General features: G+C 36.8%; 1 protein-coding gene and 2 pseudogenes across 3 annotated transcripts; 1 reads left to right on the forward strand and 2 right to left on the reverse strand.

Annotated features, from left to right (window-relative positions):
- Positions 1–83,437: 83,437 nt before the first annotated feature.
- On the reverse strand, positions 83,438–206,425 carry APOOL (apolipoprotein O like). 3 transcript variants are annotated; one of them, XM_081793014.1, is made up of 9 exons: positions 206,322–206,416; positions 172,682–172,786; positions 144,000–144,119; positions 142,386–142,440; positions 140,791–140,889; positions 129,477–129,568; positions 126,382–126,495; positions 126,057–126,174; positions 83,438–95,178 (listed from the first exon to the last, which is right to left on the reverse strand). In XM_081793014.1, the coding sequence occupies exons 1-9, from the start codon at positions 206,334–206,336 to the stop codon at positions 95,144–95,146; spliced, it is 753 nt and encodes a 250-aa protein (XP_081649140.1). In that variant the 5' UTR covers positions 206,337–206,416; the 3' UTR covers positions 83,438–95,143. The 3 variants fall into 3 exon arrangements, with proteins under 3 accessions (XP_081649140.1, XP_081649139.1, XP_081649141.1); XM_081793013.1 differs by lacking the exon at positions 83,438–95,178 and adding an exon at positions 105,278–105,816; XM_081793015.1 differs by lacking the exons at positions 83,438–95,178; positions 172,682–172,786 and adding an exon at positions 105,278–105,816 and having other exon boundaries at positions 206,322–206,425.
- On the reverse strand, positions 140,491–140,606 carry LOC145714720 (U6 spliceosomal RNA; annotated as a pseudogene).
- LOC145713840 (vacuolar protein sorting-associated protein 72 homolog pseudogene) lies at positions 162,117–163,312 on the forward strand (annotated as a pseudogene).
- Positions 206,426–288,358: the final 81,933 nt, after the last annotated feature.

Raw genomic sequence — 288,358 nt, forward strand, 5'->3', positions numbered from 1 at the left:
TACTGAAAGACCTCAGTGAGCTACACAGCACCACCGGGTGGAGAATGGAGCCATTACACTAATCCTGCCCCCCTCACCCCCGCACCCTTCAGACACATCTCGCTAGGGCAAATCCACCTGAGAATCAGAACAGCAGGCTCCTCCCCTCACAGAAGACCAGCATAATTCTCTCCCACACATGAATTCTACTGATAATAGAGTTCTGCCAAGCTTCAGCACTAGGGGAAAAAGGATCTAGCTTCCTTTGGGTTGTTTGTTTGTTTGTTTTTGTTTGTTTTTGTTGTCTTCTTGGATACAGAACACAATTTTTTTTTTAATTTTTAATTTTTTCTTTTTTCTATCGAGTTTCTCTTAGCAATCAGACCAAAACACACCAAGATCTAGCTACCTTTATTTTTTTTTTTTACTTTTAACTTTATTTTAATTACTTTTTCCTCCAAAATAAAAAGATGGAGGAATTCACCCCAAAAGAAAGAACAGGAAGAAATGACAGCCTAGAATTTAATCAAAACATATATAAGATGTATGAACCAGAACTTAAAATAACAATTGTAAGGATTCTAGGTGGGCTTGAGAAAAGCATAGAAGATATTAGAGAATCCTTTACTGCAGAGATAAAAGAGGTAAAATCTAGTCAGGCCAAAATTAAAAATGCTAAAACAAGGATACAAACCCAAATGGATGTCATAACAGTGAAGATGGATTAGCAGAGGAATGAATTACTGACATAGAAGATAAAATTATGGAAAATAATGAAGTTGAATAGAAAAAGGAAACAAAGGTAATGGACCACAAAGGTAGATATGAGGAACTCAGTGACTTACTACAATGGAAAAACATTTGGGGGCATCTGGGTGGCTCAGTCAGTTAAGTGGCTGACATCAGCTAAGGTAATGATCTCATGGTTCACGAGTTTGAGCCCCACGTCAGGCTCTGTCAGAGCCTGGAGCCCGCTCCAGATTCTATCTCCCTTTCTCTCCTCCCCTTCCCTGCTGGTTCTCTGTCTCTCTCTCTCAAAAATAAATAATAAAACATTAAAAAAATAAAATGGAATAACATTTGTATCACAGGTGTCCCAGAAGATAAAGAGAGAGAAAAGTGGGCAGAAGGTATATGTGAGCAAATAATACTGAAAACTTCCCCAATCTGGGCAAAGAAAACAGACATTAAAATCCAAGAGGCACAGAGAATTCCCATTAAATTCAATAATAGCTGGCCATCACCAAGGCATATCATAGTCAAATTCACAAAATACACAGACAAGGAGAGGATCATGAAAGCAGCAAGGGGGAAAAAGTTCTTAAATTACAGGGGAATACAGATCAGGTTCACAGCGGATCTATCCACAGAAACTTGATAGGCAAGAAGGGAATGGCAGGATATATTCAATGTGCTAAACGTGGAAAATATGCAACCAAGTACACTTTATCCAGCAAGGCTGTATTTCAGAATATATGGAGAAATAAACAGTTTCCAAGACAAACAAAAACCTGAAGGAGTTTTTGACCACTAAACAAGCCCTGCAAGAAATATTAAGTGGGACTCTTTGAATGGGTGGAAAAAACCCAAACCCAAAAGCAACGAAGATAAGAAAGGAACAGAGAACATCACCAGAAACACCAACTGTACAGGTAATAAAATGGCATTAAATTCATATCTTTCAAAAATCACCATGAATACAAGTAGACTAAATGCTCCAATCAAAAGACATAGGATGACAGAATGGATAAAAAACCCAAGACCCATCTATATGCTATCTACAGGAGACTCTTTTTAGATATAACACATTGGCAGATTGAAAGAGAAGGGATGGGGAACCATCTATTATGCTAATGGATGGCAAAAAAAAAAGCTGGAGTAGCCATGCTTATATCAGACAAACCAGATTTTAAACCAAATACTGTAACAGGAGATGAAGAGGGCATTATATGATAATTTTGGGTCTATTCAACAAGAAGATCTAACAATTGTAAATATTTATGCCCTCAACTTGGAGCACACACACACACACACACACACACACACACATATATATATATATATATATATATATATATATATATATATATAAATTAATAACAAACATAAAGAAACTCATTGATAATAATTCAATAATAGTAGGGGACTTTAACACCACACTTACAACAATGGTCAGATCATCAAACAGAAAATAAACAAGGAAACGATGGCTTTGAATAACATACCAGACCAGATTCACTTAACAGATATATTCAGAAAATTTAATCCTAAAGCAACAGAATACACATTCTTTTTGAGTGCAAATGGAACGTTATCCAGAATAGATCACATACTGGGTCACTAATCAGACCTCAACAAGTATACAAAGATTGAGATTATGCCGTGCATATCTTCAAACCATAATGCAATGAAACTTGAAATCAACCACAAGAAAAAACTTAGAAAGACCACAAATATATGGACTTTAAAAAACAATCTACCAAAGAATGACTGGGCTAACCGGGAAATTAAAGAAGAAATAATAAAGTATATAGAATCAAATGAAAATGAAAACATGACAGTCCAAAACCTTTGGGATGCAGCAAAGGCAGTCCTAAGAGGGAAGTATGTTGCAATACAGGCCTACCTCAAGAAAGAAGAAAGGTCTTAAATACACAACCTAACATTACACCTAAAGGAGCCAGAAAAGGAAGAGCAAATAGAGACTAAAGCCAGCAAAAGATTGGAAATAATAGGCTAGAGCAGATATAAATGATATAGAAACAAACAAACAAAAAACCACTAGAACAGATCAACAAAACTAAGAGCTGGTTGTTTGAAAGAATTAATAAAATTGATAAACTCCTAGCCAGACTTATCTAAAAGAAAAGAGAAAGGATCCCATAAATAAAATCACAAATGATGGGGAGAGATCACAACCAACATCACAGAAATACAAACATTATAAAAGAATGTTATGAAAAATTGTATGCCAACAAACTGGGCAATCTGGAAAAAATGGATAAATTTTTAGAAACATACAAACTTCCAAAACAGAAACAGGAAGAAATAGAACATTTGAACATACCCATAGCCAGAAAAGAAATTAAAATAATAATAAAAATCTCCCCTAAACAAGTCCAGCGTTTCCCAGGGGAATTCCACCAGACATTTAAAGAAGAGTTAATACCTATTCTCCTCAAACTGATCCAAAAAAAGGAAATGGAAGGAAAAATTCCAAACTCATTCTATGAGGCCAGCATTACCTTGATTCCAAAACCAAATACCCCACGAAAAAGTAGAATTACAGGCCAATATTCCTGATGAACATTGTTGCAAAAATTCTCAACAATATACTAGCAAATCAAGTTCAACAGTACATTAAAAGATGCTAAGTGAAATAAGCCATACAGAGAAAGACAGATACCATATGGTTTCACTCTTATGTGGATCCTGAGAAACATAACAGAAACCCATGGGGGAGGGGAAGGAAAAAAAAAAAAAAGAGGTTAGAGTGGGAGAGAGCCAAAGCATAAGAGACTGTTAAAAACTGAGAACAAACTGAGGGTTGATGGGGGGTGGGAGGGAGGGCAGGGTGGGAGGGAGGGCAGGGTGGGTGATGGGTATTGAGGAGGGCACCTTTTGGGATGAGCACTGGGTGTTGTATGGAAACCAATTTGACAGTAAATTTCATATATTAAAAAAAATAAATAAATAAAAAAAATAAAAAAAGAATCACTCACCACGATCAAGTGGGATTTATTCTTGGGCTTCCGGGGTGGTTCAATATTCACAAATCAATCAGTGTGATACACCACATTAATACAAGAAAGGATAAGAACCACATGATCCTCTCAATAGATGCAGAAAAAGCATCTGACAAAATACAGCAACCATTCTTGATAAAAGCCCTCAACAAAGTAGGGATAGATGGAACATACCTCAACATAATAAAGGTCATATATGAAAGACCTACAACTAATATTATCCTCAGTGGGGAAAAACTGAGAGCATTTCCCCTATGGTCAGGAACAAGACAAGGATTTCCACTCTCACCATTACTATTTGACATAGTACTGGAAGTCTTAGCCTCAGTACTCATAGAACAAAAAGAATAAAAGGCATCCAAATCAGCAAGGAGGAAGTGTAACTTTCACTATTTGCAGATGACATGATACTCTATGTAGAAAACCCAAAAGACTCCACCAAAAAGTTGCTAGAAGTAACACATGAATTCAGCATAGTCACAGGATATAAAATCAACATACAGAAATCTGTTGCATTTCTATACACCAATGATTAAGCAGCAGAAAAAGAAACCAAGAAATCGATCCCATTTGCAATTGCACCAAAAACTGTAAGATACCTAGGAATAAACCTAACCAAAGAGGTAAAGGCTTGTACTCTAAAAACTATAGAGCACTTACAAAAGAAATTGAAGAGGACACAAAGAAATGGAAAAGCATTCTATGCTCATGGATTGGAAGAACAAACATTGTTAAAATATCTATACTACCCAATGCAATCTACATATTTAAGGCAATCCCTATCAAAATACAATGAGCATTTTTCACAGAGCTAGAACAAACAATCCTAAAATTGGTATGGAAACACGAAAAACCCCAAATAGCCAAAGCAATCCTGAAAAAGAGAAACAAAACTGGAGGCATCACGATTCCAGACCTCAAGCTATATTATAAAGCTGTAGTCATCAAGACAGTATGGTACTGACACAAAAACAGACACATAGATCAATGGAACAGAATGGAAAACCCAGAAATGAACCCACAACTACACGGTCAACTCATCTTCAACAAAGGAGGAAAGAATATCCAATGGAAAAACACAGTCTATTCAACAAATGGTGTTGGGGAAATTGTACAGCAACATGCAGAAGAATGAAACTCTACCACTTTCTTACACCATATACACACAAAAAATTCAAAATGGAAAAACCTAAATGTGACACAGGAATCTATTAAATTCTAGAGGACAACAGAGGCAGCAACCTCTTTGATCTTGGCCATAGCAACTTCTTACTAGACACATTTCTGGAGGCAATGGAAACAAAAGTAAAAAATAAACTATTGGGGCTTCATCAAGAAAAGAGTTTCTGCACAGTGAAGAAAACAAAAAACTAAAAGGCAGAGTAAAGAATGGGAGAGGATATTTGCAAATGACATGTCTGATAAAGGGTTAGTATCCAAAATCTATAACAACTTATCAAACTCAACACTCAAAACACAAATAATGCAGTTAAGAAATTGGCAGAAGACATGAATAGACACCTTTCCAAAGAAGACACACAGGTCGCTAACAGACCTATGAAAAGATGCTCAACATCATCGGGGAAATACATATCAAACCAAGACGAGATATCACCTCATACCTGTCAGAATGGCTAAAATTAACAATAACAGGTGTTGGGGAAGATGTGGATAAAGGGGAACCCTCTTGCACTGTTGGTAAGAATGCATACCTGTGCAGCCAATTTTGAGAACAGTATGGAAGCTCCTCAAAAAGTTAAAAATAAAACTACCCTGGGGCGCCTGGGTGGCTCAGTCAGTTAAGCATCCCACTTCAGCACAGGTCATGATCTCGCGGTTTTTGAGTTCGAGAACCACGTCAGGCTATGTGCTGACAGCTCAGAGCCTGAAGCTTACTTCAGATTCTGTGTCTCTCCCTCTCTCTTTCCCTCCCATGCTCATGCTCTGTATCTCTCTGTCTGTCAATAATAAATAAAAGTTAAAAATTAAAAAAAATAGAACTACCCTAAAATCGAGCAATTGAACTAGTAGGTATTTACCCAGAGGATAAAAAAAAAAAAATACAGATTCAAAGGGGTATATGCACCACCATGTTTATAGCAGCATTATCAACATAGCCAAATTATGGAGGGAGTCCAAATGTCCATTTATAAATGGATAAAGAAGAGGTGGTATATAAATATATACAAATATATATACAATGAAAATTCCCTAGTCATCAAAAATAATAAAATCTTGCCATTTGCAATCATATTGATGGAACTACTGTGTATAATGCTTAGTGAAATAAATCAGTCAGAGAAATAAAAATACCATATGATTTCACTTATATGTGGAATATAGGAAACAAAATAGATGAACATAGGGGAGAAGGTAAAAAAAGAGAGGGAAATAGAAGACTCTTAAAGGTAGAGAACAAACTGAGGGTTGATTGTGGGTGGTGGTTGGGTGGCGGGCAAGACGGATGATGGGCATTAAGGAGGGCACTTGTTATAATGAGCACTGAATGTTCTATTTAAGTGAAGAAACACTGAATTCTACTCCTGAAATCAATATTGACCTGTATGTTCACTAACTAGAATTTAAATAAAAATTTGAAAAGAAAAAACACATTTAAATTGTAGGAATTCAAAGATTTACTTTCCCTCCTCTCTTTAAGTTTAAGTACTTGATAATTCAGACAACTTCTAAGGTTAGTTCAAGAAATGCAAAAACTTGAAAATAATTGATATCCAAATCCTGTGGTTCATCTCTAAAACCATGGCTTTATTTCCACTGGAAATCTCTGAAATTCTTCAAAATGTATTGTTCTGTTGGAGTCAGAACATTCATGCAAAGGAAGAAAATTCAGCTTTCTATTAACATCTAGTCTATCCACACAGCCAATTTTCCTGTGAATATCTGAATTTCTTTTAACAAATTAGTACTATTCATTTTTCTCTGTTGTTTTAATTTAAACATGCTCAGATTTCTGGTGTAGAACTTCTTTGTGTGACTTGTAATACATTTCTGCCCAGAGCCATGCATACAAGATCATGGGGGGCTTAGTTGGCTTGTACTCTATACTTGGCCTTTGGATCAGAACTGGCCCTTTTGTTCCTGATGCCAAGAGGGATTAACGTGTCTCACCTTCTTAAGCCAGACTAGGATGGTCCCCAGGAATGGATCAGGGAGGGAAGAGGAATATTCAGAGACCCAGGCTCCTAAGATTATCAGATACTATAAGAGAAACAGAAAAATCAGCTCTCTCGGGACTGCACATAGGCAAACAATGACTAAACATAAATCACACATGGATAGTATATATATTGCCCTGGTGGGAATAGCTAGTTGGAAGTCTCACCTGAAGGGTGGATGCTAAGCCCAGGACCCTCAGTCATGACTTCAACCAGGCTGTTCACCGCAGACTTCCCCAGCTAGACGATTGGATGTTGTGAGTACCTGATTTGATGTATTAAGCCTTCATTGTTATTCTTTATACTTCTCTCCCTCTTTATATTTACTATAATTGTTTGATTCCTTATATTGCCTCTCACTTATAATTAATAAAGTCTTACTCCACGAAACTGAAAGTGTGGCTATAGTGAATTCTTATTATTTAGTACATCACACAAAGGTACAACTTACGAACCACTCCTATCAATCAAATTAGCTCTCTCAAAATATTTTGGCTGAAAAAAATACTTGATCTGAAAAAAAGCAGCTCAATGAATATCTTTCAATATATTTCCATCCCCTGGCCACCTAACACCACATGCTACTTCAAAGTCTTCCAAATATGCCATAAGGTATTTAAGGGCTCAGCAAATGAAAACAAAAAAAGAATTTCAAACTTGATAATTTTCTCCATCTGTGTTATTAACTTGGCTTGCTAAGTTTATGCACAAACTCTGTTAATGTATAATACAGTGGAAGATATGCACAAAAATAATTGTCTTTAAAAAAATGATTATATATTTTTTTCTTTTAACTGCAAAAAATGATTTCTGTAAAGGAAATTTATGACTGATAAAATCAACTAGGATTTTTTTCAGCATTTTGAATTTGGATAAAGGGGTTGAAATGGTAATAATTTATGTAGACTTTAAACAAAATTTGACAAGTATCCATACCAAAGACCTTTTAAAATTCAGGTAATCTGGGACTAGAGTATATATGGCCCCTAAAGTTTTTGATACTGGCCTTACTGAAAATGAACTGCCAAGCTGACAAGGATAGTCTGCATGGAAATCTCCCAAGGCTGGGTGAGTTTGTAGAACTCAGCAGATAGGCTTCAATGAGCTAAATGTCATTTATTAGAAAATAGGCTTCAAAGAATAACCTTGGCATTTAATATACTGAAAACACAAGAGTTGAAGGGTAGTAAAAACAAGAACTTCCTTGATTATTCAAATATGAATGCAGTGGAAGCAAATTTAAAGTACAATATGCCAAGAAGCATACAAAATCATAGTTATCATAGCATCTTAGCTGTTGTCTAGTTTGCTCTTTTTCCTGAAGATGTCACTCCTGTCTCAACCTAGCCTCTTCTGGAATACTTCCAAAAGTGTGTGTGTGTGTGTGTGTGTGTGTGTGTGTGTGTGTGTGTGTATATGTATATATATATATATATATATATATATATATATATATATATATAATTATTTGATTGCTCCACCTGTTAGAAAATAAATGTATTACACTGAGATGAAATTTGCCTCCTGTAATCTCCAATGTTGGTTTTGGTCCTGACTTTTGGAACAATGCAAAATAAATATAATCCTTCTTCCATTTATATGCCTTACAAGTGCTTTAAGACACCTATCATGTATACAACATGTGCATAAATTTACCTGCTCCTGTTAAATTTAGAGTCTGGTGAGGAAACAGACATTAAAAAATAACCACCCAAGTGAGTATATAGTTGCAAAGTTACATGTGTTATGAAGGAGGAAACATCTAGGATCTTTATCATATCCCTCAATACCAGGGATAATGATGTTTGTCTGTATTCCCACATGTCACAGCAGGACTGGAGAACAAAGGAGTTTTCAATCAATGCTTATTTTAAAATATTTTTTTTTATTTTTAAATAATTGTGGACTTGCTGACAAGTTTCAAAAATTGTGCAGTGAGTTCCCACATTGCCTTGACTCAGCTTCCTCTATTATTAACATCTTACATAATCATAGTGCATCATCAAAATTAGGAAAATTACAATAGCACAAGATTGCTAACTAAACTACAGACTTTAGGTGAATTTCAACAGTTCCCCACTAATGAAATTTTCCTGACCTATGATCCAATCCAGAATCATACAACACATTTACATGCCATCTTGCCTTAGTCTCTTCCAGTTAGTGACAGACCCTCAGACTTTCTTTGTTTTCCATAACTTTGACACTCTTGAAGAATACTGGTTAGTTATTCTGTAGAATGGACTCTTAAATGAGATTTTCTGATGTTTTTTTCATGATTAAATTGAAGCTATTTATTTTTGGCAAGAAAACTTCAGGAGCGATTTGCCCTTATTAGTACATCATATCAGAGGGTATGTAATGTCACTATGACTTATTAGAAGTAATGTTAATCTTGACCACATAGTTAAGGTGGTGTATAATGGATGATTTTTTAAAACATGGTTTTAATTATATCATTATTAGAAGCAAAATATTCTGAAAATTTTTGAATGAGTAAAAATTTAAACAATAAAGTTTTTTTTCCCACCTCTGTCCCCCAACCACCCATTTATTACCCCCCTAGTATTCTAAGCAGTGATCACTTTTATACTTGTTTGTGTATTCATCCAGAGTTTTTACTATAAATATAAGTAAATATGAATATATATTCTCATGTTCTACCCTTTATACACAAAGGGAAGCATACTATACACAATCACTTGCACCTTCCTCCCACCACTGATCATGTATTATAGAGATTTTCATATCAGGACACAGATAACACTCTTCTTTTGTAAAGTTCCATAGCATTCCATTGGATTGATGTACTATAGGTTATTTAATCAGCCTTGCTTGATAGACATTTGTGTTGTTTCCAATCCTTTCCTATTATAATTTACAACTACAATGAAAATCTTGTAAATACATCAGTTTGTACCTGTGGAAATATATCTGTAGATATAGTGTAGAATGCACTCTTAGACATGATATTGCTGGGTCAAATTATATATATATTTGTGATTGCCAAACTGCCTTTCCATCATCCATTTTCCTCACAGCCTTTCTAATAGGGTATATTATCAAGCCTTTGGATACTTACTTAAATGATAGGCAAACAAAAAGTTATTTCAGTGTAATTATAGTCACATTTCTCTCATAATAATGAGGAAAGGTAAACATCTGTTCATACTTGAGAGTTATTTAATTTCCTATTTAAGTGAACTGTCAGTTCATCTAATATTCCCATTTTTAGTATATAAATTGACTAACATACAGTGTGTACAGTGTGCTCTTGGTTTTGTGGGTAGAATCCTGTGGTTCATCACTTACATACAACACCCAGTGATCACACCAACAAATACCCTCCTCAATGCCCATCACCCATTTTCCCCTCTCCCCCACCCCCCACCAACCCTCCATTTGTTTTCTGTATTTAAAAGTCTCTTATGGTTTGCCTCCCTCACTATCTATTTGTAACCATTTTTGACCCTTCACTTCCCCCATGGTCTTCTGTGAAGTTTTTCAAATTCCACATATGAGTGAAAATATGGTATTTGTCTTTCTCTGACTGACTTATTTAACTTAGCATAATACCTTCCAGTTCCATTCACGTTGCTGCAAATGGCATGATTTCATTCTTTCTCATTGCCAAATAGTATTCCATTGTACATATAAGTTACATCTTCTTTACCCATTCATGAGATGATGAACATTTATGCTCTTTCCATAATTTGGCTATTGTTGAAAGCTCTGGGGTAAATGTGCACCTATGAATCAACACTCCTGTATCCCTTGGGTAAATTCCTAGTAGTGTTATTGATGAGTCATAGGGTAGTTCTATTTTTATTTTTTTGAGGAACTTCCACATTGTTTTCCAGAGTGGTTGCATCAGTTTGCATTCCCACAAACAATGCAAGAGGGTTTCCTTTTCTCCACATCATCACCAGAATCCGTTGTTTCTTAGGTTGTTAATTTCAGCCTATCTGACCAGTGTGAGGTGGTGAGGTGTTATCTCAGTGTGGTTTTGATTTGTATTTCCCTGATGATGAGTGATGTTGAGCATCTTTTCATGTGTCTGCTGGCCATCTGGATTTCGTCTTTGGAAAAGTGACTATTCATGTCTTCTGCCCATTTCTTCACTGGATTATTTGGGTTTTTTTGGGTGTGGAGTTTGGTAAGTTCTTAACAGATTTTGGATACTAGCCCTTTATCCGATATGTCATTTGCAAATATCCTTCCCCATTACATCGTTTGCCTTTTAGTTTTGTTGACTGTTTCCTTTTCAGTGAAGAAGCTTTTATCTTGATGAAGTCGCAATAGTTCATTTTTGCTTTTAATTCCCTTGCCTTTGGAGATATGTCAAGTAAGAAATTGCTGCAGCTGAGGTCAGAGAGGTTTTTTCCTGCTTTCTCCTCTAGGGTTTTGATGGTTTCCTGTCTCACATTCAGGTCCTTTATCCATTTTGAGTTTGTTTTTGTAAATGGTGTAAGAAAGTGTTCTAGTTTCATTCTTCTGCATGTTGCTGTCCAGTTCTCCCAGCACCATTTGTTAAAGAGACTGTCTTTTTTCCATTGGATATTCTTTCCTGCTTTGTGAAAGATTTGGTGGCCATACTTTTGTGGGTCCAATTCTGGAGTCTCTGTTCTATTCCATTGGTCTCTGTGTCTGTTTTTGTGCCAATACCATACTGTCTTGATGATTACAGCTTTGTAGTAGAGGCTAAAGTCTGGGATTGTGATGACTCCCGCTTTGGTTTTCTTTTTCAATATTATTTTGGCTACACGATCCAAATTTTGTGTTTCCATACAAATTTTAGGACTGTTTGTTCTAGCTTTGAGAAAAAATGCTGGTGCAATTTTGATTGGGACTGCATTGAATGTTTAGATTAATTTGGGTGGTATTGATATTTTAACAATATTCTTCTTCCAATCATGAGCATGGAACGTTTTTCCATTTCTTTGTGTCTTCTTCGATTTCCTTCATAAACTTTCTATAGTTTTCAGCATACAGATCTTTTACATCTTTGGTTAAGTTTCTCCCTAGGTATTTTATAGTTCTTGGCGCAATTGTAAATGGATCAATTTCTTGATTTCTCTTGCTTCATTATTGGTGTATAGAAATGCAATTGATTTATGTAACTTGATTTTGTACTCTGTGATTTTCCTGAATTCATGTATCAGTTCTAGCAGCCTTTTGGTGGAGTCTTTTGGGTATTCCATGTAGTGTATCATGTCGTCTGCAAAAAGTGAAAGTTTGACTTCTTCTTTGCCAATTTTGATGCCTTTTATTTCATTTTGTTGTCTGATTACTGATGCTAGGACTTCCAACAGTATGTTAAATAACAGTGGTGAGAGTGGACATCACTGTCATGTTACTGATCTAAGGGGGAAAGCTCCCAGTTTTTCCCCATTGAGGATGATATTAGCTATGGACTTTTCATATATGGTTTTTATGATGTTTAAGTATGTTCCTTCTATCCCAACTTTCTTGAGGGTTTGTATTAAGAAAGGATGCTATATTTTGTCAAATGCTTTTTCTGCATCTATTGACAAGAACATGTGGTTATTATCCTTTCTTTTATTAATGTGATATATCACATTGATTTATTTGTGAATATTGAATGAGGCCTGTAGCCCAGAAATGAATGCCACTTGATCATGGTGGATAATTCTTTTTTTTTTCTGACCAACAAAAAAGAATATTTTCTAGGCATATATGAACACACATATACATACATATGTAAATGATAACTAGCAAGGATGGATTTAATATTTCTTAAGAAAGAGCTTACAAATTAATAAAAATGATAAATAATCAAATGTAAAGTAAAACAGGCAAAGATATGAACATGAGGTACAAATGACTGTGACCAAGACAAAGTACTGGCTTGGAGCTGATGGGGAGGGGCTTTATTCTAGGATGTCTCCTCACTGTTCCTCAATAACTACCATAGCACCTATACATAGTGTAGTTAGTACACATTTCTCAAGGGCAGCATTCTTACTATGTCTTCCTTGAAGTTCCAATTTACTCTGTATCTTTTGCACTCTAACAGACTTTACATTCTCCACCTCTACTTCTGCAATAGCAAATGTTCCTTTTTTAGTTGTATTTAAAAGCAAAAACATTTTGTGTGTGATTTTAGTAAAACCCTTGTATTTCATACTTAGCTTTTTTAAAATTAAAGATCAGTTTTCTTTTGATATGTTTCTGCAGTCCAAACTAATTCATTTCCCTTGTACACTGAGTTATATGTGATCTGTTGAGAACAAGTGGGTAACATTTCAGTGGAAAGAAGGCTGGGTACTTAGTATTTTCATCAGGAATCCCATTCTCATCGTAACACACAAAAGTATTATGCTTTCAGGAACTTAAAGTAATTGCCTTGGGAAAAAAGTAGAATTTCCCATTTGCTAGTAAAAATAGTAAAGAGTTCTAATGTATTAAATTGGTTTTAGTGCCATGTTTCCCTCTTAAATAACAGTTGAAAAAACTGCACATAGGTGGATAGAAGTAAAAGAAAAACTTAGTCTTGGATTAGCCACAATAGCATTATGAGAGCTTACAAAAAAAAAAGTGAGTGTTTTTTCTCTCATGCTGAGGGATTTAATGGAAAAAATCCTCTCTGGAAATGGATTTCTCACTTTTTTCCCCACCCATTCCCCACCCACCTCCTCTCTGGTAACCATCAGTTTGTTCTCTATAGTTAAGTAGTTAAGAGTCTGTTTCTTAGTTTGTCTTTCTTTCTTTTTTTCTTTTGCTTACTTGTTTTTTTTTTCTTAAATTCCACATATGAGTGAAATCATATGGTACTTATCTTTCTCTGACTTATTTCACTTAGCATTATATATCTGTATGTATTTTGGAGAAATGTCTGTTCATGTCTTTTTTTTTTTTCATATGTTAGGTGTCTTCTTCAATGTGGCCTCTTCTTGCTTTAGTTGTGGAGTTTGTTCTGTCAGTCTTCAGGTCGATTTCTGGGGTATTTAGGATGATTTGATAGTTATCTAGTCGTGTTCACTGAATCGTGTGAGCCTAGGGTCCTCCTACTTACTTCACCAACATCTTCCTGCTCCCTCTCTTCTGCCTATTTTTTTTATTTTATTTTTGTATTTTTAAAAATTTACATCCAAATTAGCATATAGTGAAACAATGATTTCAGGAGTAGATTCCTTAGTGCCTTTTACCCATTTAGCCCGTCCCTCCTCCCACAATCCTTCCAGTAACCCTCAGTTTGTTCTCCATATTTTTGAGTCTCTTCTATTTTCTCCCCTTCCCTGTTTTTATATTATTTTTATTTCCCTTCCCATATTTTCATCTGTTTTGTTTCTTAAAGTCCTCATATGAGTGAAGTCATGTGATGTTTGTCTTTCTCTGACTGCCTAATTTCACTTAGCATAATACCCTCCAGTTCCATCCATGTAGTTGCAAATGATAATATTTCATTCTTTTTGATTGCCGTGTAATAGTCTGTTGTATATATATTCCACATCTTCTTTATCCATTCATCCATTGATGAACATTTGGGCTCTTTCCATACTTTGGCTATTGTTGATAGTGCTGCTATAAACATGGGGATGCATGTGTCCCTTCGAAACAACACACCTGTATCCCTTGGATAAATGCCTAGTAGTACAATTGCTGGGTTGTAGGGTAGTTCTATTTTTAGTTATTTGAGGAACCTCCATACTGTTTTCCAGAGTGGCTGCACCAGCTTGCATTCCCATGGATAATTCTTTTAATATGCTGTTGAATTCAATTTGCTAGTATCTTGTTGAAAATTTTGGCATCCATGTTCATCAGGGATATTAGCCTGTAACTCTCCTTTTTTTGTGGGGTCTTTGTCTGGTTTGGAAATCAAGGTAATGCTGGCTTCATAGAATGAGTCCAGAATTTTTTCTTCCATTTCTATTTTTGGAACAGCTTGAGAAGAATAGGTATTAACTCTGCTTTAAATGTCTGATAGGGGGGTTCCGGAAGATGGCGGCATAGGAGGACGCGGGGCTCACAGCGCGTCCTGCCGATCACTTAGATTCCACCTACACCTGCCTAAAGAACCCAGAAAACCGCCAGAGGATTAGCAGAAGGGAGTCTCCGGAGTCAAGCGCAGACGAGAGGCCCACGGAAGAGGGTAGGAAGGGCGGCGAGGCGGTGCGCGCTCCACGGACTGGCGGGAGGGAGCCGGGGCGGAGGGGCGGCTCGCCGGCCAAGCAGAGCCCCCGAGTCTGGCTGGCAAAAGCGGAGGGGCCGGACAGACTGTGTTCCGACAGCAAGCGCGACTTAGCGCCTGGGAGGTCATAAGTTAACAGCTCTGCTCGGAAAGCGGGAAGGCTGGAGGACAAAGGGAGGGAGAGCTGCTGAGCCCCCGGACGGCAGAGCTCAGCTTGGCGGGGAACAAAGGCGCCAGCGCCATCTCCCCCGCCCATCCCCCAGCCAAAATCCCAAAGGGAACCAGTTCCTGCCAGGGAACTTGCTCGCTCCGCGCAAACACCCAACTCTGTGCTTCTGCGGAGCCAAACCTCCGGCAGCGGATCTGACTCCCTCCCGCTGCCACAGGGCTCCTCCTGAAGTGGATCACCTAAGGAGAAGCGAGCTAAGCCTGCCCCTCCAGCCCCCGTGCACCTTGCCTACCCACCCCAGCTGATACGCCAGATCCCCAGCAACACAAGCCTGGCAGTGTGCAAGTAGCCCAGACGGGACACGCCACCCCACAGTGAATCCCGCCCCTAGGAGAGGGGAAGAGAAGGCACACACCAGTCTGACTGTGGCCCCAGCAGTGGGCTGGGGGCAGACATCGGGTCGGACTGCGGCCCCGCCCACTAACTCCAGTTATACACCACAGCACAGGGGAAGTGCCCTGCAGGTCCTCACCACGCCAGGGACTCTCCAAAATGACCAAACGGAAGAATTCCCCTCAGAAGAATCTCCAGGAAATAACAACAGCTAATGAACTGATCAAAAAGGATTTAAATAATATAACAGAAAGTGAATTTAGAATAATAGTCATAAAATTAATCGCTGGGCTTGAAAACAGTATACAGGACAGCAGAGAATCTCTTGCCACAAAGATCGAGGGACTAAGGAACAGTCACGAGGAGTTGAAAAACGCTTTAAACGAATTGCAAAACAAAATGGAATCCACGATGGCTCGGCTTGAAGAGGCAGAGGAGAGAATAGGTGAACTAGAAGATAAAGTTATGGAGAAAGAGGAAGCTGAAAGAAAGAGAGATAAAAAAATCCAGGAGTATGAGGGGAAAATTAGAGAACTAAGTGATACACTAAAAAAAAAATAATATACGCATAATTGGTATCCCAGAGGAGGAAGAGAGAGGGAAGGGTGCTGAAGGGGTACTTGAACAAATTATAGCTGAGAACTTCCCTGAACTGGGGAAGGAAAAAGGCATTGAAATCCAAGAGGCACAGAGAACTCCCTTCAGACGTAACTTGAATCGATCTTCTGCACGACATATCATAGTGAAACTGGCAAAATACAAGGATAAAGAGAAAATTCTGAAAGCAGCAAGGGATAAACGTGCCCTCACATATAAAGGGAGACCTATAAGACTCGTGACTGATCTCTCCTTTGAAACTTGGCAGGCCAGAAAGGCTTGGCACGATATCTACAGTGTGCTAAACAGAAAAAATATGCAGCCGAGAATCCTTTATCCAGCAAGTCTGTCATTTAGAATAGAAGGAGAGATAAAGGTCTTCCCAAACAAACAAAAACTGAAGGAATTTGTCACCACGAAACCAGCCCTACAAGAGATCCTAAGGGGGATCCTGTGAGACAAAGTACCAGAGACATCACTACAAGCATAAAACATACAGACATCACAATGACTCTAAACCCATATCTTTCTATAATAACACTGAATGTAAATGGATTAAATGCGCCAACCAAAAGACATAGGGTATCAGAATGGATAAAAAAACAAGACCCATCTATTTGCTGTCTACAAGAGACTCATTTTAGATCTGAGGACACCTTTAGATTGAGAGTGAGGGGATGGAGAACGATTTATCATGCTCCTGGAGGCCAAAAGAAAGCTGGAGTAGCCATACTTATATCAGACAAACTAGACTTTAAATTAAAGGCTGTAACAAGAGATGAAGAAGGGCATTATATAATAATCACAGGGTCTATCCACCAGGAAGAGCTAACTATTATAAATGTCTATGCGCCAAATACCCGAGCCCCCAGATATATAAAACAATTACTCATAAACATAAGCAACCTTATTGATAAGAATGTGGTCATTGCAGGGGACTTTAACACCCCACTTACAGAAATGGATAGATCATCTAGACACACAGTCAATAAAGAAACAAGGGCCCTGAATGATACATTGGATCAGATGGACTTGACAGATCTATTTAGAACTCTGCATCCCAAAGCAACAGAATATACTTTCTTCTCGAGTGCACATGGAACATTCTCCAAGATAGATCATATACTGGGTCACAAAACAGCCCTGCATAAGTTTAAAAGAATTGAAATTATACCATGCATACTTTCAGACCACAATGCTATGAAGCTTGACATCAACCACAGGAAAAAGTCTGGAAAACCTCCAAAAGCATGGAGGTTAAAGAACACCCTACTAACGAATGAGTGGGTCAACCAGGCAATTAGAGAAGAAATTAAAACATATATGGAAACAAACGAAAATGAAAATACAACAATCCAAATGCTTTGGGATGCAGCGAAGGCAGTCCTGAGAGGAAAATACATTGCAATCCAGGCCTATCTCAAGAAACAAGAAAAATCCCAAATACAAAACCTAACAGCACACCTAAAGGAAATAGAAGCAGAACAGCAAAGGCAGCCTAAACCCAGCAGAAGAAGAGAAATAATAAAGATCAGAGCAGAAATAAACAATATAGAATCTAAAAAAACTGTAGAGCAGATCAACGAAACCAAGAGTTGGTTTTTTGAAAAAATAAACAAAATTGACAAACCTCTAGCCAGGCTTCTCAAAAAGAAAAGGGAGATGACCCAAATAGATAAAATCATGAATGAAAATGCAATTATTACAACCAATCCCTCAGAGATACAAACAATTATCAGGGAATACTATGAAAAATTATATGCCAGCAAATTGGACAACCTGGAAGAAATGGACAAATTCCTAAACACCCACACTCTTCCAAAACTCAATCAGGAGGAAATAGAAAGCTTGAACAGACCCATAACCAGCGAAGAAATTGAATCGGTTATCAAAAATCTCCCAACAAATAAGAGTCCAGGACCAGATGGCTTCCCAGGGGAGTTCTACCAGACATTTAAAGCAGAGATAATACCTATCCTTCTCAAGCTATTCCAAGAAATAGAAAGGGAAGGAAAACTTCCAGACTCATTCTATGAAGCCAGTATTACTTTGATTCCTAAACCAGACAGAGACCCAGTAAAAAAAGAGAACTACAGGCCAATATCCCTGATGAATATGGATGCAAAAATTCTTAATAAGATACTAGCAAATCGAATTCAACAGCATATAAAAAGAATTATTCACCATGATCAAGTGGGATTCATTCCTGGGATGCAGGGCTGGTTCAACATTCGCAAATCGATCAACGTGATACATCACATTAACAAAAAAAAAAGAGAAGAACCATATGATCCTGTCAATCGATGCAGAAAAGGCCTTTGACAAAATCCAGCACCCTTTCTTAATAAAAACCCTTGAGAAAGTCGGGATAGAAGGAACATACTTAAAGATCATAAAAGCCATTTATGAAAAGCCCACAGCTAACATCATCCTCAACGGGGAAAAACTGAGAGCTTTTTCCCTGAGATCAGGAACACGACAGGGATGCCCACTGTCACCGCTGCTGTTTAATATAGTGCTGGAAGTTCTAGCATCAGCAATCAGACAACAAAAGGAAATCAAAGGCATCAAAATTGGCAAAGATGAAGTCAAGCTTTCGCTTTTTGCAGATGACATGATATTATACATGGAAAATCCGATAGACTCCACCAAAAGTCTGCTAGAACTGATACATGAATTCAGCAAAGTTGCAGGATACAAAATCAACGTGCAGAAATCAGTTGAATTCTTATACACTAACAATGAAGCAACAGAAAGACAAATGAAGAAACTGATCCCATTCACAATTGCACCAAGAAGCATAAAATACCTAGGAATAAATCTAACCAAAGATGTAAAAGATCTGTATGCTGAAAACTATAGAAAGCTTATGCAGGTAATTGAAGAAGATATAAAGAAATGGAAAGACATTCCCTGTTCATGGATTGGAAGAATAAATATTGTCAAAATGTCAATACTACCCAAAGCTATCTACACATTCAATGCAATCCCAATCAAAATTGCACCAGCATTCTTCTCAAAACTAGAACAAGCAATCCTAAAATTCATATGGAACCTCAAAAGGCCCCGAATAGCCAAAGTAATTTTGAAGAAGAAGACCAAAGCAGGAGGCATCACAATCCCAGACTTTAGCCTCTACTACAAAGCTGTCATCATCAAGACAGCATGGTATTGGCATAAAAACACACACATAGACCAATGGAATAGAATAGAAACCCCAGAACTAGACCCACAAACGTATGGCCAACTCATCTTTGACAAAGCAGGAAAGAACATCCAATGGAAAAAAGACAGTCTCTTTAACAAATGGTGCTGGGAGAACTGGACAGCAACATGCAGAAGGTTGAAACTAGACCACTTTCTCACACCATTCACAAAAATAAACTCAAAATGGATAAAGGACCTGAATGTGAGACAGGAAACCATCAAAACCCTAGAGGAGAAAGCAGGAAAAGACCTCTCTGACCTCAGCCGTAGCAATCTCTTACTCGGCACATCCCCAAAGGCAAGGGAATTAAAAGCAAAAGTGAATTACTGGGACCTTATGAAGATAAAAAGCTTCTGCACAGCAAAGGAAACAACCAACAAAACTAAAAGGCAACCAACGGAATGGGAAAAGATATTTGCAAATGACACATCGGACAAAGGGCTAGTATCCAAAATCTATAAAGAGCTCATCAAACTCCACACCCGAAAAACAAATAACCCAGTGAAGAAATGGGCAGAAAACATGAATAGACACTTCTCTAAAGAAGACATCCGGATGGCCAACAGGCACATGAAAAGATGTTCAACGTCGCTCCTTATCAGGGAAATACAAATCAAAACCACACTCAGATACCACCTCACGCCAGTCAGAGTGGCCAAAATGAAGAAATCAGGAGACTATAGATGCTGGAGAGGATGTGGAGAAACAGGAACCCTCTTGCACTGTTGGTGGGAATGCAAATTGGTGCAGCCGCTCTGGAAAGCAGTGTGGAGGTTCCTCAGAAAATTAAAAATAGACCTACCCTATGACCCAGCAATAGCACTGCTAGGAATTTATCCAAGGGATACAGGAGTACTGATGCATAGGGGCACCTGTACCCCAATGTTTATAGCGGCACTCTCAACAATAGCCAAATTATGGAAAGAGCCTAAATGTCCATCAACTGATGAATGGATAAAGAAATTGTGGTTTATATACACAATGGAATACTACGTGGCAATGAGAAAAAATGAAATATGGCCTTTTGTAGCAACATGGATGGAACTGGAGAGTGTGATGCTAAGTGAAATAAGCCATACAGAGAAAGACAGATACCATATGGTTTCACTCTTATGTGGATCCTGAGAAACATAACAGAAACCCATGGGGGAGGGGAAGGAAAAAAAAAAAAAAAAAAAAAAAAAAGAGGTTAGAGTGGGAGAGAGCCAAAGCATTAGAGACTGTTAAAAACTGAGAACAAACTGAGGGTTGATGGGGGGTGGGAGGGAGGGCAGGGTGGGTGATGGGTATTGAGGAGGGCACCTTTTGGGATGAGCACTGGGTGTTGTATGGAAACCAATTTGACAGTAAATTTCATATATTAAAAAAATAAATAAATAAATAAATAAATAAATAAAATAAATGTCTGATAGAATTCCCCTGGGAAGCCATCTGGCCCAGGACTCTTATTTGTTGGGAGATATTTGATAACTGATTCAGTTTCTTCACTACTTATGGGTCTGTTCAAATTTTCTATTTCTCCTCGTTTCAGTGTTGGTAGTGTGTGGGTGTCTAGGAATTTGTCCATTTATTCCAGGTTGTCCAGTCTGTTGGCATATAATTTTTCATAGTATTCTCTGATAATTCCTTGTATTTCTGAGGGATTGGTTGTGATAAGTCCACTTTCATTCATGATTTTATCTATTTGTGTCATCTCTCTTTTATTTTTGAGAAGTCTGGCTACGGGTTTATCAATTGTGTTTATTTTTTCAAAAAACCGACTCTTGTTTTCATTGATCTGTTCTATTGTTTTTGGACTCTATATTGTTTATTTCTGCTCTGATCTTTGTTATTTCTTTTCTGCTGCTGGCCTTGTGGTTTCTTTGCTGTTCTGCTTCTAGTTCCTTTAGGTGTGCTGTTAGATTTTATATTGGGGATTTTTCTTGTTTCTTGAGATTGCAATGTATTTTCCTCTTAGGACTGCCTTTGCTGCATCCCAAAGTGTGTGAACTGTCATGTTTTTATTTTCATTTGTTTATACTTTTTTAAATTTCTTCTTTAATTGCCTGGTTGACCTATTCATTCTTTAGTAGGATGTTCTTTAACCTCCATGCTTTTGGAGGTTTTCCAAACTTTTTCCTGCAGTTGATTTCAAGTTTCATAGCATTGTGATCTGAAAATGTGCATGGTCTGATCTCAATTCTTTTATATTTATTGAGGGCTGTTTTGTGACCCAGTATTTTATCTATCTTGGAAAATGTTCTGTGTGCACTTGAGAAGAATGCGTATTCTGCTACTTTAGGTTAAAAACTCTGTATGTATATATATATATATATATATATATATATATATATATATATATATATATCATGCTTATCTGGTCCAGTGTATCATTCAGGGCCATTGTTTATTTATTGATTTTCTGCTTATATGATCTGTCCATTGTTGTAAGTGGAGTATTCAAGTCCCTTGCAACTACCACATTCTTACCAATAAGATTGCTTATATTTGTGATTAATTGTTTCATATATTTGTGTGCTGAATTGGGTGCTTGAACATAATTGTTAGTTCTTCTTGATGGATAGACCCCATAATTATGATATAGTGCTCTTATTCATCTCTTGTTACAGCCTTTAGTCTAAAATCTAGTTTGTCTGATATAAGTATGGCTACTCCAGCTTTCTTTTGACTTCCAGGAGCATGAGAGATGGTTCTCTATCCCCTCACTTTCAATCTAAAAGTGTCCTCAGATCTAAAATGGGTCTCTTGTAGATAGAAAATAGTTTTTATCTATGGGTTTTGTTTTTTTATCCATTCTGATACCCTATGTCTTTTGGTTGGAGCATTTAGTCCATTTACATTCAGTGTTATTATTGAAAGATATGGATTTAGAGTCATTTTGTTATCTGTAGTTTTCATGCTTGTAGTGATGTCTCTGGTACTTTGTGGTCTGCAACATTCCATTCACATAGTCCCCCTTAGGATCTCTTGTAGGGATGGTTTAGTGGTGATGAACTCCTTCAGTTTTTGTTTGTTTTGGAAAACCTTTATCTTTCCTTCTATTCTTAATGACAGGCTTGCTAGATGAAGGATCCTTGGCTGAATATTTTTCCTATCCAGCCTATTGAATATTTCCTGCCACTCCCTTTTGGCCTGCCAAGTTTCAGTAGATAGGTCTACTACTACCCTTATGTCTCTACCCTTGTAGGTTAAAGCCAGTTTGTCCCTAGCTGCTTTGAATATTCTCTCTTTATCTTTGTATTTTGCCAGTTTCACTATGATATGTCGTGCAAAAGATCCATTCAAGTTACGTGTGAGGGGAGTTCTCTGTGCCTCCTGAGTATCAATGTCTGTTTCCTTCCCCAAATTGGGGAAGTTCTCCAATATGATTTGTTCAAGTACACCTTCTGCCCCTTTCTCTCTCTTTTCTTCTTCTGGAACTCCTATCATACAGATATTATTTTGTTTCATTGAATCACTTAGGTCTCTAATTCTCCCCTCATGGTCTAGAATTTTTCTTTCTCTCAGCTTCATCTTTTTCCATAATTTTATCTTCTATTTCACTTAATCTCCCTTCTGCCTCTTCAGTCCTCACTGTCACCACCTCTCGTTTATTTTGCATTCCATTTATAACGTTTTTTAATTCATTACTATTTTTTCAGTTCCTTGATCTCTGCAGCAATAGATTCTCTGCTATCTTCTATGCTTTTTCAAGCCCGGCGATTAATCTTATGAGTATTATTCTAAATTTTTGTTCAGTTACATTGTTTATGTCTCTTTTTATCAATTCTTTAGGTGTCATTTCTTCTAGGAATTTCTTTTGAGGACAATTCTTCCATTTCATTATTTTGGCTAGTTTTCTGTCCCTTGTGTGTTTTCAAAGCTTGTTATGTGTCCTGCACCTGCAAGCACTACTATATAAAAGAGGAATCATACACTGTCGAGGGTCTGGCCTTTAAGGAGGTGTTTTTTGGAGTGTGTTACTTGCTTTTTGTTGTTGTGACTCTGGTTGTTTTGTCTCCCTACTCATAGTAATGTTTTGGACCCTCCACCATGTGTGGTTTGATTTTTTCATTGAAGTAGCCCTGGAGAAGAAAACAAACAAACAAAAACAAAATCAAAACCCCCACGACACCAGCTACAACAAAACAACAGGGTGGGGGAAAAGAAAATAAAAGAAAATTGACAAAGCAGAGAAGCTACATGGCTTAATCCAGAGAAAGATAAAGGAAAATATAGAAGGAAATATAGAAAAGTTATAAAGAGAATAGATTAAATATGTCTGCTTAAACAAACCAACAACCAAAATAACCAGACTAGAGGAGGGAAAAAATAAGAAGGTGAAAATGAAGAAAAAATATTTATATAATAAAAATTGTCCAAGAATGAAATCAGAAGACGAAAAACCACTGGATGCCTTGGAACCAGTGGCAGTGCTGGTCTGGACGAGGGGCTGTCTGGGTGGTCAGTGTTAATTTTAGGTGGTTACACAGTTACGAGGCACAGAGGGGTATGGTTTGGTGTAGGTGGGTTTGCCACCAAGGTGGACTTGCTCTCTGATCCCTGAAGCCCCACCTTGTCAGTGATGGGGAGAAAAATGGTGATATCCCCGTTTCTCTTCCATGGACCAGGTGTCTCAAACCACTCTGCTCCTCACAGTGTCCTCATAGTGCTGTGGGTATGAAGGAGGCGGATTGTCCCACTCCACCAACTCCCACTTCTCCCTGGCACTTGGCTTGGATTTAAACTCTGATGTCTTAAAGGGTCCTGCTCCATGTGCCCCAGTTCTGGCGAAGTGCTGCTCCCCGCCACTGATATGGCCTCTGGCTGGAGGGCACAGTCAGTCTTTGTCCTTTGAATGGTTATATACCTTTTTCCCACAGCCCTCCCAACAGAGGATTTCTTTCTCCCACTGTTGACTGTGTCTCTGAACTAGTTACCGAGCCTGGGGCTGGCTCCCCTCCTCCCCAGGTGCATGAACAGGGCAGCCAGCCCCAGTCCAGAAAAAGCCCCACAGTTAGAGACTGGATCTTTCTCTGTCCCTGGTCCGTGGTTTTTCTCTTGTCCAGATATGTTTTCACAGCCTCTCTTTCTCTTCCCTTTGTCTCTCCACAGAAGGTTAATATTCCCATTTTTTAATTGAATTATTGATCTTTTAATTCACGATTATGAAAAGGTTTTACATATGAAGGAAAATTATCTCTTTGTTATATTTAGGCTGGATATTTTTTGCTTGTTCCTTTAGATCTACTATTCATCTTTCTCCTCCCTGTTCTGTGCCCCAGTATACTGACCTATAACATATCAATGGGCTCCTTGGCCTATAATGTGCTTAGTTAATGGAAATTCTCATTAGGAGATAAGAGGGAAGGAGGAAAGTGAGAATGAAGTGCTCTCCCTACAGGGTTGACTTGAGATGACTACATACCTCAATCAAGGTGATTCTCTCCATGTAACTCTTTTTCTTCCAGGTTCCAGTAATCATTCCTCTCCTCACTCCTTCAGGCCTACAGTGGTAAAAGCCTTGATGTTACTAGCTCTGAGGTATAGCATTATCTTTGTGACTCCCTTATTTATGCTGTCCACACCTTTGTAAATAGTTCCTTTATTAAACTTTCCTTGAATACAACTAGATGATACTAACATTAGGATAAAAAACACAGAAAACAAACCAAAGACTGGCAGAACAAACGACACAATGAAAGGTAGTGAAAAGGCCACATCAAAGAAGGTAAGAAGGGTGAAGACACGGTTTGGGAGCAAAATAGATTGTTCTCATCCATAGTTGGGAGGCAGTAGGTGGCAAGGAAGGGAAAAAAAAAGACAATAACATTAGGAAGCCCACATGAGGAAGATGAACCCTACAACATTTGGCTTTGAAAGAGCAGCTGAATTTTATGAGGGACTTAGAGCCTGGAATTTTTAAATTGGGCAGGCTCATCTCTGGGAAAGACAGGAGGACATTAGGAAGTGGAGTTACCGCCTTTAAAGAGACAACAAGACAAACAGCCAGTGAATATACAGCTTGGAAGCAGTAGTTTGAAAAACACCAGAGGAAGACAGAGGAAGAGTTGTTTACTCATCTCAGAGCATGGCATGGAGAGGCAGGGATTATTGGAAGACACCTCCAGAAAAAAAGGAGTTGGCAGGTGCCATTTTCCTCACCCAACCCCCAGCATAAACACACAGCCACCTGTGGGAACCAGCATGGCTCCCACACTCACTATCTAACTTACACCAACTCCTGACCCTCCCCCACACATCAATAAATCTCCCCCCCACTCTTTCTTAAGTCCTGATGCTGTGAACCCCATAACCCAGATGACCAATGCAAACCCTACCAATACTTCATCCCCTGACCTGCACATTTTGGGGAACCGCAGTTTTGGCAGCAGTGGCAACAGTTCTCATTTCACAAGCAGACTATCCCACACCTTGTTAAAATGTACTCTACTTGGCAGGTACCAAACACAGTCCATAACAAGCAAAGAGAGCTTCTGCAGATGACTAGACTGAAGGGATAAGTGGCCAGAACTCAAAGGCATGGCATATGCAATACACATAGAAGACACTCTTGAAGCACCAGGTCCTGGGGAACAGGAGAAACTGAACTGCAGGGCATGATAGGACCTCTTTGTCATAAGGCCATCACCTTCAGGAAGAGGAGACGTAGCTGACATTCCTAAAACACAGAAACAGACACAGAGAGTTAGACAAAATGAGGAGACAGAGAAGTATGTCACAAATGAAAGAACAGGACAAAAGCACAGCAATAGACCTAAGTGAAGTAGACATAAGTAATATACCTGGTAGAGAATTTGAAGTAATGATCGCAAAGATACTTAGTGGACTTGAAAAAAAAGAGTGAAGGACATCAGTAAGACCTTTAACAAAAAGATAAAAAAGAACCAATCAGGGATGAAGAACCCAATAAATGAAATTAAAAATACAGCTGATGGAATAAATTGCAAGCTAGAGAAACCAGAGGAACAAACTGATCTGGAAGACAGAGTAATAGAAAGTAATCATGCTGAACAAATGAAAGAAAAAATTATGCAAAATGAGAATACACATAGGGAACTCAGTGACTCCATCAAGAATAATAACATTCACCTTATAGGGATCTCTGAAGAAGATGAGAGAGAAAAGGGGGTAGAAAATTTATTTGAAGAAATAATAGCTGAAAGATTTCATAATGTGTGGAAGCAAACTGATATCCAAATCCAGGAGGCACAAAGATCCCTCCAAAAATCCAACTCAATGAAGTCCACACCAAGACACATGGTAACTAAAATGGAAAAAAAAAGTAAAGCAACAAGAAAGGAAAGTTATATATAAAGGAAACTTCAGCAGGCTTTTCAGCAGAAACTTTGCAGGCCAGAAGAGAGTGACTTGATATATTTAAAGTGCTAAAAGCTAAAAATATGCAGCCAAGAATACTCTAACCAGAAAGGCTATCATTCAGAATAGAAGGAAAGCTAAAGAATTTCTCAAATAAACAAAAACTGAAGGAGTTTGTGACCTCTAAACCAGCCCTGCAAGAAATATTAAAGGGGATTATTTGAGTGAAAAAGAAAGACCATAAGAGTATGAAGAGTAAAAAACACAAAAGCAATAAAAATAAGTACATTTGTAAACATCAGTCAAGGGATTCACAAAATAAAAAGGAGGTAAAATATGACACCATATACTTAAAACGTCGGGGGGGGGGGGGAGCAGAGAGTAAATAAGAGGTTCAAACTTAAGCAACCATTAACCTAATATACACTGCTATATACAGATGTTATATACACACTTAATGGTAACCACAAATCACAAACCAGTAATATATGTGCAAAGAATAAAGAGAAAGGAATCCAAGTATATCAATAAAGAAAGCCAACAAATGAGGAAAGAGAGCAATGGAAGAAAAAATCAGAAAAAATCTACAAAACCAGCCAAAAGTGGGGTGCCTGGGTGGCTTAGTTGGTTAAGCATTCGACTTCAGCTCAGGTCATGATCTCATGGTTCGTGGGTTTGAGCCCTGCATCAGGCTCTGCATTGACATCTCAGAGCCTGGAGGCTGCTTCAGATTCTGGGTGAACCTCTCTCTGCTCCTCCCCTGCTCATGCTCTCTCTCACTCTTGTACCAAGGTAGCAGTAAATACATACTTGTCAATAATTGCTTTGAATGTAAATGAACTAAATGCTCTAATCAAAAGACAGGGTGACAGAAAGCTATACATTTCCTATAAGAGACTCATTTCAGACTGAAAGACACCTGTAGATTTAAAGTGAGGGAATGGAGAAACATTTATCATGCAAATGAATGTCAAAGAAAGCTGGAGTAGCAATACTTATATTGGACAAAATAGACGGTAACAAGAGACAAAGAAGTACACTATATAATCATTCAGGGGGCAATATAACAAGAGGATAGAACAATTATAAATATTTATGCATCCAACATGTAAACACCCAAATACACAAGAGTTAATAAGAAACATAAAGGAACTAATAGTAATGCAATAATAGTAGGGAACTTTAGCATCCCACTTACATGAATGGACAGATCATCTAAACAGAAAATCGATAAAGAAATAGTGGCTTTGAATGACACACTGGACCAAAAGTGTTTAACAGATATATTCAGAATATTCCATCTTAAAACATGAGAACACAAATTCTTTTCAATTGCACATGGAACTTTCTCCAGGAGAGATCACATCAAGTCTCAACAAATTTGAAAAGATCAAAGCCATAACATGCATCTTTTCTAACCATGTCTCTGTGAAACTAGAAATCAACCATAATAAAAAAACTCTGGATAAATCACAAATACATGGAGGTTAAATAACATGCTACTAAACAATAAATGTGTGAATTAAGAAATCAAAGAAGAAATAAAAAATTACATGAAGAGAAATTAAAATGAAAACACAACAGTCCAAAATCTTTGGGATGCAGCAAAAGTGGCTCTAAGAGTGAAGTTTATAGAAATACAGGCCTACCTCAAGAAGCAAGAAACATCTAAAACAAACAACTTAGATTTACACTTAAAGAAGCTAAAGATAGAAAAACAAGCAAACCGAAAACCTGAAGAAGGAAGTGAATAATAAAGATTAGAGAAGAAATAAATTGTATAGAAATTAAAAAAAAAAACATGGAAAAGATCAGTGAAACCAGGAGGTGGTTCTTAGAAAAGAGCAACAAATTTGATAAACCTCTATCCAGACTCATTAAAAAGAGAGAGATAGAGATAGATGATAGATAGATAGATCGATAGATGATTGATAGATGATAGATAGAAGTCAAATAAACAAAATCAGAAATGAAAGAGGAGAAATAACAACCGACACTCAGAAATACAATTGTAAGGAAAAATTATGAAAAAATTATATGCCAACAAATTGGGAAAACTAGAAGAAATGGATAAATTCCTAGAAACATGTAACCTACCAAAACTGAAGTAGGAAGAAACAGAAAATTTGAACTGATTACCAGCAATCAAATTGAATCAGTAATCAAAAAACCTCCAACAAACAAAGGTCCAGGACCAGTTGGCTTCACAGGAGAATTCTACCAAATATTTAAAGAAGGGTTAACCTATTCCTCTCAAATTATTCCATAAAATAGAAAAGTAATGAAAACTCCCAAATTCATTCCATAAGGCCAGCATTACCTGGATACCAAAACCAGATAAAGACTCCACAAAAAAGAGAACTGCAGGTCAATATCTTAAAAAAAAATTCTAACAAATCAAATACAACAATACATTTAAAAATCATTCACCACGATCAAGTGGAATTTATTTCCAGGATGTAAGCGTGGTTCAATATTCACAAATCAATCAACACAATACATCACATCAATAAGAGAAAGGATAAAAGCCATATGACCATTTAAATAGATGCAGAAAAATCATTTGACAAATTAAAACATGCATTCATGATATAAGCCCTCAACAAAGTAGTACTAGGGGGAACATACCTCAAGTTAATAAAGGCCATATATGAAAAACCCACAGAGAACATCATACTGAATGGGGAAAAAACTGAACTTTCCCCCTAAGGTCAGGAACAAGACAAGGATGTCCACTATTATCAACATAGTACTAGAATCCCCAGCCATGGCAATCAGACAACAAAGAGAAATAAAAGGCATCCAAATTGGTAGGCAGAAGTAAAATCTTCACTATTTGCAGATGACATGATACTACAGAAAACCCCAAAGACTCCACCAAAAACTACTACAACTGATAAAGTCAGCAAAGTTGCAAGATACAAAAATCAATATACAGAAATCTGTTGCATTTCTACACATTTATAATAAAACAGCAGAAAAATTAAGAAAACAATCCCATTTACAACTGTACCAAAAACAATAAGATACATAGGAATAAACCTAACCAAGGAAGTGCAAGAACTATAGTCTGAAATCTATCAAACATTGATGACAGAAATTTAAGGTAGCACAAAAAAATGGAAAGACATTCCATGATCATGGATTAGGAGAACAAATATTGTTAAAATGTCTATACTTCTCAAAGTATTCTACATATTTAATGCAATCCCTATCAAAACACCAACCAACAACATTTTTCACAGAACTAAAACAAACAATCCTAAAATATGTATGAAATCACAAAGTACCCAAAATAGCCTAAACAGTCTTGAAAAAGCAAAACAAAACTAGGGAGCCTGGGTGGCTCAGTAGGTTGAGCGACTGACTCTTGATCTCAGCTCAGGTCTTTATCTCACTGTGTGTGGGATTGAGCCCTGCTGACAGTGCAGAGCCTGCTTCGGATTCTCTCTCTCTCCCTCTTTATCTGCCCTTCCCCTGCTCATTCTCTCTCTCTCTCTCTCTCTCTCTCTCTCTCTCTCTATATATATATATATATATATATATATATATATATATATTTTTTTTTTTTTTAAATAAAAATGAAACTGATGGGATCGCAATTCCAGACCTAAAGTTAAATTACAATGCTGTAATAATCAAAAGTGTGTGGTACTGGTATAAAAATTAACACATATATTAATGTAACAGAATAGAAAATACAGAAATAAATGCACAATTTCATAGTCAATTAATCTTCGACAGAGGAAGAAGAATATCTAATGGAGAAATAAAGTCTTCAACAAATGGTATAGGGAAAGCTGAACAGGTATATGAAAAGAATGAAACTGGACCATTTTCTTACACCATGCACAAAAATATATTCAAAATGGATTAAAGACCTATATGTAGGACTTGAAGTCATAAAAAACTTGGAAGAGAGGATAGACAGTAACTTCTCTGACATCAGCCATAGCAACATTTTTCTAGATATATCTCCTGAGGCAAGGGACATAAAAGCAAAAATAAACTGTTGGGAGTACATCAAAATTAAAAGCTTTTGCATAGTGAAGGAAACAATAAAAAAAGGAAAATTATAAAATGGGAGAAGGTATTTGCAAATGACATATCTGGTAAAGGGTAATACCCAAAATATATAAAGAACTGATACAACTTAACACCCCCTAAAACGAATAAATCTAATTAAAAATGGTCAGGCAACATGAACAGAAAATTTTCCAATGAAGACATGCAGATAGCCAACAGGCACATTAAAAAATGCTCAACATCACTCATCACAAGGGAAATGTAAATCTAAACTACAATGAAATATCACTTCACACTTGTTAGCATGGCTAAAAAAAAACACAAGAAACAACAAGTGTTGACGAAAATGCAGAGAAAAAAGAACACTTGTGCACTGTTGACGGGAATGGAAACTGGTGCAGCCACTCTGGAAAACAGTATGGAGGTTCCTCAAAAAGTTAAAAATAGAAATCCTTGTGATCTGGTAATTGCACTGCTGGATATTTACCCAAAAAATGCAAAAACACTAATTCAAAGGGATACATGCACCCCTGTTTATTGTAGCATTATTCACAATAGCCAATTTATGGAAGGAGCCCATGTGTCAATCAACAAATGAATGGATAAAGAATATATGGATCAACAGATGAATGGAATATATATATATATATATATATATATATATACACACACACACACATATATATGTATATATACACATATATATGTATATATATATATATATATATATATATATATATATATAATTCAGTCATAAAAAAGAATGAAATCTTGCCATTTGCAAGAACATGGGCAGAGTTAGAGAGTATAATTATAAGTAAAATAAGTCAGTCAGAGGAAAACAAATACCATATGATTTCACTCATATCTGGAATTTAAGAAAGAAAAGAATGGAATTAAGATAAAAGAGAGAGAGAGACAGACAGAGAGAGAAACCAAGAAACAGACTCTTAACCATAGAGAAGAAACTGATGGTTACAAGAGGGGAAGTGGGTGGAGTGATGGATGAAATAGGTGATGAGGATTAAAGAGTACACTTATCATGATGAGCGCTGAGTGATGTATAGAATTGTTGAATCTCTATTTTACACTTGAAACTAATATCACACTGGATGTTAACTCGTGTCATAGACTCTGGGTCTAATGTTCTCTCTTGTATAGCAAGAGAGCGGGACACAGGATTAAAATGCGAGAGATGGCTAATGTCCAGGAAAAGACAAGAGCCTCGAATAAGGGTCTTTGCCCCATTTATTAGGATCAGAAGGCTTACAAACATGGTGATGGACGTGCACAAAGAGACAATGAAACTGTGAACATTAACTTGGGTATGCGAGGAAAAGGGATTCTTGAAGATATTTGGGGTTAGGTGTTTGGGTTAATACAAAACAAAATCCTGGCACTGGGTGGTCGGGCAGAAGGTTGTTTACAGAAGAGATGAGGCACCACCTCTGTTTATCTTAGCTCGCCTAGGGGATGAGACAGATAGGACATATGACCTCAGAGTTGACAATGCACCTTTCTTTTGTTAATCATCTCAGCTCTGGGCAACTTTGCCCTCAGTGCAGAGCAGTGGTCTATAGCCCAATGTACCTGTTTACCTAACTTGGTCCTTCCTTCCTGTGAAAGCAGATTACTGCTATAGTACTAAATTGAGTGGTGCTCCGCCCTGAACACCTGATCTTGTTTATACCTATGTTCTATATTGGGGCCTTTGGCCCTCCCTAGTCTGGGTGCCTAAGCACCTCTCTACTTTATTCTGGGGGCCCCAGCCCCCCCTTTACTCTATTCTGGGGGCCTAATACCCCCTTCTCTATCCTTATGCACCTAATCTTGTTTACCCAAACTCAGGTGTGAACATCCTATGGCTTTGTACTTCTTTATGCCTTGTTAACCCATTGGTGTAAGCCTGGGGGATTCCTAAGCTTATTCCCCACAAACTCTACTGGAATTAAAATTTTAAAAACTTAATAAAAAAGAGCTGGAAGTATTTGTGGAGCTGAAATTGGAGGAGGCATTTCTGATTTACATGGTGTAAAGAAGTAGCCAAAAAGATGCTATTTTCCCAGATAAAATGAATATGAGTCATAAAACAAACAAACTCTCCTTGAATCAACTGTGTGCTCCTGGGACCCTGATTAGTACAGTATGATTTGCAAATACGTTTTCTTAGCTTTGTCACTTATCTTTGTTCATGGCGATTTGACTACATAGAAGTTTTTCTGTTTTGTTTGTATTGTTTTTAATGCAGTAAAATTTCCTTTGTCACTTATGGCTTATATATTTAGATTGTAGAAACAAAATCCCCCATTTCAAACTTGTATTTCTCTAATGTTTTCTTCTAATAATTATATTTTTCTATTAATTATATAATTTCAATTTTTTTACTATGTATTATTGTATTTAAAAACAACAACAAAGCATTTATACAAATCTGACTTAACTGTCTGGGGTGCCTGGGTGGCTCAGTCAGTTAAGCATCTGACATTGATTCAGGTTATGATCTCACAGTTCATGAGTTGTTGTTTTTTTTAATTCATTTTTTTATTAACTTGTTTCATTTATTTTTATTTTAATTTACATCCAATTTAGTTAGCATATAGTGAAACAATGATTTCAGGAGTAGATTCCTTAGTGCCCCTTACCCATTTAGCACATCCCCCTCCCACAACCCCTCCTTTGACCCTCAGTTTGTTCTCCATATTTATGAGTCTCTTCTGTTTTGTCCCCCTCCCTGTTTTTATATTATTTCTGTTTCCCTTCCCATATGTTCATCTGTTTTGTATCTTAAAGTCCTCATATGAGTGATTTTTGTCTTTCTCTGACTAATTTCACTTAGCATAATACACTCCAGATCCATCCACATAGTTGCAAGTGGCAAGATTTCATTCTTTTTGATTGCCGAGTAATACTTCATTGTATATATATACCACATCTTCTTTATCCATTCATCCATCGATGGACATATGGGCTCTTTCCATACTTTGGCTATTCTTGATAGTGCCGCTATAAACATGGGGGTGCGTGTGTCCCTTCAAAACAACACACCTGTATCCCTTGGATAAATGCCTAGTAGTGGAATTGCTGGGTCGTAGGGTAGTTCTATTTTTGTTTTTTGAGGACCCTCCATACTGTTTTCCAGAGTGGTTGTACCAGCTTGCATTCCCACAAACAATGCAAAAGAGATCCTCTTTCTCCACATCCTCGCCAACATCTGTTGTTGCCTGAGTTGTTAATGTTAGCCATTCTGACAGGTGTCAGGTGGTCTCTCATTGTGGTTTGATTTGTATTTCCCTGATGATGAGTGATGTTGAGCATTGTTTCATGTGTCAGTTGGCCATCTGGTTACCTTCTTTGGAGAAATGTGTATTCATGTCTTTTGCCCATTTGTTCACTGGATTATTTGGTTTTTGGATGTTGAGTTTGATAAGTTCTTTATAGATTTTGGATCCTAACCCTTTATCTGATCTGTCATTTGCAAATATCTTCTCCCATTCTGTCAGTTGCCTTTTAGTTTTGCTGATTGTTTCCTTCACTGTGCAGAAGCTTTTTATTTTGATTTGGTCCCAGGAGTTCATTTTTGCTTTTGTTTCCTTTGCCTCTGGAGACGTGTTCAGTAAGAAGTTGCTGCGGCCAAGATCAAAGAGGTTTTTGCCTGCTTTCTCCTCAAGGATTTTGATGGCTTCCTGTCTTTCATCCATTTTGAGTTTATTTTTGTGTATGGTGTAAGAAAGTGGTCCAGGTTCATTCTGCATGTCGCTGTCCAGTTTTCCCAGCACCACTTGCTAAACAGACTGTCTTTATTCCATTGGATATTCTTCCCTGCTTTGTCAAAGATTAGTTGGCCATACGTTTGTGGGTCCATTTCTGGGTTCTCTATTCTGTTCCATCGATCTGAGTGTCTGTTCTTGTGCCAGTACCATACTGTCTTGATGATTACAGCTTTGTAGTATAGCTTGAAGTCTGGGATTATGATGCTGCCTGCTTTGGTTTTCTTTTTCGAGATTGCTTTGGCTATTCGGGGTCTTTTCTGGTTCTATACAAATTTTAGGATTATTTGTTCTAGGTCTGTGAAGAATACTGGTGTTATTTTGATAGGGATTGCATTGAATATGTAGATTGCTTTGGGTAGTATTGACATTTTAACAATATTTGTTCTACCTCTCCAGGAGCATGGGATATTTTTCCATTTTTATTGTGTCTTCTTCCAATTCTTTCATAAGCTTTCTATAGTTTCAGTGTATAGATTTTTCCCCTATTTGGTTAGATTTATTCCTAGGTATTTTATGGTTTTTGATGCAACTGTAAATGGGATCAATTCCTTGATTTCTCTTTCTGTCGCTTCATTTTTGGTGTATAAGAATGCAACCGATTTCTGTGCATTGATTTTATATCCTACAAGTTTGCTGAATTCATGAATCAATTCTAGCAGTTTTTTTTGTGGAATCTTTTGGGTTTTCCATATAGAGTATCATGTCATCTGTGATGAGTGAAAGTTAGATCTCCTCCTGACCGATATGTATGCCTTTTATTTGTTTGTTATCTGATTGCAAAGGCTAAGACTTCTAAAACTATGTTGAAGAACACTGGCGAGAGTGGACATCCCTGTCTTGTTCCTGACCTGAGGGGGAAAGCTCTCAGTTTTTCCCCATTGAGGATGATATTAGCATTGGGTCGTTCATATATGGCTTTTATGATCTCGAGGTATGCTCCTTCTATCCCTACTATCTTGATGGTTTTTATCAACAAAGAATGCTGTATTTTGTCAAATACTTTCTCTGCATCTATTGAGAGGATCATATGGTTCTTGTCCTTTCTTTTCTTGATGTGATGAATCACATTAATTGTTTTGTGGATATTTAACCAGCCCTGCATCCCAGGTATAAATTCCACTTGGTCGTGGTGAATAATTTTTTTAATGTATTGTTGGATCCAGTTGCCTAATATCTTGTTGAGGATTTTGAACCCATGTTCATCAGGGAAATTGGTCTATAGTTCTCCTTTTTAGTGGGGTCTCTGTCTGGGTTTGGAATAAAGGTAATGCTGGCTTCATAGGAAGAGTTTGGAAGTTTTCCTTCCATTTATATTTTTTGGAATAGCTTCAAGAGAATAGGTGTTAACTCTTCCTTAAATTTTTGGTAGAATTCCCCTTGAAAGCCTTCTGGCCCTGGACTCTTGTTTTTTGGCATATTTTTGATTACTAATTCAATTTCCTTACTGATTATGGGTCTGTTAAAATTTTCTATTTCTTCCTGTTTCAGTTTTGGTAATGTATATGTTCCTAGGAATTTGTCCATTTCTTCCAGATTGCCCATTTTATTGGCATATAATTGCTCATAATATTCTCTTATTGTTTTTATTTCTGCTGTGTTGGTTGTGATCTCTCCTCTTTCATTCTTGATTTTATTTATGTGGGTCTTTCATTTTTCTTTTTGATCAAACTGGCTAGTGGTTTATCAATTTTGTTAATTCTTTCAAAGAACCAGCTTCTGGCTTCATTGATCTGGTCTACTGATTTTGTGTGTGTGTGTGTGTGTGTGTGTGTGTGTGTGTGTGTGTTTCAATAGCATTGATTTCAGCTCTAATCTTTGTTATTTCCTGTCTTCTGCTGGTTTTGGGTTTTATTTTCTGTTCTTTTTCCAGTTCCTTAAGGCGTAAGGTGAGGTTGTGTATCTGATATCCTTCTTCCTTCTTTAGGAAGGCCTGGATTGCTATATACTCCCCTCTTATGACCGCCTTTGCTGCGTCCCAGAGGTTTTGGGTTGTGGTGTTATCATTTTCATTGACTTCTATATACTTTTTAATTTCCTATTTAACTGCTTGGTTAGCTCACTCGTTCTTTAGTAGGATGTTATTCATTCTCCAAGTATCTGTTACGTTTCCAAATTTTTTCTTGTGGTTGATTTCGAGTGTCATAGCGTTGTGGTCTGGAAATATGCATGGTGTGATCTCGATCTTTTTGTACTTCCTTAGGGCTGATTTGTGTCCCAGTATATGGTCTATTCTGGAGAACGTTCCATGTGCACTGGAGAAGAATGTATATTCTGCTGCTTTACGATGAAATGTTCTGAATATATCTGTGAAGTCCATCTGGTCCAGTGTGTCATTCAAAGACATTGTTTCCTTGTTGATTTTTTGGTTAGATGATCTGTCCATTGCTGTGGGGTGTTGATGTCTGCTACTATTATGGTATTACCATCAATGAGTTTGTGATTAATTGATTTATCACAATGTTTGTGATTAATCGATTTATATATTTGGGTGCTACCACTTTGGTGCATAAATGTTTACAATTGTTAGGTCTTCTTGGTGGATAGACCCCTTGATTATGATAAAATGCCCTTCTGCATCTCTTGATACAGTCTTTAAAGTCTAGATTGTCTGATATAAGTATGGCTACTCCAGCGTTCTTTTGTTGACCATTAGCGTGTTACATGGGTTTCCATCCCCTTATTTCCATCTGAAGTTGTTTTTAGGTCTAAAGTGGGTCTCTTGTAAACAGCATATAGATGGATCTTGTTTTCTTATCCATTCTGTTACCCTATGTCTTTTGATTGGAGCATGGGGTCCATTGACGTTTAGAGTGTGTACTGAAAGATATGAATTTATTGCCATTATGATGCTTGTAGAGTTGGAGTTTCTGGTGGTGTTCTCTGGTCCTTTGTAATCTTTGTTGCTTTTGGTATATATTTATTTATACATATATTTTTTCATCTTTTCTCCCCTCAAAAAGTCCCCCTTAAAATTTCTTGCAGGGCTGGCTTAGTGGTCACAAACTCCTTTATTTTTTGTTTGGGAAACTTTTTCTCTCTCCTTCTATTTTGAATGGCAGCCTTGCTGGATAAAGAATTCTTGGATGCATATTTTTCTGATTCAGCACATTAAATATATCCTGCCACTCCTTTCTGGCCTGCCAATTTTCTGTGGATAGGTCTGCTGCAAACTTGATCTGTCTTCCCTTATTGGTTAGGGACTATTTTTCTTTTGCTGCTTTCATGATTCTCTCTTTGCCTGAGTATTTTGTGAATTTGACTATGCTATGCTTGTTGATGGTCGTTTTTTGTTGAATCTAATGAGGGTCCTCTGTGCTTCTTGGATTTTGATGTCTGTGTCTTTTCCCAGGTTAGGAAAGTTTTCCACTATGATTTGCTCACATAACCCTTCTACCCCTATTTCTCTCTCTTTATCTTCTGGGACCCCTATGATTCTGATGTTTTTCCTGTTTAATGAGTCACTGGTTTCTCTAATTCTTAAATTGTGCCCTTTTGTCTTAATCTCCCTTTTTTTTGCTTCATTATTCTCTATAAGTTTGTCCTCTATATTGCTGATTCTCTGTTCTGCCTCGTCCATCCTTGCTGCCGCTGCATCCATCCATGATTGCAGATCAGTTATAGCATTTTTTATTTCATTCTATTTTTTACTTCTTTTATCTCTGCAGAAAGGGATTCTAATCTATTTTTGACTCCATCTAGTATTCTTATTATCGTGATTCTAAATTCTGGTTCAGACATCTTGCTTGTATCTTTGTTGGTTAAATCCCTGGCTGTCGTTTCTTCATGCTCTTTCTTTTGGGGTGAATTCCTTCGTTTTTTCATTTTGAAGGAAGAAAAGGAATTAATGAGGTAGAAAAATTTAAATTTAAATTTAAAAAAATATTAAAATGAAACAATTAAAAACACACATGAAAAAAATCGAATAGATGATGCTAGATCCTAGGTGTGTTTTGGTCTGGGTGTTGAAAGTGGTTTGACAGATTAGAGAAGAAAAAGGGGAGGGGGAAAAGAAATCATTTGGGAATTTGAAAAAACGAATACACTGAAGTAGACTAAAATGAGACGATGGGAGTAAAATAGAATTTGAAAAAATTTACACAAAAGTAAAGAATCTAGTAGGAAAAAAATTAAAGAAAAATATTTTTATAAAAATTAAAAATAAAAACGACATTTTTTCTTTCTATATTCAGTAAAAAGAAAAGAAAAAGAAGAGAAAAAAGGGGACAAAAGAAATTGTTTGAAAATTTGAAAAAGTGAATACATGTAGTAGACTAAAATAAAATCATGGAAGTAAAATAGAGTTTGAAAAAATTTACATAAGAGCAAAAAATATAGTAAAAAATTAAAGAAAAATATTTTAATAGAAATTGAAAGTAAAAATGAAGTTTTTCACTTTATGCATTCAAGAAAAAGAAAGGAAACAAAAAAGAGAAAAAAGATAAAGAAAAACAAAAACAAGGAAATCGTTTGAAAATTTGAAAAGGTGAATACATTGAAGTAGACTAAAATAGAATGATGGAGGTAAGATAGAATTTGAAAAAAATTACTAAAAGTAAAAAATACAGTAAAAATAATTAAAGAAAAATATTTTTAATAAAAATTGAAAGTAAAAACGAGGTTTTTCTCTTTCTGTATTCAAGAAAAAGAATAGTGTAAAAGAGAAATAAAAAGAAAATGAAAAAAAAGAAAGAAAACTTATAGATGGACCTGCTAACACATTTAAATAGGACTGAAATTACCTCGTTTTCCCCTGGAAGTCAGATTATGTAGCGCTTTATAGTCCATAAACTAAGTAGGCGGTGAGACCTGTGTTCTTGAAGAGGGAGATTGGCCCAATTGGGCGGGGCCCAGTGTAACAGCTCTGTTCTGCACTAGATGGCACTGCTAGCCTACTGGGGTGGATTGTTGCAGGGCTCATAGGTGCTTATGCGCATGCCCGGGAGTGGTGAAAATGGTGTCACCCAGCTACCCAGTCTCTAGAATGGGAACTTTTCTCTCTGATCAGCAATCACACATCTGTCCTCTGTCTTCAGCTTTCATCCACTCCCCGCTTCTTCACTGTTACCAAGCCCCAGGCAGTACCTCTCTCCCATGTTTTGTCTCAGATGTGGCTGTTTTCCCCAGCCCCTTACTTCTGAAGGACTGCGGCTTTGACCTGTTCCACCCCTCTGTGGGAGGGTCTCACCAAGCAATGGCTGAATGAGCAACGGCCAAATGCCAGCTGCACCCAGGAACGCCTGCTGGACCCTGCTGCTGCTGCTGCTGCCCCGAGACTGTGGCCAGGTGCCAGTCTGTGCCAGAAAAAGTTCACGAGATAGTGTAGCTCAGCTCTTCAGGGATTATGGAAAATCACAACACACATATGGCACCAGGCTTCACCCTTAATGACCTTGTTCCAACACCAGTAATGTAGCCGTTTTCTGGGGTCTGCTGGGACCAGGTGGCTTCAACAGTCTCTACCAAATGTCCTTCCAGCAGGGGAACCACTTTTCCCCCGTGTGGCCTGAGAACCTCCCAGACCTCACTCTGTTTCTGGGGATTCACTCTTCCCACCAGAGCACCGCCAGGTATCGAGCTGCCGAGTTGCAGACTTTGCGCTCCTATTGTTTACAGTCTTAATGGAATTTAAACCCTTTCCTTTCTCCTTTCTCCCTTTTTAGTTTAGTCCCTGCAGCGGTTTCCAATTTTCCACTTTCTCTCCAGCTGCTTTTGGGGAGGGGTGCTTTTCCCGTATTCTCCCCCACCTCAGTCTCAGTCCTCTCTCTGCCTGCAAAGGTGGTTCCCTGCCTGCCACTGGCTTCTCTCTCCCCAAGTTCACCTCTTCATGCCATGTACCTGCTGAAATCTGTGGTTCAGGTTGTGCAGATTGTTGTGTTAATACTCCAATCAGTTTTCTAGGTATGTAGGATGGTTTAGTGTTGGTCTGGTTGTATTTGATGGACGCAAGACTCACAAAAAACTTCCATGCTGTTCTGCCATCTTGGCTCCTCCCCTACGGTTTCAATTTTTAATTTGTAAATATTTTATCCTTTTTGTTGCTATTGTAAATGGACTAGCTTCTTTTGTTATATCTTTTAAACTCATTATTTGAAAAAATGGATGTGACTTTATTCTATGCAAAATTCTGTTTTCTATATATATGTGATTTTACTGTACATAAATTATGACAGTTTCTACTCCTCTTTTCTAATTTTTATAACTCTAGCTTCTGTGTTTGTCCAATTATATTGTCTGGCATCTCAAATAGTATTACATAATAGTGGTAATAGTCAGCATACTAATCTTCTTCCTTACTTTACAGAGATTGAATCTGTGTTTCTTATGACTAATGCTGATGTTTGGTTTCAGAGAGATATACTTTATTAGGTTAAGGAAATATTCATCTATTTCCTTTTTTATTAAGTGTTTTCTCATGAAGGAGTATTAATTTTTGTCAATTGTCTTTTCAATATTTGTGAAGATGATCATAAAATGTTTCCCTTTGATGTATTAATATGATTAACTACAAATCCTTGCATTCCTGGAATAATTCCACTTAATCATGATGGGTTATTTTTTTAATGTGCCACTAAATACTGTTTGCTAATATTTTGTTCAAGATTTTAGCATTTATATTTATTAAAGGGATTGGTCTATGATTTTCTTTTTAAATACAATCTTTTTCAGACTTTTATATCAATTTTATATTCATTTCATTAAAAATGTAGAAGTTTTCCTCCTTTTTTATGCTCTGAAATTGTTTAAATATCATTGGAAATCCTCCATGAACCTGCTGGATCTAGTGCTTTGTGTGTGTGTATATGGGGGTGAGGGCCTTCTCTATTAATTCTATGGAAATTACTCTGTTTACTATCTTCTCTGAAAATAATTACATTTTCTTAGAAAAATATCTAATCTTTTTACATATGTCTAAATAAGGTTGGACAAAGTTGCCATGATACTTTTCATTTCTTCTGTTTTGGAGGATTCTTCCCTCTTCATCATTTATTTTGTATATTTTAAATGGAAAAATTGAGATAAGGGAGGTAAAAGCTCCTATAGTCTCCCACCTAAGGAAAAGTATGGCTAACATTTTGGTAAATGTATTTCCATCATTTATGTATACTTTAAAAAAAAACAGTTGTGATTCTTCAGTATCTACAGTTTTTAATTTTTTTCTTGATTGGTTCTTGCTTACAATGCTGTATTACACACATCAGCTAAAATTTTATAAGAATCTCTTTAATTTGAACTGATGGCATAGCCTCTGTATAATTTGGCCCTTAGTCCTTAACTACAGATTTCTTGCTTTTGAATTTTTATAGAGGAGGCTGTTCCTCTCCAAAACCAGAACAACAAAACGTTATAATGTTTCATTGCTACCCCCTACTGGTAATAATGGAAAATTTCATCCAGTGACTTTTCCTCATGGCATGGATATTTTATTGTTTATGAAAACATATTTTAAAAAATAATTCCAGAAAATTTGAAGGAGTGATACTCTTAAATAAAATGGCAAGAAAAATAGGAACAGAAATTGAGGAAGCTTAGGAGTTTAGTCAAAATTAAATATTAGTGTTCTTTCTCTTGGCTTTTCTTTTCAATATAGATGATCATGTTATAGATGTACAAAACAAACCTAATCATACTGCTTTTGAACCAGCTAATAACTTTCTAACCATGTTTTTTACATTTGCCATTATCTATGTTACTATAAAATCTAGGCAATACATAAAGCAGAGATTGAAAGTTTTATTTTATTTAGCTTTTCATTGTTGATTCATGTATTTGTATATTTATTTTATTTAAGAAATGCTCATATAAGCCCTAAATTAAGACAGTCAGTCTAAAATCACAAAGAACTAAAGGAGAAAAGAATTGTAAAATATTTGAGGCATAGAATAAATGAAAACACTTTCCCATTTCAGCAAGAGAATGTTAGCTAGATTCCTCATTTATTGAATGATTTATTGTTGTACATAGTTACCCCATTGTGTGTGTGTTTTTTTCCTCATTTTTATGTACTAAAACATGTTTAGTGAGGTTAAGTGACTTGCCCAAGCTCACACAGTTGGTAAATGTTGGAGTTCCTTATTCTAGATCCTCCTCTCTGCTCACTCTATACTCTCTCCCTAGACAATCTTATTTATTCTCACTTAGATGCCAGTGATTTACAGTTTTTCTGTCTGATCATTACCCATTATCACTAGACCAGAGCTCTATCACTGACCTGTTATAGAAATATCCTGCAAATGTGGTAGGATGCCGGCCAGTCATATATCCTACTATTTCCGAAGATTAGGATATGGCAATACTGCTCAAGTTTTATTATCTGCTACAAAGTTTTCAGGCCAGAGAATTTCTCATGATAGGGCAGCCTTTATTACTTTTCAAAAATTCTGGCTGACAAGACATAGAGCTTGGTTAGTGTTTTTAGCTACCAAATATGAACATGATGAAGGCTAGCCGATTGAAGATAGTGGTTTCACTTGTTTGGCAAGGGTGGCTTTAAGTTATGTACGGTGTTTGGAAGCACTACGACATGGTACCAAGCCCCTTTAATGAAGTCCTTCAAGCTTCAGTGAAGTGTTGATAGCCAACACTTTAACTCAGTATGGAAAAACTACCTCCTATAGAAGTAAATGTGGAGATAGGCTTCTCCTGTGACAAGATTGTCTGCCTGCTCTTTGGTCTTAGAGGCATTGACCCCAGCACCACCAATATCTTCTCTGGCATTATGGGAATTCCTTGCTTGAACAAGTATGGTACTGGAATTCCATTTCCAGGCACTTCAATACAATGCAAGTTTAAAAGTTTTGGCCAAAGGTGGACAATCTAAGACCACTTAACTTAAAGGTTATAGAGGTCAATTACAATGATTAGATCAAGATATCATTAGATAGATGAAAAACCCTTTGGTTTAGAAAGTTACTTGGAATTTCATTAAGTAATCATTGAGAAACAGTAGGCTTATTTCATAGGTTATAAAAAATCATCATGTACTCAAATTGAGACATATTTGGAAGGCTTTTTTTTACATATGTCAGTTTTTTGTCATTATAGGTATCCTAAAGTTTCAGTTTCATGAATGGTTTTTCTTGAAGATGGAAAATGATGGGGTCATAAATCACCTATCTAAATGGGTTGAAGACTAAGTAGATGATGAATATTATTAGCCTCTCTACATAGCCCCCTAAATATAGTTCAATTAATAACTATTTTCCTAGAGGGAGAAATTAATCAGCAATAATTTTGATTCACATTTGGGTGAGATGAGCTATGGGGCATGCCAAGCCAGTTATTGGTCCACAAGGCTGCCTTCTATTCCCAGGTCTGTCATGACTTGGACCTGAAATCAGATATGTGCCACCTTCTTTTTCAGAGAAAGCAGATGTAGGAAATAAACCCCTTATCTTTGCAGGTGAGGGGGAATATATTGGATATAGTACAATTAGCTTTCAAAAATCACACCGATATCAAAACGTTACTTCTTTTTGAGAAAATTGGAGTTAAGATGGTAGAGTAGTAGGGACACCCTGGGCTTACCTCATCCTTCAGACACAGCTAGATTAACATCAAATCATTTTGAACACCTAGAAAATTGATCTGGAGATTAAGAGAACAATCTGCACAATTAGAGGGAAAGAACACAGCAGGTATGACGTGCAGAAAAGTGAATTGGGGAAAGAAAACTTGTGGTGCCATGGAGGAGAGGAGCCTTTTATGTGGAGAGAGGAGAGAAAGAGAAAGAGAAATGGGGAGAGATATCAGCGCAATGGGTTTGCACAAGAAAAACACCTCTGCAATTGGGATTCAAAACCATTGACTGGGAAATCAAGAGGAACTGACTACTGCAAGTTTTTACAAACGCTGAAGCTCAAATTCTGAACTTTTGTAAGTCCATACCATTCAACAGTGTCAAGCCATGTGGGCAGCAGCACTCCTGGGGAGAAGGAAGGCAGGTGCCCGGGAGCACACAGTGTGGTATAGGGATCCTCTGGGTTGCAATGGGAGAGAACATTCACCTTCCTGGAGTACATCCTGAAGAAGCTATATTGCCTCTCTAAAGACAAAAGACCTGGTAAGTGCCACTGAGCATCCTTTCATCAGTAAAAGACAGAAGTGTGCACAGAGGACAGATAAACCAGTTGCTGCTTTTCACTGTGTTTTACCATAAACTCCAAGGACCTGTGTGACCATGTGACTGCCTTACTGGGACAAAACACCACCAGACACAACACGGCAAGGCTCTCCTCTAGAAGAAGGAAGCAGGTCTGCACCATGCTAGGTAGCTTAAGATTTGAAATTTTGAATCCCAACTGCATACCAGAGATAAAACACAGGAGAACTGTGGTGCCAGGTGTGATGATGGCTCAGGCACAGATAGGGTGAGGGAAGGAATCTGACCAAAGCTTGGGATACAGGAGGGGAGACCATTTGCTTTTCTTTGAGGGCTTCATGAACAATAGTTGGTGGGATATACCCTCTCCATGAATGAGGAAGCAGGATGATGCCAGTTTCTTCTCCTCACCCACCAGCACAGTTGGACTTCAGCAAGCAACACAGCACCACCAGTGGAGGCTGGAGCTGCTTACACCAAACCCCACTGCCTGCACCTTGCAGGTGCTTTGTTGCTAGAGAATGTCAGACTGTGAGCAAGGACAGTGGGCCTCTCCCACAGAGGACCAGCACAGGCCTTCCACATGTACCAAGTCTACTGATCATAGAGTGCTCCAAAGCATCAGCTTCAGTTCAGGTGGAAATAGGACCAAGTCTTCTTTTTTCTTTCTTTTTCTTTGGAATCTGGCTTATAGTATTTTATTTGTCTGTTTGCTTCTTTTGTTCCTTTTCCTTTTTTTGGATAAGGCTTTTTTAGGGGGATATTTTAACAAACAATCAAAGCACAGCTATTAAAGGTCCAAACACTCCCCACTGCAAAGAAGGAGGAACTCTGCATAGGACTGACCTATAGGGAAGAGCAGCCAAAACAGAACAGCAGAGTGCACACCACATATACCAGAAACACTTACTGAAGCACCAGGCCCTGGACAGTATATGATCCCTTCTTAATATAGCATTAATCTCAGGAACAGGAAACATAACAGCCTTTCATAACACAGATAAAATGACAAGATAGAGGAATACTCCCCAAAATAAAGATCAAGAAGAAATCACAGAGATTTACTCAAAACAGAGGTAATCAATATATGTGAACAAGGATTTAGAACAACAGTCATAAGAACAATAGCTATGCTTGAAAGAAGCATAGAAGACACCAGAGAAACCCTTGCTACAGAGATAAAAGACCTAAAAACTAGTAAGGCAAAAATAAAAAATAAATTGCTATAACTAAGATGCAAAACTGACTGCATGCAATCACAATGAGGATGGAAGAAGCAAAGGAATGAATAGGTGATAGATAAAATTATGGAAAATAATGAAACTGAAAAGAGGGAAGAAAAACTATTAGGTCATGAAAATAGACTTAAGTAACTCAGTGATTGCATACAGCACAACAATATCTGAGTTATAGGAGTCCCAGAAGAAGAAGATTGGGACAAGGAGGATGAAGGTTTATTTGAACAAATTATAGCTGAGAACTTCCCTAATCTGGAAAAGGAAACAGGCGATCAAGTCCAAGGGTCACAGAGGACTCCCCTCAAAATCAACAAAAACAGGTCAACACCAAAATATATCATAGTGGATCTTTCAAAGCACAGGATAAAGAGAGAATTCTGAAAGCAAATGGGGATAAAAGGTCGTTAAACAACAAGGGTAGACATATAAGAGCAGTAGCATACCTGTCCACAAAAATATGGCAGGCCAGAAGGGAGTGGCATGATATATATAGTCAATGTAGTAAATGTGATAACTATGCAGTCAAGAATACTTTCTCCAGCAAAGCTGTCATTCAGAATAGAAGGATAAATAGTTTCTAATACAGGCAAAAAATAAAAGAGTTTGTGAAAACTAAATCAGTTCTGCAAGAAATATTAAAGGGGACCCTATAAGCAGGAAAGAGAGACAAAATCAACAAAAATTAGAAAGGAATAGAAACACTCTACAGGAATAGCGACTTTACAGGTAATACAATGGAACTAAACTTATATCTACCAATAATTACTCTGAATGTAAATGGACTAAATCATCTAGTCAAAAGAAATAGGGGAAAAACGAAAAACAAGGGATAAAAAAACAAGGCCTATCAAAATACTGCCTACAAGAGACTAATTTTAGGCTGAAATACACCTCCAGATTGAGAATGAGGGAATGGAGAGCAATTTATCATACTATTGGACATAAAAAGAAAGTTGGAGTAGCCATACTTATATCAGAGAAACTAGACATTAAACCAAAGACTGTAATAGGAAATAAAGAAGGTCACTATATCAAAATAAAGGGGTCTATCCAACCAGAAGATCTAACAATTGTAAATATTTATGCTCTCAATGTGGTAGCATATAAATATATAACAATTAATAATAAACTTAAAGGAACTCATTTATAATAATAAAATAATAGTATGGGACTTTAACACCCCACTTACAGAAATAAACAGATCATCTAAGCAGTAGATCAACAGGGAAACAATGGTTTGAATGACACACTGGACCAGATGGACTTAACAGATATATTCAGAACATTTCATCTTAAAGTAGCAGAATACACATTCTTTTTGAGTGCACATGGAACATTCTCCTTAATAGATTACATACTGCATCACAAATCAGTCCTCAACAAGTACAAAAAGATTGAGATCATACCATGCATATTTTCAGACCACCATTCTATGAAACTTGAAGTGAATCATAAGAAAAAAATTTAGAAAGACCTTAGCAGGTTAACAAACATCCTACTAATGAAGGAATGGATCAACCAGGAAAGTAAAGATAAAGTAAAAAGTAAATGAAATCAAATGAACATAAAACATGACAGTCCAAAACCATTGGGATGCAGCAAAGGTGGTCATAAGAGGAAAGTATATAGCAATACAGGTCTTCTCTAAGAAACAAAATCAGTCTCAAATACACAACCTAAACTTACACCTAATGGAGCTGAAAAAAAAGAACAGTAAATAAAGCCTAAAACCAGCAAAGGTAGGGAAATATAAAGATTAGAGCAGAAATAAATAATATATAAATAAAAAAAAAACAGTAAAACAGATCAATAAAACTAAGAACTGGTTCTTTGAAATAATTAAGAAAATTGATAAACCCTAGCTGGACTTATCAAAAAGAAAAGACAAAGGATTCTAATAAAATCACTAATAAAAGAAGAGAGGTCACAACCAACACCACAAACATATAAAAAATTATAATTGAATATTATGAGCAAGTATATGTCAAGAATTTGGGAAATCTGGAAGAAATGAATAAATTCCTAGAAAAATGTAAACTACCAAAACTGAAGCAAGAAGAAATAGAAATTATGAACAGACCCAGAAGCAGCAAAGAAATTGAATCAGTAATAAAAAATCTCCCAACAAATAAGACTCCAAGTCTGGTTGGCTTTACAAGGGAATACTACCAAACATTTAAAGAGTTAATACCTATTATTCAGACGCTATTCCAAAAAAATAGAAATGGAAGGAAAATTTCCAAACTCAGTCTATGAGGCCAGCGTTACCTTGATTCTAAAACCAAAGACCCCACTACAAAGGAGAAGTACAGGCCAATATCCCTGATGACCATGGATGCAAAAATTTTCAACAAGATACTAGCAAATAGAATCCAGTAGTACATTAAAAGAATCACTGGGGTACCTGGGCAGCTCAGTCAGCTCAGCATCTGACTCGGTTTTTGATCAGGTCATGATCTCATGATTTGTGAATTTGAGTCCCACATGGGGCTCCATGTTGACAGTGCAGAGCTTATTTGGGATTCTCTCTCTCTCTCTCTCTCTCTCTCTCTCTCTCCCTCTCTATGCCCCTCCCCTGCTCGCTCTCTCTCTCTCTCTTTCCTTCTCTCTCTCTCTCTCATAATAAGTGAAATTTAAAAAAAAGAATCATTCACCATGATCAAATGGAATTTATTTCCGGGCTGTAGGAAAAGTTCAATATCCACAAATCAATCAACATGATACACCACATTAATAAAAGAAAGGAAGAAGCATGTGATCCTCTCAATAGATGCAGAAAAATACAGCAACTTCCCTTGATTAAAAAAAAACCCTTAAGAAAGTAGGGATAGAAGGAACATACCTCAATATCATAAAGGCCATATACAAAACACCCACAGTAATATGATCCTCAATGGGAAAAAACAAAGAGCTCTTCTGCTAAGGTGAGGAAGAAGACAGGTATGTCCACTGTCACCACTATTGTTCAACATAGTACTGGAAGTCTTAGCATCAACAAACAACAATAAAAGGAAAAAAAAAAGACATCCAAATTGGCAAGGAAGAAGTCAAACTTAACACTCTTCATAGACATGATACTCTATGTAGAAAACCCTAAAGACTCCACCAAAAAATTTCTAGAACTGATACATGAATTCAGGAAAATCACAGGATGCAAAATCAATGCACAGAAATCAGTTGCATTTCTATACACCAATAATGAAGAAGTAGAAAGAGAAATTAAAGAATCAGTGGCATTCTTTGCACCAAAAACAATAAGATACCTAGGAATAAACCTAACCCACGTGATAACAGAACTGTACTCTTGAAAACTATAGAACATTTATGAAATATATTAAAGATGACACCAAAAAAAATTGGAAAACATTCCATGCTCATGGATTGGAAGAACAAATACTGTTAAAATCTACACATTCAATGCAATCCCTATCAAAATACTACGAAGCATTTTTCAGTGAGCTAAAACAAACCTAAAATTTTTATGAAACCAGAAAGACCCGGAATAGCCAAAGTATTTTGAAAGAGAAAACAGAGTGGGAGGCATCAAAATTCCTGACTTCAAGCTGTATTACAAAGTATGTAATCATCAAGACAGTATGGTACTGTCACAAAAACATACATATAGATCAATGGAACAAAATAGACATCCCAGATATGGCCCCACAACTATATAGTCAGCTCATCTTCGAAAAAGCAGGAAAGAATATCCAGTGGAAAAAAGACAGTCTCTTCAATAAATGGTGTTGGGAAAACTAGACAGCAGCATGCAGAATGAAACTGGACCATGTTCTTACATAGTACACAAAAAATAAATTCAAGATGAATGAAAAATCTAAACGTGAGACAGGAAACTATCAAAATTCTAGAGAAGAACACAAGCAGTAACCTCTTTGACCTCGGCCATAGCAACTTCTTACTAGAAATATTGATGGAGGCAAGGGAAACAAAATAAAACATGAATTATTGGGACTTGATCAAGATTAAAAAAACCTGCACAGCAAAAGAAATAATCGACAAAAACTAAAAGGAAGCCTAGGGAATGGGAGACTATATTTGCAGATGACATATGGGATAAAGGGTTAGTCTCCAAAATCTATAAAGAATTTACCAACCTCAACACCAATAAATAAATAATCCAGTTAAGAACTGGGCAGAAGACATGAACAGACAATTTTCCAAAGAAAACATACAAATGGCCAACAGACACAGGAAAAATGCTCAACATCACTCATTATTAGGGAAATACAAATCAAAACCAGAACGAGATACCACCTCATCCCTGTATTAATGGCTAAAATTAAGTGTCTTAATGGCTAAAATTAACAACTCAGGAAACAACAGATGTTGACAAACATGCAGAGAAAGGGGAACCCTCTTATGCTGTTGGTGCAGCCAGTCTGGAAAGCAGTATAGAGCTTCCTCGAACAGTTAAAAATAGAACTACCCTACAACCCAGCAATTGCACTACTATGTATTTATCCATAGGATACAAAAATATTGACTTGAAGGGGCACATGCCCCCTGATGTTTATAGCAGTAGTATCAACAATAGCTAAATTACAGAAAGAGATCAAATATCCATAGACTGATGAATGAATAAAGAAGATGTGGTAAATATATACAATGTAGTATTACTGAGCCATAAAAAAGAATGGCACAAAGATAGACACACAGACCAATAGAACAGAATAGAAACCCAAAGAATGCAAACTGGTGCAGCCACTCTGGAGAACAATATAAAGGTTCTTCAAAAAGTTAAAAATAGAACTACCTTACAACCAGCAATTGACATAGTAGGTATTTATGCAAAGGATACAAAAATACAGATTCGAAGGGGTACATGCACCACAATGTTTATAGCAGCATTATAAACAATAGCAAAATTATGGAAACAACCCAAATGTCCATCAATTGATGAATGGATAAAAAAGATGTGGTATATATATACAATAGAATATTACTTAGCCATCAAAAAGAATTAAATCTTGCCATTTGCAATGACATGGATGGAGCTGGAGTGTATTATGCAAAGTGAAATAAGTCAGGAAGATAAAGACAAACACAATATGATTTCACTCTTATGTGGAACTTAAGAAACAAAACAGATGAACATATGGGAGGGGAGAGGGAAAAAGAGAGAGGGAAACAAGCCGTAAGAGACTCTTAAAGACAGAGAAGAAACTGAGGGTTGATTGTGGGAGGTGAGTGGGGGATGGGCTAGGTTGGTTATGGGTATTAAAGAAGGCACTTTTTATGATGAGAACCGAGTGTTGTATGTAACTGATGAATCACTGAATTCTTCTGAAACAAATATTACACTGTATGTTAACTAGAATTTAAATTAAAATTTGGAAAGAAAAAAAATAGAAACCCAGAAAGAAACCCACACATATATGACCAACTAATCTTCTAAAAAGCAGGAAATAATATCCCATGGGAAAAAGAGAGTCTCTTCAACAAAAGGTGTTGGAAAAACTGGACAGCGACATACAGAAGAACGAAACTGGACCATTTTCTTTTTTAATGTAAAAAAAAACCTTTTAATGTTTATTTTTGAGAAAGAGAGAGGGGTAAAATGGGGGAGGGGAAGAGAGACAGGGGAACAGATGAGAGACAGGGGAACAGATGCAGGGCTTGAACTCCCAAACTGTCAGATCATGTCCTGAGCTGAAGAGTCACCCCCTGGATCACTTTCTTAAATCATACAAAAAAATAAATTCAAAATGGATTAAAGACCTAAATGTGAGACCTGAACCCACAAAAATCCTAGAGGAGAAAACAGGCGGTAACCTCTTTTGCATCAGCTGTAGCAACTTCTTTCTAGATACATCTCCTGTCAAGGGAAATAAAGCAAAAACAAGCTATTGAGAGTACATACAAATAAAGGGGTTTTACACATATCTTCTGCCCATTTCTTAACTGGGTCATATGGATTTTGGGTGTCGAGTTTGATAAGTTCTTTTTAGATTTTTGGATACTAACCTTTTATCAGATATGTCATTTTCAAATATCTTCTTCCATTCCATAGCAATGTAATATAGCTTGAAATCTGGAATCACGATGCCTCCAGTTGTTGTTTTTTCAGGATTTCTTTGTCTATTCAGGGTCTTTTGTAATTTAATACTGATTTTAGGATTGTTTCATCTAGCTTTGTGAAGAATCCTTGTGGTATTTTGATAGGGATTTCATTAAATGTATATATTGCTTTGGGTAGTAGAGATTTTAAGAATATGTGTTCTTCTTTAACCTCCATGCTTTTGGAGGTTTTCCAGACTTTTTCCTGTGGTTGATTTCAAGCTTCATAGCATTGTGGTCTGAAAGTATGCATGGTATAATTTCAATTCTTTTAAACTTATGCAGGGCTGTTTTGTGACCCAGTATATGATCTATCTTGGAGAATGTTCCATGTGCACTCGAGAAGAAAGTATATTCTGTTGCTTTGGGATGCAGAGTTCTAAATAGATCTGTCAAGTCCATCTGATCCAATGTATCATTCAGGGCCCTTGTTTCTTTATTGACTGTGTGTCTAGATGATCTATCCATTTCTGTAAGTGGGGTGTTAAAGTCCCCTGCAATGACCACATTCTTATCAATAAGGTTGCTTATGTTTATGAGTAATTGTTTTATATATCTGGGGGCTCGGGTATTTGGCGCATAGACATTTATAATAGTTAGCTCTTCCTGGTGGATAGACCCTGTGATTATTATATAATGCCCTTCTTCATCTCTTGTTACAGCCTTTAATTTAAAGTCTAGTTTGTCTGATATAAGTATGACTACTCCAGCTTTCTTTTGGCTTCCAGGAGCATGATAAATAGTTCTCCATCCCCTCACTCTCAATCTGAAGGTGTCCTCAGATCTAAAATGAGTCTCTTGTAGACAGCAAATAGATGGGTCTTGTTTTTTTATCCATTCTGATACCCTATGTCTTTTAGTTGGCGCATTTAATCCATTTACATTCAGTGTTATTATAGAAAGATATGGGTTTAGAGTCATTGTGATGTCTGTATGTTTTATGCTTGTAGTGATGTCTCTGGTACTTTGTCTCACAGGATCCCCCTTAGGATCTCTTGTAGGGCTGGTTTCGTGGTGACAAATTCCTTCAGTTTTTGTTTGTTTGGGAAGACCTTTATCTCTCCTTCTATTCTAAATGACAGACTTGCTGGATAAAGGATTCTCGGCTGCATATTTTTTCTGTTTAGCACACTGTAGATATCGTGCCAAGCCTTTCTGGCCTGCCAAGTTTCAAAGGAGAGATCAGTCACGAGTCTTATAGGTCTCCCTTTATATGTGAGGGCACGTTTATCCCTTGCTGCTTTCAGAATTTTCTCTTTATCCTTGTATTTTGCCAGTTTCACTATGATATGTCGTGCAGAAGATCGATTCAAGTGACGTCTGAAGGGAGTTCTCTGTGCCTCTTGGATTTCAATGCCTTTTTCCTTCCCCAGTTCAGGGAAGTTCTCAGCTATAATTTGTTCAAGTACCCCTTCAGCACCTTTCCCTCTCTCTTCCTCCTCTGGGATACCAATTATGCGTATATTATTTTTTTTTAGTGTATCACTTAGTTCTCTAATTTTCCCCTCATACTCCTGGATTTTTTTATCTCTCTTTCTTTCAGCTTCCTCTTTCTCCATAACTTTATCTTCTAGTTCACCTATTCTCTCCTCTGCCTCTTCAAGCCGAGCCATCGTGGATTCCATTTTGTTTTGCATTTCGTTTAAAGCGTTTTTCAACTCCTCGTGACTGTTCCTTAGTCCCTCGATCTTTGTGGCAAGAGATTCTCTGCTGTCCTGTATACTGTTTTCAAGCCCAGCGATTAATTTTATGACTATTATTCTAAATTCACTTTCTGTTATATTATTTAAATCCTTTTTGATCAGTTCATTAGCTGTTGTTATTTCCTGGAGATTCTTCTGAGGGGAATTCTTCCGTTTGGTCATTTTGGAGAGTCCCTGGCGTGGTGAGGACCTGCAGTGCACTTCCCCTGTGCTGTGGTGTATAACTGGAGTTAGTGGGTGGGGCCGCAGTCCGACCCGATGTCTGCCCCCAGCCCACTGCTGGGGCCACAGTCAGACTGGTGTGTGCCTTCTCTTCCCCTCTCCTAGGGGCGGGATTCACTGTGGGGTGGCGTGTCCGTCTGGGCTACTTGCACACTGCCAGGCTTGTGTTGCTGGGGATCTGGCGTATTAGCTGGGGTGGGTAGGCAAGGTGCACGGGGGGTGGAGGGGCAGGCTTAGCTCGCTTCTCCTTAGGTGATCCACTTCAGGAGGAGCCCTGTGGCAGCGGGAGGGAGTCAGATCCGCTGCCGGAGGTTTGGCTCCGCAGAAGCACAGAGTTGGGTGTTTGTGCGGAGCGAGCAAGTTCCCTGGCAGGAACTGGTTCCCTTTGGGATTTTGGCTGGGGGATGGGCGGGGGAGATGGCGCTGGCACCTTTGTTCCCCGCCAAGCTGAGCTCTGCCGTCCGGGGGCTCAGCAGCTCTCCCTCCCTTTGTCCTCCAGCCTTCCCGCTTTCCGAGCAGAGCTGTTAACTTATGACCTCCCAGACGCTAAGTCGCGCTTGCTGTCGGAACACAGTCTGTCCGGCCCCTCCGCTTTTGCCAGCCAGACTCGGGGGCTCTGCTTGGCCGGCGAGCCGCCCCTCCGCCCCGGCTCCCTCCCGCCAGTCCGTGGAGCGCGCACCGCCTCGCCGCCCTTCCTACCCTCTTCCGTGGGCCTCTCGTCTGCGCTTGACTCCGGAGACTCCCTTCTGCTAATCCTCTGGCGGTTTTCTGGGTTCTTTAGGCAGGTGTAGGTGGAATCTAAGTGATCGGCAGGACGCGCTGTGAGCCCCGCGTCCTCCTACGCCGCCATCTTCCGGACCCCCCTTTCGAATATGTGTTCTTCTAATCCATGAGCATGGAATGCATTTTCATTTCTTTGTGTCTCTTCAACTTCTCTCATAAGTCTTCTATAGTTTTAAGAGTACAGATCTTTAACTTCTTTAGTTAGGTTTATTCCTAGGAGTCCTATTGTTTTTGGTGCAATTGTAAATGGGATTGATTCTTTGATTTTTTTTTCTGTTCTATTATTGGTGTATAGAAATGCAACAGGTTTCTGTACATTGATTTTATATGCTGCAACTTTACTGAATTCGTGTATTTTTCTAGAATTTTTTGCAGGAGTCTTTTGGGTGTTCTTTTTTAAAGTTTATTTATTTATTTTGAGACAGAGGGCAAGAGAGAGGAGGGAGGGGCAGAGAGAGAGAGAGAGAGAGAGAGAACCCCAAGCAGGCTTCGCGCCATCAGTGCAGAACCCCACATGGGGCTCAGACTCATGAACCATGAGATCATGACCTGAGCTGAGGTCAAGAGTTGGGCACTTAACTTACACAGCCACCCAGGCACCCTTGGAGTCTTTTGGGTTTTTTACATAGAGTATCATGTCATCTGCAAATAATGACAGTTTGACATCTTCCTTGCCTATTTGTATGCCCTTTATTTCTTTTTGTTGTCTGATTGCTGAGGCTAAGACTTCAAGTACTTTTCCTCACCATTGAGGATGATATTAGCTGTGGGTCTTTTGCATATGACCTTTATGAGGTTGAGGTATGTTCCCCTATCCCTACTTACTGGAGTTTGTTTTTTTTTTTTTTAATCAATAATGGATGCTGTATTTTTTCAAATGATTTTTCTGCATCTATTGACAGGATCATATGGTTCTTATCCTTTCTTTTATTAATATGATTTATCACATTGATTTGCAAGTACTGAACACATCCATATGGCTAACAGAAGATATACAGATGGCTAACAGACAATGAAAAGATACTCAACACCACCCAACATCAGGGAAATACAAATAAAAACTACAATGAGACATTCACACACTTGTCAGAAAGGTTAAAATGCACAAAAAAGGAAACAACAGGTATTGGTGAGGATATGGAGAAAGAGGAACCCTCCCGCACTGCCGGTGGGAATATGAACTGGTGCAGCCACTGTGGAAAACAGTATGGAGGTTCCTCAGAAAGTTAAAATTGGGGTACCTGGGTGGCTCAGCTGGTTAAAGTTCCAACTCTTGATTTTGGCTCAGGTCATGATCTCACAGTTTGTGACTTTGAGCCCTGCATCCAGTTCTGTGGTGACAGCATAGAGCCTGCTTGGGATTCTCTCTCTCCCTCTCCTTTTACCCCTTTACCTCTTGCTCTCTCTCTCTCTCTCTCTGTCTCTCAAAATAAATAGATAAAGTTTTTAAAAAAGTTAAAATAGAACTACCCTATGTTCCAGCCATTGCGCTACTAGGTATTTACCCAATGAATACAAAAATAGTAATTCAAAGGGATACATGCACCCCAATGTTTATAGCAGCATTATCTGCAATATCCAAATTATGGAAACCACCCAAGTGTACATCAAATGATGAATGTATAAAGAAGGAGTGGTATATATACACAGTATAATGTTACTTAGCCATAAAAAAGAATGAAGTCTTGCCATTTGCAATGACATGGATGGAGCTAGACAGTATTATGCTAAGTGAAATATGTCAGCCAAAGAAAGACAAACACCATATGATTTCATTCATGTGTGGAATTTAAGAAAGAAAACAAAGGAGCAAATGCAAAAAAAAAAAAGAAACTAGAGAGAGAGGCAAGTCAAGAAACAGACTCTTAACTATAGAGAACAAACTAATGGTTACCAGAGGGGAGGTGGATGGGGGGATTGGTAAATAGGTTATGAGTATTAAGGAATACACTTGTTAGGATGAGCACCTGGTATTGTATGGAAGTTTTGAATCATTATATTGTACACCTGAAATGAATATTACATTGTATGTTAACTAACTGGAATTTAAATAAATAAAAAATAAAAGATTAATATATTTTCCAACAATTCTCTTGATTAAGGACTCTTTAATGATGAAGTTCTTGGAAGGGCAAGATTTTCTAAAGATGAAAATATTTGAATGATATTCTAGATTACAATTATATATCCATAAACTGTATTTAATAACATCCTTAGAATAAAGATACCAAGAAATTAAAAGGAGTTAAATAATGTGCTGCTGTATTGTAGAAATAAATATTCAGTTAAGCTTTAATGTTGTCTGTGGATTTAATTTTATGATATTAAACAATAAACAACAAACAATAAAAGAATCTTTTAGCTCTAACTAGATTACTAATTTACCTTAAACGGTGTCCTGCCTTTTGTCTTGTGACCATAGCATAGGAATGGAAATTACTTACCCTGATTTATGCCAACTCTCATGTTTGGTCTTATTGTAGCCAGAAGTATGCAATTATAGTTTGTAACCATGAAAAACTATTATTCTATCAGTACTTCATATTTTTAGATCACCAAATATGCAAGATTTTCTTGACTTCACAAGTCCATTTTTGGTGACCAGATCATGAACACATAGCACATCATAATATATGACAATTTATATGTGTAGTAGAATGAAATAATGGACAGTATCCATTTGCTCACTCATGCTTTCATTCATGTAGTCAACACTCATTTAGTTTCTATGGTATGCCCAGCGCTTTAATAATGTTGACAATAGGATGAAAAATAACAAACTCACAAATCATCTGCTGCATAGACTTCTAACAAAAATGAAACCTTCTTTCCTTTTATCACATATATTTTTTCTTGATTAGAGACTACTATGATTTAACTGCATTTGCATTTCATAAATGTTTGAATAGCATAAGTTTTGTATTTTACACTAGAATACAAACTCAGTTAACATTTTCATATGGAAATTTCTGATTTCCTCAAGGCATGAAACCTGGCTTTATACAAACCAAAATAAAAACTTTGAAATGAAAGTGGACACAGAAGGATAATTCATAACTTGGCTGATTGTTATTTCCTGAATTCTGTAGGTTGTGGACATCAACCTAAAACAAAAACCTAAACTTAAGCCAAACTCTAACCCTAAGCCCTGACTACTATGAAACCCTAACCTCAACCATAACCCTAAACTTATCACACTGCAGAGGTCTCTGAACTACTAGATAATAGACATATACCCTCACCCTGGCCTTAACTCTAACCCTTATTCTGGCCCTAAACCCAATCCCAAAAAAATAATAATAATAAAGATTTGATATAAACACACACACACACACACATGCACACAGGAATATTATTCAGCCATGAAAAGAATAAAATCTTGCCATTTGCAACGACATGGATGGAGCTAGAGTATAATGCTAAGTGAAATAAGTCAGAGAAAGAAACACCATATGATTTCACTCATATGTGGAATTTAAGAAACAAAACAAATGAGCAAAGCAAAAAAAGACAGAGAGACAAACCAAGAAACAGAACAAACTGATGATTATCAGAGGGGAGGTGGGTGGAGGGATGGGTTAAATAGGTGATGGGGATTAAGGAATGTACTTCTCATGATGAACACTGGGAAATATATGGAATTGTTGAATCACTATATTGTACACCTGAAACTAACATAACACTGTATATTAACTATACTGTAATTAAAAAAACAACAACCAGTATCCTTATTTTTCAGTGACCATTTATCAGTATTTATTGCCCCTATTATATGGTTTATTATATGCTCTTTAAGCCATATCAGTATTCATTTATATGCTCTTCAAACTATGTCCATTACCTGGGTCTCTAACAAATGTAAGGTGTCTTTCCCCCTGATATAGTTGTTGCAAATTTTCACCAGGTGAAAGTAATTCAACCATGCTATATCCTGTGAAAAGAGCCAAATGATGTCATATAAGCTTGTTTTTCGAGGCAGGTAAATTTTAAAAACATATTTATGAACAGAACAACAACCAAAAATAAACAACAAAGGTAATGGTGAATTCTTCTCACAGGGCTACGCTATGTAATACACCTTCCTGCCAGAGATTCATAGAATATATTGAGATTTCCGATTATATCCTCATGGTAGAATTGTAACAACTTTGAAAGTCACAAGCTACTTTGCTAAATGTAAAAGTAAGGGTGGGGGTAGGGTGAAGAAGAGGTAGCCAATATGTAGTCTTACCTCTACTTGTTCAAATCTAATCTAATTGTTAAATCAATTAGAAAAAATTAGTGTTGACAATTCAAGAATGAACTCAGGGTCTGCTTATTAATTCATGGTTCAGTGTGTGAACTAACTAAATAAAGAAAACAATGATGAATCTGCATAGAAAAACATTATTCAAGTCTGTGGAAACCTGACCTGGGCCTTAGCTTCTAAGAAGTAATCACATGTCAAAGTCAATATTTTAAATGTACATTCAGAGCACAGTAATCTGGACACCTTTCTAAATAGTTTAACTCAGCTGGAAAATTTCCCAGTCCTCTATTAAATTGTTAACCTGTAATCCATTTATGCTTCCTAATTCCCCCAGACTTTGAAAAATAATCAGGAATATCAGACATGGTGGCTCACTTGTGGTGTCTCCAAGTAAAGGGAAGTTTAGGAAATGGTCACAACACTGAAGAGAAAGTGTCTGCAGTAGAAGTATTAAGATGTAACAGGAACTAAAACAGACATTTAGCCATAGGAAGATTAGGACTAGGGAAAGGAAGAATAACATTTATTAAACATAGTCTAAATGGTGGGCATTATAGTTGATTTTCCTTCTGAATTGTATCCATTATTAGAGCTTGTATAGCATTAAGAAAGGGATGATGAGAGGAGAGAGGATGAGAAGTTTGAGTAGATTTGAAAAGTAAGTCGGTTGCAGAAATAACTTGGGGAGGCTAAGAATAAGTGAATCTTTAATTTTTTTAATGTTCATTTTTTTATTTTTGAGAGAGAGAGAACAAGCAAGAAAGGGGAAGAGAGAGAGGGAGACACAGAATCTGAAGCAGGCTCCAGGCTTTGAGCTGTCAGCACAGGGCTGACAGAGCCAGGGCTTGAACTCACAAACAGCAAGATCATGATCTGAGTCGAAGTTGGCATTTAAGGGACTGAGGCTTCCAAGTGCCCCTAAGAATAAGTGAATCTTTAAAAAGGAACAAACACTTCCTCCCTGCTTGGTTCTCTAAGCTTTAGAATTCATCTACAAAACAATTGGTAACTTCAAGGGAAAAACTGACAACTAAGGTGATATGACAGCCTTAGAGTTAGCCTTTTGGAAACATCAACATTATTCACCATAGTATATTTATGCAGAGTACCTTAATTTTCTTTTTTGAAAAATATTATATATACATATATAATATAAAATATAGATATATATAAATATCACACACACGCACATAAACCCTTCATATTGTAATAAGTCCCAATATTTAATTGTTCTGACTTCAGGTAGAAAATATCTGATCACTATCTTTCATTCATCAACCCTTCATCAGCTTTTTATCTTAATCCTTTTATGAGTTTGTTTTAACTGGCCTTGATATTATTGATAAGGTACCATATCAGAAACATAAGTAAAATAATGCTGAGGCTGGAGCTCTTTAATCTCAGGGTAGGTCTTCCATAAAATATAGAGATAATAACTAGGCATATTCTAGGACTTAATATACCAAAACAGAAAAATGACTTTGTGGTATCTTACTAATAATTTGTTTGATTTAAAACAATAAAAGTATTGCTGCTGCTTCTGATACTTGTGTTCAGGTATGACACCCACACCTTATTCTGTATTCAGAGATTCCTAAAGTACAGTGAATTGAAGAGATCCCCACAAGTCTTCTGTTTTATAGGATCTTTGTTACTGAGATAATATTACTAGATGACAGGATATTTTTATCCAGTACAAACAAACAAAAAACAAACAAAAAAAAACACTTCATGGCTCAAATCCTTGTCCTCTTATCATATGTTTCTGGCCCTCTTTTAGTGACTTCTTTCCCCTTTTGTATGTATTTTAATTTTTGTTAAAGCTGCCTTTGATATGTGTTTCAACTTGATTTTACCTGGAAACAAATGATGGCGAGAAGAAGCAGAGAACACTCCAAGTGTAATTTGCCCCAGGCCTGTCCTGTACTCTACTGACAAATAACCTTTCATCAACCATCCCATATTTGTGCAATTTGATCTTCTGATAACACTTCATTTTGTTGTTTCTGACTACTTCTTTAATATCCCAAGATTCCTTTTGTTTCTCCAAGGTATTTATCTCTTCGGTGTCTTATGTAAACTTAGTTTATCTGACAAATGAGTTTCAGTGTTTACCAGGCCTTGATCAGATTGAGAAGTTCTCATAGTAGAATCAAAAGCATATACAGAATTAGGCTTAGGTGGGAGTCCAGATAAACTCCTCTGTTCTATGGCACATTAAATAAAAAACAAACAAACATAGAATAGAGCATTTATTTAATTGTTCTTAAATCACTTTTTCAATGAACTCATTTTCAACACTATAAATGAGTGCTCCCATCTTAAGACTCTATTGTCATATGTACCTGAGAGAAAGCAATAACAATTACCATTTATTTTATGCTTTCCATGTTAAAATTGTTTTACTTAACATTATCTGATTTTCTGAGGTGCCTGGGTGGCTCAGTCAGTTAAGTGTCTGACTCTTGATTTTGGCTCAGGTCATGATCTCAGGGTCGTGGGATCGCACTCTGCACTGCATTGCGCTCTGCACTGAACATGGAGCTTGCTTAAGATTCTCTCTCTCTCTCTCTCTCTCTCTCTCTCTCTCTCTCTCTGCTCTTCTTCCCAGCCTGCTCACGTGCTCTCTTTCTAAAAATAATTTTAAAAAAAGAAATAGAAAAATCTCACAAATTAAAAAAAAATTCTCTCCTGAATGAATCAAACCTTTGCTTGTTACTAAACCATGAATTTTCCTGTTAAGACCCTGAAAAGTTTTATGTTATCCCATTTTCCACTTGAGAAAAAACTCTAAAACCTACAGATTTTAACATTGGGTCAGCACGCAAAAGGCTGTCAAGATTTCCCAACTATTAGCTAATAAAGATGTGGCATTTAGTTAGAATCAAAAAAAGTTCATCCAGAATGTCTGTCTTAAGACTGCTTTTAAAATTGTTCACGCTTTAGGCACCATTCATACACTTATTCACTCTGACTACTTTAGTTCTATCAGTGCTATATATAAAAAAAAAAAGTTTGAAGCAGGCTAGTTAACAGGTCCTGACTGTAATTGTAGGCTGGGAATGTCTCCCCACCCACTCCTACAGTGATGAATACAGGTTAATAGACTGACTCTGCCACTTTGCATCAAATACAAGAAGAAACATGACAAGGTGAGAATCGACTGCCAGCAAAATCTGCCTGCCCCATCTTTCCCATGACTACAGATTTCTCTCTATTTTATAGAAGTAAATGACTCATATATGAACTTCTAGTGTTTTCATAGAGCCTTCACACTCTGCCAAATAACCTATATGTGGTTCTCTGGTGCATAGACTATACTGGCATAGCATACACCCACATAGAAATGTCTATGGCTTTGTGGAGAGGAATAATCACTTCTCACCAACCTCCATGGGAGTGACTAATGGTGAGGTTAGTTCATGTAGTGTTTTAGAGACTGTTTCATTATTTTCTGTAGAATTGATAAAGGATTACCCAGTTGAAAAGTAAATGTCAGATCCTAAGTTACTCTTGATTTTCATTGTTCCAACATATTAAAGAGTCCTGTCATGCATGACATGAAGGAATTGATTACATTGTTACTATAATATTTTATATTTCTTATAGTCTATGATTCTATAATAAAATGAATTACCAGCTTCAAATAGGTAGTAATCTACTCAATAAGACATGGTTTATAATATGTAACAATGTCATTCTTTAAGGTCAAAATATATTTGAAAAATATGTCTTTTCACTCCTCATGGATTTCTTCTTGGAAAAAAGACTTTTGCAAGACTTTATTGTTTACCTTAGGAATGAATCAAAAAGGAAGTATATTGGGGTGCCTGGGGGCTCAGTTGTTTAAGTGTCCAAGTCTTGATTTTGGCTCAGGTAATGATCTCACAGTTCATGGGATAGAGCCCTGTGTCAGGCTCTGTGCTGACAGCATGGAGCCTGCTTGGGATTCTATGACCTTCCCCTGCTCTCCCTTCTCTCTTGTTCTCAAAATAAATAAACTCAAGAAAAAAAGAAAGTATCTATTAAACAGTAACACTTCATTCATTTATTCAATAACGTTGGGTACCTACTATGCATCAGGTACTGTTCCAGGCATTTGAGATAGACCAGTAAATAAAACAAAGATCCACATCCTCAAGTAGGTAAAAATGTAACAGAGAAAGACAATAAAATAAACATAATTAGTAAGTTATCTAAAATTATTAAAATTATAAGTGCTGAGGAAAAAAATAAAAAGTAGAGGAGGGTAAGAGGGATTAACAAGCAACATAGGTGGCAGGATAGTGGGACAGATTGCAGCGATATAATAGGGTTGTAAAGAGTAGGCCTTATTGAGAAGGTAACATTTGAAGAAAGGTTGAAGGAGGCCGAGAGAGTTAACCATAGTATATTTTGGGAAAAGAGCATTCTAAGCAGTAGGAACAGCAAGCATAAAGGCTCTAAAGCAAGAGGGGGTGCACCTGCATGTTTGAGGAACACAAAGAAATCAGTGTAATGGATCCAGTGAGTTGGAGTATTATGGTAGAAGATAAGGCCAAAAAGAGAAGGAGATCACAAAAGACCTTATAGGTCATCATAAAAACTTCGGCTTTTACACTGAGTGAAATAAGGAACAATTATAGGGTTTGGAGAAGAGGAGTGACATGATCTAGGTTGTTTGAAAAGTATCATTCTGTTTTCCACTGTATTGAAAGTAGACTGTAGGGGATAAAGGTAGAAGCAGGGGAAAAGATCACAAAGCTGTTCAGTAATCTAGGCAAGAGATGACCAGAATAGTTTAAAGCAGAATAACAATGAAGGTGAGAGAAAAAAATATGGTTGATTTCTGTTTATCTTTTTAAAAGCAGAACTGTAACCAAACCAATGTGAATTCACTCCTTGGTGAATCAGAAACTTCACCAGATTGAGTTGTCACATAAGGAAAACTTTTATTTGCAGCAAATAAGGAGAACACAGGGAAAGGCTTTCAAAGTTGTGACTTCCCAAGAGAGGGTGAATGAGTTCCTTTTGTTTATGGTTAGGATAAATATCTAGATAGGGAAGTCTTGTCATCCTATGTAGAGGCAGGCATAGGTGGCACAAAGGCCTTAAGGAAACATGCCTATACATACATTATGTGTTATGTAAATGAGGCTGAAGCTCCTCCTTGGGCAGTGATGTTAATATTAAAAAGAAGTAAAGGTAATTGTATGTCATTCCAGAAGTCACTCCATGGTCCATCTGTGTAGGCATGAGTTAGGTTTAGCTCAAATGGTCTGGGTGGTCTGCCCTGGTGGGGGATTTTGTCAGGGTAGTCAACACCACCTGCAGGATGGTTTCAGGTTTCATTTGGCTGAGTTAAGAAGAAAGCCAGAAAGAAGAGCTTAGGGGAAAATTTAAGACAAAGGTTAATGAATACAAGCAGGTAAAGGCCAGGTCTTGTGGTCTAGCAGGTGACAGAAACAGAATTTCATGGTGGACAGGAAGTAGAATGTTCAAGAAAATGAGGACTGAAGGATAACTTTAAGGTTTTTGGCCTAAACAAATGAAAGGGTGGAGTTGCCATGAACTGATATGGGAAAGATTGTAGAAAGAACTTGTTTGGGGTGGTGGTGATGGGAGTTGAAGGGTTCACTTTTGTATCCGCTGATTTTGAAATGGGTATTAGACATCCAAGTGGAGGTGTTGAGTATGTCTCAGAGTCTGGAGGTATGATTTTTTCTGGCTTGTGTGATATTTAAAGACATGAGACTAGATGAGATCACCAAAGAGAGAGGTATAGATAAGGAATATAAAGGACTATGTAAGCTGTAGGACACTCCAATATTAAGTAGGCGGGGATAAGAGACAAAATAACAAAGGTAATTGAGAAGTGAACAGTGAGGCAGAAACAAAAAATAAAAACAGAAGATAGGGATATCCTGAAAGCCAAGTGAAAATTCAAGGAGGAGGGAGAGAGTGATCAACTGTGTTAAATGTTGCTGATGGGTTAAGTAAAATGAAGACTGAGAGTTGACCACTGGGTTTAACGTCATAGAAGTTAAGGAAAAGAAATTAACTAACTTTTTGGAGCACCTCTCTGAGCCAGTTACTATGTGAGGAATTTTAAATATTTTATCTTATTTAATTCTCATCTAGGGAAGTATGTAAATTTTTCCCTTTATCAATGGGAAATAAAACCTTTATATAACAATACATTTAAAATATAGTTTACATTTTTCCTTAATAACTAGTAAGTATGTGAGAAATGTGAACATTGTTGAGAGATACATTAACTTTTTCAAATACAAATAGTCAAACTCACAGAAGCAGAGTATAGAATGAAGGTTGTCAAGAGCTGGAGGGAAGGAAGAAATGGGAAATTGTTTTTCAATGGGTATAAAGTTTTTGTTATGCATAATTAATTTTATATACCCTGCAGGCAGATATCTCTCTCTCTCTCTCTCTCTCTCTCTCTCTCTCTCTCTCTCACACACACACACACACACACACACACACACACACACACACAAATGCATAGGTTGTAAACAGTACCTATAGTTAAAAATACAAAATTGTGGAACACCTGGGTGGCTCAGTCAGTTAAGCCTCCAACTTCAGCTCAGGTCATGATCTCGTGGTTTGTGAGTTTGAGCCTGGCGTTGGGTTCTGTGCTGACAGCTCAAAGCCTGGAACCTGGTTCGAGTTCTGTGTCTCCCTCTCCCTGCCTCTCCCCTGCTCATACTCTGTCTGTATTTCTCTCTCTCAAAAATAAATAAACGTTAAAAAATTTTTAACAATACAAATTGTGAGCTTAAAAATATATCAAGAGGACAGATATAATGTTAAAAAAAAAAAGAACAGGGACACCTGGGAGGCTCAGTTTGTTAAGTGTCCGACTTCGGCTTAGGTCATGATCTCACCGTTCATGGGTTCGAGCCCAACGTCGGGCTCTGTGCTGAATGATTGATCACAGCCTGGAGCCTGCTTCGGATTCTGTGTCTTCTTCTTTCTCTGCCCCACCCCCGTTCGCACTCTCACTCTGTCTCTCAAAAATAAATAAATGTATAAAATTTTTTTAATTTAAAAAATAAATAAAGGAGGGGAGCCTGGGTGGCTCAAGGTGTCTGACTTTGGCTCAGGTCATGATCTCGCACTCCGTGAGTTTGAGCCCTGCGTCGGGCTCTGTGCTGACAGCTCAGAGCCTGGAGCCTGTTTCAGATTCTGTGTCTCTCTTTCTCTCTGACCCTCCCCTGTTCATGCTCAGTTTCTCTCTGTCTCAAAAAAAATAAATAAACGTTAAAAAAAATTAAAAAATAAACAAAAATAAAAGTAAATAAAGGAAATAAAAATACCACAAGGAAAATTTTGGAGGTAATGGATATGTTTAGTGCATTGGTTATGATGATGGCATCACTGGTGATGGTTATGCATAACACTGATGTATTCAAATGTTCAGACTCAGCAAGATGTACACATTAAATGTGTACAATGTGTACAATATTTGTATATCAGGTACACTTCAATACAGTAAAACAACACAAAAAAGATTTGATTCCTGTATTAGATCTATTGTAGTACTGATGCTCATTTTTATTTGTAGTTCCAAGATTTTATTTAAATTCTATTTAGCTAAAATAGAATGCAATATTAGTTTCAGGAAGAGAATTTAGTGATTCATGACTTACATACAACACACAGCGTTCATCACAAGTGCCCTCCATAATACACATTATTAATTTAACCCATCCCCCCTCCCATTTCACCTGTAGTAAACCTGTTTGTTCTCTATAATTAAGAGTCTGTTTTAAGGTTTATCTCTGTCTCTTTTTTTGTCCCCTATATTCATCTGTTTCATTTCTTGTTTCTTTTCCTAATCAAACAGAACTTTATTTATTTTTTAAATATAATTTATTGTCAAATTGGTTTCCATACAACACCCAGTGCTCATCCCAACAAGTGCCCTCATCCTTGCCCATCACCCACTTTCCCCTCTACCCAACACTCCATCTACCTTTAGTTTGTTCTCAGTCCTTGAGACTCTCCTACGGTTTGCCTCCCTCCCTATTTGTAACTTATTTCCCCCCTTCCCCTCCCCCATGGTCTTCTGTTAAGTTTCTCAAGATCCACATATGAGTGAAAACATATGGTATCTGTCTTACTCTGCCTGGCTTATTTATTTAGCATAATAACCTCCAGTTCCATCCACGTTGCTGCAAATGGCCAGATTTCATTCTTTCTCATTGCCAAGTAGTATTCCATTGTATATATAAACCACATCTTGTTAATCCATTCATCAGTTTATAGACATTTAGGCTCTTCCCATAGTTTGGCTATTGTTGAAAGTGCTGCTATAAACATTGGGGTACAAGTGCTCCTATGCATCCGTACTCTTGTATCCCTTGGGTAAATTCCTAGCAGTGCTATTGCTGGGTCATAGGGTAGTTTTTTTTTAAAATTTTTGAGGAACCTCCACACTGTTTTCCAGAGCGGCTGCACCAGTTTGCATTCCCACCGACAGTGCAAGAGAGTTCCCGTTTCTCCACATCCTCACCAGCATTTGTTCATTTCAACCACTCTGACTGGTGTGAGGTGATATCTCATTGTAGTTTTGATTTGTATTTCCCTGGTGATGAGTGACATTGAGCATCTTTTCATGTGTCTGTTGGCCATCTGGATGTCTTCTTTGGAAAAGTGTATATTCATGTTTGCTGCCCATTTCTTCACTGGATTATTTGTTTTTTGGGTGTGGAGTTTGGTGAGTTCTTTATAGATTTTAGATAATGGCCCTTTATCCAACATGTCATTTGCAAATATCTTTCCCCATTCCATCAGTTGCCTTTTAGTTTTGTTGATTGTTTCCTTTGTAGTGTATAAGCTTTTTATCTTCATGAGGTCCCAATAGTTCATTTTTGCTTTTGCTTCCCTTGTCTTTGGAGATATGTCAAGTAAGAAATTGCTGTGGCTGAGGTCAGAGAGGCTTTTCCTGCTTTCTCCTCTAGGGTTTTGATGGTTTCCTGTCTCACATTCAGGTGCTTCATCCATTTTGCGTTTATTTTTGTGAATGGTGTAAGAAAGTGGCCTAGTTTCATTCTTCTGCATGTTGCTGTCCAATTCTCCCAGCACAGTTTGTTAAAGAGACTGGCTTTTTTCCATTGGATATTCTTTCCTGCTTTGTCAAAGATTAGTTGGTCATACATTTGTGGGTCCAATGCTGGGGTCTATTCTATTCTGTTGGTCTATGCATATGTTTTTGTGCCAATACCATATTGTCTTGATGATTACAGCTTTGTAGTAGAGGCTTCAGTCTGGGATTGTGATGCCTCCTGCTTTGGCATTCTCTTTCAATATTACTTTAGCTATTCGGGGTCTCTTGTGGTTCCATACCAATTTTAGGATTGCTTGTTCTAGCTTTCAGAAGAATGCTGGTGCAATTTTGATTGGGATTGCATTGAATGTGTAGATTGCTTTGTATAATATTGACATTTTAACAATATTTATTCTTCCAATCCATGAGCATGGAATGTTTTTCCATTTCTTTGTATCTTCTTCAATTTCCTTCATAAGCTTTCTATAGTTTTCAGCATACAGATCTTTTACATCTTTGGTTAGGTTTATTCCTAGGTATTTTATGTTTCTTGATGCAATTGTGAATAGGATCAGTTTCTTTATTTCTCTTTCTGTTGCTTCATTATTTGTGATTAAAAACGCAACCGATTTCTGTACATTAATTTTGTACCCTGTGACTTTGCTGAATTCATGTATCAGTGCTAGCAGACTTTGGTGGAGTCTGTCGGGTGTTCCATTTAGATTATCATGTCATCTGCAAAAAATGAAAGTTTGACTTCTTCTTTGCCAATTTTGATGCTTTTATTTCATTTTGTTTTCTCATTGCTGATGCTAGGATTTCCAATACTATGTTAAACAACAGTGGTGAGAGTGGACATCCAGGTCATGTTCCTGATATCAGGGGGGAAGCTCTCAGTTTCTCCCCATTGAGGGTGATATTAGCTGTGGGATTTTCATAAGTTGCTTCTATGAAGTTTAAGTATGTTCCTTCTATCCTGACTTTCTTGAGGGTTTTCATCAAGAAACGATGCTGTGTTTTGTCATATGCTTTTTCTGCATTGATTGACAGGATCATATGGTTCTTTTTTTTATTAATGTGATGTATCACATTGATTGATTTGCGAATATTGAACCAGCCCTGCAGCCCAGGAATGAATCCCACTTGATCATGATGAATATTACCTTTTATATGCTGTTGAATTCGATTCGCTAGTATCTTTTTGAGAATTTTTGCATCCATATTCATCAGGGATATTGGCCTGTAGTTCTCTTTTTTTTGCTGTGTCTCTGTCTAGTTTGGGAATCAAAGTAATTCTGGCTTCATAGAATGAGTCTGGACGTTTTCCTTCCCTTTCTATTTTTTGGAACAGCTTGAGAAGGATAGGTATTAACTCTGCCCTAAATGTTTGGTAGAATTTCCCAGGGAAGCCATCTGGCCCAGGGCTCTTATTTGTTGGGAGATTTTTGATGACTGATTCAATTTCTTCACTAGTTATGGGTATGCTCAACTTGTTTATTTCTTCCCATTTGAGTTTTGATAGTGTGTGGGTACTTAGGAATTTGTCCATTTCTTCCATGTTGTCCAGTTTGTTGGCATATAATTTTTCATACTATTCCCTGATAATTGCTGTATTTCTGAGGGATTTATTGTAATAAAACCATTTTCATTCATGATTTTGTTTATTTGGATCCTCTCCCTTTTCTTTTTGAGAAGTCTGGCTAGGGGGTTGTCAATTATGTTTATTTTCTCAAAAAAAAAAAAAAACTCTTGGTTTCCTTGATCTGTTCTAGTGAGTCTTTTTTGGATTCTATGCCGTTTATTTCTGCTTTGATCTTTATTATTTCTCTTCTTCTGCTGGGTTTGGGGTGTCTTTGCTGTTCTGCTTCTATTTCCTTTAGGTGTGCTGTTAGATTTTGTATTTGGGATTTTTCTTGTTTCTTGAGATAGGCCTGGATTACTATGTGTTTTCCTCTTAGGACTGCCTTTGCTGCATCCCAAAGGATTTGGATTGTTGTGTTTTCATTTTCATTTTTTTCCATGTATCTTTTCATTTTTTCTCTAATTGCCTGGTTGACCCAATCATTCCTTAGTAAGATGTTCTTTAACCTCCATGCTTTTGGACGTTTTCCAGACCTTTTCCTGTGGTTGATTTCAAGTTTCATAGCATTGTGGTCTGAAAGTGTGCATGATAGGATTTCAATTCTTTTATATTTATTGAGGGTTGTTTTGTGACCCAGTATGTGATCTATCTTGGAGAATATTCCATGTATACTCAAGAAGAAAGTATGTTCTGCTGTTTATGGATATAGAGTTCTAAATATATCTGTCAAGTCCATCTGGTCAAATGTATCATTCAAGGCCATTGTTTTTTTTACTGATTCTGGTCTAGATTATCTGTCTATTGTTGTAAGTGAAGTATTAAAGTCTCTTGTAATTACCACATTCTTATCAATAAGGTTGCTTATGTTTGTGATTGTTTTATATATTTGGGGGCTCTCGTATTCGGCCCATAGACATTTATAATTGTTAGCTCTTCCTGAAGGATAGACTCTGCAATTATTATATAATGCCCTTCTTCATCTCTTGTTACAGCCTTTAATTTAAAGTCTAGTTTGTCTCATATAAGTATGGCTACTCCAGCTTTCTTTTGACTTCTAGTAGCATGATAGATAGTTCTCCATCCCCTCACTTTCAATCTGAAGGTGTCCTCAGGTCTAAAATGAGTCTCTTGTAGACAGCAAATAATGGGTCTTGATTTTTTTATCCATTCTGATACCCTATGTCTTTTGGTTGGAGCATTTAGTCCATTTACATTCAGTGTTATTATAGAAAGATATGGGTTTAGAGTCATTGTGATGTCTGTAGGTTTCATGCTTGTAGTGATGTCTCTGGTACTTTGTGGTCCTTGCAACATTTCACTCACAGAATCCCCCTTAGGATCTCTTGTAGGGCTGGTTTAATGGTGATGGATTCCTTCAGTTTTTGTTTGTTTGGGAAAACCTTTATCTCTCCTATTCTGAATGAAGGCTTGTCGGACAAAGGATTCTTGGCTACATATTTTTCCTATTCGTCACATTGAAGAATTTTTGCCATTCCTTTCTCTCCTGCCAAGTTTTAGTAGATATGTCTGCTACTATCCTTACGCTTCTACCTTTGTGTGTTAAGGCCTGTTTATCCTTAGCTGCTTTCAGAATTATCTTTATCCTTGTATTTTGCCAGTTTCACTGATATGTTGTGCAGAAGATTGATTCAAGTTACGTCTGAAGGGAGTTCTCTGTGCCTCTTGTATTTCAATGTCAGTTTCCTTCCCCAGATTGGGGAAGTTCTCAGCTATGTTTTGTTCAAGTACACCTTTAGCACCTTTCTCTCTCTTCTTCTTCTTCTGGAATTCCTATGATACAGATACTGTTCCATTTGGTTGCATCACTTAGTTCTCTAATTCTCCCCTCATACTCCTGGATTTTTTTTATCTCTCTTTTTCTCAGCTTCCTCTTTTTCCATAATGTAATCTTCTATTCTCCCCTCTGCCTCTTCAATCCACATTGTGGCCACCTCCATTTTGTTTTGCACCTCATTTTTAGCATTTTTTAATTCATTGTGACTATATCTTAGTTCCTTGATCTCTGCAGTAATAGAGTTTCTGCTGTTTTCTATGCCTTTTTCAAGTCCAGGGATTAATCTTATGACTATTATTCTAAATTCTTGGTCAGTTATATTGTTTATATCTGTTTTGATCAATTCCTTAGCTGTCACTTTTTCCTGGAGTTTCTTTTGAGGGGAATTCTTCCATTTCATCATATTGGCTCTATTTTCTGTCCCTTATGAGTTATAAAACTTGTTATGTGCTCTGCACCTGCAAGCACTGCTATATTAAAGGGGTTTATACACTGTCCAGGGCCTGGCCCTCAGGAGTTGTATTTTGGAGAGTGTTACTTGCTGTCTGTTGTTGTGACTTTGGTTATTTTATTTCTCTACTCGTAGTGATGTTTTGGACCCTCCACAAGGTGTGCTTTGATTTGTTCATTGAAGTAGCCCTGGAAAGGAAAACAAACAGACAAACAAATAGGAAACATGCAAACACACAAGTAAACAAACGGACAAACAAACACATACACACACATAAACAGTCTGAAAGCAAAATCAAAAAACAAAAAACAAAAAACTAACCAACAAAAAACAACAGAAACACCGGCTATAAGTAAACAACAGGGTGGAGGTGGAGCTGATGGAAGAGCACATATAAAGAGAGAAATTACAGGGGCAAGGACAAAGAGAAAATAAACACTGACTGGGTAGGGAGGCTAAATGGGTTAATCCAGAGAAAGAAAGGAAAATAACAAAGGAAAGAGGGGAAAAAATGAAGATAAAATTATACAGACCAAGAAACTATATGGCTTGATTATTCCAGAGAGAGAGAGAAAGGAAAGTACAGAAGTAATGTAGAACCTGTATCAAGGGAATGGATTAAATATGTCTGCTTAGGCAAACCAACAACCAGAGTATTCAGCCTAGAGGATGGAAGAGATAGGAAGGGAAGATATATCTAAATAACAAAAATTTTCCTGGAATAAATCCAGGCTATCACTGGTCTGGATGATGGAGGTCTCAGGTTGCACAGCATCTATCTGGCTCCAGCAGAAACAGTTACCCGGCACAGAGCGGCATGGTTTGTTATAGGCTGGTCCCACCTCCACTATGGGCCCCTGGGACTGATCCCTGAGGCCCCACCTTGGTGGTGGTGGGGGAAATGGCGATCCCCCAGTCTCTTCTCCACAACCCGGTGGAGTCCTTTTGAGTTGTCCTCACTGTGCCATGGGTGCAGATGGGGCGGTCCTTCTCGCTCCATTGACTCCCCTGGCCCAGCGCTTGACTAGGATTCAAAGTCCCACTCCAGGTGCTCTGGTATTGAGGAAGTGCCTCTCTGTGCAGCTCAATATGTGGTCCCAGCTGGCTTTCTCTGTGCCCATGCACTTCAGGGAGAACCACCTCTTCCTGCTGCAGACTGCGCCGCTGACCTCACTGCCTAGCCCGGGGTTGGCAGACACAGGCAGGCTTTGTTCTGTCCCACCACACTCCAAGGAGAGCACCGTGGTTTCCTACTGTGGACTGCGCCCTCAAACCAGCCACTGAGCCACAGGGTGGCAGATGCAGTGTTCTGTCCTACAACACTCCAGGGAAGGGGCTGCTTTCTCTTACTGTGGCCTGCACCCTCTATCCAGCCACTGAGCCCAGGGGTAGCGAACACAAGCAGGCTTTGCACTATCGTGCAGCCCCCCAGGAAGGGGACCACTTTCTTCTACTGCGGACTGGGATCCTGATCTACCACCAAAACCAGGGCTGGCTCCCATCCTCTCCAGGTGTGCGAACAGGGAACTGGCCCCATTCTGAAGAAAGCCCCACAGTTAGAGATAGGATCCCTCTCAGTCCCAGTCCAAAGTTTTTCTATTGTCCAGATACAGTCCTACACTTACCCAGCTGCTTTTTCTCTTCCCTTTGTCTCTCCACAGAAGGAGAGACTACTTAACCCATTTTATCTCCCCCAGTTCACCATCACCCCCCTATCATTTCTCAAGTTGTCTCATTTTCTTCCTGGTAGATTCAGTCTCTTTTCCTCCCAGGTTCTTGGGGTTCAAAGTCCTTTGGCTTCAGCCTTTCTTTGTTTGAGAGACATGGGAAGTACCCTGTTTCACGTCTAAAATTCCACATTATAAGTGAAATGGTAATTCTCTTTCTCCTACCGATCTGTTTCACTTAGCATAATACACTCTAGCTCCATTCATGTCATTGCAAATGGCAAGGTTTCATTCTTTTTTATGGCTGAGTAATATTCCATTGTACATATATACCCCTTCTTCTTTGTCTATTCATCAGTCACTGGACATTTGGGCTCTTTCCATAACATGCATGTTGTTGATAATATTTTCTATAAACATTGTGGTGCATGTAACCCTTCAAATTCATATTTTTTCTATGTGTACTTTTTATTATTTATTTTTAAAAATCTATTTATTTAAATTCAAATTAGTTAACATAAAGTTTAGTATTGGTTTCAGGAGTAAAACTCAGTGATTCATCCCTTACATGTAACACCCAGTGCTCATCCCATATGGTTCCCTCTTTAATGTCCCTCACCCATTTAGCCCACCCCCCACCTCCCCTCCAGCAACTCTCAGTTTGTTCTCTGTATTTAAGAATCTCTTATGGTTTGTCTCCCTCTCTGTTTTATCTTATTTTTTTCTTCCCTTTCCTATGTTCATGTGTTTTGTTTCTTAAATTCCAGATATGAATAAAACCATATATTTGTCTTTCTCTGACTAACTTATTTTGCTTAGCATAATGCACTCTAGCTCCATCCATATTGTATCAAATGGCAAGATTTCATTCTTTTTGAACATCAAGAAATATTCCATTGCATATATATACCACATCTTTATCCATTCATCAGTCGATGGACATTTGGGCTCTTTCCATAATTTGGCTATTGTTGATAGTACTGTTATAAACATTGGGGTGCATTTGCCCCTTCAGATCAGAATTTTTTTATCCTTTGGGTAAATACCTAGTAGTGAAAATCCTGGGTTGTAAGATAGCTCTATTTTGAACTTTTCAAGAAAATTCCATATTGTTTTCTAGAGTGGTTGTACCAGTTTGCATTCCCACTAACAGTGTAATAAGGTTCCACTGTCTCCACATGCACACCAACATCCGTTGTTTCCTGTGTTCTCCATTTTAGCCATTCTGACAGATATGAGGTGGTATCTCATTGTGGTTTTGATTTGCATTTCCCTGATGCTGAGTGATGTTGAACATCTTTTCATGTGCCTGTTAGCCATCTGGATGTCTTTGGTAAATGTCTGTTTATGTCTTATGTCCATTTCTTAACTGGATTATTTGGTTTTCAGGTGTTGAGTTTGATAAGTTCTTTATGGATTTGGATACTAACCCTTTATCAGATATGTCATTTGCAAATATCTTCTCCAATACCATAGGTTGCCTTTTAATTTTGGTGATTGTTTCCTTCACTGTGCAGCTTTTTATCTTGATGAAGTCCCAATAGTTTATTTTTGGTTTTGTTCCCATTTCCTCAGGGAATGTAACTAGTAAGAAGTTCTATGGCTGATGTCAAAAGAGGTTACTACCTGTGCTATCCTATAGGATTTTCGTGATTTCCTGTCTCACATTTAGGTCTTTCATTCATTTTGAATTTATCTGGGGGTATGGTATAAGAAAATGGTACACTTTCATTCTTTTGTATGTTGCTGACCAATTTTCCTAACACCATTTTTTGAAAAGACTGTCTTTTTCCCATTGGATATTCTTTCCTGTTTTGTTGAAGATTGGATGCCCATACATTTGTGTGTCCATTTCTGGGTTCCCCATTCTGTTCCACTGATCTGTCTGTTTCTGTGCTAGTACCAAACTGTCTTAATCACTCCACCTTTGTTTATCACTTGAAGTCCAGAATTGTGATGCCTGCAGGTTTGCTTTTTTTGTTGTTTTTCAAGATTGCTTTAGCTATTTGGAGTCTTTTGTGGCTCCATACAATTTTTAGTATTGTTTTTTTCTAACTTTGTGAAAAATGCTGGTGGAATTTTCATAGGGATTGTATTAAACATGTAGACTGCACTGGGTAGTATACACATTTTAAGAATATTTTGTTCATCCAATCCTTGAGTATGGAATGTTTTTTTGTGTGTCATCTTCAATTTCTTTCATAAGTGTTCTATAGTTTTCAGAGTACAAATAATTTTACATCTTTGGTTAAGTTTATTCCTAGGTACGATATGGGTTTTTGATGCAACTGTAAATTGGATCAATTCCTTGATTTCTCTTTCTGCTGCATCATTATTGTAAATAGAATTGCAACAACAACAATAACAAAAAAAAGATGCAGAATTGCAACAACAACAACAACAACAAAGAAATGCAACAAATTTCTGTATATAGATTTTGTATCCTGTGGCATTGTTGAATTTATGTATCAGTTCTATCAATTTTTTTGGTGTAGCCTTTCAGATTTTCTACCTCTAGTATCAGGTAGTCTGTGAATAGTGAAAATGTGACTTCTTCCTTGCTACTTGGATGCATTTTATTTGTTTTTATTGGCTAATTCCTGAGGCTAGGACTTACAGTAGTATGTTAAATAACAGTGTTGTGAGTGGACATCTCTGTCTTGATCCTGATCATAGAGGAAAAGTTCTGTTTTTCCCAGTTGAGGATGATATTAACTGTGTGTCATTCTTATATGGCCTTTATGATGTTGAGGTATATTCCTTCTATTCCTACTTTCTTGAGGGTTTTTATCATGAAAGGATGCTGTTTTTTGTCTAATGCTTTTTCTACATCTATTGATAGGATCGATGGCTCTAATCCTTTCTTTTATTAATGTGGTGTATCATGTTGACTGATTTGGAACCACCCTGCAGCCCAGGACATATCCCACTTGATTGTGGTGAGTGATTCTTTTAATATACTGTTGGATCGATTTGCTAGTATCTTGTTGAGAATTACTGCATCCATGTTTAAAGGGATATTGGCCTGTAATTCTCCTTTTTAGTGGAATCTTTGGTTTTGGAATCAAGATGATGCTGGCCTCATAGAATGAGTTTGGAAGTTTCCATTCCATTTCCTTTTTTTGGAACAGTTTCAGAAGAATAGATATTAATTCTTCTTTAAACGTCTGGTGGAATTCCCCTGGGAACCCCTGGACTTTTGTTTTTGGGAGATTTTTATTATTATTTTAATTTCTTTGCTAGATATGGGTATGTTCAAATGTTCTATTTCTTCCTGTTTCAGTTTTGGTAGCTTGTATGTTTCTAGGAATTTATCCATTTCTTCCAGATTGCTCAGCTTTGGGTATATAATTTTTCATAATATTCTTTTATAATTGTATTTATGAGGTGTTGATTGTGATATATTCCATTTTATTGTGATTTTATTTAGTTATTTATTTGGATCCTTTCTCTTTTTTTGATAAGTTTGGTTATGGGTTTATCAATTTTATTATTTTGAAGAATCAGCCCTTAGTTTCATTGATCTGCTCTACTGTTTTTTTTTTTAATGTTTGTTTCTATATCATTTATTTCTGGTCTAGTCTTTATTATTTTCCTTCTCCTGCTTTATTTATGTCCTCAAATAAACCTTCTACCCCCTTCTTCTCCTCTTCTTCTGGGACTCCTCTGAAATGAATGTTATTATGTTTTACGAAGTCACTGAGTTTTGTAAGTCTACATTATGATCTATTTTTCTTTCCCTCTTCTTTTCAGTTTCATTATTTCCCATGATTTTATCTTCTGTATCACTTTTCATTCCTCTGAATCTTCCTTCCTTATGGTTAATCTGTTTCAATTCTCCTTTGTTGCATTAGTCGTTTCTGTTTTTTAACTCTTGTATTGATGCATTAAGAGTCTCCCTGATATCTTCCATACTTTTCTCAAGCCCAGCAAATATCCTTTTGAATGTTGTTATTACTTAAATTTGCTTCAATTAGATCTCTGGCTGTGACCTTTTCTTGTTCTTTCTTTTGGGATGAATTCCTCCACTTGGCATTTTGTCCCTAGGTTTCTGTCTTCTTTGTGTTAGGAAAGTCTGTTGTGTTTCCTTCTCTTGAATGTAATGGCTTTATGGAGAAGAAGTCATATACTGTCCAGGGCCTGGTGCTTTAGGAAGTGTCTTTGGTGTATGCTGTGTGCACTCTGTTGCTCTATTTTGGCTGTTTCCCTCAGGTCAATCTTCTGCCAAGTTTCTCCTTTCCTGTGGTGGGGATTGTTTGAACCTTGGCCAGAATTTTGTTCATTTTAACTAGGTGTATTCTGGCCTGCTTGTTAAAAGAGAACTGATGCTATTTCCACTAGATCTGAAGTTTGCAGAACTCCATGGTAAGTAGATGTGGTGCGTGTGGGGGTTTGTGCTGGTCTTCTGAGGGAAGGGCCTGTTTCACTGGTTCTCAGGCACACTTGACCTAGAAAAGCAGCACCAGCACAGTGCAGAGGTGTGGGGCTTGGTGTAAGTGGTTTAGGCCACAACTGTTTGCCCTGTGCTGCTTAATTTAGTTTTTGTTCAGGGGTGGGGAAAGGAAATGGTGCCAGCCAGTTCCCTAGTCCTCAGAGATGGAGTTCATGACTGCTGCTATGTGGGAAGCCTTGCCAGAAGAGCAAATAATCTTCCTCCTGTGTCCCAGGCATCCCTCAGATCACTGTCTTCTTCCTGTCTGTTTCTGGGAAATCTTCCCACCTGGCAATGCAGTGCACCTTGGGCTCTATCCCAGGGAAGTCAGCTGAATTTTAAATCTCCAAAATTTAAAGGCCTAGCATGGCAGGGGCCTGCACTGCAACTCTGGGTTGGGTCTCGTCATGCTGGGACTGATGCAGATTTGACCCAAAAGGGCAAACCAAAGTACAGAGGAGTGGCATTTGGAGTAAAGCACAGCAACCAGTGTCCAGGTTAGCCACCCTCAGCAGATGTCTCTGTTCTTATGCTGAGGGGCAGGGGAGGGAAATGGTGTTGGCTGGCTCCTTTGTACCCTGAGAAGAAATGTCACCTCTCCCAATGTGCTCCAAGAAGGGGGAACCATCTTTCCCAGTGCATCCCAGAGGATCCTCAGTGCCATTTGCCCCCAGGCTATCTGGCCTCCTCCACAGACCTCCTCAGGTCTCCACACCAGTCATACCACAGACCTCTAAAACTCCCATCTTTGAGTACTGCTGGTTGTAAAAACTCACAAAAATCATCCCCTCTCATTTTCCCAATGGCTTTTGGGAAGTGTTTTCCTTGTGTAATACCCTGTGCACTTATCTCTCTTCTATCTCTTTCTTACCTCACTCTGAGACCAGGGCTCCCTCCCTTCCACAGCACCTGGGATCTGTTTCTCCCCCAAACCATATCTCTGTACCTCTTACCTTCCATGATGTGGCCTCCTCTCCCTCTAGTTATGCAGTTAGTTCTGTCAGTCCTCAAATTGATTTCTTGGGTATTCAGAATGATTTAATATTTATCTAGCTGTGTTTGAGGGATGAGGCAAGTCTAGGGTCTTCATACCATTCCACCATCTTAGCTAGTTCCTGTTGCTCATTTTGATAATAATGATGAAGGGGTCCAATTCACTTGAATTTTTATAAAAATCTGAAATTATTTTAAATAACCTTTATTCTATTTGTAATAATGTAAAATATTTGAAATAAAACATAAGTGAAATTTTTAGAGGTATGTATCAGTTATGTGTTCTTACTTTCACCAATTTTATTAAGTTATCTTTAAACATATTTTTAATTTGGCTTTGGTTCATTATTTGAATGAAACATTTGGAGTGTGTGTGTGTGTGTGTGTGTGATCTGCCTGTAGTATGTGAATGGCAGTATGTGAATCAGATAATTTCAGCAATGCTATTAAAATATTTTAATAACTTAAAAATAATGATTACATCAATTAGTTTGGTATGTTCACTTCTGATTTATTAGTCCTTACCTCTGATTAACAGTGTCAAAATAACTGTTCCAAATTTTGTGATGATAACTATATTTAATAGTAAAGATGATCTCTTCTCATCAGGTAGACATTCAAAGAATTGCACAGATATATAGATATAGATTAGATATAGGATCAATAGATAGATGGATGGAGTTGCTGTGAATGACTAGAAAGGCACACAAAATCCGGAGCAGTTATTGATCCACATTGAAATCCACAAGTAAAACAAGTTGAAATAACTTGCTTTAATCAACCTGATGGAAAAATATTTCAAAATAGGCATAATGTCAGTGCCATGTGGCAGTTAAAATTTGTAAAGACTCGTAAAACAAACGAATCAAATAATTATAAGGATTAGGAAAATAAGGAAAGGGTAATTAGCTTTTAGCCAAAATGTTGATTAGATGCCTCAAGAATTCTTCCAACTATGAGTTTACAAATAACATTAAAATTATCAAACGACATCTCTGTTTCTTTATTGCTGTATTATATTTACTTTTCACTCATTGGGTATAATTTTGCAATCTGGCTTATATTTTCATCTCTATATTTGAATACTATTTCAAAGGTTATCATCAACAATAAATGCTAACTAAATTCAATTGCTTTTTAAAACCACTTTTCTTCTTCAATATTCTTCCAATACTTTGCACTATTAACCACTCCCGTTGAATGATTTATTCAACAAATCATTGCAGCACACTTGCCATATGACAGCCTTTATGCTAGGTGCTGGAGATAAATGAGACTAAATTATTGTTTTTGTGGTGCTCTTAAAAAGGAAATATATACCCTACCTTCAAAGAAATTTCAGTATAGTGGTGTAACTGCTATGTTAGCAATATGATGGAGCTTAGTCTTGAAGGTTAAGTAGGAATTTGTCAAGGGAAGAAGAGCCATGGTGAAAGGATGGGAGGTGGGAAAAAAAAAAAGAATAGAAGTTGTAGTATATATGAATATCCAAAAGTGACAGAGAAAATAGCGCCCTTGAGGAACTATAAATACTGTCATTTAAAATGTCCAGAGTGTTTTGTGCAAACTATTCCCATTTCTACAAGCACAAAATTCTTTGAAACCTCAATGCCTTTGCCCATACAGGTCCCTCTCCCTACACCTGGTTTTCTTACTGTCAGTTTTCAAAGTTCAGCATGGGTCCTGGAAAACCTTTCAGTATTTCTCCCTCCCTACCTATCTTCTCTTTCTCTCACATATGCACTTTTTCTTATTATGTTATCTGTTTTCCTAGATCTTCACACTTTTGACCCAACTACTCTCACTTTTATGGTCAGAACAAACTAGGAAAAATACATAACTTTTAAAAGAAAAATATTAACTATTAATCAAAGAACACACTATTTTATAAAAAAAAACTGGGAAACAAAAAAGGGAAGTTACAGTGCATTTCAAATACTTTTTGACTTGTAAAGCATCTTTATTCACATATCAGGAATATTGTTATTGCATAACACGAGGCACACCTGAAATTTTTCTTCTCCATTAGAACAGTAAAGCAGTTTATTTATGAATTATGTAACTTATCTGTAAAAATTGTGTCTGAGGAAAGCAGTTTTAAATGATGCTAATCTAAGTTAATATAAATTGGCTTAGTTAATGTTTTAAATTATATTGTTTTTGAAATAGATTAAAATGTTTTAGGGAGTCTACAATAATCACTTTATATGTTAGGAGCCATTTCTAATTAAAATATTATTTTAAAATAAATATTGCATCATTGAATATAGCAAACAATAAAAACAAAGTGAATTATTACTTACAGTATATTGTGCTTACTCTATTTTTACACCATGTATAACTACTTATTTGCAAAAAGGCTCTCGATCTTTGCATACATAAACAATATGCTCTGGACAGAAATCTGTTATAGTTCGTAGACAATCATAAAAGTCAGTAACAGATGTACAATTGGTTGTAAATAACCACATTCAAAATCCCTCAACAGTATAGAACAAAATATTTCAACCTTGGTTAATACATATGTGAAAAGTTTTACATGTTAGAAAAAGTATGTTAAGGAATCTTAAAATATGAAAGTGAAAATAACTTTGAATGTTCAAATATCATGTTTTCAAGTACTAGTCTTTAAAATCAAGATAAGCAACAGACATGATTTCATTCTATTATTTTGTACCTGATGATTTTCATAACATGACTTAAAATTGACAGTATGCAGCATTATGGCCCAAAGATCAAACATTTAAAATAAAGTTATTTTGGACTAAATTTGAGTATCATCCCCAGCTAAGGGAAGACAAAACAATATATCCAAAGATAGGGTCAACATATGTTCTGGTTTGCTAAGACAGTTCCAGTTTATGTCTGTTGTCTTTGAATAATTATTACTTCTTTTTTTCACTCTCAAAGTGCTCTGATTGAGAAAGAGATTAGTACCAGTGGGCTACTGAGGGTAGCAGTCACCTCAGCCCTAACAATGATTTTTTGATATTTCTAAGACTACCCTGGAGAATCATTCTGCCAATGGTATAATTGCATTATTCCTTCCAGCAATCTGGACTGAGAAAAAGCTTTCTACAGTTTGAAAAGCAGTGAGTAGGAAAATATTAGGAGTCACAGGACCCATAGAAACATGCATAGAAAATGCAATTCCAAGAAAGGAATAACTGTTTTGACCATCTGCCAGTGTAAACATAAGAGATTCTATAGAGTGAAATTTAAAGTTTCCTGAGTTCCAGACCTCTGAATATCTTAGAAGTGGTAGGTAAGAAAAGAAAATGTCTCTGATAAGATCAGGCTGATAGAATTGAAAGGAAAACTGCCCTTTGGAGATCATATTTTTTCCTAACATAAAATATGAAACACTGATTTTGCTACATAAACGTATTTCTAAAACAAAAGAGTGACATCAGAAAATATAATGGAATTTTTAGTGAAAACACAACACAGTGCTTTAAAACAGTTCCACCCTAATATTTGATTATGGAAACAACTTCACTTGACCAAAATGTTCCACTGACCATCTAACTATCCAACAGAGCAAAAATCCTTCACCAGAATTAGTGGATCAAATGGTGCTACTTAAAGAGAAATTTTAGTCATATCTGCTTTCAACAGATGTTCTGAAAAAGAATTGTACTTCTTGGGTTGCCAAAGATTTTAGCCTATGTTTTATTTATTTTTTTTTTTAGGCTATGTTTTATAGACAGATATGGTTACATATTTATTTGGATATCTATTTCCTTTTATGGGGGTTCACATGTTTTTTATCACATTATGTACATTTGTATTGAACATATTGCAGAGTAAAAATTTTCCTGAAAAATAAAGTACAACCTTTATGTATTATGACAAAGTGTTAAATATAAGTAGCCTAAAACAATCTCTAATATTGACACAAGACTTTTGTTGGTAGTCCACAGAATTTTTTACATTTATTTCAAAGATCAGAGACACACATGTTAACTTCAGGTGAAAACAATTATTTATTGCTTTTAAAAATAAACATTTTTCACTTAGCATCACACTCTCCAGTTCCATCCACGTTGTTACAAAAGGCCATATTTCATTTTTTCTCATTGCCACGTAGTATTCCCTTGTGTATATAAACCACAATTTCTTTATCCATTCATCAGTTGATGGACATTTAGGCTCTTTCCATAATTTGGCTATTGTTGAGAGTGCTGCTATAAACATTGGGGTACAAGTGCCCCTATGCATCAGTACTCCTGTATCCCTTGGATAAATTCCTAGCAGTGCTATTGCTGGGTCATAGGGTAGGTCTATTTTTAATTATGTGGATCCTGAGAAACGTAACACAAACCCATGGGGGAGGGGAAGGGAAAAAAAAAAGGTTAGAGTGGGAGAGAGCCAAAGCATAAGAGACTGTTAAAAACTGAGAACAAACTGAGGGTTGATGGGGGGTGGGAGGGAGGGTAGGGTGGGTGATGGGTATGGAGGAGGGCACCTTTTGGGATGAGCACTGGGTGTTGTATGGAAACCAATTTGACAGTAAATTTCATATATTAAATAAATAAATAAATAAATAATAAAATAAAAAAATAAAAATAAACATTTTTTAAAAGACCAGATACTTTCAGGTTTGTGAATTTTTAACAACAGAACCTCTGCTTGGAATATTGTATAGACTCTTAGGCTACATACTGTAGCCTTGATTTCCTCTCTAGTTAAAATATAATTCTTCACATATTCAACCAATAGAAATAAAGCTATTTAAAATTTTCTTGCATTGTGCACAATGTACAGTCAGAAAATAGTGGGAGATGAACATAATTCTAGCCAATATAAACATGTTATCCACAATTGTGAAAGTAAGGCAGAAACAGAAGCAGTCCTAACATTTGCACTTAGAGACTACTGTAATTATGAGAGGTGATCAGTAAACAGAGACTGTGAATAGTTTATAACGGGAGATAAATGAGCATGGATTTTGAACTTTTTTTTCCAGCCTGTTTAAGTTACTAGTTAATTTTTTGGTTGTACACTTGTTGGTTTCCCATATCTACGGTCTATATAGAACACAAATGACTTATCTATCAATTGTATGCTGTTTGAGTTTAGTTAGTTATTTGTTACTTACAAGAACTATTTATTCATCTTTGTACTGGGATTCATAATGTTTTATTATCTACCCAAAAAACCCACTTTATGTTAATATATTGCTACAAATGTAGTTTTCAACTGTGTCAAAATCAGAGATCTCTGACCTTAGATCCACTAAGATTGCTAAGCAATAATCACTGGGTATCACTGACAAGGAGAAAAAATAAAGAGTAAGAAAAAAAAAAGGAAGTGGAAGAGGGCAGAGAGAAACAGAAGTAAGGAGAGCTTCCAGGAAGAGAAAATAAAGAAGAGACAAGGAAGTATTAGGCAGAGTAAAAGACACAGATGTAATGCAGCTGAGACATCAGGCATTCATTAGGATTGTTTCATCTTCATATTTTCTCTTTGTCTCTTTCTCTTCCTCTCCCTTCAAGCCCACATTGTCAGGATGTCAGTTCATATTCTGCTAATATTACATACTACATATTTTCCATCTAGGTCATTTTGATAAGTTGTTAACCTTGTATCTGCTGTATATCTCAAAATTTACTATTTTCCCTACCCATTGGCAAGTGCATTTTATGTACTATTTCCTGCTTGGTTTTTCTCCATTATTTGTTCTCCACTCCTTCTTTCTGGCAATTAAAGCAATGAATCTCAGTTGTTTTTGTTTGTTTGGAATTTATAGATTAATATTGTCACTAAAATGCTCTGCTTGAACAGTCTGGTAACAGGTTAACTGAGGTGCTCTGGAAGCAGCCAGCTCTATTAGAAATATTCTTTCTTCTATTAAATCAAAATCTATTTTCCTGACACTTTTAGCCAATATGGAACAAATTCACTGCGGACCATCTATAAAGTCCTGCCATATGGTGAGACTGCAGAAGCATAGTGGAAGACAACTTGTGAGAAGGGAACATTTCAGCTAACATAACCAATTTACTGTGGGTGTAGTTAATATGTACCTCCCTTCTTCATCTCTATCTTTTTGAAGACATTAAGTTATAAATTATCTATGTGAGGCATGCAATGGTAGTTGCAATTCCAACAACAAATTGGTCCTCCCTAGCCCAACAAATACCTTCTTCTATGTATCCAAAGGCCTTTCTTCCCCCCAAAAGAGGCTGAAATGGCCAGTTATTGCTATCTCAGCCAACCTTGCAACTAGGTATGGCCATGTGGCACAATTCTAACCAATGGGACATAAAGAGAAGTCTGTGGAGCTTTTCAGAAAAATTTCCTCCCTGGTAAAAAGAAAAAAAAAGGTTGCTTTCCTTTGTAGTCTTCTTTCTCCCTGCTTTGCATATGGCTGTATCAGGATGTGATGCTTAGAATGGCTCCAATCATCTTGTAACCATGAGTAGAGCTATCCTAACACAATGGAGGCTACAGAGTGAAAACATGGAAAAAATCCTAGGTCCTTAATGACCTCACTGAACTACTGAATCAAGCCTACGTTTGCCTAACCTCCAACTTCTTATTATAGGAGTTTAAAAAACCTCTACTGTTTAAATGACGTTTAGTTGGATGTTCTATTAGTTGTAGCCAAAAGTATTCTGATACACCATGTTAATGAAAACAAACAATACTATGGATCAACTACAGTGGCTTTTTTAAAGAATTCTGGGGACATAAGGTAAATATTATGTAATGCTTACAAACCTGTTAATCTGATGCATGAAACAGGATGCAATTAAATCCAAGAAGGCTAACAATGGATCCTAAATTTTGAAATAATTGTATAAGGGGAATTTAGTGTGAAGTGCAATTAAAGTATAATCAGATTTTAGTAAAGTATGCATAAATAATTCAGTAAAGGAAATCTTACAATAACAAGAGCTCATCTATATAATTGGGGTATATCAAATTGAGCTAGATATGGTCAAATATACTATTTCAAAAGAACAAAAAAATTTACCTCAGTTCTACCACTTGCTAACTGTATGATCTTGGGAAAGTTAACTAACCTTTTGAGCCTTAGTTTCCTCTTTTGGAAAGAAGGGATGATAATAATAGTTCAAGGTTATGAGGATCAAAAAAGTAACACAGCACTTATTTGGCATGTAAGAAGTACTTGATAAGTGACAGCTATTATTGTAATTATAAATTTATGACAAATGCAATTCAAATAACAAATTATAAGAACAAAGTCATGGCCATTTAGGTGAATAGGATGTAATTTTAGCTTACATCTTTGAATGAGTGGAAAGAACATCAAAATCAGGCAAGAAATAGATTGTTAATGGGAGTATGCTTGTATTTTTAAACTGGGTTGCATTATGTTCAAAAACATATAAACCTGGGGCACCTGGGTGGCTCAGTCGGTTAAGTGACTGACTTCAGCTCAGGTCATGATCTCACAGTGCGAGAGTTTGAGCCCCATGTTAGGCTCTGTGCTAACAGCTCAGAGCCTGGAGCCTGCTTCAGATTCTGTCTCCCTCTCTCTCTGCACCCCCACCCCACTTGTGCTCTGTCTCTCTTTCTCTTAAAAATAAATAAAACATTTAAAAGACATATAAACTTAATAGTAGGTACCTTTGGAAGAGTAATGACTAAGAGTTGGCAATAGGGGAATCTTGGGGTGCAGATAATGTTCTGGTTCTTGATGTAGGTACTAGTTACATGGGTGTGCTCACTTTGCAGAAGTTTACCTACCTATGCACTTATGATTTATGTATTTTTATGAAATACAATACTTCAATAAAAATTATTTTATAAAGGGGAGTTGGTGTTTCTCATAGAAATAATATAATAAGTTTAATGTAACTTAAAGTCAGATCCTTTAACTTTCAGAAAGGCATATTTGACTTTTCTTTACATGTTTATCGACAAAGGCAAATCTATAAAAAATGAGCCATAAGAAAGTGAGATTAATCTGATAAGAATTTCTGAGATTTATGAGGATGGGCCAAGACACTGTAATAAGGAACTTAGCTTGCTTACTTTTCTTTGGAGACTAAACCAATCTCAATAAACTTTGAGGTAATCACCAAGGCCTTGAATGAATTCTTATTCAGAAGACAGGGAAAATATTGTGGTGGGGGGGGGGGGTTAAGTGCACAGACTCCAGAGCCCAACAGTTGGGTGCATGACTTGGCTCCCCCCATTTATTCACTGTGTATCTCAGTTTCCTCATTTGTAAAATGGGAGTAACAGTGGCATCTACCTCATTGGGTTATTGTGATAATGAAATGAGTTGATATATGGAAAGTATTTGGAACAGTGCTTGGCACATAGCGGATGCTATTAAAGTATTAGATATTATCACAAATGCTAGGTTCCTCTTTTAAAAAAAAATCATCCCATGCACTGAGGACTCTTATTCTTTGGTAGAATTAAGTCTCAGTTCTGATTTCCAAATTATGATTTATCAAAGGGCAAGACTGGTTATAATGGTGGTTAGCAAAGGGTTAAAAACTTCTGCATGGAAGAGTAGAAACAGATTCATGTGAATCATGCAACCCAAAGAGCATTGTGTATTGAAAAATAAAAATGAGTAACAATAACACTTTCAATGATAATAACTTGTACATTGGTTCTTACCTCTTCTTGCCTACTTAAGGATTTTGCTCAATATTTCTTCCTTCTCTCTTTTGCATTAGAATTTTTGGTTCTCCATTGGATCATTCCCATTAACAAACACGCTTTCATGTTATGCATCTCCAAAATGAATGAAAAATTCCTTGACCCCACATCTTCCTCCACCTATTTTCTTTTACTCTCATTAATAGTAAAACTTCTCAAAGGAGATGTCTAGGCTTATTATCTCCAATTATTCCACATTCAGTCTTGAATCAATTTCAAACTTTCTTTTCAGCATTCCACTAAAACTGCTCTTGTCATGCTCAACAATGATCACTATGATGCTAAATCCAATGGCTAATTCTCAGTCCTCATCATACATGACCTATCTTGACGACCATGTGTCCCAGGTTGCCCAGGATAGTCTTAGCTTTTTCCTGTTCTCTGTACATGATTATTAATAGCATTCTCTTTCACTCTCAGAAGTGTTCCATTTTGGAATACAAATTACCTGATCACCTGAAATTACCTTTTTGACAGAGTTGCTCACTCTCTATTTCTTGAAACACTCTCTTCACTTGGGTTCTGGGATAGTTCTCTCTTTTCCTCTTACTGGCCACTCTTTCACAGACATCTCTGCTTCCCTGTTTAATTTCTAAGCCATGGAGTGCCATGGCTTAAATCTAAACCTCTTATCTTCTCTGTTACATTTTGTTGATCTCATCTCGTTCCAGACTAATATTTTGACATGTCTATCTCCACTCCAAATTACTTTAAACTCCAGACTCATATATCCAATAACTTACCTGACATTTCAACTTGGTTGTATATAATAGATGTCTCAGACTTATTTCCCAAACCACCTTCTGATATTTCCCCTTTAATCAGTTCCTTCCAGTCTTATTATAGCCTAAAGACACTACATAATCTAACCATATCCCCTAATTGTCTCCCTGCTTATTGAACTTTAAACCATGACACTAACCTCCTTAGTGTTATCCCAGAATGTTAGGCACTCTCATTCTCTGGGACTATGTACTTGTTCCTTCCTCAGACAGGAATGCTCCAATTCCAGATATTCAAATGTCTTACTCTTTCCCTCTTTCTAGTTTCTGAGAAAATGTCAACTTTTAAGTGAGATCTTCCCTGGCCACCCTACTTTAAATTTGCATCACCTTCACAATCCCAAATATCCTGCCCTGCTTTATTTTTCTGCATAACATTTAAAACCATCTGACATTCTTTACACTTTTTTTTGTTGGTTATTTTTGTCTCCCTCAATTGGAAGGTAAGCTTCATGAAAGCAAGTGATATTTGGGCAGGGCAAAGACTTGAGGGAATTGAGGGAGGGAGTTTCATGGATTTCTAGCTGAAGGGCATTCTGGGCAAGGGGAACAGGTAACATTATACTGACTTATGTTTTAAAAGGATCACACTGGCTACTGTGTGGAGAAAATGCTTCAAGGGGAAAAGTAGAAGCAGAAGGATAGTAGAACATTATTACAGTCTTCTGATTTCAACACCAACATGTGAAGAGCTTGAAAGTCATCACTCTCATCCTTGCAGCAAGGAAAAGCCACACAAACTGAAGATCAGTGATATTTCTTTAGACACATCAGAGAACTGAGGTTACAGAGCAAGTCACCACCCCCCAAAATGGAGACAGGTGAACATAGAGAATAATGGTCCAGATTAGTTTACCTGAAACAGAAGTTACTGGAGCCAGTAACTGGTAGGGACACTTAAATGGCAATTGAAGAATTGCTGGAGGCTTAACATGAAACAGCTTGAGAGTTTAAAACTTCTGGGGCCCAGTCTTGAGGGTGTGGCATACTTTCATTAATTTTATCTTTAGGAGCCCCAATCAGGTTCTCCTGGTGAGGATCAGAAGAAAATCCCACATGTTTTGGGTAGGAAGAGAGAAAAGTAACCATACTGAAATATTATCGGAAGAAAACAACCACTTTGACATGCCCAGAGTTTCCGTTCTCAATAACAAAGACCCGCCCTCAAGGGAAACTACTTTATCAAAACCTTACCTAACTTACAGGAGGGTCAGTTAGACAACTCCATCCTCTTCCAGTCTTCCTTTTCCAGATATAAAGTGAAAAAAAAAAAGGCTAACAAATGCTTCTGAAGTTTAAAGCCCAAGGACTCAGGCCCACTATCAATGAGATTACTTATAAGATTATAGAATGCTTCCATCCCCAATACCTTACTGCCACATCAACAAGACAGTGATATAGCAACAGTGGATTATAATAAAGAGAGCTCTTAGACAAAGACTCTATTTAAGGATCTCTAGGAAAATCCAAGCACAATGGGGCTGGGGTGGACAAGGAGACTAGAGAACATTTTAGCCACTGACACAACTCCAGTAAACAGTAAATACAGCTCAGCTCTAGACAAAGATAATAACTCACACTAAATGTCTATCTATCTTGGTTCCTTCTACCTGACACATCATGTTTGGTTTAAAACAAGTACTGTAAAGAATAAATAAAAAAAGAAAACAAGTACTGTATAAGGCATGCTAAAATTCAGGGATGGGAGGGAAGTCTGAAAAGACAAACCAAGCATCAAAGCCAGAATCAGGGAAGAAATTTTGGACTTATCAGATTGAGAATTTAAAATAATCATGATGAATATGCTAAAGCTTCAAATGGAAAAAGTAGACAACATGCCAGAATAGATGGGTAATGCAAGCAGAAAGATGGACACCCCACGACAGTGTCAAAGTGAAATGTTACATATCAAAACACTATAACAGAAATGAAGAATACCTTTAATGGGCTTACTAGCAGACTGGTTGAGGAAAAAAATCTAAGCTGGAAAATGTCAGTAGAAACTTCCCAAACTGAAATGCAAAGAGAAAAAAGAATGAAAAAAAAACAACCCCAATCAATATTATACCCAAGAACTATGGAACAACTACAAAAGGTATAACATACTTGTAATGGAAATACCAGAAGGAGAAGAAATAGATAAAGGAGCACAAGAAATATTTGAAGTAATAACGGCTAAGAATTTTCCAAAATTAATGACAGACACCAAGGCACAGATTGGGAATCGCAGAGAACACTAAGCAAGATGAATACCAAAACTCAACACCTAGGTATATCAGATTGAAACTGCAGAAAATCAAAGACAAAGAGAATTTTTGAAAGAAGCCAGGGTTGGGGAGGAGGAGAGAACGCTATTACAATAATCAAAGACAGAGATGCTGATGGCTCACATTAGGGTGGTGGCAGTGGAGATAGAGAAAATTGGTTGGATTTAGGATATATATTGAATATGAAGCTGACAGAATTTCCTGATGGATTGGAAATGGGATATAAGAATAAGTAGAAGTGAAGAGCATGACAAGTTCATGGCCTTTAGCATCAGACAAACCAGGAATTCTTCTTAACCCTAATCATCTCCTTTAAACATTACCTTCAGCTACTATTCCAGGCTTTCATCACCCTAAATACAATGTTCACAGGGTAAAATTGAGGTTATGATGTGATAACTCTTTAGTTTCCTGATTCTTGTCATTGGACCTTCACATATAAACTTCTCAACATTAGCTTCCATCATTAACTCCTTCATTCCCATCTCAGTAGAAGAGGTATTTACCATTCTTAACAAATCCCATTCTCCCCTCCACTTCAGCTTCCTTACAGTCCCTCTTCTTTGATTATCCCCTTTCTCCTGAATCTTTTTTTTAATGTTTTTATTTATTTTTGAAGGAGAGAGAGAGAGACAGAGCATGAGTGGGGGAAGAGCAGAGAGAGAGGGAGACACAGAATCTGAAGCAGGCTCCAGGCTCTGAGCTGTTAGCACAGAGCCCGATGTGGGGCTCGAACTCACAAACCGTGAAATCATGACCTGAGCCAAAGTGGGACGCCTAACCGACTGAGCCATCCAGGTGCCCCTCCGTTCTCCTGAATCTTAAGCCTCTTCTTTTATGTTGGCTCCTTCTTATCAGCATGTAAACATAGTTAAGTATTTTGAGAGAGGGAGGGAGGGAAGGAGGGTGAGAGGAGGGAGTGGGAGTGGGAGTGGGAAGGAAGGAGGGAGAGAAAGAGAAAGGGAGAGCGAGACCTCCATCAAGCTCATTGTGACTTCAGTTATCACCATTTGTCTCTTCTTCATAGCACAGTTAGTTGGAAGAGTAATATTCATTCATTGCTTTTACTCCTTCACTTTTCTTTTCCACTCCTCAGCCTAATACAATTTGATTTCATTTCACTGAAATTGAAACTGTACTCAATACAATTATATATAACCTACTTGTTGCTAAACCCAGTGGGTACTTTTCAGTCTTTACCTCCTGTTCAGCATTTGACACTGGAAACTCTCTGCTCCCTTGGCTTCTGTGACATCATTATCTCTCTTCTTTCATATCTCTAGACAATTATTTTCAGTCTTCGGGTGCTGCTCTTCTATTTAGTCCATATACATTGGTACTTCTTAGTACTCTATCAATGGGGCTCTGATCTTCTCACTGTTTGTACTCTGTTGATTAACCTCACTGTCCCCAATTACCAACTCTCTAAAAGTAGGCCTAAATCTATTTCCAGTCCACATGTCCAACTGGTAACTGAACATCTCTGCTTGGAAATTTCAAAGATACCTCAAATTTGACAAAACTGAAGTCATAATTTTGCCTCTTTGCCTGCTCCTTCCTCTCTCTGTATGCTATGTTTCATTAAACTGCATTCTCATCCATCTACTCACTAAAGCTCCAAACCTCGGTATCTTCCTATATCCTACTATCTCCCCCATCCTCACATGTAGTCAGTAATAAAGTCCTCTCACTTCTACCCCTAAATACTTATTGAATATGTCCCTTTTCTTCTGTATATCCACAGCTTTATTTCAGAACTTCATTTTTTTTCAAGTGTAGATTAAAGTAACAGTCTCTCCACTGGTTTTGGTTCCTTGCCCCTTTCATTAGCTTTATCTCTGAAACATAAAACTCATAACATTGATCTGCTTAAGATCCTTTGATGGCTCTCAATCCCTCCAGGATAAAGCCAAAGTCCTTAGCAAAGTAATACCAAGGTTTTTATAAAGATCTGGCTCCTGCCTACCACTTCATCTTCATCTATTACTACTCATTCCCTCACACTCACATTGAACAAGTTGCAATTCTATGGAATCTTACTTGCTTTTTGTTATTTCTAGACTTTCATAAAAGCTTTTTGCACTACCTGAAATATACCCCACCCTCCTTTATTATAAATAACTCTTATTTCTCACTTATAACTCAGCTCAGGCTGTCACCTCCTCCAAAAAACTTTACTTGATTCCTCAATTTGAGACATGTTCTTTTGGCTGCTCCTTTGGGTTTCTCTGCACAGTACTTACATTGATTTTATTTATATTATCTATCTATATACATCTATCTATCATCTATCTCCTCCTCCTCTCCTCCTCTTCCTCCTTCTCCTCCCCCTCCTCCTTCTTCTTCTTCTTCTTCTTCTTCTTCTTCTTCTTCTTCTTCTTCTTCTATCTACCTACATCATTTATCTATAGGTCTGTCTTTCCAATAATACTGAAACCTTTGAAAGCAAAGATTTATCTTATTCATCTATTATCTTCTCAGAGACTGACATATCTGCTTGGCACATAGTAGGTGATGGAAAAAATATTTTATGAATGAATGCCTAACTGAATGAATGTTTTTCTCCTTTCTTCAATCTAATCTCCAAACTTCTACATTATCTTCCATTTTTCATGAGCCAAACATTTTTCCTTCCGTCTTTTTCTTCCTTCCTACCTTCTTTCCTTCCTTTCCTTCCTTCCTTCCTTCCTTCCCTCTTTACTTTTTCTTTCTCTTTCTTTCTCTTTCTCTCTTTCTTTCTTTCTTTTAGTGTTTATTCAAGACTTCTGTTTTGAAGTCTCCCAACAGTAGGAAACTTAAAAGTATGTATGTATGTGTGTACAGATAAACATATATATTTGTAGAATTTTTATGTTATTATTACTGGATTAGAATACTCATTAATTGGAGTCATATACTTTTGGAGCTTTAATTCTGAGCACAGAAGAAATATTCTGCTCTTCGTGCAAAATTGCTTCATTTACTTCAAGAGCTCCCTAAAATATGTTTTTCTTTCAGTTTATTATTTTAATAATGCAAAAAGAGTAATATACTCTTTTCTATATAATATACATATAGCGTTTGCTCTATCATAATTCATAATTATAGAAAGCAGGAGGAATTAAAATACTTTATTCAGGCAAAAGAATTATATAACTACTAAGTGCCTATACAAGGCAATTATATGAAATAACTTACTTCATGCCATGGTAATCATTTGGGTTGAAAAAATTCAGTAACAGTTCATATTTTTTTAGTATGAGATTTTTTGTTATTTTCCAACAGGATATGGAGGAAATTAAAATCATTGTTCATTTTATAAATGGAGAAGATGAGGTTCAGAGAGGTCAATGCCTTCACCCAGTCACACAGTTTAGATTAGGGGCTAATCTAAATTCTAAACTAATATTTCTCCATTCTCAGACGTTATACTATGAATAATAACAAAATCTACATTTGTATACTGAATTAGAGGTTAAAAAATATTTTCAGGGGCGCCTGGGTGGCTCAGTTGGTTAAGCGTCTGACTTTGGCTGAGGTCATGATCTCATGGTCTGTGGGTTTGAGCCCCATGTCAGACTCTGGGCTGACAGCTCAGAACCTGGAGTCTAAGATTCTGTGTCTCTGTCTCTCTCTGACCCTCCCATACTCTATCTCTCTCTCAAAAAATAAACATTAAAAAAATACTTTCAGGTGCATTGTCTTCTTTGATCCTCAAAATCATCTTTGAGGTAAGGCAAATAATATCCCAAATTTATAGATCAGAAAGCAGGGATGGGGTAAGGTCGGGCGGGGGGGGGCATGACTCAGAGAGAGATTAAACAACCTCTCAAAATTATATAACTAGTAACGACTTAGAGCTGGGATTAGGATTCAAGTCTTTTGGCTCTAAATCACACACTAAATCATACTAAACTATATAGGAATCTGAATCAGTAAGTTACTTACAAAGATTAAATTAGCTTTTTTAAAAAAAGGTTATCCTCTCCATTTTGTAAAATACTAAAGAATTTTAAAATGGCAGACTTTGGGGAAGTTGAATTGATAAAATACTCATTGAGTCAATTTTCCAATGTTTCAAAATAACTTTGAAACTTGATTCATGAGTCATTTTAACTATGGTGAATAAGTTACCTATAATAGTATATACTGGTTTGATCAAAACAGCAGGGTAAAACTTATCATTAAAGGGAGTTTACCATTGGATATATCAGCCTGTTGAGGTTTGATTAAGTCTTGGGCCACTTATTAGGTACCTCGCCCTGTTCTAGGTGTTCTGAGGGCTACAGAACTCAGATACAATGTAGCTGCAGCTCCTTGAGAGAATTTTACACCCTGGTTAAGTAGTTTAATTAGTAAGCATAAAGCAATCACATAAAAAGCAAGTATAAAGTATAAAGAAGCGTAGTTTACAAGTGCTGAAGGAATTCACAGAAAAGATCAGTAAGGCTGGAGTAGCAGGAGAGTGTCTCACCATCATACTGAGAGTAGCAGTATAGAATAGTGGTTAAAAACATAGACTTTGGCACTAGGCTACCTAAATTTAACTCTCAGTGTACCACTTACTAAATGTGTGACCTTGGTTGGGCAAGTTACTTAACCTCTTCCGTGCTCTCAGGATCTTCACCTGTAAAGTGAGGATAACAATATTACAGACATAATAGGATTATTGGGAGTATTAAGTAAATTAATATGTTCATAATGTTCAGAACAATTCCAAGTACCTAATGCTGTATGTGTGAATAAAAAATAAAATAATGTGGGGTTCCTGGGTGCTCGGTCGGTTGAGTGTCTGACTCTTGATTTCACTGAGGTCATGATCTCATGGTTCCTGCATTCAAGCCCCATGCTGAGCTCCACACAGTGCAAAGCCTGCATGGGATTTTCTCTTTCTTCTCTCTCCCCCACCCTCTCTCTCTCTCAAAAATAAATAAACATTTAAAAAACAAAATTAAATTAAAAAATAAAATAAAATAATGAATAATATGGATACATGGGAAAGGGTAGACTAGAGGGGTAAAGCTTGAAGCTAGGGAGACCAAATGAGAATATGCTATACTAATGCAGGCTAAAGTGATATAGGATGGGGAGCATGTGACATAAACAAAATTTAAAGCCATCATGGGCTATTTTTGTGGAGGACTGAAGACAAATCCCTGCCCCTATAATTTCTCTCTTTATATGTGCTCTTCCATCAGCACTGCCTCCACCCTGTTCTTTACTTATAGCTGGTGTTTGTGGTTTTTTTGTTTTTTGTCTCTTGTTTTTGTTTTTGTTTTGTTTTGTGTTGCTTTTGGACTGGTGTGTGTGTGTGTCCATTTGTTTTATTTGTCTCTGTGTTTACGTGTCTCTGTTTCCTATTTGTCTGTTTGTTTTCCTTTCCAGAGATACTTCAAGAAACAAATCAAAGCACACCTCATAGAGGGTCCAAAACATCACTACAAATAGAGAAATAAAATAACCAGTCACAACAACAGAGAGCAAGTAACCTTCAAAAAAACACCTCCTGAGGGCCAGGCCCTGGACAGTGTGTGACGCCCCTGCCTTTTAATACAGCAGTGCTCTCATGTGCAGAGCACATAAAAAGCTTTTAAAACTCACAAGGGACAGAAAACTAGCCAAAATGATGAAACGGAAGAATTCTTCTCAAAAGAAATTCCAGGAAAAAGTGACACCTAAAGAATTGATCAAAACAGATATAAGGAATATAACTGAACAAAAATTTAGAATAATAGTCATAGGATTATTTGCTGGGCTTGAAAAAGGCATAGAAGACAGCAGAAAATCTATTACTGCAGAGATCAAGGAACTAAAAAATAGTCATGATGAATTTAAAAAAATGCTCTAAATGAGATGCAAAATAAAATGGAGGCAGCCACAGCACGGATTGAAGAGACAGAGGGGAGATAGGTGGATTAGAAGATTAAATTATGGAAAAAGAGGAACCTGAGAAAAAGATTAAAAAATCCAGGATCATGAGGGGAGAATTAGAGAACTAAGTGATGAAATCAAATGGAACAATATCCGTATCATAGGAATTCCAGAAGAAGAGAGAGAAGGGGGCTGAAGATGTACTTGAAGAAATGATAGCTGAGAACTTCCCCCAATCTGAGGAAGGAAACAGACATTGAAATCCAGGAGGCACAGAGAACTCACTTCAAGACATAACTTGAATCGATCTTCTGCATGACATATCATAGTGAAACTAGAAAAAACAAAGATAAAGGGAGAATTCTGAAAGCAGCTAAGGACCAACAGGCCTTATCCTACAAGGGTAGACACATAATGGTAGTAGCAGACCTATCTACTGAAACTTGGCAGGACAGAAAGGAGTGGTAGGAAATTTTCAATGTGATGAATAGGAAAAATATGCAGCCAAGAATCCTTTATCCAGCAAGCCTGTCATTCAGAAAAGAAGGAGAGATAAAGGTCTTCCCAAAAAAAACTGAAGGAGTTAATCACCACTAAACCAGTCCTACAAAAGATCCTAAGGAGGACTCTGTGAGTGTTGCAAGGAGTGCAAAGTACCAGAGACATCACTACAAGTGTGAAGCCTACAGATAACATAATGACACTTACACCCGTAACTTTCAATAGTAACACTGAATTTAAGTGTACTAAAATATCCAATCAAAACATAGGGTATCAGAAGGGATAAAAAAAAAAAAAAAAAACAAGACCCATTTAATTGCTGTCTACAAGAGACCCATTTTGGATCTGAAAACACCTTCAGATTGAAAGTGAGGGGGTGGAGACCAACCTGTCATGCTACTGGAATTCAAAAGAAAGCTGGATTAGCCATACTTATATCAGACAAACTAGATTTTAACTATAGGCTGTAAAAAGAGATGAAGAAGGGCATTATATAATAATTATGGGGTCTTTCTATCAAGAGGAGCTAACAATTATAAATGTTTATGTACCAAATATGGAAGCAACCAAATATAAAAACAATTAATCACAAACATAAGCAACCTTATTGGAAAGAATGTGGTAATTGCAGGGGACTTGAATACTCCACTTACAACAATGGACAGACCATCTAGGCAGAAAATCCATAAAGAAACAAGGGCCCTAAATGATACAATGGACCAGATAAGTTTGACAGATATATTTAGAACTTTTCATCCTAAAGCAGCAGAATATACATTCTAAGAATGAATGGGTCAACTAGGCAATTAAAGAAGAAATTAAAAAAATATATGGAAACAAATGAAAATGAAAACACAACAATCCAAACCATTTGGGATGCAGCAAAGGCAGTCCTAAGAGGAAAATACATTGCAATCCAGGCATAGCTCAAGAAACAAGAAAAATCCCCAATATAAAGTCTAACAGCACACCTAAAGGAACTAGAAGCAGAACAGCAAAAACACCCCAAACCCAGCAGAAGAGAAATAATAAAAATCAGAGCAGAAATAAACAATATAGAATAAAAAAAAAAAAACAACCCAGTAGAACAGATCAATGAAAGCAAGAGTTGTTTTTTTTTTTTAAATAAACAAAATTGATAAAACCCTAGCCAGACTTCTCAAAAAGCAAGGAGAGAGGACCCAAGTAGATAAAATAATGAATGAAAATGGATTTATCACAACCAATCCCTCAGAAACACAAGCTATTATCAAAGAATACTATGAAAAAATATGCCAACAAACAGGACAATCTGGAACAAATGAACAATTTCCTAGACACCCACACCTACCAAAACTCAAATGGGAAGAAATAGAAAATTTGAACACCCATAATGAGTAAAGAAATTGAATCAGTTACCAAAAATATACCAACAAATAAGAGTCCTTGACCAGATGGCTTCCATGGGGAATTCTACCAGACATTTAAAGCAGAGATAATACCTATCTTTCTCAAGCTGTTCCAAAAAATAGAAAGGGAAGGAAAACTTCCAGATTCATTCTATGAAGCCAGCATTACTTTGATTCCTAAACCAGACAGAGACCCAGCAAAAAAAGAGAACTGCAGTCCAATATCCCTGATGAATATGGATGCAAAAATTCTCAATAAGATACTAGCAAATTGAATTCAACAGCATATAAAAAGAATTATTCACCTTGAACAAGTGGGATTCATTCCTGGGCCGCAGGGCTTGTTCACCATTCGCAAATCAATCAATGTGATACATCACATTAATAAAGATAAGAATCATATGATCCTCTCAATTGATGCAGAAAACGCCTTTGACAAAATTCAACTCCTTTCTTGATGAAAATCCTCAAGAAAGTCGGTATAGAAGGAACATACTTAAACATCATAAAAGCCATTTATGAAAAGCTCACAGCTAATACCATCCTCAATGGGGAAAAACTGAGAGCTTTCCCCCTGAGATCAGGAACACGACAGGGATGTCCACTCTCACCGCTGTTAACACAGAGTTGGAAGTTGTGGCATCCGCAATCAGAAAACAAAAGGAAATCAAAGGCATCAAAATTGGCAAAGATGAAGTCAAGCTTTCACTTTTTGCAGATGACATGATATTATACATGGAAAACCCAGAAGACTCCACCAAAAGTCTGCTAGAACTGATACATGAATTCAACATAGTTCCAGGATACAAAATTAATGTACACATATCAGTTGTATTCTTATACACTAATAATGAAGCAACAGACAAATAAAGAAACTTATCCCATTCAAAACTGCACCAAGAATCATAAAATACCTACGAATAAACCTAACCAAAGATGTAAAAGATCTGTATGCTGAAAACTATAGAAAGCTTATGAAGGAAATTGAAGAAGATACAAAGAAATGGAAAAACATTCCATGCTCATGGATTGGAGGAATAAATATTGTTAAAATGATAATACTACCCAAAGCTATCTACACATTCAATACAATCCCAATCACAATTGCACCAGCATTCTTCTCAAAGCTAGAACAAGCGATCTTAAAATTTGTATGGAACCACAAAAGACCCCAAATATACAAATATTGAAAAAGAAGACCAAAGCGGGAGGCATCACAATCCCAGACTTTAGCCTCTACTACAAGGCTATAATCATCAAGACAGCATGGTATTGGCACAAAAACCAGACACATAGACCAATGGAATGGAATAGAGACTCCAGAATTGGACCCACAAAAGTATGGCCAACTAATCTTTGACAAAGCAGGAAAGAATATCCAATGGAAAAAAGACAGTCTCTTTAACAAATGGTGCTGGGAGAACTAGACAGCAACATGCAGAAGAATGAAACTACATCACTTGCTTACACCATTCACAAAAATAAACTCAAAATGGATGACACACCTGAATGCGAGACAGGAAACCATCAAAACCCTAGAGGAGAAAGCAGGAAAAAACCTCTCTGACCCCAGCCGCAGCAATTTCTTACTTGTCACATCTCCAAAGGCAAGGGAATTAAAAGCAAAAATGAACTATTGGGACTTCATGAAGATAAAATGCTTCTGCACTGCAAAGGAAACAATCAACAAAACTAAAAGGCAACCAACTGGATGGGAAGAGATTTGCAAATGACATATCAGACAAAGGGCTAGTATCCAAAATCTATAAAGAACTCACCGAACTCCACACCCGAAAAACAAATAACCCAGTGAAGAAATGGGCAGAAGACATCCGGATGGCCAATAGGCACATGAAAAGATGTTCAACGTCGCTCCTTATCAGGGAAATACAAATCAAAACCACACTCAGAGATCACCTCACGCCAGTCAGAGTGGCCAAAATGAAGAAATCAGGAGACTATAGATGCTGGAGAGGATGTGGAGAAACGGGAACCCTCTTGCACTGTTGGTGGGAATGCAAATTGGCGCAGCCGCTCTGGAAAGCAGTGTGGAGGTTCCTCAGAAAATTAAAAATAGACCTACCCTATGACCCAGCAATAGCACTGCTAGGAATTTACCCAAGGGATACAGGAGTGCTGATGCATAGGAGCACTTGTACCCCAATGTTTATAGCAGCACTTTCAACAATAGCCAAATTATGGAAAGAGCCTAAATGTCCATCAACTGATGAATGGATAAAGAAACTGTGGTTTATATAGACAATGGAATACTATGTGGCAATGAGAAAAAATGAAATAGGGCCTTTTGTAGCAACATGGATGGAACTGGAGAGTGTTCTGCTAAGTGAAATAAGTCATACAGAGAAAGACAGATACCATATGTTTTCACTCCTATGTGGATCCTGAGAAACTTACCAGAAGACCATGTGAAAGGGGAAGGGGAAAAAAAAAAGAGGTTAGAGAGGGAGGGAGCCAAAACATAAGAGACTCTTAAAAACTGAGAACAACCTGAGGGTTGATGGGGGATGGGAAGGAGGGTAGGGTGAGTGATGGGTATTGAGGAGGGCACCTGTTGGGATGAGCACTGTGTGTTGTATGGAAACCAATTTGACAATAAATTTCATATTTAAAAAAATAATAAAATAAAAAATAAAATATGATTATTAAAGTCAAAAAAATAAATCTCATATTAGAAAAATAAAATAAAAAATGAAATGAACGCTACACAAAAAATTTAAAAAAGAAATTACCATATACCATAATTCCTCTACTGAGTATCCAAGGAAAATGAGAATATTGATTCAAAAACATATATGCACCCCTATGTCTACTGTAGCATTATTTACAGTAGCCAACCTATGGAAGCAACCTATATGTCCATCAACATATGAATGGATAAGAAAGTGTGGTATGTATATACACATACATATACATAAACACACAATGAAATATTACTGAGCCACAAAGGATGATTTGCAACAACATGAATGTACCTAGAGGACATAACTGAGTGAAATAAGTCAGAGAAAGAGAAATACTTTATAACTTCACTCATATGTGTAATTTAAGAAACAAAACTAATGAACAAAGAAAAAAGCCAAAGAAAACAACACTCTTAAATACAGAGAACAAACTGGTGGTTCTCAGAGGGGAGGTGGGTGGGAAGGATGTGTGAAATAAAAGAGGATTTAACAGTACACTTGATGAGCACTGAGAAACATAGAATTCTTGACTCATTATATGGTACACCTGAAACTAATATAATATTGTATGTTAATTATACTTTAATAAAAAAAGCATAGTATAAAAACAAGGTCCTTTTGTCCTTTGGAAATGCATATGAAACTTTTAGAAACTTTTTCTGTAGAATAAAGAAAAAAACTGAATAGGATTTATAGAAAAAACAATGAGTAGACTTCGCAAATTACTTCTGGACTTTTTAAAACTCAACAAGGCTTTTTTATTTTTATAGCTTTAGAGAATTTCAAGGGTAACTATTGTATTATTATTTGGGTATTATACAGACACAGTAACTTGCAAATTGATCTTAAAGAAATGTGTTAATGAAGATTATGCTTTCAAGTAAAAATAATCTCTATTTGTTTTTAAACCTCTATTTGTTTTTAAACAGATAGCCATCAGAAGCCAATGTAACTGCATGCACTTTCTTGTTGTCATTTGGAACCAGGCTTCTATTGACTACTACACTCATCGAGGGGCTTTAGATCTTTCCTCTGAGGAGGGGTGGCATCTGTTCAGGTTTAACAGACAAGAACTCATGGATATGGCAAAAGAAGAGTGAAAGATGACTCATTTCAACTAGTCCCAACATGTGCTCCAACAGTTGAATGTCACCTGAGTCCAACAGCAGTTTGGCTTTGAGTGTTGTACAATACAGCAAGTGATCAAACTCTGGTTTGAGCAGATCTTTTACTTTGAAACAGATTTGGCAGATACAGTCAACTTTCCTTTCTTTATCCAAACTAATATACTAATGACCAGTAGCAGAGCTGATGATCCAAAAGAGCAGATAAATCAAGAATCACTTTTAAAAAATCACTTTATACTTAGCATTAGGATATTTTTTACCTACCATATCTCACTAAATTTAAGATGCTTGTATTTTCACATCTTTAACACAGCTGAAATTGGGATAAGTATAATGATCAACTTGCATCATTTTAAGAAAAAAGGTAAATACTGTGTCTTAGATTTGATGAAATATGGATTGATTTGATTATAAACCGATCTAAGGTACAAAAAATTCATTTAAAATACTGAAGCTAAATTTTGAGGAGGTTACTTATGAAAACTTGTAAGTGAACTATTTCCCCACCTTGAGCAGTTCAAGTACCACTGCCTCCTTAACATCATCTCAGAACATTTTATCTGAGCATTTATAGCTCTTTGGTTGTATTTATATTAGGGAAAAAACTACATATAACACTGTATATATGTATATACATACGTTTCTTTCCTTTCTAGTAGAATATAAGCATTTTGATAGAATTATAATTACTTTCACATCCTGTGTTGCAATCAGCATAAAACATGTGACTTCTTACTATGTAATAGCTATTTCATGGGCATAAAAGTTACATGATAAGTCAGTCCTACCTATAAGGTATCTTGTCTGTGAAAAAATACTAAACTAGTTTTAGTTTTATAATAAATTGGATGGGTTGGCACAGCTATAAACACCATTTCTATAAAGGTATGTAGAATAGAGAGCATTTAAATCCTACCTTGGAGGATTGAGAAAGGTGACACTGGAACAAGGTCTGAAGGATGAATACGAAGTTGGAATATGGAACAAGATGAGACAAAAAAAATTCTAAGAGGAAACACCAGCATAGGCAGAAAAAACTTAAAATAACAAAGCATGTTCAAGAAGCAAGCGATATAGATATAGCATTATAGATAAAATATAGATTAGCAGTAAGGTGAGAGAGGAAAGGGAAGATAGGATTAAAGTTGAACTGGGATCATAAATGAAGGGCCTTGTATGTCATGCTTAGGGGTCTTGATTTGAGTGTATAGGCAATGATGAGTTCCTGAAGATTTTAGAGACAACTAACCCTAATGGTTGTTAGGAAGACAACTATGTCATAATATTATGACTGATGAGTTAGAAGAATAGGGTAACAGACACTATATGTTAACTGAAACTCAACACCCATTCCATATCCCTTACTCCTTGCCTTCCTCACCACAGAAAAAAAGTATGATTTGCCAATTTTCCTTGAGCTAAGTGTGGCCACATGACGAGTTTTGGTCAAGATATAGACAAGAATTCTGAGAGGAGTTCAAAGAAAGCATTTACTTTTCTGATAATAGAGGGTCAGAATCATCTAGTACATTTATCCTAATTTTTCTTCCTATTTTGAATGTGTAGGTGCTCCCCAGAGAAACAACAGCCATTTTATGAATATAAGGTGACAAATTGACATACTAAAGAGCAGAGTGGAAAGAGAAAATGTTTAGGTCCTTGATGTCACTAATAAGCTACTGAACTAACCCTGTACTGTCTAATTCCATACTTGAAATAGACTCTTATTTAAGCTACTGTTAACTGGTTTACTGCTACCTGCAAACAGAACACATTCTGAAGTGACAGAAAGCAAGACTGATGAAGGGCAGATGGAGGGCTATTGTAACAATCCAGGAAGGTGATGATGAAAACTTGAACGGGAGCAAGGATTAGAGAAGAGTAGAGAATGCAGAGTGGATTTGAAAAACATATAAATAAGAGAGATGTAGAGACAATTTAGTTTTAAGCATATTCATATTGGGGATATATATGGAATGCAAGGTAGATGCAATAATAAATAACTAGAAAATAGGTCTACGGCTCTAGAGAAATATGGGAGCTGGAAATATAAATGGTAAGGAAATATAAATGGTGGCTGAAGCCAGTGAAGTATGTTGAATGAAAATGAGAGATCACATAAAATGAGAAACGATGACTAGGAATGCAACCTGAAGAACCACAGCATTTACGGGATTCAGAGCAAGAGAAGGATAAAGAATGACAAGATAAGCAGGAATAACAGAAAAGGGAGGAGTGAGTTTCAAGGAGGGAGTGTTCAAGAGTCAATAATTCCAGAAAATTCAAATAGGTATAGAGGCCAGGGATCACAAGTTAGTATGGAATCAAAAGTCAAGAAGTAAGAAAGTGACACTAATTATTTTTTTATGAAGTATGAAAATCATAGAAAAGAGAAAGGAAAGATAGCTTGTGAAGTAGAGGCAGGGTCAAAGAAAGGTTTTTGTTGGAGCGCTTGGGTGGCTCAGTTGGTTGGATGTCTGATTCTTGATTTCAGCTCATGTCATGATCTCATGGTTTCTAAGTTTGAGTGCCTCACTGAGTTCCACGCTAAAAGTGTGGAACCTGCTTGGGATTGTCTTTCCCTTTCTCCCTCTCTGCCCCAACCTGCATGCTCTCTCTTTCCCAAAATAAATAAATAAACTTTTAATTTTACTGTTGTTTTTGGACAAAGACTATCTGAAGCTATTTAGAGACTGAGGAAAAGAAACAAATGAAAAGAAAAACCAAAGACTGAAGATTAAACAGGATGGAATATGGTACTGGAAAACATGGGAAAGAATGAGATCAGGAACACAAATAAATATTAGCCTTAATGAGGGGGGTATATGGCTGAAAAAAAGGTAAGTCTTGAAGGTAGTGGAGAAGAAGTTGAAAATGGTCATGTCTAATAGCTAATTTTTTTCCCTGTATGTAATAGGAGACAGTCATCTTTGGTGGGTACAGGAGACTTGAGAATAAAAGGTTTGTAGTACCTCTCCTGAAGAACAGAATAGGAAACCACCTAAGGAGCCAGTAAGATTGGTAAGCAGCACTGGGGTCTTTTGTAGAATATGGTCTTCTTAAATAGAGGTGTTTTTGTACATTTAAGAGGAGTTAACATTAATAAAACAAAGAGACGAAGCCAAGTCCAAGTGTCATAAAATATGAATATTTTATTCCAGCTCTGGTAAATGAAAAAGTGGGGAACACATCCTTCCACACAATATTCTAATTTAGCTGACATTAGTTTCAAAAAGGTAAAACAAATATATGTGTGTATCTGTATAAATATTTATGTGCCCACAAGCATATTTGCTCAGACTTTAGTCTCATCAGTGTTTTTTAGTCTATTAAAAACCGCTAAAAATCATTAAATGCATCCCAATACTTCTACTTCTGCCTCTTCGTCAATCATTTAATATTGTTTGAATTGAATTCAGTTTGTGTTTTAATCACTTATGTGATTAGTCAAACTGTACATTACATTAGAAGATGTATGGGAAAAACTTGGTTTAGGTTATATTCTATGTATCACAGTTACCCTTTACATGATTTTTTCATCATTATTTTCAACTTCACACATCTTGTAGCTCTCTATGCAGACTATTTCAGCTTCTAGTGCTGTACATATCTATATCTTCTGGATGGGACTGCCCGTGATCCATGAGCTTGGGGTCAGGCATAAACTGTGTAGCACCTGATAAAGTAGTAAAATGAAAAAAAAAATTAGTCATTCATTTCACAGATTTATTGTTGGTACTGGGAATGCAGCAATGAATAAAATAAAAATCTCTGTCAACATCGACCTAACATTTAAGTTGGGCAAGAGAGATAATAAATTAAGTAAAAGATATATCAGATGATAGTAAGTGCTATGCAAAAAATGAAACAGGGAGGGGCATATAGAGTGCTTGAGTGATTTGCAATTTTAAACACGGTGGCCTTCTAGTTAGGTAATAACTGAGCAAAGAACTGAAGGAGGTGAGTGAGGGTGTGAGCCCTGTAGATATTGGAGGAAAATACCTTGCAGGTATAATGGACCTGATGCATGTCTGAGGAAACACAACATGGTCAATATGGCTGGAACAGACTAGGTAAGATGTGGTGATTGTGGGTACAGTGAGAATGATAGAAGATATGATCAGAAAACAACTGAAAGCTAAGCCACACAGGGCTGTAGTGTTTCTCTTTTATTTTAATGCTAGATGGACAATTTTGAGCAGAGCAGTGACATGATGTTGTATTTTTTAAAAGATCACTCTTGTCTGTGGGGAGAAGAGACTATAGGGAAATAAGGGTGGAAGTGGGCAGACCAGTAGCTGTGGAGGTGGTGAAAAGGGATTGGATTCTGGGTAACTTCTAAAGGTGGAATGGACAGAATTCCCCAAGTGGTTTGGACATGCTATGTGAGAGAGACTCTAACTTGAGAAACTAGAAGGATGGAGTTGACATTTACAGAGATAGGGAAAAATGTGGGAGAAGCATGGGAAAGGCAAGTGAAGTGCCAAGTTTTGGATGTGTTAAATTTGTATGCTAACTAGATATCTGAGTACAAATGTTGAGTAATCTGTTGGAAATCTGAGTCTCTACAGCTCAGGAGAGGCCTTGGCTGCTTTATAAATTTTATAGTACTAATTTATATACGACATTCAAATTACAGGACTATGAGATCATCTAGAGCATCAGAGAAGAGGTCCTTTGATGAATGCGCCCTGTGGATACTCCAATTTTTTGAGTTAAATAAAATTAGGAGAATGTATTAGAGAAGGCTGAGAAGGAACAACCAGTCAAGTGAAGTGAGAGACTCAAGAGCAAGTGGTATCCGACAAGCCAAGTGAAGAGATTCTTTCAACGAGGAGGGAGTAATCTTTTGTGTTAAAAATTACTGAGGGACTGCATAAGATGGCAATTGAAAATGTACCGGAGTTGGCAATATGTGGATCAATAATGATCTTGATAAGCGGATATTGTGCCAGACAAGATAGTACATTATTTTCCTTCATTATCTCATATTACCACCATGAGACAGATGATATTTTTATATTATCCTTGTTTTACAGATAAGGAAATTTTAATTCAGAGAGATCAAGAAAATTGACTAATCTCACTTAGTTGATAAGTGGAGCCAAGACTGAATCCAGGTTAGTTTGACTCTCCAACACAACAACCGTGGCTCCTGTAAAAAGGGGGCTAGAGTAGTAACAATGTCACACAATTATTTTTAATATTCAGTATAATAATACATACAAAGTTCTGCATATAACAACCTGGGCATGGCAAGTAGACAAGAAACAACTATTTTTATATTTACTTTATAAGATTTTAATTTTTTTCAGAAACTTGTTTTTATTTAAAATGTTTTTCAGATCAGGTTCCGGAAGATGGCGGCGTAGGAGGACGCGGGGCTCACAGCGCGTCCTGCCGATCACTTAGATTCCACCTACACCTGCCTAAAGAACCCAGAAAACCGCCAGAGGATTAGCAGAAGGGAGTCTCCGGAGTCAAGCGCAGACGAGAGGCCCACGGAAGAGGGTAGGAAGGGCGGCGAGGCGGTGCGCGCTCCACGGACTGGCGGGAGGGAGCCGGGGCGGAGGGGCGGCTCGCCGGCCAAGCAGAGCCCCCGAGTCTGGCTGGCAAAAGCGGAGGGGCCGGACAGACTGTGTTCCGACAGCAAGCGCGACTTAGCGCCTGGGAGGTCATAAGTTAACAGCTCTGCTCGGAAAGCGGGAAGGCTGGAGGACAAAGGGAGGGAGAGCTGCTGAGCCCCCGGACGGCAGAGCTCAGCTTGGCGGGGAACAAAGGCGCCAGCGCCATCTCCCCCGCCCATCCCCCAGCCAAAATCCCAAAGGGAACCAGTTCCTGCCAGGGAACTTGCTCGCTCCGCGCAAACACCCAACTCTGTGCTTCTGCGGAGCCAAACCTCCGGCAGCGGATCTGACTCCCTCCCACTGCCACAGGGCCCCTCCTGAAGTGGATCACCTAAGGAGAAGCGAGCTAAGCCTGCCCCTCCAGCCCCCGTGCACCTTGCCTACCCACCCCAGCTAATACGCCAGATCCCCAGCAACACAAGCCTGGCAGTGTGCAAGTAGCCCAGACGGGACACGCCACCCCACAGTGAATCCCGCCCCTAGGAGAGGGGAAGAGAAGGCACACACCAGTCTGACTGTGGCCCCAGCAGTGGGCTGGGGGCAGACATCGGGTCGGACTGCGGCCCCGCCCACTAACTCCAGTTATACACCACAGCACAGGGGAAGTGCCCTGCAGGTCCTCACCACGCCAGGGACTCTCCAAAATGACCAAACGGAAGAATTCCCCTCAGAAGAATCTCCAGGAAATAACAACAGCTAATGAACTGATCAAAAAGGATTTAAATAATATAACAGAAAGTGAATTTAGAATAATAGTCATAAAATTAATCGCTGGGCTTGAAAACAGTATACAGGACAGCAGAGAATCTCTTGCCACAAAGATCGAGGGACTAAGGAACAGTCACGAGGAGTTGAAAAACGCTTTAAACGAATTGCAAAACAAAATGGAATCCACGATGGCTCGGCTTGAAGAGGCAGAGGAGAGAATAGGTGAACTAGAAGATAAAGTTATGGAGAAAGAGGAAGCTGAAAGAAAGAGAGATAAAAAAATCCAGGAGTATGAGGGGAAAATTAGAGAACTAAGTGATACACTAAAAAAAAATAATATACGCATAATTGGTATCCCAGAGGAGGAAGAGAGAGGGAAGGGTGCTGAAGGGGTACTTGAACAAATTATAGCTGAGAACTTCCCTGAACTGGGGAAGGAAAAAGGCATTGAAATCCAAGAGGCACAGAGAACTCCCTTCAGACGTAACTTGAATCGATCTTCTGCACGACATATCATAGTGAAACTGGCAAAATACAAGGATAAAGAGAAAATTCTGAAAGCAGCAAGGGATAAACGTGCCCTCACATATAAAGGGAGACCTATAAGACTCGTGACTGATCTCTCCTTTGAAACTTGGCAGGCCAGAAAGGCTTGGCACGATATCTACAGTGTGCTAAACAGAAAAAATATGCAGCCGAGAATCCTTTATCCAGCAAGTCTGTCATTTAGAATAGAAGGAGAGATAAAGGTCTTCCCAAACAAACAAAAACTGAAGGAATTTGTCACCACGAAACCAGCCCTACAAGAGATCCTAAGGGGGATCCTGTGAGACAAAGTACCAGAGACATCACTACAAGCATAAAACATACAGACATCACAATGACTCTAAACCCATATCTTTCTATAATAACACTGAATGTAAATGGATTAAATGCGCCAACTAAAAGACATAGGGTATCAGAATGGATAAAAAAACAAGACCCATCTATTTGCTGTCTACAAGAGACTCATTTTAGATCTGAGGACACCTTTAGATTGAGAGTGAGGGGATGGAGAACTATTTATCATGCTCCTGGAAGCCAAAAGAAAGCTGGAGTAGCCATACTTATATCAGACAAACTAGACTTTAAATTAAAGGCTGTAACAAGAGATGAAGAAGGGCATTATATAATAATCACAGGGTCTATCCACCAGGAAGAGCTAACTATTATAAATGTCTATGCGCCAAATACCCGAGCCCCCAGATATATAAAACAATTACTCATAAACATAAGCAACCTTATTGATAAGAATGTGGTCATTGCAGGGGACTTTAACACCCCACTTACAGAAATGGATAGATCATCTAGACACACAGTCAATAAAGAAACAAGGGCCCTGAATGATACATTGGATCAGATGGACTTGACAGATCTATTTAGAACTCTGCATCCCAAAGCAACAGAATATACTTTCTTCTCGAGTGCACATGGAACATTCTCCAAGATAGATCATATACTGGGTCACAAAACAGCCCTTCCTAAGTTTACAAGAATTGAAATTATACCATGCATACTTTCAGACCACAATGCTATGAAGCTTGAAATCAACCACAGGAAAAAGTCTGGAAAACCTCCAAAAGCATGGAGGTTAAAGAACACCCTACTAACGAATGAGTGGGTCAACCAGGCAATTAGAGAAGAAATTAAAACATATATGGAAACAAACGAAAATGAAAATACAACAATCCAAACGCTCTGGGATGCAGCGAAGGCAGTCCTGAGAGGAAAATACATTGCAATCCAGGCCTATCTCAAGAAACAAGAAAAATCCCAAATACAAAATCTAACAGCACACCTAAAGGAAATAGAAGCAGAACAGCAAAGGCAGCCTAAACCCAGCAGAAGAAGAGAAATAATAAAGATCAGAGCAGAAATAAACAATATAGAATCTAAAAAAACTGTAGAGCAGATCAACGAAACCAAGAGTTGGTTTTTTGAAAAAATAAACAAAATTGACAAACCTCTAGCCAGGCTTCTCAAAAAGAAAAGGGAGATGACCCAAATAGATAAAATCATGAATGAAAATGGAATGATTACAACCAATCCCTCAGAGATACAAACAATTATCAGGGAATACTATGAAAAATTATATGCCAGCAAATTGGACAACCTGGAAGAAATGGACAAATTTCTAAACACCCACACTCTTCCAAAACTCAATCAGGAGGAAATAGAAAGCTTGAACAGACCCATAACCAGCGAAGAAATTGAATCGGTTATCAAAAATCTCCCAACAAATAAGAGTCCAGGACCAGATGGCTTCCCAGGGGAGTTCTACCAGACATTTAAAGCAGAGATAATACCTATCCTTCTCAAGCTATTCCAAGAAATAGAAAGGGAAGGAAAACTTCCAGACTCATTCTATGAAGCCAGTATTACTTTGATTCCTAAACCAGACAGAGACCCAGTAAAAAAAGAGAACTACAGGCCAATATCCCTGATGAATATGGATGCAAAAATTCTTAATAAGATACTAGCAAATCGAATTCAACAGCATATAAAAAGAATTATTCACCATGATCAAGTGGGATTCATTCCTGGGATGCAGGGCTGGTTCAACATTCGCAAATCGATCAACGTGATACATCACATTAACAAAAAAAAAGAGAAGAACCATATGATCCTGTCAATCGATGCAGAAAAGGCCTTTGACAAAATCCAGCACCCTTTCTTAATAAAAACCCTTGAGAAAGTCGGGATAGAAGGAACATACTTAAAGATCATAAAGGCCATTTATGAAAAGCCCACAGCTAACATCATCCTCAACGGGGAAAAACTGAGAGCTTTTTCCCTGAGATCAGGAACACGACAGGGATGCCCACTGTCACCGCTGCTGTTTAATATAGTGCTGGAAGTTCTAGCATCAGCAATCAGACAACAAAAGGAAATCAAAGGCATCAAAATTGGCAAAGATGAAGTCAAGCTTTCGCTTTTTGCAGATGACATGATATTATACATGGAAAATCCGATAGACTCCACCAAAAGTCTGCTAGAACTGATACATGAATTCAGCAAAGTTGCAGGATACAAAATCAATGTGCAGAAATCAGTTGCATTCTTATACACTAACAATGAAGCAACAGAAAGACAAATGAAGAAACTGATCCCATTCACAATTGCACCAAGAAGCATAAAATACCTAGGGATAAATCTAACCAAAGATGTAAAAGATCTGTATGCTGAAAACTATAGAAAGCTTATGCAGGTAATTGAAGAAGATATAAAGAAATGGAAAGACATTCCCTGCTCATGGATTGGAAGAAGAAATATTGTCAAAATGTCAATACTACCCAAAGCTATCTACACATTCAATGCAATCCCAATCAAAATGGCACCAGCATTCTTCTCGAAACTAGAACAAGCAATCCTAAAATTCATATGGAACCACAAAAGGCCCCGAATAGCCAAAGTAATTTTGAAGAAGAAGACCAAAGCAGGAGGCATCACAATCCCAGACTTTAGCCTCTACTACAAAGCTGTCATCATCAAGACAGCATGGTATTGGCATAAAAACAGACACATAGACCAATGGAATAGAATAGAAACCCCAGAACTAGACCCACAAACGTATGGCCAACTCATCTTTGACAAAGCAGGAAAGAACATCCAATGGAAAAAAGACAGTCTCTTTAACAAATGGTGCTGGGAGATCTGGACAGCAACATGCAGAAGGTTGAAACTAGACCACTTTCTCACACCATTCACAAAAATAAACTCAAAATGGATAAAGGACCTGAATGTGAGACAGGAAACCATCAAAACTTTAGAGGAGAAGGCAGGAAAAGACCTCTCTGACCTCAGCCGTAGCAATCTCTTACTCGGCACATCCCCAAAGGCAAGGGAATTAAAAGCAAAAGTGAATTACTGGGACCTTATGAAGATAAAAAGCTTCTGCACAGCAAAGGAAACAACCAACAAAACTAAAAGGCAACCAACGGAATGGGAAAAGATATTTGCAAATGACACATCGGACAAAGGGCTAGTATCCAAAATCTATAAAGAGCTCATCAAACTCCACACCCGAAAAACAAATAACCCAGTGAAGAAATGGGCAGAAAACATGAATAGACACTTCTCTAAAGAAGACATCCGGATGGCCAACAGGCACATGAAAAGATGTTCAACGTCGCTCCTTATCAGGGAAATACAAATCAAAACCACACTCAGATACCACCTCACGCCAGTCAGAGTGGCCAAAATGAAGAAATCAGGAGACTATAGATGCTGGAGAGGATGTGGAGAAACAGGAACCCTCTTGCACTGTTGGTGGGAATGCAAATTGGTGCAGCCGCTCTGGAAAGCAGTGTGGAGGTTCCTCAGAAAATTAAAAATAGACCTACCCTATGACCCAGCAATAGCACTGCTAGGAATTTATCCAAGGGATACAGGAGTACTGATGCATAGGGGCACCTGTACCCCAATGTTTATAGCGGCACTCTCAACAATAGCCAAATTATGGAAAGAGCCTAAATGTCCATCAACTGATGAATGGATAAAGAAATTGTGGTTTATATACACAATGGAATACTACGTGGCAATGAGAAAAAATGAAATATGGCCTTTTGTAGCAACATGGATGGAACTGGAGAGTGTGATGCTAAGTGAAATAAGCCATACAGAGAAAGACAGATACCATATGGTTTCACTCTTATGTGGATCCTGAGAAACATAACAGAAACCCATGGGGGAGGGGAAGGAAAAAAAAAAAAAAAAAAAAAAGAGGTTAGAGTGGGAGAGAGCCAAAGCATTAGAGACTGTTAAAAACTGAGAACAAACTGAGGGTTGATGGGGGGTGGGAGGGAGGGCAGGGTGGGTGATGGGTATTGAGGAGGGCACCTTTTGGGATGAGCACTGGGTGTTGTATGGAAACCAATTTGACAGTAAATTTCATATATTAAAAAATAAAAAAAAAAAAAAACTGAAAACAAAAAAAAAAAATAAATAAATAAAATGTTTTTCAAAATGATTTATTTTAAAATAATTTTGTTACATTTGGGAAACATATCTTTTTCCCATAGAGGAATTTAATTTATAGTTTTGTGATAAAAACAAAGGGGAGAAATAGATTTACATACAATCATTTATGCCTATCTCTTAAGAAACTTTTTCTATTTCATAAAGTGTGATATATCTATATATAACTTCACCACATATATTAAAAAAATCATAAGTAATCACTATCCATACACTAATACAGTTCTCCATAGGATAGTAGTTTTTTTTTTTTTTTGGATAGAAATTCTTAACATGGGGTCCCTTTGGAGGTCTGTGGATAAAGTTCATGTAACCTATGAATTTAAATGTAGTAAATTTGTCTTTATTTTCATTAACCTCCGACTGAAAATGAACATTTTCTTCAATAATGAATGAAGGCAACAAACCACAACAGTATTAGCATGACCTTAGATTCTGTCACTAATAGAAATCATAAATATTTTCATATCATGCTGCAGTTGCAAATATCTTGAAATATTTGTACTTAGCACAACTTTAAAACTATGGCTTTTATTATATATGTTAGATACTGTTGTTAAATAACTTTAAGGGAGCTCATATATTACCATATATTTTGTTTTATCCATTTGAAAGCATTATTCTGAGAAGGGGTCCATAACACACAAAAAAGGTTAAAAAACTGGTTCTGCCTGCTCCCTTCTCATTGTATCTTTAACCGCCACCTTTGCTCAGTATGAGTGAAAAGTGTACTAAGAGAGTTTTCTTCTTATCAGACATAATATAGTAAGCGTATGACAAATAATTATTTTATATAAGTCTGAATGTGCCTAATTTGCTTAACAATGCCCATCAGTTGACTAAGTTCTCTAACACTTCTACTTACTTCCTTAATATATTCTTGTCTACAGTCTAGCCAAAGCTTCAGCTCACCCAAGTTTGAAAGGCCCCTTTGCATTTGGATCTCTCTCTCTCAAAATCTGTTGAAAAGTTTCAAAATTTTAATTTATCCATACCTTATGTCAGGCAAGAAATATGCATAGAGAAATGCCTTTGGAGCTTTTCCTACAATCCACCTGCCTAACCTCTGGAGATTCTGATTTATAAGTCTTAGAGTGAATTTTAGGAAAAACAAACAAAAAAAACAACTTCAGTAATTGTAACATGGATCCCTCTGGTTTAGAACCACTTAATATAGGTCACTTGTTTTCTGCCTTTTAAAAAAGATTCATCTGCTTTTCTGAATAATTAAGGATTACATCTTTTGCTTTAGAAATTTCTTCACCCCTTGAGCTGATCAAGGGCTCCCTGTCTTCCCAAAGGTTTAGCAGTCATAAAACTCTTCTTGAATCTCAATCCCCTAACCCTTTTCTTTGCAATCTACCATATTTTTAATCCTTCATAAAAAGTTGTTTTTATACATAAAGTTTTTTAGAAGACTTTTTAAAAAGCTGGTGGTAGCATGTTGTGATGAGCACAGGTGTTATATGGAAGTATCAAATTACTATACGCTACACCTGAAACTACTATTACATTGCATGTTAACTAACTGGAATTTAAATAAAACTTTAAAAAAAAAAAAGAGCTGGTGTGGGGTACCTGGGTGGCTCAGTTGGTTGAGTGTCTGACTCTTGATTTCAGGTCATGATCTCACAGTTTTGTGGGTTCAAGTCTCACATCAGGCTCTGTGGGCTCACCCTGCAGAGCCTGCTCAGGATTCTCTACTCACCCCCCTCTCTGCCCCTCTCCTGCTCATACTCTCTCTTTCTCAAATAATAAGATAACATTTTAAAAAAAGAGCTGGCATTACAACAAATAGGAAAAAGTAAAGATATTTAAAGTTATAAAATAAAAATAAATTAGTGCCTTAAAAAGCCCTTAGGTGTTATCTATTCACTGATAATTTAGTTCACATATTATCTCATTTATATTTCAAGCAGTTAGGTACCAAAAAGTGGGACAGATCACTAATAAATTCCTGAGTGAAATTAAGATTGTTAAAAATTCAATTTTTGTTTCTTTTGTATAAGTTTGAGATCATATTCAGCGTTCAGCTCATCAGTAATTGAAATACTTAAATATACTAGTCACTGCAAGTTACTTTCTCACCCTTTGTTCTATTCCTTTCATTCTTTTTTCTCTCTTTGCTTCACTTTAGCTATATTCTATTGAATTGTATCTGAGTTCATTACTTCTGTCCTCTTTTACACAGTTGGCTCTTAAATCCATCCAATGAGTCCTTAGCTTCAGGTACTATATTTTTCACTTCTAGAATATCTGCTTGATTTTTTAGATTCCAATTCCTATGAAAATCTCCATTTTTTCATCTATTTTGTTCTTGTTTTCTATTTAACATATTAATCACAGTTAAAGTCCTTGTCTGCTAACTTCAATATTTAGATCACCTGTGGGTTTGCTGTCATTTTTGTCAGTCACATCTTCCTACTTTGTTTGTTTATATGGTGGACATAGAAAGCATGGTATCTTCTACCAGAGAAGTGACCCTTTTCCTCTTAAGGAAGGGTAAGGTACTTATCATCTTAATCCAGACACTGAGCTGAGTTACAGTTAATAAGAGTCACTCAACCTCTGGTTCCTCTCTTTTCTTCATGTATAGCACTCCAAAGGTGCTGATTGAGAGCCTGATGAGTTTCTGTCTCCCTTGCTATAAAAGACTAGGAAATATGGTTTTGCCCTTCAGATGTTTGGAGCTTAGCTATTTAGTCTCTTGTCCCATAGAAAATCTGGCAAATATTATGAGGGGGAGATGAGTCGTGTATTTATGGCACACCTCATCCTTCTACAAGTAGTATCAGCAATCTTTTTCTGCAATGGGCTGGAGTAAATATTTTGATTTTGTAAACCGTAAGGTCTCCTTTGCTCAATTCTGCAACTGTAGTATGAAAGCAGCCACAGTCAATATATAAATGAATGAGTGTACCTGTATTCCAATAAAACTTTATTTACAGACATTAAGACTTACATTTCATATGTTCTCTTTTCAAAAAATGTATTTTTTATTTATTTACAATGTTTTTATTTTTTTCAACCATTTAAACCATGTAGAAACTATTCTTGGCTTGTGGAAGGTACAAAAATAGATGGTGAGCCAGATTTAGCACAAAGGCCATAGTCAGCCAACCTCTGGTTTAGAGGGACATTAATCTTGTGAGAATGAGAGAGATTTCATTCTGCTTTCATCAGATTTCAGAGGTCCATGTAACCAAATTTCCTAATTTGTTATTCCTAAAATAACATAATTTTTATTATAAATGTATATGGATGACAGAGAACAAATGAACTCATATTCAGAGCCACAACATATAATTGGATAGTATACCCAACATAGTCTGTACGGTGGTAAGTAGTAGCTATGACTAGGCTCTCTAGCTAAATAATGTGCTCCCAAACTTTGCTCAATGGAAATAATCTTGTTTATCAGCAAAATGGCTAATTACTCTAGGCAAATGATAATGATATTTTCTAACACATTGAGACCTTAGCATGTGGTTGACATTGTGCTTTGTGCTTTACATGCAACATCTCATTTAATCCTCACAACTATGTGAGAAAAACACTATTATCTCCCATTTATGGATGAAGGGACAGGCTTGAGATATTTGATAATTTGCCACAGGTAACAGAACTAGCAAATGTTGGATCTAGGATTCAGATCCAGGTCTTATTCTTAAATCTGTGCTCCTAATTACTACTGTATTCCATGTCTTGGACCTTTAAGATTGCATGTGAAATGTCAAAATGATGAACCCAAAAAGTATTCTGTATAATCAACTGTGAATGATATATGATAAGGAATAAGGATGAATAGTACTGGCAAATCTTGCTCTTCTACATGTGAACTTTGAATGATTTTCATATACATTATCCATTACAAGTGGGTAAAATGTTCCAGAATCCAGATGTGTGAAGAAAAAACATTGACTAGGGACGGTTCGGTGCCACTGTTAAGGTGTAATGTGTATCATCTCTACAAAGATACTCTGAAATTGACAGGTGTTTAGAAAGCTGACGGGATATATTATATACTTGTGGGAATATGATCATCTGTGGATTATCAGAAAGAGTCTAGGGGCGCCTGGGTGGCTTGGTCAGTTAAGCGTCTGACTTCGGCTCAGGTCATTATCTCACGGTCTGTGAGTTCGAGCCCCACGTCGGGCTCTGTGCTGACAGTTCAGAGCCTGGAGCCTGTTTCAGATTCTGTGTCTCCCTCTCTCTCTCTGCCCCTCCCCTGTTCATGCTCTGTCTCGCTCTGTCTCAAAAATAAATAAACGTTAAAAAAAATTAAAAAGAAAAAAAAGAGTCTAAAACTGCAAACCATCCTGAAACAGAGAAGATGGTGGCAGAGTAGAAGGATTCTAGGCCTACCTTAACCCATGAATACAACTAGATAACTGTCAAGTAATCCTAAATACCACAGAAATCGACAAGAAGACTGGAAGAACAAACTCCACAACTAAAGGTAGAGAGAAGACCACATTAAAGAAAGTAAATAGTGTGGAGATGAGGTTTAGAAGAAAAATAGATGGTGACTACTACAGTGGGCAGGTTGTTGTAGTCTCAGAGAAGAGTGACAGACAAACATACAGAGGAGTGCACAGGGAAACTGAATCCCCATAGCAAATTGTCTTGGAAAGTGAGAGGGCCCAAATTTTAGGAGTGCTTCCAATCAGTGTGGTTTAAAGCCTGAGTCCTAAAGGTCAGCGGGCTTGGCTCAAGGAGAGCCTGGAAGCATTGGAGCTGCTCTTGGAAAGAAGGCAAAGCAAACAGCTTGTGGACATACAGTGTGGAAACAACAATCTGAAGAATACCTGGGGCACACAGTGCAGTGGTTATTTGCTCATCTCAGAGCCCGCCCAAGGGAGGCAGCATTCACAGAAAGACTCCTCCAGAAACAAAGGAACTGACAGACACCAACTCCCCAAACCCTGGCCCCTCAACATGCACAGAGCCAAATGCAGAAACCAGCACGTCCCCCACACTCACTACCTAACTTACTTATAACAAGCTATGCCCCCACACCTGATGGAAGTACCCCTCCTAGGCATACTCGCCTCAGTCCCAGAGCAGAGGGCCCTCTCCCCCAGAAGACCAGCCCCAACCCCTACCCAACTATGTCTCCCAACCCAGGAGATTTGCAGGACCTCAGTTCTGGCAGTGGTGGTGATAGGTCTCATTTCACAAGTACACCAGAGCACACCGAGTTAAAACTCGCCACATTCAGACCAGGGACCAAACACTGCCCACAACAGGCAAATAGAGCCTCTGCAGACAACTGTCCTAAATAAAGGACAAAGTGGCCAGGACATAGTAATAGAGCACAGGCAGGACACTCCTGGAAACACCAGGCCCCGGAGAACAGGGAACACAATACTAGAGGGCACTACAAGACATCTTCATAAGGCCATTACCCCCAAGAACAGAAGATGTAGCTGACTTTTCTAACACACAGAAGCAGGCACAGAACCTTAGACAAAATGAGAAGACAGGGGGTTTTGTCCTCAATGAAAGAACAATACAAGATGACAATCAGAGAGCTAAGTGAAACAGATATAAGTAACATGTCTAATAGAGAATTGAAATAAATGTTCATAAAGACACTCATTGGAATTGAGGAGAGTGGAAGGCATCAATGAGACTCTTAAAACAGAGATTCCTTAAAACAGGAATAATAGAGTACAGATATATGGTTCAATAAACAAAATGAGAAACACACTTGATGGAATTAACACTATGCTGTAAAAAGAGGAATGAATTAATGACCTAGAAGACAGAATAATGGAAAGTAATCAACTTGAAAAAAAGAAAGAAAAAAGAATTATACAAAATGAGAACAGACTTAGAGCACTCAGTGACTCCATCAACAGTAATATTATTCACATTACAGGAATACCAGAGGAAGAATATTCACATTATAGGAATACCAGAGGAAGAAGAGAGAAAAAGGGGAACAGAAGATGTATTTGAAGAGATAATAGCTAAAAAGTTCCTTAATCTGGGGAGGAAAGAGATCTAATAGGCACAGAGAATCTGCAACAAAATAAATAAAAGCAGATCCACACTAAGACATACTATAAATGACAAAATTTAGTGGTAAAGAAAAAAAAAATTTAAAGTGGAAAGACAAAAGTAGACAGTTACATACAAGGGAAAACCCATAAGGCTACCTAGAGATTTTTCAGCATGAACTTTGCAAGCCAGAAGGGAGTGGCATGATATATTCAAAGTGCTTAATGGGAAAAATCTGCAGCCAATAATACTCTACTCAGCAAGGCTTTAAGAATACAAAAAGAGATAAAGAGTTTACCAGATAAACAAAAACTAAATGAGTTTGTGTCCACTAAACCAGCCCTGAAAGAAATACTAAAGGGAGCTCTTAGAGTGGAAAGGAAAGACCAAAATTGACAGTATACAAGTAGGAAACACAAAAGCAGGAACAATGATTTTTTCTGTAAAAATCAGTCAAGGAACTCACAAAATGTAAGGATATAAAATATGAAACCATATACCTAAAACATGGAGAGGAGAGGAATTTAGAATGGGTTCAGGGGCGCCTGGGTAGCTCAGTTGGTTGAGTGTACGACTCTTGATTTTGGCTCAAGTCATGATCCCAGGTTTGTGGGATCAAGCCCCTCATTGGGTTCCACGCTGAGTGTGGAGCCTGCTTGAGATTCTCTCTACCCCCTCCCCTGCTCATTCATTCTCTCTCTAAAAAAAAAAGAATGGGTACAAACTTAAATGACCATCAGTTACTATAGACATCTTAAGCCAAAGATGTTATATACAAATTTAATGTAATGATATATCAAAAACCAGTAATAGATACACAATGAAAAAAGAGAAATCCAAATATATCACTAAGGAAAACCAGCAAACCATGGAAGAGAGAAGGAAAAGAAAAGATCAGAAGAAATCTCCCAAAACAACCACAAAACAGGTAATATATTGGCAATAAATACATATTTATCAATAATTACTTTGGATGTAAATGCTATAAAAGTTCCAATCAAGAGACATGGGGTGTCAAAGGATTAAAAAACAAAACAAAAAAAGTAACAAGATCCATCTATGTACTGCCTAGAAGAGACTCATTTTTGACCTGAAGACACCTGCAGATTGAAAGTGAGGGGATGGAGAAACATCTATCATGCAAATGGATGTCAAACAAATTTATATTGGACAAAACAGACTTTAAAACAAAGACTGTAACAAAAGTCAAAGAAGGGTACTATATAACCATAAAGGGGACATTGCAACAAGAAGACAGAACAATTTTAAATATTTATGCACCCAACATGAAAGCACCCAAATAGATAAAACAGTTAATAACAAACATAAAGGAAACTAAAAGATAATAATACAATTATAATAGGGGATGTTAACACACCCCACTTACATCAATAGAGCATCTAAAACAGAAAATCAACAAGGAAACAATTGCTTTGAATGACACACTGGACCAGATGAATTTAACAGATATATTCAAAAAATTTCATCCTAAAGTAGCAGAAAACACATTCTTTTCAAGTGCACATGCACCATTCCCCAGAAGAGATCACATATGAAGTCACAAAACAAGCTTCAATAAACTGAACAAGATTAAAGCATACCATACATCTCCTCTGACCACAATGCTATGAAACTAGAAGTCAACCACAAGAAAAAATCTGGAAAGACCACAAACACATGGAGTTTAGTTAAAGAAAATGCTACTAAACAATAAATGATTCACCAGGAAATAAAAGAAGATAGAAAAAAAATACATGGAAACATTAAAATAAAAACACAATTCAAAACCTTTGGGACCAGCAAAAGTGGTTCTAAGACGGAAGTATACAGCAATACAGGCTATCTCTAGAAGCAAGAAAAATATCAAATGACCAGCCTAACCTTACACCTAAAGGAACTAGAAAAAGAATGAAAAAACAAAACCTAAAAACAACAAAAAGGAGGAAATAATAAAGATTAAAGCAGAAAAAATGATATGGAAATTAAAAATACAACAGGTCAATGAAACCAGGAGCTGGTACTTTGAAAAACCTGATAAACTTGATGAATGTACAGCCAGACTTATCAAGAAAAAAAGGGAAAACTAACACTACAGAAATACAATTATAAGAGAATATTATGAAAAATTATATGCCAACAAATTGGACAACCTAGAGGAAATGGATAAATTCCTAGAAATATATAAACTACCAAAGATGAAACAGGAAGAAATAGAAATTTTGAACTGAATAGATGCAGAAAAAGCATTTGACAAAGTACTTCCATTCATGATGAAAACCCTTAACAAAGTAGATTTAGAGGGAACATACGTCAACATAATAAAGGCCATATATGAAAAACCCATAGCTAATAATACCATATTCCATGGGGAAAAAACAGAGCTGTTCCCCTATGGGCAGAAATAACACAAGGATGTCAACCCTCGGTTTTATTTAACATAGTACTGGAAGTCTTAGCTATAGCAATCAGACAACAAAAAGAAATAAAAGGCATCCAAATTGGCATGGAATAAGTAAAACTTGCAATCTCTGCAGATGACATGATACTATATATAGAAAACCCTAGAGGGGAGCCTGGGTGGCTCAGTCAGTTAAGCATCTGACTTCGGCTCAGGTCATGATCTTGTAGTCTGTGAGTTTGAGCCCCATGTCGGGCTCTGGGCTGACAGCTCGGAGCCTGGAGCCTGCTACAGATTCTGTGTCTCCCTCTCTCTCTCTCTGCCCCTCCCTGTTCGTGCTCTGTCTCTCTTGCTCTCAAAAATAAATAAAACATAAAATTAAAAAAAAAAAAAAACCCTGAAGACTCGACCAAAAAAATGCTAGAAAATCATGAATTCATTAAAGTCGCAGGATACAAAATCAACATGCAGAAATCTGTTGCATTTCTATACACCAAGAATAAAGCAGAAGAGAGGTGCCTGGGTGGCTCAGTCAGTTAAGCGTCCAACTTCAGCTCAGGTCATGATCTCTCCATCCCCGAGTTCAAGTCCCAAGTCGGGTTTTGTGCTGACAGTACGGAGACTGTAGCCTGCTTTGGATTCTGTGTCTCCCCCTCTTTCTACCTTTCCCCTGCTCATGCTCTGTCTCTCTCTCTCAAAAATAAACATTAAAAAAAAAAAACTTTTAAAAAAGACTGAAGCAGGAGAAAGACATTATGGAATCAATACCATTTACAACTGAACCATAAACAATAAGATACTTAGGAATAAACCTAACCAGAGGTGAAAGATCTTTACTCAGAAAACTATTAACACTGATGAAAGAAATTGAAGAGGACTCCAAGAAATGGAAAGACACTCCATGCCATGGATGAGAAGAACAAATATTCTTAAAATATCTACGTAAAGCAATCTACACATTTAATGCAATCCCTCTCAAAATACCACCAGCACTTTTCACAAAGCTAGACCAAACAGTTCTAAAATTTCTATGGAACCACAAAAGACCCCAAAGTGCCAAAGCAACCTGGAAAATGAAAAGCAAAGTTGTAGGCATTACAATTCCTGACTTTAAGTTACATTACTACACTGTAGTGATCAAAACAGTATGGTACTGGCACAAAAATAGACACATTGATAAAAATGAACAGAATAGAAAACACAGAAGTGAACTGACAACTGTGTGGTCAATTAAACTTTGACAAGGCAGCAAAGAATATCCAATGGGAAAAGAATGTCTCTTCAACAAATGGTGTTGGGAAAATTGGACAGCCACATACAAAACAATGAAACGGGACCACTTTCTTACATCATACACAAAAAATAAATTCAAAATGTATTAAAAGACCTAAATGTTAGACCTGAAACCATCAAAATTCTGGGGGAGAACACAGGCAATAACGTCAACATTGCTTGTAGCAACTTCTTTCTAGATATGTCTCCCGAGGCAACAAGTGATAGAATAAATAAGAACATCAGAAAGAGTTATTGTAATTACATTCCATATATTCAAGAAGGTAGAAAAGAAACTGAGCAAGTTAAGTAGATGTATGAAAATATTAAAAAGGGCCAGATCAAACTTCTAGAGATTTAAACCACGATGTCTGAGATGAAAAATACATTTTATGGAATTACAGCAGATTAGGCATTACAAAAGAAAAAATGATGAACTTAAATGCACAAGAGAAAATATCCAAAATGAAAGAGAGTAAAAAAAATAAACTATAGGGACTATATCAAAATAAAAGCTTCTGTACAGCAAAGGAAACAATCAACAAAACCAAAAGGCCATGTATGGAATGGGAGACGATATTTGCAAATGACATATCTGAAAACAGGTTAGTATACAAAATATTTAAAGAGTTTACAAAATGCAATGCCCCAAAATCTAATAATCCAATAAAAACTAGGCAGAAGACATGAATAGACATTTTTCCAAAGAAGACATAGAGATGGCCAACAGACACATGAAAAGATGGTAAACTTCACTGATTATTAGGGAAATGTAAATCAAGACTACAATAAGATATTACCTCACACCTGTCAGAATGGCTAAATTCAACAACACAAGAAACAATAAGTGTTGGCAAGGATGTGGAGAAAAGGGAACCCTCTTACACTCTTGGTGGGAATGCAAACTGGGTCAGCAACTCTGGAAAACAGTATAGAAGTTCTTCAAAAAGTTAAAAATAGAATTACCCTATGATTCAGCAATTGTACTAGTGGGTATCTATCCAAAGGATACAAAAACACTAATTCAAAGCGATACATGCACCCCTATGTTTCTAGCAGCATTATTTACAATAGCCAAGATATGGAAGCAGCCCATGTGTCCATTGATGGATGAATGGAGAAAGATGTGGTGTATGTGTGCATACAATGGGAGTATTATTTAGCCATGAGAAAGAATGAAATCTTGCAATTTGCAACAACACAGATAAAAAGTATAATGCTAAGCAAAATAAGTCAATCAGAGAAAGACAAATACCATATGATTTCACTCATATGTAGAAGTTAAGAAACAAGTATCATATGATTTCAATATATAGAAATTAAAAACAAAACAAATAACCAAGAGAAAAAAGAAGAGAGAGAAAGAGGGACACGCCAACTAACAGACTTTTAACTGCTGAGAACAAACTGATGGTTACCAAAGGGGAGCTAGGTGGGGGGGATGCATGAATAGTTTATGGGGATTAAGGAGCACACTTGTGATGAGCATAAGGTGTTGTATAGAAGTGTTGAATCAATATATTGTACACCTGACACTAATACAGTGTTTGTTAACTATACTGAAATTGAAATTAAATAATAACAAAAATAAATACTGTAAATCATCAGATTGGAATTGAGAGGTGACATAATAAAACAGTAAAACTCTTATCAGGCTTGTTACTCAGTGACAGCTTTTATAAAGATTAACATAGAGGAGACAGTTGAAATCAGAGACTAAACTCTGGTTTTAAATGAGATAATCTATACACAATAGAAAGAGTTTGGACTTTGGTGTTAGGAAGATCCAGGCTATAAATACAACTCTACTACTCATAAGCTATAGGATTTTGGAGAAGTTACTTAAGCTTCCTAAGTCTGAATCTGTTCATCATGAAATGGTCATAATTACATGTACACAAGAGTTTTTTGTTTTGTTTTGCTTTTGGGTGAGAATAACATATTATATTTATAGCTCTTTACACCACAGTAGGTGATCAGTATAGGGCACATATTATCATTACTTCCTACTGCCTTATCTCTGAGTTGGTCCTGCTTCCTTTGCAATAAAACAATGAGCGTTCACATTGTACAGAGAGACAATCCTGTGCAACCCAGGAACTAGTGAGTTTATGTGAATACACTCCTCAAATGGTATTAAACACTCTGTTGCCTTTTTAATGATTGCAATAAAACCATGGTAGTATTTGCCTAGAAAGTATAATTGTCACTATGTGGCCCTACAAAGTATTAATTGCCAGCATCTAATATTAAAAAGTTCTTAGTATTATAATTGCTGTTATTTCACTATTTCATGCTGAATGTTCTCCTGGTATCTAAAGTAAATAAAAGTGATGGTGGAAACTAAGAATGATAAGGGTATACAGCGTAAGAAATGGAAAGCTAATATTTCTTTTATGTAGATTTGACTCATAGTCTATAAATTGGAATCTTCTACATTAGGTGCATATGTAATTAGGAGGCACATTTTCCTCCACCTCATCACAAAGCTCACATTTATAGAGTGATTTAAATGCTTCACTCATCCAACCCACCAGTGCTACTCTATATTTCCATATGCAAAGATTGGTATTATGAACTATGTGGCAATTAGAGTCCCAAGTACCCAAGTATCTCATTATCTAAAAAGATATATAGACTACTATGTTATAGGAAACACATATATATATACACACATATATACATGTATATACATATACATATATATATATATATATATATATATATATATATATATGTAGTCCTATATATAGGACTACTATGTTTTTCCTGTTATAGGGAAAAAACATTTATGAAGAAAGCACAAAAATAAGTTCAAACTACTACTAACAATACTATAAAATTATTTAAGAAAAGAAGGAAAACAAAATTGAATTATTTCCAACAAACCTGAGGTAGATTCCGATTCTGTCTTTGTTTCAAAGATGAGTTCTGTTGACAAAGGCACTGAAAATTTCAGGTTGTGAGTTGTTTTTGCAGATATTTCTATTTCACCAGAGTTTTCTATCTGTTTAACAAAAAGATTTTTCCTTCATAAGTAAATCATATTGCTAAAACAATAAAACATACTAAAAATGTACAGCATGCAATGATATTATGTTTCTTCATCTTTCATTCTACCCTTGAACTTTGTCCATGACTCCCATTATAAGCCAATCTCCCACCCCAACCAAGAAAACTCAATGTCTACCTTTTTGATTCATTTAAACTCTACCTTAGTTCTTTCTTTAGGTTTAGGGAGTGACTCTTTTTTGTTGTTTTTTGTCCACAATGATTTAACTGCTTCATAAATTTGCTGGCTTGTAGTATATGCCTTTTTCCCAGTTACCTAATTAAAACAAGAAGTGAGTCAAATAAGTTATATTTTTAAAAGGTAAAATAACAAGAATTAAAAAAAAATTATGTCAGGTATTTTATGTGAAGACTCAGGACAGAATCAATGTCACAGATTTAAATCTCTAGATCATATAACACAAAGCCTCATTTTCTAAATCTTACATGAAAAATTATTCGCTTCATGTAAAAATCTAAAAAATGTATAGTTACTACATCACCAAGAGTGAATCCTAATGTAAACTGTGGACTTTGGGTGATATGTGTCAATGTAGGCTTATCAACTGCAAAAAATGTACCACTCTAGTGGGGTATGCCGATAATGGAAGATACTAAGCACGTGTGGGAACAGGGTGTGTATAGGAAATCTCTTACCTCCCTCTTAATTTTGTTATGAACCTAAAACTGCTCTTAGAAAAATACTTAAAAATGTATAGTTTGCATTCACACTGTAACATGTGAATTTAAAACTATGTCTTAACAGAAGCAGGAAAGATAGTTTTGAGATAATAAACAGTTGACTGAGAAAATAAGATTTTAAGATGCTATGAAATTAATGTTTTTGTTCAAATGTTTATGGTGCTTTCTCCTGTCATAAATAAAAAGCACTAATGTATTTCTCCAGAGAATAATACTCTTCTGATAGAAACACAAAGTTAAAAATGAACTACAAACACACTGAAGAAGAGGCTGCTGTTACTTTCCTTCATATCCTTTTCCCTTTAAAAATCTTCTGATTCCTTCTATTGTTTCCCCATCCTTTTGTTCCTTATGGTTAAAGTAATTTCAATAGCTATTGATTTTTAAAGATTTAAAGAGGTTTTGGGAGATTTCCAGGATTACACTTTATATAAACATAAACTTATAAAACTTTTTAGAACTGTGACTTTCTTGCTTAGATTTTTTTTGCTAAGTATTACCTACACTTAAGAAAAGTAAATCAGTCAACTAATATAAAGAAAATCCTCTTCCTCCCCCCAATGTAACATTTGTTCACAGTTGTGTGCATATTCTTCCTGAGTTTTTCCTCTTATATGTGCATTAGGTACACACACAATTTTAGGACAAATGGAATGTTGAGACGTATAGATAGATCTACCAAAAAAGATGAGGGAGATTTATATGCACTGACATGGGTTTCCATGATGAATCACTGTAGTGAAGAGATGAGAGAACAGATATACACTACAATCTCAATTATGTTTTATTTATTTTTTTAATATGAAATGTATTGTTAAATTGGTTTCCATACAACACCCAGTGCTCATCCCAACAGGTGCCCTCCTCAATGTCCATCACCCACCCTCCCCTCCTGCCCACCCCCATCAACCCTCAGATTGTTCTCAGTTTTTAAAAGTCTCTTATGGTTTGGCTCCCTCCCTCTCTAACTTTTTTTTTTCTTCCCCTCCCCCATGGGTTTCTGTTAAGTTTCTCAGGATCCACCTAAGAGTGAAAACATATGGTATCTGTCTTCCTCTGTATGACTTATTTCACTTAGCAGAACACTCTCCAGTTCCATCCACGTTGCTACAAAAGGCCCTATTTCATTCTTTCTTATTGCCATGTAGTATTCCATTGTGTATATACACCACAATTTCTTTATCCATTCATCAGTTGATGGACATTTAGGCTCTTTCCATAATTTGGCTATTGTTGAAAGTACTGCTATAAACATTGGGGTACAAGTGCCTCTATGCATCAGCACTCCTGTATCCCTTAGGTAAATTCCTAGCAGTGCTATTGCTGGGTCATAGCATAGATCTATTTTTAATTTTTCGAGGAACCTCCGCACTGTTTTCCAGAGTATAGCTTGATCACATAACAAACTACAAAGGGCACTATATCTTTGTCATTCCTAAAATACTGAGTAGACAGTTTCACCTACATCAATAATTAAAGAAATGTAGTAACAAGAATACAAGTACAGAAAGTCCTTCTGGCAACACTACATACTACTTCAAGTGTAAGGGGGAAATGTTAAATGTTGCTAATTGAAAGAAACAAAAGAAGAAAAAACTGCACAACCCAAAGCTCTCCTTCTGAATCTAAATATGTATTAAAAGTAAAATACTGACACAAACTGTTCAAATCATTGAGAGAATGTTTGGATTTGTAGGTAAGCTGAAAAGAAAATGACAAAACATCTATAATATGGACTCAGGGCAAGTGTTACTTAGTTCCAGGTGGTATCAAAATTGAGTTTGTGTATATAAATTTGTCTTTTTTTTTTTTTTTACCTCAGAAGCCTCTGTTATCTATCAATTCACTGTTCCTTGCATCATGTTAATCTGATGAACTGACAGCAGCCAGCAGGTATAATTTTCTAATTAAAAATTGAATTTCACAGAACCCAACAACAGAGCAGTATTTCTCCCCATAAATTATAATTCAGAATTCACTGTATCTGGACTTAATCCCAAAGTGGCATTTATATTGTTGAATTATATTTAAACAAATTCATCCTATTTATTTGTGAGACTAAATAATTAGGAATAGCATTTACCATGCTCAAATGTGAATGTGATTTTGCCAAGATAAGAGTTGATACCAACCATATTTCTCTGAAAATTGAATGTTGCAGATACTTATGACATTTAAATACTGTCACATTAAGAGTTTAAACAAATACTGAAATGTAGGTATCACTTAAGAAGAAATATCATATGACTTCACTCATATGAGGATTTTTAAGATATAAAACAGATGATCATAAGGGGAAGGGAAGCAAAAATAATATAAAAACAGGGAGGGGGACAAAACATAAAAGACTCTTAAATATAGAGAACAAACAGAGGGTTGCTGGAGGGGTTGTGGGAGCGGGGATTGTCTAAATGGGTAAGGAGCGTTAAGGAATCTACTCCTGAAATCAATGCTGCACTATATGCTAACTACCTTGGATATAAATTAAACAATAAAAAAATAAAAAAATAAAACAACAAGCCAAAAAAAAAAAGGAAAAAAAGAAAAAGAACTTACCTTTGCAATTATTATTGACTGAACTGGGTAGCAAACAGTTGCTCCTAAAGTAGCCAGTCCCAGGGGATAAGCAATTTTCTTAAACCTGGAACCTATGAATTTCAAATAAACTGTTACACTCCAAACAGATGCTAGCAGAGACTTGATACTTTTATAACTTTAATATTCTCTTTGTTCCCCTTTAAGTCATTATCCTATGTTAATTTACTCTTTAGATAATTATATCAATTAAATGGTAGCTAAAATATCCTTAAGGATCACAAATCAAATAAAACCTCTTAGTTGTCATGTCCAATTTTAGAAAATTGTTCTCAATTTAAAATTGTCAATTAACTACACATAGGGGGTTAATGATTTTCTTTTTTTTAAAAACTAGGTATTTTTTTCATATCCCAAGAAACCCAAAAGTTGTAAACACATTTGTTTCAAGTATCTCATAAGGCATGATAATATGGAGAACTGATCAACTACCATGCTTGTGACACCATGTTAAAGTGAAATGGGCTCTCTTTACATACCCTGTTTTGATTAAGTCCTTAAGAAGACAAAAGATGCAACTAACTAATCAGCTAAGGACTTTGAACTCATTTCAAAAAAGTTCCTAATCTAAGCATCCAGGAGACATTTTCAAACTTTTTTTTAACAGCAAAATCCTTTAAAATATCTTCAAAATACAATCTCACTACGAACTTCATATATAAAACTTACAAAGTTGAAGTTACTCTGGTTAGCCTGGGGGAGGAAGCTTAGTATTAAGCCCTACCTGCATGCTCTTCCCTTATCTCCCTAACACCTGTAAACACTTTCAAGGAACCCTAAGTTCTGTAGAATAGTTTGAAACCCACCACTCTAAACCATAGCTTAGTTCCAACAGACCATTGGTTCAAAACAATATGTATCTTAAATGCTTGAATGGGTACCTTGGACTCTTTAAATATGATTTGGGCAATTAGATGGTGGGATTTCTAATTGGGTAAGTACTTTTATTCTCTGAAACAGCTCTTACAACCCTTACTTTAAAAATGAAACAGCCTATTTGGCATATCAGTAAAGACTAAAGAAAAAAATAACTGGCAGGGTTTGCAAATAAAAACGAGCTATTTTTGCATCTGGCTTACCTAATAGTAAGAAAGCTTTCTACAGTCATGTCTATAAGACTGAGCTAAGGAAGGGCTGCTGGGTGGCTCAGTCAGTTAAGGGTCCAACTCTTGATTTTAGCTCAGGTCACGATCTCACAGTTTGTGAGACTGAGCCCTACATCGGGCTCTGTGCTGACAGCACGGAGCCTTCTTGGGATTCTCTCTCTCCCTCTCTGACTCTGCCCCTCCCCTGCTCACTCTCTCTCTCAAAATAAATAAATAAGCTTAAAAAAATAAGACTGAGCTTGGGAAAGGTGGGTAAGTAGGCTACTTCAACCTCTAATTTAGCTTTCTTTTGGTTTTAAACTGTTTTGTCTGGTAATGTGAAAGAGGGTCTAGATCTGTTAAAACATATCTTAAGTTGGAAGAAAATCTGTCTTAACTTGCTCCTTTACTCTTGTCCTGCTCACTATTATTCTTGTATCTATAGTTTGGTTTTTGATTTTACTGACCTAACATCTCTTAATGCAGGTTTCCTTGACTTAGCCAAATCCCCCTAATTATGCTGCTCCTAACCTTGGAAAGTGACGTTTTTTCCTTGATGTATCATTTTAAACATTAAAAAAACTTCTCTTTACTTGATAAGAAAGGCCAGTCTACCAGAAAATAAATTTCATTTGAATTAAATAGCCTTACTCCCATAAGTAGGAAAGGCTCTAGACACAGCCACTAAACAAGTTATGTACTATGAAATCACTGAGTGATTTTCCTTCTCTAGACTTCTATCTGTAGCTAATGGGATTAGACTAATCAACAGCTTTCATACATTTTTTGACCACGTCTCAAATTAAAGAATAAATTTTACATTATGAGCTATGACCTATCTTTTTTTTTTCTTAAAGTAGGCTCCAGGCCCAGCATTGAGCCCAACATGGGGCTTGAACTCATAACCCTGAGGTCAAGACCTGAGTTGAGAACAAGAGTTGGGACACTTAACTGACTGAGCCACCCAGACTCCCTGACCTATGACCTATCTTACACACACACACACACACACACACACACTCCATGGAAACAAAAATTTCACATTATTTACCATACTAAGTACAGAACACTGATATTTGCTGTTCTCCCCTAATTTTTTAATAAAATGTCTCGAGATTCACTATGTTTATTTCACTAATAATAGGTTGAGATCTGCAATTTGAAAAACATTGGGTTAGATTATTCTAGTTCTGACATTTAGCAACAATGTGAATGACCTAAGGAACATATTCTTTTGCAAGTGGATTATGAGTTTCATACTGAGAATCGAGTAGTATGTTTTTCTTTGAGTTTTACTGCTATATAGAGTGATCTGAGTTTTCAATTTTTTTTCCTAATAAATAATTTATAATATGTATCCAAGCAAAAGCTGCTCAACAGTGTTAGAATTAAAAATGAGGTAACAGGAACCATTAATATTAGCTATAAGGGAGAGTGTTAGGTCTACTGGGATATGATATATGGGCTAAAGTTAGAATGCTGGAATGTTCTTTCAATTCACAAACGTTTTGTATCTGATTAGGTATACTTGAGACTACCTTTTTTTTTTTTTTGAGAGAGAGACAGCACAAATGGTAGAAGGAAAGAGAGAGAGCATCTCAAGCAGGCTCCATGTCCATTGCAGAGCCCAAAACGGGGCTCAATCTCACAACCTTGAGATCATAACCTGAGCCAAAATGAAAAGTCAGACACTGAACTGACTGAGCCACCCAGGCACCATGAGTTGAGACTACTTTAGGGACCAAAGTTGGGCAAACCAACCATAAGGTGTCTGATATTAGATTTCAGACTGGTTCAGAGCTGTGACTTCAAACCACATGTAATTTAGTATGGGGACAATCACTGGCAAATGAGTTGTGGAGGTATGTAAATGGAAGGTGAACAAAATGGCTATTGACCAGAGAACCATAAAAGCTTAGTCGGGGCTTGCGTGAGGAGGAAAAGCAGTAATGCCTACTTAGAGGAATTTCCATACCCAAAGGTTGAAGATGGGAAAATATGAAATTCACCATATGCTTATGAAAGGTAGTTATTTAATAATGTGCAGAAAAGAGTTAACATAGTATCTTGAGACTGCCATTGTTAGAAAGGTCTGCTTGCAAAGCTGGCCCTTGGCTGGCCTCTGGGGACTTGAAAATATTCTCTGAATGATAAGAATGATGCACTGTGCCTAAACTGCTTGTTGAAATAATATGGTTTATGCTGAAAAACTACTTTCCTTCTGGGAGTCTGGAATTCTGGACATGCTAGAGAGATAGTGCTTATGTGATCACCCACTAGTAATAACCTTGACTGCTCATTCTCTATTGAGCTTCCTTGACTGACAACATCTAACACATATTGTCACAATTCATTAGTTGAAGAATTAAGTACATCTTATATGACTCCACAGGGAGAAGATTCCTGGAAGGCTGTTCTTGGTTTCTTACAAGCTTTGCCCCATGTGTCTTTTCCCTCTGCTTACTTTACTTTATAACTTCTCACTGTAATAAAGCCTATTATTACAGACTGAGTCCTCTAAGTCTTCCTACTTATTCATCAAACCCATGGGTGGTCTTGGGGACCCTCGATAAAAGTGGTAGAGTGAGAAGGAATGGCAAGGTTGACAGAGATACATGGTAAAAAGAGGGACAAAAGATATTAAGCATATCAAGCCTCATGTGCTGAATGAGAGTGATGAGTTGTCTAGTTTCACAAACTCCATTCTGAGGTGGCTGATGTCAGTTCTAGCAACCTTGGTCAGGATGAGAAGATAAGAGAAAAAAATATTTTTCTGGTACCAGTATCTCTGTCTCCAAAACTTAATATAGTCCCCAGAATATGGATAGTTATGACAAAGCAGAGAAAACAAGTTTGAGTGGTTTGTATACATTTTTACATTAACATAAAATTCCCAAGGTCTTTTTTTGTTTAATAGCCAGAGACTCTAAAATTTTTTGTAAAAAGGGAGTAGAGGATGATGGTGTCAGAGTAAGAGGACTCTAGGCTCACCTCATCCCAGAAACACAACTAGAGAACTATCAAATCATCCTAGATAAACCAGAAATAGATATGAAGACTGGCAGAACAACCTCTACAATTAAAAGGAGAGAAGAGGCCAAATCAAAGAAGGTAGGAAGTGCAGAGATGTGGTTTAGGGGAGCAACGGATCCTAGCTGCTGCAGAAAAGAGGGAGCCATGGTACAGAGAAGGGCGAGACAGAGGGAAACACACAGGGAAATGGAAAAAGAGACTTCCCCAAAGCCATTGGCTTGGAGATTGAGAAGTGCTAATTTTTTGAGTTTCTGCAACCTGTAGGACTTAAAACATGTAGTTTTAGAAGTCAGTGGACTTGGCTGTGATACAGCAAGGCAGGCACTGCCCTGCTCCTGGAGAGAAGGGGCACAAATAACCTAGGGGCAGAGTGTGGAAACAGTGATAGGAAGTGCACCTGGGGCACACAGTGGGGAGCTTGTTTGCTCTTAATGGAGTGCATCCTTGAGAGGCAACATTCACAAAGATACCACTCTGGGAACAAAAAAGCTGTCTGGCACCATTTCCCTCTCCTGCCCCTCAGCACAAACACAGAACTACTGACAGGAAGTAGTGAAGTGCCAACACTGCCTGCCTAATTTATATACACCAAGCCCTAACCTCTGCGTTCTGGTAAGGCTGTCCTTCTCAGTCACACTTGCCTCATTCCCACCATGGTGGGACCCTCACCCAGAAGACCAGCATAAAACCCTACCAACACTATATCTACCAACAAGAGAGTTCTACAGGGCTTCAGTTCTGGCGTAGGTGGTGCTAGGTCTCATTTCACAAGCAGACCAGAGCACATTTAATTTAAACTTACCATATTCAGGCCAGGGATGGAAACTGCCCATAGCAAAGAGAGCCTTTGTAGATGACTGGCCTGAAGGATACAGCAGCCAAAACACAACAGCAGAGTGCATGTAGCACATACCAGAGACACCCCCTGAAGGGCCAGGTCCTGGGTACTACAGCACCTCTTCTTCATAAGGCCACTTCTCAGGAGCAGGAGATATGACTGGCTTTTCTAACACAGAGATAAAGGTAGAGACTTAGACAAAATGCAAAGATGGAGTAATTGATCCCAAATGCAAGAACGAGATAGGGCAAGGGCCAGAGATCTAAGAGAAACAGATATGAGCAACATGTCTGATGGAGAATTTAAAGCAATGATCATAAGGAGATTCATGAGCTTGAGATAAGAATAGAACACATAGGTAAGAGCCTTATCACAGAGATAAGAGAGTTAAAAAGGAACCAACTGGAGACAAACAGTGCAATAAAAGAGATAAGAAACAGGCTTGATGCAATGAACAAGAGGCTGGAAGAAGTAGAGGAACGAATTACTGACCTGGAAGACGAAATAATGGAAATTAATGAAGTTAAAGAAAAGAGAGAAAGAATAATTATGGAACACGAAAATACACTTAAGGAACTTAGTGACTCCATCAGATGTAATAACATTTGTATTATATGAATACCAAAAAATGACAAGAGAGAAAAGGGGACAGAAAATTTCTTTGAAGAAATAATAGCTTAAAACTTACGCAATCTGGGAAAGGAAGCATACATCCAGATCCAGGAACAGAGAACTCCCACCAAAATTGACAAAAGCAGGCCAATACCAAGACTTATTGTAATTAAATTTGTGAAATATGGTGATAAAGAAAAGAATCTTAAAAGCAGCAAGGCAAAAGAAGTCCTTAACTTATCAGGAAAAACTCACAAGGCTAGCTGGAGATTTCTCAAAGAAACCTTGCAAGCCAAAAGGGAATAACACAACATATTCAAAGTACTGAATGGGAAAAATCTGTATCCAAACATACGCTATCCAGCAAGGTTATCACTCAGAATAGAAGGAGAGATAAAAAGTCTCCCACACAAACAAAAACTAAAGGAGTTAATGACCACTAAACCAGCCCTGCAAGAAATAGTAAAGGGGACTCTTTGAAATAGTAAAGGAGGCCAAAAGTGACAAAGGCAAGAAAGGATAAGAGAAAATCTCCAGAAACAAGGGCAAAACAAGTAATAAAATGGCAATAAATACATATCTATCAATAATTACTTTGAATGTAAATGGAATAAACACTCCAATCAAAAGACAGGGTATTAGAATGGATTAGAAAAAAAGACCCATCTATATGCTGCCTACAACAGTCTCACCTTAGACCCAAAGACACGTGCAGATTGAAAATGAGTAGATGGAGAAAACTTTGCCATGCAAAAGGATGCCAAAAGAAAGCCAGAGTAGCAACATTTATATTGGACAAGACTTTAAAACAAAGACTGTAAAAAGAGACAAGGAAAGATACTATATGATAATAAATGCACAATCCAACAAGGAGATATAATAATTGCAAATTATGCATTCAACATGGAAGCAACCAAATACACAAAGTAGTAACATAAAAGAATTGACTATAACATGATAATATTAGGTAGGGGCTTTGATACCCCAATTACATCAATGGACAGATCATCTAAACAGAAAAACAATAAGGAAACAATGACTGTGAATGACAGAGATGGACTTGACAGATATATTCAGAATATTCCATCCTAAAGCAACAGAATACACTGTTTTCAAGTGCACATGGGACACTGTCCAGAATAGATCACATGCTAGGTTACTAAACAGGCCTCAAGAATATCAAAAAGACTGATACCATTCCATGCACCTCTTCTGACCACAACACTAAGAAATTAGAAATCAACTACAAGAAAAAATTTGGAACAACCACAAATACCTGGAAGCTGAACATGCTGCTAAACAATGAATGAGTCAACCAAGAAATCAGAGAAGAAATTAAAAAATAAATGAAAACATAACGGTCCCAAACCTTCGGGACACAGCAAAAGCAGTCCTAACAGAAAATATATAGCAACACAGGCCTACCTCAAGAAGTAAGAAAAATCTCAAATATGCAACCTAACCTTACACCTAAAGGAGCTAGAAAAAGAACAAGAAGCAAAGCCTAAAGCTAGGATAAGGAAGGAAATTATAAAGACTAGAGCAGAAATAAATGATATAGAAACTAAATTAAAAAACAAACAATAAAACAGATCAATGAAACCAGGAGCTGGTTCTTTGAAATAACTAACAAAATTTATAAAACTCTAGCTAAACTTATCTAAAAAGATCCAAATAAATAACATTACAAATGAGAGGAGATATCACAACACCACAGAAATACAAAAAATCTTGAGAAAATTATGAAAAACTCTATGCCAACAAATTTGGCAACTGGGAAGAAATGGATGAATTCCTAGAACTAACAAAATTGAAAAAGAAAGGTGGAGAAAACTTGAACAGACCAAAAACCACTAAAGAAATTGAATCAATAATCAAAGATCTCTGAAAAAACACAAGTCCAGGGTCATATGGCTTCACAGGCAATTCTGCCAAACATTTAAAGAACAGTTAATAACTATACTTCACAAACTATTCCAAAAAATAGCAAAGGAAAGAAAACTTCCAAATTCATTTTATCAGGACAGTTTCACCCCAATACCAATACCAGATAAAGACCTCCTAAAAAAGAGAACTATAGGCCAAAATTCCTGATAAACATGGATGCAAAAATTCTCAATAAAAAACCAGCAAACCAAATCCAAAAATATATTAAATAAATCATTCACTATGATCAAGTGATATTTATTCCTTGGCTACAGGGTGAATCAATATTCACAAATCAATGTGATATACCAAATTAATAAAAGAAAGGATAAGAACCATATGATCCTTTCAATAGATGCAGAGAAAAACATTTGACAAAGTACAACAACCATTCATAATAAAAACCTTAAACAAAGTAGGGTTAGAGGAAACATACCTCAACATAATAAAGGCCATATACTAAAAACCCATGACTAATACATGCTAAATGAGAAAAACTGACAACTTATCCTTGACAGTCAGGAAAGAGATGGGGATGTCCACTCTCACCACTGTTATTGAACATTTTACTGGAAGTCCTAGCCACAACAATGAGATGACAAAAATAAAAAAAGCCATCTGAATCGGCAATGAAGAAGTGAAACTTTCACTATTTACAGATAACATGATACTATATATAGAAAACATGAAAGACTCCACCAAAAAACTGGAGTAATAACTTCAGTAAAATGGCAGACACAAAATCAATGTATAGAAATGCATTTCTATACACCAATGATGATGAAGCAGAAAGAGAAATTAAGGAATCAGTCCTATTTACAATTGCACCAAAAACAAGATACCTAGGAATAAATCTAACCAAGAGGTGAAAGAACTATACTCTGAAAACTATAAAACACTGATGAAAGAAATTAAAGATGACAGAGGAAAGGGAAAGATATCCCATGCTCATGGACTCAAAGAACAAATATTGTTAAATTGTCTATACTATCCAAAGCAATCCTAACTATCCTAGTTAAATTGTCTATACTATCCAAAGCAATCTTTCGGTGGTTATCAGTCGGTTAAGCGTCTGACTCTCGGTGTCAACTCAGGTCATGATCTCATGGTTCATAAGTTTGAGCCCCACGTTGGGCTCTGCACTGACTGTCTGGAGCCTGCTTGGGATTGTCTCTCTCCCTCTCTCTCTCTCTGCCTTTCTTCTGCTCATGCTGTCTCTCTCTCTCAAAAAAAATAAACAAGACAAAATACCAACAGCATTTTTCACAGAGCTAAAACAAAAAACCCAAAAATTTGCATGGAACTACAAGAGACTTTGAATAGCCAAAGCAATCTTGGAAAAAAAAAAAAAAAGCGAACCTGAAGACTCACAATTCCAAACATCAAGTTATATTACAAAGCTGTAGTGATCAACACAGTGTGGCACTGGCACAAAAACAGGGACATAGATCAATGGAACAGAACAGAAAACCTAGAAATGAACCTACAACTATATAATCAATTAATATTTGACATAAAAGGAAAGAATACCTACAAGAAAAAAGACTGTCTCTTCAACAAATGGTGTTGGGAAAACTGGACAGCCAAATGCAAAAGAAATTAGACCACTTTCTTACACCATATACAAAAATAACCTCTAAGTGGATGAAAGACCTAAATGTGAGATAGGAAACCACGAAAATCACAGAAGACAGACAACACAGGCTGTAACTTCTTTGACACTGACCATAGCTACTTCTTTTTCAATATGTCTCCTGAGGCAAGGGAAACAAAGGCAAAAATAAACTATTGGGACTTCATCAAAATAAAAAGCTTCTGCACATCAAAAGAAACAATCAACAAAACTAAAAAGCAACCTATGGAATGGGAGAAAATATCTGCAAATGACCTATCTGATAAAAGGTTGGTATCCAAACTATATAAAGAACTTCTAAAACTCAACACTCAAAAAACAATCTGATTAAAAAGTGAGCAAAAGACATGAATAGACATTTTTCCAATGAAGACATACAGATGGCCAGGAGACACTTGAATAGATTCTCAACATCACTCATCATCAGGGAAATACAAATCAAAACTATAATACCTGTCAGAATTGCTAAAATTAACAGATAAGAAACAAGATGTGTTGGTGAGGATGTGCAGAAAGAGGAACCATCCTGCAATGTTGGTAGTAATGGAAATTGGTGCAGCTTTTTGGAAAATAGTTTGGAATTTCCCAAATAGTTAAAAATAGAACTATGCAAAGTCCAGCATTTCCACTTTTAGGAATTTACCCAAGGAATACAAAAATACTAATTCATAGGTTTACATGCATCCCAATGTTATAACAGTATTATCTACAATAGCCAAAATATGGAAACAGCCCAAGTGTCCATCAATTGATGAATGGATAAAGAAGATATGGTATATATTTACAATGGAGTATTACTCAGCCATAAAAAAGCATGAAATCTTGCCATTTGAAAGGACATGGATGGAACTAGAGAGTATTATGCTAACTGAAGTAATCACAGAAAGACAAATACCATATGATTTCACTCATATGTGGAACTTAAGGATCAAAACAAATGAGCCAAGGGAAAAAAAGAGAGAGAGAGAGGCAAACCAAGAAACAGACTCTTAACTATTATAGAGAACAAACGGATGGTTACCAGAGGGAAGGTGAGTAGAGGGATGGGTTAAACAGAATAGGGTTTAAGGAGTATACTTGTGATGAACACTGGGTGTTGTATGGAAGAGTTGAATCACTATATTGTACACCTGAAACTAATTATTACACTGTATGGTAACTTATTCAAATTTAAAAAATATTTAAAAAGATGAGAAACAAAGTATAATCATAATTAATTGTATTTGTAATTATAATTACAATTTTAATAGGAATAGCTATATTTTTTAAATTGTATTTGATATGATCATACAGAAAAGTCAACACTTTTCGTCTACAGTTCTATCAATTTTAATACATGTATAGTCACATAACCACCAGTATAATCAGGATATGGAACAGTTATTTTCACTCTTAAGAAAATCCCATGCTATCACATTATAGTCACACCTTTCCACTCCTAACTCCTAGGAGCCACTGACCCCCTTTTTTTTTTTTTGTTACTATAGTTTTGTCTTTTTGAGAAAGTCATATAAATGGAATTATACAATGTTAACTTTTTTAGACTGGCTTCTTATTGTCAGATTCATCAAGACTGTTGCATGTGTCAATGGTTTACTCCTTTTACTGGTGAATATAATTTCTTTGTTTAGATATGCTAAAATACAGTTTACTCCTGAAAGATATTGAGGTTGTTTCCAGTTTTTGGTTACTGGAGTTTGGTTATAGAGTTACTATAAACATTTATGTACAGATTTTTCATTTTTCCAGGGTAAATACCCAGCAGTAGGATTACTTGGTCTCATGGTAAGTACATGTTTAACTTTACAAGAGAAACTTTCAAACTGTTTTCCAGGTTTTTTTTTTTTTTTCAATATGGAATGCTTCACCAATTTGCATGTCATCCTTGAGCAGGGGCCATGCTCGTCTTCTCTGTCTTCTCTGTATCGTTCCAATTTTAGCATATGTGTTGCTAAAGCAAGCACTGGAATAGCTATATTTTTAAAAACACAGTCTTTATAAAAGTAAACATGCTGTAAAATACACTTAAAATTTTTTCACAGTATCCTATCCTAACAATATTCAATAAAACATAAGAGGTTTTCCCATGACAGTGAAATTCACAATATATTGGTATTAAAAGAGAAAATGTATCTTTTTAAACCCTACCTTTTCTTGCTGAAAACAAGCCTGCTAATCCTGAAACTGTAATCACTCCAATTTTTGGAAGAAAATCTCTAGGTGGATTCTTCAGATAGACATAAGCATCTTTAAAGAAAGACATAAGCATCTTTTAAGAAATAAGTTAAAAATTAATATAAATGACTTATTATAACTAGGCACTGTATATATGATGCAGAAAAGCTAAAGAAATTTGTTATCATAGTAGCAGATGGTTTAAACACTTCAGAAAAGCTACACAAAAGAATGATTTGAATAGCAATTTAAAAAGGTATTTAAAATAGTCCTTGTTACAAAATAAAATCTTCTTTCCACAGCTGATTTGATAATTGTTTTCTTAATACAGGCAATTATTACTCTTTAATTAAATATGATGCACGAGTATACACTTTAATGTGAATTACTGTAAACTAAATGCCTGATTGTGTATGTACTATATCCCTATCATTTATTCAAAATGCTTCTGGCATTATGTGTTCAAACTGTGGCAGGATCCAGTAAGAATGGAAATACTTTATTAGAGAACTTTGAATAACTAACTAGGGATACATGTAACTTCTAGACCCTGCATGCCACTACTCCCCAATACCCAGAGGGGCCACTGCTCTTGGTTAAAACCAATGATCAGGATTAGAAGCGACCCTAGACCAAAAGTAGATGAAGAGTGGACACAAGTCTAGATTTCCTGGCTTTTTATATACATAAATTATTTGTTTCCATATAACTCAAGAAAATACATTCTTCTATCACAATTATTTAATGCCAATCACTTATTTAATCGTATTCTTCAAGACAAATGAGGAATATAGTTTGGAATTCCAACATACCTTAAGTAATGATAACACATACTTAAGTAATGATAACACATTAGTTAAGTAATGATAACACATTAAATGGAAACATTTAAAAATGATCTTTCTGTCTCCCATACACATTTATGTTGACAACTGGCTGAGGCCAATAATATTAGGAAGATATGTCTACTGCCAAATACCATTATCAAACTAAAGAGTCAAATACAAGTGCTATCCAACATTAGCTCAAACATTCTAGAGTGACTAGTGGGTATAGTGTTTCCTAGGAATAGATAGCAAAATTCTACATATTTTAACAGCAAATAGCACTTATTTAAACTAACTGATAACAATGGAGACATACTGCTAATTTGTGCTTTGAGTATATAATATGGGCTTTGCAGCTAAAACAGACCTCAGTTTGAGTCTAGGTGCTGACATTTACTAGCTATGTGACCTTGGTAACCAACTTAACCTTTCTAAACCTCAGTTTCCTTATCTGTAAAAAGGGAATAATTATAATACCAACACTCATAGAATTATTATAAAAATTAAATTAGATAAATTATGTACAATGTTTATCATAGTGTCTTTGCATATAATAATTGCTTAATAAGTGATCGGTACTATTACTTTGTTACTGTTATCATAAAGTGCTATACAGAGTATTTTCTCAGTTCGTAAAACATGATAATGAATAACATAACATGTTTATTTTTCTCACATTTAAATCTATCAACTTAAAAAGACAACAGAACATTTCTAATTATGGATGGTTCACTCACCTACCTTTTCCGAATTGTACTGTATCCATTATCCCATTTTTCACAAAGACATAAACACCCTAGGCAAAAAGAAAAAAAAAAAAGGAGAGCTGAATTTTTTAAGATGTTGACAATTAAACAGTCCACATCTCATGAGACCATATATTTAAGTGTTGAGTTACCACTACACCCAAATCTAACTTTCCCATTTATTCACTATGAGAATACTTGTTTTACTTAGCTTCTTTTCATTTCTTGCTTTTCATTCTATTTAACACGAATAATACTTATTTACTATTTTCCTCATATAAACAGGTGAAGTAATGCCTACAGTCAGAGCATCTCACAGATAATTTATTGCAGAAACACAAAGGTTTATCATCTTATTTTATAAAGGCTTAGAAAAAAATGAATGAAATTTAAATAAAGCAGGGATAGAGGTATATTTCAACTTAGCAATATCTGACTAATAAAGATATGGCAGCAACAACACAATGTTTGTGAAGAAAGTAATAACAACAAGCCTAAATAAAGTGCTTCGTCTTCTCCTTTTTTTAGTGTGCATTAGAATGGGAAAAAAACCTAGACATTTATCTCAAGATAGAAATCATCCTACATATACTAGTGTTTGTTTTTATAGAGGAATATAAATTCTCTACAAATCAAGATTATATAAATCCACTGAAGGGATTAAAGTCTTCATTTTTTCCTTTTACCTGTTTCTAACTATTTTAATGCATAAATATAGTTACATTCATTTACTGAGCAATAGGTACTACCTCAGTTACATCAGAAGGAAAATGAAAGCACAGAATGATTTACCTATAGTAATTATCCACAGTCATGCTTTACTCTATTGAAGAAACCAGAAACGCAACTGAAATATATGGTCTCCATCTCTAAACTAGCTGCTATGAAACCATGGAATAAAAACAACAAAAAATATTTTCAAAGCAAAGAACACAGAAATAATTACATTAGACAAGAAAGAAATAAGTCATTGTTATTGTGTTATCTTGGTATTAGTAACTTTGTCTTAGAGATTTTCATGTAGAGGTTCATCCTGTTCATCATGGTTTCAAGCTGTACAAACCAACACAGATCATAAATGCCACTGAATTACTTCTCTTTAAAGACTGTCTCTTGGGGCGCCTGGGTGGCTCAGTCTGTTAAACGTCCAACTCTTGATTTTAGCTCACGTACTGATCTCATAGTTGTGAGATTGAGACCCATTTCAGGCTCCACACTGAGCATGGTACCTGCTTGGGATTCTCTCTCCCTCTCTCTCTGCCCCTCCCCAACTTGTGTTCTTTCTCTCTCTCAAAATAAGTAAATAAGCTTAAAAAAAAAAAGGACTGTCTCTTGAGAACACTACATCTCCAAAGTTATAATACCTATTGACCAGATGACTGCAAACATGGGTGCTTCAGTCAACATTCCTAGCTGAGTCCAGCCTTCTAGCCATCTGTGACAAAGCGCTACAGATGTGAATGAAGCAGTCTTAGATCCTCTACATTAGCCCATTCACCTGATGAATAACACTGAAGAATTTCTGACAATACCAAATGCAACATAAGAATCACGTGTCTGAACAAATCAGAAACCTCCAACATTAAACCACTATTATAACTTAACTTACCTTACACCAGCCAATATAATGACCAGTTGTTTTGCGGATGGATGCAAAGCCCATTTGTAAATGACCAGGCTGCTCTTCAACATATTTAGACTGCAGAGGTGGTGTGGTATATATGGGGAGCTAGAGACAAAAAAAAAAGTTCATGTTAAAAATATAAAATAGATGGACATCCTTTTCCAAGAGTAAGGCAGAAGAGAAATCCTCATGAACCTTCCTCCTAAAAGCAACTAAAAATGCTGACAAAATATTCTTAAAAACCATCTTAAATGGGAGGAATGATCCTGTAAGCTGTTTATAAAGACTGTTCAGAAACCCAGAATTAAAAAAAAAAAAAAAAACTGAAATGCAGAGATAAACAATAGAGTCAGCTTTTACCTTGTTGTCATTTGCTGTAAAACAGATGGCTCATGGAGTATGGAATCAAGAAACAAAACCCAGAAAAAGCTTGAGGTGGGCAATCTTAGTAGGGACCCTATAAAGCTGGCATCTCAAAGTTATAATATCATCAACTTAAAAGTGAATTAAGAATAACAGTTCACTGCAAATAACTGTTAGGAAAATTGACTGTATCAAAGTCTGGGCACCAAGTACAGAGGAAAAAAAAATATTTCCTAAGAATTGGCAAACACAAATGAGAGCTCATATAACATGCAGCATTTTAAACTAACTGGGTAATCGGAGAAATCTCAAACCAAGAATACATTTAAAGTACTTCTAAGCTGGTAGCCCTCACATATGCTTGGCAGAAACAAATCTCTCCCCTCTGGAGGAAGCTACCAAGACTTGAAAGAATTACAACAGATAAAGTTCCAAGAAATATGAGCCCATAATGTTGAAGAAGAAGAAGAAGAAGAAGAAGAAGAAGAAGAAGAAGAAGAAGAAGAAGAAGAAGAAGAAGAAGAAACAACAAAGAAGGTAAATAAAGTTAGAAAACACAAGGAAGTATCTGGACAAGAGCTAGCAGAAACAACAAAGAACAGACTCAGATCCACAAAGAATGTATAAATGGAACATGTAATATCAAGCACATTTATTGTTGTTTTTAAAGAAATAAAAGAAGGAAATATGGGTTCAGAGGAAGACAGTACAAAAATTACCAAAACTAACGTAAACAGAGAACTTCTGGAACTGGAAATTAAAAAAATAAAGAACTCAACTGTCAGGCGAGGGAGATGGCAGAGTAAGGGGACCCTAAGCTCACCTGGCCCTGTGGATACAACTAAGTAACACTTACATCAGTGTAAATAACCCAGAAAACAATGCAAAGACTGGCAAAACAAATTCCATGACAAAAGGTGGAGAAGAGAACACAACAAAAAGTACAGGAAGGGCAGAGACCTGGTGGGGAGCTAAAAGAGCCCTGGGCATCCAGAGTCAGGAGGGAACCTAGGGGCAGAGAATTCTGGCAAGAAACAATCACAGTGGGGAGCCCACATATGGATGGCAGGGGGAAGAATCCCCAAAATATTTGGCTTTGAAAGCAAGAAGGGTCAAATTTTGTCAGTTCTTAAAACCAGAGGGACTTAAAACTTGGAATTTTAAAAATCAGCAGTCCTAGCTCTGGAAGACCCCAGAGGGCATTAGGAAGCTGAGTCCCACCCTTAAAGAGATAACACTATAAGCAGTCTGATGAGATCTAGAGTGGAAGCAGCAGTTTGAAACACACCTGGGGCAAACAAGCTGAATTATTTACTCATCTCAGAGCAGTCTCCCAGATAGTCTGGGATCCCAGGGAGGCCCTTCCAGGAGGAATAAAGGAGCTGGCAAGTGTCATTGCCCTCCCCTGTCCCTCAGCATAAACACAAGGCCACCTGAAGGAACCAGTGCAGCACTGACACTAAGTAACTTTCTTATACCAAGCCCCACACCCTGTGATTTGGCAGATCCATCCATTCCAGTCATACGCTTTGGGTTCCCTATCCAGAACACCAGCATTAACCTCACCAACAATGCATCTCCTGATCCACACATTTTCCAAGGCCTCAGTCCCAGGGGGCAATGACTGATCACCTACCAGAGACTATGTGCACACCTTGTTAAAACTAAGCCCCTCACATACAAAAACTGGGGAGGAGGTAGGTCACCTGGCTCAGTCGGCCAAGCATCCAACTCTTGTTTTCAGCTCAGGTCATGATCTCATGATTGTGAGATTTGAGCCCCACATCAGGCTCTATGCTGATAGCGCAGAGTTTACTTGGGATTCTCCTCTCCCTCACTCTCTCTGGCCCCCTCCCATGCTCTCTTTCTCAAAATAAATAAATAAACATTAAAGGAAAAAAACCTCACACCCCCTACCCACGTGTGCTTTTTGAACCAGCCCTGGACATCCCCAGTATCCAAACAAACTACATGCCCCCTGTGGAAGAGGACCAGTGCCACATTGTTAAAAGTGTGCACCCCACCCACTACTTTCAAGAGCATAAGACCTAGCTGAGTTTCCTAATGCACAGAAATAGACACAGAGAGTTAGACAAAATGAAGAAACAGAGAAATATGTCCCAAAGGAAAGAACAGGCTCAAACCACAGCAAGAGAACTAACTGAAATGGATATAAGTAATATGCTAGATATAGAATTTGAAATAATGATCATAAAGATATGCACTGGATTTGAGAAAAAGTAGAGGACATCAGTGAGACCCTTAACAAAGAGATAAAAATGAACCAATAATAGTTGTAGAACACGATGAATGAAATTAAAAATAAACTTAATGGAATTAATAGCAGGCTAGAGAAGGCAGGAAAATGAATTAATGACCTGGAAGACAGAGTAATGAAAAGTAATCAAACTGGGCAGGTGAGGAAAAAAATGTGCAAAATGAGAATAGACAGGAAACTCAGTCACTCCATCAAGAGTAATAACATTCACATTAATTGGATTCCAGAATAAGAGAGAGAAAAGGGGGAAGAAAAGTTTTTTTTGAAAAAATACCTGAAAACTTCCCTAATTTGTGGAAGGAAACAAGATATCCCAATCCAGACATCCCCTAACAAATTCAACCCAAGGAAGTCCACACCAAGGCACACAGTAATTAAAATGACAAAAAAAACAATTGTGATAAAAAAAGAATTTTAAAGGTTGCAAGAGAAAAAAGATACTTGTATACAAGAGAAACACCATAAGGCTATCAGCAGATAATTCAGCAGAAACTTTACAGGCCAGAAGGGAGTGGCATGATATAAGAAATGAGCAGAAAGGGAAAAATACACAGCCAAGAATACTCCATTCAGCAAGGTTATCATTCAGAGTAAGGGAGAGAGAAAGAATTTCTCAAACAAAAACTAAAGCTATCATTCAGAATAAGGGAGAGAGAAAGAATTTCTCAAACAAAAACTAAAGTATTTCATGACCACTAAACTAGTCCCACAAGAAATATTAAACAGGACTCTTTAATGTTTATTTATTTATTTTGAGAGAGGGAGAGAGAATCCCAAGTAGGCTACACATTGTCAGTGCAGAGCCTGGCATGGGGCTCAATCTGACAAACCATGAGATTATGACCTGAGCCAAAATCAAGAGTTGGAGGAGGATTAACCAGGTGAGCTGCCCAGGTGCCCCTGAAGAGGACTCTTTGAGTGGAAAGGAAATATCATAGGTAAGAGTATGAAAAGTAAAAAATACAAAAGCAGTAAAAACAAATACATTTGAAAAAAGCAGTCAAGGGATTCACAGAATAAAAGGATGTAAAATATGACACCATATATCTAAAATGTGGGGAACAGGGCATACTGGACAAGTTGCAATCAAAAGAAAAGTACTATAAGCTATATTAATATTAGACAAAATTTTTAAAAATATTAGACAAGATAGACTTTAAGACAAAATCCATTATTAGATATAAAGTGACTCTATCAAGACAAAAAGCTTAAATAACTAGAAATATTACAATCTTAAACTTGTATGCATCTTTTAACATATCCTCAAAATACCTGAAACAAGAACAGACATATTCACTATCATAGGTTTAACTTACTCTCTCAGCTATTGGTTGATCAAAAGAAGACTTAAAAAATAAATAAATAAGATTTCTGCAACATCGTGGCATTCTGAAAAAGATCTGAAAACTAGATGAACTACTTCTCCACAAAAAGCATAAAAAGACCACACTGAGACAAGTAAGCGAGACAAAGATACAGTCTCACTAAAAACACAGCTCCCCGGCAAGGCAACACACAATAGGGAGGAATCTAACAATCCAGTACTGCTTCTGGAGGAGCAAGGGATTGATGGCCCACATCAACCATCCCAATGCCTGGGATCTGCACTTCAGAGATGGCGCCACACACAGAAAAGTCTACCTTAGAAAACCAAAGGTATTAACATCCAAGGGACCCAATTCACTACAGGAAACTGAGACTACCCATTTAAAGGGCTTCTTTCACTCATACTGAGATCCAGTGAAAAAACAGCAGTTTGAAAGCACCTACACTGTATGTAAAGGAGAATTATTTGCCTACCTAAAAGCATCTGATGGAGAGGGAGGGGACAGTTGAAAATCTCCTCAAAGACAGAGGTGCTGACACTAATTTTATATTCTCCACCTACTCTGATAGCACAGGTGGGCACACTCAGACATGGCAATCTCTCACTGACTTGGTAATACAGGTAGAGTGAAAGAAAGGTTGAGGCACTATCCTGCTGCCTTGCTGAAGGCAGAGAGTATGAGCGGTTGCAGCACTACCTTGCTTCTAGCTGGGGCAAGCTAGCACAAACAATCACAGCACTCTCCCACTCCCTGGCTAAAGTCACTAAGCACAGACATTTGTGACACTCTGCCCTTCCCTGGCTAGGGCTAGCAAGTGCAAGTAGTCATGGCATTCTCCTACAGACAAGGCATTCTCTCATTGAATTCTTGAAGCCCAAAGGTATGGGTAGACAAAATATTTCCCCTGCTGCCTTTCTAAAACCAGTGAGTATGCCCAACCCCCTACACTCTCCAGCTAAAGCCAGTGGGCATACACAGTTCCCAAAGAAGATACTCCTTGAAGACTTAGGCCTGGAGGCCAAGGGGGCTGGCTTCCCTGAGTTCCATGGAAATGTAAAAATTGGAAAGATAGTCCTTAGCAGGTCTCCAACCCAGGGCACTGCAGACAAGAGAATGAAACACAACCCCAGTCTTCCTATGAAAAAGTCCTATATACTTAGCCTGGAGCTTTAGTCTAGGACAGGCTTCAGGTTTCCCATATATCTAGAGGCTAAGGAGGTATTCCCAGGAACATAAACAGGGAGATGTCATCCTTGTACACCCCTTTGACTTTGAGATGTACCAGAAAGGAGCTTATATATTCATCTGGAACCCTAAGTTTTGCAAGTATCACCCAGGGCATGCCGAGATCTCATGAACTGGAGGACAGCAGAAATTATAAATGTGGCACTACAAAAATGTAAATACATACTTTCAAAGCTGCTTCCTGATATCAGTCTGAAATTAGGTGCTAAGTAAGATTACTCCACTTGTAATGATGACAGTCTTGGTACACCCTCACAATAGGAACACATTATGAATACATCAGGTAGACTAAACAACCACAAACATTTGAGAGACAACCAGCACTAGGGCAAAGTTGAATAAGAAGTATGTATCATCAACTACATAAGACCACCACTTCAAGATAGGAGAGGCAACTGTTTTGCCTAATACATATGAACAGAAACAGAGTCAAACAAAATGGAAAAAAAAAAAAACACAGTAATATGTTCCAAATGAAACAAGATAAAACCTTAGCCGGGGTGGGGGGTGGGGAAACTTAATGATACAAAGATAAGTAATCTACCTGATAAAGAATTCAAAGTAATGGTCCTAAAGATGTTCACCAAACTCAGGAACCAAACAGAACAGACACAGTGAGAATGTCAACAAAGATGCATAAAATATAAGAAAGTACCAAACTGAAGTCACATAGTTGAAAAATAGTGAGCGAACTGAAAAATACACAACAGGGGTTCAACAGCAGACTGGATGAAGCAAAATGGATCAGTGGTCTGGAATACACAGCAATGGAATTCACCCAGACAGAGCTGGAAAAAGAAAAAAGAATTGGAAAAAAAAAAGAGATAATTTAAGGGACCTCTGGGACATCACCAAGCAAAATAATGTTGGCACTATAGGGTAACAAAAAAAGAGAGAAAAAGACAGCAAAATTATTTAATGAAATAATGGCTAAAAACTTCCCTAACCTGGGGAAAGAAATAGACATGTAGGTCCTGGAAGTGCATTAAGTTCCAAACAAGATGAAACCAAAGAAAGACACATCAAGACACATTATAACTAAAATGTCAAAAGTTAAAGACAGAATCTTCCAAGCAATAAGAGAAAAACAAATTGCTACACACAAGGGAGATCCCTAAGGCTACCAGAAGATTTCTCAGCAGGCACTGCAAGCCAAAAAGGAATGATATGACATATTCAAAGTCCTGAAAGGAAAAAACTTCTAACCAAGAATAGAGGCAAGATTATCCTTTACAACGGAAGTAAAGAGAGTTCCAAATAAGCAAAATCTAAAGGAGTTCATCACTATTAATCCAGACTTACAAAAAAATATTTAAAAAGACTATTTTAACCTGAAAAGAAATGACACTACTAGAAATAAAACATAAAACAAAATACCATTAGGAAAGGTAAATGTCTATTAAAGGAAGTGGACCAGTCACTTATAAAAATGCAATAAAGGTTAAAAGACAAAAGCAGTAAAATTAACTAAAACTATAATAATTAGTTCAGAGACATAAAATGACATCAAAAAGGTAAAATGTGGAAGAGGAATAAAAATGTAGTTTTATAATGTGTTCAAATTTAAGTTGCTATCAACTCAAAATACAGTTATATATATATGTGAAACTCACAGTAACCACACACAAAAAAAGTTATAGTAAACATATAAAAGAAGATGAGAAAGGAAACCAAACATATCACTAAAGAAAGTCATCAAATCACAAGTGAAGACAGAGGAAAAGAACAGAGAAGAACTACAAAAATGGCCAGAAAACAATTAATGTAATGTCAATAAGTATATAACTATCAATATTTACTCTAAATGTAAATGGACTAAGTTCTCCAATCAAAAGACATAAAGTGGCTAAAAGGATAAATATACAGGACACATTTATATACAACCTACAAAAGACACACTTCAGAAGTAAAGACAAACAGACTAATAGTGAAGAGATGGAAAAGTATTCCATGCAAATAGAAAAAAAAAAAAAAAAAACAAAAAAGATGGTGTAGCTACACTCATATTAGACAAAATATTACTTTAAAACAAAGACTGTAAAAAAAAAACCAAAGAAGGGTGCTACATAAAATAAAGGGGTCAATCCAGCAGAAAGATGTAACATTTATAAATATATATGCATGAGCCATAAAACACCAAAATATAGAAAGGAAACAATAAAAGCCCTAAAAGGAGAAATGGACAGCAACACAATAATAGTAGGGGATTTTAATACCACACTTATATCAATGAATATATCATTTACATAGAAAATTGACAAGAAAACATTGACCTTAAATGACACATTAGATGAGGCAGACTTAATAGATATATACAGAACATCTCATTCCATAGCTGCAGAATACACACTCTTTTCAAGTGTACATGGAATATTCTCAAGGATAGATCACATGTTAGGCCACAAAACAAGTCTCAAAAATGCAAGAATGAAATCCTGTCAAGCTTGTTTTCAAACCTCAATGGTATGAAACTAGAAATCAACTATAAGAAAACTACAAAAACTATAAACACATAGAGATGAAACAGCATGTTACTGAAAAACTACTGGGACACATTTTCTGGGTAATAGAAGAAATCATGAGATAAATAAAATAATACATAGAAACAAATGAAAATAGAAACATGACATACCAAAAGCTATGGGATGCAGCAAAAGCTGCATGCCATAAGTTTATGGCCTATCTCAAGAAACAAGAAAAATCTCAAATAAACAATATAACTTTTCACAAAGCAACTATAAAAAAAGAAGAACAAAGCCTGAAGTTAGTAGAAGGAAGGAAATAATAAAGATCAAAGTGGAAATAAATGAAGAGACAAGAAAGACAATGGTAAAGATCAAACTAGGAACCAGTTTCTTGAGAAGATAAACAAAATCAATAAACATTTAGTTAGACTCACATACACACACGTGCGCGCACACACACACACACACACACACACACACAAAAGAGGAGGGGCTTCAAAATTAAATCAGAAATAAAGGAGTAGTTGCAACCGGTACTACAGAAACATAAAGCATCAAATAAGACTACAGGGAACAGTTATATGCCAACAAACTGGAAACTATAAATAGATTATAGAAACATGCCATTTTCCAAGACTGAATCATGAAGAAATAGGAAATATGAATACACATAATTGAGTCAGTAATCAAAAAACTCCCAAAACACAAAAGTCCAGCACCAGATGGCTTCATTGATGAATACTACAAAACCTTCAAAAAGGATTTAATATGCATCCTCAGAATCTTCCAAAGAATTGAAGATGAGGAAATTCTTCCAAACTCATTGTATGAGGCCAGTATTACTCTGCTATCAAACTAGACAAGGACGCTGGAAAATAAATACAGGCCAATATCCCTGATGAACACAGATGCAAAAATCCTCAACAAAATATTAGCAAACTGAGTTTAACAGTAAACTAAAAAGATCAGACATTATGATCAAGTGATTTATTTCAGGGACACAAGGATATTCAACATCTGCAAATCAAACATGATACACCATGGTAACAAAATGAAAGATAAAAACCACATGATCATCTCAATAGGTAGAGAAACATTTGACAAAATTAAAAACCCATTTATGACAAAAACTGTAAACAATGTGGGTAAAGAGGAACATACTTCAACATATCAAAAGTCATATATGACAAACCCAGAGCTATTCAATGATGAAGAACTGAAAAGTTTTTCCCCTAAGACAATGAATAAGACAAGGATGCCCACTCTCTCCGCTTTTATTCAACATAGTATTGTACGCTTAGTCACATCAATTAGGTAGGATAAAGAAATAGAAGGCATCCAAATTGGAAAGGAAGAAGTACAACTGCCATATACACACGGCATATTATGCATGGAAAACCCTGAAGAACCCACAAAAAATAATTTGTTAGAACTAATGCATGAATTAGATAAAGTTGAAGAATACAAAATTAACATACAGGAATCTATTGCATTTCTACACACTAATAACTATCAGAAAGAGAAATCAAGGAAACAGTCCTATTCACAATTGCATGAAAAAAGGAAAATGACAAGGAATGAATTCTTCCAGGGAGGTGAAAGATCAGTAGAATGAAAACTATAAGACATTAATTAAAGAAAGTGAAGACACAAAAAATGTAAATATATTTCATGCTCTTGGACTGGAAGAGTTAATGTTAAAAATGACTATAAAACCCAAGGCAATTAACAGATTCAATGCAATCCCTATAAAAATTCCATGGCATTAATTCTGTGGCATTTTCCACAGAAACAGAAGAAATAATCCTGAAATATATATGGAATGACAAAGACCCTGAAGCTAAAACAATCTTGACAAAGAAAAAAGCCTGAGGTATCACACTATACCTGATTTCAAACTATACTACAAAGCTATAGTAATGAAAAGAGTATGATATTGGCATAAAAACAGACATACAGGGGAGCCTGAGTGGCTTAGTCAGTTAAGCATCCGACTTTGGCTCAGGTCATGATCTCGTGGTTCGTGGGTTCAAGCCCCATGTCAGTCTCTGTGCTGACAGCTCAGAGCCTGGAGCCTACTTCAGATTCTGTGTCTCCGTCTTTCTCTCTCTCTGCTCCTCCCCTGCTCACACTCTGTCTCTCTCTCTCTCTCAAAAATAAATAAACATTAAAAAAAAACAGACACACAGATCAACAGAACAGCATAGAGTCAAGAAATAAAACTATCCATTTATGGTCAATTTCTGTCAAAGGATGCAAGAACATACAATATGGAAAGGAAAGTCTCTTCAGTAAATGGTGCTGGGAAAATTGGACAGCTACATAGAAAAAACTGAAATCGTGGGAAAATAGAACCTTTGGAGCCATACAGATTTTGTCATGTATCATAATGTTAATTTTGCATGTTTTGGATTCTCTACTGAAGATTTTGCTTAAAAAAATTCAGGGAAAGAGTAAAGAAGGCAGAGTTGTAGGAGGATCTTATCAGTGCTTTGTCCCTCAAACACAGCTAAATAATTATCAAGTCATTCTGAACACCCAGGAAAACTATCTGAGGACTGAGGGAACAAACTGCACATCTAGAGGGAGAAAAGAGAAAACACTGTGGAAGGCAGGAGGTGTGGAGACATGATGTGAGGGAGAAAACAATCATGGATAGTGCAGAAGGGAGGGAGCCCTGATCACAGAGAGAAGAGAGAGACGGGGGGGGGGGGGGGGGAGAGAGAGAGAGAAGAGAGAGAGATAAAGTAGCACTGAGGAGACTACACAAGAAAAACACCTCCCCCAAAACATTGACTGGAGAAATGAGAAGGGCTGATTATTGCAAGTTTTTACAAGCAGCTGAGCTCAAAGTCTAAAATTTTAGAAGTCTTCATGATCACCCGTTCTGAGGATCCCCTGGATCACACTGGGAGAGACTTTCTGCACCCAGTGCATTTGGAAGAGGTGACACTGCCTCTCAGGAAACAAAAGAGCCAGTGGGTGCCAATGAGCTGCCCGATTAATGAGCATACAGAGACACACCTGCTGAGAACAGCTACCTGGATGCCAAATGTTTGCTTTACCATACAATCCAAGCCCACGCGTGGTCATGCAACTACTTTTCTAGGACAAACCAGTACTAGCCAAAGCACAGCAAGAGCCTCCCCCAGAGGATCAGCATGGATCTGTGCCATGCCAGGTCCCTAAAATTTGCAGTTCTGAAACACAGTTGCACACCTGAGATAAAACAAGAGAACTGGGCTGCTAGGAATCAAGACAACTTCGACATTGACAGGATAAAGGTAGTAATCTGACAGAAACCTGGGACACAAGATGAGAGATTGTTCACTCTTCTGTGAGCGATTCCTGCACAGTGGCAGACGTGAACTCCTTTATCCAGGTAAGAGGGCAGGCTGACTCCATTTTTCAAACTTCACATGAGCATGGACAGACTTTATCAAGCGGCACAGAGCACACAGAGGAGGTTTGAGCCTCTTAAAACAAGCTCCACACCACTGTGCTGTGCAGGTGCCTTTTTACTGGGGAAAGTGTGATTGAGAGCCAGAACAGTAGCAGGTATCTCTTCCAGAAGACCAGCACAAAACCCCCACACAACAGGTACACTGACCACAGAGTGCTGCAAAGTTCAGCTGTAGTGGAAATAGGACCAGAAAAACTTTCCTAACACACAAAAGACAGAGTCTTAGACAAAATTCCAAGACAGAGGAATTCATCTCAAAAGAAAGAACAAGAGGAGGTTGAGGTCCTGGTGGTAATCAAAATAGATAAAAGTAATATGCCTAAACCAGAATTTAAAACAACATAAGAATACTGGCTGGTCCTGAAAAAAGCATAGCAATAGAGACTATTACCTAAAAGATGACAGACCTAAAAACTAGCCAGGCCAAAATAAAAAATGCTGTCACTGAGATGCAAAACCAACTGAGAGTAATGACAACAAGGATGGAAGAAGTAGACGGAGGAATAAGTGACACAGAGAATGAAATTATGGAAAAATGAAGCTGAAAAGAGGGAAAGAAAAATATTGGATCATGAATAGACTTAAGAAAATCAGTGACTCCATAAAGCATAATAGCGTTCACATTATAAGAGTCCCACAAGAAGAAGAGAGAGAAAAAAGGGCAGAAAGTTTATTTGACCAAATTATACCTGAAAACTTTCCTAATCAGGGGAAAGAAACATAACTCTGAATCCAGGAGGCACAAGAACTCCCATCAAAATAAACAAAAGCTGGCCAACACCAAGACACACTGTAGGTAAAATTTGTAAAATACAGAGATAAGGAAAGAATCATGAAAGCAGCAAGGGAAAAGAAATCCCTAACTTACAAGGAAAGACACATCAGGTTAGCAGCAGATCTCCCCACAGAAACCTGGCAGGCCAGAAGGCAGTGGCATTATATATATATATATATATATATATATATATATATATATATATATATATATATATATATATTGTGCTGAAGGGGAAAAATTTGCAGCCAAGAATAATATAACCAGAAAGGTCGTCATTCAGAATAGGAGACATAAAGAGGTACCCAGACAAACAAAAACTAAAAGAATTCATGACCACTATACCAGCCCTACAGGAAATACTGAAAGAAATCTTTTGAGTGGTAAAGAAAGACCAAAAATAACAAAGACTAGAAAGGAACAGAGAAAATTTCCAGAACCAACCACTTCTCAAATAATACAATAGCATTATATTCATATCTATCCATAATCACTCTGAATCTAAATGAACTAAATGCTCCAATCAAAAGATATAGGATATCAAAATGGATTAAAAAAAAAAAAACACATGTATATGCTGTCTGTAAGAGACTCATTTTAGACCTAAACAAACTTACAGATTAAAAGTGATGGGATGAAAAACCATCTCTCATGCTAACAAACATCAAAATATAGCCAAACTAGCCACACTTAAAACTACATTTTAAACCAAAGACTATAACAAGAGATAAATAATGGAACTATGTCATAATAAAGGGAATTATACAACAGGAAGATCAAACAATCATAAATATTTCTGCCCCAAACTTGAAAGCACCCATATATCTATATATATAAATTAATAACAAACATAAACTGGGACACCTGGGTGGCTCAGTCAGTTAAGTGTCCAACTCTTGATTTCGGCTCAGGGCATGATCTCACAGTTCATGAGATCAAGCCCCACATTGGGCTCTGCACTGACAGCGAGGAGCCTACTTGGAATCATCTCTCTCCCTCTCTCTCCACCCTTCCCTCGCTCTCTCTCTCTCACAGTAAATAAACATTAAAAAAATAACAAACATAAAGAAACTCATTGATAATAACACAATCATAGTAGTGGATTTCAACACCCCACTTAGATCAATGGACAGCTCATCTAGGCAGAAAACCAACAAGGAAACCATGGCTTCAAATGACACACTGGACTAGATGGATTTAACATATACAATCAGAACATTTCACCCTAAAGCATTAGAACACACATTCTCTTCAAATGCACATGTGACAGTCTCCAGAATAGATCATATACTGGGTCACAAATCAGCCTTCAACAAGTAGAAAAAGATTGAAATAATACCATGTATATTTTCAGACCACAATGCTATGACACTTGAAGTCAACCACAAGAAAAAATGTAGAAAAGACCATACATACATGGAGATTAAAGAAATCCTTGTAAAGAATGAATGGGTTAACCAGGAAATCAAAGACGATATAAAAAAAAAACTTAGAGACAAATGAGAATGAAAACATAACAGGCTGGAACCTTTGGGATGTAGCAAATGTGGTCATAAGAGGGAAGTATATAACAATATAGGCCTACATCAAGAAAATAACATTCAAATTCACAACCTAAACTTATACCTAAACGAGCTAGAAAAAGATAAGCAAATAAAGCCTAAAGCCATCACAAGAAGGTAAATAATAAAGATTAGAGAGCACAAGTAAACAGTATAGAAACAAATAAAAAAACCTACAACAAACCATCAAAACTAAGAGGTGGTTCTCTGAAAGAATTAATAAAATTGATAAACCCCTAGACAAACTTATCAAAAAGAAAAGAGAAAGGACCCAATAAATAAAATTACAAATGAAATAGGAGTGATCACAGCCAACACAACAGAAATGCAAACAATTAAAAGAGAGTATTATGAAAAATTGTAAGGGAATCCAGGCAATCTTTAAGAAATGGACAAATTCCTAGAAACATACAAACTACCAAAACTGAAACAAGAAATAGAAAACCTGAACAAAAACATAAGCAGCAAAGAAACTGAGTCAGTAATCAAAAATCACACAACAAACAAAAGCCCAGGGCCAGGTGGCTTTGAGGGGAATTCTACCACATGTTAAAAGAAGAGTTAAAACTTGTTCTTCTCAAAGTGTTCCAAAAATAGAAATGGAAGGAAAAGTCCAAATTCATTCTATCAAGTCAGCATTACCTTGATTCCAAAATGAGACAAAGACCTCACTAAAAACGAGAATTAAAAGCCAATATCCCTGATGAACATGAATGCAAAAATTCTCAACAAGATTCCAGTAAATTGAATCCGATAGTACATTAAAAAAAATTATATTCACCACAATCAAATGGGATTTATATCTGGGCTGCAGGGCAGTTTCAGTTTTTGCAAATCAAACAACATAATACACTACATTAATAAAAGGAAGGGTAAGAACCATATGATCCTCTCAATAGGTGCAGAAAAAGCATTTGACAAAATACAGCATCCATTCTTGATAAAAAACCCTCAACCAAGTAGGTGTAGATGGAACATAACTCGGCATCATAAAAGTCATATACTACAGACCCACAACTAATATTATTGTCATTGGGAAAAAATAGCATTCAGGAACAAGAAAGGGATGTCTACTCTCACCATTACTATTTAACATAGTACAGGAAGGCTTAGCCTCAGGAATCAAAAACAAAAAGAAAGAAAAAGCATCCAAATCAGTAAGAAACATGTCAAACTTCCACTACTTGCAGATGACATTATACTGTATGTAGAAAACCCGAAAAACTCTGCCAAAAAATTGCTAGAATGCATGAATTCAGCAAAGACATGGGATATAATATCAACATACAGAAATCTGTGGCAATTCTGTACACCAATAATAAAGCAGAAGAAAAAGGAATGTTTCCATTTACAATTGTACCAAAATCAATTAACAGACCTAGGAATAAACCTATCCAAAGAGGTAAAACATCTGTATTCAGAAAACTTATGAAAGAAACTGAAGAAGACAGAAAGAAATTGGAAAAAATTCCATGCTCCTATTTTAAAGAAAAAACGTTGTTAAAATGTCTATACTAGCCAAAGCAATCTACATGTTTAATGCAAACCCTATAACAATACCACCAGCACTTTCACAGAACTAGAAGAAACAATCCAAAAACTGATATGGAACCACAAAAGACTGCAAATAAATAGTCAAAGCAATCTTGAAAAAGAAAAACTGGAGGCATCACGATTCTGGATGTGAAACTATATTCCAAAGCTGTGGTGATCAAAACAGTATGGTACTAGAACAAAATAACAGTATGGAGTTTCCTCAAAAACCTAACAACAGAACTTCCCTACGATCCAGCAATGGCATTATTAGGTATTTACCCAAAGGATACAAAATACAGATATGAAGAGGTACATGCACCCCAATGTTTATTGGCAGCATTATCAACAATAGCCAAACTATGGAGAAAGTGCAAATATCCATTCACTGGTGAATGCATAAATCAGATGTGGTATATATATAAGGAATGGAATATTGCTCAGCCATCAAAAAGAATGGACTCTTGCCATTTGCAATGTCATGGATGGATCTAGAATGTATTATGCTAAGTGAATAAGTCAATCAGAGAAAGACAAATACCATATGATTTCACTGATATGTGCAATTTAAGAAACAAAACAGATGAACATTTGGGGAAAAGGGGGAGAAAGATAAGAGAGGGAAACAAACCAAAAAAGCCTATTAACGATAGAGAATAAACTGAGGGTTGATGGCAGGAGGTGAGTAGGAGATGGACTAGATGGGTGATGAGTATTAAGGAGAGCACTTGTGATGAGCCCTGGGTTTTGTATGTAAGTGATCAATCACTGAATTCTACTCCTGAAACCAATACACCAATATTGTACTGTACATTAACTAAAATTTAAATTAAAAACAAAACAAAAAAAGTAACCCAGACTCTTAAATACAGAGAAGAAACTGGTAGTTGCCAGGGAAATTAACGAGGGTGGGTAATGGGTGAAATAGATAAAGGGAATTAAGCATACACTTATCTTGATAAGTACAGAGAAATGTATAGAATTGTTCAATCACTATATTGTAAACCTAAAACTATAATACTGTATGTTAATTATACTTGAATTAAAAAAATTACAAATGCCAATAATCCAACTAAAGCAAGATCAATCTCACTTAGAACTGAAATGCAAACAAGCAAACAAAGTCTCAGAAGCATAGAGCAGAATAGTGGTCACCAGAGGTGGGTGGAGGAGGAAATGTGGAGGTTGCCAAAGAGTAAAGTTTCAGTTATTAAAGAATAAGTTCTAGAAATATAGTTAGTGTATGGTGACTATAGTTAACTATATTGTATTGTATACTTGAAATTCGTATTGTATACTTGAAATTTGTTAAGAGGGTAGATCTTAAGTGTTTTCCTTTCCAAACATACACAAAAGAAAATGTGCATATACATATATACATGTGTATATACATATATATATGTATACATACATACATATAATTCCTATTTGTCAGATATAAAGTTGAGAAAAAAAAATTTCAACTCTACTGTGAGAATTCTGTTTCCACTGAAGGAAGAACATTCTTACTATAGATTAGAAGCCTTACTATAGATTACTATAGGGCTTCAATGGGACTTACTGTATAAATACAACTTGTTTGTACTCAGAAAGTCTAATTAGATTAAGTAAGCTATAAAGCCACAAAAAAAAAAAAAACAACACATTTAAATTAAATTGAACCAAAGTAACTAGAACCCTCAAATCAATATTTCTTCTCTGTTATTTTTTTGGTAAAAACAAGCCAATGACAGTAAGTCAAACTCATATCACAGAAATATTTAATAAAGTAACATGCAATGATATCTTTGGCTGATTGTATACACACAGCACAGTTGTATCATTTTACAGATCTGAATAATGCAAATTTCATGGTTTAAAGAAATGATTACCCCCTGGCTCTGCAGTTTCCTAAGAGACAAATTTAATTATATTCACCAGATGGTACTTAATAAGATAGGAGTATACTGAAACCTTTTAAAAAGATGTTTAACCAACAAGAATTGAACTATAAAAGGATTTTCGAGTTAACCACAAATTTACCAGAAGATTCAATTAACCAGAACACCTCAATCATAATGTTTTGGTTTAGTAGAGGCTTTATTGTAAATAAAGAGGCAAAACTCACTTTACCTGGAAATACTGCATGCAAATCACATTTTCATTCCTTCATAATTCTAAGTTCTTCAAATACTGGATCCCATCTTTGGGAATATTTTCTAGTACCTAGCTGGCAACCAACTTAGATAAGTAATTCAATTAAATTCTATTTTAAATGTATTGTGAAATACAATAAATACCAAGGAATTGAATTCTGTGTATTCTATAATAAAGAGCACAAAGTTACTTGAAAATTAAGTAGTATGTAAATTCAACTATTTGGGACAAATGCTACTTACCCTCCTACCTAGATTTTCAGCTTTCAAAGATGAGTGTCAAAGTAAGCTAAAAAAATCATCATCTCTCTAAGATTAATAAAAAAGAGAAAGAACACTAATAGTTAACAAGTATGTAGAGAAGTGGGTCTATCCCAGACTGCTAATGAAAATTAATAAAACATTACCAGGTGCTTATAACAGTGCCTCTTATAACAGTGCCTCACACACATACAAGAGGAATTCAGGAAATATTTTTGATTAAATGAGTACTACCTTTATGCATTTCGATTTGGCACTGTATTGATATATATTTTTTAAATTTCTTTTAACATTTATTCATTTTTGAGAGAAAGAGACAGAGCACGAGTTGGGGAGGGGTAGAGAGAGAGGGAGACACAGAATCTGAAACAGGCTCCAGGCTCTGAGCTGACAGCACAGAGCCTGATGAGGGGCTCAAACTCACAAGCCATGAGATCATGATCTGAGCCAGAATCGGACACTTAACCTACTGAGCCACCCAGGCACCTCACTATATTGATATTTTTTATGCTTTCTGGCCTACAATTCCATTTCTAGAAATTTAAGTAAATATTGATAGATGAACATAAAGATTTGTGTACAGGGTATTTTATCAAAGTACTGATTATAATAGCAAAATAACTGGAAATATGCTAAGTTTCCAAAAAATTATGTAAACTGTAGTTTGATAATGGTACATTCATATATCCAATTATTTATGCCACCATTAAGAATTCTCTCCAATGTCATCCAACTAGTCAGTGGTGGAGTCAGAATTCAGATTCAAACTTACATATATTTCTCTAAGAATGTAGATAAATCTGAGGTGACTTAAGACTAGAAAAGATAAAAAGTACAATAGGGAACAGGGCACTGGGTGAGGGGTTGCTATTAGCACAGTCTCAGTAGGCAGTATGAGTTTGGCTAAGGGCCAGGTCCCCAGGAAGACGGCAGGGAACCAGCTTTCTGCGATCCTAGAGACAAGAGAGGAAGAGGGGTTCTATCAGACGACTTATGGGGGTTTCACAGAGGAATAAGGAGATAATGAGTATCAAGGGCACCAGTCAAACACAGAGGATTAGGTGGACTAGGACTCTGACATCAATGAAGGGGATGAACCATTCAGGGATAGAGAAGCAGAAGAGCCAAGAAGGAAGCTCTGAATAGTTACCAAAGCAATAAGGAGCCTCTCAAGAGCCTGAGGACTCGAAAGGTCAGCACTCCAGCTGGTAGCTCTCAGAAGGCCTGAGAAGACAAGGCACTACTGCCACTAGAACTAGAGGAAGATGGCTCTGACAGAATTCCATGCATCAGTCTACAGGTGAGCATACATTACAGACATTCCTTTGGGTACAGGGGAGAACAAGATCAGAGGAGTTCAACTTATGTACACTGGAGACATATGAACAGCTCGAGGCTGGCAAAAAGCAAGTACAGAAGAAGTGGAAGTGCCCTAGACCCATAAACACCTATCATTCGGTGACAGTGCCACTTGTTGGGGAGCCAGGTCCTAAAGAAGAGAATGTGAATGTGGAAGGACTGGATACTGCTCCCGTCGCTTCTGCACTGACTACCCATGACAGCCCTGAACCCATCATGCCTCCTGCTTGCTGCTCCCATACCTTCACCACTTTTAGTGATTATACATTCAAGGAATGATGTCCTCTAGGGTAGCTCCCAAAGGTCCCTGTTCCGGAGGTCTGCCCTGTGACCCATGACCCAACCCTGCACATGGACCGTGTCACAGACATCAGCTGTGCCACTGCTTGAGCCTTCAAGATTATCAAGTAGTAGAGCACTGCCCAGAGGCTGTCACCCACTGACTCAGTACTGGGCCCTGGCCCACCAGATCCCAAGCCCCTGGCTGGCTCTGGGACACAAGCCTACCACCAGAAAATTATAGTCAAATAAAGAGATGTTTAGTCCTTAGAAACTTCTTTCCTGCCCTGACTTGGGGCTCTTAATGTTCCCCCTCCTCTCCCTGCTTCTCCCCTTTGTCATCTCTGAACTTTTCCCAAAGTTCTCCTGGTTTTTTGGGGGGGATGAGCTTAGGAATCCCCCGGACTTACACCAATGGGTTAACAAGGCATAAAGAAATACAAAGTCATAACATGTTCACACACAAGTTTGGGTACACTAGATTGGCACCCCAAGAATAGGAGGGTGCAAAGGCAACCTGAGAATAGGGAGGCACAAAGGCACCAGGAACAGGGCGGTGCAAAGGCACCCCAAAATAGAGACGGGGTGCAGAGCCCCCAGAATAGAGAGGGAGAGGCAAAGGCCTAAAATAGGAACGGGCACAAAGGTGCCCAATATATAGGTATATAAAGTAAACAAGATTAGATATTCAGGGTGGAAGCACCCCCAATTTAGTACTGTAGCAGAAAAGCTGCTTTCAGAAGAGGATAGGACCAGGTTAGGTAAACTGGTAATTAGACTATGGACCCCTGCACTGCAGGCAAAGCAGCCCAGAGCAGAGATGGTTAACAAAAGGCGCCTTATTAACCCTGATGTTATTTCCCCTATCTGTCTCATCCACTAGGCTAGCTAAAATAAACAGAGATGCTGCCTCATATCCCCTGTAAAGAACCTTCCTCCCAACTGCCCGGTGCCCGGATTTTGTTTTGTATTAACCCAAACCCCTAACCATGAATATCTTCAAGAACCCCTTTCCCTCAAGTCCACAAGTTAATGTTCACAGATTCATTGTCCCTTTGTGCATGTCCATCGCCATGTTTGTAAGCCTTCTGATTCTAATAAAAACGGGACAAGGACCCTTATTCGGGGCTCTTGTCTTTTCCCAGACATTATCCATCTCTCACTTTCAATCCTGCGTCCTGCTCTTTTGCTAGACAAGAGAGAACTCTAGACACATAGTCTACGACAGTTTTATTTGTGTTTTTTAATCTAATAAAAGAGAAAGATCCCCTTAAAAAAAGTACAATGGCAAGGAGAAATCAATAACCACAATTAGATATGATAGACTGGATCAGTAAGATTTAAGTTAAACAGGCATAACTGTCCCTAGTGTACATGCATAAGTACAGATTGGAAAAAGACATAGCTTACCAGTAGCCCATGTAAAGAGGTTGAATTAATTTTAGAGAACTCCAACTTCACTATGTCATGGTTAAAGGTAAATTATAAGCAAGGTTGACTGTAGGGACACTTAAATATAAATATAAAAATGAATGTGTTCTTAGATAGTATAAATAGAAATATATTACCTAGAACAAGAGAAGTCAGAATCTGACTCTATTCTATAGTTGTCAAAATACATCTGTTAGAAAACACTAACTATGCTACATATTTTTGGCAAAGAATGATCATTATACACAAGAACTCCAATTTATGGTATATGAGGATTAAAGTTAATAATATACTTATCCAGTATGCAAAATTAGTTAAAGTATAACTGAAATATGCAGTGTTGTTTTATGCAAGAGGGATGAGAGTTTTTCTGTATAGCACCAACGGAAGAGCAGGAAAGCAAATGGATAGAAATTATTATGAGACAGGTTTGTGTTTGACATAAGGAAAGACCTTAGGTAAAATGAGAGCTGCCAGAAAATGGATGGACTGCCTTAGGTTCTTTTATCCAGAGTTTCATTATTGTAAAAAATAAATGGCCACTCTGTGTGCCTATCATAGAGAGGATTACAGAACCATACAGAAGACTAAACTAGAAAATATCCAAGGTCACTTTCAAAACTGAGATCTTAATGAATTTCTTAAACAAAGGTTTGCAAATATCAGGTATGCTCACATAAATTTGTTGAGAAAAAAATCAAACTGCTTATAATTACTAAGCCCCTGTATATTGTTATTCATTAAGAAAAATTAGTAACTTTTTTTTTTCCATTGAAGTTAGGATTTTAGATGCTTTATTTTTATTCCAACTTTTATTTAAATCTTAGTTACTTACATACAGTGTAATACTGGTTGCAGGAGTAGAATTTAGTGATTTGTAACATACATATAACACATAGTGCTCTTCATAAAAAGTGCCCTCCTTAATACCCATCACCCATTTAGCCCATACCCCACCCACCTATCTCCATCAACCCTCAGTTGGTTCTCTATCATTAAGTCAAATGGTTTGTTTCCCTCCCTTTTCCCCCATGCTACATATTGATCTATTTTGTTTCCTAAATTCCACATATGAGTGACATCACATACTATTTGTCTTTCTCTGATGGACTTATTACTGCTCAGCATAATACATTCTAGCTCCATCCATATACTTGCAAATAGCAAAATTTCATTCCTTTTGATGGCTAAGTAGTATTCCATCATATATATACAATTTCTTTATCCAGTCATCAGTCGATGGACACTTAGGCTCTTTCAATAGTTTGGCTATTGTTGATAATGTTATTAAAATCAGGGTGCATGTTGCCATGAATTAGTATTTTTGTATCTTTTGGATAAATACCTAGTAGTGCAATTTCTGGGTCATAGGGTAGGTTTTAACTTTTTGAGGAAATTCCATACTGTGGCTGAACCAATATGAATTCCTACCACAGTATAAGAGCATTCCCCATTTGCCACAATCTTGCCAACATCTCGTTTCCCGTGTTGTTAATTTTAGCCATTGTGAAAGGTGTGAGGTGGTATCTTATTGTGGTTTTGACTGGTATTTCCCTGATGATGAATGATGACGATCTTTTCATATGACTGTTAGCCACCTGGAAGTCTTCTTTGGAGAAGTGTCTATTCATGTCTTTTGCACATTTCTTCACTGGATTGTTTTTTTTGGGTGTTGAGTTTGATAAGTACTTTATAGATTTTGCATACTAACCCTTTACCTGATAAGTCATTTGCAAACATCTTCCCCCATTCCATGGGCTGCCTTTTAGTTTTGTTGATTGTTTACTTCACTGTGAAGAAGCTTTTTATCTTGACGAGATCCCAATAGTTCATGTCTACTTTTGTTTACCTTTTCTCCACTGACATGTTTAGTAAGATGCTCTGGCCAAGGTCAAAGAGGTGGCTGCCTGTGTTATCTCATCAGTTTGATGGTTTCCTGTCTCACATTTAGGTCTTTCATCCATTTAGAATTTATGTTTGTATATGGTGTAAGAAAGTGGTCATTTTCTGCCTGTCAATGCCCAGTTTTCCCAACACCATTTGTTGAAGAAACTGTCTTTTCCATCAGATATTCATTCCTGCTTTATCGAAGATTAGTTGACCATATAAATGTGGGTCCATTTCTGGGTTTTCCATTCTGTTCCATTGATCTACATATCTAGTTTTGTGCCACTACCATACTGTCTTGATGACTACAGCTCTGTAATTCAGCTTGATGTCTGAAATTGTGGTGTCTCCAGCTTTGCTTTTTTTTCAGGACTGCTTTGGTTATTGAGTCTTTTATGGTTCCACGAAAATTTTAAGATTGTTCTAGCTCTGAGAATAATTCTGGTGTATTTTGATAGGGGTTGCAGTAAATGTTTAAGTTGTTTTGGTTATTATAGACATTTTAACAATATTTATTCTTCTAATCCATGAGCATGGAAAGTATACCATTTCTGTGTGTCCTCTTCAATTTCTTTCATAACTATTCTATAGTTTTCAGAGTACAGATCTTTTACCACTTTGAGTATGTTTTTTCCTAGGTCTATTATTGTTTTTACTGTAACTGTAAATGGGGTTATTCCTTCATTTCTTTTTCTGCTGCTTCATTATTGGTAAATAGAAATGCACCATATTTCTGTATGTGGATTTCTTTTCCTGCAACTTTGCTAAATTCATGTGTTAGTGATGGCAATTTTTTGGAGTATTTCAGGTTTTCTACATAGAGTATCATATCATTTGCAAACAGTGAAAGTTTGACTTCTTCCTTGCTGATTTGGATGCAATTTCTTTTTGTTGTCTGATTGCTGAGGCTAAGAGTTCCAGTACTATATTAAATAATAATGAGTGGACATCCATGTCTTGTTCCTGACCTTAGAGGAAAAGCTGTTTTTCCCCATTGGGGATGATATTAGCTGTGGGTCTTTCATATATAACTTTTATGATGATGAGGTAGGTTCAATCTATATCTACTTGGTTGAGGGTTTTTATCAAGAATGGATGCTGTATTTTGTCAAATGCTTTTTCTGCATCTATTGAATCATATGGTTCTTACCCTTTATTTTATTAATACAGTATATCACACTGTGTAGCCCAGGAATAAATCCCAGATGATCGTGGTGAATGATTCTTCTAATGTACTGTTGGGATTCAATTTGATAGTATCTTGTTGAAAAATGCTGCATCCATGTTCATCAGGGGTATTAGCCTGTAAATCTCCTTTTCAGCAGGGACTTTGTCTCATTTTGGAATCAGGGTAATGCTGACCTGGATAGAATGAGTTTTGACATTTTCCTTCTATTTTTTGGAATAGTTTGACAAAAACAGGTATTAACTCTTCCGTAAATGTCGGGTAGAATTACCCAGGGAAGCCATCTGGCCCTGGGCTTTTGTCTGCTGGGAGATTTTTTATTATGGATTCAATTTCTTTCCTGGCTGTGGATCTGTTCAAATTTTCTATTTCTTCCAACTTCAGTTTTTGTAGTTTGTTATGTTTCTAGGAATTTATCCATTTCTTCAGGGCTGCCCACTTTGTTGGCATATAATTTTTCATAATATCCTCATAATTACTTGTACTTCTGTGGTGTTTATTGTGATCTCTCCTCTTTCCTTCCTGATTTTATTTGGGTCCTTTCTCTTGTCTTTTTCATAAGTCTGGCTAGAGGTTTATCAATTTTATTTATTCTTTCAAAGAAGCAGCTCTTGGTTTCATTGATTTGTTCTACTGTTTTTGTTTCTATACCATTTATTTGTGCTCTAATCTTTATTGTATCTCTTCTGTTGGCTTTAGGCTTTATTTGATGTACCTTTTCTGGCTCCTTTAGGTGTAATGTTAGATTTCATGAGACTTTTCTTGTTTCTTAAGGTAGTCCTGTATTGCAATATACTTGCTTCTTAGGATTGCCTTTGCTACATCCCAAATGTTTTGGACTGTTGTTTTCATTTTCACTTGCTTCCATGTATCTTTATTTCATCTTCAATTTCCCAGTTAACCCATTCATTAATAGGATGTTATTTAATCTCTATGTATCTGTTGACTTTCCACATTTTTTTTTGTGGTTGACTTCACGTTTCACAACATTGTGGTCTGAAAATATGCATGGTATTATTTCAATCTTTTTGTACTTTTTGTGGGCTGATTTGTGACCCAGTATGTGATCTATTCTGGAGAACATCCCATGTGCACTTGAAAAGAATGTACGTTCTGCTGCTTTAAGATGAAATGTTATGAATATATATATTAAATCCATCTAGTCCAGTATGTCATTCAAAGCCATTCCTTCCTTGTTGATTTTCTGCTTAGATGTTCTGTCCATTGATGTATAGGGGTGCCAAAGTCCCCTACTATTACTGTATTATTGAGTTTCTTTATATTTGCTATTAATTTATTTATATACTTATGTGCTCCAATGTTGGGGACATTATATTTAGAACTGTTAGATCTTGTCGGATACTCCTTTTTATGATGATATAGTGTACTTCTTCATCTCTTGTTACACTCTTTAGTTTAAAATCTAGTTTGTCTGGGGGCACCTGGGTGGCTCAGTCGGTTAAGCATCCAATTTCTGCTCAGGTAATGATCTCACGGTTCGTGGGTTCGAGCCATGTGTCATGCTCAGTGCTGACAGCTCAGAGCCTGGAGCCTGCTTCAGATTCTGTGTATCCCTCTCTCTGCCCCTTCCCCACTCATACTCTCTCAAAAATAAATGGACATTTTAAAAAATAATAAAAAAATAAAATAAAATCTAGTTTGTCTGATTTAAGTATTGGTACCATGCTTTGTTTTGATGTCCAATTGTGTGATAAATATTTCTCCATCCCCTCACTGTTAATCTGTAGGTGTTTTTAGGTCTAAAATGAGTCTCTTGTAGGAAGCATATACATGGGTTGTGTTTTTGGTTTTTAAGACTTTTTTTTAATATTCATTTATTTTTGAGAGAGAAAGTGTGGGAGAAGGGCAGGGAGAGGGGCAGAGAGAATCCCAAGCAGGCTCCATGCTGTCATCAAAAAGCCAAACACAGGGCTCAAACTCAAAACCATGAGATCATGACCTGAGCTGAAATCAAGAGTCAAACGCTTAACCTACCGAGTCACCCAGGCACCCCTGCGTTTTTTTTTTTTATATCTGTTCTGATACTCTATGTGTTTTGATAAGAGCATTTAGTCCATTTATACTCAGAGTAATTATTGATAGATATGAATTTAGTGCCATTGTGTTACCTGAAATTGGTGTTTTTGACGATGTTCTCTGTTCTTTTGTAGTGGTTGCTGCTTTTGGTTTTTTATCCCCCCCACCAAAAGAGCCCCTTTAATATTTCTTATAGGACTTTTTTAGTGGTCACAAATTCCTTTTGTTTTTGTCTGGGAAACTCTATCTCTGCTTCTATTCTGAATGGCAGCCTGCCGGATAAAGTATTCTTGGCTGCATATTTTTCCCATTCAGCACACTGAATATATCATACTACTCCCTTCTGGCCTGCCAAGTTTCTCTACAAAGATATGTTGGGAACCTGATGTCTTTCTTTGTAGGTTAAGGACTTTTTCCCCTTGCTACTTTCAGGATTCTTTCCTTTCCTTATCTATGCATTTTGTGAATTTGACTATGATATATCTCGGTGATAGTCAGCTTTGTTGAATTAATCAGAGTTCTCTGTGTATCTTGGATTTTGATGCCTATTTACTTCCTCAGATTAGGGATGTTTTCAGCCAAAATTTGCTCAAATAAAGCTTCTGCCCCTTTCTCTTTTTCTTCTTCTGAGATGCCTATGATACAAATATTATTATGCTTTAAGGAGGTATTGAGTTCTATATATATTTGTAAGCCAATACCTTTCTTTCCCTCTTTATTTTGGCTTCAGTTTCTTCCCATAATTTTATCTTCTATATCACTTATTGGTTCCTCTGCTTCATCCATCCTCAATGTCTGCATAATGTCTGGCTTTGCATCTTGGTTACAGCATTTTTTTATTTCAGCCTGAGTAGTTTTTAGTTCTTTTATCTCTGCAGTAAGGAATTCACTAGTGTCTTCTATTATTTTTTCAATCCCAGCTAGTGTCCTTATGATTATTGTTTTAAAGTTTGGTTCAGACATCTTACTTGTATCTATATTGATTAAATACCTGGCTGTGACTTCCTGTTCTTTCTCTTGGGGTGAATTCCTCCATCTTGTCATTTTTGTCTGGATCACTGCTTTTTTGTATGATTGTTAAAAAAGCCTATTATAGGGACACCTGAGTGGCTCAGTTGGTTAAACATCCGACTTCAGCTCAGGTCATGGTCTCATGGTTCTTGTATTCGAGCCCCATCATTGGGCTCTGTGCTGACAGCTCAGAGCCTGGAGACTGCTTTGGGTTCCATGCCTCCCTCTCTCTCTGCCCCTCCCCCACTCGTGCTCTGTCTACATCTCTCAAAAATAAATTAAAACGTTAAAAATTTTTTAAAAAAAGAAGCTACGTCCTAGGTGTGTTTTGGTCTGCTTGTTAAAAGAAGCTAGATCCAAAAAAGGTAAAATAATAAAATTAAATTAAAATTTTTTTTAAATAAATTAAATAAATTATTCTGTATCCCATACAAAAAGATTAATAAAAGCAAAGGAAGTTAGATCCTATTTCCCCTAGGGCTTAAGCTTTGTAGCACTTTATGATCACTAGAGTTGGTACACACAAGGGGTTTGTGCTGGTTGTCTGGGGATGGGGATGGGGCCCAGATTCTCAGGCAGACTTGTCCTAGGAGAGATTTACCTGCACTTTTTCCTTACCTCTGAGGAAGCCCTCAGAGAAGAGGAAATGATCACCACTCCTGTATCCCAGGCTTCTCTCAGATCACTGCCTTCACCCTGCCTGCATCTGAGCTGTCTGCCTGCAAGCTGGCACAGCACTCCTGTGTTTTATCTCAGGCATGCAGCTGTTTTTCAAAACTCCAAATCCAAGAGATCCTAGTGACACAGACCTGTGCAGATCCTCTGGGGGAGGGTCTCACTGCACTGTGGCAGGACATCAGCTTGTCCCAGAAAACAGTCACATGACTGCATAGCAGCTCTGAGTTTATAGTAAAGAGAAGCAAGAAGCCCACACAAAGGCTTGCCACACTCACCTGGCATCCCTGTTTCTATGTTAGTGAACAGGGACACTCAATGGTGCCTGCCATGGCTTTTGTCCCTGGAGAGGCCATGCCACCTCTCCCAAATGCACTACAATAAAGGCAAGTGCTTCTCCTTGTGCAACCCTGGGGATCCTCAGGCCACCCTTCCTGCTCCTGGTTTTTTGCCCTCCTTCCCCACCAGAGCACTGCTAAGCCCACCAGAGGACACTGGCAATGGGACAGACCTCCAAGACTTCAGACTCTGCACTCCATTGCTTACAAAAACTTATGGTATTTAGCCTCTCTCCTTTTCCAAGTCAGTGGGTTTTGGCAAGAGGTTTTTGTCATGCAATCATTTGTGCGTGTTTTCACTCTTTCTCTCTCTGTCGCTCTCTCTCTTCACATTCTCCCTCATTCTCACTCCTCTGTCATGATCAGGGCTCCCTCCCCTCCTCAATGCCCACAGCTCTTTTATCCTCCAAATCAACTCTCTGCAATTCCTACCTTCCATAATGTGGCAGTTTTTCTTATCTCTAGTTGTGCAGTTTGTTCGCTCAGGCCTCCGATCTATTTCTTGGGTGATTAGAATGATTTGATATTTATCTAGCTGTTTTCAAGGGACAAGGCAAGCCTGGGTCACCCTACTCCTCCACTATCTGAATCTCCTCCTAGATGTTTGATTTAAATATAATAAATACAGTATTTATTTTGATACACCCTATAACTATTTCTTTCAACTTCCTTTTTATATTTTTTAATGTATATTTATTTTTGAGAGAGAAAGAGAGAAAGAGAGAGAGAGAGAGAGAGGGAGAGAAAGAGAGAGTCAGCAGGCAAGGGGAAGAGAGAGAGGGAGACACAGAATCTAAAGCAGGCTCCAGACTCCAAGCTGTCAGCACAGAGCCCGATGTGGGGCTTGAACTCATGAACTGCGAAATCATGACCTGAGCCAAAGTCAGATGCTTAACTGACTAAGCCACCTAGGTGCCCCTCTTTCAACTTCTAAAACGTGCTTAACATTTTCATTAAAGATATATTTTTGATGAATGGATATAACTCAAAAAAAACACTCATGGCTTTTGCATATTTATGTTATACAAAATTCACAAACTTTTGTAGGCAAATTACCTGCTCTGGTTTTACTAGATGCTTTTTCAATTCTTCTTCTTTGGCTGCATGTACACTTATAGATGCACACATCAGACCTGCAGGTATGGTTATCAGTTTTCCCATCTGAGAAAGATATATCAAAAACATATTTTTAATTGAAAACCTCCTCATTTTCCATTTCCTGATAAATTTGGTATCCTAGAACACTAATGGGTTTCATTTGAAATAGTAAAAACTCAAGCACTCCAAATTGCTTCATACATTTTTAGAATATAATTCCTAAAATTCTCTTACCATACTAGATGGTAAAATATTATTTTTATTAATTTTTAAACTGTGTACTTCATGTAGAATATATCAATAAAATAATTATTAATAAGTGAATACAAAATTTGAGTGATGAAGTAGAAAAGATCATGGTATTCATTCAGTCTACAAATAAGTGTCAGACCATGCTCAGGAAATACTATCAGACCACACCCTCCATGCTTAGGATATTATCAGTAAAAAAAAAAAAAACAAAGATTCTTGCTCTTATGGAGCTGACATTCTAGTGGAGCACAAACAGGCAATAAACACAATAAATAAATGATATATTACAAAATGATAAATTCTATGGAGAAAGTAAAAGACTAGGGTGATAAGGAGTACTAGGTGATTCAAGCTGTATCTTGAAATACAACTTATATTATTTATAAAAGTAATTTCTTACTATTACAAATCCTTTTTCCTAACTTCTCAACACATTGCTCTTTCTCTGTCTCGTGCTTAATCTAAAGCCAAAAGTGACCTCTGTTTCAGATATAGCTTGATTTGAAATAAGAATGCAGGAAAATCACTGGCTCTTAGAACAAAGTACTCCAGTGTTCATTCAGGCACCAAAATAATTCCTAAAGATTATGTGTTCAAGGCCAAATGAAAAGCTTTCCAGGGAACAAATACTGTTAAAGTTTTACATAGGAAAGGAGGTTTGATGAAATTGACAAAGGACATCCAGAGGAAAGAGGTCTCTTTTGATTACACACAAGTGAAACTGTACAAGAACTGGAACAAATACTAGCCAAAGAATTTTATGTGTTCTCTGATAACAGTGATAGTGTCTAAACTTCATTTCTAACACAGTTTTCAATATTTTCTGAGCAGAATAAGGGAAGCTACTGAAACTAGTTAGGCAACTTCTTGTTTGAGCCAGGCATAACTCTGATTTAGATTGAGACTCCAGAAACACAGGGTAAAATGAAGACTCAAAACTGATAAAGATTTGTTCACTGTTATTTTCCCTTCAAGCTTCCCTTTGGTACATATGCCAGCATCACAGAATAATTCATTTAGGCCTGCCTTCCCAAACGACATTACTTTTGATTTTTTACACTTGGTATCCACTAATGAAATAAGATTTCTACATCATATCTGTGTCATTTTTCAGCAAAAAAAAATATTAAAGCTGATGTAATCAATGATACTCTCTCCCATGCACCTGAGAAATCTTGTTAATATATCTGAAGTGATTAAAGAATGTCAATTCTTACACTTAAAAACTATTTTAAAACACCTGGTTAGACCTTATTCCTTAGATACAAAAAAACCCACCACTTTTGAAGTAAGTTAATACCTAAATATTTTTCAATACCCAAATCTTCTCAGAGTGTATTTATCTTACTTTACATAATACAGTAACATAGAACTATTTTATATAAACTATAAAATATGTTCATATTGTTTGATACTTATGATCTAGTGCTCCAGAGTCTAGATTAACTAAACTAGTGGCCTAAAAAGTTAATATATCTTGAAAAATGCCTACATAAATTTGCATTTACTACATTTTCTACTCAGTAGGGTAGGGTCAATCCACCTTTTATTTATGACACAGTGTGGTAAAATGGAAAAAACATGAGCTTAGGAGTTACACAGGCCTGGTTTTGAATTCCAGCTGTGGATCTGTCTAAATCTGGACAAGTTACTTAAGCTCTTAGAGTTATGCTGCACAATATGCTAACTATTAGCTACTTGTGATTATTTAAATTAAAATAAAGTAAGTAAAATGTTAAATTTATTTCCTTAGTCATATTAGCCCCATTTCACATGCTCAACAGTGTACTGTACAGCACAGATACACAGTAATTCCATCATCGAAGAAATTCCTACTGGACAGTACTATGCTCATGTCCCAGGTTATATATCTGAAAAACATGGGAATGCCTTTCTTTTTATGGTAATCATAAACATTATATGTATAATGTAAAACTGGTTTGTCTTTGGTAAATGGGCAATTAATTTTTGCTCCTCAATCTTTCCTCCCTGGACGAAGATGTTAAGTGGCTGTGCTTACACTTCATTTTTCTTCTTCCATGTATTTGATGTTTATCAGGCTCTGGTTGAGAAACATAATAACAATAAAATATAGCATATTTGTTGTCTCTAAACAAAAAAGGCCAAGATTTTGGTCCAAAGAAAATAGCACATTGGCATATTCAGGCTTTTCAAAAACAGGTTATACTGATGAAGAAGGGATCCCTACCCAAAGAGAGGCAGCTGACTGCATACCACAGTGAAAAATTTAGAATAGGAATTGGCAAACTACCGCTCTTGGCTATATCTGGCCTGGTCTCTGAACTAAATTTTTTTATTAATATTTAAAGGTTTATGAAAATAAAAATAAACAAAAAACAAAGAAGGATATGTGGCCTTATGTTCTGTACAGTCTAAAAACTTACTAATCCTTTATAGAAAAAAAAGTCAATTCCTGATTTAGAAAATTAAACAAGATATTCAAAAAGTATTAGAGTTTGAGGGTAGTATGCAAACATACAAGCTAATAAAGCTGTTAAAGAGCATTAAAATTGAACAAAGCCAATCGTACTTTTCACAAGGTAAGACCTTGCATTAAAATTATTTGTAACTTCAAAATAATGATTTGTCAATTCAAAATTATAAATGACTTGTTTAAAATTAATGAGAGATAAAAACTGGCTTCCTCCAGAAGTTAACAGGTTTTAGGAAAAAATTCTATTGTAAAAGAGATTTACAAAAACCAAGACTGAAGATGAGCATCAGGATAACTCCCATATAAGACACAAACCTTCCAAACACTTCTGTAATCAAACTATAGTTGATTGTCATTATTTGCAGTAGTTGCATTTCACAAAGTAGCTGTGAACATTTATTTAAGGAATACTGAAACACTGCTCCTAGGGAAAATAAACACTTAATTTCTTGCAAGCCTCTGGTTATGATTTCATCAGCTGACCAATATGTAACCTTGATTTATATGTGTTTCCATTTAAATGTTTATTTATTTTTGAGAGAGACAGAGACAGAATGCGAGTGGGTTGGGGCAGAGAGAGAGGAAAGCACAGAATCCAAAGCAGGCTCCAGGCCCCAAGCTGCCAGCACAGAGCCTGATGCTGGGCTTGAACTCATGAGCTGTGAGATCATGACCTGAGCTGAAGTCGGACACTCAACCGACTGAGCCACCCAGGTGCCCTGATATACATGTTTCCATTTAAAAACACCTTCGTTCTAAAAAAGGATTTAAAAAAATAAAAACACCTTATTTAATACACATTGTTAACTCATTAACATTAAACTTATGGCCAACAGCACTATAACTCATTCTTAAACAAAGTATATTGAACACACATATTTTCTCTATAAGGAATATCATATTTCTTGCACTTAAAAACACAAGATAAACTTGTGCACTATGCATGAGAACTATTTTAAATACTAGCATCACCAAAAAATGTGAAAAAAATGTAAGACCAATTGGATCACAGAAGGGACACCAACCAGGTCACAATATGACAGCTGAAATAATATGGTAAAATAGTGCCTTATCCAACTTCACTTGGAACATAAACATAGGGGTTTCCTCTTCTTTACTAATAGAATTAAAATGTAAAGCTCTCTTCTATAAGAAATTGTGTTACCTATTTTGTAATAAACAGCATTAATTATAGTCTAACATAAAAACAGTCCCTAATTATTAGTTCTGCTTTAGAAATGTATCACCATGTAGCAAAGAACTTTTTTTTTTACTAAAGAGTCCTGTGAAAAGTATAAAATTTTTTCAACTTAAAAATGTAAAGTTAAAAAGGTAAGCCTTAAAAATTAAAAGGAAAATGAAATAAACCATGTAGAGACAATGAGCACAGAGAAGAACAATTCATAGTGTACCTGCAACCATGCAATTAATTGTTCATTCCTTTTTTTTAATGTTTGTTTACCTTTGGGACAGAGAGAGACAAGAATGTGAGCAGGGGAGGGGCAGAGAGACAGGGAGACACAGAATCTGAAGCAGGCTGCAGGCTCCAAGAGGTCAGCATAGAGCCCTACATGGGGCTCGAACTCATGAGCCATGAGATCATGACCCGAAGTTGTCTACCCAACCAACTGAGCCACCCAGGCACCCCTGATTGTCCATTCCTAATGGGCAATATACCCAAAGGACAGAGAGAACAGCAAAAAATACAAATGTAAAAACAACAAAAAATTTAAAACTTCTTAGCAATGTGTTTCATAATATGTTTCTAATCGTTATTGTTGGTAGTAGTGATGTCATTTTATTATGAAACTGCTAGGTGTGTTTTGTAGAATAACACAATTAGAGTATTCTGGTATTTGAAAGACTGAGATTTTTAGTAGGGGATAAATATTAATGAAGTTAAAGCAAAATCTTCCAGCTCTCAATTTAAATATGAATTATCAGTTAGCTGCCCTATACTACCTTGATACATAAGATAAAGACAGTGAAACAGACACCATAGGAATTCATTTAAAAAATTTCAAGAATTCAGAAACTCTATAGGGCAAATGACATAACCTGATTTCAATAAACAAAGCAAAATGGAGTGAAAGACTTGAGAAACTTAAAAATAATAAATTCCAATATGCGGATACTATTTGGAATGAGAATTAAAAAATGAACTTCAAAAACTTATGACAAATTCAGGGATTTTTAATGTACTCTTTTTTGTAATGTTTATTTATTTTTGAGAGAGAGTGCACAAGTGAGGGAAGGACACAGGGAGAGGGAGACAGAGGATCTGAAGTGGTCTCTGCACTGACAGCCCAATGCAGGGCTTGAACTCACAAACTGCAAGATCATGACTTGAGCTGAAGTCAGATGCTTAACTTGGCTGAGCCACTTCGACACCCCTTAAATGTACTCTTTAATAACCATTGCGAAGTTCACCCATTGCCCATCCACCTCCCATCTGGTAACCACCAGTTTGTTCTTAGTTAATGGTCTGTTTCTGGGTCTATTTTTCCTTCATTCATTTATTTCTTAAATTCCACATATGAGTAACATCAAATGGTACTTGTCTTTCTTTCTCTGACTGACTTATCTCGCTTAACATTATACACTTTAGCTCTGTTCATGTTCTTGCAAATGGCAAGGTTCCATTCTTTTCCATGGCTGAACAATATTCCACTGTGTGTGTATGTGTGTAAATATGTGTTTACATTGTATATATATATATGTGTATATAAACATATATATAACATTTACATGTATGCATTTATATATAGACATATTTTCTTTATCCATTCATCTACTGATGGACATGGGCTGTTTCCATAGTTTGCGTATTGTAATAATGCTGCAAATAAACAGAGAAGTGCATGTAACCCCTTGAATTAGTGTTTTTGTATTTTTTGTGTGAATACCCAGTAATGCAATTACTGGATCATAGGGTTACTTCTATTTTTAATGAGCTGAAAAATGAAAAACATCCATACCATTTTGCACAGTGGCTGCACCAGTTTGAATTCCCACAAAGAGTGCAAGAGGGTTCCTTTATCTCCACACCCTCACTAACCTTTCTTATGTCTTGGATTTTACCCCCTCTGACAAGTGTGAGGTGATAACTCATTGTAGTTTTCATTCAGGTTTCTCTGAACATCAGTGATAATGAACATCTTTTATGTGTCTGTGGGCCATCTGTATGTCTTCTTTGGAAAAATGTCTATGAATGTCTTCTGCCCATTTTAATTGGATTTTTTGTTTTTAGGGTGTTGAGCTCTTTATGTATTTTGGATACTCTTTATCCAATATGTCATTTGCAAATATCTTCTATTCCATAAGCTGCCTTTCAGTTTTGATGTTTCCTTCACTATGCAAAAGATTTTTATTTTGATGAAGTCACAAAAGTTTATTTTTGCTTTTGTTTCCCTTGCCTCAAGAGACAAACCTAGAAAGAAGTTGCTCTAGCCGATGTCAAAGCCTGTGTTCTCTTCTAGGATTTTTATAGTTTCAGATCTTACATTTAGGTTGTTAATCCATTTTTAATTTGTTTTTGTGTGTGATATAAGAAAGTGGTCCAACACTTGTGCGTGTTGCCATCCAGTTTTCCCAACACATTTGTTGAAAAGAATGTCTTTCTCCAATTGGATATTCCTTCCTGCTTTGTCAAAGATTAATTAACCATGTATTTGTGGGTTCATTTCTGGATTTCCTTTCTATTCCATTGTCTGTGTCTATTTTTATGCCACTACCATACTATTTTGACCATTAAAACACTGTAATATATCCTGAAGACTACAAGTGTGATGCTTCCAACTTTGCTTCTCTTTTTCAAGACTGCTTTGGCTATTCAGTGTCTTTTCTGAGTTCAAACAAATTTTAGGATTATTTGTTCTAGGTTTGTGAAAAATGCTGGTGGTAGTTTGATAGGGATTGCATTAAATGTACAGATTGCTTTGGCTAGTATAGACATTTTAACAATATTTGTTCTTTCAGTCCATGAGCATGGAATGTCTTCCCATTTCTCCGTGTCCTTCAATTTCTTTCTTCAGTGTTTCATAGTTTCAGAGAATAGGTCTTTCACCTCTTTAATTAAATTTATTCTAAAGTATCTTATTGTTTTTGATTCAATTGTAAATGGGATTCATTCCTTGATATCTCTTTCTGCTACTTCATTATTGATGTATAGAAATGGAACAGATTTCTATACTTTGATTTTATATCTTGCAAACTTAATGGATTCATCAGATTTAGCAGATTTTTGGTGGAGTCTATCAGGTTATTTGTATAATAACACTATGTCATCTGCAAATAGTAAAGCTTTTACTTCTTCCTTGCTGATCTGAATGCCTTTTATTTCTTTTTGCTGTCTGATTGCTATGACTAGCACTCCCAGTACTATATTCAATAACAGCGGTGAGAGTATACATTGCTGTTTTGTTCCTGATCTTTGGGGAAATGCTCTCAGTATTCTCCCCATTGAGAATGATATTAGCTGTGGGTTTTTAGTACATGGCCTTTATTATGTTGAGGTATATTCCTGTAAACCTACTTTGTTTACGGTTTTTATTATGAATGGATGTACTTCGTCAAATGATTTTTCTGCATCTATTGAAATGATCACGTGGTTCTTACCCTTTATTAATATGGTGTATCACACTGATTGATTTGCAAACATTAAATCACCCTTGCAATCCAAGAATAAATCCCACTTTATTGTGCTGAATGATTTTTTTAATGCAGATAGGAATCAATTGCTAGTACTTTGTTGAGGATTTTTAATCCATGTTTGTCAGAGATACTGACCTGCAGTTGTCTTTTTCAGTGGTGTATTTATCTGATTTTCTTATCAGGGAAATGCTGTCCTCATAGAATGAATTTGTAATTTTTCCTTTTTTCTATTTTTTGGAATATATTGAAAATAAGTATTAACTCTTCTTTACATGTTTGGTAGAATTTACCTGTGAAGCCATCTGCTCCTGGACTACTGTTTGTTGGGAGATTCTTCATTACTAATTCAATTTCTTGCTGGTGCTGTGTCTGCTCAAATTTTCTATTTGTTCTGTTTCAATTTTGGTAGTTGATATGCTTCTAGAAATTTATCCATTTCTTCTAGGTTGTCCAATTTTTTTGCCATATAGTTTTTCATAGTATTCTCTTATTATTTGTATTTCTGTGTTGTTGGTTGTTATTTCTCCACTTTCATTCATGGTTTTATTTATCTGGATCCTTTACCTTTACTTTTTGATAAACCTGGCTAGGGGGTTATCAATTTAATTAATTTTTTCAAAGAACGGGTTCCTGGTTTCATTGACTTGTTCTATTGTTTTCTCAGTTTCTGTATCATTTATTTCTGCTCTAATCTTTATTATTTCCCTCCTTCTACTGGCCTTAGGCTTTATTTGTTGTTCTTCTACAAGTTCCTTTAGGTGTAGGTAAGGTTGTTTACCTGAGATTGTTCCTGTTTCTTTACATTGGCCTATATTACTGATACTTCCCTTAGCACCACTTGTTGCTGCATCCTAAACATTTTGGTAGTTGTGTTTTCATTTTCATTTGTTCCCATATTTTTTTTTCTTCTTTTATTTCCTGGTTGACTCATTCATTCTTTAGTAGTATGTTATTTAACCTCCAAATATTTGTGTTCTTTCCAAGTTATTTCTTGTTGTTGACTTCTAGTTTCATAACATTGTGGTCAAAAAAGGTACATGGCATGATTTCAATCTTCCTGTATTTGTTGAGTCCATTTTTGTGACATAATATGTGGTATATTCTGGAAAATGTTCCATATGCACTAGAAAAGAATGTGCATTCCACTATCTTAAGATGGAAGTTCTGAATATGTCTGTCTAGTCCATCTGGTCCAGTACGATACTCAAAGCCATAGTTTCCTTGTTGATTTTCTATTTGTAGGACCTGTCCATTGTTGTAAGTGGGGTGTTAAAGTCCCACATTATCTGTTATTATATTACTATCAATTAGTTCCTTACCTTTTGTTATTAATCACTGTATGTATTTAAGTGCTCCCATCTTGGATGCATACGTATTTACAATTGTTCTATATTCCTGTTGGACTGTCGCCATTATTATTATAGAGAGCCATTATTGTGTCTTGTTATAATCTTTGCTTAAAGTCGAGTTTGTCCTATATAAATATTACAATTGTGGCTTTCTTTTGACGTCCATTTGCATGATAAATATTTCTTCATCCCCCGACTTTCAATCTGAAAGTAGCTTTAGGTCTATAATGAGTCTCTTGTAGGCAGAATAACGATGGACCTTGTTTTTTTATACATTCTGACACACTATGTCTTTTGATTGGAGTATTCAGTCCATGTACATTCAAAGTACTTATTGATAGATTTATATTTATTGCAATTTTATTCCGTGTTTTGTGTTTGCTTCTGGAGATTTTCTCTGATCCTTTCTTGCATTTCTCTCATGTTTTGCTGATTTTCTTCAGTAATATAATAGGATTTCTCTTTATACTTTGCATGTTTATTAATGGTTTTTAATATATGGTTACCATTAAGTTTGTATATAACCTCTTCTGCAAATCAAGTATCAATCCATTCTTTCTTCCTCTCCTCATCATGTTTTAGATATGTTATTACATTTTATGTCTTTTTTCTGAATTCCTTGACTTGATTTTTACAAAAATATTCATTTTTACTGCTTTTGTGTTTCCTGCCCTAATACTGTCACTTTTGGTCTCTCCTTTCCACTCAGAGTCCCCTTTAATATCTGTTACAACGCTGGTTCAGTGATCACAAACTCTTAGTTTTGTCTGGAAAACTATTTTTTGCTCCTTTATTCTGAATGACAGCCTTCCTGGATAAAGTATTCTCTGCTGCAGATGTTTCCCATTCAGCACTTTGAATACCTCATGCCACTCCCTTCTGGTTTGCCATGTTTCTGTTAAGAAATCTTCAGCTAGCGTTATGGATTTTCCCATGTAAAATTAGGATTTCTTTTGTCTTGCTGCTTTTACAATTTTTTTTCTTTTTTAAAAATGTTTATTTATTTGGGGCACCTGGGTGGCTCAGATGGTTAAGCGTCTGACTTCAGCTCAGGTCATGATCTCACGGTTTGTGAGTTAGAGCCCAGCGTGAGGCTGTGTGCTGACAGCTCAAAGCCTGGAGCCTACTTCAGATTACGTGTCTCCCCATCTCTCCACCCCTCCCATGCTCATGTTGTGTCTCTCTGTGTCACAGTAATAAATGTTAAAAAATGTTTAAAAAATAAAATAAAAAATAAAAATGTTTATTTCAAGAGAGGGTGGGGAGGGGCAGAAAGAGAGGGAAACCCAAGCCAGCTCCATGCTGTTAGTGGGCAGCCCAACAAGGGGCTTAGTCTCACGAACCATGAGATCATGACCTGAGCTGAAACCAAGAGTCAGACACTTAACTGACTGAGCCACCCAAGCACCCCTTCAGATATTTTCCTTATCACTATATTTTGCAAATTTCATTACAATACGTCTTTGTGTGAGCCTGTTTTTGTTGATTTTGTTGGGAATTATCTGTGCCTCTTAAGTCTGGATGTGTGTTTACATCCCAAAATTAGGAAAGTTTTCAGGTATTATCTCTTCAAAAAATTTGCTCCCTTTTCTTTTTCTTCTCCTGAGACTCCTATAATACAAATATTATTATGTTTGGTAAAGTCACTGAGTTCCCTTCATCTATTCTTGTTTTGCATAATTCCTTTCTTTTGTTCAGGCTCATTGCTTTCCATTTTGTTGCCTTCTAGGTCATTAATTCATTCCTCTGTTTCTTCCAGCCTACTGTTCATTGCATCAAGTATATTTCTAATCTGGTTTATTGCATTCTTCATCTCTGATTCTTTTTTAACTTTCATCTCTGTGGTAATGGTCTCCATGATGCTTACATTCTTTTCTCAAGTCCAGTATATATACTTATGATTATTGCTTTAAGTTCTCCATTAGGCATGTTACTTATATCTGTTTCACTTAGATCTCTGTCTGTGACCTTATCCCATTCTTTCATTTGGTATAAAGTCTACATTTTGTCTAAGTTTCTGCCTTCTTCTCTGTGTTAGAAAACCAGTTATATCCTGCTCCTTAGATTAATGCCTTTATAAAGAGATCATGCAGTATCCAGGGCCTGGCACTTCAGGAAGTGTCCAGTGTGGGCTGCATGCACTTTGCTGTTCTATTCTGGCTGCTCTATCCTTCAGGCCCTTCATCTGCAGAGGCTCTCCTTGCCTGCTTTTGGCAGTGTTTGGTCCCTGGCCTAAATGCGGTGAGTTTTAATTAGATGTGTTCTGGCCTGCTTGTGAAATAAGACTTGTCAACACCTCCACCAGAACTGAGATCCTGAAGAAATCTCTGGTTGGATACACAGTGTGGGCAGGGGCTGGTGCTGGTCTTAGCGGGGAGAGGCCTGTTGCGTTAGGATTGAAGCAAATGTGACTGAAAAGGGCAAACCCACCGGAGCACTGTGGGGGGGGGGGGGGGCGCTTGGTGTATTCAAGTTAGGCAGCCTGGGTATGTGCTGTGCTGTTTGCAGGTTGGTCTTTATTTATGCTGAGGGGCAGGGGAGGGAAATGGTGCCAGCTAGCTCCTTTGTTCCAGGAGAGGCATCTCTGTGAAGAGTTAATAATACCCCCAATATGTACCCCAGGCACTCTTCAGCAGATAACTGTTTCCAAGCTGTCTGTCCCTGGGGTTGTTTGCCTATCTTCTCTCCAGGAGCAGCACAGTGTCCTCTAGGCTCTATCCCAACCAAGCTCACTGACCTTTAAAAAATCCAGGCTTTAAAAAAAAAATCCAGACTTTAAGCTCTGCTGGTTGCATAAACTCATTAAATTAGCACCTCTCATTTTTCAAGCCAGTGGCTATGGGGAAACACTCTCCTTGTGCATCCCCCTATATGCTCCTCTCTCTTTCACCCTTCTCCACCTCAGCTCCCTCCCCTCTGCAGCAGCCAGGATCTGTTTCTCCCCTAAACCATGTCTCTGCACTTCCTACCATCTTGGATGTGGCCTCTTCTCTCCCTTTAGTTGTGAAGTTTCTTCTGCCAGTCCTCAGGTTGGTTTCTGGGGTATTTAGGATATTTGACAGTTATCTAGTTGTGTTCATGGGTTAAGATGAGCCTAGAGCCTTCCTATTCTGCTGCTGTTTTCTTGTCTTCTCTTTATCACTACTTTTTGGCATTTTAATTACTATGTGTCTTGTTGTGGTCCTCCCTCATCTGATTATGTTGGGGGATCTCTGTGCCTCCTGGATCTAAGTATCTGTTCCTTCTCCACATTAGGGAAGTTTATAGCTTTTATTTCTTCAAAACAAGTTTCTGCCCCCTTTTCTCACTCTTCTTCTGAGATCCCTATAATGCAGATGTTATTACGTTTGATGGAGTCACAAAGTTCCCCAAATTTATTCTCATTTTGAATAATTCTTTTTTCTTCTATTTTGGTCACCTTGATTAATTTCCTTTACTTTGTCTTCCAGATCAACTCATTCCTCTGCTTCCTCTATCCTACTATTTATTCCATCAGGTGTATTTTTAATTTCATTTATTGTGTTATCTCTGATTGGTTCTTTTTTTTTATCTCTTTGTTATAGTCCTCACTGATGTTGTCTACTCTTTTCTCAAGTCCAGTGCATATCTTTACAATCATTACTTTAAATTCTCTCAGGCGTATTACTTACATCCGTTTCACTCTGGTCTCTTGCTATGGTTTTTTCCTGTTCTTTCATTTGGGACCTATTTCTCTGTCTCCTCATTTTGTCTGTTTCTGTATGTTAGGAAAGTCAGCTATGTCTCTTGCTTTTGAAGGTAATGGCCTTATGAAAAAGATATCCTGTAGTGCAGTGTTCCCGGTTCCCAAGGGCATAGCATTTCAGAAACTGTGTCTTAGGCATGTTGTGTGTGCCCTGCTGTTGAGTCTTGGCCTCTTTTTCTTTCAGTCTAGCTGTCTGCAGAGGTTCTCTCTGCCTACTGTGAGCAGTGTTAGGTTCCCAGCAGGTTTGGGCATTTTTTAACATGGTGTGCAGTGGTCTGCTTTGAAATGAGACCTGCCCCCTGCACCCCTAGAACTCAGGTCCTACAAAACACACAGGTCGGGAGATGTGGTACTGGCAGGGTTTGCCCCTATATTCTGGGGGAGGGGTTTGCAGCACTGTGACTAAGGGAAATATGACTGGGAAGTGAGGATTCACAGAAGCATGGAGGTGGGGGGTGGCAGGGTTTGGTGTAAGATGTTAAAGAAGGGAGTGTCAGTGGTGCTCTGATTCCTGCTGGTGGTTGTTGTTTATGGCTGGGGGCAATGGGAGGGAAGTGGTGCCTAACATCTTCTTTGTTCCTGGAGGGGTCTCCCTGTGATCCTTGTCTGGGACATGCTTTAAGGTGAGGAAATAACTCTACCTCCCATATGTCCCTGATGTTTTTCAAACTGCTGCTTCTAAACTGTATCTCTGAAGTTTGTCCTGCCAATTGTCACACCATTTTCTAGGTTACTTATGCTGATATGTCATCTAGTGGTATCTGTTGATCGAGGCAAGCTTAGGGTCCTCCTACTACATCATCTTCACAGCTGACCTCATATTCAGGGACATTTTGACATTGACCAGATATTTGGTATTAGGGCATTTTTATGTGTAATAATTTTTTAAAGATTTCCAGTTTTTTAAGATATATACTAATATTTTAACAGATGAAATATGCCTGGGATCTGCTTCAAAATAATCCAGGGGTGGGGTATACATGAAACCACATTTGCCAGGACTTGATAATTATTGAAGCTGGGTGACAGTTATATATTAAATATGTATTATTAAGTATTATGTTATATTATGCTATATCATATTATTATATTTCACATTATTCTCTATACTTTTGTAAATGTTTGAAATTTTCCATAATAAAAAAAATTTTAAAGACTCCTATGAAACTTAGGATACATCTCATTATAATTTGCCAACAGTGTTTTTTAGTTGAAATGAGGGGAGTTTACTAATACTGGTAAAAGGCAAGAACAGAAGGAAGCATTCTAGTATTACCAACTAATATTCTACTGTTACTCAATTACAAAAATAATTTGTTTATATCTCTTTCTTACTCTTTACTCTTTATTCTTTCATTCAACAAATATTTGCAAGTGCCTACTGTACAATTTAGGTGCTGAGTTACTAAATGATAAAGATATGATCCATGTCCTCAAAGAATCATAGTCTAGTAGAGAAAACAAGTATACAATACAAAAAAAACCCATAGTGATGAGTGTTATAATACAGGTAGGTAGAAACTGCTATAGGGTCCACCAACCTAGACCAGGCCTTTATTGCCTAGTTGGTAAAATAGTGGAGAGAGGACAGACTTCAGAATTAGACATAGATTCAAATTCGAGCTCTACTACTTACTAGTGGTGTGGCACTGGGGAAGTGATTTGACTGGGTGTCAACTTTAACACATTGTAATACTATATATCACACAGGGACAAGCAAAGGAAAAGTGCTCATATATATTAATTATTACCATCATCATCATCATCATCACCAATCTCCTGGCCAATGGTCACCACTCTATTCTCATCTAATTTCAACCAACTGTAATTACCATTGTCTAACTAAAATCATTCTTTTGTCAGTCAGACTACTACTCTGCTCAAGAAAATAAGCTGTCCCCCTTTTGCCTAGCACACTGTTTAAAACCATTCTGTATTTTCCAGGCTCTCCATAATCTATCTGTAATCTATATAGGTAGTCTTATTTCCCATTATTCCCAAAAATTTTCCTTAGCTTATTACAGTCACTGGTGTTAGTATATTCTCCCCAAGTAGACTGTTTCACTCCTTGGGAACAGAGGAACAATATATACTTTTTGCTGAGATTAGTTTCCTGACATTGGTGATCCCTCTGTTACACATGCAAATTTAAACATCAAACACATGGGTCTGGGAAATTCATAAGTTTATGGCTGTCCATCTGTCACCTTTGAAGCATCACCAGTACATTTTAAATGTCAGTCTAATCATGTCAACAAATGCTGTGGCAAGCTAGAAGAGTTGCACTACTGCAGGAAACTGAAATAAAATACTACCTTTCATTCCTCCAGTCACCAGTCTGGCCTGCATTATATCTCAGCCTCACAACATTCCAACCTGCAACATTTGGCCTTTGACCAATATAGTTCAAAAAATGACTATGCTTTTCCACTTCACTCAAAAGAAAAAATAACCATATTTTTGACAACTGTGGGGGTGGGTACAAGCCTCAATAAACAATGGCATATTAGAATATAACTATGCAACAAGTAGTAACCCATGCAAACCGCCAGACGGACAGACGTTCAAATCAACACTTGTAAAGAAATTCAATTGTGCTTGTAATATTGCAAACATAAAATGCTTTTAAATATTTGGCTCAAGAACTTGGTGTGTCTACTTCCAGCATTTCATGAGCTGGGAAAAGTTGAGATTCGTCATCAAAATTTAGGACAGCCATTAGCAGCTTAATAGAACTTTGTACACTGCAGTGCTGTTTAATTTGTTCACTTATGAAGATCGGAGAGGCAACAGTGATTTAGTGGAAAGAACACCAGGCTTTGAATTGGAAAAGCTAGCTTCTAGTCTGGGCTCTACTAATAATTCACCATGACATCTTTTACAAGTAAATTGCCCTTCACTGTGTGTCAGATTGCCCATGTGTGACAGGAGGCTGCACTATAAAACATCCAAAGTTCCTCCTAATTTTGACAATGCAAAACTCTTAAGTTCAGTGATAATATCCAAGTGTATAATTTACTACAGATAAGATATTGCCACTTTGTTTCTCTTAAAAACACAAGGAAAGTTATGAACAAATAATTACCTTATATTAAAATGATACTCTAGATTATATGACCACAATCACTTTACCCACACTGAACATCTTGAGTATGGAGACCACAAAGGGAATTTCAAAAATTTAGAAGCAGAAGTCATTTAAAATCACATACAACGAAAACTTATTTCCTAGTTAAATAAATTAATTTGAAAACTTCATCCTAAGACTTTTTTTTTTTTTGATGGAGCTAGTGTAGGTATATGTGAAGGAGAGGAAGCAGAAAAGAGAAATGGGTAATTGTAACTAAACACAATAAAGGGAGTAAAAGTAATACCATTTGATTAGCAACTGAAAACTTTCAATGTTCAAAAAAAGTTTTCCATATCTAGTAATACCACCAACTTTGGCATCAGGATACCTGTGTTTAATCCCAGCTCTGTTCTTAACTACATAATCTCTGGCTAGTCATGCTAACTCTCAAAGTCTCCTTATGTGTAAAATGATAGACCTTAAGCAAAAATTCTTAGGACCCTTAAAACGGTACTGTCCAATATGGCAGCCACTATCCACATATGCTATTTAAATTTATATTTCCATTAATTAAAATTAAATAAAGTTGAGAAGTCAGTTCCTCCATCCCCCTAGCCACATTTCAAGGCCTCAAAAGATACACAGGACTCTAGTGACTACCATACTGGACTGCCCAGAAATAGAACATTTCCATCATCAAGGAAAGTTTATTAGACAGCACTGCCTTAGAGCTCCAACATTCGGTTTGTCTTATGATTCTATCAAAAAGAAGAGACTATGATTTCAATGAGATATATGCACTCCCATGTTCACTGCAGCATTATTTACAATTGCCAAGATATGGAAACTGAAATTTTCATCAACAAATGAATATATGAAAAAGGATGTGATACATATACACAACAGAATATTACTCAGCCCTGAAAAAGAACAATATCTGACTATCCGTTAACAACACTGATGGACCTTGAGTACATTATGCTAAATGAAGTAAGTCAGAGAAAGACAAATACTGTATGAAATCACTTATATATGGAATCTAAAAAGTCAAACCTGTAAAAAACAGAATAAAATGGCAGTAACCAGGGGATGGGGGTAGATAAGATTGATGGGTATTACAAGCTTGTAATAAGTAGTGACACATTGAATGCACAGTACAATGAACACAGATAATATTGTACTATAATCATGTAATATGATAAATATCACAATGACAATCATATTACAATATATAAACATATCAAAGTTACACGCTGTACACCTTAAACTTACACAATGTTAAGTGTCAAATTTATTTGACAATAAATTAATTTACATGGTTTCTGCTTTTCAACATACCATTCTTTATATCCATCAATTTATGCTGACCTAAAGATAGAAGAATAAAGAACTGGATGTTGTTCATGCTACTGCAGAGAAATATAATGGCATTACACTTTGAAGAAAGTAAGAGGAAAATTTGAAAATGAGTGATTTTATCCTTATATAGGAACGGTTCTGAAAGACGATCTACATCTATAAATCAGAGAATAGTCTCACAAAATGATAAAAACAAACCTTTTATATATATTTTATTTACATTTTTCCCATTCTTTAAACTAAGATTACTCAAAACAATGCTAGGTACTAGGAATACCTTGCGTTTGTTCACTACTCTACTTCAAGAATTCTTTGATGCAGCTAAACTCAACTGGTGCCAGTCTCCATGTCATTACCCCCAGTAATACCCTCTCTACTAAAATCCTGGCTGTTCTGAAAAACTACTTGTTATGACACTCTTCATGCAGTCTTTCCTACCCTTTAATTATATCTGTTTTGTCACTCTATTTTGAACTCCACAGACTGCATCTTAGTTGAAGACAATGATTAAATCTTAGCAGTGTTGTAGCTACTTTTCCCCAGCCTTGTACAAACTACACTTTTTAGTATAATTCAATGATAGTAGAACATTAGGTCAAAATAACCTATATCTGGAAAAATGTAAGATCCAAGGACTAGAATACGAAGTAATCATATCATCTGTATCCATTTAGATTTTCATTTGGTCTACAAATCATCATCGCATTTCTGAAATGGTAAAACTTAGAACAGTGGATAACAATTAGCATGCTAAAGATAACCTCTCTGTTTACACATTATTATGTATTATTCCATAGCTTTAAAGTTAGAATAAGCCAGCTTTACATATCAAACAGGTCTTTAATCTAAAATTTGTTACACTATGAAACAGAAGGCTGATGAAATACTAACATGGTTTAATGTATTAATGGTCATCAAAAGTCTACAGATAAATCCAAAATCTATTAGACACTATATGTTGGCTATTTGACATGAAAACTGTCAAATCATGAATGTGCTTATTTTTCCTCCAGCCCTGAACTGACATTTTTGTTAAAAACAAAAAAGTACCACCTGGGGAAAATAATGAAGCCTTCTACTTGTACTATAAATATAAGGCTGCTTTCTATGATAGTTACCCACTATCATCCAGCATTTATCTAAAATGATATACAAAATACTTGTACAGCAGTTTTATTAGCTCTAGTCTAACAACACTATGGGGACACATGATGATCAAGCATAATCCCAAAGTGAAATAAGTGGGTTGGGGACATTCTGCAAGAAAATATATATGTTACCAATGATGTCAAACTTGACCAATGTTAAGATTTTTAAATTTAAAAATAGACAAGGTATTATGGATCGTATCCCCCAAGCCTCAACCCCCTAATGTGATGGTATTATAAGGTGGGGCCTTTGACAGGTAATTAGGTTTAGAAGAAGTCACTAGGGTACTGGCACACAAAAAAAGACACACAGATCAATAGAACAGAACAATGGAACAGAGTCCAGAAATAAACCTACACTTTAATGGTCAGTTAATTTATGACAAAGGAAGCAAGAATATACAAGGGGGAAAAGACTGTGTCTTCAACAAAAGGTGCTGGGAAAACTGGACAACAACATGCGAACCAACGAAACTGGACCAGTTTCTTACACAATACACAAACTAAAATGGATAAAAGATCTAAATGTGAGACTGGAAACCATAAAAGTCCTAGAAGAAAACATAGGTGGTAATTTCTTTGACACTGGCCATAGAAACATTTTTCTAGATGCCTCCTTAGGCAAGGGAAACAAAAGCAAATTTACACTATTGGGACTACAACAAAATAAATAGTTTTTGCAGAGTGAAGGAAACTATCAACAAAACAAAAAGGCAACCTACTGAATGGGAGAAGATATTTGAAAATGATAAAAATGCCATTTTATTTTTGTATTTAAATAAGTTATTTTAGGGGGTGCCTGGCTAGCTCAGTTGGTACAGCATGCAACTCTTGATCTTTTTTTAAATTTTTAACGATTATTTATTTTTAAGAGACAGAGCATGAGCAGGGGTGGGGCATAGAGAGAGGAAGACACAAAATCTGAAGCAGGCTCCAGGCTCCGAGCTGTCAGCACAGAGCCCAACGTGGGGCTCAAACCCAAGAACCGTGAGATCATGACCTGAGCTGAAATCAGATATTTAACTGATTGAGCCACCCAGGTGCCCAACGACTCTTGATCTTGGCGTGGTGAGTTCAAGTCCCACCTTGGTGTAGAGCTTACTTAGAAAATAAAAATTAAAAAAATGTTATTTTAACTCCAGTGTAGTTAACAGTGTTCTATTAGTCTCAAGTATACAGAATAGTGATTCAACAATTCCATTTCTCAGTTCTCATCAAGTGTACTCTTAATCTCCTTCACTATTTCACCCATCCACCTACCTACCTCCACTCTAGTAACCCTCTGTTTGTTCTCTATAGTTAAGAGTCTGTTTTTTGGTTTCTCTCTTTTCTTTAAAAAAAAATGTCATTTTATGGATAAGGACAGGAATGTGAGACAGGAAACCATCAAAACCCTAGAGGAGAAAGCAGGAAAAAACCTCTCTGACCTCAGGCGCAGCAATTTCTTACTTGACATATCCCCAAAGGCAAGGGAATTAAAAGCAAAAATGAACTATTGGGACCTCATGAAGATATAAAGCTTCTGCACTGCAAAGGAAACAATCAACAAAACTAAAAGGCAACCAATGGAATGGGAAAAGATATTTGCAAATGACATATCGGACAAAGGGCTAGTATCCAAAACCTATAAAGAGCTCACCAAACTCCACACCTGAAAAACAAATAATCCAGTGAAGAAATGGGCAGAAAACATGAATAGACACTTCTCTAAAGAAGACATCCAGATGGCCAACAGGCACATGAAAATATGCTCAACATCGCTCCTCATCAGGGAAACACAAATCAAAACCACACTCAGATACCACCTCACGCCAGTCAGAGTGGCTAAAATGAACAAATCAGGAGACCACAGATGCTGGCGAGAATCGGGAGAAAGGGGAACCCTCTTGCACTGTTGGTGGGAATGCAAACTGGTGCAGCCACTCTGGAAAACAGTGTGGGGTTCCTCAAAAAATTAAAAATAGATCTACCCTATGACCCAACAATAGCACTGCTAGGAATTTACCTAAGGGATACAGGAATGCTGATGCATGGGGGCACTTGTACCCCAATGTTTATAGCAGCACTCTCAACAATAGCCAAAATTATGGAAAGAGCCTAAATGTCCATCAACTGATGAATGGATGAAGAAATTGTGGTTTATATACACAATGGAATACTACGGGGCAATAGGAAAGAACGAAATAGGGCCTTTTGTAGCAACGTGGATGAAACTGGAGAAGAGTTCTGCTAAGTGAAATAAGTCATCCAGAGAAAGACAGATACCATATGTTTTCACTCTTATGTGGATCCTGAGAAACTTGCCAGAAGACCATGGGAGAGGGGAAGGAAAAAAAAAAAAAAAAAGGTTAGAGAGGGAGGGAGCCAAACCATAAGAGACTCAAAAACTGAGAACAAACTGAGGGTTGATGGGGGGTGGGAGGGAGGGGAGGGTGGATGATGGGTATTGAGGAGGGCACCTGTTGGGATGAGCACTGGGTGTTGTATGGAAACCAATTTGACAGTAAATTTCATATTTAATAAATAAATAAATAAATACATACATACATACATACATAATTCAAATGTCATTTTATTTTTTTCAATATATGAAATTTATTGTCAAATTGGTTTCCATACAACACCCAGTGCTCATCCCAACAGGTGCCCTCCTCAATACCCATCATCCACCCTCCCCTCCCTCCCACCCCCCATCAACCCTCAGTTTGTTCTCAGTTTTTAAGAGTCTCTTATGGTTTGGCTCTCTCCCACTCTAACCTCTTTTTTTTTTCCCTTCCCCTCTCCCATGGTCTTCTGTTAAGTTTCTCAGGATCCACATAAGAGTGAAACCATATGGTATCTGTCTTTCTCTGTATGGCTTATTTCACTTAGCATCACACTCTCCAGTTCCATCCACGTTGCTACAAAGGGCCATATTTCGTTCTTTCTCATTGCCATGTAGTACTCCATTGTGTATATAAACCACAATTTCTTTATCCATTCATCAGTTGATGGACATTTAGGCTCTTTCCATAATTTGGCTATTGTTGAGAGTGCTGCTATAAACATTGGGGTACAAGTGCCCCTATGCATCAGTACTCCTGTATCCCTTGGGTAAATTCCTAGCAGTGCTATTGCTGGGTTATAGGTGGAGGTTCCTCAGAAAATTAAAAAATGTCATTTTAAATGGTACATAAGATCTGGTCTTTTCTTGGAAATCAAACATTAAGGAACACTAAGAGAAAGTAGTGGCACATCTACAAAATGAAGTAATCTGAAGATGAATGTGCTTATAAAATAATACTAGTGCTCTAATATGTTAGTAAGAGGAAAGGAGCAAATAATATTTTTGAATGCCAACTATGCATCAGAAAGTATTTTATGTTAATGGTAGAGAACGCATATTAATATTTTCAATGTAAAAGGACAACTAAAGGACACAAATACCAGCAGTGAACTTTGGAGGACAGAAAAATATTTAGAAAAACATTGCTTTTGCTTTTGATTTACTGAGCATGTTACATTGCCACAAAGCTAAGAAATTATATATATATATACACATATATATATTTATTTATATATATAATATACATACATAATTATAAATTATACATACCACACACACACACACACACACACTTTCATGTTTATGAGACAAAAGCAAATGACACCAGAAACCTTTTTAAGATAACATAATTCTAAGGTTATTTCTGTGTTCAGTACTCATTCAGGTTCACTATATTCGCATTTTCATTAAGAATAACAGTTATAGCATACAACATATTACAACTGGCAAAGTTAAATAAAGACAGTTAATGATGAAAATGGGTTAAACTCTCAGGTTTAAGATGGATGGGAATTACCCAGTACCTGTGAATTATAGTCTTCATCAAAATTAAAGCTCTAGCACTTACAAGGCCCATCTTAAGTTAGCCAGAATAACTGCCGAGCTCAGTGTGGCTTGGATAAATATGGTTTTTAATGTATTATTAAATTATAGAATATTAGTGTTAAAACATGAATAAAGCACAGTGTTTTAATTATGATATTGTATGAAAGAACAAAACTATTTTGGAATTTCTAAATACTCAATAATTATGGTATAATTATTACTGAATAACACCTGAATATGTCAAAAGTTTATCTTAGATAAATAAAAATTTAAGAAGTAGAAAATTTAAAATAAAAACATATATAGGCAATATAGGAGTTACACAAATTTACAGTTTAAAAAATCCTTCAGAAATGATACAAGACTAGCAAAATTCAACTCTAGTCAGTTTATGCTAATCAAGATTTGATAAATATAACAATTGTCAAAATCAGCAATTGAATTTAAAAGAAAACACCTAACAGCTCCCTTTTACACACACATATATACCTGTGTATATGCTATATATAAGAAAAAAAATTAGGCTATATCTACCTTGTGGGGATGTGAGAAAGGAATACTGAGAGCACTGTATTTACTTGAAAAGACAGTAACACTCCAACAAGAGATGTTTTTACTCTATCCCTCTCTATATACCCTCTGACCTTAGCCAAATTAATCTTCTTAGGCCCAAACATGTCAAGCACATTACTCCCTCAGTACTTTCACTCACTTCTTTTCCCTGCTAAAATGTCTTCCCATCTCGTGCGCCTAACAGTGCCTGGCACATAGCAGGTGCTCAAAAAACATTTGTTGAATGAGTATGTTTTGTTGAATGAGTATGTTTACTTAAACCCTTCATTGAAGGCCTAGCTCAAGTTCCATTAGCTCATTCGTAGCCATCCCTATAAATTCATATAGCTCTTACCTGCGTGAAGCACTAATTTAGTGTTAAACAAATGTTATAATTTACCTTTTAAAATGTATGCGGCCTATTTTTCTGCTAAAAGGTAGGCTCCTTATATATACTCTTATGCCGCTTTGTGCCCAAAGGGCTTTGGACCTCAAAACTAAGTAATAATTCACAGGTTTAAATAAGGCAGTACACATAGGTAATTTAGCAAATTCTTTCATGTTTTATTGAATGCCTATGTGCCAAACAATTATGGAGGTAAATGATAACCAAAGGTCCTAAAGCTAATCTGAAATTGTAAGACTGAGTAGTATTAACTTTTTGAGAATCTAATGAGAATTGTGAACTATGCCCCCCCCAAATGTAGTTATTCTCAAATTTTTAAATATGCTTATAGGTCTCTTCACACTCTCAGACCCATTTGAAGACCTAATTAATCTAGCCCCACCGCAAATAACATTTATCACAAGTACTTTTATATAATATACGGATACCTTACAGAATATTTCTCTTCTTCTTCAAAATCTTGTAGGAATGTTCTAAGATCAAATACTATAATAGATGAAATTTTATAAACTGTTTACTGCTAAATAAATGGAAGGTAGTATTCTTCTGACTAAATTTTTACCTTCTGAAGATTGTCCCTGGATAAATACAGCAAGTGTTTTAAAATAGAATAACTTCTACTCAAGGAGAAATATAGACCAATTTCCCTGTTGAACATGGATGCAAAAATCCTCAACAAGATATTAACCAACCGGCTCCAACAATACACTAAAAAAATTATTCACTACAACCAAGTGGGATTTATACCTGGGATGCAGGGTTGGTGGTTCAATATCTGCAAAACAATTAACGTGATTCATCACATCAATAAAAGAAAGGACAAGAACCATATGATCCTCTCAATAGATGCAGAGAAAGCATTTGACAAAATACAGCATCCTTTCTTGATACAAACACTCAAGAAAGTAGGGATAGAAGGAGCATACCTCGAGATCGTAAAAGCCATATATGAATGACCTAATGCTAATATCATCCTCAATGGGGAAAAACTGAGAGCTTTCCCCTAAGGTCAGGAAAAACACAGGGATGTCCCCTCTCACCACTGTTATTCAACATAGTATTGGAAGTCTTAGCCTCTGCAATCAGACAATACAAAGAAATAAAGGCATCCAAATCGGCCAGGAAGAGGTCAAACTTTCACTCTTCGCAGATGACATGATACTCTATATGGAAAACCCAAAAGATTCCACCAAAAAACTGCTAGAATTGATTCATGAATTCAGCAAACTTGCAGGATATAAAATCAATGCACAGAAATCGGTTGCATTCCTATACACCAACAATGAAGCAACAGAAAGAGAAATCAAGGAATCGATCCCATTTACAGTTGCACAAAAAAACATAAAATACCTAGGAATAAATCTAACCAAAGAGGTGAAAAATCTATATGCTGAAAACTATAGAAAGCTTATGAAAGAAATTGAAGACACAAAAATATGGAAAAAGATTCTGTGCTCCTGGATAGGAGGAACAAATATTGTTAAAATGTTGATACTACCCAAAGCAATCTACATATTCAATTCAATCCCTATCAAAATAACACCAGCATTCTTCACAGAGCTAGAACAAATAATCCTAAAATTTGTATAGAACCAGAAAAGACCCCGAATAGCCAAAGCGATCTTGAAAAAGAAAACCAAAGCAGGAGGCATCACAATCCCAGACTTCAAGCTACACTACAAAGCTGTAATCATCAAGACAGTATGGTACTGGCACAAGAACAGACACTCAGATCAATGGAAGAGAATAGAGAACCCAGAAATGGACCCACAAATGTATGGTCAACTAATCTCTGACACAGCAGGAAGAATATTCAATGGAATAAAGACAGTCTCTTCAGCAAGTGGTGCTGGAAAAATGGACAGCGACATGCAAAAGAATGAACCTGGACCACTTTCTTACACCATACACAAAAATAAACTCAAAATGGATGAAAGACAGGAAGCCATCAAAATCCTTGAGGAGAAAGCAGGCAAAAACCTCTTTGATCTTGGCCACAGCAACTTCTTACTGAACATGTCTCTGGAGGCAAGGGAAACAAAAGCAAAAATGAACTCCTGGGACCAAATCAAAATAAAAAAGCTTCTTCTGTACAGCGAAGGAAACAATCAGCAAAACTAAAAGGCAACTGACAGAATGGGAGAAGATATTTGCAAATGACATATCAGATAAAGGGTTAGGATCCAAAATCTACAAAGAACTTATCAAAGTCAACACCCAAAAAACAAATAATCCAGTGAAGAAATGGGCAAAAGACATGAATAGACACTTCTCCAAAGAAGACATCCAGATGGCCAACTGACACATGAAAAAATGCTCAACATCACTCATCATCAGGGAAATACAAATCAAAACCACAATAAGATACCACCTTACACCTGTCAGAATGGCTAACATTAACAACTCAGGCAACAACAGATGTTGGTGAGGATGCAGAGAAAGAGGATCTCTTTTGCATTGTTGGTGGGAATGCAAGCTGGTACAGACACTCTGGAAAGCAGTATGGAGGTTCCTCAAAAAACTGAAAATAGAACTACCTTACAACCCAGCAATTGCACTACTAGGCATTTATCCAAGGGATACAGGTGTGCTGTTTCGAAGGGACACATGCACCCCCATGTTTATAGCAGCACTATCTAAAATAGCCAAAGTATGGAAAGGGCCCAAATGTCCATTGATGGATGAATGGATAAAGAAGGTGTGGCAATATATATATATATATATATATATATATATATATATATATATATATATATATATATATATATTCTGGAGTATTACTCTGCAATTAAAAAGAATGAAATCTTGTCATTTGCAACTACGTGGATGGAACTGGAGGGTATTATGCTACGTGAAATTAGTCAGAGAAAGACAAAAATCATATGACTTCACACATATGAGGACTTTAAGAGACAAAACAGATGAACATAAGGGAAGGGAAACAAAAATAATATAAAAACAGGGAGGGGGACAAAACAGAAGAGAGTCATAAATATGGAGAACAAACTGAGGGTTACGGGAGGGGTTGTGGGAGGGAGGATGGGATAAATGGGTAAGGGGCATTAAGGAATCTACTCCTGAAATCATTGTTGCACTATATGCTAACTAATTTGGATGTAAATTTAAAAAAATAAAAAATAGGGGCGCCTGGTTGGCGCAGTCGGTTAAGCGTCCGACTTCAGCCAGGTCACGATCTCACGGTCCGTGAGTTCGAGCCCCGCGTCAGGCTCTGGGCTGATGGCTCAGAGCCTGGAGCCTGTTTCCGATTCTGTGTCTCCCTCTCTCTCTGTCCCTCCCCCGTTCATGCTCTGTCTCTCTCTGTCCCACAAATAAATAAAAAAACGTTGAAAAAAAAAAAAAATAAAAAATTAAAAAATAAAAAAATAAAAAATAAAATTAAAAAAGAATAATTTCTATTTAAATTGATATATTTTTACCTAGAATGGTCAATAACACCTTGATTAAGGAACCCCTTACAGAAAAATATTCCTATATACTATATTGCTTAAATATATTTTTTAAAAAGCTTCATTTTGTGGAGGTCAAAAGTTCTAGAAATATAAAGAGCTGGGAACATAAGAAAAGGAGATCCCCTTTCAGTGTGGGACCAGTTTTTAGGAGCTGTTCAGAAGAAAAATCTCAACACCACATGGCTGTTTATAACTGTAGATCACAAGACATGAGTGGGGAAGAGAGGGAAGTTACAGTCTGCTATCCTTGGGAAAGAAAAAAGTAGATTACCCATCTCTAATCACTCCTACTTTTTGATCTTTCTGCTCTTCACCTCTTTACTCTACCCCTTTATTTTTTTCGGCAACTATTTGCTCCAACTGATTTTAAAGTTTTATTTTACCTTCCTATTTTTTTCTTCTTTCTCCCTTTCTTTCCTTTAGTAGACCTGAAGTGCTAATAGCTTGCCTCGTCAGCAGGGGAGGAGGGACTGTGACTGACTACACTAGTACTATTCTTTCTGGGTGATTTTGGTTATCCACAGACCTAATGTACAAATACTCTTGAGATAAACAGAAACTTAACTCTACAACTGAGGAAGTTTAGTCTCTTCTGAAGTATCAGGTAGCATCACAAATTGGCCTGAAAAATCAAGCACTGCGCCTGAATAAACTAATGATTATTGAATCCAACATAAACTGGCAAAAGAGAGACTGGTTTCAAAATACGGGGCTGTGTTTCAGGCATATCACCTTCTTTGTACTAAAGCTTCAGTCTAGGAATGCAAAGGGATCTTAAAGGTCTTCTGGTCCAACCATTTCTCTCATTTTGAATCTCTCCTATAACACACTACCAAGTGACCCTCCAGTTTATGTATGGCCCCTTTTGGTAAGGGGAAATTCCACCGATAAATCATTTCATCTTTTTATAGCTCTATGAGAAAGTTCTTCCATAGATAAACTGAAACACATGTCCATATAATTTCCACTGGTCCTGGTTCCACTCCTTTGGGTCATTCAGGACAGGTCCAGCCATATTTGCCCATGAAAACATTTTAATTCCCTTTTAGTGATTTCTTAAATGCACTCGTGTCTCCCACACTCTTTTCCAAGAGTAAGAAAGTTTCTGACAATGACCAAGTGCTACTGAACTCATCCTCTGCTTTAACACAGATACTACTGTATTTTTTTCTAAAAGTAAAGCAAGAAAAGATGTTAATGCTTCATTTTGTAGCCACAGCCTAAGAGCTATTTCTCAACACCAACATAAAAGTCTTACACAAAGATGCACTGTTTTAGAGTAATCACTACTGAGTCACTAACAAAAGATTTGTTTATATCATAGAGCTTATTTTCTTTAGAAAATGAGTGGGTGAGTAATATCTAAGAGAATAAACTACATTAAATCTACATTAAATCTGCATTATCAATAAATCTACAGAAAACAGTAGAGTCTACCAGCTATGTCATTATTCATTATACTGCTATATGAAAAGAAGATACTTTGCTGAAATAGAAAACCTTAAAACTCTGTCTATATTTGCTCACAAAATCCTTGAAAAATATAGCGGCACTGAAGAACAAATGAACAAACTACAAAAACGTACCTATACAATTTGGTCCTTCTATGATTACATCTCAAATATTCTATTTCAAAGGACTGGCATGCTAATTGAAAGATAAGATGGTGGTGTAGTAGGAGGACACTAGGCTTGTCTTGTCCCAAAATACAACTAGATAACTATCAAATCATTCGAAGTACCTCAGAAACCTACCTGAAGACTGACAGAATTAACTCCACAACTAAAGGGAGAGAAGAAGGCACTTTGAGGAAGGTAGGAAGTGTGGACACATTATACAGGGGAGAAAGAGACTGTGGGTGCTGCAGAAGAGAGGGAGCTGTGGTCACAGAGAAGGGTGAGAGAGAGTAGAGCACACAAGGGAACACACAGAACATTTCTCCAAGGCCACTGCATGGGAAAAACAAGAGGGGCTGATTTTCAGGAGTTCTTGCAACCAGCAGGATTTAAAGCCTGGCGTTCTAAAGGTAGGCAGATTCGACTGAGATAGAGCCCTGAGGGCACTGCCCTGCTCCTAGAGGAGGCAGGCAAACAACCTTGGGGCAGACATGGAAATAGGGATTTGAAGAATGTCTGGGGCATACAGTGGGGAGATTATTCACTGTACTTGGAACATATCCCTGAGAGGTAGCATTCAGCTATGCCCCTCCCAGGACAAAAGAGCTGGTTGATGTCATTTCCCTCCCCTGCCCTTCAGCATAAACCAAAAAGCCACCTGCAGAAAGCAGCTGAGCCCCAACCCTAGCTGCCTATTCTGCTTACACCAAGTCCCACATCTCTGAGCTCTGGTGCAACTGTCGTTCTCAGTCAGCCTTCCTCAGTCCCAGCATGTTGAAACCCTCCCCCAGACCAGTGTAGGCCCCTGCCCACACCACATGCTAAGGCCTGGAGTTTAAAAGGCAGCAGACTTTTGGCTGGGATAGATCTCAGAGGGCACTGCCCTGCTCCTGGAGACAGAGAAAGCAAACAACCCAAAAGCAAACAGTGTAGAAACAGAGATTTGAAAAAAGTCTGGGACATACAAGAGGGTTATTATTTGCTCTTCTGAGTGCTTCCCTGAGAGTAGCAAGCACTGAGACCCCTCTCCAGAGACAAAGGAGCTGGCTGGTACCATTTCCCTGCCCCACCCCTCAGCAAAAACACAGAGCCACCTGCAGTAAACAGCACATTACCTACAGTGTCTGCATAACCTGCTTATACCAAGTCCCACACCCCTGCACACTAGAGGTACTGACCTTCTTAGTCAAACATGCCTCAGTCCGAGCGTAGCAGACTCCTTCCCCAGAAGACCAGCAGAAACCCCCTGCCCACACACATCTCCTGCCCAGAGAGCTCTGCAGGGCTTGAGTTCTAGTGGAAGTACTATCAGGTCTTAATTAAACAGCAGACTGGAGAACACCTAGTTAAAACTTTCTACATTCTGGTCTAGAACCAAACACTGCCCACTGAAGACAAGGAGAGCCTCTGCAGGTGACTAGCCTGAAGGACAGAGCAGCCTAAACATAACAGAAGAGCACAGCACACACTGCACACACCAGGCACACTCCCTGAAGTAGGATGCCCTGGACAATACATAACATCTTCATAAAGCCATTAATTTCAGAAGCAAGAAAAAATCATAAAAGCAGCAATACAAAAGAAGCCCCTAACTTACAAGGTTAGCCTCATAAGGGGAGCTACAGATTTCTTAACAGACACTTGGCAAGCCAGAAGAGAGTGGCTTGATACATTTAATGTGCTGACTGGAAAAAATCTGCAGCCGAGAGTACTCTATCCAGCAAGGCCATCATTCACAATAGAAGGAGACATAAAGAATTCCCCAAACAAAAACCAAAGGAGTTTGTGACCACTAATATTACAAATATTAAAGGGGACTCCTTGAGTGGAAAAATCTCCAGAAACAATGACGCAACAAGTAATAAAATGGCACTAAATACATACCTATCAATAATTACTCTTAATGTAACTGGACTAAATCAAAAGACATAGGGTGTCTTTTGCATAAATGTATTAAAAAACAAGACTTATCTATACACTACCTACAAGAGATTTATTTTAGGGGCACCTGGGTGGCTCAGTTGGTTGAGCATCTGACTTTGTCTCAGGTCATGATCTCATGGCTAATGAGTTTGAGCCCCTCATCGGACTCTGTGCTGACATCTCAGAGCCTGGAGCCTGCTTCAAATTCTGTGTCTCCCTCTCTCTCTGTCCCTCCTCCACTCTCACTCTTGGCCTCTCTCTCTCTCAAAAATAAACATTAAAAAAAATTTTAAAGATTTATTTTAGACCTAGAGACACCTACACATTGAAAGTGAGGGGATGGATAAACATCATACAAATGGATGTCAAATGAAAGCTGGACTAGCAATACTTATATGGAAAAACTAGATTTTAAACCAAAGACTGCAATAAGAGATGAAAAAGGGCACTACATCATAATAAAGGGGCCAATCCAACAAGAAGATCTAACAAATGTAATTATTTATGCATCAAATATGGGAGCACCCAAATACATAAAACAATTAATAACACAAATATATAAAACAATAACAAACATAAATGAACTTATTGAAAATAATACAATAATAGTAGGAGACAATAACACCCCACTTACATCAATGGACAGAAAATCTAAACAGAAAAACAACAGGAAACAATGGCTTAGAATGACACACTGGACCAGATGGACTTAACAGCTATATTCAAAACACTCCAACCAAAATAGCAGAATACACATTCTCTTCACATTCACATGGGACATTCTCCACAACAGAGCACATACTAGGTCACATATCAGGCCTCAACAAATACAAAAAGATTGAGATCATTCCAAGCATTTTTTATGACCACAACATTTTATACTTTTTAAAGACTGTCTTATTAAATGTATCATGAATAAGCAACAAGGGTCTTAAAACAATCAAAAGTGTAAGACGAAAGAAACAAGGCTGCATAAAAGTATTCATTTCAATTTAAAAAAATGATAATGTTAACACAACAAATTTCTTTTTTTTAATATGAAATTTATTGTCAAATTGGTTTCCCTACAACACCCAGTGCTCATCCCAACAGGTGCCCTCCTCAATGCCCATCACCCACTTTCCCCTCCCTCCCACCCCCATCAACCCTCAGTTTGTTCTCAGTTTTTAAGAGTCTCTTATGGTTTGCCTCCCTCCCTAACTTTTTTTCCCTTCCCCTCCCCCATGGTCTCCTGTTAAGTTTATCAGGATCCACATAAGAGTGAAAACATATGGTATCTGTCTTTCTCTGTATGACTTATTTCACTTAGCAGAACACTCTCCAGTTCCATCCACGTTGCTACAAAAGGCCATATTTCATTCTTTCTCATTGCCAAGTAGTATTCCATTGTATATATAAAGCACAACTTCTTTATCCATTCATCAGTTGATGGACATTTAGACTCTTTCCATAATTTGGCTATTGTTGAAAGTGATGCTATAAACATTGGGGTACAAGTGCCCCCATGCATCAGCACTCCTGTATCCCTTGGGTAAATTCCTAGCAGTGCTATTGCTAACATAACAAATTTCTATTCTACTTGCTAGAGACTACTGACACTGTCAAGGGAAACAGGTTATCAGTCCACTGGCCTGAAGGAGGTGTGACTTAAATGGGCATCTAAAGGTCAGAAAATATATGGCATTACACTAAGTGCTGGGAATATAAAGATTCTTTTTTTTTTTTTTTTTTTTGAGAGAGTGGGCACGAGTGGGGGAGGGGCAGAGGAAGAGGGAGAGAATCTTAAGCAGGCTCCATGCCCAGCGCGATACCCAGCGCGGAGCCCAACGTGGGGCTCAATCTCAGGACCATGAGATCATGACCTGAGCCAAAATCAACACCCTTTCATAAAGATAATGCATTATGATTTGGGGCAGTTTACTTGAGTTCTCTCAACCTTAGTTTTTCATTTGTAAAATGGTGATCATAACTACAACATAAAGTTGACCTGAGAGTTAAGTGAAATAACATACGTAAAGTATTTTAGCATGGTGCCTGGTCTTATAGTAACCACTTAATAAATGGTGGCTTCCAGTGACTTATTAATGGCCAAACAAAAAGACTGTTCAACTCCCTCCTCTAGGCTTCAGTGATAACACACTATGCTGGTTTGCTTTTTACCATTGACCATTCCTCTGTCTCTGCATCTCCTCCATGAAGTCTTTATTACTTTCAACCAGGTTTGGGGCTCTGTCTTTTGAACCCTCAGATCACTTTGTACTTCTCCTGAGGCAAGGTATTTCCCTTGCTCTGAATCACAGAGTACACTACTTCATTGCCTGGCATTTATTTATTCCTGTAGATTTTACTGAGTACCTAATGTAAGTCCTACCAGTACTAGGGATACAAAAATTAGTATCATAAATACTGTCCTCAAGCATCTTATAGGAGGGCAGAACAGGCAAGTAAATAGTATATTATTTGAAGTGCAGTTAAGTCATAAGGTAACAGTATGCTTAAGATCCTCTGGAAGCACAAAGACGAGTTATTTAAATTAGACTGAGAAAATCGGGAACAGGATCTTGGAAAACATATTAGTATATGAGGAGCTAGTACACAAATATCTGTTACATGAATGAATGGACTATGAATAGGAACTAACTAGATGAAGATGGTTCTCATCAGGTCCAGAGAAAGAGCAGGAGAAAAGGCTTGGAGTACAGATGTTAACAAGATTTCCTGAGAGACAAAGGATGAAGCTGGAAAGCCAAGGCAGGGTTGGGTGTTCCAGACATAGGAGTCTTAACCTGACTCCAGAGGACAGATGACTGAATGCCAATAAAGGCTTTTAAGTAGTAAAGGAGTATAATCAGATTTACATTTTAGCATAAGTCTGGCAGTTCAGGGAAAATGGATTCCATGACAGCTTGGCTAGAGACAGCAAGTCCAGTTGGAAAGATGTTGTGATAATTTAGATAAATTATGAGAACCAGAAATGTTGAAATGGAAGATGAATCAAGACGGATACTGACTCACTTTAAACTTTGGCTGAACTGAGTTATTCATATTTGTATTTTCTGCAAACAGTGCATTTTACACTTAAAACCCGCTACAGATACCTACCTGTAGACATTTGTCGACTACTGTTATTGAAACCTAATTAGGGAACTGCAGCTAGCAGCCAGCTGAGTCACTTCCGGTACAAAGATTCCTAAGTAAAAACACCTTTTTCCCATTACACAACTCAAAAGAAACAGGTTTATTATTCAAACCTGGAGAGGAACAACAGTGAATACAAACACCGCGCACTGCAGAAAGACTTTGAGACGTCTCCATTCTGGTCTTTTTCACCCCCAAATGTTTAAACAAAGTCTTTCAAAGGGTCATGAGACCCCGCCCTGTGCGCCCAGTCGAATGCCTTGAATTTCTTTTCTCTTTCTGTTCAAGTCAGTTTGCTGCAACTTGTGGCCAGGCCAGCCTTTTTCACCCAGCCGTTTCCCAGCTTTCACTGTGTCGTCGTATAAACAGCTAACCGCGGGAGTTTGAGAAAAAAGTACTATCACAGACTGAGGAAATCCAAGGGGGAGAGGTAGCTGTTTTGAGGTTTCTAACGTTTAAGACTCCCTGACCTTGCCAAATTTCTCACAACCCCACCTCCACCCCACCTCTTGCTGTGGTGCTCCCTTCTGAAGTTAGGAGGATCCCTTCTATAGTTACTAGCAAGCTATATCTGCACCCAGAAACTACAAAAGTGTTTGTTTTTTAACTTACCCTGATAGCCGCCATATCTGTGACCTTCTCCGTCTAAGTTTTCATATGGTGGGCGGAGAGGGACAAAACAATTCAACTCTGCTCCCCTCACGAGCCCCGCCTGGTTACGTCTCTTCTACTGGTTCCGCCCTTTTTCTACCCTCCAATGCGGCTCTAGGAAGCTGCTACCATTGGTCAGCTGTCTTCCAGTAAAACCTTTCATCGTTGTGATTGACTGTTTCTATCCTTGATAAAGCCTTTCAGAATATCCTCCATAATCCAGTTGAAAGCTATTTGGCTGGGTGCAGAAGTTTGTACTATTTTCGTTATTTCAGGCGTATGTGATTTGTCTAAATAAGGATCTAAAACCCAAGTCCAGGTGCCTTTATATCTATAAGTCAGGTCCAGGCAAATCGAACAAACCTTTCTTAAAAATGTAAAGAGAAAGGAAAAGAGTTGTATTCAAGCCCAAATTAAAACAGCTGCCTTTATACACACTCTTCACAAAGAAGAGAATGCTCCGGGGAAGGAACTTTTGATGCAGGTATATATTTTTTTTTTCCATAGTTACAAATCATCCTGAGGAAAGACATTTCAGAAGGTTAAAGACTTTATCTTATGTTGTTGATATGTGCAAGTCTGCATGACTAATCTTTTGGGAACCAGGGAGATTTTCTTTCTTTTTCTTATCTTTATGTTTGGAATGCTCCTTTTTGGTTTTTTGGTTTTTTTTTTGTTTTTGTTTTTGTATTTTTTTTTTTTTTTTTTTTTTTTTTTTAGCGAAGCATATGTACAATATGTGCTTGGGGCAGAAATAGAGTCCATGCTTTGAAGTTTGCAGAGTCATTTTGACCTTCGTAAACGTTACAGAATACTTTCCTGGGAGCCCAGCAGCAGGACCCACAAACACATGAAAAGTTGAAAATTTCCTTTATCAGTCACAAAAAGAACATGCTACCTCTGCAATACATGATCAAGTTACTTCATTCTAAGACTATGTCACTATGAGCCTACTATATGCCAGGCACTTGTTCAAAATACAGAACAAAACAGCTTATGTTTCCAAGAGGAAAAGACAAATAAATGTTACAAAGTGCCAACTGCTATGAAGGAAAATAAAATAATATGGGGATAAGGAGAGAATTCACTTGTTTAAATAGGTGAGGGAAAGGCTTTCCGACAAGGTGACATTTGAGAAAAGTCCTGAAGGAATTTAGGGAAGAGCGTTTCATGTAGAAAGAACAACAATGAAGAAAGGCCAGTGTGGCTGGTGTGATAAGTTGAAAAGGAGTGAAATAACACACTAAGTAGGGGCTTTTTGTGCCACCACACAGACTTTGGATTTGATTCTGATTGGGAGGGGAAGTCAATGGAGGGTTTTGAGCAAAGATGTGCCATGATCTAAGTTAGATTTTGAAAGGATCATTTTGGTGCTATAAGGAGAATATGCTGTGGATAGGTGCAACATATTCAACAGGAGCAAGATCTTCCCTAGGCCTCCAGTGAGTGATTCTAAGGAAAGAAGATGCTCATAATCTGACCATCAACATACCTAATATTAATTCATTTATTCATTCAACAAATATTTAAGTGCAAACTATATGCCTGGCATCAGTAACATACCTAACATATTTGACACTGTAAGCAGATCATAGTTTTAAAATTTTTTTAACGTTTATTTATTTTTGACAGAGACAGAGCACAAGTGGGGGAGGGACAGAGAGAGACACAGAATTAAAAGCAGGCTCCAGGCTCTCAGCCATCAGCACACAGCATGCCACAGGGCCTGAACCCATGAACTGAACCGTGAGATCATGACCTGAGCCAAAATTGGACGCTCAACCAACTTAGCCACCCAGGCACCCTGATACCTTAAGCAGATCATTTTTTAATGGCTTCCTCTTCTACATAAAAAAATTATTTTAAGAAAAAGTGATGACCGAATAATATTTTATTGTATAATATATACCACATCTTCTTTATCATCTATCAATGGACACTTAAGTTCCTTTCATATCTTGGCTATTCAGCCACAAAAAAGGATGAGATATTGCCATTTGCAACAACATGAATGGATTTAGAGGGTATTATGCTAACTAAAATAAGTCAGATACAGAAAGACAAATACCATATTATTTCACTTATATGTGGAATTTAAATAACAAAAGAAACAAATAAACAAAAGCAGAACCAGACCTATTAATACAGAGAACAAATTGATGGTTGCCAGAAGGGAGGGAGTAGAGGATGGGCAAAATGAGTGAAGGGGAGTGAAAGATACAGACTTCCAGTTATAGAATAAATAAGGATAATAAAAGGTACAGCATAGGGAATATAGTCATTGTATTGTAATAGCCATTTAATAGTCACCATTTATGGTGACAGATGGTACTATACTTGTGGTGAGTGTAACAATGTATATAACCTAACAATGTTAGGTGTACATAACAATGTACACCTAAAGGTGTACAACTGTACTCAATAATAAATAAATATTAAAAAAAGAAATGATGATGAAATGAAACTTGTAATAAAGGCCAGAAAAGACACTGAAAAAAGTAATGGATCAATGTTTTCTAATTGCATTAATGTATTTTTTTTAATTTTTTAATGTGTTTTTTAAAGGAGAAAGAACTTAAACCTAGATATTGGTCTGCTGCATAATAAATAAAAAAATATTACAACTTTTACTTTTGAGCTTTAACATCTGCCTATTTGTCAATAACTTCATCAAAATCTAATATTTCTAAATATTCTTGGGGCGCCTGGGTGTCTCAGTCGGTAAGCTCCTGACTTCAGCTCATGTCATAATCTTGCAGTCCCTGAGTTCGAGCCCTGCTTCAGGCTCTGTGCTGATAGCTCAGAGCCTGGAGTCTGCTTGGGATTCTGTGTCTCCCTCTCTCTCTGCTCCTCCCCCACTCACACTCCGTCTCTCTCTCTCAAAAATAAATAAACATTGAAAAAATTTAAATATTCAGTAGATGGTATAAGTAGACTTTTGATCTATTTTTGTTAATAGTTGAAAGATGAACACTTTTCTACTAATTTTTATTAGTAAGTTTTATTTAATATTAAGCAACATATACACAAATAAGAAAAGTCTTAAATTTGGGGTGTCTGGGTGGCTCAGTCAGTTAAGCCTCCGACTTCAGCTCAAGTCATGATCTCACAGTTTGTGAGTTCCAGCCCTGAGCCCTGTGTGGGCTTTGTGCTGACAGCTCAGAGCCTGGAGCCTGATTTGGATTCTGTGTCCCCCTCCCTCTCTGCCCCTCCCTCTCTGCCCCTCCTCCGTTTGCGTGCCCCCCCCCTTGCGTCCTCCCCCACTTGCATGCTCCCCAGCTGGCGTGCTCATGCATACTAGCTCGCTCTCTCGCTTTCTCGCTCTCTCTCTCTCAAAAATAAATAAACGTTAAAAAAAGAAAAGTCTTAACATTTTAAGTTTGAAAGAGAATTATAATAATCCTATTTCACAAAGTTCCATGAATTACAATGCCACCCATGTCTTTGTTTCTTAAGGATCAAATCCAGAGGCATACAAATTTTCTACAGTTGAAAGTTTCAACTAAATTATCTTCATCAGGAAATTAATTATACATTTCTAACTAGTAGGTAAAAACTTCAGAAGTTCTTCTTCTGTAGAAATCAGTGAAAAATGTACTAATGAGAAGGAACTTTGACATCATTGGATCCCCACTGCTTTAGAACAAGTATCCAGTGCTTTCTGCAAACTATCAAGGCATTCAGATACTGCACTCTGGTTTCTTCTGGTAATGTCAGATAAGCATCTTCTGTCATTTCTCCTATCATTTTCTATGTAATGTCCATTTCCTTACATTCTATTGTTGCATAGAAAATTACTTTCTTCTCAATTTCTGTGACCCAATTTTCAAAGAACAGTTTAAGACTTGGTGTTTTTTAGTGCTCAAGGCTAATTCTGTCTCTTTGTACATATTTTTTCTGTCTGATTAATAACCTCATCTAAAGTTTCACATCAGAAAAATTCAAATTCAGTAAAATAGTTCATGATAAATTAAAAGTTACACTTTTCCAAACAAATATTACAAAGTTTGCACTCTGTTTCTTGTTTTAAATTTTAAACACAAATACAAACACCAGGTGGTCACCTAAAATGGCAGAATTGAAGAAATCCAGGTTCTGTTTCTGTTTTTTCAATCTCTGTGCTATCATTGTTCCTTTCTAATCTATTAAAATGCAGGGATATATAGTACCACAGGGGATAGAGATACAACACGCACAGTGAGATCCAACAGTTTGGAAACTTTGTGAATCTGTTCTCTAAAAGAATTTGTGTAGCTCAGTCAGCATGTTTTTGGACACTGTATAACTGGGAATTCTCCAAATTAACTTTCATGGAGAATACAATGTTGGTTAAAGGATAAATTGTCAAAATTTGCTAATTTGAAGTTTACATATATGTTATTAAAACTTAACAGTGACCAAGAGATTTGTTTAGAACTTAGACCAAAAAAAAAAAAAAAAAAAAAAAAAAAAAAAAAAAAAAAGATTTTCTAAGGCAGGAGTATTTTATTAGTGACATTGCTTAGAAATTCTAGAACATGGTAATAATGAAAAGAAGAATGATTTTGCTTTGTATTACTACTGGCTTTAAAGTCTCTACAGATAATCTATTTCCTTATTGCCTGCAGTCAGGTCTGACTACTCCCATTCCTGCCCATGGGGCTCCATAGCCTGTTTTGTTCTATTTGCTGGATAGGAAACAATGAACAAAACAGACATGAGGACACAACCCTTGGTCTGTTGGAGCTTAAGTGTAAATTTTTACCAAGAAAACAAAAAAAGAAACAAGATCATTTCAAGTAGTGATAAATATCATAGAGGATGAAAGGGTTGGGGTGGTAGTTACTCTATGTTGGGAGGAAAAGAATACTTCTTCAAGGAGCAGACCCTTAAGCTGAGACTTGAGTAACAAGAGGGTTCACTTATGTGAATATGTGAGTATTCAGGTGAAAGGAACAATAAATGCGAAAATAATGAGGTGGGAACAAATTTACTAGAGGGTCATGAGTGAGGCAGAAAGTAGAAGTCAGGCAGGAGCCAGATCATATGTAAAAAGCTTCAATTTTCTTTTTTATGAGAAATAATTTAAATACTGTTTATTTTTTTTTTATTTATTATTGTAGATTTTCCAATTGTTACTGATTGCTTTGGCACAAAAAGCTGCTCTGTGTAATGAAAAGCAGCTTGAAGGAAAATAAGATATTGGTCTTTTAAAAAAAAAGTCTTAAATGCTATGTCACTTCCAGCACCAACATGTTAAGATTCTATACAGGCTTTTATCTAATGCTATTTGATCATCCCAGGTAACTTCGATATTCTTTTGGACACATGAGGTCCTCATCTCCAATGGCTTTTAATCTTATTTCACTTAAGCCTATTCATTTCTTGAATTTGTTATCACTAGGAGAACCACTTTACCTCTGAAATTTTAAATTGAAACAACTAGTATCCTTTAAGCTCTTGGAACCACACCTTTTCTTTGGTTTTGTCAATATCTCTATGCCTTGGTGTCTATATTAGCTGTGTATGGCTACATAACAATTTACACCAAATTTAGGAGTACAAAAAACAAACACTAGTTCACAGTTTCTGTGGCTCAGGAATTCAAAAATGGCTTATCTATGTTATTCTGCCTCCAGGTCTCTCATGAGTTTCTTCTCAAGATGTCGGTTGGAACTGCAGTTATCAGAAGGTTTGAGGTCAGAGGATCCACTTCCAAGATGGCTCACTCACTTTCATAGTTGTTAGTAGGAAACCACAGTTTTTCACCATATGTTTCCACAGAGTTGTTTAATAATGAGGTGGCAGGAAGAGAAATTAAGAAACCAATTGCACCAAAAATAATAAATATCTAAGAATCAACTTAACCAAGGAGGTGAAAAACATGTACTCTGAAAACTATAAAACATTGATGAAAAAATTGAAGACAAAAGAAACAAATTGAAAGATATTCCATGCTCATTGATTGGAAAAATTAATATTGTTAAAATGTCCATACTGTCAAAACCAAACTACAGATTTTACACAGTCCTTATCAAAATACCAACAGCATTTTTCACAGAACTAGAAAAATTAATACTAAAATTTGTATGCAGCCACAAAAGTCCCTGAATAGCCAAAGAAATCTTGAGAAAGAAAAACAAAGCTGGAGGTACTACAATTTCAGTTTTCATTACAAATCTATAATAATAAAAATAATATGGTACTGGCACAAAAATAGACACATAAATCAATAGAACAGAATAGAAAACCCAGAAACATATCTAGATTTATGTGGTCAATTAATCCATGACAAAATAGGCAAGACTATACAATGGGGATAAGACAGTTTCTTCAGTAAATGGTGCTGGGAAAACTGGACAGCTACATGCAAATGAATAAAATTGGACCACTTTCTTATATCATACACAAAAATAAACTCAAAATAGACTAAAGACATGCATGTGAGACTTAAAGTTATAAAATTCCTAATACAAAACATAAGCAGTACTCTCTTTGATATGAGCCTTAGCAACATTTTTCTAGATATTTCTCCCCTGAGGCAAGGGAAACAAAAGCAAAAATAAACTATTGGGACTACACCAAAATACAAAGCACTTGCACAGCAAAGGAAACCATCAACAAAATAAAAATACAACCTAGTAAATTGGAGAAGATATCTGTAAATGATATATCCAATAAGGGGTTAATATCCAAAATATATAAATAACTTGTATAATTCAATACCATAAAAAGAAATAGATAAAAAAATAGGCAAAGGACTTGGATAGACATGAAAAGATGCTCAACATTACTAATCATCAGAGAAATGCAAATCAATTCCACAATGAGCAATCACCTTACACCTGTCAGAATGGCTAAAATCAAAAACACAAAAATAGCAAATGATAGGAAGATATGGAGAAAAAGAAACTTTCATGCACTGGTGGTGGGAATACAAACTGGTGCAGCACTGTAGAAAACAGTGTGGAGTTTCCTCAAAAAATTAAAAATACAAATATCACATGATCCAATAATTCCACTACTGGGTATTTACCTAAAGAAAATGAAAACACTAAAAAAGATATAAGAACCTTCTTGCTTACTGAGCATTACATACACAGGAAGCAACCTGTGTCCATTGATAGATTAATGGATAAAAAAGCTGTGGTAGAGAATTCTGGTCCAAGATGGTGACATAGGAAGACCCTGAACTCACTTCCTCCATGAAACACACCAAATTACACTTATTTATAGAACAGCTCCTCCTGAAGACCTGAAGGCAGACTAAACAACTTCTGCATGACAAAAGACAGAACAGCAAAAGAGAACAGGAAGAGAGAAGGAAACATGGTAACAAATGAATCCCCCACCCTAGATTCTGTGAACTACAATTGGGAAGGATAGTACTGAGGGACTGAGAATAGAAAAGGAGCCTTGGTTTAAAAGAGCAACTAGCATATAAAAGAAACAACACTGGGATTCTGCCAAAAGGCAGAGGAGTCATGGGAATGCTCTCTGCATCATAGGGTCTGAAAAGCTGCAGGTTTGTGTTCCCTCACCACCTTAAAAGCATAGACCAGAGCAAGGTCCTGGATTCCATCACTGGGTCTGCAAACCCACACCAGCCTTGGTCACTCCAGGACACACACACACACACAAAATTGCATGTTTTCTTCTTTTTAAATTTTTTTCTATTCTTTTTTCTATTTTCTTTTTTTCCCCCATTTTTTTTTCTTTAAAAAGCTGCAGCTTAAAATAGCAGCTAGCATATAAAACAGCCAGCATTAGACCTTCACCAAATGGCTGGGTGAGCAGCTGGAATGCTCTGTAGGTGGGATGGACTGATGGACATGATGTGCACTTCCCCCAACCTTGAAAGCACAGACCAGTGTACAGTCCGCACACCCTAACTGACCTGCCACATCAGTGACCCCCAGGCCCATAGCCCACACCAGCCCCAGCTGTCCCCACCAAAGTGGCCACAGGGCGGTGCACACTAGAACACCACTGATTAGTGCTCACTACAGCTCCAGCTTTTGTGCCAAGGTGACACAGGCACAAAGCACTGTGGAACACTCCAGGCCTACACCACTTTGTCTTCAGATGGCTTTCTAGGGAAACCTGAGTGCAGAGTGCTCTGGAAACTTGGTTAATGTCTGCTTCAAATCCAGCTTCCTTGCCAGGATGCCCCCTATGTGGAGCATTCTGGGAACCCCTGGCCCAAAGCTGCATCAATTTCAGCTTCCCCAATAGAGCACCCACTGTGTACAGCACCCCAGAACATACCTTCCCACACCAATCTTGGCTTCAGTTGCCCAGCCAGAGCACCCACTGAACTGAGCACCTTGGGACATACAAGCTTGCACCCAGTTCAGCTTCAGCTGCCCTGATAGGGTACATTTAGCATGAAGAGACCAGGGACCACCCTGCTCCACTCCCATTACAGCTTTAGTAGTCTGCCAGGGTACCATCTGCATGGAACACCATAGGAACTCCTGGCCTGTACCATGCCTCCCCTGCAGCCACTTCTTCTGGGTACCATATGTGCAGAGAGTCCTGGGATACCTTCAGATTCAGCTATCCTGCCAAGGTGCCCTCTGTGTGTAGAGCCCGGGGTCTCCCTGGTTTGCATCCTGTTTAATTTCAGCTATCCTGCTAAGGCACCCTCAACACAGAGAACTCAAGAGACCTTCCAGCTAGCATAATACCTCAGGCTCAAGTTGTACCACCAAGGCACTCCCCACGCAGAGTGCCCCAGGGAACCCCAGCTAGCACCCATTTCAGCTTCAGCTGTCCTGCCATGGTGCCCTCAACACATAGAACCCCAAGAACACAGTGGTCTGCATCCACCTCAGCTTAACTATTCTGGCAGTGTGCCAACTGTGTGGAAAGCCCCAGGACCCCAGCCCACACCAGCCACAGCTCTAGTTAGTTAGCAAAAGTCATCAACTACACACAATCTACATAGATGATCATACATTAGACCTTTTCTTCAAGTTTGTATGAAGTAGTTGTTCTGCCTAATTCACAGAAACAAACACAGAAAGTCAAGCAAGATGGGGAGACAGAAGGATACGCTCAAAAGAAATAACAAGACTAAACCTGAGAAAACAGCTAAATGAAATGGAGATAAGCAATATGCCTGATTAAGAATTTAATGTAATGAGGGGTGCCAGGGTGGCTCGGTTGGTTAATGTCTGACTCTTGATTTCAGCTCAGGTCATGATCTCACAGTTCATGAGATCAAGCCCCACATCAGGCTCTCTGCTGACAGCACAGAGTATGCTTGAGATTCTCTCACTCTCTCTTTGCCCCTTCCCTGCTCTCTCTCTCAAAATAAATAAATAAACATTAAAAAAAGAATTTAATGAAACGATTGTGAAAATGCTCACTGGGCTAAAGAGAAGAATGGAAAAACTCAGTGAAACCTTCAATAAAGAGACAGGAAATATAATAAAGAACCAAAGAGAGTTGAAGAGTACAAGAACCGAAATACAAAACACACTAGAGGGAATACAGAGTAGACTAGAAGATGCAGAAGAGCATATCAGTGATCTAGAAGACAGGGTAATGGAAATCACCCAAGCTGAACAGCATAAAGAGAAAAAAAATGAAAATAGGTTAAAGGATCTCTTGAACAAGATCAAGTGAACAAACATTTGCATTAGAGGGGTCCCAGAAAAAGACGAAAGAGAGAGAAAGGGGCAGGAAATTAATTTAAAGAAATAATAAATAAAAACTACCATAGTCTTGGGAAGGAAATAGACATCCAGGTCCAAGAAGGGCAGTTATCAAAAAGATGAATCCTGGAAGGGCCACACCATGACACATAAAACTTAAAATGTAAAAGATTAGAGGCACCTGGGTGGCTAAGTTGGTTAAGTGCCCAACTCTTGATCTCAGATCAAGTCTTGATTTCATGATCATGAGTGCAAGTCCTGTGCTAGCCATGAGGCCTACTTAAAAAATACATAAATAGGGGCATCTGGGTGGCTCAGTTGGTTGAGCAACCGACTTTGGCTCAGTTCATGATATTGTGGTTCATGAGTTCAAGCCCCGCATCAGGCTCTGTGCTAACCACTCAGAGCCTGGAACTTGTTTCCGATTCTGTGTCTCCCTATCTCCCTACCCCTCCCCCACTCTTGTTCTGTCTCTCTCTCTCACACACAAAAAATAAATAAATATTTAAAAATTTTAATAAATAAATAAATAAATAAATGTCAAAGATTAAAGATAAAGAGAGAATTTTAAAAACAACAGGAGGGGTGCCTAGGTGGCTCAGTCAGTTAAGCCTCTGACTTTGGCTCAGGTCATGATCTCACAGTTCGTGAGTTTGAGTCCCACATTGGGCTCTGTGCTGACAGCTCAGAGCCTGGAGCCTGCTTTCTATTCTGTGTTTCCCTCTCTCTTTGCACCTTCCCCACTCATGCTCTGTCTGTCACTCTGTCTCAAAAATAAACATACATTTTTTTAAACAGCAAGAGAGAAGCAAAAAGTTACCTACAAGGGAAAACTTATAAGGCTATCACCTGATTTTTCAGTGGAAATCTTGCAAGCCAGAAGGGAGTGCCATGATATAGTCAAAGTACTAAAACAAAAAAAAATCTACAAAGAAGAATATTCTACCCAGCAGGTTATCATTCAGATTTGAAGGAGAGTTTCCCAAACAAATTAAAGGAGTTTATCACCACTAAACCAGCATTACAAGAAACAGTAAAGAAACTTCTTTCAGTAAAAAATAAATGGACATGATTATACATAATAAAATTATGAATATAAAGATGTGAAATATGACAGCATATACATAAAACATGGAGGAGGGAGAAAAAACAATAAAAAATTCTTATTTTAGAATGTTCTTGAACTTAAATGACCATCAATTTAATATAAACTGCTATATACTTAGGGTGTTAAGAACCTCATGATAACCACAAACTCAAAACTTATAATAGATACCCAGAAAATAAAGAGAAAGGAAGCCAAACATAATGTTACAGAAAATCATCATTCACAAAAAAGGAGAGCAAGAGAAGAAGAAAGGAATAAAATCACAAAATAACTATAAAATTATAGGGGCGCCTGGGTGGCGCAGTCGGTTAAGCGTCCGACTTCAGCCAGGTCACGATCTCGCGCGGTCCGTGAGTTCGAGCCCTGCGTCAGGCTCTGGGCTGATGGCTCGGAGCCTGGAGCCTGTTTCCAATTCTGTGTCTCCCTGTCTCTCTGCCCCTCCCCCGTTCATGCTCTGTCTCTCTCTGTCCCAAAAAAAAAAAAAAAAAAAAAAAAAAAGTTGAAAAAAAAAAAGAAAAAAAAATTAAAAAAAAAAAATTATAAACTACAAGAACTACAAAAACAACCAGAAAACAGATAACAAAATAGTAATAAGTGCATATCTATCATTAATTGCTTTGAATGTAAAAGGCCTAAATACTCTAATCAAAAGACATAGGATGGCAGAATGGATTAAAAAACAGGCAAACAAACAAACAAAAACCCCTGAGATCCGTTTATGTGCTGCCTACAAAACACTTCATACCTAAAGACACATACAGACTGAATGTGAAGGGATAAAAAAACATTTACCATGCAAACAGAAGCAAAAAATAAAAAAAAACTGGAGTAGCAATACTTATATCAGACAAAATAGACTGTAAAACAAATACTGTAACAAAATACAAAAAAAGACAGTACATAATGGTAAAAGGATCAATCCGACAAGAAGATATAACAATTGTAAATATCTACACACCCAACACTGGAGCACTTAATTACATAAAACAAATATTAAAGAACATAAAGAGAGAAATTTATGGCAATACAATAGTAGGGAACTTTAACATCCCACTTACATCAATCAATAGATCACCCAGGCAGAAAATTAATAAAGAAACGATGTCATTGAATGGCACACTCAATCAGATGGATATAGTAGATATATTCAGAACATTCCATCAAAAAGGACAATATACAAATTCTTTTCAAGTGCACATGGAACACATTATCCAGAATAGATCACATGCTAGGCAACAAAACAAGCCTCAGTAAACTAAGATTAAAATCATACCATGCACCTTTTCTGACCACAGTGGTATGAATCTGGAAATCTACCACAAGAAAAATAAAATTGGAAAAAAACACAAACACATGGAGGGTAAACAACATAATATTAAACAACTAATAAGTCAACAAAACAATAAAAGAAAAAAAATTTAAATGCATAGAAAAAATGAAAATGGAAACACAATGGTCCAAAATCTTTAGGATGCAACAAAACCATTTCTATAAGGCAAATATATTGCAATACAGACCTATCTCAAGGAACAAGAAAAAGATCAAATAATTTAGCCTTATACCTAAAAAAAAAAAACAAAAACTAGAAGAGAAGAAATAAAGCCCAAGGTGAGCAGAAGGAAGAAAATAATAAAGATCTAAACAGAAATAGATGGCATAAAGGCAAAATAGAAACAAATCAGTGAAACTAAGAGCATGTTCTTTGAAAAGATAAACAAAATTGATAAACCCTTAGCCAAACTCATCAAGAAAAAGGTTAAAGGCTCTGATAAGCAAAATCAGAAACTAAAGAGAAGTAACAACCCCCACCGCAAAAATACAAAGGATCATAAGAGAATACTATGATGCAAAATTATATACCAAAAACTTGCACAAAGTAGAAGAAATGGATAAATTCCTAGAAGCATACGATCTTCCAAAACTGAATAAGGAAGAAATAGAAAATCTGAACACACCTACTACTTAATGACAAAATTAAATCAGTAATCAAGAAATGACCAAATAATAGAAGTTCAGGACCAGATGGATTCACAAATGAATTCTATAAAACATTTGAAGAAGTTGAAACCTATTGTCCTCAAACTATTCCAAAAAATAGAAGAGGAAGGAAAGCTTTCAAGTACTACAAGGCCAACATTTCTTTCATACCAAAACCAAAAACCAAACAAAGACACCACACACACACACACACACACACACACACACACTCATTACAGGCCAATAACCCTGATGAACATAGATGCAAAACTCCCCAACAAAATATTAGCCAACTGCATCCAAGAATACATTAAAATGATCACTCACCATGATCAAGTGAGATTTAGCCTGGGAATGCAAGAATGGTTCAATATTCACATATCAATCAACGAGATACACCACATCAACAAAACAAAGCATAAAAATCATATAACTACCACAATAAAGGGTTCCCTTTTTCTGCATCCTCACCAACACCTGTTGTTTCCTGTGTTGCTATTGTTAGCCATTATGACAGGTGTGAGGTGACATCTCATTGAAGTTTTGATTTGTATTTCCCTGATGATGAGTGATGTAGAGCATCTTTTCACGTGTCTACGTTAGCCATGTATATGTCTTCTTTGGAAAAATGTCTATTCATGTCTTCTGCCTGTTTTTTAACTGCATTATTTGCTTTTTGGTATTGAGTTGAGTTATATAAGTTCTTTATATATTTTTGATATTAACCCTTTGTAAGATTTGTCATTTGCAAATATCTTCTCCCATTCTGTCAGTTGCCTTTTAGTTTTGTTGTTTCCTTTGCTTTGCAGAAGCTTTTTATCTTGATGAAGCCCAAATAGTTTACTTTTGTTTTTTTCCCCTTGCCTCAGGATACATATCTAATAAGTTGCTACAGCCAATGTCAAAGAGGTTACTGCCTGTGTTCTCCTCTAGGATTTTAATGATTTCCTGTCTTATATTTAGGTCTTTCATCCATTTTGAATTTATTTCTGTGTATGGTGTAAGAAAGTGGTCCAGGTTCATTCTTTTGGTTGCTGCTGTCCCAATTTTCTCATCACCATTTTTTTGTGTCTTTGTTTAAGTTTATAATTTCATTGCTGGATTTTTAAATGCTGCTCTAAGTGCTGACTGAATTTATTCCTTAGGCTTTTTGGCCTAACTTCCTAGGCCTCTTCATTTTTGAGATGTAAAAGTAAACAGGTTAACATAAAAAAAGATTTATGGAACTCCAAATCCATCTAAAACAATTGAATAGAAAGTCCTAAAAAAGATTTATGGATCTTCAAATCCATCTAAAACAATTGAATAGAAAGTGACTATATTTATTTTAATTCTATGTTCTTTCAATTTAAAAAGTGGATTACCTAGGGGAGCCTGGGTGGCTCAGTGGGTTGAGTGCCCAACTTTTGATTTCGGCTCAGGTCACGATCCTGGGTCATGGGATTTAGCCCTGTGTCAGGCTTCGAGCTGGGTGTGGAGCCTGCTTAAGATTCTCTCTCTCTCTCTCTCTCTCTCTCTCTCTCTCTCTCTCTTTTTCTCTCTCTTTCTCTCTCTCTTTCTCTGTCCCTCTCTCCCTCTTTCTCTCCCTCTGTCTCCCCCCTCCCCTCTCCCCCGCTCATGCTTTTTCTCTCTCTTTCTTAAAAAAAAAAACACACAGTGAATTACCTAAAGATTTCAGCTAATAATAAACTCATGGAGTTTAATATTTGTCTTTTGTATTAAATGAATCCAAAAACATTAATTAATTATTTATGAGAATTCTTTCATAAGAGAAGTGAATGAAAGCAAAATTTGAGTCAGTTGTTAGATGATATTTGAAAATTGGTGAAACAACGTTAGAAATCACCAAAGTAAAAATCAAAATGTTACTAAAGAAATTTTTTTTAAAAAATAAATTTTTCTGATAGGTACACTTTATTGGTAAAATTGGAAATGGTAACGGTATATTTAGGATTTAAACACTGGAACATTGACTCCTTGGTAAAACATCATCTTCCTACTCCCTTAATGTACTCTTAGAGTACTCATGATATAGTCTTACTTTAATTAAGTATAACTTACAGAAATCTAATCATCCATTTAGTCTGTATTTTTGCATTTACTTGAAAAACAAATCTCAAACAAAAGGAATAAATTTTGAATTAGAAATCAGAAAGTAGGTATAATAAACCAATAAGGGAGGTATCTGGAATATGTAGAGACTGAATATGGATAAGACCATATATAAAAACAGAACTCTGATCTACAACCACTGCAGCAACGAGTTCAGAAAGCATTGTTCATAATCACTTACCTAAAATCAGCATATCATAGTGCACATCACAGAATTATTTCACAAGATGAATTGTTCCTTCAATGTAGTTTCTTTTGTGTTTTAGTTGAAATATATACATAATTTCTCACATTATTTCTTCATTTTTTTCTTTCTGAGGTAGAAACTGATCGAGTCTCATCTCTGAAAAAATACAAGATTAAAAGTAGTAACCATGAGACCTGGGAAAGATGGCAGTGTAGGAGGACGCTGGGCTCACCCCGCGTCCTTCTGATCACTTAGATTCCACCTACACCAGCCTAAATAACCCCGAAAACCACCAGAAGGCTAGCAGAACGGGGTCTCCGGAGCCAAGCACAGAAGAGAAGCCCACGGAAGAAGGTAGGAAGGGCAGAGAGGTGAGGGAGCCAGGGTGGAGGCTCAGCCCGCAAGCAAAGCAGAGCCCCCGAGTCTGGCTTGCAAAAGCGGAGGGGCTGGATGGAGTGTGTTGGGACAGCAAGTTGGACTTAACATCTGGAAGGTTATAAGCTAACAGCTGTGCTCAGAGAGCAGGAGGGCTGGAAGACAATGGGAGGGAGAGTTGTTGAGCTCTGGACAACAGAGCTCAGCTTGGCGGGGAACCAAGGCGCTCTCCAGCGCCATCTCCCTCACCCATCCCCCAGCCAAAATCCCAAAGGGAACCAGTTCCTGCCAGGGAACGTGCTTGCACCACACAAACACCCAATGCTGTGCTTCTGCGGATCCATCCCTCCGGCGGGTCTGACTCCCTCCCTGTGCCGCAGGGCCCCTCCTGAAGCGGATCTCCGAAGGAAAAGTGAGCTGAGCCTGGTCCTCCCGCCCCTGTGCACCTTGTCCATCCACCCCAGCTAATACGCCAGATCCCCAGCACCACAAGTCTGGCAGTGTGCAAGTAGCCCAGACGGGCCATGCCACCCCACAGTGAATCCTGCCCCTAGAAGAGGGAAAGGGAAGGCACACACCAGTCTGACTGTGGCCCCAGTGGTGGGCTAGGGGCAGACATCAGGTCTGACTGCGGCCCCACCCACCAACGCAAGTTATTCAAGACAGCACAGGGAAACTGCCCCTCAGTTCCGCACCACTCCAAGGACTATCCAAAATGAGGGAACGGAAGAATTCCCCTAAAAAAAACCTCCAGAAAATAACAACAGCTAACGAACTGATCAAAAATGATTTAAACAATATAACAGAAAGTGAATTTAGAATAATAGTCATAAAATTAAACACTGGGCTTGAAAACAGTATAAAAGACAGCAGAGAGTCTATTGCTACAGAGATCAAGGGACTCAGGAACAGGCAGGAGGAGCTAAAAATTGCTATTAATGAGCTGCAAAATAAAATGGAGAGGACCACGGCTCAGATTGAAGAGGCAGAGGAGAGAATAGGTGAACTAGAAGATAAAATTATGGAAAAAGAAAAAGCTGAGAAAAAAGAGATAAAAAAAATCCAGGATTATGAGGGCAAAATTAGAGAACTAAGTGATGCACTAAAGAGAAATAATCTACGCATATTTGGTATTCCAGAGGAGGAAGAGAGAGGGAAAGGTGCTGAAGGTGTACTTGAAGAAATAATAGCTGAGAACCTCCCGGATCTGGGGAAGGAAAAAGGCATTGAAATCCAAGATGCACAGAGAACTCCCTTCAGACGTAACTTGAATCGATCTTCTGCACGACATATCATAGTGAAACTGGCATAATACAAGGATAAAGAGAACATTCTGAAAGCATCTAGGGATAAACGTGTTCTGAAATATAAAGGGAGACCTATAAGACTCGTGACGGATCTGTCTACTGAAACTTGGCAGGCCAGAAAGGAATGGCAGGAAATCTTCAATGTGATGAACAGAAAAAAATATGCAGCCAAGAATCCTTTATCCAGCAAGTCTGTCATTTAGAATAGAAGGAGACATAAAGGTCTTACCAAACAAACAAAAACTGAAGGAATTCGTCACCACGAAACCAGCCCTACAATAGATCCTAAGGGGGATCCTGTGAGACAAAGTACCAGAGACATCGCTACAATCATGAAACCTACAGACGTCACAATGACTCTAAACCCATACCTTTCCATAATAACACTGAATGTAAATGGACTAAATGCACCAACCAAAAGACATAGGGTATCAGAATGGATAAAAAAAACAAGACCCATCTATTTGCTGTCTACAAGAGACTCATTTTAGACCTGAGGACACCTTCAGATTGAGAGTCAGGGGATGGATAACTATTTATCATGACACTGGAAGTCAAAAGAAAGCTGGAGTAGCCACACTTATATCAGACAAACTAGACTGTAAATTAAAGTCTGTAACAAGAGATGAAGAAGGGCATTATATAATAATTACATGGTCTACCCATCAGGATGAGCTAACAATTATAAATATCTATGCGCCGAATACAGGAGCCCCCAAATATGTAAAACAATTACTCACAAACATAAGCAACCTTATTGATTAGAATGTGGTAATTGCAGGGGACTTTAACATTCCACTTACAGAAATGGATAGATCATCTAGACACAGGATCAATAAAGAAACAAGGGCCCTAAATGATACATTGGATCAGATGGACTTGACAGATATATTTAGAACTCTACATCCCAAAGCAACAGATATACTTTCCTCTAACGTGCACACGGAACATTCTCCAAGATAGATCACATAGTGGGTCACAAAACAGCCCTTCATAAGTATACAAGAATTGAAATTATACCATGCATACTTTCAGACCACAATTCTTTAGGTATTTTCCTTCTATCCCGACTTTCTTGAAGGTTTTTATTAAGAAAGTTACTGAATTTTGTCAAAGGCCTTTTCTGCATCGATTGACAGGATCATATGGTTCTTATCTTTTCTCTTATTAATGTGATGCTTCACGTTGATTGATTTGTGAATGTTGAACCAGCCCTGCATCCCAGGAATGAATCCCACTTGATAATGGTGGATAATTCTTTTTATATGCTGTTAAATTCGATTTGCTAGTATCTTATTGAGAATTTTTGCATCCATATCCATCAGGGATATTGGTCTGTAGTTCTCTTTTTTTACTGGGTCTCTGTCTGGTTTAGGAATCAAAGTAATACTGGCTTCATAGAATGAAGTCTGGAACATACTTAAAGATCATAAAAGCCATTTATGACAAGCCCACAGCTAACATCATCCTCAATCGGGAAAAACTGAGAGCTTTTTCCCTGAAATCAGGAACACGACAGGGATGTCCACTCTCACCACTGTTGTTTAACATAGTGTTGGAAATGCTAGCATCAACAATCGGAAAACAAAAGGAAATCAAAGGCATCAAAATTGGCAAAGATGAAGGTAAGCTTTCACTTTTTGCAGATGACATGATATTATACATGGAAAATCTTAAAGACTCCACCAAAAGTCTGCCAGAACTGATACATGAATTCAGCAAAGTTGCAGGATACAAAATCAATGTCCAGAAATCAGTTGCATTCTTATACACTAATAATGAAGCAACAGAAAGACAAATGAAGAAACTGATCGCATTCACAATTGCACCAAGAAGCATAAAATACCTAGGAATAAACCTAACCAAAGATGTAAAAGATCTGTATGCTGAAAACTATAGAAAGCTTATGAAGGAAATTGAAGAAGATATAAAGAAATGGAAAAACATTCTGTGCTCATGGATTGGAAGAATAAATATTGTCAAAATGTCAATACTACCCAAAGCTATCGACACATTCAATGCAATCCCAATCAAAATTGCACCAGCATTCTTCTCAAAACTAGAACAAGCAATCCTAAAATTCATATGGAACCACAAAAGGCCCCGAATAGCCAAAGTAATTTTGAAGAAGAAGACCAAAGCAGGAGGCATCACAATCCCAGACTTTAGCCTCTAGTACAAAGCTGTCATCATCAAGACAGCATGGTATTGGCACAAAAACAGACACATAGACCAATGGAATAGAATAGAAACCCCAGAACTAGACCCACAAACGTATGGCCAACTCATCTTTGACAAAGCAGGAAAGAACATCCAATGGAAAAAAGACAGTCTCTTTAACAAATGGTGCTGGCAGAACTGGACAGCAACATGCAGAAGGTTGAAACTAGACCACTTTCTGACACCATTCACAAAAATAAACTCAAAATGGATAAAGGACCTGAATGTGAGACAGGAAACCATCAAAACCCTAGAGGAGAAAGCAGGAAAAGACTTCTCTGACCTCAGCCGCAGCAATTTCTTACTTGACACACCCCCAAAGGCAAGAGGATTAAAAGCAAAAATGAACTACTGGGACCTTATGAAGATAAAATCTTCTGCACAGCAAAGGAAACAACCAATAAAACTAAAAGGCAACCAACAGAATGGGAAAAGATATTTGCAAATGACATATCAGACAAAGGGCTAGTATCCAAAACATATAAAGAGCTCACCAAACTCCACACCCGAAAAACAAATAACGCTGTGAAGAAATGGGCAGAAAACATGAATAGACACTTCTCTAAAGAAGACATCCGGATGACCAACAGGCACATGAAAAGATGCTCAACGTTGCTCCTCATCAGGGAAAAACAAATCAAAATCATACTCAGATATCACCTCACACCAGTCAGAGTGGCCAAAATGAACAAATCAGGAGACTATAGATGCTGGAGAGGATGTGGAGAAACGGGAACCCTCTTGCACTGTTGGTGGGAATGCAAACTGGTGCAGCCACTCTGGAAAACAGTGTGGAGTTTCCTCAGAAAATTAAAAATAGTTCTACCCTATGACCCAGCAATACCACTGCTAGGAATTCACCCAAGGGATACAGGAGTACTGATGCATAGGGGCACTTGTACCCAAATGTTTATAGCAGCACTCTCAACATAGCCAAATTATGGAAAGAGCCTAAATGTCCATCAACTGATGAATGGATAAAAAAATTGTGGTTTATATACACAATGGAGTACTACGTGGGAATGAGAAAGAATGAATGAAATATGGCCCTTTGTAGCAACGTGGATGGAACTGGAGAGTGTGATGCTAAGTGAAATAAGCCATACAGAGAAAGACAGATACCATATGTTTTCACTCTTATGTGGATCCTGAGAAACTTAACAGAAACCCAGGGGGGAGGGGAAGGGAAAAAAAAAAAAGAGGTTAGAGTGGGAGAGAGCCAAAGCATAAGAGACTCTTAAAAACTGAGAACAAACTGAGGGTTGATGGGGTGTGGGTGTGAGGGGACAGTGGGTGATGGGTATTGAGTAGGGCACCTTTTGGGATGAACACTGGGTGTTGTAGGGAAACCAATTTGACAATAAATTTCATATAATGAAAAAAAAAAGGAAACCACCAGTATGTCAGAGAGTAATAAACTCCAATAAAAGATAAATATAAAAGAAAAAAAAAGTAGTAACCATAGATCAAAATTCAAATGATCATTTGTTAAACAAACTTCTCATAATCCTGAAAACAAATGGGCATAGTATTATTTGTGAATATATTCTGGATACTAATTTAGTATACTATTTGGGGCAGGTAGAGTTAGTAAACAAACCGTACAATATTTTAGCAGTGTACAGAGTTTACAGAGATTTCTAGATCTGAATACCTCTGTCTTTGTAAACATAGGCTCCTATTCTCTCATACTCAGTAGTATCAACATTTATGTGTCTATTTTAAAATATAATAGGGGCACTTGGGTGGCTCAGATGTTTAAGTGTCCAACTTTGGCTCAGGTCATGATCTCGCAGTCTGTGAGTTCAAGCCCCACATTGGGCTCTGTGTTGAGAGCTCAGAGCCTGGAGTCTGCTTCTGATTCTGTGTCTCCCTTTCCCTCTGCCTCTGCCCTGCTCATGCTCTTTCTCAAAAATAAACCTTAAAAAATTAAAATATATATAATAAAAACTAACTGATGATTCCCTTCAGCCAATATGTAGCTTATAGGTTGGAGACTAATTTTGAAGGAATCAGACAATGGTATTGAAGGTTGTAGCAATTTGACAAAATGTTATTTTCATTTTGTAACACGTTGATGCTTTTTATATATGACCCAGACTTAGACATCAAGATTACTAGTGTTTTAAATTCCCTATCTCTTTTAGTTCATGTTTAGCTATTGAAATATTTTCCTAATTCTGCTATTTTATATTCAACATGTCCAAATTTACATTGTTTCATTCTCATTGGAATCAAGAACAAGCTCTGTATTTAGATAGGAATTTGACGTGGTAGATTCCATTAACATTGTATATTACAAGCCAAATGTCCACCGAAGATAAAATACCCTAATATTTTGCAAAATAGACACTCTTTATTGGTTACCCATTGAACAAGCAATATACTAAGTATATTGATATTATGTTAAAAGATTCAGTCTTAATACATAAATAGAGGCATTTCCTCTTAGTGATTCTTTAGGAAGATCAGTGTGACAAGCAGCCAGCTTAAAAAAGAAATATTGATAGTTAATTGTAAGGAAAATATATTAATATTCAGAAACTAGCCTGAATGTTCCTTTATAGGTTTACTCTTTCTAACTCTCTATATGTTTATTTTTTAGGTATAAGGAACTTGATCTTGCTTTCAAAAGTAGGATTTAGGTTATTTTCAGCTGCTGGAAAACATTTGTAAATCTGGGCTACATAGAGACATTCACTTATATTCATTATACAGTGATTTTAACTGAATTTAGCAACAATAAACCAATCTAAAAATACATTTGAAATTTTGTTAGTGAATGACAAAGTTGTCATTGGCTAAGTTGTCTAGACTCAGTTCACATCCAGGAGGGACTCAAATAAATCAGAACTGTCTTGTTTTTGTAAATTACTTTTTTGTAAATTACTGAAAATTTGCAATTCCTAAAAACAAGTTTACCAAAGAAAATGTGGTTTTTCCATTTGAGGCATGCATCCAGATAAGGAATGTGAAATGTTACATGACACAATAATCAGAAATCAGAGTGATAAAATGGTTATTGTTTCATTTAAATTACATTCACTTTATATGATTAGCCAGTTATCATTTATTACATACTTCATTAGATATAGGAATACAAAGGCTTGGAAGAATATAGTCATTGCTTCATTACTTGTGTAAGGTACTCAGTGAAACATATTTATTTTTTAACTATATATATATATATATATATATATATATATATATATAAATCTGTGTAATTACAAACTGAGATGAGCACTGTAAAGAAAAGTTACTCTGTTCTATAAAAATATATAACAGTAAACCTGACCTAAAATTGTGTATATATATATCTCTCAGAAGTAATGAGACCAGAGAAGCTGCACCCTTGAAGTAATGGATCTGAAGATGAAGGAAAATTAGAGGCAAAATAGGTAAAGAAAATGGATGGGTTGACTAGTAGGTGGATAAATGAAACGTTTAAGATGGAGGAAATAGCATGTACATGTATTCAGTAGCAGGAGATAACATGGCAAATCAGATATACTGCAAAACAGCTGGAGGCACTAAAGTATAGAAAGAAATATGAACAACTCTATACACATAAACCTGACAACTTAGATGAAGCACACTAATTTATGAAAAAGCACAAAATACCACAGATCACTGAAAATAAAGTAGGTAATTTGAATAGTTCTGTACCCATTAAGAAATTTTTAATTTGTAATTTAAAAATTCACAAAAAAAGAATGTTAGTCTCAAATTGTTTCACTGGCAAATTCTACCAAACATTTAAAGAGGAATTAATACCAGCTCTACACAATGTTTTCAAAAAATAGAATGTAAGGCAACACTTCTAAATTTAGTCTATAAAGCAAATATTACTCTGATATACAATTTAGACAAAGCAAGTACAAAAAATAAAACTACACAAAAATATTCCTAATATACACAGGTGCCAAAATATTGGACAATATATTAGCAAATAGAATCAGTGCTCTGATATACTAAAACCTTATATACCATGACAAATAAACCATGGGGCTTATTCCAGACATGTAAGGCCAGTTCAATATTTAAAAATCAATGAAGTAGACCATATATTAGGAAGCTAAAAAACTATATAATTATATAAGAGGCATGTGCAAAAAATATTTACAGCAAACATTATGCTTAATGATGTAGGATTGAATGATTCCCCACTAAAATTTGGAAAATGCTAAACATGTTCTCTCTCTTATCACTATTCAAATTAACTCTGGACATTTTAACCAGAACAACGAGGTATGAAAATGGAATAAAAACATACAGATTTCCAAGGTGGAAATAACAATGTCTATATTTGCAGATGACATAATTATGCTCAGAAAATATCTTAATCTACATAATCCTATTAGTGTTTCCACCAATGTCATAGGAAAAAAGATAAACTTATAGAACTCAATTTTATTTCTGTAAACTGGAATGAAACACATTGATATCAAAATTCAAAAGTACAATAGTTTTTACAATACTCAAAAAATAAAATGCCTAGGTTTAAATATAACATTGCATTCATAATACTTTGAATGGTGGAAACTATAAAACACCAATGAAAGAAATCAAACAAGATATAAAGAAATGGATAAGAGACATATTGTGTTCATGGATTGGAAGATTCAATATATTATGTAAATTCTCCCCAATTAATATACAGGTTTAATGCAATACTTATCGAAATACTAGCAAGGATTTTTGTAGATATGGATACAATTATAATATAATTTATATGGAAAGGGAGAGGAACTATAATAGCTAAAACAATTTTGAAAAAGAAAAATACAGTGAGAAGAATGCACTTACTCCATCTCAAGAGTTCTTATATAGCTATAGTAATTGAGACTTCATGGTATTGATGGAGAGATAGACCAAGAGACCAATGGTACAAAGCAGAAGCTAACAAATAGATTCACACAAACATGCCCAGGTAGTTTTCAACAAAGATGCAAAAGGAATTCAATGGAGGAAGTAAAGTCTTTGAACAAATAGTGCTGCAACATGTGAACATCCATAAGCAAAAAACATTAACATGACTGAAACCTCACTCTTTATATAAAAATTAACTCAAAATGGATCATGGACTTAAATGTAAAATAAAAACTATAAAGCTTTTAGGAAAAAATAAGAGGAAGTGATTTGGTTCTAGGGCCAAGAAAAAAAGTTCTTAAACTTTATACCAAGGGCATAATACATAAAATGAATGTTTGATTAATTGAAATTTGTTAATATTTTTAAAATTGCTCTGTAAAAGAGCATGTGAAGATGACTCAGGCCACAGTCAGGGAGAAGGTATTGCAAAACACATATGTTTCAAAGGATGAGAATCTAGAATACATAAAGAATCCTCAAAACTAGACAGAAAAATTGTTAAGACAGTAGATCCCATGCTAAATGTACCTTATCACAAGAAAATAATATAAAGTAAAAATACAAACAGGAAAGGTAACCCTGAATTGACCAGTGAGAAACGAGAAAAAGAAAAGAACAAATATTTTACTAAAGAGGACATACAGTTTGAAACTAAGCACATGATTTTTTTTTAATATGGGGAAAATGGCAAAGGAGTAGGACGACCATAGGCTTGCTTTGTTCCATGAGCACAACTAGATAACTATCAAATTATCTTTAATACCCCAGAAATAGACCTGATGACTGACAGAACAAGTGCAGAACTAAAAGGAGAGAAGAGGCCACATCGAAGAAAGTACTACATGCTAAGATGTGGTTTAAGGGAGAAATGGATCCTAGGTATTATGCAAGGGAGGAACCCACAGTTGTAGGTAAGGGTGATAGAGAGAGGACCGCACAGAAAACACACAAGGAGAATGCCAAAAATGAGAATGCCCAAAGCCATTGACTTGGAAAATGAGAGGAGCTAAATTTTGTGAACTCTTTCAACCAGCAGGGATTAAAGTCTGGAGTTTTAAAGGTCATCAGACTTGGCTGGGATAGAGCCCAGAGAGGTCCCTGAACTGTTCCTAGAAAGAAGGCAGGCAAATAACCCAGAACACAGCATGAAAACAGTGATCTGAACAGCACTGGGGGCACAAAGTAGGGAGATTATTCATTCTTCTCAGAGCATATCTCAGAGAGGCAAAATTCATAGAGATACCTCTCTGGGAGCAGAAAACTGGCTGGCACCATTTCCCTCCTCCAACCCTCAGCACAAACACAGAGCCACCTGCAGAAAGCAGCGCAATGCCTACACTGTCTGCCTAACTTGCATACACCAAGACATACCCTGCTGAACTCTGGTGGGACTACCTTCCTCATTCACACTTGCCTCAGTCCCATACAATGCACCCCACACCCAGAAGACCAGCACAAATCCCTGCCAACACCATGTCCCCTAAACAGAGAGTTCTGTGTGGCCTTATTTCTGGTGGGAGTGGTGACAAATCTCATTTCACAAGTAGACTAGAACACACCTACTTAAAACTCACCACATTAAGGCCAGGGACCAAACACTGCCCACAGCAGGTAAAGAGAGCCTCTGTAGACAACTGGCCTAAAAGACAGGGCAGCCAAAGAAGCAGCAGAGCGCACACATCCATACTGGAGACACTCTGTGAAGTGCCAGGCTGTGGGAACTTTATGAGCTCTTTTTCATAAAGCCATTACACTCAGGAGAAGGAAACATAATTGGCTTTTCTAACATGCAGAAGAAGAAGGCAGAGGTTTAGACAAAATCTGAAGACAGAGGAGTTAATGCCAAATGCAAGAAAAAGAAAAAGGCACAGACAGAGATCTAAGCAAGAAAGAAACAACTAACATGCCTGATGGAGAATTTAGAGCAACATTCATAAGGATACTCAATGGAAGATATCAGGGAGAACCTTACCACGATATGAAAAAGTTAAAAAAGTATCTATCAGAAATTAAGAGTGCAATAAAAGAGATTAGAAAAACATTTGATTCAAGGAACAGGCTGGAAGAATCAAAGGCAGGTATTAGTGACCTAGAAGACAAAGTAATGGAGAGTAATGAAGCTGAACAAAAGAGAGAAAGAAGAATTATGCAACAGGAGATTAGATAGAGGGAACTCAGTGAGTCCAACAAATGTAATAACATTCATATTATAGGAGTCTCAGAAGAAGAAAAGAGAGAAGAGGAGGCAGAAAATCTATTTGATGAAATAATAGCCAAAACTTACCCAACTCTGGAGAAGAAAACAGACATCCAGATCCAGGAGGCAAAGAGATTTCCCACTAAAATCAACCAAAGTGGTCAAACACCAAGACATGTTGTAATTAAATTGGCAATATACAGTGATAAAGAAAAATTTCTAAAAGTAGCAAGACAAAAGAAGTCCTAAACTTAAAAGGGAAAGCCCATAAGACTAGGTGGACATTTCTCAAAAGAAACTTTGCAAACCAGAAGGGAGTAGCATGATATACTCAAAGTGCTGAATGGGAAAAATCTGCAGCCAATAGTATGCTATCCCACAAGGCTATATACAGAAAAGTAAGAGAGATAAAGGGTTTTCCTGACAAACAAAAACAAAAGCAGTTCATGACCACTAAACCAGTCCTGCAAGAAATATTAAAGGGGATTCATCAAGTGGAAAGGAGAGACCAAAAGTGACAAAGACAAGAAAGGATCAGAGAATATCTCCAGAAATAACCACAAAACAGGTAATAAAATGGCAATAAATACATATCTATCAATAATTACTCTAAATTTAAATGGAATAGATGCTCCAATCAAAAGATATATGGTGTTAGAATGGATTAAAAAAAAAGACATGGGGCTCCTGGGTGGCTCAGTTGGTTGAGCGTCTGACTTTGGCTCAGGTCATGATCTCACTGTCCATGAGTTCAAGCTCCGCATAGGGCTCTGTGCTGACAGCTCGGAGCCTGGAGCTTGTTTCAGATTCTGTGTCTCCCTCTCTCTCTGCCCCTCCCCCACTCATGCTCTGTCTTTATCTCTCTCTGTCAAAATAAATAAACATTAAAAAAACAAAAACCCAGACTCATCTATATGCTGCCTACAAGAGAATCATTTCAGACCTAAAGACACCTGCAGATTGACAGTGAAAGGATGGAGAAAGATTTATCATGCAAAGGGATGTCAAAAGAAAGCCAGAGTAGCAATACTTATTTCAGACAAAATATACTTTAAAGCAAAGATTGTAATAAGAGAGAAAGAAGGGCATAATATAATCATAAAAGGGACAATTCAACAATAAGATCTAATAATTGTAAATATTTATGCACCCAACATGCAGCATCCAAATACATAAAATGATTAATAACAAATATAAAGAAACTCACTGATAATGATACAACAACAGTAGGGGACTTTAACACCCCACTTACAACAATGGAAAGATCATTCAATCAGAAAATCAACAAGGAAACAATGGCTTTAATAACACACTAGACCAGATGGACTTAACAGATATACCAGAAAAGTCCATCCTAAAATAGCAGAATATACATTCCTTTGAAGAACACATGGAACATTCCCCAAAGTAGATCACATATTAGGTCACAAAACAGACCTCAACAAATACTAAAAGACTGAAATCACACCCTACACCTTTTCTAACCACAACACTATGAAACTAGAAAACAACCACAAGAAAATTGCTGGAAAGACTACACATACATGGAGATTAAACAATATGCTACTGAAAAATGAATGGGTCAATGAGAAAATCAGAGAAGAAATAAAAACAAACATGTAATCAAATGAAAATGAAAACACAAGGGTCCAAAACGTTTGGGATGCAGCAAAAGTGTTTGGAAGAAGGAATTAGATAGCAATACAGGCCAACATTAATAAGAAACAAGAATCTCAAATAAACAATCTAACTCTACACCTAAGGGAGCTAGAAAAAGAACAACAAAGTCTAAATTCAGCAGAAGGAAGGAGCTAATAAAGAATAGAGGAGAAATAAATAATATAGAAAATAAAAAATAGACCAGATCAACGAAACCAAGAGCTCCTTCATTAAAAAAAATAATAAAATTGATAAACCATCTTCCACACTTGCCAAAAAGAAAACGAAAGGACCAATTAAAATCACAAAGGAAAGGGGAGAAATAACCAACACCACAGAAATACAAATAATTACAAGAGGGTATTATGAAAAATTATATGCCAACAAACTGGAAAACCTGGAAAAAATAGATAAATTTCTAGAAAGATATAAACTACCAAAACTGCAACAGGAAGAAATAGAAAACTTGAACACACCAATAACTAGCAAAAAAAAAAAAAAAAAAATTGACTCAGCAGTAATAAAAAAAAATCCCCAAAACAAACTCCAGGGTCAGATGGCTTCACAGGTGAATTCTATCAAACATATAAAGAAAAGTTGATAACTATTCTCAAAGTCTCTCAAAAATTATAAAAGAACAGAAAACTTCTGAATTTATTCTATGATATCAAAACCAGATTAAAAACATCATGAGAAAAGAGAACCATAGGCCAAAATCTCTGATGAACATAGCTGCAAAAATTCTCAATATAATACTAGCGAATGGCATCCAACAATGCATTAAAGAATTCATTCATCATAATCAGGTGGGATTTATTCCTGGGATGAAATGATAAAAACCGTAAGATCATTTCAGTAGGTGCAGGAAATGCATGACAAAGTACAACATTCTTTCATGATAAAAACCCTCAACAAAGTAGGTTTAGAGGGAACATACCTCAACACAATAAAGGCCATCTATGAAAAACCTAGAGCTAATATTATCCTCAATCCTAAATCGTGAAAAACTAGGAAGTTTTCCTCATTATGCTCAAGAAAAAGATAGCCATGTCCACTCCCACCACTTTTATTTAACATAATACCGGAAGTCCCAACCACAGAAATCAGATAACAAAAAGAAACAAAAGGCATCCATATTGGCAAGGAGTAGGTAAAACTTTCACTCTTTGCAGATGACATGACAGAAAACCCTAAAGACTCCATCAATAAAATGCTAGAAATGAAAAATGAATTTAGTAAAGTTTGATAAGAATCAATGTACAGAAATCTGTTTCTTTTCTATACACCGAGAATAAAGCAGGAGAAAGAGAAATCAAGGAATCAATCCCATTTACAATTGCACCAAAACCCATAAGATACCTAGAAATAAACCTAACCAAAGAGGTGAAAGACCTTTATTCATAAAACTATAAAATACTGATGAAAGAAGTTGAAGAAGACTCCAAGAAATGGAAAAGCATTCCATGCTCATGTATCAGAAAAATAAATATTCTTAAAACGTCTACAATACCCAAAGCAATTTACATATTTAATGTAATCACTGTCAAAATGCCACCAGCATCTTTTAACAGAACTAAGACAAACTATCCTAAAAATTCTATGGAACTGTGAGAAATAAGCCCACTGACCCAAATAAGGAGGGACGCAGAGACTCAGAGTACACTGAAGTTGAGTCTTTAATCAATGTTCTTGCAAGAGCAAGTGTTTGATGGACAGGCACGATCAGGGCAGTTACAGCATACAATTTATCTCCTTGCATGCAAGTCCCTCCCCTGATTCCTCATTGGCTGAGTACTACAGAGGTTACAGCCTTACCTCGAAGTTGCCTATGTCCATGTAAGGCCAAAAGTAGTCTGATTGGAACAAATGTACGTTCCTTGAGGTGATGCAGAGACTTCAGTCATTTGGTGCATGCTCATTGCAAAGCCTGCAAAAAATAAGCCCACAAAATGGAGAGGGGAAGAAGAAAGTGAAGTGTCTAAGGGTTTGGGGCTCCACTGTGGTGGGAGGGGGGCAGTTAGTACTTATTTCCAATAGATTGTAAACCTATTGTTAACTAGACAGCACAGCTTTTATTTGGTATTTCTCAAAATGAATTGTCTCACTTCTCACAATCCCACCTCTTCTTTTCTAAGTTGATTCCATTTTCATTTATAGGTTATTTTGGGCACAAGGAACATTTGTTTCTTAAAAGGAATCTTACACCCAAGGGGGTTTGCTGTGGTCAGAAGCTCCCAGCATTGTTCCAAAATATGTGTGTGTGTGTGTGTGTGTGTGTGTGTGTGTGTGTGTTTTCACCCAGAGACCTCAAGTCCTAACCTTTCCCTTTCTGCCTACTGAATCCCTTCTTTTCCTATCATAGTCCTCCCTTTGAACACGTGACTCCTAACTGCCATTAGGAATTGGAACAATGACCGATCTTAACTGCTTTCTGCTGGAAGGGGGCGATGACAGGGGTATGGCAGTCAGGGCAGGTTCAGACATCAATCTGGAGGTCCAAAATAATAAGAGGGTATTTGGAATGTCTGGGCTAGCAAAATTTTCTTATTTTTCTGACATATGCAATGGTTTCTACAAATGACATACAAAAAAATTAGACAAACAATCATTAATAATGCAAATCCAATGCCTCCTAGGAAGGAGGTCACACCATGGGAAGTAAAGACACACTGTAGCCATCCAAAAAGTCCCTGACCTGGCTGGTCATTTTTTAAAAATTTAACTATAACTTTTCCTCCCTCTTCCATATTTATTTGGATCCTGTGATATTGTTGCTTAGAATAATTAAGCATTTTAACTAATTTTTGGTTCTCAAGCCCCAAATCTTCCTTTGGCCATCCAGTTTCCATAGGAACAACTCCATGAGGCATATTTAATTTTACCTCAAGGAAAAATTGATCTTTGATATCCAGATTACTATAAGTTTAGGCAATTATTTATACATCCTGGAGCTAGTAGCATATAGTCCCTAATTCAGTCATAATGTCTCTTTCTAGCAAGGGAGTGGGGCTCTTTAGCATTATCAAAAAAAGAATGTGGAAAAAAAAAGACCCCTCACATGCACCCTGGTGGCTGAGAGAAAAATTTAGTCATCAGTTTTCTGGAGATGCTTCTAATTGTGATACTGCATTTGGATGGTTGGCTGAGAGTGAAAAGGAGGATAGAAAAGTTGGCTCTCGGGTCAAGAAGGAAATCAACCGGTTTTCCTTCTATTTCAAGTTACAAGGCTCTGGGTCTCCAATGGACAGTTGGTTCAGTGGAGCCACAGTGAAGACCCCTGGGCCCCATCTGTTCCTTTCAGGACACTGGTTATATGAGCCCTCACACATTGAGGTCCCCAAGAGCATTCAGATTTTCCAGTGACTGTCTCCACACAAGGGGCATGGCTTACAGGGTTTTGACTTCAGTTGTCTCCTCTGAGGACATTCTCGTTTCCAGTGCCCTGAAGTGTCACATAAACGGCACTTGGTGCCAAGACCTTGGGAAGTCTGGCTGACAGAGATATTGTATATATATATATATATATATATATATATATATATATATATATATTATTTTTTTTTTAAACCTCCTCTTCTGTTCCTTATTCTCCTCTTGATCTCAATTGTAATATACCCAATTGGTAGCTCATAAGAGCTCCTCCAGGGTCCCTTCTGGGCCAACAGCCAATTTTTTCAGCTTCCTTCGAATATCTGCTGCCAATTGAGGGAAAATTTTGGCCTTTAGAATCATCTCAAGCTTCGGGGGTATCCGGGGAGATAGCTGTATTATTTAACCTTAACCTTTCCAGGAAGTCCACCAGCCTCTCACCCTGTGTCTGTAAAATAATGGCTAATTTAGTATAATTTAAGGGTTTAAATTTAGACCTCCACAATTTCTCCAAAACACGAGGTTGAAAGTAGCAGTGATACCATTCACCAATGGGATTATCATAGTCCCAGTTAGGATCTTGGAGTGGAACTGCCTGAACCCCAGCAGGGAATTGGGAGTTCCCTATAGGACTTTCAGTCCTATGATAATTAAGGAGTTTCTCATTCCCGTATCTCTCACCTGCTGCCAGAACACCATGCTCCTCTGTCTCATTAAGAAATACAAATCAAAACCACAATGAGATACCACCTTACACCTGTCAGAATGGCTAACATTAACAACTCAGGCAACAACAGATGTTGGCGAAGATGCAGAGAAGGAGGATCTCTTTTGCATTGTTAGTGGGAATGCAGGCTGGTGCAGCCACTCTGGAAAACAGTATGGAGGTTCCTCAAAAAATCCAAGGGATACAGGTGTGCTGTTTTGAAGAGACACATACACCCCAATGTTTACAGCAGCACTATCGAGAATAGCCAAAGTATGGAAAGAGCCCAAATGTCCATAGATGGATGAATGGATAAAGAAGTGGTATATATATACAATGAAGTAATACTCGGCAATTAAAAAGAATGAAATCTTGCCATTTGCAACTAAGTGGATGGAACTGGAGGGTATTATGCTAAGTGAAATTAGTCAGTCAGAGTAAGACAAAAATCATATGACTTCACTCATATGAGGACTTTAAGAGACAAAACAGATGAACATAAGGGAAGGGAAACAAAAATAATATAAAAACAAGGAGGGGAACAAAACAGAAGAGACTCATAAATATGGAGAACAAATACAGGGTTACTGGAGGGGGTGTGGGAGGGGGATGAGCTAAATGGGTAAGGGGCATTAAGGAATCTACTCCTGAAATCATAGTTGCACTATATGCTAACTAATTTGGATGTAAATTAAAAAAAATAAAATTAAGTACTATGTTGAAAAAAATAAAGACAACAATGTTACACAGCTAAGTAAATAAATAAAATTCCAATAAATTTGAGTTTTTGATCTGATACAGTTGAAGCACCATCCACTATGATAAAAAAGTAATTTTTTTTTTCAAATGTAGCTTAAACTGTTCTTTGAGATGTAAAAACTTCAAAAACTATGTATATCATGAGTTTAATTTTAGGTAACAAATTCACACACATTTCTTTGAGAGATAATGTAACTGAAGTATTAACTGGGCAATGTCTCTTATGTTGCATGGTATCTAAACCTAAAGAAAATTTTTTGTAATTTTTCAAATTTGGAATCAATTGATATCTTATATTGTTAGAACGGTCATATTTGGGCAATTGTTTTTGTGATTTAATTGAAGATTTTTCACTTTTTGTAAACTATCATTTTTAGTCTTTATCAAAACTTCCTAACTGATTTATTGTCTAAATCATGTGTGTGTGGTATGTATTTATACGTGTATGAGAATGCAAGCAGTTTTATAGCTGGCCATAGTTATAGTTCAGATCGTCTTAAAAGTCAATTTTTTTTTTACTGTTAAGAGTAAACTTTTTATCAAATTCAAAAAAAAAATTCCCTTCACAAACCTTATATAACTTTCCTTTGCATTTAGATTTTGTTCCAAGCCATTCCTCTCCAAACATCCAGTCTCATTCAGGACAAAATTATTTTCTTTTACCTCCAACAAAAATGTATTTCCATTTTTTAAAATATTTTTTACATATCTGCTTTTACATACAAAGTTGCTTTCCTTATTTCCATTGGTCTTCACTGCATTTAGCAGAATTTTAACTTTTCGAAAGCTTAGTCTCCAGTGAAAACTAAGTGAATTCTTTAGATGGCAAATTTATTTTTTTTTATTTTTTTCCTTTTTTTTTTAGTGTGAAATTTATTGTCAGATTGGTTTCCATACACCACCCAGTGCTCATCCCAACAGGTGCCCTCCTCAATGCCCATCACCCACTTTCTCCTCCCTCTCACCCCCATCAACCCTCAGTTTGTTCTCAGTTTTTAAGACTCTCCTATGGTTTGGCTCCCTCCCTCTCTAACTTTTTTTTTTCCTTCCCCTCCCCCATGGTCTTCTGTTAAGTTTCTCAGGATCCACATAAGAGTGAAAACATATGGTATCTCTCTTTCTCTGGGATGACTTATTTCACTTAGCATAACACTCTTCAGTTCCATCCAAGTTGCTACAAAAGGTAGATGGCAAATTTATTAATATATTTAACACAAAGCATGTTTACCAACAGACCCCAATAGCATTAGTTTCTCTACAATAATTTAAAAGCACAAACTTATGTTTATTAATCAATGCTTTAGCATTTTATCTCATTAGATACCAATGAATTTAATACCATTTATTGTGCAAGCAAAACTTTAAAGTTTCAGGCTATCAAAGACTTTGAAAGCTATCTTAACGATTACCCAAGCCACGACAACTTGAGATATAATTAGCCATCATTTTAAGTTGTCTTTTTGCTAACAAATTGCAACAGAGATAACAAGACCTTACTTGACTTTCAGTAAACCTAGGTAATAACACAAAAATATTAAGGCAGCCATGAGTTATTTGAGGAGGTCATGTTCTGCATGTCTCAGTGGGCTGCAACCTGTAAGGTGATTTATTTAAGCTACTTTTCTCTTGTCTTTGTTTTCCTCATCTTTCCCCCCACTACAGCCAGGGGGCCCTCCATTTCCCACTTTCCTTTCAATCATCTTCTCCTCATTACTTACCATAATCTTTGCTTTCTGTTTTTGTCTCTCTTCATCCCTCTTTACTAACATCCTTCTGTGCCTCCCTGAGTGATTCTCCTATCTGCTTCTCGTTCCATCCATTCATCTTCTGCAACTTTCTGGCAATATAGGACCTACTTCTAGAGACACAATTAACCTTCAGGAGACCCTGCCCCATTGGGTCTACTGGATATAGGCCTGAGTATTTCCTCATTTGATCCCTAAGCCTCTTTAAGAAAGCAGTTGGGGTTTCTTCCTTCTCTTGCTGTATCTCAAAAGCCCTGCTGAAATTCTGATATCTTGGAGCTGATTCCCTGATTCCTTTGATTATTAGTTCTTTTAAATCCTGCATCTTAACCCTGTCCCCAGGATTATTGTCCTAATCAGGGTCTACATTGGGCAACTTTTATTTTTCTTTTAATTTTATTTTCTATTTTTTAAAATTTACATCCAAATTAGTTAGCATATAGTGCAACTATGATTTCAGGAGTAGATTACTTAGTACCCCTGACCCATTTAGCCCACCCCCCACAGTCCCTCCCATAACCCTCAGTTTGTTCTCCATATTTATGAGTCTCTTCTGTTTTGTTCCCCTCCCTGTTTTTATATTATTTTTGTTTCCCTTCCCTTATGTTCATCTGTTTTGTCTCTTAAAGTCCTCATATGAGTGAAGTCATATGATTTTTGTCTTTGTCTGACTGACTAATTTCACTTAGCATAATACCCTCCAGTTCCATCCACGTGGCTGCAAATGGCAAGATTTCATTCTTTTTGATTGCCGAGTAATGCTCCATTGTATATATATACCACATCTTCTTTATCCATTCATCCATCTATGGACATTTGGGCTCTTTCCATACTTTGGCCATTGTTGATAGTGCTGCTATAAACATGTGGGTGCATGTGTCCCTTCAAAACAGCACACCTGTATCCCGTGGATAAATACCTAGTAGTGCAATTGCTGGGTCGTAGGGTAGTTCTATTTTTAGTTTTTTGAGGAACCTCCAAACTGTTTTCCAGAGTGGCTGCACCAGCTTGCATTCCCATGGGCAACTTTTATTAAGCTGGCTCAATACCCTGGCCAGGAGAATAAGTTTCATATTTAATGCTGATAATTCTAAATACATGTCTATCTCAAATAAACCAAATATTTAAATTAGTTTAAACATTGAATATGTTCCACCTGCATCCACTTAAAAGTCAATCACTTGTTCCCCATTGTCAGTTTTTACCTGGGACACCAGTGGGGGAATCTGAAGTGGGTGGTTCAAGTGGGTGCTCTTTGCCCCTGGGCATTGAGGGTGGGAGGAGGAGCTAATGGTGCTTGAGGCACTGAGGAGGGTGTGAAATCAGTTATGCAGGCTGCACCCAAGGTGGTGCAGAAACAGGAGGAGAGGGAGGGGAAGGCAGAAGAGGTGAGGTGCTAGGAGAAGGCAGAGAAAGATTCCCAGTTTTAAACCTCATCAGTTCAGTCAGAGGAACAGATACCATGTGATTTTTTTCTTTGTTTTTGTTTGTTTGTTTGTTTGTTTTTCATCAAAGTGGAAGTCTATGTCAGGCCAGAGAAGACAGGGAATTTCTCCAAAACAAAAGGAAGGAGTTTCCACAGCTGCTTGGGAATATTCCTTAAAGTCTCCCTCCTGAGGTAGACTAACCATAGGCAGCTGGCTCCAATTATCATTGTCATTAACCCAGGAAATGAATGGGGAAGAAGCCCCCACATACAGCTCCTCCAGAAACCTGTGTTTATTCAGATGTCTGTTTGGACAATCATCCAATACATAAAGAGGGAGTTTACTAGCCAAACACATTTGGGCAAACACATTCTGAAAAAGGCCCTCAGTTCTGGATCCCAACTTAGGGCCATGAAAGCTTGGACACAGGATATCTCAGTCCATTTTCCCTGTTTCTTACAGAAGAGATCTGTATCAAAATTTAGCGTTCCCCTGGGGCACCTGGGTAGCCCAGCTGGTTAAGTGGTCGACTTTGGCTCAGGTCATTATCTCATGGTTCGTGAGTCTGAACCCCGTGTTGAGCTCTGTGCTAACAGCTCGGAGCCTGGAGCCTGCTTCGGATTCTGTGTCTCCTTCTCTGTACCTCCCCCACTCGCACTCTGTCTCTCTCTCAAAAGATAAATAAACATTGAAAAAAATGTAAATTTAATGTTCCCTTAATGGGCTACTTTTCCTCAACTCTTAAGTAGTATTGAGCCCAGTATTACAAAACAAGATCAGGGTTTTGGTTTTGTTTTTTGTTTTTTGTTTTTTGTTTTTTTTAGATCTTGCAATCTGAATTGATTCCAGTGGGCTAAAAGGCATCCCAAGGGGGAGTCCTTGGGGACTGAAGAAGATCCCACATTTCCTCAGTCTCAGAGAGTGTAATCCCTTTCCTCCAGTGTAGTATAACTTTTGTCATTCACATAAAGGACTAGGGCCTGATAGACCCAGTCTTTCTTGGAGCCAAAACAAAACAAAACAAAACAAAACACAGATGGTCTTTTAATTGGGTTTTTAGTCCAAACAAAACAGCAGAGTTTAATCATTTTGTTTGTCCTTGTTCTTTGTACAAGGAACTTCCTTCCAGTACCTTAACATTTGCCCCAGAAGACTATCTGGGGGAATCTGAAGAGACCCCGTCTCTTTGTGGGTATCTCTTCCCTTACCCCTAGGCCTAGAATTTTTGTTCCCCATCCCTAAAAAAGAATGGTTTCTGCTCCTGAGCTTCCCTGGGGACTCAACCCCCTTTAATGGAGGTTTCTTGCACTCTCCAGAACTGGCTTCCTTTGTCTCTGGCCATTTCCCTTGCGAAAGAACAGAACCACGGATCAAGAGTCTGCATTCCCTTTGTATCTAGGATATATCTTAGTCACACACAGTCTCAGGATTTCCCGACCCTCAAGGCAGTACTTATATACAATTTTCCTACCTTGGTCTGTAAGTGGAGTTACCAGGTCACTGAGGTACCTGTCTTCTACCCTTTCCCCAGTGTCACTTCTTCTGTCTCCAAAGGGAAAAAGCCACAAGCTCCACAGATCCTGCAGGGGCCAGGGGCCCTGCCACTGAAAGGCCACCCAAACTGGGGTGGGATGTGTCTCTCCTCTGACAGGAGGACCTGGACCCTGCAGGTTGAGGTGAATCCCCAGCAGCCCCCAAATGTGAGAAATAAGCCCACTGACCCTATCAAAGGAGGGATGCAGAGACTCAGAGCACAATGAAGTGAGGCTTTAATCAACGTTCTTGCAAGAGCAAGTGTCTGAGGGACAGGCACAATCAGGGAAGTTACAGTAGACAATTTATCTCCTTGCATGCAAGCCCCTCCTCTGATTCCTCATTGGCTGAGTACTACAGGGGTTACAGCCTTACCTGGAAGTCGCCTATGTCCATATAAGGCCAAAAGTAGTCTGATTGGTACAAATGTACATTCCTTGAGGTGATGCAGAGACTTTAGTTCTTTGGCGCAAGCTCATTGCAAAGCCTGTGAAAAATAAGCCTGCAAAATGGAGAGGGGAAGGGGAACCAGGAAGTGAATTGTTTATGGGTTTGGAATTCCATTGTGGGTGAGGAGGGCGGTTCATACATATTTCCAATAGATTATAAACCTATTGTTAACTAAATAGCACAGCTTTTATTTGATATTTCTCAAAATGAATCATCTCACTTACTTCTCACAGGAACCAGAAAAGACCCAAAAGTGCCAAAGCAACCTTGAAAAGGAAAAACAAAGTTGGGGACATCACAATTCTGGACTTTAAGTTATATTACAAAGCTGTAGTGATCAAAACACTATAGTAATGGCACAAAAATAGACACATTGATAAAAATGAATATAATAGGAAACACAGACGTGAACCTAAAACTGTATGGTCAATTAAACTTCAACAAAGAAGCAAAGAATATCCAATGGGGGAAAAATGTCTCTTCAACAAATGGTGTTGGGAACACTGGACAGCCACATGTGAAACAATGAAACTGGACCACTTTCTTACATCATACACACACAAAAAAAATTCAAAATGGATTAAAGACCTAAATGTGAGACTTGAAACCATTAAAACACTGGAGGAGAACACAGACAGTAACTTGTTCAACATTGGTTGTAGCAACTTGTTTCTAGATATGTCTCCTGAGGCAAGGGAAACAAAATAAAAAATAAACTATTGGGACTATATCAAAATAAAAGCTTTTGCACAGCAGAAGAAGCAATCAACAAAACTAAAAGTCCACCAAATAGAATTGGAGAAGATATTTTCAAATGACATATCTGAAATTGGGTTAATATCCAAAATATTTAAAACATTTACAAAATTAAATACCCCAAAATCTTTTTTTTCAATATATGAAGTTTATTGTCAAATTGGTTTCCATACAACACCCAGTGCTCATCCCAAAAGGTGCCCTCCTCAATACCCATCACCCACCCTCCCCTCCCTCCCACCCCCCATCAACCCTCAGTTTGTTCTCAGTTTTTAAGAGTCTCTTATGCTTTGGCTCTCTCCCACTCTATCCTCTTTTTTTTTCCTTCCCCTCCCCCATGGTCTTCTGGTAAGTTTCTCAGGATCCACATAAGAGTGAAACCATATGGTATCTGTCTTTCTCTGTATGGCTTATTTCACTTAGCATAACACTCTCCAGTTCCATCCTTGTTGCTACAAAGGGCCATATTTCATTCTTTCTCATTGCCACGTAGTACTCCATTGTGTATATAAACCACATTTTTTTTATCCATTCATCAGTTGATGGACATTTAGGCTCTTTCCATAATTTGGCTGTTGTTGAGAATGCTTCTATAAACATTGGGATACAAGTGCCCCTATGCATCAGTACTCCTGTATCCCTTGGGTAAATTCCTAGCAGTGCTATTGCTGTAAATACCCCAAAATCTAATAATCCAATTAAAACTATGCAAAAGACATGAATAGACATTTTTCCAAATAAGACATAGAGATGGCCAATAGGCACATAAAAAGATGGTGAACTTCACTGATTATAAGGGAAATTTAAATCAAAATTACAATAAGATATCACCTCACACCTGCTAGAATGGCTAAATTCAATAACACAAGAAACAACAGATGTTGGCAAGGATCTGGAGAAAGGGGAACCCTGTTGCACTCTTGGTTGGAATGTAAACTGGGTCAGCAACTCTGGAAAACAGTATGGAGGTTCCTCAAAAAGTTAAAAATAGAATTACCCTACTATCCAGCACCTGCACTACTAGGTATTTACCTAATGGATACAAAAATATGAATTCAAAGCTATATATGCCCCTGAAAGTTTATAGCAGCATTATATACAATAACCAAATTATGAAAAGAACCCAAGTGTGCATGGACTGATAAATGCATAAAGAAGATGTAGTATATATATGTAGTATATATGTATGATGGAATATTATTCATCCATAAAAAAATAATGAAACCATGCTATTTGCAACAACATGGATGGAACTAGAGAGTATTACATTAAGTGAAAAAAGTCAGTAAGAGAAAGACAAATACATATAGGGTATTTGTCACTCATATATTTCACTCATATGTGGAACTTAAGAATTAATAAAAATAATACTAGTGGAAAACAAAGAGGCTAACCAATAAACAGACTATTAACTATAGATAACTGATGGTTACCAGAGGGGAGGTAGGTACCAGAGGGGATGGATTAAATAGGCTATGGGGATTAAGGAGTGCACTTTTGTGATGAACACTGGATATTGTATGGAAGGAAGTGTTGAATTACTATGTTGTACACCTGAAACTAATATTACACTGTATGTTAACTGACTAGAATTTAAATAAAGGCTTAAAAGAAAGAAAATAAACACATGAAAATAATTAGTATTCTTCAGGGAGATGATGAAAACCACTATGAAATATCACTACACTCCTATTACAATGGTTAAAACAAAAAATAGTGGCAACACCAAATTCTAGCAATGATGCAGATAAACTGGACCCCTCGTACATTGCTTATGGCAATGTAAAATGGTTCAGCTACTCTTGTAAACAGTTTGGATTTCTCTTAAAGACTAAACATTCAACTACCCTATGACCCAGCAGCTACACTCTGGCCTTTTTCATAAACAAAGAAACAAATAAAAACATTCTCACACAAAATCCTGTACACAAATATTCATGGAAGTTTTATTCATAATAGCCCAAATGTGGAAACACCTAGATCTCCTCCTATGGGTGGTTAATAGTTTAACAATAATTGATACATCCATACCAGCAATAAAAAGAAATAAACACTTGAATCACACAACTTGGATGAATATCTAGAGAATTATGTTAAATGAAATAAACCAATCCCCAAAGTATACTTCCAATGTATGATTCCATTTATGTAATATTCTTGAGCCAACAAAATCATGGAGATGGAGAATATATTAAACAGTGGTAGGAAGGAGAGAATGTTAGAGAGAATTGTGTATGGCTATAAAAGGACAAGAGGGATCCTTGTGGTGATATATGTGATCTGTATTTAGACAATATCAATATTTGTATTCTGATTTTGATACTGTACTATAGTTGTACAATATACAGTATTATATTGTACTATGTTGTACAATGTATTGTAGTATACTTGTGCAATTTGGTACCACTGGAGGAAACTTAGTAAAATGTGCATACGATCTCTCTGTATTATTTCTTGCAATTGTATGTGAATCTACAACTATCTAAAATATTTAATTAAAAAATATTTCTTCAGCTCATATGAAGAATGGAGTTCAGGGAGATCAGATTAGATGAAATAGAAGACTAGTAATCCATGTAAAAGCTATTATGAGTATCAATGATAGCAGTAGAAATGGGAAGAAATTGATGGATTAAAGAGATATAGAAGGGGTAAAAATAGCTGGATTTGATTATTGGTTAAATATGGGGAGTGGGAGAAGAGGGGATGTCAAGGGTGAGTTAATCCTAGGTTTCTGACTTATGGAAAAAACACTTGAAATGACCAAACAGTTAAGGAGACTGGAAAAAGCCTTAAATAAGTGGTACAGCTGTATCAGTATGTACTAGCTAAATAGAGAGGTATGTGGGTCCATAAAAGTAGAGGGAATATAAAAGATTTGGTGTGTTTAAAATCAGTTAGAAAGATCCAGTGAGAGAGAGAGAGAGAGAGAGAACGTAAATTGGAGAGAACATGTACCAATAATTGAAAGATATCCTCATCTATTTGAGTGAGGAACTAGAATCAGATTGGATAATGACCAGTCACTGGATAACAAATGGAAGATCCTAGATTGAAACTCATGTCTATTTAACTTTTGACCTATCAAACACACTGATTTCTTGTGAATTATCTTTTAACAAAAACTAACATCCATGATCTATCTCCTAATATTAGATTTTAGGAGCAGCTCCTTAATTAACATAGAAAAGGTATTAGAAAATACTCTATTTCACTTAATTTAGACAACATTTCTTTCCTTTCATTTAGGTTTGTATACCAACTGAGGAATAATTCTTTCAAACTAAAAAATATCTTTAGGGGCGCCTGGATGGCGCAGTCGGTTAAGCGTCCGACTTCAGCCAGGTCACGATCTCGCGGTCCGTGAGTTCGAGCCCCGCGTCAGGCTCTGGGCTGATGGCTCGGAGCCTGGAGCCTGTTTCCGATTCTGTGTCTCCCTGTCTCTCTGCCCCTCCCCCGTTCATGCTCTGTCTCTCTCTGTCCCAAAAATAAATAAAAAACGTTGAAAAAAAAATTTAAAAAATATCTTTAACATTTTGAGAGAAATGACTCACGAAAATCAGATACATTCTCACATTTATCTTTAATATTTTTTAAACTCAGTGTGAATAAATTGACCAGTTGTTTTGAAGCTAGGATGTGATGAGTTAACAACAAAATAAAATATTGTAGCATTGTGTTGAACTGAGCCTCTTCTTTTAATAGAAGAATAAAGCCTATTTACCTTTATTATGACTACCGATATGTTTTGTTTTACTCATGCTATCTTACTTTGTTCTATTTTTGTTTGTTTGTTTGCTGGATTGCCTACAATGCTTTCATTTCATTCCTGTAATTCCCTTTTTGTATTGAACAAATTTGTTTTATTTTTCCTTAGTGGTTTGGTAAGTATCAAATAATTTCCATTCCTTCAATGATTAACTTAAAAATTTAAGTAGACTATATTTAATCTATATTTTTTCTGTAAACATGTAGATAAATCAATAATCTCTTATTTAAAAACATTTTTAATGTTTATTTATTATTTTTGAGAGAGAGAGAGAGAGACAGAACATGAATGGGAGAAGAGGCAGAGAGAGAGGGACACACAGAATCAGAAGCAGGCTCCAGGCTCTGAGGACGTGGGGCTCTAACTCATGGACTGCAGGATTATGACCTGAGCCAAAGTCTAATGCTTAACTGACTGAGCCACCCAGGCACCCCAATATTCTCTTCTAGTAAATATGCTTTTAATTTCCTTTTCACTCAAGAAACTTCGTATATTTTATTGAAATCACTAGAATTTTATTTATAATTAATTATTAAAATGCTTCCACTATTACATTATTTCATTCATAAAACAATTTTTTGTTTACTTTTTAATAAATGTTTTAATGTTTATTTATTTATTTTTTAACTTATTTTTTTAAAAATTTACATCCAAATTACTTAGCATATAGTGCAACAATGGATTTCAGGAGTAGATTCTTTAATGCTTCTTACCCATTTAGCCCATCCCCCCTCCCACAACCCTTCCAGTAAGCCTTTGTTCCCCATATTTAAGAGCCTCTTATGTTTTGTCCCCCTCCCTGTTTTTATATTATTTTTGTTTCCCTTCCCTTATGTTCATCTGTTTTGTCTCTTAAAGTCCTCATATGAATGAAGTCATATTACATTTGTCTTTCTCTGACTAATTTCACTTGGCATAATACCCTCGAGTTCCTTCCATGTAGTTGCAAATGGCAAGATTTCATTTTTTTTGATTGCCGAGTAATACTCTATTGTATATATATGCCACTTCTTTACCCATTCATCCATCTTTGGACATTTGGGGGCTTTCCATACTTTGGCTATTCTTGATAGTGCTGCAGTAAACACTGGGGAGCATGTGTCCCTTCAAAACAGCAAACCTGTATTCCTTGGATTTTCTTGAGGAACCTCCATACTGTTTTCCAGAGTGGCTGCACCAGCTTATATTCCCACCAACAATGCAAAAGAGATCCTCTTTCTCCGCATCCTCGCCAACATCTGTTGTTGCCTGAGTTGTTCATGTTAGCCATTCTGAGAGGTGTAAGTTGATATCTCATTGTGGTTTTGATTTGTATTTCCCTGATGATGAGTGATGTTGAGCATTTTTTCATGTCGGTTGGCCATCTGGATGTCTTCTTTGGAGAAGTGTCTATTCATGTCTTTTGCCCACTTCTTCACTGGATTATTTGTTTTTTGGATGTTGAGTTTGATAAGTTCTTTATAGATTTTGGATACTAACCCTTTATCTGATATGTCATTTGCAAAGATCTTCTCCCATTCTGTAGGTTGCCTTTTTGTTTTGCTGATTGTTTGCTTCACCGTATAGAAGCTTTTTATTTTGATTTGGTCCCAGGAGTTCATTTTTGCTTTTGTTTCCCTTGCCTCCAGAGACGTGTTCAGTAAGAAGTTGCTGTGGCCAAGATCAAAGAGGTTTTTGCCTGCTTTCTCCTTAAGTATTTTGATGGCTTCCTGTCTTACATTTAGGTCTTTCATCCATTTTGAGTTCATTTTTGTGTATGGTGTAACAAAGTGGTCCAGGTTCGTTCTTCTGCATGTTGCTGTCCAGTTTTCCCAGCACCTCCTGTCTTACATTTAGGACTTTCATCCATTTTGAGTTTACTTTTGTGTATGGTGTAAGAAAGTGGTCCAGGTTCATTCTTCTGCATGTCACTGTCCAGTTTTCCCAGCACCACTTGCTGAAGAGACTGCCTTTATTCCATTGGATATTCTTCCTGCTTTGTCAAAGTTTTTTAGCCATACATTTGTGGGTCCATTTCTGGGTTCTTTATTTTGTTCCATTGATCTGTTTGTTCTTGTGCCAGTACCATACTGTCTTGATGATTACAGCTTTGTAGTATAGCTTGAAGTCTGGGATTGTGATGTCTCCTGCTTTGGTTTTCTTTTTCAAGATCGCTTTGGTTATTCGGGGTCTTTTCTGGTTGCATACAAATTTTAGGATTATCTGTTCTAGCTCTATGAAGAATGCTGGTGTTATTTTGATAGGGATTGCATTGAGTATGTAGATTGCTTTAGGTAGTATTGACATTTTAACAATATTTGTTCCTCCTATCCAGGAGCATGAAATCTTTTCCCATTTTTTTTGTGTCTTCTTCAATTTCTTTCATAAGCTTTCTATAGTTTTCAGCGTATAGATTTTTCACCTCTTTGGTTAGATTTATTCCTAGGTATTTTATGTTATTTTGTGCAATTGTAAATGGGATCGATTCCTTGATTTGTCTTTCTGTCACTTCATTTTTGGTGTATAGGAATGCAACCAATTTCTGTACATTGCTTTTATATCCTGCGACTTTGCTGAATTCATGGACCAGTTCTAGCAGTTTTTTTGGTGGAATTTTTGGGTTTTCCATATGGAATATCATGTCCCCTGCAAAGAGTGAAAGTTTGACCTCTTCCTGGTTGATTTGGATGCCTTTTATTTCTTTGTCTTGTCTGATTGCTGAGGCTAAGACTTCCAATACTATGTTAAATAACAGTGGCAAGAGTAGACATCCCTGTCTTGTTCCTGACCTTAGGGGGAAAGCTCTCAGTTTTTCCCCATTGAGGATGATATTACCATTGGGTCGTTCATATACGGCTTTTATGATCTCGAGGTATGCTTCTTCTATCCCTACTTTCTTGAGGGTTTGTATCAAGAAAGGATGCTGCATTTTGTCAAATGCATTCTCTGCATCTATTGAGAGGATCATATGATTCTTGTCCTTCCTTTTATTAACGCGATGAATCATATTAATTATCTTGTGGATATTGAACCATCCCTGCATCCCAGGTATAAATCCCACTTGGTCGTGGTGAATAATATTTTTAATGTATTGTTGGATCCTGTTGGCTAATATCTTGTTGAGGATTTTTGCATCCATGTTCATCAGGGAAATTGGTCTATAGTTCTCCTTTTTAGTGTGATCTCTGTCTGGTTTTGGAATCAAGGTAGCTGGCTTCATAGAAAGAATTTGGAAGTTTTCCTTCCATTTCTACTTTTTGGAACAGTTTCAGGATAATAGGTGTTAACTCTTCCTTAAATGTTTGGTGGAATTCCCCTGGAAAGCCATCTTTCCCTGGACTCTAGTTTTTTAGGAGATTTTTTTTTTTTTTTTTTTACCAATTCGATGTCTTCACTGGTTATGGGTGTATTCAAATTATCTATTTCTTCCTGTTTCAGTTTTGGTAGTGTATATGTTTCTAGGAATTTTCCATTTCTTCCATCGTGCCTATTTTATTGGCATATAATTGCTCATAATAGTCTCTTATTATTGTTTTTATTTCTGCTGTGTCGGTTGTGATCTCTCCTCTTTCATTCTTGATTTTATTTATTTGGGTCCTTTCCTTTTCTTTTTGATCAAAGTGGCTAGTGGTTTATCAATTTTGTTAATTCTTTCAAGGAACCAGCTTCCTTTTTCATTGATCTATTCTCCTCTTTTATTTTATTTATTTTATTTTTTTGGTTTTGATAGCATTGATTTCTGCTGTAATCTTTATTATTTCCTGTCTTTCGCTGGTTTTTGGTTTTATTTGCTGTTCTTTTTCCAGCTCCTTAAGGTGTAAGTTTAGGTTGTGTATCTGAGATCATTCTTCCTTCTTTTGGAAGACCTGGATTGCTATATACTTCCCTCTTAGGACCACCTTTGCTGTGCCCCAGAGATTTTGGGTTGTGGTGTTATCATTTTCATTGACTTCCTCTTTTTAATTTCCTCTTCAACTTCTTCATTGTCCCATTCATTCTTTAGTAGGATATTCTTTAGTCTTCAATATTTGTTACCTTTCCAAATTTTTTTCTTGTGGTTGATTTCAAGTTTCATAGCATTGTGGTCTGAAAATATGCACGGTATGATCTCAATCTTTTTGTACTTGCTGATGGCTGATTTTTGTCCCAGGATGTGATCTATTCTGGAGAACATTCCACGTGAACTGGAGAAGAATGTATATTCTGCTGCTTTTGGATAAAATGTTCTGAATTTATCTGTTAAGTCCATCTGGTCCAGTGTGTCATTCAAAGCCAGTATTTCCTTGTTGATTTTTTGATTAGATGATCTGTCCATTGTTGTGAGTGGGGTGTTGAAGTCTCCTACTATTATGGTATTACTGTCAATGAGTTTCTTTATGTTTGTGATCAATTGATTTATATATTTGGGTGCTGTCACATTTGACACATAAATGTTTAGAATTGTTAGGTCTTTTTGGTTGATAGACCCCTTAATTATGATATAATGCCCCTTTTCATCTCCTGATATAGTCTTTATTTTAAAGTCTAGATTATCTGATATAAGTATGGCTAATCCAGCTTTCTTTTGTTGACCATTAGCATGATAGATGATTCTCCAATCCCTTACTTTCAATCTGAAGGTTCTTTAGGTCTAAAGTGGGTCTCTTGTAAATAGCATATAGATAGATCTTGTTTTCTTATCCATTCTGTTACCCTGTGCCTTTTGTTTGGAGCATTTAGTCTATTGACGTTTACAGTGAGTACTGAAAGATATTAATTTATTGCCATTATGATGGTTGTAGAGTTGTAGTTTCTGGTGGTGTTCTTTGGTCGTTTCTAATCTTTGTTGCTTTTTGTATTTATTTATTTATTTATTTATTTATTTAATCTTTTCTTTCCTCAGAGAGTCCCCCTTAAAATTTCTTGCAGTGCTGGTTTAGTGGTCGCAAACTCCTTTAATTTTTATTTGCCTGGGAAACTTTTTATCTTTCCTTCTATTTTGAATGACAGCCTTGCTGGGTAAAGAATTCTTGGCTGCATATTTTTCTGATTCAGCACATTGAATATATCCTGCCACTCCTTTCTGGCCTGTCAAGTTTCTGTGGATTGGTCTGCTGCAAACCTGATCTGTCTTCTCTTGTAGGTTAGAGACTTTTTTTTCCCCTGTTGCTTTCATGATTCTCTCCTTGTCTGAGTATTTTGTGACTTTGACTATGATATGCCTTGTTGATGTTCAGTTTTTGTTGAGTCTAATGGGAGTCCTCTGTGCTTCCTGGATTTTTATGTCTGTCTTTCCCCAGGTTAGGAAGGTTTTCCAGTATGGTTTGCTCACATAATTCTTCTACCCCTATTTCTCTCTCTTCCTCTTCTGGGACCCCTATGATTCTGATGTTCCTTTTTAATGAGTCAATGATTTCTCTAATTCTTAAATTGTGCTCCTTTGCCTTACTCCACCTCTTTTTTTCTTCTTATTCTCCATGAGTTTGTCCACTATATTGCTGCTTCTCTGTTCTGCTTCATTCATCCTTGCTGTCACAGGAGCCATTTGAGATTGCAGCTCAGTTATAACAATTTTTATTTCATTCTGACTAGTTTTACTTCTTTTATCTCTGCAGAAAGGGATTCTAATGTATTTTTGACTCCAGCTAGTATTATTGTTATCGTGATTCTAAATTCTGTTTGAGACATCTTGCTTATATCTGTGCTGGTTACGTCCCTGGCTGTTGTTTCTACCTGCTTTTTCTCTTGGGGTGAATTCCTTCATTTCGTCATTTTGAAGGGAGAAAAGTTATTAATGAGGTAGAAAAAAGTAAAATAAAAAAATTAAAATTAAAATATTAAAATTACAAAATTGGAAACAAACACACACACAAAATTGAATAAGTGATGCTATATCCTACGTGTATTTTGGTCTGGGTTTTGAAAGTGTCTTCATAGATTAGAGAAAAAAGGGGGAAAAAAAGGAAATCATTTGAAAATATGAAAAAATGAATACACTGAAGTAGACTAAGGTGAAATGATGGAAGTAAAATAGAATTTGAAAAAAATTTACACAAAATAAAAAATATAGTAGAAAAATTAAAGAAAAATATTTTTAATAAAAAATGACAAGAATGTTTTTCTTTTTCTGTATTCAAGAAAATGAAAAAAACGAAATAGAGAAAAAGAAAGAAATAAAATTGAATAGTTGGATCCACTAACAGACTGAAATATGACTGAAATTACTTCATTTTCCCCTAGAAGTCAAACTTTATAGTCCATAAACTAAGCAGGCATTGAGACCTGTGTTCTTGAAGATCGAGGTTGTCCAAGTTGGGCGGGGCTGAGTGTAATGGCTCCATTCTCCTCTAGGTGGCACTGCTACCCTACAGGGGTGGATTATTGTGGCACTTGTAGGTGTGTACGTGCAAGAGCGGTGAAAATGGCATCACCCAGCTACCCAGTCTCTAGTAACAGAACTCTGTTCTCCCAGACCAGCAATAGCACACCTGTCCTTCGTCTTTGGCTTCCATCCACACCCCACTTCCACACTGTCTGTGACCAAGCCCAAGGCAGCACCTCCCTCCCACGTTTTGTCTCAGATGCAGATGTGTTTCCTGCCCCCCCCCCCCCATTTCTGAGGGACTGCGGCTGTGACACACTCTGCCCCTCTGCAGAGGGTCTCACCGAGCAACGGACAGGTGCCAGCCGCACCCAAGAATGCTTGCTGCTGCCGATGCCCACAGACTGTGGCCAGGTGCCAGTCCATTCCAGAAAAAGTTCTCGAGACAGTGTAACAGCAGCTCCTCAGGGTTATGGAAAATCACAACACACATCTGGCACCAGGCTTCACCCCCAACGATGTTGTTCCAGCACCAGCAAACGTGGCCGTTCTCTAGGGTCTGTTGGGCCCTGGTGGCCTCACAGCCTCTACCAAATGTCCTTCCAGCAGTGGAACCATTTGTCCCTATGTGGTCCAAGAAACTCCTGGACCCCATCTGCTCCTGGGGTTCTCCCTTCCCACCAGAGCACAGTCAGCTATTGAGCTGCAGAGTTTCAGACTCTGCATTCCCCCTGTTTACAGTCTTAATGGAATTTAAACCCTCTCCTTTCTCCTTTCTCCCTTTTTACTTCAGTCCCTGCGGCTGCTTCCAATTTTCCACTTTCTCTCCAGCTGCTTTTGGGGAGGGGTGCTCTTCCCGTATTCTCCTCCCCCTGTCTGTCTCCATCCTCTCTCTGCCTGCAAAAGTGGCTCCCTGCCCTCCACAGCTTCTCTCTCCCCAAGTTCACCTGTCTTCACCACGTACCTGCTGAATTATCTGGTTCAAGTTGTGTGGATTGTTGTGTTAATCCTCAGATCAGTTTTCTAGGTGTGCAGGATGGTTTGGTGTTGGTCTGGCTATATCTCATGGATGGGAGACACACAAAAAACTTCCAAGCTGTTCCACCATATTGGCCTCCCAAGACAATTTTTAAAATACTGTTTAACAACTATCTTAAGCTTTAAGCCCATATTATCAATTTACTTGGATCAAACTGTTTTAGTGTTTTGTTTTGTTTTGTTTAGGGTTTGTTCAACATGCTTTGTCATGGTCATCTACCTTCTTTGTTTCATTTTTGTTTTTACAGAACTCTACGTAAGTAATTTGTTTAGAGGAGATCTGTGAATTATAATTGTACTTCATTATACATTCCCAATAAAATTGTATTTTATTTTCACATAAAAGAAAATTTTGGTATAAAATTCTAAGTTCAAAATTATTTTCTGGAGAACTTTGAAGATACTGATCATGTTTCCAAACATCCAGTGTTCAAGGTGAAAGTTTTATGGTAATCTTATTCTAATTCCTGTAGAAGAAGTTTATTTCCTTCCCCACTTGCTTGAATTTTTTCAGAGTTTCCTTTTATATTTAGTGCCTTGGATCCATGTCTCTTAACATATTCCCTTAGCTTTGATCTTTGGTAATATTTTGGGAGAGTTCCTTGGCTTGAACTTACATTTCACTTATTTGATTTTCTGGTGTACACATTTTGCTATGTATCTCATCTATTAAACCTTTTTATGTTGACGATCAGATTTTTAATTTCCAAATACTATTTCACAGCATTCTTGATGTGGGGGGTCAGCAGAAGGCAGAATTTAATAGATGCAATATTATTTCAAATATCTTTGAGAATATTTATTAAATTGACATTGAACTCTTTTTCCTTTTACCTTATAAGTTCTATTTCTTTTGGGGTTATCTCTGGATTTTGGTCTTATTTAGTGATTTTTAATGCTGTTCCTACTTATGGACGTGTTTATTTATAAGCATTTAGATCAAAGTTGGCACACTGGTAGCTCAGCTTGAGTTGGCTAGCACAACAAAGGACACCCAGACTCGTGGGTTGCCCAGGTAATTTATCTTATATATATGTGAGCTCCTTTTTCCTGATGGCCTTTGAAAGATCTGGGCATTTCCTCTGTTCTGAGACATATGGGCTTCACATGCTTTGAACTTCTAGTGCAAATAACGATGTCAAAGTAAGTGAAGGCTTACCTGTAAAGGATTTATGCTGCTTTTTAAAATTAAAATTTATTTTTATGTAGTTTAAATTACTGTAAACCGTAGAGCACTCTATTCTTTATATGTATGTGACCTCATCCTCAATTTTCAGGCTATCATATATGGTAGAGAATAATTAAATACCTAATTTTCAACACTTTAATTCACTTTTGACTGATATAGTTTCATACCACTTCCTAAAACATTCATTGTGTTTTCAGTGTTTTATTCTCTGCCTCTTAGCTAAGCTAGTTCATAATATTTCTCATTCAGTAAATTTTTTTGAAATAATGAATTTTGCTTGACCATACACGTGGTACTGTGCCGAGTTCTGCAATGAATTAAAATTCAAATGTTAACATGTGTAATGTCATGATTATAATCATATGCTTCTGAAACGGCGGAAAGAGTGGGAAGGGTTGCTTCTAATGCAGCCTTAATCTGGGAGACCCATAACAGAGTGAAGAATATTTCCTTTCTCTGCAACTAGCTTCCATGATCCACTACTTTTAGTTGTCAAACAGGAAGTGAAGATCTGCTTATTGAATAGGCAGTATTACTTTCTGGACTTACATTGTCAGTTAAGTATCCTTAGATTTCTATATTTTCTTTTCACTAGACACACATCTTACTCCTTTCCTCACACCCAACTTTCCTCTCAAGCCCTCAGACTTTGCTAGAGAAGATTGACATTAATTAAAATTTTGGACAAAGTTTAATTGTGAAATATTGGGAAAACATTATTTTCTCTAGGACAGATAATTCCCATTCAAAGTTGGAGCTATGAAATTAATTCTATGAGTTTTCATGGATTAGTGTAATCTGAATTTAAATTATTTCTATAATTATTGCCATTTAATAACTCAAGTTTATATCAAAAGGAAAATATGCCCATTCTTTAAGAGATTACCTACACCTTGCATATAACTTACTTTTTAACATTGAGAATATCTTCATTCAATAGCAAAATGAATGGTTCAGGAAGGAAGGATTTGGATTGCACATTTCTAAAGGCATGTATGCTTGTAAAACTCACCTAGTCAAATTTCTACAATCTCTTGTCATTAATACTGTTTCTAGCTCAGTAAAAACAAGTAATTAGTGGATAGATATGTTTAATTCAATAATAGTAAATTAGAAATTCTGCCTGTGCAGAGATATATCCAGAGGTAAATTGCAGTTCTCTATAGGAAAAAAGAAAACAGAAATTCTCATGAGATTATCATAGAAATGTGAAAATGAAGTATTTTTGCCAAGCTGTGATGGAGTATAATATTTCTGAATATCTTGGTGATGGTAGTTTTTCTTTTGTTCTTTCATTTAACAAATATGTACTGGTTGCCTATTACATTCTAGGTGAATATTCTAGTTCCACATTTTCTTGTTGGAACACATGTGAGTCATTCATGCAAGTAAGAAATATTCCCCAGACTATTCTATGCTAGTATGAGTCCAAGAGATGGGTGAGATAAACAAGGTAAATTCAACCATCAATATTTATCTAGTCATGCTTTGTCCATAGGGGAATTTATATGAAACATTAATTTCCTTCTTAGAAAAATAAGAGACACATATAATTGATTGATCTCATTATTAGACTTTATGAAACACATGCCTAGGTAGCTAAAGGAGCTAAAATACTCAATGTATTTTTTTTCATTTGGTTTCAAGTTTTTATTTAAATTCCAGTGAATTAATATGTAGGGTAATATTAGCTTCAGGAGTAGAATTCAGTGATCCAAAGCTTAAATATAACACCCAGTGTTCATCACAAGTGCCTATTTATAGGCTATTTTTGTTTATTTTATTTTATTTTAAATTATAAAAACAACACAGATTTTTTTTTGTTTCAAGTTTTATTTAAACTCTTATTAGTTAACATATAGTGTAATATTAGTTTCAGGAGTAAAATTTAGTGATTCATAACTTAAATATAAACAACCAGTGCATATCAAATAAGTGTCCTCCTTAACACCCATTATCAATTTAGCTTGTTGCTCTCCCACCTCCCATTCAGCAACCTTCAGTTTGTTCTCTATAGTTAAGAGTCTATTTTATAGTTTGTTTCTCTCTCATTTGTTCTTTCTTCTATGTTCATCTGTTTTGTTTCTTAGATTCCACACATGAATTAAATTATGTGATATTTGTCTTTCTTTTGACTGACTTATTTTGCTTAGCATAATACACACTAGCTCCATCCACCTTACCACAAATTGCAAGTTTTTATTCTTTCTGATGGCTGAGTAATATTCCATTATATATACACCACATCTTCTTTATGCATTCATCAGTCGATGAGTAGTCTATTTTTAAATTTTTGAGGAACTTTCATACTGTTTTCCAGAGTGGCTGTACTAACACAGGTTCATGGTATCATGTTTAAACAAAAGTACTCAAACAATATAGAAGCAGTAAATAATGAATATATTTTCCTTTCCCATAATAACTAATTTACTGTGTAACCTTTTAAACCTCTTTCAATGTATATTTGAAATTGTTTTATTTTATAATTTTTAGGTAAATACTTTTCAGCAGCTAGATACAATAAATTGAATCTATGGAAGATAGACATGGAAGGATGACCTCAAAGTCATAATGGTACTAAAAAAAGTGACCTGAAGGACAATACAGATAATATTTGTTTAGATTTTGCAATCATGATTGGAAATATCTTTTATTTCTATTATCAGTGTATCTAGTGGAAAGATAAAGACAGATTTTTAAATTTAGGAAAGAATTCTAGAAACTACTATATCAACAAACTAAAAAAAATAAGTATAAGTCTAAAAGTGAATATTTTCAAGCTTTCATAGATGTACACGCCTAACTCTTTATTTCCCATAAAATTCCCAGTAATAACAATAACAAAGTTTCTATCTGTGAGTTTACAGACCTTAGAACCAAACCTGTGGCTGCCTTTCACATGGTCAATTTCTAGAGACCAAATTAGAAAAGAAAGGGAAAAAGCTACATGATAAAATAAAAAGCTCTCATGAAGGTAAACATATGGACAAATATAAAACCAATATTTTGTAATTTCAACTTATAACTCCATTTTACATTTTTTATAGAATTTAAAAGCATATGCATAAGTGATGATGCTGAATCTATGTTAATAGGTATATATCAATAACATAAAGTGAAGACTGGAGCAGTAAAGGAGTAGAGATTTTTATATACATTTGAAGTTAAATTACTATTAACTTAAAATATATTGTTATAACTTCCAAATGTTATATATAATCTCCATGGTAATCTCAAGGAAATGATCTATAGAATATACATGAAAGGAAATGAAAAAGGAATAAAATGTGTCACTACAAAAAAAATTACTAAAGCATCTGACTTTTGGTTTCAGCTCAGATCATGATCTCATGGTTTCATGAGTTTGAGCCCTGTGTCAGGCTCTGCACTGGCACCATGGAACAAGTTTGGGGTTCTCTCTCTCCCTCTCTCTCTCCCCCTCCCTCACTCACACTGTCTCTGTATCTCTCAAAATAAATGAATAAACTTGAAAAATTTAACTGAACACAACAAGAGGCAGTAATGAAATAAATGAAAGACAAAAAAGCTGTAACACACACACACACACACACACACACACCAAAATAACAAAAGCAAATACTTCTATATCAGTAATTACATTACATGTTAATGGATTAAATTTACCAATAAAAAGACATAAATTGAGAAAGGTTTTAATATGGCAGCATAAGAACCTGAGCTCACCTTCCATAGACACAGCAAATATACAACTACATATGAAATAATTCCTTCTGAAGGACCTAGAATTTGATGAACATGGCTTACACACACACACACACACACACACACACACAGTACAGATATAGGTAGTAGAGGTAGATATATGATTACACTAATATAAATACTACAACCCAGGCATGATGTTCCACAGTTAGAATGGATATCCAATGAATGGAACTTTTCCTTGAGGAATGAGAAATTTGAGCTCCACATAAGGCACCTAAACTTGTAGATTCTTTACAGGAAAGAAGAGACCCCCTAAAACACCTGACTTTGAAAACAAACAGGAAATATATCTAGAAAATCTATGAAAAAGTAGGGAAAGGAAAGCCCACTTTTAAAGGTCTCAAATGCAGACTCACACAACTTAGAAACCAATGCAAAAATACCAGATCGAAATGCACATAGACACTTACTAACCTAAGAGCATCTGCCAGACAAGCAAGAGACATCTAAGCCTCTTTCCAGGAATAGAGACACTGGCAACAATCATTTTTGCTATCTTGTTCTGCCATACATATCCCACCCATTTTGGAATCCTCCCTCTAGACTGCTAAGACAAAGGGGCACAATGCACTAAGCGACCCAAAGAACACTGTACCTTGGCCAGGTCTTTCAACCAACAAAACTGAAAACTAATGACACTATAAACCAATTTTTCAGACGAAATTTTGTAGGCATGAAAGGAATGGCATGATATATTCAAAGTGTTGAAAGGAAAAATATACAACCAAGAATACTCCATAGAACAAAGTAATCATTCAGATTTGAAGGAAAGATATAGCATTTCCTAGACAAACAAAAGTTAAAGGAGCTTATAATCAGTAAACCAATCTTATAATAAATTTCAAAGGGACTTCTTCGGGTGAAAAAGAGATGGCCATAATTATACATAAGAAAGTTACAAATAAAATGATGTAAAATATGACAGCATATACACAAAATGTGGAGGAGTAAGTAAAAAATGTTTTTAGAATATGTCTGAGCTTAAGTGAACATTAACTTAATATAGATTGATATATACTTAGAATGTTATATATAAAACTCATGGTAACCACAAGTTCAAAATCTATAATACACAAACAAATATGAAGAGTGAAAAAATCATACATAATTATACAGAAACTAACCAGTCACAAAGAAAGGGATCAAGAGAAGAAGAAAGGAAGAGATAAGAACAACAAAAATATGCAGAACACACAAAAAATGGCAATAAGTATGTGCTTATCAGTAATTACATTAAATAGACATGACCTAAGTGCTCCTATCAAAAGACAGGGTGGCAGAATGGATTAAAAAACCAAGACCTATCTGTTCACTGCCTACAGGAGACTCACATGAGACGTAAAGACACATACAGAAGGAAAGTGAAGGGATGATAAAAAAAATGCCATGCAAAAGAAACCAAAAAAAAAAGTTGGGGTAGCAATGCTTACATCAGACAAAACATACATTAAAACAAAGACTGCATGCAACAGGAGGCAAAGAAGAGAATTATATAATGATAAAGAGATTAATCTTTGTAAATATTTATACACTCAACACTGGAGAGATTAAGTACATGAAGCAAATACTAACAGACAAAGAGAGAAATTGATGGTAATATAATAATAGTAAGGGAGTTTCATCAATTTTGAATTTATTTCAAAATAAATAAGAAAGTGTGTAAGAAAGTGGTCCAGTTGTATTTTGCAGATGCTGCTGTCCAGTTTTCCCAAAAACATTTGGTGAAGGGACTATCTTGTGTCCATTGGATATTCTTTCCTGCTTTTTCAAAAATTAGTTGACCATAGATTTGTGTTTCCATTTCTGAGTATTCTATTCTGTCCCATTGATCTGGTGTCTGTTTTTGTGCCAGTACCATACTGTCTTGATGACTATAACTTTGTACTACAGCTTGAAGTCTGGAATTGTGATGCTTCCAGCTTTGTTTTTCTTTTTCAAGATTGTTTTGGCTATTCAGGGTCTTTTGTGGATCCATACACATTTTAGAACTGTTTGTTATTGTTCTATGAAAAACGTTGTTGGTATTTTGATAGGGGTTGCATTAGGTAGTATAGACATTTTAACAATATTTGTTCTTCCAAACCATGAGTATGGACTGTTTTTCCATTTCTTTGTGTCATCTTCAATTTCTTTCATAAGTGTTCTATAGTTGTCAGAGTACAGATCTTTTACCTCTTTGGTTAGGTTTATTCAAAGGTATCTTAGGGCTTTTGGTGCAAATGTAAATGGGATAAATTCCTTGATTTTTCTTTCTACTGCTTCATTATTGGTATATAGAAATGCAACAGATTTCTGCACATTGATTTTATATCCTGTGACTTTGCTAAATTCATGTATCAATTTTATGAATTTTTTGGTTGGGTCTTTCAGGTTTTCTACATAGATTATCATGTCATCTGTGAATAATAAAAGTTGACTTCTTCCTTGCTGATTTGGATGACTTTTATATTTTTGTTGTTGTGTGATTGCTGAGGCTAGGGCTTCCAGTACCATGTTAAATAAAAATGTGAGAGTGAACATTTCTGTCTTGGTCCTGACCATAGAGGCCTAAATATGAGACATGAAACCATCAAAATGCTATAGGAGAACACAGGAAGCAACTTCTTTTACCTTGGCTGTGACAATTTCTTACTAGACAGTCTCCAAAGACAAGGGAAACAAAAACAAAAATAAACTATTGGGACTTCATCAATACAAAGCTTTTACACAGCAAATGAAACAATCAACATAACTGAAAGGCAACCTATGGAATAGGGGAAGATATTTGTGATATCAGATAAGAAGTGATATATCTGATAAAGGGTTAGTATACAGAAGAACTTATCAAATTCAAAACAAAAAACAAATCCAGTTAAGAATTGGGCATTTTTCCAAAGAACATACAGATGGTCAATAGACACATGAAAAAATGCTCAACATCTCTCATCATCAGGGAAATACAAATCAAAACTGCAATAGGATACCACCTCACACCTGTAAGAATAGTTAAAATTAGGGGCGCCTGGGTGGCTCAGTTGGTTAAGCGTCCGACTTCAGCTCAGGTCACGATCTCGCGGTCCATGAGTTCGAGCCCCACATCAGGCTCTGGGCTGATGGCTTGGAGCCTGCTTCCAATTCTGTGTCTCCCTCTCTCTCTGCCCCTCCCCCGTTCATGCTCTGTCTCTCTCTCTCTCAAAAATAAATAAACATTAAAAAAATAAAAATAAAATAAAAATAAAAAGAATGGTTAAAATTAACAACACAGGAAACAACAGATGTTAGCAAGGATGTAGAGAAAGGGGAACTCTTACACTGTTGGTGGAGTCACTCTGGAAAACACTATGGACGTTTCTAAAAAAGATGAAAATAGAACTACCTTGTGACCCCACAATCACACTACTAGGTACTTATGCAAAGGATAAAACAATACTGATTCAAAGGGGAACATTCACCATGATGTTTACAGCTGCATTATCAAGAATAGCCAAATTATGGAAGGAGCTCAAATGTCCATCAACTGAAGAATGCATAAATAAGTAATGGTATATGTATACTATGGAATATTACTCTGCCATAAAAAAAATTAAATATTGTTATTTGCACCAACATGGATGGAGCTAAAGTGTATTACATGAAGTGAAATAACTCAGCCAGAGAAAAACAAATACTATATGGGTTTACTCACGTGAGTTTTAAGAAATAAAACATATGAACACAGGGGAAGGGTAAAAAAAGAGATGGAAAGGTAAAAACCATAGAGAACAAACTGAGCGTTGATGGAGGGGATGTGGGTGGGGGATGGGCTAAATGGGTGACGGGTTGTGTTGAGCACTGAGTATTGTATGTAAGTGATAAATCACTAAATTTTACTCCTGAAACCAGTATTTCACTATATGTTAACTGACTAGAATTTAAATAAAATTTAAAAAAAAAAGAAAAGAAACATAAATAATTGTAGGGGCTATAACATCCCACTTAAATCAATTGACAGGTCATCTAAGAAAATCACTAGAGAAAGTCTCTGTGAATGACACATTAGGCCACATGGACATAACAGATATATACACAACATTTCATTCCAAAACAACAGAATACACGTTATTTACAAGTGCACAAGAAACATTCTCTAGAATAGATGATGACATGTTAGGCCACAAAACAAGTCTCAATAAATTTAAAAAGTTTGAAATCATACTGTGCATATTTTCCATGCATAAAAATATAAAACTAGAAATAAATCAGAAGAAAAAATTGGGAAATACATAAACATGTGAAGGCTAAACAATGTGATATGAACCGAGGAATGAGTCAATGAAACCATCCACGAATAAACAAAAAAAAATATGTGAAAACAAATGAAAATAAAAACACAATAGTCCAACATCTTTAGGATGTAGCAAAAGCAGTTCTAAGAGAAAAATATGTAGTGATATGTGGAGAATAAGCTTAGGAATCCCCTGAATTTACACCAATGGGTTAACAAGGCATAAAGAAGTACAAAGCCATGGGATGCTCACATCCCAATTTGGGTAAACAAGACAAGACAACAAAAAATAGGGAGGTGCAAAGGCACCCAAAACAAAGATATATGAAATAAACAAGATTAGATATTCAGGGTGGAAGCACCCCCCAATTTAGTACTATAGCAGAAAACTGCTTTCACAGGATGAAAGGACCAAGTTAGGTAAACAGGTATTTGGGCTATAGACCACTACATTGTAGGTGAAGCAGCCCAGGGCAGAAATGATTAACAAAAGAAACATGCCTTGTTATCTCTGAAGTTATTTCCCCTACCTGTCTCATCCCCTAGGTTAGCTAAGATAAACAGAAATGGTGCCTCATGTCCCCTTTAAACAATTTTCCTCCCAACTGACTCAGGTTAGGATTTTGCTTTGTATTAACTGAGACCCCTAACACAAAATATCTGCAATACCCCTTTTCCCTCATGTCCATAAGTTAATGTTCAAAGATTCATTGTCTCTTTGTGCATGTCCATAACCATATTTGTAAGCCTTATGATACTAATAAAAATGGGGCAATGACGCTTATTTGGGGCTCTTGTCTTTTCCTGGACATTAGCCATCTCTTGCTTTTCAATCTGCATCCCACTCTTTTGCTGGCCAAAAGAGAACTTCAGACTTAGAGTCTACGAAAATGATATAGGCCTATCCCAAGAAACAAAAAACTCAAACTAACTTTACACCTAAAGGAACCAGAAGAAAAAAAGAACACACAAAGCCCAAAGTTAGTAGAAGGAAGGAAATAATAGAGATCAGAGACTAAAAACACAATAGAAAAAAAATCAAGGAAATCAAGAGCTCGTTATTTGTAAAGGTAAACAAAATTGATTAACCTTTAGCCGGACTCATCAAGGAACAAAGAGAAGGAATTAAAATAAATAAAATCAGAAATGAGAAAGGAGAAGTAACAACTCACCCCATAGAAATATAATAAATTAAAAGAGATTACTACCAAAAATTATATGTAACATTGTACAACATAGAAAAAATGGATGGATTCCTAGACAAATACAAACTTCCATAAATGAGTCTGGAAAAAAAATAGAAAATATGAACAGGCCAATTACTAATAACAAATTAAAATGAGTAACCCTAAAACTACCAAAAAATAAAAGTCCAGGACCAGTGGGATTTACAGGTGAATTCTACCCAATGTTTAAATAATGGTTAATGCCTACCCTTCCAAAATATTCCAAAAAAATTGAAAAGGAAGAAAAGCTCCTAAATACATTATATAAGGCCAACATTATGCTGATATGAAAACCAAAGACACTACAGGGACACCTGGGTGGCTCAATCATTTAAGCATATGACTCTTGATTTTGTCTCAGGTCAAGATCTCACAGTCATGAGATCAAGCCCTGCATTGGGCTCTGTGTTGACAGTGCAGAGCCTGCTTGGGATTCTCCCTCTCCCTCTCTCTTTGACCCTCCCCAACTTGTTCTCTCTCTCTCTCTCTTTATCTCTTTCTCTCTCAACAAATAAATACATAAATAAAATTTAAAAATACATTAAAATAAAAATCAAAGACACTACAATGAATAAAACTACAGGCCAATATCCTTGATAAACATAGATGCAGAAATGTTCAACAAAATATTAACAAACCACATTCAACAATAAGTTGAGAGAATCATATACAACAATCAAGTGGGATTTACTCTGGGAATGCAAAGATGGCTCAATATTCACCAATCAATCAATGTGATTTGTACATCAAAAAATGAAGGATAGAAACTATATGATCATCTCAATAGATGCTGACAAAGCATTTGACAAAATCTAAAATTTGTTCATTACAAAAACTCTTAACAAAGCAAGGTGAGAGGGAGCATACAATAACATAATAAAGATCATATATAAAAACCCCACAGATAACAGCATACCCAATGGAGAAAAATGAGAACTTTCCCACTAAGATCAGGAAAAAAGAAAGTATGTCCACTTTTGTCACTTTATTCAACATATTACTGAAATTCTTAGCGGCAGCAATCAGAAAATAAATAAAAAAATAAATGTCGTATTGGTATACAACAAGCTAAACTGTCAGTCTTTGCAGATAACATGATAGTATACATAGAAAATCCTAAAGATTTCATCAATAAATTACTAGTAGTAATACAAGAATTCAGTAAAGTTGCAGGATACAAAATTAATACCCAGAAATTGTTAGTATTTCTGTACACTAATAATAAAGTAGGAGAAAGAGAAATTAAGAAAAGTCTCATTTAAACTTGCACTAAAAAGAATAACATTTCAAGGAATAAATTTAACCTAGGTGATTAAAAACCTCTACTCCAAAAAGTGTGAAACACTGATGAAAGAAACTGAAGATATCACAAAGAAATGGAAAGGTATTCCCTACTTATGAATTGGAAAAATTAATATTGTTAAAATATCCATACCACTAGAAGTAATTTACAGATTTAATGTCTTTTTCAAAACACGAATACCATATTTCCCAGAACTATAACAAATAATTCTAAAATTTGTATGGAATAACAAAAGACATAAAAGAGCCACTGAAATCTTGAGAAAGAAAAACAAAGTTTAAAATATCACAATTCCAGACTTGAAGATATACTCCAAAGATGTAGTCATCAAAATATAGTACTGGTATAAAAATAGACACATAAATAAATAGAACAGAATAGCAAACACAGAAATGAACCCTCAACTATATGGTCAAATACTCTTTGACAAGGCAGGAAAGAATATCGAATGGGAAAAAGACAATCTCTTCAAAAAATGGTGTTGGGAAAAGTGGACAGAAACAGGCAAAAGAATGAAACTGGACCACTTTCTTACACCATACACAAACATAAATTCAAAATAGGTAAAAGACCTAAACATGAGACAGTAGACAATCAAAATACTAGAGGAGAACACAGGCAGTAACCTCTTTGAATTTGGCCATAACAGTTTTTTCTGGATAGGTTTTCCTTCCCAAAATAAACTATTGGGAAGTTACCAAAATAAAAAGCCTCTACACAGTGAAGGAAACAATCAACAAAACTAAAAGGCAACCTAAAGAATGGGAGAGAATACTAGTAAATGATATGTTAGATAAAGGGTTAATATCTAAAATATGTAAAGAACTTATAAAACTCAACACCCAAAAAACAAATAATCCAATTAAAAAATGAGCAGAAGACTTGTATAGACATTTTTCCAAAGAAGAAATCCAGATGGCAAACAGACACAGGAAAAGATGCTCAACATCAATTATCTTCAGGGAAAACAAATCAAAACCACAATGAAATATCAACCTGTCAGAAAATCAACAACTCAAGAAACAACATATGTTGGTGAGAATGTGTAGAAAGCGGAGCCCTCTTGCACTGTTCATGAAAATGCAGATGCAGCCACACTGGAAAATAGTTTTGAGGTTCCTCAAAAAGTTAAAAATAGAACCACCCTATGAACCAACATTTAAACTGCTAGAGATTTTCCCAAAGAATATATAAAAAAAAACCAGATTCAAATGGATATATGCACCTGATTTTTATAGCAGCATAACTTACAAGAGCAAAACTATGGAAACTTCCCAAGTGTCTGCTGATTGATGAATAGATAAAGAAAGTGTGGTATACACACACACACACGTGTACACACACACACAATGAAATATTACTCTGCCATAAAAAATGGAACCTTGCCTCTTGCAATGTCATAGATAGTTCTAGAGAGTATTATGTTAAGTGAAATAATCCAGAGAAAAATAAATATCATATGATTTCATTCTTATGTAGAATTTAAGAAATATAACAAATGAGGAAAGGGAAAAAAAAAGAGAGAGAGAACCAAACCAAGAAGCAGACACTTAACTACAGAAAACAAACAAATGGTTACTAGAGGGGAGGTTTGTAGGGAAATGGGTTAAATAGGTGATGGGGACTAAGGGCTGCACTTGTGATGAACATGGGGTGATGTATGGAAATACTAAATTACTATACTGTACACATGAAACTAATATAATACTGTGTGTTAACTGACTGGAATTAAATACAAACTTTAAAAAACATATATAATGGTCATAAAGATACTCGAGTTGAGAAAAGAGTGCAAGCCTTCAGTGAAACCCTTAACACAGAGATAAGGAATAACATAGAGGTAAATAGAGCATTCAGCAAATGAAATGAAAAACATGCTTTGTGGAATGAAAAACAGTCTGGAAGAAATAGAGGAATCAATAAATGACCTAGAACACTGAGTAATGGAAAATAATCAAGCTGAACAAAAGAAAGAAAAAAGAATAATGTGAAATGCAAATACGTTTAGCAAACTCAGTGAGTCCATCAGCTGTAACAATAGTAGTAGTACAGGGGCTCTAGAAGAAGACAGAGAAACAAAAGCAGATAATTTATTTTAAGAAATAATAGCTAAAAGTGAAATAACTCAGGCAGAGAAAGGCAAATACCATATGAGTTCACTCCTAAGTGGAAGTGGAGAATCAAAATAGATGAACACATGGGAAAGGGGGAGAGGGAGGAGGGAAACAAACCACAAGAGGCTCTTAACAGGAGAGAGCAAACTGAGGGTTGCTGGATGAGAGGTAGGTAGGGGATGACTAGATAAGTGATGGGTATTAAGGAGAGCACTTGTGATGAGCACTGGATGTTGTATGCAAGTGATGAATCACTGAATTATACCCCTGAAACAAATATTGCACTGTATGTTAAAGTAACTAAAATTTAAATTAAAAAAACTAAAAAGCAAATAACAAAAAATAAATAATAGCTGAAAACTTCCTTAACCTGGGGAAGGAAACATACATGTAGATCCAAGAAGCACAGAGAACCCTAAAAATCAACAAAAGTAGATCAATACCAAGACATGTATTAATTAAAATGGCAAAATATAGTGATAAACTAAACATTTTTAAAGCAGCAAGCCAAAGAAGACAGTTATATACAAGGGAAACCTCATAAGACTATCAGCTGATTTTTTAGCAGTAACTTTCTAAGTAAATAGGTAGTGGAATGATATATTCAAAGTTCTAAACAGGAAAAATCTGCAGCCAAGAATAGTCTATCCATCGAGTCTATAATTTAGAATAGGAGAGATAAAGAGTTACCCAAACAGAAACTAAAGGTATTTGTGAGCACTAAACCAGCCCTGCAAAAAATATTAAAGGGAATGTTTGAGTGGAGAGGAGAGATCAAAGGTGACAGTACGAAAATAGGAAACACAAATGAATATTTCTGTAAAAGATGAGTTGAGGAGCTCACAAAATAAAAGGTTATAAATAATGACATAATATACCTAAAATGTGGGGAAAAAATGAGTTCTTATGGAGAGAATGGGTTCAAAATTAAATGACAATCAACTTAATATAAACTACTATATGCAGAAGATGTTATATACAAACCTAATTGGAAATAAAAATTAAAAACTAATAATAGATATGCAGAGAATAAAGAGAAAGAAATCCAAATACATCAGGGAAGAAAAACAGAAAATCATGAAAGAAAGAAAAAAATATCAGAGTAAAACTTCAGAAGCAACCACAAAATAAGTAATAAAATGACAATAAATATGTATCTATCAATTACTTTGAATGTAAATGGACTAAATACATGAATCAAAAGACATAAGTTGACAGAATGGATTAAAAAAACACTCATGTATATGCTGTCTACAGATTTATTTTATACCAAAAAACACCTGCAGACTGAAAGTGAGGAAATGGAGAAACATCTATCATGCAAATGAATGTCACAAGAAGCCTGGAGTAGAAATATTAACATCAGACGAAATAGACTTTAAAACAAAGGTTGTAACAAGAGACAAAGAAGAACACTATATAAAAATAAAGGGGACAATCAAGAAGAAAATCTAACCATTGTAAATATTTATACCCCCAACATGAAGGCAAATATATGAAACATTAAACAACAAACATAAAGGAACTAATCAATACTGATACAATAATAGTAAGGGATGTTAACACCCCACTTACATCAATGGACAGATCATCCAATCACAAAATCAACAAGGAAACAATGGCTTTTAGAGGCACTTTGGACCAGGTGGACTGAGGAGATATATACAGAACATTGCATCCTAAGACAGCAGAATACACATTCTTTTCAGGTGCACCTGGATCCTTCTCCAGAAGAGATTACATATTCAGCCACAAAACAAATCTCAACAAATTTAAAAAGTACAAAGTCATACCATGTATCTTCTCCCTTTTTTTAAATTTTTTTATGTTTTTATTTTAGTTTTGAGAGACAGAAAGAATGCAAACAGGAGAAGGCCAGAGAGAGAAGGAGACACAGAACCCAAAGCAGACTCCAGGCTCTGAGCTGTCAGTGCAGAGCCTGACGTGGGGCTCAAACTCATGGACTGTGAGATCATGAGCTGAGCTGAAGTCGGACGTTTGACTGAGCCACCCAGGCACCCCCCCATGTATCTTCTCTTAACACAATGCTATGAAAGTAGAAATCAACCACAAGAAAAAATCTGGAAAATGCACAAATACATGAAGTTAAATAACATGTTACTAAACAATGAGTGGGTTAACCAAGAAATTAAAAAAAGAAATCCAAAAGTACATGGAAATAAATGAATGAAAACATAAGGGTCCAAATTTTCATGATGCAGCAAAAGCAGTTTTAAGAGCTATGTTTATACCAATACAGCCCTTCCTCAAGAAGAAAGAAAAATCTCAAATGTACAACCTAAACATACACCTAAAGTGCAAGAAAAAGAAGAACAAACAAAATCCAAAACCAGCAGAAGGAAGAAAATAAAGATTAGTGCAGAAATAAATGATATAGGAAGTAAAAAAAAAACAAACACTAGAGCACATCAATGAAACCAAGAGCTAGTTCTTTGAAAAGATAAACAAAATTCAAAAAGCTACAGTCTGACTCATCAAGAAATAAAAAGAAAGGGTTAAAAATATATTACAAATGATAAAGGAGAAATAATAACTAACAGCATAGAAATAAATTGGGAGAGAATATTATAAAAAACTCTATGCCAACATACTGGACAGCCTGGAAGAAATTGATAAATTCCTAGGAGCATATAACCTACCAAAACTGAAGCAGGAAGAAACAGAATATTTGAATAGACCAATTGCCATAACGGATACTATATCAGTAAAGAGAGAGAGAGAGAGAGAGAGAGAGAGAGAAAGGAAGAAAAGTTGCCAATGAAGAAAAGTCCAGGACCTGATGGCTTCACAGGCCAATTCTACCAAACATTTAAAAAGTTAGTACATATTATTCTCAAACTATTACAAAAAATAGAAGAGGAAGGAAAAATTCCAAATATATTCTATGAGTCCAGTATTAGTCTGATACTAATACCAGATAAAGACAGCACAAAAAAGAACTATAGGCCAATATATTTGTAGGAAACAAATATAAAAATCCTTAACTATGTACTGTCAAACAAAATCTGATAATATATTAAAAAAACATTCACTATGATCAAGGGGTATTTATTCCCAGGATGCAAGTGTGGTTCAATATTCACAAATCAATTAATATAAATATCAAATCAATAAGAGAAAGGATAAAAGGCACATGATCATCTCAATAGATCCTGAAAAAGCATTTGACAAAGTACAACATTCACTCATGATAAAAGTATTCAATAAAGTAGGTTTGGGGGAACATACCTCAACATAATAAAGGTCATATATGAAAAACTCACTGTGAAAATCATCCTCAATGAGGAAAAAACTAAGAACTTTCCCCTAAGATCACAAAAAAGACAAAGATGTCCACTCTCACTTTTATTCAACATACTACTGTAAGTCCTAGCCACAGCAATCACACAACAAACAGAAATAAAAGCACCCAGTTTGGTAAGAAAGAAGTAAAACATTCATTATTTGCAGACAACATGATACTATATGTAGAAAACTCAAAAGACTCCACGAAAAAATGCCAGAATTAAGTAAAGTTTCAGAATACAAAATCAGTATGAATAAATCTGTTACATTTCTATACCTTAAGAATGAAGAAGACATGTCTCCCGAGACAAGGGAAATAAAAGCAAAAATAAACTATTGGGACTACATCAAAATAAAAATCTTCTATATACCAAATGAAATAATCAACAAACTAAGAGTCAAGTGGAGAGGTTATTTGCAAAGGACGTATCTTATAAAGCATTAGTGTCCAAAATATGTAAAGAATGTATTCAACTGAACACCAAAAACCAAATAATCCAATTAAAAAATAAGCAGAAGACATGACCAGATCTTTCTCCAAAGAAGACATACAGATGGCAACAGACACGTGCAAAGATGTTCAACATCCCTCATTATCAGGGAAATTCAAATGAAAACTACAATGAGATATTACCTCACACCTGTAAGAATAGCTAAATTAAAAAAAAAAAACACATCAAACAACAAGTGTTGGTGAAAATGTGGAGAAAAAGAAACACTTGTTCACTGTTGGTGGGAATACAAACTGGTTCAACCATTTGGAAGACTGCAGGTTTCTCAAAAATTTTAAAATAAAACCATCCTATGATTCAGTACATTCACTACTGGCTATTTATCCCCAAAATACAAAAATGCTAACTCACAGGAACAAATGCACTCCTATGTTTGTTTATAGGAAGATTATTTACAAGAGACAAGTTATGGAAGCAAAGTGTCCATGCATAGATGAATAGATAAAGAAGAGTTAGTATATATATACAATGGAGTATTTTTCATCCATAAAAATAACGAAATTTTGCCATTTGCAATAACATGAATGGAGCTAGAGAATATAATGCTAAGTGAAATAAGTTGGTCAGTGAAAGACAAATACCATATGAGCTCATTCATTTGTGGAATTTAAGAAACAAAATAAAAATGCTCAAAGGAAAAAAGAGAGAGTGAGGCAAGCCAATAAACAGACTCTTAACTATTGAGAACAAACTGATGGGTACCAGAGTGGAGGTGGGTAAGTATTAGGGAGTGCAATTGTTGTGATGAGCACTGGGTGAGGTATGGAATTCTTAAAAGTAAAAATATTAATTCAAATGATACAAGCACCTTTATATTTATTGCAACATTATTTAGAGTAGTCAGGATATGCAAGCAACCTAAGTGCTTATCAGTAGAGAAATAGACAAGGAAGATGTGTTCTGGAATATTTCACAGCCAAAAAAGAACAAGATCGTGTCATTTGTGATAACATGGAAGGACCTAGGTAGTATTATGCAAAGTAAAATACAACTGGAAAAGACAAATACCCTTTGATTTCACTTAAATGGGGATCTGAAAAAACCCAAATGAATAAGCAAAATAGAGAATTAGACTTATAAATACAGAGAACAAACTAATTTTTTGCCAAAGTAGAGGTAGGTGGGGAAATGGTCAAAATGGGTAAACGATAGTGGGAGATACAGGCTTCCAGTTAGGGAATGAAAAAGTCACAGGAACAAAAAGCACAGCATAGGAAATATAGTCAATAATATAATAGCATTGTTTGGTGACAGATTGTAGCTTCACTTGTGATGAGCATACCATAACATATAGAGAACTTGAATCACTATGCTGTTCACTGGAAACTAATGTAACATTGTGTGCCAAGTATATTTAAAAAAATAAACAAAATATAAATGGACTAAATATTCTTATTTTTTATTTTTTTTAAAATTTCTTTTGTTTTTTTTTTTTAAATTTTTTAATGTTTATTTTTGAGAGAGAGAGGGAGACAAAGCACGCGTGGGGGAGGGGCAGAGAGAGAGGGAGACACAGAATCCAAAGCAGGCTCCAGGCTCTGAGCTGTCAGCACAGAGCCAGATGCAGGGCTCAAACTCATGAGCTGTGAGATCAAGACTTGAGCCAAAGTCAAACACAACCGACGGAGCCACCCAGGCATCTCTAAACTTCTTATTTTTAATGTTTATTTTTGAGAGAGAGAGAGAGAGAGAGAGAAGTTGTGAGCGGGGGAGGGGCAGTGAAAGAGGGAGACAGAGAATCCCAAGCAGGCCCTGCACTGTCTGTATAGAGCCCTATGCAGGGCTTGAACTCATGATTTGTGACATGACCTGAAACAAAACCAAGAGTTGGACGCTGAACAGACTGAAATACCCAAGCGCCCGAATGGACAGAATGTTCTAATCAAAATATATAGGCTTACTGTATGGATAAAAAAAAATACCCCTCTATGTTGCCTACAAAAGACTCAATCCAGATTTAAAAATACACACAGGCTGAAAGTAAGAGAGGCAGAGAGATGTTTCAAGCAAATAAGTAAAAACAAACAAACAAAAACCAAAAAAAAACAAGCCAACGTAGCAGTACTTGTAGCAGGCAAAATAGATATAAAATAAAGGCTATAATAACAGAAACATAAGAGCATTCTGTAATGATAAGGAGAGCAATCTACCAAGAAGGTACAACACTTATAAATATATATGCACACAATTTAGGAGCACATAAATGCATAAAGCAAATATTACAGACTTAATGGGGGAAATTGACAGCAATACCATAATAGCAAGGGCCTTTAACACCCTACTTGTATCAATAGAAAAATCATCAAGACTGAAAATTAATTAAAAAAATATTGGCCTTAAATGTCCCATTTGACTAAATGAATTTAATATATATACACAGAACAGTCCATCCAAGGGCAGCAGAATACATATTCCTCTCAAGTACACATAGAATGGTCTCTGCATTAGATAACATATTATGCCACAAAATAAGTCCCAATAAATTTCAAAAAGATTGATATTATATCATGTAGATTTTTCTGACCAGAGTAGTGAAACTAAAAATAAATTACAAGAAAAAAACCCTGGAAAAAACACAAACAAGTGGAGACTAATCAACATGCTACAAACAAACAAACAAACAAACAAACACATGGGTCAATGAAGCAAAGAAATGGAAATCAAAAAATGACCTGAGACAAAAAAGAAAATATAACTTTCCAAAATTTATGCAACATGGCAAAATCAATTCTAAGATTATAGCAATATGGGCCAACCTCAAGCAACAAGAAAAATCTTAAACAATTTAACCTTAAATATAAAAAAAAATAAAAAAGAGAACAAACAAAGACCAAAGTTAGTAGAAAGAATGAAGCAAAAAATATCAGGCAGAAACAAATGAAATAAAGACTTAAAAAAACAACCAATAGAAAACATCAATGAACCTGAGAGCTTGTTCCTTGAAAAGATAGAATTTACAAACCTTTAACCACACTTATCAAGCAAAAAGTGAAGGCCCAAATAAATAAAACCCAAAATGAAAGAGAAATTACATATGATACTACACAAATTTTAAAAATCACAGGAGACTATTATAAACTATTATAAACCAAAAAATTGTAAATTTTAGAATAAATGGTTAAGTTTTTAGAAACATACAATCTTCTAATACTGAATCAGGAAGAAATCGATCAGCTTGCAGTCCCAGGATTGCACGAGAAAAACAGTTCCCCTAATCATTGGGGAAATGAGAGGGGCTGATTATTACAAGTTTTATAAGCTGCAGAACTCAAAGTCTGATGTTTTTAGAAATTTGTGCCATCGCTGTAGTGAAGCATGGCAGAAATAGTTCCACTCCTGTGGATGAAGAGTGCAGAGGCCTGGGAGCAGGCAATGCAGTCTGAGGATCTCCTGGGTCACACTAGGAGAGACAGTTCTCCTTCTTGGAGTGCATTTGGGAGAGATGGCTCTGCCTATCAGGGACAAAAGAGCTGGTGGGCACCATAGAGCTGCCCCTTTCATTAGCAGAGGCACAGAGGAACCTGGTGAGGGCAGCTAACCTGGATGCCGGCTTTTGCTATGCTTTAAAATAAAATCCAGGGGCGCCTGGGTGGCTCAGTCGGTTAAGCGTCCGACTTCGGCTCAGGTCACGATCTCGCGGTCCGTGAGTTCGAGCCCTGCGTCGGGCTCTGGGCTGATGGCTCAGAGCCTGGAGCTTGCTTCCGATTCTGTGTCTCCCTCTCTCTCTGCCCCTCCCCCGTTCATGCTCTGTCTCTCTCTGTCTCAAAAAAAATAAATAAAAAACATAAAAAAAAAATTAAAAAAAAATAAAATAAAATCCAAGCCCCTGTGCATTCATGTGACTGCCCCTCTGGAACAAACCAGCACCAGCTACAGGATGGTGAGACACTCCCCCAAAGGATCAGTGCAGGTCCATGCCATGCCAGGTCCCTAAAATTTGCAGTTTTAAAACCCAGCCTTATGCCTGAGATAAAACATAGGAGCACTGAAAAGCAGGGTGGGCAGATGGCACAGACACAGACAAGGTGAAGGCAGGGATCTTAGGGATCCTGGGACATATGGGGGGAGATTGGCTGCTCTGCTATGATGGTTTCCTGAACAGCACTGGGCAGGAAATCCTCTCCCCAGGAATGAAAGAGTGGGCTGATGCCATTTTTATTCTCCACCTCTCAGCACAGATGGACCTCAGTGACCAGCACAGTGCACACAGTGGAGGTTTAAACCACTTACACAAAGCCCCCCCCCCGCCCCCCCTGCATTATGCAGGTGCCTTTTTCTAGGGCAAGCTTGCCTGAGAGACAGAGTAGCAGTCAGCCTTTCCCCTAGAATACCAGCACAATGCTCTCCAATCACCAAGTCTACTGATGATAGAGTGCTGCAAAGCTATAGCTCTAGTGGAAATTGGATCAAACCTCTTTTATTTATTTATTGTATTATTTTATTTTTTAAAATTCATTTATTATTTATTTAATTTTTAAAAATTTTCATTCAAATTAGTCAGCATGTAGTACAATAATGATTTCAGGAGTAGAATCCAGTGATTCATCCCCTACATATAACACCCATTGCTCATCCCAACAAGTGTACTCCTTAATGCCCCTTGCCCACTTAGCCCACCCCCCATGCAAACCCCTCCAGCAACCCTCAATTTGTTATCTATATTTAAGAGTTTCTTATGTTTTGTCCCCCTCCCTGTTTTTATATTATTCTTACTTCCCTTCCTTACATTCATCTGTTTTGTGTCTTAAATTCCACATATGAGTGAAATCATATGATATTTGTCTTTCTCTGACTAATGTCGCTTAGTATAATACACTCTAGTTCCATCCACATTGTTGCAAATGGCAAGATTTCATTCTTTGTGATTGCAAGTAATATTCCATTGTGTATATATATATATATATATATATATATATATATGCATACACAATATATTGTGTATATATATATACACAATCTTCTTTATCAATTCATCTGTTGATGTACATTTGGGCTCTTTCCATACTTCAGCTATTGTCGATAGCACTGCTATAAACACTTGGGAACATGTGCCCCTTCGAAACAGCACGCCTGCATCCTTTGGATAAATACCTGTATCCTTTGGATAAATACCTAGTAGTGCCATTGCTGTGTCATAAGGTAGTTCTATTTTTAATTTTTTGAGAAACCTCCATGTTGTTTTTCAGAGTGGCTGTACCAGTTTGCATTCCCACTAGCAGTGCAAAAGGGTTCCTCTTTCTCTGCATTCTAGCCAACATCTGTCATTGCCTGAGTTGTTAATTTTAGTCATTCTGACAGGTGTGAGGCGATATCTCATTGTGGTTTTGATTTGTATTTCCCTGATGATGAGTGATGTTGAGCATTTTTTCATGTTTTCCATCTGCATGTCTTCTTTGGAGAAGTGTATGTTCATGTATTTTGCCCATTTCTTCACCGGATTATTTGTTTTTTTGTGTGTGTGTGCTGAGTTTGATATGTTCTTTATAGATTTTGGATACTAACCTTTTATCTGATATGTCATTTGCAAATATCTTTTCCAATTCTTTCAGTTGCCTTTTAGTTTTGCTGATTGTTTCCTTTGCTGTGCAGAAGTTTTTTATGTTGATGAGGTTCCAACAGTTCATTTTTGCTTTTGTTTCCCTTGCCTCCGGAGATGTGCTGAGTAAGAAGTTGCTGCGGCCAAGATCAAGCTGCCTGCTTTCTCCTTGAGGATTTTGATGACTTCATGTCTTACATTTAGGTCTTCCATCCATTTTGAGTTCATTTTTGTGTATGGTGTAAGAAAGTGGTCTAGGTTCATTTTTCTGCACGTTGCTGTCCAGTTTTCCCAGCACCATTTGTTAAAGAGACTGTCTTTTTTCCATTGGATGTTCTTTCCTGCTTTGTCAAAGATTAGTTGGTCATACGTTTGTGGGTCTAGTTCTGGGGTTTCTATTCTATTCCATTGGTCTATGTCTCTTTTTGTGCCAATACCATGCTGTCTTGATGATTACAGCTTTGTAGTAGAGGCTAAAGTCTGGGATTGTGATGCCTCCTGCTTTGGTCTTCTTCTTCAAAATTACTTTGGCTATTCGGGGCCTTTTGTGATTCCATATGAATTTTAGGATGGCTTGTTCTAGTTTCGAGAAGAATGCTGGTGCAATTTTGATTGGGATTGCATTGAATGTGTAGATAGCTTTGGGTAGTATTAACATTTTGACAATATTTATTCTTCCAATCCATGAGCAGGGAATGTCTTTCCATTTCTTTATATCTTCTTCAATTTCCTTCATAAGCTTTCTATAGTTTTCAGCATACAGATCTTTTACATCTTTGGTTAGATTTATTCCTAGGTATTTTATGCTTCCTGGTGCAATTGTGAATGGGATCAGTTTCTTTATTTGTCTTTCTGTTGCTTCATTGTTAGTGTATAAGAATTCAACTGATTTCTGTACATTGATTTTGTATCCTGCAACTTTGCTGAATGCATGTATCAGTTCTAGCAGACTTTTGGTGGAGTCTATCGGATTTTCCATGTATAATATCATGTCATCTGCAAAAAGCGAAAGCTTGACTTCATCTTTGCCAATTTGGATGCCTTTGATTCCTTTTGTTGTCTGATTGCGGATGCTAGAACTTCCAACACTATGTTAAACAACAGCGGTGAGAGTGGGCATCCCTGTCGTGTTCCTGATCTCAGGGAAAAAGCTGTCAGTTTTTCCCCATTGAGGATGATGTTAGCTGTGGGCTTTTCATAAATGGCTTTTATGATCTTTAAGTATGTTCCTTCTGTCCCGACTTTCTCAAGGGTTTTTATTAAGAAAGGGTGCTGGATTTTGTGAAAGGCCTTTTCTGCATCGATTGACAGGATCATATGGTTCTTATCTTTTCTTTTATTAATGTGATGTATCACGTTGATTGATTTGCGAATGTTGAACCAGCCCTGCATCCCAGGAATGAATCCCACTTGACCATGGTGAATAATTCTTTTTATATGCTGTTGAATTCGATTTGCTAGTATCTTATTGAGAATTTTTGCATCCATATTCATCAGGGATATTGGTCTGTAGTTCTCTTTTTTTTTACCTGGTCTCTGTCTGGTTTAGGAATCAAAGTAATACTGGCTTCATAGAATGAGTCTGGAAGTTTTCCTTCCCTTTCTATTTCTTGGAATAGCTTGAGAAGGATAGGTATTATCTCTGCTTTAAACGTCTGGTAGAACTCCCCTGGGAAGCCATCTGGTCCTGGACTCTTATTTGTTGGGAGATTTTTGATAACCGATTCAATTTCTTCGCTGGTTATGGGTCTGTTCGAGCTTTCTATTTCCTCCTGCTTGAGTTTTGGAAGAGTGTGGGTGTTTAGGAATTTGTCCATTTCTTCCAGGTTGTCCAATTTGTTGGCATATAATTTTTCATAGTATTCCCTGATAATTGTTGTATCTCTGAGGGATTGGTTGTAATAATTCCATTTTCATTCATGATTTTATCTATTTGGGTCATCTCCCTTTTTTTTTTTGAGAAGCCTGGCTAGAGGTTTGTCAATTTTGTTTATTTTTTCAAAAAACCAACTCTTGGTTTCGTTGATCTGCTCTACAGTTTTTTTTAGATTCTATATTGTTTATTTCTGCTCTGATCTTTATTATTTCTCTTCTTCTGCTGGGTTTGGGGTGTCTTTGCTGTTCTGCTTCTATTTCCTTTAGGTGTGCTGTTAGATTTTGTATTGGGGATTTTTCTTGTTTCTTGAGATAGGCCTGGATTGCGATGTATTTTCCTCTCAGGACTGCCTTCGCTGCATCCCAAAGCATTTGGATTGTTGTATTTTCATTTTTGTTTGTTTCCATATATTTTTTAATTTCTTCTCTAATTGCCTGGTTGACCCACTCATTCTTTAGTAGGGTGTTCTTTAATCTCCATGCTTTTGGAAGTTTTCCAGACTTTTTCCTGTGGTTGATTTCAAGCTTCATAGCATTGTGGTCTGAAAGTGTGCATGGTATAATTTCAATTCTTGTATACTTATGAAGGGCTGTTTTGTGACCCAGTACGTGATCTATGTTGGAGAATGTTCCATGTGCACTCGGGAAGAAAGTATATTCTGTTGCTTTGGGATGCAGAGTTCTAAATATATCTGTCAAGTCCATCTGATCCAATGTATCATTCAGGGCCCTTGTTTCTTTATTGACCATGTGTTTAGATGATCTATCCATTTCTGTAAGTGGAGTGTTAAAGTCCCCTGCAATTACCACATTCTTATCAATAAGGTTGCTTATGTTCATGAGTAGTTGTTTTATATATTTGGGGGCTCCCATATTCAGCGCATAGACATTTATAATTGTTAGCTCTTCCTGATGGATAGACCCCGTAATTATTATATAATGCCCTTCTTCATCTCTTGTTACAGCCTTTAATTTAAAGTCTAGTTTGTCTGATATAAGTATGGCTACTCCAGCTTTCTTTTGGCTTCCAGGAGCATGATAAATAGTTCTCCATCCCCTCACTCTCAATCTGAAGGTGTCCTCAGATCTAAAATGAGTCTCTTGTAGACAGCAAATAGATGGGTCTTGTTTTTTTATCCATTCTGATACCCTATGTCTTTTGATTGGCACATTTAATCCATTTACATTCAGTGTTATTATAGAAAGATACGGGTTTAGAGTCATTGTGATGTCTGTATGTTTTATGCTTGTAGTGATGTCTCTGGTACTTTGTCTCACAGGATCCCCCTTAGGATCTCTTGTAGGGCTGGTTTCGTGGTGACAAATTCCTTCAGTTTTTGTTTGTTTGGGAAGACCTTTATCTCTCCTTCTATTCTAAATGACAGACTTGCTGGATAAAGGATTCTCAGCTGCATATTTTTTCTTTTCAGCACACTGAAGATCTCATGCCAATCCTTTCTGGCCTGCCAAGTTTCAAAAGAGAGATCACTCACAAGTCTTATAGGTCTCCCTTTATATGTGAGGGCACGTTTATCCCTTGCTGCTTTCAGAATTTTCTCTTTATCCTTGTATTTTTCCAGTTTCACTATGATATGTCGTGCAGAAGATCGATCCAAGTTACGTCTGAAGGGAGTTCTCTGTGCCTCTTGGATTTCAATGCCTTTTTCCTTCCCCAGTTCAGGGAAGTTCTCAGCTATTACTTCTTCAAGTACCCCTTCAGCACCTTTCCCTCTCTCTTCCTCCTCTGGGATACCAATTATGCGTATATTATTTCTTTTTAGTGTATCACTTAGTTCTCTAATTTTCCCCTCATACCCCTGGATTTTTTTATCTCTCTTTTTCTCAGATTCCTCTTTTTCCATAACTTTATCTTCTAGTTCACCTATTCTCTCCTTTGCCTCTTCGATCCAAGCCTTCGTCGTTTCCATTTTGTTTTGCATTTCGTTTAAAATTTTTTCAGCTCCTCGTGACTGTTCCTTAGTCCCTTGATCTCTGTAGTAATAGATTCTCTGCTGTCCTTTATACTGTTTTCAAGCCTAGCGATTAATTTTATGACTATTATTCTAAATTCACTTTCTGTTATATTATTTAAATCCTTTTTGATCAGTTCATTAGCTGTTGTTATTTCCTGGAGATTCTTCTGAGGGGAATTCTTCCGTTTGGTCATTTTGGATAGTCCCTGGAGTGGTGAGGACCTGCAGGGCACTTCCCCTGTGCTGTGGTGTATAACTGGAGTTGGTGGGTGGGGCCGCAGTCCGACCTGATGTCTGCCCCCAGCCCACCACTGGGGCCACAGTCAGACTGGTGTGTGCCTTCTCTTCCCCTCTCCTAGGGGCGGGATTTACTGTGGGATGGCGTGGCCAGTCTGGGCTACTTGCACACTGCCAGGCTTGTGGTGCTGGGGATCTGGCATATTAGTTGGGGTGGATAGGCAAGGTGCACGGGGGCTGGAGGGGCAGGCTTAGCTCATTTCTCCCTAGGTGATCCACTTCAGAGGGGCCCTGTGGCACCTGGAGGGAGTCAGATCTGCTGCCGGAGGTTTGGCTCCGCAGAAGCACAGTGTTGGGTGTTTGCACAGAGGGAGCAAGTTCCCTGGCAGGAACTGGTTCCCTTTGGGATTTTGGCTGGGGGATGGGCGAAGGAGATGGCGCTGGCGAGCGCCTTTGTTCCCCACCAAACTGAGCTCTGTTGTCCAGGGCCTCAGCATCTCTCCCTCCCTTTGTCCTCCAGCCTTCCCGCTTTCCGAGCAGAGCTGTTAACTTATGACCTCCCAGTTGCTAAGTCGCGCTTGCTGTTGGAACACAGTCCAGCCTCTCTGCCTTTGCAAGCCAGACTCCCGGGCTCTGCTTGGCCCGCAGGCTGCCCTTCCACCCCGGCTCCCTCCCGCCAGTCCTTGCAGTGCGCACCACCTCTCCGCCCTTCCTACCCTCTTCCGTGGTCCTCTCGTCTGTGCTTGGCTCCGGAGACTCCATTCTGCTAGTCTTCTGGTGGTTTTCTGGGTTAGTTAGGCAGGTGTAGGTGGAATCTAAGTGATCAGCAGGATGCGCGGTGAGCCCAGCGTCCTCTTACGCCGCCATCTTCCCTCCTCATAACAATTTTAATAATGTGCACCCATTATGGAAGCACCCAAATACATAAAACAATTAATACCAAACATAAAGGAACTAATCAATACAAATACAATAATGGAAGGATACCTTAACACTCCACTTACACCAAAGGACAGATTATCTAAACAAGAAAATCAACAGGGAACCAATGGCTTTAAATGGCACACTGGACCAGATGGACTTAAAATATTCAGAACATTCCATCCTAAAATAGCAGAATACACATTCTTTTCAAGTGGGCATGGAACATCCTCCAGAATAGATCACATATTAGGCCACAAAACAAGCCTCAATAAATTCAAAAAGAATTCAAAATCATACCATGCATTTTTTTCTGACCACAGCACTCTGAAACTAGATGTCAACCATAGGAAAAAATCTGGGAAGACTACAAATACATGGGATTAAATAAAATGCTACTAAACAATGAATGGGTTGAGCAGCAAATCAAAGAAGAAATAAAAAATTACATGGAAACAAATGAAGATGAAAGCGTGGTGTTCCAAAATCTTTGGGATTCAGCAAAAGCTGTCATAAGATGACTTTTTAGGAATAGAGGTTTACCTCAAGAAACAAGAAAAATCTCAAATAAACAACTTAACCTTACACCTAAAAGAGCTAGAAAAAGAACAAACAAAATCCAAAACCAGAAGAAAGAAGGAAATAAAAAGATTAGAGCAGAAATAAATTATATAGAAACTAAAAAAAAAATTCAACACATTAATGAAACAAAGAGCTAGTTCTTTGAAAAGATCAACAAAATTAATAAACCTCTAGCCACACTCATCAGAAAAAAAGAGAGAGAGAGTACTCAAAATCACTAATGAAAGAGGAGAAATAGCAACCAACACCATAGAAATACAAACACTTGTAAGGGAATATTATGAAAAATTATATGTCAACACACTGATCAAGTTAGAAGAAATGGACAAATCTCTGAAACATATTATATGTTATACTACCAAAACTGACATGGAAAGAAACAGAAAATTTGAACAGACCAATAACCAGCAAAGTACTTTAATCAATAACCAAAAAATTCTCAATAAGCAAAAGTCCAGGACCAGAGACGACTTCATGGGAAAATTCTACCAGACATTTAAAGAAGAGTTATTACCTAATCTTTTCACATTATTCCAAAAAATAGAAGAGGAAGGAATACATCCATAGTAATTCTATGAGGCCAACATTATTCTGATATCAAAACCTGATAAATTCACCACACACACACACACACACACACACACACAAAGAGAACTATAGGCCAATATCTTTGAGGAACATAGTTGCAGAAATCCTCAACAAAATATTAGGCAGCCAAATCCAATATATTAAAAAATCATCCACAATGATCAAGTGGGATTCATTCCCAGAATGCAAAAGTGTTCAATATTCACAAATCAATCCACGTGATACATCACATCAATAGGAGACGATAAAAATCATATGATCATTTCAATAAATGCAGAAAAAGCATTTGACAGTGTACTACATCCATTCATGAAAACACTCTCAACAAAGTAGGTTCGAGGGAACATACCTCCACAGAACAAAGGCCACACATGAAAATCCCATACCACACATCATACTCAATGCAGGAAACCAAGAGCTTTTCCCCTAAGATCAGGAACAAGATGTGGACTCTCATAACGTTTATTCAACAGAATACTGGAAGTCCTAACCAGAGCAATCAGACAACAAAATTTAAAAAAAGGCAACCAAATTGGTAAGGAAGAAATAAAACTTTTACTATTTGCACATGACATAATACTGTATACATAAAACCTGAAAAACTCCACCAAATAATTAGTATAAGTGATAAATGAATTCGGTAAAGTCAGAGGATACAAAATCAATGTACAGAAATCTGTTGTATTTCTGTACACCAATAATGAAATAGCAGAAAGGCATATTAAGAATCACATTTACAATTGAACCAAAAATAATAAAATACCTAATAATAAACTTAACCAGTGAGGTGAAAGACTTGTACTCTGAAAACTATAAAACATTCATGAAAGAAATTGAAGACAACACAAATGGAAAGATATCCCATTCTCATGGATTGGAAAAGTCTTTAGTACTCAAAGAAATCTACATATTTAATATAATATTTTATCAAAATACCAACAGCCTTCTTCACAGAACTGGAAGAAACAACCCTAAAATTCGTATGGAACCACAAAAGACCCCGAATAGCCAAAGTAATCCTAAAAAAAGAAACAAGAAACTGGAGGTGTCACAATTCCAGACCTCAGCTTATATTATAAAGCTGTAATAATCAAAACAGTATGGTACTTCCCCCCCGCCCCCAAAGACACAAAGATCAACAGAAGAGAATAGAAAACCCAGAAATAAATCCACAATTATATGGTCAAATTATCTGCAACAAAGGAGGAAAGAATATGCAATGGGAAAAAGTCTCTTTAAAAAATGGTATTGGGAATACTAGACAGCTACATGCAAAACAATGAAACTGGTCCACTTTATTACACCATATGCAAAAATAAACTATGAATTAAACACCTAAATGTGCGACCTAAAACAATACATATCCTAGAAGAGAGTGCAGGCAGTAATTTTTCTGACATTGGCCATAACAACATTTTTCCTGCCCTCCTCAGGCAAGGGAAATAAAAGCAAAAATCAACTATTGGGACTACATCAAAATAGAAAGCTTCTGCACAGCAAAGCAAATAATCAACAAAACTAAAAGGAAACATATGTAATGGGAGAAGATATTTGTAAATGACATATCCAATAAATGGTTAGCATCCAAAATATAGAAAGAACTTATACAACTCCACAACTCCCCAAAAATAATCCAACTTAAAAATGGGCAGAAGACGTGAACAGACATTTCTCCAAAGAAGACATACAGATGGACAACAGACACAAGAAAATATGTTAATCATCACTTATTACCAGGGATATGCAAATCAAAACTACAATGAGATATCACTTCACAAAAGTTAGAATGGCTAAAATCAACAGCACAAGAAACAGCAGGTGCTGGTGAGGATGTGAAAAAGGGGAACCCTCTAGCACTGTTGGTGGGAATGCAAACTGGTGCAGCCAGCATGGAAAACAGTATGGAGGCTTCTTAAAATGTGAAAAATAGAACTGCCCTACAATCTGGTAATCATGCTACTTGGTATTTATTCCCAAAATACAAAAACACTAATTCAAAGGAATTCATGCACCTCTATGTTTATTGTAGTACTATTTACAATGGCCAAGTTATGAAGTAGTCCAGGTGACCATTGATAGATGGGTAGATAAAGAAGTTGTGGTATAAATATACAATGGAATATTATTCAGCCATATAAAAGAATTAAAATCTTGCCATTTGTAACAAGATGGATGGATCTAGAGGGCATAACACTCAGTGAAAGACATATACCATATGATTTCACCCATATGTAGAATTTAAGAAACAAAACAAACAAGCAGAGGAAAACAAAGAGAGAGAGAAACATATCAGGAAACAGACTCTTAACTGTAGAAAACAAACTGATAGTTACCAGAAGGGAGGCAGGTTGGGGGGGGGGGGATGGGTGAAATAGGTGATGGGAATTAAAGTATACACTTATGATAAGCACTGAGTAATGTATAGTATTGTTGAATCACTATATTTTACCCATGAAACTAATATAACACTGTATGTTAACTATACTGGAATTAAAATAAAAAAAAAAAACTTAAAAAGTGATAATGATTGGTTAAATAGATTTTATACCATGGAGCACTAAGCAGCAATTAAAAAGATGGAAGAAAATTTTTGTGTAGTGGTGTTCTATGTCTCAGATATATCATTTTTTAAAAACTCCAGTTACAAAAAGAGGATCTCTTTTGCACTGCTGGTGGGAATGCAAACTGGTGCAGCCACTCTGGAAAACAGTATGGAGGTGCCTCAAAAAGTTAAAAATAGAACTACCCTATGACCCAGGAATTGCACTACTAGGTATTTATCCAAAGGATACATATGTGCTGTTCCGAAGGGGCACATGCATCCCAATGTTTATAGCAGTGCCATCGACAATAGCCAAAGTATGGAAAGAGGCCACATGTCCATCAACAGATGAATGGATAAAGAAGATGTGGTATATATATACAATGTAGTGCTACTTGGCAATCAAAAAGAATTAAATCTTGCCATTTGCAATTACGTGGATGGAATTAGAGGGTATTATGCTAAGCGAAATTAGTCAGAGAAAGACAAATATCATATGACTTCACTCATATGTGGAATTTAAGACGTAGGACAGATGAACATAAGGGAAGGGAAGCAAAAATAATATAAACACAAGGAGGAGGACAAAATATAAAAGACTCTTAAATACAGAGAAC

The sequence above is a fragment of the Panthera onca genome, chromosome X (assembly GCF_046562875.1).
Source record: "Panthera onca isolate mPanOnc1 chromosome X, mPanOnc1 haplotype 2, whole genome shotgun sequence".
In the NCBI taxonomy this organism is placed as follows: domain Eukaryota; kingdom Metazoa; phylum Chordata; class Mammalia; order Carnivora; family Felidae; genus Panthera; species Panthera onca.

Bases quoted from the DNA above. Each gene is read 5' to 3' on its own strand.
- APOOL (XM_081793013.1), bottom strand. The intron at 126,496-129,476 runs GTAAGTTCTTTT...TGTTTTAATTAG, and splicing joins AGTCAATAATAATTGCAAAG to GTAACTGGGAAAAAGGCATA. The intron at 126,175-126,381 runs GTAGAGTTTAAA...TTTGTTAAACAG, and splicing joins AACCTAAAGAAAGAACTAAG to ATAGAAAACTCTGGTGAAAT.